At 38.3% G+C, this 257986-nt stretch overlaps 2 protein-coding genes across 10 annotated transcripts; one reads left to right on the top strand and one right to left on the bottom strand.

Moving 5' to 3' along the window:
* The first annotated feature begins 4747 nt into the window (after nt 1-4747).
* LOC306854025 (uncharacterized protein) lies at nt 4748-50568 on the top strand. 2 transcript variants are annotated; one of them, XM_079391806.1, is made up of 28 exons: nt 4748-4846; nt 13390-13512; nt 15264-15386; nt 16307-16432; nt 16536-16658; nt 17532-17654; nt 17868-18005; nt 19269-19385; nt 19560-19682; nt 19968-20195; nt 20283-20414; nt 21367-21495; nt 24214-24342; nt 24429-24563; nt 24642-24776; nt 25944-26075; nt 30397-30525; nt 32132-32260; nt 32671-32799; nt 37404-37535; nt 38042-38170; nt 39506-39634; nt 43203-43331; nt 43509-43637; nt 43733-43861; nt 44498-44623; nt 44712-44840; nt 48494-50568. In XM_079391806.1, exons 1-28 carry the CDS (start codon nt 4831-4833, stop codon nt 48556-48558), a joined length of 3516 nt encoding a protein of 1171 aa, XP_079247932.1. In that variant the 5' UTR covers nt 4748-4830; the 3' UTR covers nt 48559-50568. The 2 variants fall into 2 exon arrangements, with proteins under 2 accessions (XP_079247932.1, XP_079247933.1); XM_079391807.1 differs by lacking the exon at nt 4748-4846 and adding an exon at nt 8969-9127.
* Nucleotides 50569-71892: 21324 nt separating this feature from the next.
* Nucleotides 71893-237748, bottom strand: LOC306854462 (MDS1 and EVI1 complex locus protein EVI1-A-like). Of its 8 annotated transcripts, none has more exons than XM_079392490.1 (17): nt 237562-237748; nt 175527-175882; nt 96980-97096; nt 91744-91846; nt 91413-91659; nt 90930-91077; nt 90408-90564; nt 85929-87330; nt 85740-85830; nt 84165-84191; nt 80916-81082; nt 80052-80129; nt 78437-78606; nt 78125-78269; nt 75155-75391; nt 74898-75069; nt 71893-73830 (listed from the first exon to the last, which is right to left on the bottom strand). In XM_079392490.1, exons 1-17 carry the CDS (start codon nt 237596-237598, stop codon nt 73702-73704), a joined length of 3783 nt encoding a protein of 1260 aa, XP_079248616.1. In that variant the 5' UTR covers nt 237599-237748; the 3' UTR covers nt 71893-73701. The 8 variants fall into 8 exon arrangements, with proteins under 8 accessions (XP_079248616.1, XP_079248615.1, XP_079248617.1 ...); XM_079392489.1 differs by having other exon boundaries at nt 90384-90564; nt 237562-237660; XM_079392491.1 differs by having other exon boundaries at nt 85740-85827; nt 237562-237660.
* Nucleotides 237749-257986: the final 20238 nt, after the last annotated feature.

Here is a 257986-nt window from a genome sequence, read left to right as displayed (position 1 = left end):
GCGTTAAGTTGCGGTAAATTGTATATTTTCTTTTACTTCACATGCAATAATGTCTTAGGCGCAACACAAAACATTTAGGCTACATTTAGCAGAATAAAACCTAATTGGTTTGTATTGTGGTATTACAAAAGCAAAAGAATATTCACAAATGTGAAACACAGAATTTGAGAAACAACCGTGTGTGTGCGCGCGCGTGTGTGTGTGTGTGTGTGTGCTTGGAAGAGCGCTGAGCGATCGTCCAGTGTGTCTCAGTGAGCTCCCAGTTGAGGATACTAGCTCCAGGACTCTAGGATGCTCGATGCAAGGAGAAAATCTTTAGTGCTTTCATAAAGTTATATTAACTACAGCACCTTACTCGTGTATAATGAAGTGATCGGCCACTGTAAGTGGACGGTGGGCCCCTGAAACCTGCTGACCACAAGCCCCGGAGAGTGTTTTCTGTGGATGCTGTGAACGATGCGCTGCTCCGTGGCGCTTCTGCTCTGCTGTGTGATCGTGTCTCTGAACGGCGCAGCATCAGACCTGCAGCCAGACATGTGAGTCATATTATATCTACTTTTAGTCATGTTTTGTGGTCGCAAAACTCAGATAAATTCTTATCTGAAACTTAATTCCAACATGTGTCCAACAAAACAAACTGTGTTTTATCTCAAAATATTCAAAGAAAATACTTTAGAATAACTTTAATATAATTGATACGTATTTTAGGGTAATGATAATTAATGTACATTTAAATAATAAGTTGAGGTTTTAATTAGCCTATGAATTTTCATTTTCACACATGCATTATATATTTTTAGCGATTAAAATATATCATGCATGTTATTCGTTATCAAAGTAGTTACTACTGGTTAAATAGTAAATGTGTCACCAGTGTTTAAGAAAATGTAACATCAACTGAAAGCATTTCGCTCATGCAATGTTTATCTGTGATCCGTTTTATTAATAATAACAAACAATATTAATTAATTAATTTGGTTTCATACCGTACAATAATTTGGAAGGTTCACCTATAGGCCTAATTAATCGAATTAAATAATGCGTTATTTCTGTAGGGATTTAATTGCTCTCTAGGTCCATTTGAAATGTGAATTTATATTCAAACATAAATGATCATTAAAAATTTAATTTATTCTGTAAACACTTGATCATCATATTTTGAACTTGTATGCATCACCTAAACAACAAATTCTCTCAAATTTTGCCCTGTAAGAATGTGTAAATATGTAAAGCGTGACTGAGTCTCTGACACACTGGCTCCAGGGCTGATCTGTGTGACTGTGCAGTTTATCTGCAAGCCCCCTAATTAACTCAGGATGTGTTGCATTAAGCCCAGATGGTCAGAGGAAGCAACCTGAGAGAGAACAGGACCCTCTGAGGCAGAGCCCAGACTCACCACACTAAAATCAAGAATTTAAGAAGCAGACTATCACAGATGGATTATAACAAATCATTCTACAATATCCTGATTTATTGGTGAAATGCAATCCCAGCAATTTTCCATACTCTGAGCTGTGGATAGGGTGCTCTAACCTTTGGACAACCATAAGAAAGGTTTAAATCAACGATCAGCTTCTGACAGATATGGATGTAAGAAGAAGTGAAGGAAAGTTGAGTGTGTATGTAACTATACTTTAGGACCATAATTATCCCTAAAATGGTCTAATTGTAAGAAATATTCAGGTATATATTCAATTGGACAATTGAGTTATAAATGAAAGCCTATCCTGTTTGAATTCTAAAAAAAAACTGGCTTAATCTACAGCACTGTTAATTTATTATTTATCAGTATTTATATTAATATTTTGAATGTCACTAGTTGGTGCAAATGATCATTTGGATCCTGAACATGTGGTTCAGCGTGTTCTTGGAGCATCCGACTTTACAAGCTGTGAGAACATTGTGTCAACATCCTAAAACGAGCTGTTTCCGCAGCCACAAGATCTAAGAGCAGATTATTGATTTATTTTCTCAATGGCTCATAGTGCCATAGCATGATCAGAGCCCAACTCATTCAAGTTTTTCTGCATATCCTTGTAGTGGCATAATAAACAAATGCAGAACATAAAGACCCAGCACAGATATAAATGCTGTTTTTGCTCTAGCAAGCCAACTTTCCCTTTGTCCTCACTGTTTAGGGTTTGCAATTATTACATTTAGTCCCCAAGCCCTTATGTGGTTACATCCTTGCACAAATGAACTTATCCCAGATTTAGTGAGGAACACATGCATATTTGTATCCGTAAACCTGCATACTCTCAGCTGACAACTATATGTTGACCCACATACGTGTTCTTCTGTGAGCATTTATGTTGAAATTAACAATGCTTTTTCTTAGCATGTGAACAAGATGGGTAATTATGACATCATCACTAAAGAAGGAGTTTTGATGTTCGAAGTCCAAGGCTGTGTCCCAAATAAGGCTTTTTTTCATGTTGTTGCATGCTGAGTGGCATGCATGTGCAATTCATTTATCCTTTATTTGCCCTCATTGGTCTGGATTTCACAGGGAACTGCTATTCAACAGTCCATGCAACATTACATAACCAAACTGAGGAAGACCGAAATTGGATCAGGTGATCCATTTGAGACAAAAGACTATGATGGGTCTTAAAGAAAATTCAACCAACAATGAAAATTAGCTGAAAATATCCTCAGCTATCCAAGATGTAAATGAGTTTGGTTCTTCATTAGAATATTATGTGAACTGGACCACAAAACCAGTCTTAAGTGTCAATTTTCCGAAATTGAGATTATTCATCATCTGAGAGATGAATAAATAAGCTTTCCATTGATGTATGGTTTGTTAGAATCGGACAATATTTGGCTGAGATACAACTATTTAAAAATCTGGAATCTGAGGGTGCCAAAAAATCTAAATATTGAGAAAATCGCCTTTAAAGTTGTCCAAATTAAGTTCTTAGCAATGCATATTACTAATCAAAAATGAAGTTTTGATATATTTACGGTAAGAAATGTACAAAATATCTTCATGGAACATGATCTCTACTTAACATCCTAATGATTTTTGGCATAAAAGAAAAATGGAAAATTTTGACCCATACAATGTATTTTTGGCTGTTGCTACAAATATACTCCAGCGACTGGTTTTGTGGTCCAGGGTCACATATTTGGAAAAATTTAGCATTCATCAATGGATCGTCTGCAGTGAATGGGTGCCAAATCTGTTCCAATAAAGAAACAAACTGATCTACATCTGTGATGGTCTAAGAGTGAGTAAACTGTCAGAAAATGTTCATGTTTGGGTGAACAATTCCTTTAAGTTGTATGGTCATAGTATAATTTTCACTCTTTCTCAGGCCGAATGTGTGTGAGGAGCAGGAGATGTCTATGCTGGGGCTGAGGCAACCATGCGTTCAGGCGTTTACGCGTATGGTGAAGGTGTGGAGGCAGGGCTGCTCTTCTCAGCGCTGGTGCATGGGCTACGAGAGGAGGTGAGACACTCAAACAACTGTTTACTATGTTTCCCTGTTTAAACTATTGGCCCTTAAACCATTGCCTCTTATGATTATTTTCCCCTAAGCAATTATCTCTTAGGTCAGAATCAGTGGGTTTTAGGAGATTTGCTCTTTTTCAATTTAGTGGAGTCAAATTTGCCGACGACCACAGCAGATGCTTTCCAATGACTTAAGTACACAGATTTCTAGGAACGCTTTTCTGAAAATCCGGGGTTAAGTGACTAGCAGACATTGGTTATTTGAAAGGAGTTATAATAACCATCCACTCTGAAAGCAGAATACTTTTCACACTATCTACCAGCACATAAACGTATAACTTTCATCTGGTATACTAAATACTGATGCTGATCAATAGCTATGAAAATGTGTCAAAACATAGTAACTATAACAACAATGAAACTGAAGAAAAATAGCTTAAAAGTTGCATTTTTAAAATCTGAGCACAGGTAACACCTGTCACAGAAAAGAGACAATTCTGAAAGAGATGGTTCATAGCTGAATGAGTGAATGAGTAACAGTGTAATAATAATAATTAAACCAACATATTAAATAAATGTGATTACAATGATACATAATAAAAATTATTTGATTAATAAATAAATACTAAATAAGTACAAAAGAGTAGCCTACTATAGGGAGTAGAAAAAACATAAGGTAACATAATAGAAACTAAATATTTTCCAAACAATAGCTATTTTTATTAACAATACCTTTTCGGGGCCAGTGAACATTTCAAAGATCATCAAATTTGCGCATTATGGACGCGGTTTTATAACGCCTTACCAGGTTAAAAGTAGTTTAAAAGTAGTAAGCATCACAAGCGTTTTACAGTATCAACTGTATCATTATCATTTATTCCTATTATTACGTTATTTCCGGAGCATAAAATAAACAATAGCCTAAATATCTTCTGCTTTCAAATATTTTGGTCCATTTTGTGTTCATGTAATAATTTCAGTGATATGTATGTTTCATTTGTCATCGTCTTTTTAGGTCAATAGGCCTATATCAGTATCTACATACAATGAACCTGTTCATTATAGCTCTGTCTCTCTCTTTCTCCCTCTGTCTGTCTCAGGACAGGGTATTATACAGTGTATAAGCAGGCATACAGTATGGAGATGCAAACTGTCTACAGGTGCTGTCCAGGGTGGATGCAGAGAGGGGAAGAGAGAGGCTGTCTGCATAGTGAGTATCATAACACTGTACTGTACTTGTGTGTTGTGGGTCAAGGGTGTCTGAATAGTGTGTGTTATCCACAGGAGTGTGTTCCTCTGGCACATGCTTTAACGGTGGGAAGTGCTCTGAGACGGGTGATCAGCTTTGCCAGTGTCCAGAAGGGTTCGAGGGAATGCGCTGCCAATACGGTGAGTCTTTAGTGCATGTTTGAAGGGGTTGAAGTTTCTGATATCTTGAATGAAAGGTTTCTGTTGCTTCTCGGATCAGGCTACTGTATGTGCATTAATGCATATTCACCACACACACTGTCCACCACCTGTGAGTGCTGAGGGAGTTTTCACAGACAAACGTCACTTTGGTTTGTTAGACTCTCACTTGTTTCTCCCCCTCTCAGTTTATTTTGACTGTATATGTGAGGTTTTCACACTGTGAGGTGTCGAATAAGGCAGAATGAGGGTGTATGTGTTCATCTAAACATGTGTGGTACCTTTCAAAAGTCTGGTGCCAGTATTTTGAAAGACATTACTACTTTTATTCAGCAAGGCTGCATTAAATTGAGTAGAACTGACAGTAAAGACATGTATAATGTTACAAACGAATGCTACACTTTTAAACCTTCCATTCATCAAAGAATCCTCAAATAAATGTCTCACAGTTTCCACAAAAAATATGAAGCTGCACAACTGTTTTCAACATTGTTAATAATAAGAAATATTACTTGAGCAGCAAAGCAGCATATTAGAATGATTTCTGAAGGATCATGTGACACTAAAGAGTTATGACTGCTGAAAATTGCCATCACAAGGAATGAATTGCACTTTAAAATATATTAAAAAAGAAAACAGCTGTTTTAAATTGTAATAATATTTCACAATGGTAAGCCTATTTCACCTTGCTAAGCATACATTTTTTTTCCAGAAACATTTAAAAATCTTACTGACTCCAGACTTTTGAATGTTAGTGTATTTGTAAAAAAAAAGAAGCTATTTTGCTTGTATAACAGCAAAGAGCCTTTGAAGACTGAAGCCACCTCACACACAGTAGTATGTGACTGAGATTTCGTGTTCTTGTCCTAACAGTAAACCTTAAAGTTTAGTTAGAATTTTTTTTGTGTGCCCTGTCTAAAGCAGCTTTCCTCCTGCGGTTTTATGCTGAGATAGTAGTTTGTGCTCCTAAAATGCTTTCTCAGAGTTTCTAAAATTAAAATGTTCTTCTTCAAGTCCGTAAGGCAGAAGGCTGATAGCTAAACAGTGCGGTGGTGAAATGACTGTGATGAAAAATGTCTTTTCCATGTTGGACTGGTAAACCTATTAAGCTCATTTTACTCAGAGACTGTGTATATGTGCATGTGGAAGAATGTTTTTACAGCGCTCTCTTTCAGTAGACATATCGCTACCACTCTAACTCAGGACATGCTGTAGCTCAGCTGGCCTTTCCTGTTGGACTGATTTGCTGTGTTTAATGGCCACTGGTCACCTCTCAGTTCTGAGAGAGAAAACGCAGGGAACACTATTCAAAGAATAAGAAAAGTTAAAGAAATAGCTAGTTTACTTCCTCATTTTACTCCAAACCTGTATGACTTACTTAGTCTTACTAAGTTTAGGCAGAATGTTCATGATGCTTTTGAAAGTGGATTGTAACTAGGAGCTGTTAAACTCAAAAAGGAAAAATCATCACAAAAAGATATGCATTGATTACTTTTATGGTCCTTTCATTGTGCTCTTTTATCATATTTGGAGCTTGACAGCTACTGATGTTTTCAGTGTATAGGAACGAGCAATGTGAACATCGTTTAATATAAATCCTTTTATGTTCCACATAAGAATAAATGGCATATGAGTATATAATGACACAATAACAGAATTTTACTAGTAAAGCATAAAGTTTTGGATAAAAGTGTCTGCCAAATACAATAATGTAATAACTAGTCATAGACCTCATTGATCTAAGCTTATGCACCTCCTCAGTTTATGAGAGAAAAAAGTTTGGCAATGTTCACACAAAAATTGAGGTACATAAGCTCAGATCATTGAAGCCTGATCAGTCAGTTCAAAAAAGAAATGCAAAAGACAATATTTGGTAATAATATAGAATAATTAGAAATTTGTAAGAATTTTTTTGAAGGCCAGTTTGGCCTTTTTTGATTTTTGATTGGGAACACCACAAGTGTAACAAGGTGGGGGGAAAAAATCCCCCAAAATTATAAAAAAGTTATTGTTATACCCTGCGTGAGCAAAGTCAGTAAATTTTAGTCCAATGCAAAAACATTAACTAGCATTTTGGGAAAAAGAAAATACTCTCCGGGTCAAAATGACCGGAACACAACTTAAGAACATGTTTTTCATCCTTGTTCTTAAAATGTATGAACATTGCATACACTCTAAAAAAATTGGTGCTATAAAGCACTAAAAGTGGTTCTTTGGCTCATAATCATGTAGGGGAACCACTTTTGATGCTATAGCACCAAATCTTGGTGCTTCAGTGGTTCTCTTCAGCGGTTCTTTGGCATGACTGAGGGGCTATATAGCATCGCTACCATATACAGGACCTGTTAAGCTCCTCTATGGTTCTTCAACGGCTTTTCAGTGGTTCTTTGGGGTGATTAAGGTGCTATATAGCACCACTGCCATACAAAGAACCTGTTAAGCCCCTTTAAAGGTTCTTTACGAGTCAAAGAACCACTGTTGGTGATGTTTAGCACCATTTTTGTTGAAGAAATACAATGCAATATGGCTCTACATAGCACCATTTGACAACTGTATAGCACCTTGAAAGATATGGTGCTATATAGCACCAAAAGTGGTTCCCCTATGATTACGAGCCAAGAACCACTTTTAGTGCTATATAGCACCATTTTTTTTTTTACAGTGTATGTAAACACACACCTGTGCCTTAGAGGTATTTATTTTCACTTATGCTGTTTTTTTGCACTTCAATAGTTCATGAAATTAATGGCAAACCACAGGTTGAGGTGTGATTGAGATCTGAAACTCTAAAGGACACACATGTGAAATTACTGGGCTCTGAGCTGACAGTGTCATTCCACTGTTTAGTAGAACTGTGTCGTTCTACTTAACAACAGTGTCTTCCTGATGGGGTGGAAGAGAGTCGTGGGAAACAAGCTCTTCACTGTCCATTACTGCAACTTCCCTGTTTACGGGTTTACAATATGTGCTGAGCAGACAGTGTTTAAAGATGTGTCTGTTTGAGTTTGTCTGATACGGTTTGCCTGAGGGTTTCCTTTCCCCCCCCCGTCTTGTTTTCCCTGTAGTGGAGTTAAGAGTTACAACCCCATGGAGCGTCCTGACTATACATTCTTTCTCGGAGTACTGCAGCGTATTGAGGAGTTCAAGAGGTCCTGATCCCCAAACAGCTTATTTAGAGACCCCGTTAAACTGGGCATTTCTTACATTCTTTATATGAAGACACACAGACATCTATATATTATATTTTTCTATAAGTTGACATCTTTGTTACCATTCCAGTATTGCTGTAATGGTGACCCAACCTCACTGTATTGAATGCAAAACGACATTTTCAATGCATTTAAAATGAAAATCGTGTCATCATTTACTCAGCCTTATTTTGTTCCAGACCTTTATGATTTTATTTCGTTGATGGAACACAGAATAATAATATGTTGTTTTGGACCCCATTGATTTTAATTCTATGAACAAAAGAAATGCAAACATTCCTCAAAATATCTACTTTTGTTTTCCACAGATGAAATAAAATCATAGAGGTTTGGAATGATATGAGGGTTAATTAATAACAGAATTGTAATTTTTGGATGAACTATCATTACGTTCATAATGTTACAAATGGTTCTTTTAAGAACTGAAACGTTCTTTGGGGAACCCAAAATGATTCTTCTATGCAATTATAATTACAAAACCCCCTTTTGGACCTTGTTAGCCAATACTGTTTTCCCCCAAATGCATGGCTTTGGTTAGGTCAGCAGAAAAGAAAAGTCATTTCAGAGCTGGAACGAGCTTTACTGAAAGATTTTTCTTCAGAGTAACATGTCCTGATCAATCATGCACAATAAGACCAACATTTACGGAACATTTACAGTATTTACAGTATTAAGAAAGAGTCGATTGTTTTTCCAGTTTTCCACTTTCTCACTGCTCCATTCTGGTCTGTATCCTTCAGTTCAGTCATCTACTCTGAACTAAGACATGAAATGTTCTGATCCAGCACAAATATGTGTTTGCGTGCAAACTTTGACTGAGCGGTTTGTAAATTATGATTGAGGTCCTCGGATAGATTACAGGCTGTTCAAAAGCTTGCTTATCCAGGACAGCTATCCCTTTTAGTTTAATGAACTCGTACTGACATGCTCCATGTGCTGGTTTGGTGAGAAACTCATATTTGACCAAGAGCTTCACTGCTGCAGGACGCTCTGGCAGACACGGGCTGTTGAAACGGAAATTCGGTTTGAAGGATTATTGAAAAGCAAAACACTGGTAAGGAAATCACTGGCATTGAAAACAGAGACCTTGTGAGTGAGGAGTGAGTATCCCGATCAACAGTAGGTTACATCTTCTTGTTGTTGAGATGGGCTCAATGCAGCGAGTCTGGCATCTTTCAAACGTTTTTCCAGTGAGAACTTGAGAAGAAAATGAACCTAGCGTCTCCACTCAGCAGGTGATCTCAGCTGAGAGACAGAGAAACCAAATCCTGCTGTGGAGAAACAGGAACCGGTTGTGTGTGTGCTGGAATGTGCTTTTGCTTTTAACACAAAACCCTTTGGACTTCTAAAGATCGTCTAAAGAAAATTCTATTGCTGTTTAATGGTTCATGACTAAATAGGGCTTTCAATATCATCTTTGTCTTAGATGTTTCTACTTAATTCCTTGGAGACATGAATATAGACAAAAATGAGACCCATACTGTTGACATACAAAAAGAGTGGCGAGCTATAAAATGAATCTTGGGTGCATAGTGCAGATAATATATTGAGAAATGTTTGCATTTATGTTCAAATTGACTTTTGATTGCAGACTTTAGTGTAGCTAATGTGAGCACAGCCCAGTTTGAGACATTATTGAAATTTATTTTCAAAATCTAGAGGTCTGCTGTATATTTGTTTATGGATATTATATTCTACCATTCAAGTTTTTTGTAATTAATCAAAAGTTACAGTAAAAACATTAATAATATTTCAAATAAACTTTGTTCTTTCAAACTTTTCTATCATCAAAAAATCCTGAAATAAAATGTATCATGGTTTCAACAAAAATATAAAGCAGCACAACTGTTTTCAACATTGATAATAATGAGATATGTTTCTTCATATCAGCATATTAAAATGATTTCTGAAGGATAGAGTGTAACTAAAGACTGGAGTAATGGCTGTAGTTATTTAAAATTGTAATAATATTTCACATTATTACTGTTTTTACTGTATTTTGATCAGATAAATGCAGGCTTGGTGAGCATAAGAGACTTACTGACCCCAAATATTGAATGGTATTTGAAATAATGGTATTTGAAACAAATATACAGTATGATTCCCAGAAATGCTGTCTAATTTGTGTCTGTTTTCTATTCATAGTCAGTTTCTTTCAAGGAGTCTGTAAAGCAGACACTTGTAATTTAATATTTGATATAATACGGAAACATCCCGTTGGTAGCTGTATAGTGATCATCCGTTAATTGCGGAAATGTAATTAGTGTGCAAATGCTTGCCAGATGTTTTACAGTCTATTGCTGGTTGAAAAGAAGTCATGCTTGAATGTTAGGCCTGGATTGAATATGTGTGTTTATGTAGGATAATACTGGGCCAAGTTCAGTGATCTGAAGACATGTGCCTCTACATGCTGAGACAAAGCGGATGGATACACAAAACTTTCTTCTCTGATAGGGCACACAGTTAGCTTAAAGTTTCTAAGGTTTGTAACTCCTCTGTTTAAACCATTAAAGAGGATCTCCCAATGAAAGGACAGGGGATATTCCTGAGATACTGCTGCTTTTCCTCAAAGCATTTATAACCCTGAGAGATAACCAAACGACTTTACCATACATTGAGAAAAAGTAGAGAAAAGAAATGCAAGAGTATGAAAATACTTTATAACATTACGTTTCCTTTGAGACTCATTAGTGTATTTAAAATCCAGAACCTACAGTAAGCAGTAAGTTTTATGATTATGCCTTAAATTAAAAGGTTGAATAGTGACAATAATCCTCTTTTCCACTTCTGAAGAGAAAAAGACACTATGTAGGGACCTTGTGAGGTCTTGTCAGCTGTCGCCTGTAGAACGCATTAAGCATGCTGCACTGCGGCCAAACTGAGATCTCAGGAAAGACTATCTATGCTAGAGCTATGGTCATTAGATTTCCGCTTTGCTCTGGGCTTGAATTTATGGCCATCAGTTAATATGTAACACTTCTTAATATTTAAATGGAAATAAGTGAGAACATAATAATAATAAATGTTTTTTGAGGATTTCTGAAGGATCATGTGACTGGACTAATGATGCTAAAAATTCAGCTTTGAAATCACAGGAATAAATTACATTTTAAAATATGTTCAAATAGAAAGCAGCTATTTTAAATAGTAAAAATATTTCAACATTTTACTGTTTTTGCTGCACTTTGGATCAAATAAATAGAGACTAAAAAACATTAAAAATCTTACTGTCTAAAATGTTTTGACTGGTAGTGTATTTTTTACCTATTCAACAAAGAATACACTCCATTTACCTTCAAAATAACCAAAAAATGTCTCATAAAAATCATGCGTTATCTAACTGTAAAAATTCTATTAGTTGGGTATTTAAATTTTTAACAAACTTATAGTTGCCATTCATACAAAACATGCTTTTGTGTTTAAAAATATGAGACACAGGGACAGTGGCATGCGAGATGGGTGTTTTAAAAATGTAACTTTTAAAACTTAAATTTAGCATTTTTAGAATGCAGTTTATACGCACATTGCTTCAAAAGAGTCGAGATGCAAGCCTACCTGTAAAAGACATCCATTTAAAAATGGAAAAACGCATTCCACTTGAACAACATTCTTTATGGCATACAATATACAGAAGTTCAGAAAGCTCTTCAGATGACCGAATGTTTAAACATTACACAACACAAACTCAATTAGTTCAATAACATTTTAACATAGTCTTTCCATTTGCTGTTCATTTCCTGTTGATGTTTTTTCTAGATGTTTTTCATCGTTCTATCCTGTTCCTGTTCCTTGTTGCCAGAGCAAGATTAATGACAGAGGTCTGGATACAGAACAAGTCTAGATTTAAAATGACAAAGGGAATGATCACCAGGTGTGAAACATGGAGAACAGGGGCCTGAAGAAGCTAAACAGATGGCGGCGTGGATGTTTATTCTCAGATGTATTTGTGTCTGAATTTCAGAGTCAAGATGCATTTTAGCCACTGCAGGCACATTCTAGTTTTGTGAAATCACTTAAGGAGAAAGTTCACCCAAAAAAGAAAAGTCTGCCATCATTTACTTCACCTCATGATGCTGCAAACCCTATGTGTAGAGCATCTATTTACTCCAGACTACAGCACAGATGTTAAACTCAAAGACATCAGACACCTTGATCTGTTTTTGCGGTTGTAAATGGTTTTGCACTCTGCTTTTGTCTATTTCTCACTCTTCTGTCTGTTTTAAACACTTAGATACTGAAAGACGTTTCAAGTATTTCCTATGTCTTAGTCAGATTAAAAGAAACGTGCTGTTCCGAGTATCCCAGGAAAAAATGTCTGGGAAAAAACTACTAATAATAAATTATCTTGCTTTGACTTCCTGTTTGAGCTCTCTAATGTAATAACCAGAGATAGAGCGTGTAATAGACATCTGTAAATCTGTTCTTGTTGTCAGCGCTTTGTGCTATTATGGGATGTTTGCTCAAGGTCAGTGCTGAGCCGTAGAGTCAAAGGTTATTAGGGAGACATGACTCCACAACATCAGAAAGATAGAAAAGCTATGTCAAATGTGTTCTAAATCTGAGAATCTGAGAAAAATTCATCTTTAATGTTTATTAAATTAAAGTGTCAGATGTGGAGTTCATCTGCTGATGCTGTGTTGCCTTAGAAACTAAGTGTGGGTGTGGCCTGGATCTTTGTTATGGCGACCCATCCTTGGTTTCTGAGGCTTCACAGAAAAACAATTTTTTTTTAATTTATTTTTAAAAATATCATTTTCTTTTCAATTATTTTTAGGCATTTTTGCTGTCACGTTTTCAAACCCATCTTGTGTGTCCTTGATGAGAAGCGGTTGAGCAGAAGGCAGTTGTTTGGGCAGCTTGGACTTATTATCTGAGTCTGAGTGCTGTTGTGTGTTTGTTTGTGTGGTTCATTTGTTTATGTCTGTGTGATGACATTTTTTCGCGAGCATGTTAAAATGACCGCAAAATGTCCTATTTGAAGACATCAGACTGGAAACATTATTACAGAAAGCCTTTCACCGATCTAAACATCATGCTGGGAAGAAGAATGTATTCAAAATAAAGAAAGATTTTCCAGGTGAAGTAAAATGTTAGGACTAAATGTGCATCAAATAACAACATATATACTTAATTATAAAAAAATGGGTGAATTATAAATTAAAATGATCTAACAGCTTGGGTACATAAGCATCTACATTTTTTTTCAGTGGAATTTAATTCAATTTAATGAGTTTGTTGTTGTTGTTTTTTTTGGCTTTTTTCTTATGTTTCCAAAACATGCTCAGTGTTTTTCTTTTTTCTTTCTTGTCTTTTCAGATATAAACGAGTGTGCAGACAGTAACGGAGGATGTGAAGGCATGTGCTGTAACACTATTGGCAGTTTTTACTGCAGGTGTCCTGATGGCATGAAACTCGGAGCTGATGGGAAATCCTGCAAAGGTGAGTGAACACTCACATCCATTGAGTTTATTTCATCTTTCTAATACGGTGGCCAAGAGAGCTCAATGCGCTGCAAATAGAAAAAACACCTGCAAATTAAGAAAACAACTTCATCAATTTGACAACACACGCGCTACAAATGCTCACAACACAAACATGATATACTGGATTCACTTTTTAATCCATCCTGTGAATGTTTGTGAATTGGGAGCTTGTTTATTATGGCTATAGTTTGGCTAGGATTCATCATGAGATGAAGAAGGATGTATGATGGGCTTTGTGTGGGCTGTAGTTCCTGAATGCGCTGAGAGAGATGATTTTACATCTGTGTCCATCTCAGCTGTTAGTGTGTAGGAGTGGGAATGATGATCTGGCCTTCTGTCTCAGGTCCTGCTGGACTGAAAGGCTACAGGTGAGGAAACAGGTGTATGAGAGGGACGTGGCGGTCGGGGTACTGAACACAGAAATGCAGATGTTATTATTTAGATAACCGTATTGTTGTCAAAAATAATATTTAAGGAGAGAAATGAAGAGAAATTAACGAGATTATCCTGTATAATAGATTTAACAGCAATTCTGATGAAGAAATACTAAAGAATGCTAAAATCAGTACAGGTTAGGTTAAATTTCTGTGAATGATTTTGCAATAATGATTTTGCACATGTGACTATGTTCAGCAGATGTAATATATCTAATTATGAATGACGGATCAGAGATCATTCATCAGCTCTTTGGTTCTACAACATTTCAGATTTTTTTCTGAGAATTTTAGAATCTAGAATTTTCATTTTAAGTTATATTTTTCTTAAAAACCAAACTTTCATCTGACAGGTCAGTTCTATTCTGACATCAGAATTAATGATACGAAATCTACAATGACATCATGTCTGTGTTTTAACAGATACAGTTTCTTGTGATGTCATCAGCACATGTAGGATTTATTTACGTTTGTCCACTACAGACTCATCTTTAACTCAAATGGCCACATAATCCTTATTTTTTTCCCTTAAACATTAACTGAGGCTTATTTTATGAGCTTTTAAAAGCAAACATCTGTTAAAACAGTCAAGAACCGGATGGAGTGAAACATGGTTGGTCACCATTAATCTCCTGTATTTAAGCACATTCCTCACAGTGACAGCTTGACATTTACTATTTATGGCAACTCATATGTATTAAACATAGTGTTTCATGCTTTACTTTTTGCCAGCTCTAACAAAAATGACCAAAATGTATGTTGGTACTGTCATGTTTCTTTGGACATGCTTTTGATATCTGAAGTACTTATAAGTACCATGTACCATGATCTATAAATATGGTATATGGCACTATAGTCTAATTTTAACATATGATGCTGTAGTATGGTACTTTTTGGAAGGGTGTTGACAAAAGATAAAGGAATTCACTTACTAGCAGAAAAACAGTAATTAAAATATTCAGAACTATTCTCAGAACCACATTTGCATTGTTTTTATTAAATATATTAAATATATATATATATTATTTGTGCTTCTTTTTTCTTTGTTTTACATTTAAAAACACAAAAAACTAATAAATAAGTAAATAAAATATAATTTTAAAGACATAAATACATTTAAAGACAAACAAGCAAATAAATGAATAACTAAATAAATAAATAAGATAAATAAATATATTTAAAGAAAGAAAGGGTGCCGGTCAAACGTGTCAGCCTAATGCAGTAAATTGTTTAGGTGAAGGCATGTCTCAATTATTGCATGCTATCCCAACAGATAAAGATGAGTGTGAAGAGCTGAATGGTGGTTGCCAGCAGACATGTGTGAACACACTCGGTTCGTACCACTGTGAGTGCAGCGAGGGTTTCCGCATACATGCTGATGCTCACACATGCATAGGTAAGAACATGCATACATGCTCACAAACACACATACATGATGGAGAATCTCTCTCAGTCTTGAGTGGCATCTGTAGTGATGCATTCAACAGCAGGCTGCCTAAAACTCCATTAATTCTGCTAGCTCAACAAACAGTGTCAACACAGCAAGAGAACTCTGGTTCTGCCAATCTCATCACCCTAAAACAGCCTTTATCCTGTTTTACTGGAGTCTGGATGTGTCATCACTCTGTGACAGGCCTGGCGATGTCATCACAGTGAGACAACAGCTCTGACCTGTCCCCTAAGACTCCGTAAATCTGCCAAATCTGACACAACATGGAAACATCATCAGTCAGAGAGCGGGAGAGAAGGAATGAGAACCTTCCAAAACTTTCAATATATATACAAAGTCCAAACTGGATTTGATTCAGAGAGGTTTTCCCTTTATAATAAAAGTTTTCCTTACTTTCTGTCCAAACAGAAAATCTGAGTTTGTCATTACAAGATTTCTGAGATTAACTAATAAAATAAAATAAAATAAAATAAAATACCAAACTTTAAAATAAAAAAAACTTTATTTTATTTCAGCTTGTTGCAGAGGCAATATTTCTTATTTTTTTCAAGTTGCAGTACTAAAATAAATGAAAAGTAATTAATAAATACTATATAGACATATTAAAAAACTAATACAAATGACAAAAACACAACTAAAATACTAAAACTTTAACTAAAAGTAAAGTGAAAATATAAAATCAAATTCAAAATATTAACCGAAACTATAATAGTATATCATTGATACTAAAACAATACCGTCTGGTTGTAGGAGCGTTAGCAAAGCTACGGTTACTACAGAGGGATTGGCCTTGTAGTATATGTGTGTAGATACTTATTTTTGATCATTACATGCATTGTGTGTGTGTGTATGTGATCTTTTTCCAGCGGTGAACTCTTGCTCCGTGAAGAATGGCGGCTGTGAGCACAGGTGTGTGGATTTGGGGAACGAGCAGTACAAGTGTGAATGTCGCAGTAACTACCAGCTCAAAAGAGACGGCAAACACTGTGAATGTGAGTTCACATATATATGTTGTCTTTGACTTACTGTTTTACTGTAGTACTATTGTGATGAATATGTAAACACTTGTGTGTGTGTGCTGTGTTATTCTCTCAGTGAAGGACCCCTGTAAGGACCATAACGGCGGATGTGCTCATATCTGCAGTAATGTGAATGGACAGGCGCAGTGCAGCTGCAGATCAGGATTCAAAATGAGAGCTGACTTCAAGAGATGTGAAGGTTTGAGTGCATGACATGTACCCACGTATATGTACATTTCTTTACAGATTAATATTTATTTTACTTTTTATCTTGCGCCAGCTGAGACCTTAACAACTGTTATCTATGTTTTATGCCAATTTCAAAAACTACCAATAGAATAGTCAGTAGCCAATAATATTGTGTAGTCTTCTAATAAATGTTATATAATTATATACAAAAGTATAATTAAAATGAAATCATATAACCCCAGTAGGCTAAGTGTCATTTAAAAAAAATTGATGGTTCACTTGACAGCCTTTTTTGAATGTTAAAAACATCTTTAAAAAGAGTTTACAACGTCTTGAAGTTTGAAAGTTTATTAAGCCTTACAGACAGACAAATTTATTTTATTTTATTTTTACCTCTTAGTCCATTTCCATTGGCCACAGCAAATCTCTCTTTAGCTGTGCCATAAAACTACCTCCTGCTCAAACACACACACACACACACACACACACACACACACACACACACACACACACACACACACACACACACACACACACACACACACAGAGACAGCAGATTATTGGTATAACGACCTGCTGTTAGTTACCATGTGTGCAGGCCAGTGTAAAGCCATTGATCTGGGTCACGGTTAAACATGCTTGTCTGGACCTCATTTATGTCCGGACTTTATGAGACAACCTCAGCTGACCCCATGAAGAGACTCTGACCCCTGCTGTGCACATACATACATTGCCACGCTTACGTACAGACACACATACACACACTGATTTTGCTAGTATCCTAACTGAATACATTGTGTTTATTTATTTATTGTAAAATAAAAATTAATAATGAGTTTTACGCTGACATATCTTCTAACTATCCAAACATTTCCTCTCTCAGACATAGATGAATGTGTGTCTGGTCAGACTAAATGTGCTCACGGCTGTGTTAACGTGCCGGGATCGTTCCGTTGTGTGTGCAACCCAGGATTCGAGCTGGGTGCTGATGGGAAACAGTGCTACCGTGAGTACAAATACACACACTAACATGTGCTTTGGGATTCTCTGAGTGAACTTCTAAACTTAAAACACTTTAGAAAACAGTTATTAGATTATATCAGTAGTTCACTGACATGTGAATTTGGTTTACTGGAGCCAAACAGACTGTGATTGGTCAGTATTTTTGACATGCACTAATCAGTGAAGTCTTTATAATGTGGAGTGATGTATCCTGCAGGTATAGAGATGGAGATCGTGAATGGCTGTGAGAAAAACAATGGGGGCTGCTCCCATCACTGTGAGCACACCACAAGCGGGCCCCTGTGCTCCTGTAACCAAGGTTACCAGCTCGCTGATGACCTGAAGACGTGTATAGGTATGGGCCCCACTTGATGGTTGTCTAGCAAATCCTTCACTATGGAAAATGTAGTCATTTTTAGATTATGAATTATATGTATATTGGCTACAATTAAAAAGTTTGGGGTTGGTAAGATTTTAATGCTTTTGAAGGAAGTCACTTATACTTTCAGAACCAGTCATATGGGTACATTTTTTGAAATTGAGATAAATAAGCTTCCCATTGATGTATGGTTTGATATGATAGGACAATATTTGGCCGATATACAACTATTTGAAAATCTGGAATCTGAGGGTGCAAAAAAATCTAAATATTGAGAAAATCGACTTTAAAGTTGTCCAAATTAAGTTCTTAGCAATGCATATTGCTAATCAAAAATTAAGTTTTGATATATTTACTGTAGGAAAGTTACAAAATATCTTCATGGAACACTTAATGTCCTAATGATTTTTGGCATAAAAGAAAAATCTATAATTTTGACTCATACAATGTATTTTTGGCTATTGTTATAAATATACTCCAGCGACTTAAGACTGGTTTCGTGGTCCAGGGTCACATTTAGTCTGTCTCAGTTTGTTCTGTTTCTTCATGTCATTCCAGACAGACTGGATGATGATGAGATCAGGTCTCTGTGTGGAGCACTGGCTGTTGTCAGACTCATTGTGCAAACAAAAATCTCACTGGATTATTACAATGAATGGCTAAATGAATGTTTGGAAATATAAACAAATATTTCCTATTGACACATTACAGCAAAACATAGAAATAACTGACTTTAAACTATTTTTTGCAAGTGAAAATACTTGTGACTTAAGACTTAGCGTAATTTAGTAGCGTAATTTATTCTTGTGATGTCAAGAACAGCATTTATATGAATGCATCCTTGCTATATTAACTTCAATATGTACAGGATGATGGTGATTCATCTACTATATTATAAAGTAAAATGAATGGAAATCTGAAATTAATGCTAAAATATTAATTTAAATAATTCAGTTTAAATGTATGCATTTTGACAGTTCAATTAAATAATGGTACAATGACAGAATTTTAAATATTCATAAATCCCTAGTTAACCATTAGACATATTCATAACAGCAAAATAGCCACTATTGCTATTATTCAAAAACAAAAAATGGGATTTGTAAAAAAAAGATTAACCATACTTATTGGTTTGTGTTGTCTAAACACTGTAAATATTTACCTGCTTTTTAGTGTTAATGTTACATATTGTTTGTTTTAGTGAGAAAATGCTTCTGTATTTGTGTGTGTCATCCACAGACGTTGATGAGTGTGAAAACGAGGAGGCGTGCTGTAGTCACTTCTGTAAGAATTACCCAGGAGGCTATGAGTGCGGCTGTAGACCTGGATACACACCCAACGGCTGCACATGTGATGGTGTGTTTAGTTTCATGTCTTCTTTGTTTGATTCTCTCTTAACCAAACCCTTTTTTAACCATCCTTTTTTTAACATACTTGGCAAATTGAGATATTTTTCGTAGTTTTCTTCATAAATTGACTATTTAAAGTTTACTTAAGCTCATGTAGTTTAATATGAATCTCTCTCTTCAGACATTGACGAGTGTGCATCCGAGACGTCAGGATGTTCTCAGTACTGTGTGAACACGCTGGGCTCCTATGAGTGTTTCTGTCAGGTGGGCTTCAGACTGGACTACGACCAGAAATCATGCTTACGTGAGTACAAGTTTAATTGTGTTTATGTAGTGTTGACTTCATAGTCAGGAAGTGATGCACAGATTTCATAATGACGTAATAAACCAGTATTATTAACACCCAGGCGACATGTTTTTGTTATATATATTAGTTTTTGTTATATGTAAAATTGTATATATTTTATATTTTCTGTTTTCATTATAAAAAAATTTATAATTTTTTTTTTTTATTTGATTTCAACTATAGTTGTCTCTGTATGTCTCTATTTGTCTGTCTCTTTCGTTCTTTCCCATTTTGTATGTTTAGCTCTCTATGAGAGGGAATTGGAGGAGGAGGAAGAGGAAGAGGTTGTCGGCAGTGAAGATGAGCTGGAGGCTCTACGTTTGCCGGACTTGCTGTTCCGTCGCTCCCCTCAACTGCTGCATTACACCGCTGCTTTAAGTAGACCGTATGATGGCGACACATACACTTACGACCCAGAACACCCACAAAACTTTGAACAGAGAGAGGAGCTGACCATCATCAGCAAGACTAGTAATAGAAACCCAGAATGTTAACATCAACTGTGACATAAACATACAGAGATAAGGACATAGGAATATGTTAATTTCTCTTTATCAGTGTGTGAGGAGGGTTCATTCGGTGACGACTGCGGTGTGAGCTGTGAGGACTGTGCTAATGGAGGAGTTTGTGCGTCAGAGAGAGATCACTGTGTGTGTGCACCTGGCTGGACGGGAGTCACCTGTAATGACAGTGAGTTTCTTTATTCTCTACTATCACTGACCTCTGACCTGAACAGAAGCCTTGAGGAAATACAGCTTCAAGATTTATTTACACAAAGGAACACATTTTTACACAAAACATGCCAAGTCAAATTTTACATTGTTGCTTCTTTTGAACTCACACAGACTCTGAGATATCATAATGCAAAAGATTATTTATTAGAGGCTAAGTTAACTTATTTCTTATTATATTTTTTAGATGGCAAACAACAAAAGACATGTTTATGTTTAGACATGTTTAAAACAATCGACTAAAAATGACAATCACAACACAACAAAATTACAAAAACTTTAAATTAAATTAAAATGAAACCTGAAAAAAATAAACATAAAAACTAATCAAAAATATTAATAAAAGCTATCTCAGGGATACTTAAATAACACTGCTTCAGAGAAAACCCAGCATCAAGAAAACACATACATATCTACATACACTGAATAAAAAAAGTTAATTTAGATGTTTCCACAAAAAGCACATTTTGATGACTGAATATTGGAGTCAATATAAAACCTAAAATTCACGATATCATGAAATGCGTTTTCCAATTTTCCTGTTTTTCTTTTTTGCCTCATCTAGCTCTAGCTGTAGTTCTCCTCTAATTACCTTTACTTATACAGAAATCCCATCAAGCCCTTAAGTGGAGCAGTTCCATGACTCTAAGCAAAGTACTTCCTGTAGAGACACTAACTTGGGTAGTTTATAACAAAAACTGACAGCATGTTGGAGAGCTGCAGCCTTAAGAGCACCTCCACACCCATCATTGTGAATCCACATGAGCGCAGTTTGAGTTTTCCATACCGTCTCGTTTTTAATCCACCCTAAAATCAACAGAAAGTACAGTGGCTGCTGTATTTCTCTCGCTCCCTGGTTCCTTGGAGAACCCTAAACATGTATTTACTTTTGCATTCTCTCTCTCCTTTAGCTTGTGCTGAGGGCACATATGGCATTCAGTGTAACAGTCTGTGTGTTTGTAAGAACGGGGGCCGCTGTGACCCAGTGACGGGGAAGTGCTTGTGTCCTCCAGGGGTCCATGGTCTGCACTGTGAAAACGGTATAGCACACATGCTTTATGTATCGCCTTCTCTTTTACAACCCAAATTCAGGAAATGTTGGGAGTTTTTTTAATTTTAATAAAATGAAAACTAAAAGACTTTCAAATCACATGAGCCAATATTTTATTCACAATAGAACATAGAGAACATAACAAATGTTTAAACTGAGAAATTTCACACTTTTATCCACTAAATTAGCTCATTTCAAATTTGATGCCTGCCACAGGTCTCAAAAAAGTTGGCACAGGGGCAACAAAGGACTGAAAAAGCAAGAAATTCTGAAAAGATTCAGCTGGGAGAACATCTAGCAACTAATTCAGTTAATTGATATCAGGTCTGTAACATGATTAGCTATAAAAGGGATGTCTTAGAGAGGTAGAGTCTCTCAGAAGTAAAGATGGACAGAGGCTCTCCAATCTGTGAAAGAGTGAGTAAAAAAGATTGTGGAATACTTTAAAAACAACGTGCCTCAACGTCAAATTGCAAAGGCTTTGCAAATCTAATCATCTACAGTGAATAACATTATCAAAAGTTTCAGAGAAACTGGAGAAATCTCTGTGCGTAAGGAACAATGCTGAAGACCTTTGTTGGATGCCCATGGTCTTCGGGGCCTCAGATGAAACTGCATCTCTCATCGGCGTGATTCTGTCATTGACATTATTATATAGGCCCAGGAATGCTTCCAGAAACCACTTTCACTGTCCAGAAACCAACATCTGCAGATGCCAGCTAAAGCTCTATCATGCAAAGAGGAAGCCATATGTGAACATGGTCTAGAAGCGCCGTCGTGTCCTGTGGGTCAAGGCTCATTTAAAATGGACTGTTTCAGAGTGGAAAAGTGTTCTATGGTCAGACGAGTCCAAATTTGACATTCTTGTTGGAAATCATGGATGCCATGTCCTCCGGGCTAAAGAGGAGGGAGACCTTCCAGCGTGTTATCAGCGTTCAGTTCAAAAGCCAGCATCTCTGATGGTATGGGGGTGCATAAGTGCATACTGTATGGGCAGCTTGCATGTTTTGGAAGACACTATGAATGCTGAAGGTATACAAAGGATTTATAGCAACATATGCTCCCCTCCAGACGACATGCATTTCAGCAGGACAATGCAAAACCACATACCGCAGCTATTACAACAGCATGGCTTTGTAGTAGAAGAGTCCGGGTGCTGAATTGGCCTGCCTGCAGTCCAGATCTTTCACCTATAGAGAGCATTCGGCGCATCATGAAACTAAAAATATATCAAAGACGACCACAAACTCTTCAGCAGCTGGAAACCTATATCAGGCAAGAATGGGACCAAATTCCAACACCAAAACTCCAGAAACTCATAACCTCGATGCCCAGACGTCTTCAAACTGTTTTGAAAAGAAGAGGAGTGCTACACCATGGTAAACATGCCCCCGTCCCAACTATTTTGAGACCTGTAGCAGGCATCAAATTTGAAATGAGCTCATTTTGTGCATAAAATTGTAAAATTTCTCAGTTTAAACATTTGTTATGTTCTCTATGTTCTATTGTGAATAAAATATTGCTCATGTGATTTGAAAGTCTTTTAGTTTTCATTTTATTCAAATTTAAAAAATGTCTCAACATTTCTGGAATTCGGGTTGTAACTATGTTTTAACATCTTCCACTTTTCTTGGGTTTTGACATTTCCTCTTTCCTCTCTACTTACTGTGTCATATTTCAATATTCATAATCTTTTTTTTTTAATTTTTTACATCTTTCCGTCTTCTCATGTTGTCTCGTGAGGAAATAAGAGAGGAATATTTCTTTTCTATGCTTGTTTGCTACTCTAAGTGTCTCATTCCCATTACAGCGCAATATATTTCATTTTTAGAAGTAAAGAAACTTTGTGTATTTTTGGGCCTGTAACTGTTGATCATTTCTATAATTTTACTTTGATTGTAGTTCATTAAGGATTGTTTCCTGTGGTGTGAATAAAAGTACATTTTTTTAAGTAAGATTTTTTCAGCAAGGATGCATTAAATTGATCAAACGTGACAGTAAAGGCATATATAATGTTACAAAATCTATCTATTTCCAATAAATGCTGTTCAAAGAATCAGTTTCCACAAAAATATTAAGCAGTTGTCAACTGTTGTCAACATTTATAATAATAACTGATGTTTTATGAGCACCAAATTATCTAGAATGATTGCTGAAGGATCATGTGACACTGCAGACTGGAGTAATGGCTGTTGAAAATTCAGTTTTGACACCAGAGGAATAAATTACATTAAATTACCTAAAATATATTATTTTAAAATGTCATTTTATATATTGTAATAATATATTGCGATATTGGTATTTCTGTTGTTTTTTAAAATATTTAAAACCCCAAACTGTAGAATTTTAATGTACTTTAAAATGTATGATGTGTAGTATGATAAAAAAAACTCAAAAAAGAGTCTGCTAAATGATTAAATGTAGAAATAGATGCAAAGCATCCATCAGTATACTGACTGCAGCTCTTGGGTTAAAGTTTCTCCTTCCTGTCCACTTCCTCTCTGTCTGCCCTGGGCTTTTCCTTGTCTTCATCACATCATCCATCAGCCTCATCTCTCCCAGCTGTCATTCGTTACCCCGTCTCTGAAATTCCTCTCAGATTAGACCTGATAATTCTGTCTTGACAAGAGCATGTGATGTAATGTACCTTATGGAATTCCAGATGAACATTGTGGAATTTCACTGAAGTTCCCTGTGATGTCATCAGGTTGTCTGCAGGGTTTCTATGGGAGGTTCTGTCGGAGGAGGTGTAACTGCCCCAATAATGGACGCTGCCATCGTCTGTATGGAGGGTGTCTTTGCACACCTGGCCTCTACGGCAAATTCTGCCACCTGTGTAAGTACGCTAAGATAGCACGTTAGAGTCAAAATGATTACTTTAATTAATTTGAGGTGTAGTAAATTAGTGTTTCTCCACATCAGCATGTCCCAAATGGACCCACGGTGCGGGTTGCTGGGAGGAATGCCAGTGTGTGCAGGAGAACTCACTTTCTTGTGATCCACAAAAAGGCACCTGCATTTGTAAACCTGGTTACAATGGTGACCGCTGTCAGGAAGGTAGGTGATGTTTCTACAGCCATTTGAAACTGTTGTGTCTGACAGGTACATGGAGATATATGTTGTGTTCCTGTGTAGAATGTGATGATGGATACTACGGCCTTGGCTGCCACGAGCAATGTGACTGCTCTGATGGTGAGCCGTGCGACCCTAAAACTGGAGAGTGCCAGAAGACGTGCCCATTCGGATACCATGGAGAGAAATGCCAGCTGGGTAAGACTCACAATCATACACAAAGTCTGAGAAGGGAGTACTAGTAGTCCACTACTTATTGTAGTATAGTTTATGGTCACAATAAGTAAAAAAAATATATATTCAGAGAGGATGCATTAAATTGATCAAACGTGACAGTAAAGACATTTATGTTACAATGGATTCATATTTCAAATATTATGTTTTAGAAAATAGTAGGCGATATGCAGTGCGTACTGTGCAGTATTTGGTAAAGCTTTTAAGGGCTGCTCACTTTTCAAATGGGACAATAATGGCTTTTCATCGCCCTCTAGTGACTGTCAGATGTCAGAACACACAAGTTATTTTAATAGCACAATAACATCTGCATCAGAAATCAACTGTGACCTGTCAATCATCAGGCAATATGTCCTTTTTGAAATTCAAAGGAGCAGATGCACTAAACATTCACACATGACAACATGCTGACAGATGGAAGTTGCAGTCATTTCATCACGGAATAAATGTTTTATGTAGTAAGATTTATGCTGGACTTTTCTGTTATGTTATGAAAATGATATATTACCACACACTATGTGTGAGTGTGTTTTTCTTCTGTTCGCTGAAGAGAGAGATGAATGAATTTGAAAAGACCATCATGTTTTAATAATATTTGAAGTGTCTGTTTTAGTTATTTCTTTCTTGATCACTTACATACATTTTTTAGTCTTAATGGCTTAAACAGATTTGGTTTGGTCTTGCTAATACACGCCCCTTTATCCCATCCTCGGGGGATTCGGGGTAATTGAAGTGAGCGCTTTACAGTTTCTGTGGAGCACAAGAAAAAGTAGTGTATTCAGACAGGATAGACAGAACCGCATTGCTTCTGTTAGCTCATCTGTTACCTGTCTCCTCAACAGATTTTTTCACCTCGTTTTCACTGAACAAACAACATTGTGGTTTCTGCCTCTTTCTATGTGAAGCTGGCTAGTACTGTAATAGTATAAAATATTGATATTAAAGACAAAAACTAATTATTTTAAAATGTGGTAACATAAAAAATAATTAAAACAAATACACTAAAAAAATAGACATCCAACAGGACATTAATAAACATACAAATAGTAGTCTTTGCATTCTCGAATCTCACATCTGTATGATTTGATTCGTTATATGAATTCAAATGAATAAGAAACATCCTCTGTGTAGTGTGTGAGGCAGGTTTTTGGGGTGAAGGCTGTGCCAGTGTGTGCCGGTGTGGCAGTAATGCAGTAACCTGTGAGGCCAGCAGGGGGCGCTGTGTGTGTGAGGCTGGATACACTGGAGAACAATGTGACAAGAGTGAGTCTGTTCTGTTTCTTTCTCATTCCTTCTTCTTGTTTAAATGTTTTATTCTTTTCAGTTATGCACTATTTAATTGGTACACCATGTAAAAGTTCAAGTTCAAAAGTTACATCTGATGCTAATTAAGATGCAAATGCTGCCCCCTTGTGTCAACATAATACAACTACAGGCAAAATTAACTGAGCATTGTACTAATACTAATATACTACTCTTACTAGTATATAGTCTGCACAATATGCATGGTATGCTAATTAGGAAAAAATAGGTATTACATACATACCTACAATATTAGACCAAACTAAACAAGAGAGTGCAATGTGTGAGATAATGTATCCCATTTTCACTGTGAAAGTAATTACAGATATAATTTAATTTTTTTTTATATGTTTTGTTTTTTACTCATTTGATCTGATGTTGACATTTCTACTCAAAATTAGAAAAATATTTGAAATCTGCATACTTCATTTCCAATAATTTCTGTACATGCATACTAAGTCTAAATATCTAAATCTGATGCTTTTGTGCCAGAGTGTCCTGAGAGTCATTATGGAGCAGAGTGTAAACTAGCGTGTGAGTGTGAGAACGGAGCCGAATGTGACCACGTCAGTGGAGCTTGTACCTGTACCGCCAGCTGGGTGGGGTCACACTGTGAGAAGACTGAGTTACAAACTAATGCATCCAAATTCAAAAATGAAAACATTTATTTAAATGCATATTATATTTTATTTTCCTGAACATCTCTCTTTCTCCTCATAAGTAGTACTGTTTTCATACCTCTAATGCACTGGGGCCTCTTCTTCACCAGGGAAACAGGAAGTCTCAATCAGTCTGAGAGGGCAACCCACCCATCATGCAATCTGAGTGGGTGTCTGTGTTTAAAATGGAATGTTTTTGATTCCCATTTGCTCGTTTAAACACTCACTCATCGCACACTGTCAAGCAACTTGAAAACACACATAAAATGTTTGTTTAGTTTGTCATAATGACATCAGCGCAGGAACCTTAGATCATATGTTTAAAAAAAAACATGTAGTTAATAAGAACTAGAAGCAGGTACGAGGTTTTGCACGCAATGACCTGTAGGTACAGAGTCATATCTGCCTTCTAGTGGTTAATCTGAGCCACTGACTAAACATCTCACAAACATACACACACAGACACACCCTGCTGGATCCATGACAGCATCCTCTGCTTAATGAGACAGCTGCTGCACTTTATTGGAAAACCACAATGCACAGACATACACACAGTGCCAAACATAGAAGCCGAGTCTTATCTTAGCTAAAAAAAAAAAAACCCACATGTAAACACACACATACAAGATGCACGGACAGGCAAACTGGCTCATACCTTAACGGATTCCATGCATGTGCTTTTTTTGCACTGTTTTTAGCACCACACACACCAATACTCAATGTACAGCCACATTTTAGCAGTCTGCAGTCTAAATCTAATATGATGAGATATTAGCACAAAATAATAGCAAGAAAGCAACTACTGAGTTGTCCTCAAGGGCTGAAAGAAATAACACACAGTGCAACCAGTGTAGCCTATTTCACAAACAAATGGCTCTTTTAAACCAATTCTTCTTAGTGAATCACAAATATACAGTGAAACCAGTGTTATTTGATTCACGAACAAGTAAATCTTATGATCTGATCCTTATTAGTGAATCAAAAACATACTGCACATGCAGTGTTGTCTAATTCACAAACAAGTGATTCTTATGAGCTTGTAGTGGATCAGAAATATACAGCTCAACCAGTGTAGTTTGATTCACAAACAAATGACTCCTATGAACTGATCCTTTTTTTACTGAGTCAAAAGTATACAGCACCATTTTATCTAATTGCTAGATATTTTTAAACATATAATTTAAGTTTCCTGCATTGATGTCATAGACACATTACATTTTTTTTTAGTGTTTTTGTGTTGCTCAACTGTGTGTGGTGAGTGAGTGTTTCAATGAGCGAATAGGAATAAAAAACATAATTTTTTTCCAAACATACAAGGCACAACCAGTGTAGTTTCACGAATGAGTGACTCTTTTGAACTGATCTTAAATTATAGAATTAAAAACATAGAGTCTGTGGTCTGCTTCACAAACAAATTATGATCTTTTTTAAACCAGTTCTTTTGTAGTGAATCAAAAACATGCGGCGTGATCAGTGTAGTCCAATTCATGAACAAATGACCCTTTTAAATGAGTTCTTTTTAGTAAATCAGAAATATACAGCATGAAAAAATAATGACTCTCCAGAGCCGATCCTTTTCAGTGAATCAGAAACATACAGCATAACCAGTGTAGTCCCAATCACAACAAATCTTGCAGAAAAAGTATATTTCTGCAGAGAAAGGAAGTAAGCCAAAATAACTTCCTGTACCCATGTGCTGTGGTTGAGGGAGCAACTAACTATCATTCATATGATAACCAGGGTTGACAGAATGGATCCAGATTCTGCACACCAGGGGAAAATAGTAGTAGAACTGTCCAAAATCAACTGAAATCCAACAATTGGAATTTGGATGGGGCAAAATCAGGTCTTAAGGGACCATTAGCGTTCCATCTCCATCTGTATCAACTCCACTGCCATCGATTTAGATGCATAAAAGCAGATTGTTTTGGTTTATAGTGGACTTTTACATTCACAATTTTCACCTTTAATAAATCAGGCTGTGACTACAGAGATCAGGTCTCCGCAGGCCCACAATTCCACCCTGTCTGTTTTGGGACGTTTTCAACTCAGTAGTTCATCTGGATGTAGCCTGCGGTTCCACTCATGTTCCATAGGCTCAGATGTCGTCCATGCTTCTTAATCATACAAACCGACTGAATAACAGCGCGCACACACACACGTGACGGGTCTTTAGCAAGCTCTTGAGCGCTATCATCGGTCTCCATCTCTGAAGGCCTCAACCGTGAAACACATTTTACCGGCTGCAGCCGATCACAACCATCCGCTGCCGTTACACGCTCACGCACACGCACTTTACAAGATCTTATCAGGCTGATGGAATACAAGACCGATCTCCTGTGATCGCGTGCATCTGCGTGCCATATGCGTGATTGTATGGATGTCTGTCTACACTTGAGCTCATACAGAGAGACTCCGATTTCATATGCATGTGTGTGTGTGTGTGTGTGTGTGAATGAAAGGCAGTAGCCGTGTAAGTGGAGTCTGTAAAAAGTGTACTGTAGGTTCATATTGGATACGCTATGCTAACAAAGGCAATGTTTCTAAACAAAAGCAAACAAAATCACGTGTGTTTTGAAGATGCAAACTTCTAAAGTTTTGATTTGGATAATTTGATCATTGTCAAACGACCAGAAAGTGTTCAAACTTTTCGTAAAATCTTCTTAAAAATATTGCTATTACATATTAAAATATATTCATTATATTTTAAGTTTTGAAAAACTGAACATGGAAAAAAAATGTATTTACTTAATGTTAATATATGTTTTGTGGGCCTATTGTGCATGGATTATCATGCATGCTTTCCAAAGAACATAATAGTTATATATAATTGCTTTGTCTTTGTTCATCTGGCTTTATTATGGTATGCAACGCTCACTTTTCACAATTAAATCAATTTTATTTTTTTATTTTTGTTTAAAAATTTTATTTTAGGTATATTTCTCTAACTAGACAATGAACCTGTGGTCTAGGTGCCTTAATATTTTATTTTATTTTAATAAGCAAACATTTAAAGCAAGAAGATTTCATTTTAGCCACTAGATTTTGTGTGATTTGAAAAGCAGGGCTTTAGATGAAAAAAATATCCGATATTCATAAACCAAACATTTTATTTTATTTTAATGTTTTTCTAAGCAATAAGAAAACACCATTTTTGCCAGGAGCACTACATTTTTATGTGAGTTTTGCATAAATGAGTTGAAAGCCCAGGGATTTAAGTGAAAAAATGTGAGTTCAGGGAATATTTGCACAGGAGGCATATTTCTGTATCCAGACAGTGAACCTGGCAGGTGTGCCAGGTTCTGTAGAAATGTCTGTATGTCTGTCTTCCTCACACACACGTTTACTTTGTTGTGGTGAGGACGTGCCACACAATTAATGCTGATCAGAGCAATTCACACGCTGAGCATTCGGTAGGTAATGAGACATGAAAAAGAAAGATGAGCAGGATGAAGGGATGAAAGATGGACACGCCCACACGGACACTAGTAAAACACTAATTATATTCGAATCAGAATGGTGACATCCTGTTGGCTCTTGTGAGCGTGACTTTCCAGTGATGTACTTACTGCTCATTATAGCGCACACAGACTCTGCTGACTCAAATCTCCTCTCCTCCGTAGGATGTCCTGTTGGGTTTTACGGGCAGGACTGTGTGCAGATGTGCCAGTGCGGGAACGAGGCCCAGTGTCACCACATCACAGGCGCTTGCCGCTGCACCCCCGGCTGGGCACTGCCACAATGCATTCTGGGTAAGCCGCCCACATCATTAAAACGGGGTGTGATTGGAGGCTCATCTCCGGCTGAACGCCGCATCCTCACACAGAAATAACCCAGCGATCTCTCAAACCAGCTCACCCAAACACAGGCCTCCTAGACAGTTATCACCTCGCAGACACGGCCGATGCATTTCTTAAAGCATGTGTTTGTGCATATAAAGAGAGGAAAGCCCCCCGGTGGGCTGCAGAAAGGTTAAATGCACCCATGTTTTTAAATGGCATATCTCATCTGTTTATGTTTGTGTTACTGTGGAAGGATGCTTTTTAGGAGCGTTCCATTTGTGTGTCTGTCAGTATTTTATTAGGCTAAGATGCTTTTTAAAGAGAGCTCTGCGGCACATTGGTTTAGTACCATCTGTCTTCTCATGCAATCTCCCGTCAGTAGTTTAATAGATCAGGGGCCCAATAAAGATTTATCTCTCTTTCTGTTTCACTCTCCCTCTCTTTTTAATGAAGCGAGGTTTGTGTTAAAGATCCCTCTCTCAGAAGTTTTATTTTTACGTCTGGCTTTCCCATGACATGCTTTGCAGGGTAATCTTGACCGTGATGAGACCTCTCTGGAGTCGAGTGATGTTATTAGTTAGTTTTGTGGCCCTCTTTTTTTTTTTTTGTAAAGAGTGCAAATCATAAATTATTATTTTGATTTGCGTCTGCTTTTTCTCATTTATTATTTTATAGTTTTGCAGTAGTGTGTGCCTACTAAAACTAATGCAGTCAGGCTAAGTCTAAATCACGTACAGGCATCACGTAAACACATTTTTGCCTCAAGAATTATTTTGGTATTTGGTGTAGATATGTTATGTTATCTGGACACATAAAGCTCAAATACTGGGTTATTTTATGCCACACTGTTCATAGTGTAGTTTGGGTGCCTAGAGACCTTTAAATATTTTTTTAATATTTAGTAAAACTTTGAACACTACTGCTCAGTAGTTTGAAGTCAGCAATATTTTTTTCTTTTATGAAGCAAGGAAGCATTACATTGATTAAAATGCTTTTTTCCCCTTTCTATTCATCAAAGAATCCACAAAAATATTAAGCAGCACAACTGTTTTCAACATTGATAATACAAATTATTTTTGGCCACTAAATCAGCATATAATAATGATTTCTGAAGGATCGTGTGTTACTAAAGACTGAAGCAATGGCTGCTAAATATTCAGCTTTGCATCATATAAATCACTTACATTTTAAAAATATACTACATAAAATATATTTTATTTATAAACAGTTTAATTTCACAATATTTTACAGTATTTTTGATCAAATAAATAAAAGCACAAGAGACTTTCCAAACCTTAAAACATCTGACCCCAAACTTCTGAACAACAGTGTTATAACAGATCAGTAGTAGACTTGAATATGAATGAAAATAAACGAATGACAGTTTTGTGACATTCCCATTTATGAACTATATACTATATTTATGAACTTACTAATATACTGTTAAACATAAGATGGGCATTTGGAACATCTAGAATAGAACATGTTACATCACATCATTTTTACATTGCACAAAGTGCTACATATTTAGATTTTTTAAAATTTGTTTTGATTCAAATATGTGTTTGTGTTCTAGCTTGTCCAGCAGGTACATTTGGTCCCAACTGCAGTCAATCATGTGACTGCCACAACGGAGGGTCATGTGACCCGGTGAGTGGCCAGTGCAGGTGCACACCTGGGTGGACAGGAACCAGCTGCCAACAGAGTGAGCTAAAACACACACACATGCACACATGCACTCACTCGATTGTAAAATACTCATATTTAATGTAATATTATTGAATATCTACATATAAACAGCCTTTCTCTTATACAAAACACACACAAACATGTGTGTCACCATCCGAAGACCCTATATACTCATAAACACATATGTCTCTCTCTCACAGACTCACTCAGAGAGCTTTATTTGGCTGTAGTTAGTAAGATGTAAGTGATTATGGTGATTTATAGTGAGGAGTTTGTAAGCACTGATAGCAGCGATTCACATGTCATCACACAAATTACTGTATTCTGTCTCCATTACACACTGGAATGTTCACATGGGTGAACGCGGGCCACTCACTCTGTGATCCATCTACTTTCTCTCTCACTGTCTGTATGGTTTGTGTATAGCCTGTGCATCTGGATGGTTCGGTAGGAACTGTGAGCAAAGATGCATCTGTCCAGGGGGCGTGGCCTGTGATCATGTGACGGGCAGATGTGGCTGCCCTGCAGGGTACACTGGGAACAGCTGTGAGACGAGTAAGATCTCTCTCATTTCATTCATCCTACTTATTCATAAGACAGTTTTTAAAATAGCAAGAACTACCTCTAACACCACCTGTAAGCCCATAACTTCAGTACTTCATATAGACTAATATATATTAAACAGATACAATATAAATATTTTTCTATACACTGCCACTCAAAGGTTTTTGAAAGAAGTCTCTTATGCTCACCAAGGCTGCATTTATTTAATCAAAAATACAGTAAAAACAGTAATTCTGTGAAATATTATTACAATTTAAAATATTTCTTTCTGTTTTAACATATTTTAGAATGTAATTTATTCCTGTGATGGCAAAGCTGAATTTTCAGCATCCATTACTTCAGCATCAGTTACATGATCCTTCAGAAACCTTGCTAATACTCTCATTTGGTGCTCTAGAAAGAATTTTTATAGCTATCTGCTTCATATTTTTGGGTAAAGTGTAATAAATTTCAAAATAGGATACATGAATAGAAAGTTCAAAAGAACTTTTATTATTTATTCGAAATAGAAATCTTTCATAACATAAGAAATGTCTTTACTGTCTAAATATGTAGCACTTACTAATCTTTCTGAAAAACCTCTATATATAAATGTCAATTTTTAAAACTTTTTGTAACGTTTCACTGCCTGCCTTTAGCCATAGTCAGTTTTAATTTAAAAATGTATATATAAAGTCAGGTAATAATACTAATAAGACTTATAAGTTAGTCTTATATATGAAATTTACTGTTGTTACTACAACTCTCTCTCTCTCTCTCTCTATATATATATATATATCATTTTTTTTTAAATAAAATTCTTTCAATTTAAGTAGGACTTATTACTGTAACAACACCAGGAAGAACCCGAAATTACTGCTTTATTGAAAGGGGTTCTATCATGCTTTTTCAATTTTTAATTTTAGTCAGTGTGTAGTGTGTATGTTTGGGCATAAAAAGAGCTACAAAGTTACAAATCTCAAAGTCCACTCCTTTTCAAGAACTACAACGAACAGCTCGTTTGGACTACAAAGTTGTTTTCCTGTATTTGTGACATCACAAAGTGGTCCATTAGAATATCATTAAAATAAATTCCGCCTACGGAAATTCGAGTGGTTGGCGGGTGGGGAGAATGCTTGGTTGAGCACTCCACGTTTCAAAATCGAAACCCGGTGTGGGTGTTTTTATATCACTGTATTTCAGATGGAAACCGACTGTTTTCAGAATTTTGGATGTCATTTTCATTTCATCTTGCATAATGTCTGATAAAGCAGCGTTTGTGAGCGGAGCTCTGCTTTGTGTACAGCGTTACTGGGAAAACCTCGCTCTCTACCACCCCAACAGCACCTCCTGCTGGCAGAGGATTAATTTGCATATTTATTAATTTGCATTAATTTGCATATTTACACAAATAGTGTAAGTCTGTGGGACTATGGTATAAATAAATTCAACTGTATAACAGTTTCACTGCAATTCATGTTATAATGTTAGAATTAAAGAACAATAAACATAATACATATTACCATTGCACTTATCTGTACATAGTAAATGCAGTTATTTTTAAGCTGTTGTTGACATCCTATCTAAAACGTGATTTAGCCAAAAAACTAAAGAAACAACAACAATAACATTACCACTTTAATATGTCTTGCAATATCCGTGCGTGCAAAGGTTCTGCACGATCCTCTTGTTCAATATTCTCAAGGTCTGAATTGATATAGCAATATTGACGAACTTGTTGTTTTGGCAAGGGGCGGGGCAGTGCTGAAATGCTGCCTAAGCTGTTTGCCAATCACAACACACTAGGACAGCTAACCAATCACAACTCATTTCGTTTTTCGGAAGTCGGGCCTTCATCAAACTCGGAACTAATCGAGTCGTTGTGTCAGGCTGGGGAGAAAGGTGTTGTAATAATGTAAATTATGTGAAAAATAATGCGATTTTCGAACCACCAAGCATGAGAGCATGTTCTAGTACACCCCCAAAACTAAATCAAGACTTTGTAAAAGAGCATAATAGGACCCCTTTAATAGTTGTATGATATACATGCAGTGACTTTTTGAGCTAAAAATAAGTTGAAAAATCATGTTGTATTCTCTGTTAATTCATTAATTGTGTACTACATTTTCCAGTATTTATAATTACAAACATTTTACGAGTTAAAAATAAGAAGCAGGAGAATTATATTTCTAATCCTATAATGTTGCCTGTTTTGTCAGAGTACTCAAAAACCAATGATCTTTACACATCCATTCATCTGAGCAGCTTAATCAAAACGAAGGGAGGGAAAGACTAACATCCATTTTTAATTTAAGATGTAATTTTTTAATTTACAGCAAAGTTTCATTACATTCATCATGCCAAAAAGATGTACAAACAGCCCTATGCACACTTCTATCGCTTGTATTTCACATCTCCCTGTGTCTCTCTATCATTTTTACATTACACACCCTGGGGTTTTGCTCCGCGACTCTTTTTCAACACCCGCCCACCCCTCTCACTCTCTCTTTCTCGCTCTCTGTGGATGTGAGATATCTGATAAAGGTTAGCACTGAGCAGCCAACTCAAACAGGCTTTGTTTTTGTCTGTGTAAGGATAAGAAGTCTGGAACAGACATGAACACACACACACACACACACACACACTGCAGTAGACACGGCTAATGACAACAGTCTAATTATTCTCTTTAGTCTGGAGTCTGAACTTATCTCTTACACTTGCCGGTGGGGTGAATACACGAACACACACATTTATACATGAACATACACAGATCTGTGTTAGTCTCAACAATAAGGAAGACACTGAGTCCAGGTGACAGACCTATCTCTTGTTCAGATGGGCTAATACTGCTTTTTCACTACATGCTAGTTTGTTGATTTGTTGTATATTTATCTCTTGGAAACGTACACATATCTTGACAACTCTCAGATGGATGATGGATATGACAATGTTAATGTATTTGGTCTTGGCGGAATAGATTTTCTATGCTGCTGAATTGCTGCTGCTGTTGGTTATTGCAATTGTTGTAGATTATCGCTGCTGCTGCTGCAAAGCAAGTACATGAACTTGCTACTGCTGTGAGTATTTAAGACATACTGCAGCTGCACAAGTAGCATATATGATAACCTGTAGCAGATCTATGCAGGAGGAGCTGGGGAGGTGGAGGGTTTCAGAGGAACTCTGAAAGCGTGCTGCAAACTGCTCTAGTGCATGCTAAACAGTCATTTAAATGTTAAACAGTAAGCTCATTGGCTGCGTATGCAACATGAACCAATCAGCTTGTGCTAAGTAGTTTAACACTGTGAATATCATCAGTTTGCGTTAACGACCCATCAACCTGCACCATCTAGAGTTTAATGACAGAACTTTGTTTTGTGATAAAATTGAAAGTGTTGTATGCATGTTGTGGCGGGAGGAGCCAACGACAGACACAGTGGGCGTGGCGTCAAGCCTCGGAGAGGTTTTTATTAAACAATATATTAAAATAAAGTGTCCAAAGGGGGAAAAGTGTCCAAAATAAACAGGGATCTGGTGTCCTCGTCGTGCTGCGGGGCTGTGCAGGAGGGCAGTGTTCAGGAGGGAAGGGTCCAGGGAAGGGGCGGAGTCCGGTGGCCGCACGCGCTCCCCTCTCGGGGCCGGGAGCGAGTGGCGGCGGCGTCTCTTGCGCGGCTTCGTCCATCTTCGGGCATCCCGGCGCTTCTGGGGGATTCGGCGGCCCGGCATCCTGGCCCGTCAGCCGCCTAACGGGTGCGGCAGTCCTCCTCGACGCTCCCTTCCTGGACCCACGAGGACACCAGCGTGCATGCACGGGAAGAGACCGGTCTCTCGAGGAGAGGCGCGCTCGGCGTTTAAACGGCGGCGGTGATGAGGCTCCATTCACGTCAGGTGCGCCTCATCACACGCCGCCAGCCCTGCGTGTTAAGCGCCCCTCCTCTCTCACACACCCACTCCCGTCGGGAGCCTGGTGAAGGGCGGCGAATACGGGACGGGGTGGTGATGATGGACAGGGGGGAGGCAGCCGACTCGTCACAATGTATATACACGATATTATGCAAATATGTAATATAATATACTATAATATAATATACTTTGTCTGCATATTTTATATGTGAAAAATAATTGTAATTTTGAATAATTAATAATTATAATATTGTTTTACACATACAAAAGCAAGCTTGGCAAAGTACAAAACAACTATAAAGTAACTGATATATAAATAACTATAAAAGCCTAGCCTGAAAGTTTACCTCATATATAACCACTGATCCAACTAGGCCAGTACGAAAATCCTTATTGTTGAGCCCTAAATACACTCACATCTCATGTATTTCGATATAATCGTGTTTCAGTGTGTGTGATATGGATTTGTGCTATGTAATGGACTCACACAGCCTGGCTTCTGTCAAACACTCCAGGCATATGCGAAAATGTATGAAAGTAAGCATGTCTGAATGACGTTAAATGAAATGTCTAGCCTCCCCTTCATATCGTACCATGTCATATCTCCTTCCTGTCTGATGTCTTTTCAGGAATGTGTCTAGACTTATGGAAAACCCACACACAGTTTTAGTCATCTCTGCATGTATTGTCACTTTCTAATGTTTTCGCTCTCTCAGTGTGTCCTCAGGGCAGGTTTGGCCTGAACTGTTCTCAGATGTGCACATGTTCTGGAGATCAGTACAGCTGTCACCATGTCACTGGGAAATGCACATGTCTACCTGGATACTATGGCAACCGCTGTCATCTGAGTAAGACATACAGTATTCCGCAGATATAATTCTGATTTAGGTTTTATATTGAGATCTGCAACCTAATAAATTTGTTTTCACAGTTGTTCAATCAGACCAAAAGATCATCTACAATTTAGCTAACAAACAATAGTTATATAATCATACACACTACCATTCAAAAGTTTGAGGTCAGAAAAAATATTTTTTTTTGTAAGCAATAAATACTTTTATTCATGAAGGACACATTGAATGAGTCAAAAGTGAGAGTAAAGACATTTATCATTTTAAAAGTTTTAAAATATATTCAGATAGAAAACAGCTCATTTAAATTGTAATATTTCACAATATTACTGTTTTTACTGTATTTTTGATACAAGAACATTTTAAAAACATTACAAATTTTACAGACATCAAACTTTTGAAAAGTAGTGTATCTATATGATGTTATGTAGTTCTACATGATTACAATTTATATTTTTATTCAATGTTTTATAAATGTGCTAAAATAAAAAAAATGATCATAGGATGTCGAGAGGGCACCTACGGCCCATACTGTAAGAAGAGGTGTAGATGTGCCAATGGAGGCCGATGTGACTTCAGGACTGGCTCTTGCATCTGTCAGCCGGGATACTTGGGACCCAACTGCAGCATCAGTAAGATCCTGATAATAAATCACCTGAGTGGGTGTGGACATGCTAATTGTCAGCCTATGTAAACACACATCAGACAAACATTTGTCCATGGTCAGGGCTAGATTTACGCATAGGCATTCTAGGCACGTGCCTATGCTCGCTCGTCCAGGGGGGCCCAAACACAATGAAGATATATAATATTTTTTTGTTATACTATCTATCTACAAGAGTAAAAGAACCAAAACACCAGAAGACATTGAGCAAATAAGTATAACAAGCAATAAGGTAAAAAATGACAAACTATTTCCATGTTTTCCACCTTTTTTATTTACGGAAATCACCTCCTGTTCTCTCTCACAGACGCACACACAGTAGGCTGCAGACATGCACACACACAGAGACGCGGACAGAAACTTGTGATCGCTGTCCCGCGAATTTATCAGTAAAATAGTTCGGCAGCTGAAAAGATACATGGCATTTCACATTAGAAAGGTTCTTGAAGCAGTTCAACTTAAAGATTCGCTATTAGTAGAGACACTGAACACTGCTGAGAGACGCAAAGACACAGATATTCACACGCGCTTAGTCTCTCTCTCTCTCTCTCTCTAATAACTATGTTAAACTGCATTAATAACTGCATATCAATGGCCCAAGTCTCTGTTATTAGCTCTAAAATGACATTTTGAAATTTGCAAGGTAAGGTGTATGAGGCGCGCAAGAAATTAGTTCAACACACACGAGAGTTCAGGACAGAAACATGACAAATGTCTTAAAATAATTAATCTGAACAATGTCTTGAGGTGTGGATGTGACTCCAGGCTGTTAAAATTATTAGAGAAATAATGCACTCCTGAAGTGGTAATGTGGCCACGACGCTGCCTATTAATGGAACGGTCATTCCATTTTTATTGACTGAACCCAAGCGCTTATCGCGATAGAAAACACTGTAACGGTTTCCACTGATTACGAAATATTTTTGTTTGCTGGGGTGGTAATATTATATAAGCTAGGCCTATTAAAGGAAGGGGGCCAAAAAAATTTTTTGCCTATCGATAAATCTGGCCCTGTCCATGATTATCTTCTTGCTGCTTTTCAGCATCTCAGGAAAGTGTAAAGTTAAAGGTATAGTTCACCCAAAAATGAAAATGATATTTCTTGATTTGTGTTCCAAAGACGAATGAAGGTCTTACAGGTTTGGAAAGACATGGGGGTGAGTAATTAATGACAGAATTTTCACTTTTGGGTGAACTATCCCTTTAAAAGTAATTTTTTTTTTAATTGCATAATGACACTGCTGTGGCATTCTGTTTTTTTAGCTGATAACATTTGTTTTTTTCCCCTGTCTTTTTCTCTCAGGTTGTTCTACAGGTCGCTACGGGAGAGACTGTGCTCAGGTGTGTTTGTGTGGAGAGGGAGGACAGTGCCACCCAGAGACTGGGAGGTGTAACTGCGCCCCTGGTAGAACGGGACCTTCCTGCGAACAAGGTATATATATCTCTGTGGATAGTCACTGTTATTTTAGTATTATTTTATATTGTAGTATTTATTAAGATTTAAATGAGTTTGTTTTCAGTTAAAATTTTAATTTCAGTTTTAGTAACTTACTCAATTAAATGCTCCGGGTGTGTGTGTGTGTTCACTGCTGTGTGTGTGCACTTTGGATGGGTTAAATGCAGAGCACGAATTACGAGTATGGGTCACCATACTTGGCCGTATGTCACATCACTTTCACTTTTTGAACTCTTTGAACTGTTACCGTCTGGTCGACGCTACAGAGCACTGAGCACCAGAACGACCAGACACAGGAACAGTTTCTACCCTCAGGCAATCCATCTCATGAACACTTGACACTAAACGTGGAACACACAACACTATTATACATTATTTATTCACCATACATACTTATTTTTTCATTTCAAATTTGCACATATCAGACCTGTACACACATAATTGTCTATATTATATATTGTGTTTTTGCTGTTTTGTACATTGCCTATTTGTATATTATTCTTTTATTATCTGTGTCCTGTCTTTTTGTTGCACTGTGGAGCTTCTGTCACTATAACAAATTCCTTGTATGTGTAAACATACCTGGCCAATAAAGCTCATTCTGATTCTGATTAATGAAAAAAGTTTTACTTAACAGTGGTGGCTCGTAGGTTTTAAAATAGAGGAGGCACACTAATCGTATTGGTCTGGGAATCCCTGCCGATTATTATTATTATTTGCTTAACCACTTTAAAATCGGCTTTTAGTCAGAGAACATAAAGAAAATGACACACATACAGCAAGATATTATAATTTCACTTACCTGGCCTATCACTTGAAGCAAACATCCATCCCTTCTTAAAACTCTGAGTTAAAAGAGAGCTGCCTCTTTTGTCATTTAATTAAGCCGACTGCTGTAGCCTATATCTAGCTTAGGCATGTTATTTTTAATTTATATATACACTGTTTGAATGACAGCTTGGTAAATCTGTTGATAATCAAATATTCAATATCGCTACTCATCATAAGTACTTGGTACATTTTCAGTGCAGCGGGAGACGTTCAAACTAATATCACGTAATTTACGTCTCTATGATGATTGGTTGATATACCTGCGAGGTTTGTTTTCTCCACACTCCTCAGCGCTGAAAGTGAACACTCGATGGTGATTGGCTAATTTGTTTCACTAACGGAAGCACAAGAGCTCAGCTCTCCACCGGCCTTACATCAGCAGATTCGGCACATTCATGAACTGAAATGAATTGTGAATTTTATTAACATTAAATCATCCTCCTCCCGTTTTCACCTCAAAAGTTTGGGGAAGCTTTGCCTCCCCCAATGAGCCGCCACTGTTGCTTAACAATAACAACACTTGTGGGTAGCTGTGCTATACAGCTTTTTTTCTTTTTCCTTCTTGTTATTTGCCTTTTTTCCCACTTATTTTGCCAACTTTTCCAACCTCAGCCATTCATTTTTTTTTTTTGTGCCTTCATTCATCCATGGTCCCTCCCTCCCAAATATACAACATTCACATCTTCATCTTTTTAGGATGTGAAACCATAAGTGTTATGATGACTTCATAAGCAAAACAACATCGAAGTACTTTGCGTCTCACAGTCCTGCACTTGAAGGGACTATTTGCCCTCCTCCTGATTCTTTCCCAGGGCTTATTTACAATATTTAGTTAACAAATTTCTCCAGTTTCCTGCGTGAGGGAATTTGATCGCAGCGGCCCTTTTCCCGAAGAACAGAAGTGAGAGATCAGATTCCTAATCTTCGTGTTTCATCACTCATCAGTGGGAATGGAACGGGACTTTCCAGGAGGGATTTTCTTAGCCTCCTAGAAAACGCAGGCTCGGAGCGTCTCACAGACGTGCCGCTGCTTACGTTCCCTGTGTTTAATGTTTACAGACAACTATAAGTAGCTAGTTCTCTATGTTCCGTGTCGACGGATCTGCTGGCAAGGAAACAAATAAATAAGCAAGCGAATCAAAGCGATTGGCTTATTGTTTTCCCAATCTAAATTACCCAAAGAAACATGATTGCTCTTTTGCTGCACTGCCAAATCAGACCCACTTTGCCATTGCACTAATGATCTAGAGCTTATGTAAACTTGTGTGTGGCATGTGTGTGTTTGTGCACGTGTGTTGTGTGGCTGTTTGTGATCGAGTGATCGCATGTGTGGCTAGCTCTTTAAATGCATTTTGAGGGATGAGAGGGCCTGTGCTAATTGTAGTAATTGAGGAATTCAGAGTTTATTTGAAAATAATGCCATCTGTGCTCTTGTTGTTACTGGAAGTTTCCGTCTGGAGCAGGACATAGTTAATAGATAAAACAATGAGGTGTTTTGCTTTAGGGAAAGTCTGCTGAATGTTTGTCCTGGTACAGTGTAACAATGAACACACTTCCTGATTTAAAAAACAGTACCATCTTAATGACTATTTAGATGAAGTTGCAATTATTAGCATAGAATTAACATGTGATTTCATGAACTGATTTGGATGGGATGGATGTCTGTAGAGTTTCTGTTGTCTAGATGTGGAATATGTGATATTATGTATATGACTAAAGCAATAAATAATCATATCTGTAAGGATCATATTTGAGGCTGCTTTGCTGCATTTGACACAGAATGTTGGCAAAAGGCATAAATCCATAACAAAGGTGCACCAAGAAGTGATGAATACTTTAGTTGACATAAAATTATTATATAATTATATTATAATATTATAAAGTTTTATATATATATATATATATATATATATATATATATATATATTTGACAATATTAGTATTTAGTAGAACTGTTTTCAACATGATAATGCTTCTGTAAATTCAGTTTTTAAAATATATTAAAAAAGAAAATACATTAAAACAGTTATATACATATATAAAATATATACATGCATATATGTGTGTGTGTATATATATATATATATATATATATATATATATATATATATATATATATATAGACACATCACAACAGTTATTTTAAATTGTTATAATATTTCACAATATTACTGTTTTACTTTTTTTGATCAAATAAATGCAGCCTTGGTGAGCATAACAGACTCCTTTCAAAAACATTAACAAATCTTACCAACCCCAAACTTTTTCAAATAGGGCTTTTCTTTACTTATGAACATAAACTGTTGCTGATGTGCATTTTTTCGGTCTTGCACTTTAGCTCAGGATAAAAATAAATAAATTCACTAAGCTCACCAGGCCACAACTTCTTTTTTTTGTGTACGAAATAAGTTTGGTTTCAGGCTAAAATGAGATATCCAGTGTAAATTAAGTGTTGACAGTATAATTTAGTGCTGGATGAGGATTAATCAGTGCTTGGTAAACCATGCTCATGTGGTCCAAATTGAAGACAGATCCATGCGCCTTGCTGAAACACAGAGCGTACAGATACAGCCAAGACATCCAGTTGTTTCCACAACCTGTGTGATTTCTACATGATGAAACAAAACAACACTTCTCATGTTTATGCACAGATATTAAGCATTTGTGATATGACAAAGTATTGCTGTTAAATGTGACAGTGTCCTCTGTGCAGTATGTCCTAGTAGGCGCTATGGAGCGCAGTGTCGGAGTTTCTGTACGTGTGCGAATGGAGGCGTGTGTGACCCTGTGAATGGGACATGTAGATGTGGCCTGGGCTGGACCGGGCAGCACTGTGAAAAAGGTAAACAAATACACAATAAACAGTTTGGTTAGTTAGTATCCATGGTATTGCATCCTAACGCAACCAGGAATAAAATTAACACTTTAAACAGTTTATGAGTACTTTTAATTCTCTATGCATTAAATATAAGTCAAAAGATGATTAATTCACCTGAATGCTTTTTTGTGCATGCAATAGTTTGTGCCCCAGGACAGTATGGTGTGAACTGTGAGCAGGAGTGTGTGTGTCAGAATAACGGTACATGTGAACGCTTTACGGGATGCTGCTCGTGTCCGTCCGGATATTACGGTCCCGCCTGCCAACACCGTGAGTGACAGACTTTGCTGATAGAATTAATCATTTTTGCTGTACGCTGAAATCTGTTATTATATGATGTGATATGAAATGGTTCCATATCTCAGGATGCCCTGCTGGCTTTTTCGGTGAGCTCTGTGCTCAATTATGTGACTGTAAGCACGGGCACCTGTGTGATCACGTGACCGGACAGTGTGTGTGTCCTCCAGGTTATCAGGGTGACAAGTGTGAAAAACGTAAGTAATCTTAAATTTTAAAACATCTACGTCATCAGCATGAAATTATAGTGTATATTTTAACTCAGAATTAAAGCAGTAATTCATGATTTACGGACTTAAGCGGAACACAAAGGTGAATTTTTGTTCTGATCACTTTTGTTAATATAATGGAAATGAAAACTACAAGGAAAGTATTCTTCTCAATCTTGCATGTTCACGAGTCTCTTTTGAGAACTAATTTTTTTGAGTCTCTTTTTGACATATCATTCTTTTGAGTCAAATTTTTAAAATGAATCAGTTCACAAAACCATCTGGGGTGAGTTTCCCAAAAGCATCGTTAGCTAACTATGGTCGTTAGTTCCATTGAACTCTATTGGTAACGACGGAACTTGCGACCATAGTTGCTTTTGGGAAACGCACCCCTGAATGATTCATTCATAAATTGTCTTACTGATTCACTTTTTGACTCACTGACTCGAAGATTATTACTGAGTAATGAATTAAATAAGGTCTGTTTATCATGCAGAGCTACTGTATAACTTAAGATGTATGATGGACGTCTTTACATTTGTGTCAAAACAAAAATCCTTGAAAGCTCACTGGATTGCAGTGAGAGTATGTCAGTTTGATGGTCTCTCTGACTGTGTGTGACAGGTTGTGATGATGGACGTTTTGGACGTGATTGTGTAGAACTCTGTGAGTGTGATGGGGCGCTCTGTGACCCAACCACTGGACGGTGTCTCTGTCCATCTGGAAAGACAGGAGAACGCTGCGAGAAAGGTGCACAAACACACACACACCTTACACATCTTATGCAAACTCTCATAAACCTTGCTTCAAACTTTCAAACCTTTATCTTCTCTCTCAGTTTGTGACAGCAGGTTTTATGGTCCAGGCTGTTCTTTCCCGTGTCAGTGTGAACACGGAGGCCAGTGTGACCAGCGCACAGGTCACTGCTCATGTCCCCTCAGCTGGATGGGACCCACCTGTGAGGAAGGTGAGGGTCTGTATGAGTGTGTTGTCCCCAGAAGTTAGCTAAATGTGATTCAATATAATTAACTCTAAAAATTACAATTGTTGAATTGACATATTCAATAATTAAAGGAGCATAAATAATAATAATAAAAATAATAATATTTCATACATACATATTATTATATAATGAATACATTTAACTATGTCCCTTAGTCCACATGTAAATTCATAATTTCTCATCCTATAATTAATAGAAATATTGAAATAAAACAAAAAAATATATATTCTTAAATTTTCCCCAAAAGTTAGTTAAATCTGATCAAAAAAATCCTCCAATAGAAAGAAAAGGGATCTTAATTTAATATGTAAATGAATGAAAATAAATAAATAAGGTGTGTATATACTGTAAATAATATTAATATTGTTAATAATAATAATAATTATTATTATATAAATTAATACAATTAATCAGGACCCTTAGTCCACATGTAAATTGATCATTTCAAATCATGTATTCGATTAAAATGAAAACAAATTATATTTTTATTCTCAGAATTGTCTCCAGAGGTTAGTTAAATCTGATAAAATATCCTCCAATATAAAATTGAGTGCTGTTAATTTAACATGTTAATTTAATAAATAGGTTAAACAAACAATAATAATACATACATACATATTCATTATTTAATAATTGATTAATGCAGATAATCACGCATGTTGGCCCATATTTAACCTCATAATTTCTCATCATGTATTTAAAATATTTAAATAAAGTACATAATATTTTTTTGACTAAAATGACAAACAAAATAGGGTTATGGTTTGGCTTAATCTGTAGTGTTAATATATGTGACTCTGAACCACAAAACCAGTCATAAGGGTACATTTTTTTAAATTTGAAATTTATATGTCGTCCGAAAGCTGAATAAATAAACTTTCCATTGATGTATGGTTTGTTAGGATCGGACAATATTTGGCCGAGATACAACTATTTAAAAATCTGGAATCTGAGAATGCAAAAATATCAAAATATTGAGAAAATCGCCTTTAAAGTTGTCCAAATGAAGTTCTTAGCAATGCATATTACTAATCAGAAGTTTTGATATATTTACAGTAGGAAATTAACTAAATATCTTCATGGAACATGATCTTTACTTAATATCCTAATGATTTTTGGCTATTGCTACAAATATACCCCAGCGACTTAAGACTGGTTTTGTGGTCCAGGGTCAAATATAATAATTAACTGTAAATAAAGACAGTAGAAGAGTTTTTTTTTTTAGCTAAGTAAGTGTGTGAGAGTCAGCTGTATGGTCTCAAACTCAAACTGCTCACACTGCTTCTTTCACTTTCTTTAATCTCTCACCATCTCAACATCTTTCTTTCCCAAAATTCTACTTCTCTTTTATTCGTATCAGTCACGACACAAACCCGAGCGTGTGAGCTCAAAGCGTTAGTGAGAGAGTGTGTGACAGCCTCAGTGTGTGTGTGTGATGGACCCCTGAGCTGTTAAGGGCCTCCTGTCTGTCTGTGTAACGGCGCCTCTCTCTGACAGTTATTTTAAGTGAATCACAGCAGGACACTTCACAATGTGTTTGTGAGCTTTGTGAATGAGTGCATGACAGTGTGTGTGAGTGTGTCACATTGGACTTACTGTACATGGCCCATCCACGCAATCTCTAAACCTGTACATCCCCTAAAATTACAAATAGTTCTTTCACATTTGACATCTAATTTTGTTCTCATCTTAACTTCCTCTTATTAATTTTCTCTTTTTATTGCACTTATTTTGTATTATAAAACATATTTCATGGAGGAGTTTAGTTGAACTGCACAATCTGTGATCGTTCAGTCACCCTCACTTTGTTGAAGGAGGAAATATCAGTGAAAAATGCAGGATGAATAAATATGGAATGAAAAAAAATGTATGGTACATAAATATATGTATGAATAGTAAATGTAATAAATATATTATTTAAGGAATACATTAGCAAATTAATAAATACATTTATGACTAAATTGTATGGAAATTAAAATACAGTTTATTGAATCACATATTTATCATTTATTTATCATTCACATTCCCTCATTTATTTTCTTCATTCACATTTGTGACCCTGGACCAGAATTTATCAACTGAATAAATAAGCTTTCCATTGATGTATGGTTTGTTAGAATCGGACAATATTTGGCTGAGATACAGCTATTTGAATATCTGAAATCTGAGGGAGCAAAAAAATCTAAATATTCATAAAATCGCCCTTAAAATTGTCCAAATGAAGTTCTTAGCAATGCATATTACTAATCAAAAATGAAGTTTTGATATATTTACGGTAGACAATTTACACAATATCTTCATGGAATGTGATCTTTACTTAATATCCTAATGATTTCTGCCATAAAAGAAATATCGATAATTTTGACCCATACAATGTATTTTTGGCTATTGCTACAAATATACCCCAGCGACTTAAGACTGGTTTTGTGGTCCAGAGTCACATTTATTTATTTGTTTATTAATGTACAACAAACATTTATTTATCATTAACATATCCTTAACATATTTTTTTATTCACATTTATTTATTTAGTGCAATATACATATTTATTAATTTATCATTCACAGTTCTCATTTCAACTACAACGTAAGAAACGGTGAGTTTAAAGTGTGTACATTTTCAAATGGAGTACATAGAACAATGTTTAGGACAATATGAAATCCATTTTTATTTTTTTCCCCCAAATTCCATTTTTAACATTTTTATTTTTTCTGCATTCCGTTTCTTTTCTTTTTTTTTTGTTGCTATTTTAATTTTTCTGGACTCTGTGTTAATGGTTACACAAAATTGTAATAATCAAAAAGCATGTATAATTAATTGAAATCATTAATATTATACAGTTTACCAACAATTTATTAGAAGTTTAACAAACTCTATTTTCCATTTTAATTTTTATGGATTCCATCTTAATGGTTTAATGAAATTTAATGAAACAACTGAATTCATACAAAAACTTAATTTGATTAATTAATTAATGAATATATTTTACAATAATAGGGCCCTGTGTTTTTTCAGAAATCTTGTGTGGTATATAATTTTTTTAAATTACATTAAAATTTAAATTAGCAACAAAATTAAACAAATCCTTTCATTTTTAGGAAACAAAAAAGTGGTTTACTGTTAAAAAGAAAATGGATTATTTCTTAAAAATAAAACTTTATTACATAATTTTTACATCGAGAGGTGCATTCTATTGCACAAAATTAATATATTTCTGTTGCTGTGAAGACCTCTCAGTTTTGCTAAAGTGCTCATGAAGTGACTCTCAGAGAAGCTTTGGGATGATGTTCATGTGTTCATTTCCTCTTATAGTGAGACAGCAGAGTCTGAGAACACCGCAAACTTCACGTACGCTTCAGTATATGTAGTAAACTAAACATTCATTCTGCTTCGCTGAAACCGTAGGGACCTAAATATTTTTGAAAATTTGTGCTGTATATATTATATTGTTTTTTTTATTATCGACAATAATTTTTATGTGCAAAAATAATCATGGCTGAAACGTTTGCATGGACAGTGCCTTTTGCCGTGACTATATTCACAATATAGAAAAAGTAAAAGAAATCAAAGCCAGTCAATTCGTTACAATAATCTCTCTGTCTCTGTCTTTCTCTCAGGTGTTTCCGTAAATCATGTGTCTTCCAAATTACAGAAGAGGCGACGGCGTATTTCTCATTCCTAGTCCTGATACAGAGTCCCCAAACACACACACACGCACACTCCTGACATCCCAGCAGAAGGCGAGTGGGCAAGGGTGACTGAGTGTGTGAGGATGTATGTGACTTGTTATTATGGGTTTTTCCTCCAGACGAGCAAGCCACAGGAGAATTAGTACGAGGAAGCAATGCTGAAAAACACAGACACACATTAACATCCCCTCTGGATCCACACAAGACCACTGACAGGCTGTCATTGAGAGTGTGAGTATATGTGTATCTTTGGTGGAGGGACACATCGTGTTTAATGTGAATATCACACACACAACATGGTGGACCAGTTCAATGCGACTTAAAAACGCTTGTTTTGTGTGCATGTTTGTGCATAAACTCGCTGTTTCTTATAAGTCCCACATCAGACAGACAAACCAAACCATGCGATCGGCCAAACGCCCACCGAGCCAAAAAGCCAGACCGAACTTCTCTATTATGGGATCAGAGTGAAGCCTCAACCTCTCATTTCTATAATACATACCACAAATACACCACTAAAGTGAATAGTTCCTGCCTTCCATACATACCATACACAGTCTAAAATTGACCTTGTAAACATACACCAACACTAAATTTAACATTTTTTATGACAATGTCTATGAAGTTCTCTTTTATGGTACTTTTATGTTTTTTTTTTTAAGTAATATGTAGCATGAGCGTTTGTGCTATAGATATCCTATTTAAATCCATCTGGTTGGCTCGTGTGAGTGTGATGTATGTCCTGCGATTCGATTCCCGTGACAGCCTGACTGTAAATATTCACAGTATTTTTACCCATCATCGTGCCATCTGAAGTAAATTGTTAAAGTGGAGCTGTCTGACAGGATTTAGAAACAATCTGATGATTGTAAACTGAACAGACAGTGCCTCCAAAAGACGTCTTACATGCCAAACAATCCTAATCTTTATAAATTACGGTGCTTAGCACTCACTCAACAGTCTTTTACTGTAAAAAGTGTTTTGTTCCTCTGTTCTTCTTTTGTTCCTCTCAGGATGTTATCAAAGTAAAGTTTAATTTCGCTGTACAGTGAAAATATGTATTGGCGCTTAAAATTTTTATTAAATATGTTTGTACAGAAAAAATGTAGTTTTTGTTGTTGTTGTTGTTTTAACTGTACTGTAAAGCTTTACACTGCTGATTAATTTTAGTATGCTTGTTTTATTTCCCAGTAAAAATATCTAAAGATTCTTAAATCAAGATATACTTGAGAAGTAAAATGACTAAGATATTGTTTTCTTGTATTTGTCCTGTTCGGTGAAAAAATATAAATTTAAAAACATTAAATCAGTGTCAGAAGAGTGGAAAAATGTATGTTTTCCCTTTAATGTTTTTTTTTTGTAAAAATATAAAAATTGAGTTTTTGATTAAACAGGAACAAATCTACAAATAAGGTGAGAAAAATAGTCTTGCTTTTCCCTTTGAATTAAGATTATTAATTAAAGAACAGTGTTTGTAATGTTTCTGAAAAATGTATAAACATTAGGAGAAATTTTGTTTAAAGAACAAACTGCCAATAGGGTGAGTGAAACAAATCTTGTTTTCCCTTTGCATTTTTATTAATTAAAATTAATGTTTGTAAAGTTTTTTTTTTTTAAATGTATAAGAATTAAGAGATTTTGCTTAATACAAGAAAAATCTGTCAGATTGGTGAGAAAAAAATCTTATTTTTCCTTTGAATTCATTCTAATTAATGTTTTTAATGTTTGATGAAAAATGTATAAAAATAAAAAAATATCTGCCAGTGGGGGGAGAAAAATCTTTCCCCTTTGAAAAAATTAAGAATAATTTGAAATTATGAATTTAATTGAAAGGGAAAATAATTTTCTTACCCATGGCATATATTGTTTCTTGTTTTAAGCATAAACAATTTTTTTTTTTTTTTTATAAAATATCTTAATTCTTTTTTTTTGCTTTTCAAGTTAATGTATCTTGTATAGATATTTGTACCTGAAATTAAGAAAATAAAATTATTTTTGGCAGTATAATGATTTTTCATTTAAAGATCTAAACCGTGTACAGCACACATGCTATTATTTTTGATCACCCGAGTGAAACGTGTTGTTTGTAGGACATGGATATGTAGGTAGAGGGTAGTGGGACATTGTGGATAGCATGTTCCTCTGCACCTCTCAGATGGGAGGGTCAAACGTGTCAGAGGTCACCTGCCTACACCTGTCAGTGCACCTGAGTGGAACAGGCCCTCTACATGCATGTGTGTGTAAGTGTTTGTCTCTGTCACCCGCGCCATTGCTGTAGCATTTCTCAGGTGGGAGAGCCAGGCTGGGACCCCTGCACCCTGACGCATGCTGCCCGGCGTGAGTGATGGAAGCTTGGGGGCTGTCAGTGGACAAAGCCCTTGGGTCTGATGGATGGGAGGGGGCTTCACTGGCCGCACCGTGTTGTGACAGCCTACAGATGTTCTCCAATAATGTTTATCAGCCCGAGCCTCCAGCAATGGATGACACACACCTGTTTCCAGTCAAACAGGGCTCTAGAGGCCATCCATCCACACACACACCTGAGTCCAGTCAAACAGACCGCCGTAGCCCATCCATTCAGTACAGTCTGGGTGGCCGTAATACTGTACACCAGCTTTGATCAGCGGATGGGTGCAGAGACAATCGACTGGACAAAGGTCCATCTTGTCTCTCAAGGTCTCTAGGGCTATTAGCCCTATCACCTTATCATATATATATATATATATATATATATATAATGCAGAAGTAAGAAATTTTCTGTGAATGTGCGAGACTTCCCATTCATTAGCTAGTATCAGTAAATAACTATAAAAATAGTACTTTTTTATTGTTTATTATTACAAAGATGAAAAATATATAACAAACACCAGTTATAATAGAAAGTCTGTTTTCACCACAGAATAATTTTTTTTTCTAATTAATTGCGACTTATTAACTTTTTTCCTTGAAATTGTAACTTTACACCTCACAATTCGGACTTTGTTTCTTGCAATTCTGAGAAAAGAACTGTGAGATATAAACAAAGAATTGCAAAATATACTCTCACAATTCTAACTGCGAGATGTAAAGTCACAATTATGAGACAAGTCAGATGTTCGAGATATAGCCTAATTCAGAATTCCAACATTTGTCTTATAATTCCGAGTTTATATTTCACAATTCTTACTTTAAATCTTTTTTTTCTCTAAATACTCAGTTCATCTCGCAATTCTGCTTCCGGCATGGAAACAAGAAATAGAAAAAGTAACTGCAACTTTTTATCTCACAAGTTTGAGTTTATAGCTTACAATTCTGAATCTTTAAAAAAAAAAAAATTATTCTGTGGTGGAAATGGGCTTCTATAAATTTGCAATGGAAGTTAATACCGGAAGTGTTGCACATTCAAATACAAATGGCCAGGCTGCTCTTAAGTCAAACATAAAGTGGATAAGGCACAAAGCCAACAGATTTCTTATTTAGCTGTTGCTTATTGTATCTTCACAGTTCTGTCGTCTTGGGCGAAATGTCAAGGAGGCGAATGTAATTTTGCTGGGACGGCGTTAAAACAGATTTAGATTTACAACCCTCGCCTTGGTGCCTGCAGTCACCAATCTGTGCGTTCAATAAAAAGTATAATTAAACTGAGGCATGCAGATAAATATGAACTGTTTTTAAAATATCTTCTATATCTTGCAAAGCGAGAGATTGGCACAGATGGTTTGTTAGACACGACAAGGCATAAAACATGCCCTATATGTGTCGGTTTATATCTGTTTATTTAATGAATATGTTTTTGTGCATGAACGTTACACAACCCAGGCTTGTATGGCACAGATAGGTTTAATAAGCGAAGACAAGCCTCGCGTTCTGAAAGACAGCCAGATCAGTGGTTTGTGATGAAAGAACCCATTGGAGAGGTCAGATCAGATGTAATCTGACGGGAACTTTAGCACGGAAATTACGCGTACAGCGCCAGCGAAGCGACGCTATCACTGCGCTGTCTTTTCGCACCATAGAAATTACGCTCTTCTCTCTCGGCGCTTGCCCTGTTCCCAGAGGACTGTGACTTTTTGAACCGGCGATAAAATTGAAGAGAGACCGAGGGAAATCAACTCCGTATGGTCTCGCACCATTTGGGCCACTTCTTGGACAGAAACAACAAAACCTTAAATGCCAAAGAGCTGCTCTGGAGATGAGTATCAGCAAACTCCCACACTTACCCGTCTGTGAACGCATCTCGGAGGTTGTAAAAACCTCATCTGTTTGTGTATTTGTTGCACTTTAGTTTAAATAGATGTTTACATTAATCTGTGCAGCACTTGTGGAATGGACCTTATTCAGGTTTTTGTGAATGCAAACGAGGCTGTGAAGGATAAAAAAAAAAAGGAAATGTCTTGGAAAATTTGACTTAACACAGCTACTTAATAGACAACAAGAAAGTTTATGGGAATACTGCACTATCGAAAATGTTAAAGGACAGAACTGGCTGCTATGTTTGGAGATGCAGAGTAATTTCCATCATGTTCAGTTCCATTAAAGGGTATATTGAATGCAAAATTCACTTTTGAACTTAAGTGTCTTGGCATTGTGCGTACACAACCACCCTATAATGAAATAAAAAAACAAACAATCCCCACAAATCATAAGCACTTGACAAACACTTTTAGCCGACAAGCCCTGAGTGAGCTGTAAACAGTCCGCCATTGTTTCAATGCCAGAGCAAGTGTAGACAAGATTGTCTCCTACAAGCGATAGGATGTTGGATGTAATAATAATGAACTTAGCAGTTGTCATTACTTTAGTTTTTTTTAGGGGAATGCACCAAATCCCCAACAGTATCCATACTGCCTCGTTCTATTTATGATGTATTTCTAGTATGCCTATAAGAGCTTGATTAGCTGCTTCAGGTGTGTTTAATTAGGGTTGGAGCTAAACTCTGCAGGACATCAGGACCAAGTTTGGACAGTCATGTTATAGACTTTTCATGAAGCCCCTAAAGCAGGGATCTTCAAATCTGGCCCACGAGATCCATTTTCCTGCAGAGTTTAGCTGTAACCCTAATTAAACACACCTGAACATGCTAATCAATGTCTTCAGGATCATTAGAAAATCACAGACAGGTGAGTTTGATCAGGGTTGGAGCTAAACTCTGCAGTGGATTGGCCCTCCAGGGTAAGATTTGAGGAACCCTGCCCTAAAGAATCATACCAAATTGTGGAAAATGGGCATCCGATGTTCCCTTTAACGCAGGGGTTCTCAACCCTGGTCCTGGAGGGCCACTGTCCTGCAGAGATTTGCTCCAACTTCGTCAAACTCACCTGCCTGTAATTTACTAGTAATCCCGAACATCTTAATTAGCTGGTTCAGGTGTGTTTGATTAGGGTTGGAGCTAAAATTTGCAGTGGCCCTCGAGGACCAGGGTTGAGAAAGCTTTAACGCTTCTCGAACTCCACCAATGTGAATCAATGAGCCCAATTTTTATTTAATATTTATTTATTTCGTGTTTTAGTACTCAGAACCAATTTTTGGTTGCATATTTATGCGGCCTCTAAAAGGTATATGAAAAGTTTTAAGTCTAAACGCACCTTAAGAAATGTAGGCCTAGTACGTGTATGTTATTTTTTTCCGTTAAGGATCCAGAATCGTTAAATAGCGATTTGATCCTTATTTGACATTCTACTACTAGACCCAACTCAACGGACAGTTGTGACACATGTGCAACCAGACTAACAAACGCACCCTGTGTGAATGCCACATTAGACACTGGAAATCCCCTCGTTTCAGTGAAGGAAAAAAATCAGCACACAGCATCTCTGTGTATACGTAAAGAGTACTATCATGCTTTTTTCTTTTTACAGGACCCCGTCATTAATCTAAATTATTCAAGGATCATTTAGCAGGTTCTGGGTGAATGTCAATGAGTGTTTCGTGCAGTGTCAGCATGGGTCAGTGTCGAGGAGGGCCACTAGGTGGTACTCGATGCAGTATTGTGGTGTGCTGGTGGTCAAGCCAGACCTTGGACACACTCTCTCAAACCCCATTTGTTTTACCATTCCTGTGGTAGACTGGGGAGAGCGGGGCTAGTCGTCTCAATGTTTTCAAGTCAATTTAACATTTAGACCGTTACTGACCATGAAAAAAAGATCATTGAACGTGTTGACAGTTGGGTAAGTTGTCATTAAAAAACTAATTAAACAGTTTTCTTTTCAGCTAAATTTAATCAGTAAAACAATTATAAAACACAAAACAATAGAGCAGAACGTAAAAGTTATTACACAAAAACAACATTATTTTGGCCAACAAATTTAGCTAATTAAAAAAATTAAAGACTTAAAATAGGCCTACATGGCAACTTTTCCCAATAAAAAGTGCCCAAACCACCAACAAAAAGAAAACGATACTCTATCCTGAATTCTGTATTTTAGATATATATCTAATGTGTTTGTTTGATTTTATTGTGTTCATGTGTTTACCCAGCAGCTTTACAAAATGAAGCTACTGAATTTTAGTTTTGGCTGAATAACTGACCAAAACTATTTTTTATTCTGACGTTTTTGAGGTAGGCCTGTTTGAAACCAATATACAAATTGCTAGTGAAAACACTTCAAACCACTATCATGAGACGCAGACCTTGTGACAACTAGCCCCCCTGTCTGCCCTAAATGCACAGACCGGTTAAGCTAAGTACTTGATAATAGTGTTCAGAATGCGTTCTTAAAAATGAGCATTTAAGTACTTTGCTCCTGCTCAATCAGACAAGACTGTGATTGTGTTTTAGATTGTTGTGGCACTAAGTGGAGGGTGTATCAGCGCATTACTGAAAGGAAATGTGGCAGCATATTTCCACAAACCAGTGAAAATATCTTGAGGGTCCAAATTATAGTAATAAAGCTCTAACTATAGTCGATGAGCAACCTTTAATTTCAGTGCGTCATGCACAATATCTAAGGTAAGTGAGTTTCCAAGTGCGCAATTGACTTTTTATCCAATTCCAGCGTAAACGGCCCTTTACGTCAGGTCCACGGACCTCTGAGGCATTTTAAACAGTAAGCCGTTCCCCTAACACATCTTGTCATATTAAAACCATATGCATGGCGGCATCCGCCGCTCGTACTGAGTGCCCATCAATAACACTAATGACCCGTTTCCAGGGGGATCACAACAAATACCCCAATGAAAACCGCCAGTCTTTAACGGGGCCGCCGCTCCTTCCGCGGCTTACGAGCTGTCACGTATCCAACCACAGCTGCCACCGGCCTGACTTTATCAAAAACAGCAAGGGATGAAAAGAGTGTGCGATTTGCCAGAGGAGAAACCTCACTGGAGAGCATATATAAAACAAATATAAAAATCTGGTTCTCCGCTCTGTGCCAACTGTAAGATAATCTGAGCTATATTACAACACAACAATCATTCACTAAAGTAAAACAATCTCTTTATATCTGATCTCTAGATCTACACATGCTGTGCAGAGAAGAACACAAACAGTAAGCCTTATTCAGTAGAGCTATTGTTCAATCCTAAAACCATTAGACTAATGGATAGAGAGTTGGACTTGTAACCCGAAAGTCGTGGGTTCGAGTCTCAGGTCCGGCAGGGATTGTAGGTGGGGGAGTGAATAACCAACACTCTCTCCACCCTCAATACCATGACTGTGGTGAGACCCTTGAGCAAGGCACTGAACCCCTCAACTGCTCCCCGGGCTGCCCACTGCTCCGGGTGTATGTTCACTACTGTGTGTGCACTTGGATGGGTTAAATGCAGAGCACAAATTCTGAGTATGGGTCACCATACTTGGCCACACACCACTTCCCTTTCCCTTTAAAATAGTGATTTTGGATTTGTAAGTAAGTTAAAACTAGATTGCTAAGTCTTTAATCAATCGGTCAACAGGTAGCGACGATTTGGGGACACGACACAGTTTTTAAACAAACGGAAAATTTTTATGCGTTTTGGCTGTTCATTTACACGACAACGGTATTTTGGTACCCCTGAAAACTGGTTTCAAAGCATTTTTTTTAAGGGATACCAATTTGTGAAAACAGAGTAGCCTACCTAACTCTTTGGCACATGAATGCATAATACAGTTTTAAAAAAGAACAAGAAAAGACAAGAAAAAACTTCCCCGTAAACGTAGCCTACCCATAAAAAGTCTTCCTTTGGCTTGTGTTTTTTCTTTCTTTCTTTCTTTTTTTTGTCACTTACAATAAAACTTATTTTTCAACGCGGAAGTCATTTTCTGTGAATGTGCGAGACTTCCGCTTCATTAGTGCTGTAGGAGAAGAATAACAGTAAACGGTAAAACTTTGCACTACAAACCAGTGTGTTTAAGATAATACATTAAAATGATATGGTAACACGCCAGTTTGCAGCAATACTAGCAATTTTGTATAGCTAAAAATAGCTTGAAGGAAGCCAAACACGATAAAATTTAAAAATGGCCATGCCTGTTCTTTGGGGCTGAAAGGGATACAGCTACGGCCAGATTGTTCTACTGGGCATGCATGCGCACATTAGTATTGTGTCATTTTTTTGTCATGCTGAACAACAATTAATTACTGTAGGCATCCCTGTAATTATTGTAAGGTTTAGGGTTGGGGTGTAGACATTAAACACAGGCCCGGTTTCACAGACAGGGCTTAGACTAAGCCAGGATTAGGCCATAGTTCAATTAGGGCATTTAAGTAATTTTTATAAATGTGCTTAGGAAAAAAAACATTACTGGTGTGCTTTTTGAGACAAAACAAATGCACTGATATTGTCACGGTTCATGAATTCACTGGTTTCTTCATGTCTCGTGTAATTGTTGTTCTCTGTGTGTGTGGATGTGTGAGTGGGCGTTACCGCTCAGCGCTCATCAGCGCGCCAGCTGATCTCACTCCCCGCACCAGCTGCTGCCAATCCACTCACCTTTAAAGCCTCACCGCACTCTCCTCTCTTTGTCAGATCGTTGGTTGATGTCCTCCGTGTTGTTCATCGTGTGCCGTCTGCTACTGTGTTCCTGGTCTTCGTCTGTCTGGATTCTTCGTGGTTCTCGTCTCGTCTGGATGTTCACCTGCACTGGATTCACCATCACCACTCGTCACCAGCACGCTGTCCATCTCGTCCCTGCGCCACCAACCCACCCGAGAGACTTTACTCAGTTTGTGTCCTCTGACCTAATAAATACTGTTTATACTTGCATCTTTGCTTCCACCTCGTTTTTCCCGTGACAGAACGATCTGACCAAGCTATGGAAGCAGCAAGTGGATCCTCTTCCTCTCTGGAGGATTTCATCCGATCCAGCGTTTCCCGGATGGATGCCCAGGAGAGGAACATGAAGGACTCGGGTCGGGCCATTCAAGCTCTTGTGGCGCAGGTGTCCGAGCTCACCCAGCACTTACAACATCTGCAAGCTCCCACTGCGCCACCCACACCGCCAACTCCCCTCGTACCACCTGAGAACGCCTCCCTGTCAGAGCCCTGCCTACCCACTCCCGAGTTATACAACGGTGAGCCAAACTTCTGCAGAGCATTTTTAACTCGCTGTTTGATGCACTTTTCTCTGCAGCCCAGAACCTTTGCGAGTGAACAGAGCAAAGTAGCATTCGTGCTCACGCTACTGACAGGGAGAGCGGCGCTATGGGGAACAGCGGTGTGGGAGAACCAAGATCCATGCTGTGCCTCGTTCCAGACACTCTCCGCCGAGATGAAAGGAGTTTTTGACCGTGCGGTCGCGGGAAGAGAGGCGGCTCGGATCCTCGCGGATCTAAGACAAGAGGAAAGGTCGGTGTCGGATTACTCCATCGAGTTCCGGACTCTGGCGGCAGAGTGTCAGTGGAACGAGGAGGCGCAGTGGGATATGTTCCTGCATGGGCTGGCTGACCGCGTCCAGAAAGAGATTTACACCATGGATTTACCCGCTTCCCTCAATGGGTTGATCGAACTGGCTATTCGGGTGGATTCCCGAATCTCCCGAGTCGAGCGCTGGCTGTTACCCGCTCGTGTTCCTGCAGTAACACAGGATTTACAAACCAGCGGCAGGGACGTGGTCAGCCCCGTCTACGATCACGAACCCATGCAGGTCGGGCGAGCTCGGCTTTCCCGGGAGGAGAAGGAGAGGCGGAGGTCCCAGGGCCTATGCCTTTACTGTGGCGCGGCAGGACACTTTTCTTACAACTGCCCGGCAAAAGGGGCAAGCCCGGCAGTAAGGTTGAGGCTACTGTCGGGTGGGATCTCTGCAGAGAAGACCTCATCAACATCTACACTCCTCCCGGTAAGACTACGATGGTCAGCCCACACTCACTACTGTCAAGCACTACTGGATTCTGGGGCCGAGGGTAATTTTATGGACCACACGTTTGCACTCAAGATTCAAGCTCCCCTTCTACCCCTCACTCAGACCATCGCTGTTCACGCCCTCAATGGCCAAGCCCTTCCCATCATTTCCTTCACCACTGGACCCGTCACACTCATTGTATCTGGCAACCACTCCGAAACCATCTCATTCTACATTCTGGACTCCCCCCTGGCACCCATCGTTTTAGGTCACCCTTGGTTCACCAAACACAACCCCAGGATCGATTGGCAGCAGAAATCAGTATCAGAATGGAGCAGTGAATGTTATAAGTCTTGTCTTGTGTCTGCTTGTCCGTCCGTTTCTGTTTCTACGTTTCAGGAGGAGGCAGTGGATTGGTCAAACGTGCCCACGGAGTATCACGACCTGAAGGAGGTGTTCAGTAAGTCTCGTGCTGCTTCTCTCCCTCCGCACCGTCCCTATGACTGTGCTATAGAGTTACTGCCAGGTACGTCTCCGCCTAAGGGCAAGTTATATTCACTTTCTGTTCCAGAGAGAGAGGCTATGGAGAAATATATTTCTGATTCTCTAGCAGTGGGGTTCATCCGCCCCTCCTCTTCTCCAGCGGGGGCGGGGTTCTTTTTTGTGGGGAAGAAGGACGGATCCCTGCGACCTTGTATTGATTACCGGAGACTGAACAACATCACGGTAAAGAATACTTATCCTTTGCCGTTAATGTCTTCAGCCTTCGAGAGATTGCAGGGAGCGTCTATTTTCACAAAATTGGATTTACGTAATGCTTATCATTTGGTCCGCATTAGGAAGGGGGATGAGTGGAAGACTGCTTTTAACACCCCTAGGGGGCACTTTGAATACTTGGTCATGCCCTTCGGGCTGTCCAACTCCCCAGCGGTCTTCCAGGCACTCGTCAATGACGTGCTGCGAGATATGGTAGATCAGTTCATATGTTTACCTGGATGACATACTGATTTTTTCTTCATCTCTCCAGGAACATGTGCAGCACGTCCGGCGAGTGCTTCAGAGGTTGCTAGAGAATGGGCTTTTTGTCAAGGCGGAGAAATGCGCTTTTCATGCACAGTCTGTTCCTTTTCTAGGGTACATTGTGTCGTCCGAGGGAGTGCGCATGGATCCTGACAAAGTTAAGGCTGTGGTGGAGTGGCCAAGTCCAGATTCCCGTAAGGCCCTACAGAGGTTTCTGGGCTTCGCCAACTTCTACCGGCGTTTTATTCGCAATTTCAGCCAACTAGCCGCGCCTCTGACCGCCTTGACCTCCCCCAGGACTACGTTCAGGTGGTCAGACGCAGCTGAGGCTGCGTTTGCCAAACTGAAGGGCCGCTTCGTTTCAGCCCCCATCTTAGTCACCCCTGATCCATCACGTCAGTTTGTGGTGGAGGTCGATGCGTCAGAGGTGGGGGTAGGTGCAGTGCTATCCCAGCGCTCTCCGGCGGACGACAGAATGCATCCATGCGCGTTTTTGTCCCATCGTTTGTCCCCCGCCGAGAGTAACTATGACATTGGTAACCGAGTTGTTGGCAGTTAAGTTAGCATTGGAGGAGTGGCGTCACTGGTTAGAAGGGTCGGGGGTACCTTTTATCGTATGGACCGATCATAAGAACTTGGAATACATTAGAACTGCCAAAAGATTGAACTCCAGGCAGGCTCGGTGGGCACTTTTTTTTTCGGACGTTTTGATTTCACTCTCTCGTACCGCCCGGGTTCCAAGAACATCAAACCCGATTCCTTATCACGTATTTTTGACCGTTCCGATCGCCCGTCTACTCCCGAGTGCATTTTTCCAGAAACACTTATTGTCTCCACACTCACATGGGAGGTCGAATCGAAGGTCAAAACAGCCTTACAAGGGGTAACGCCTCCGGTCGGCTGCCCACCGAACCGGTTATTTGTGCCGGAGGGATTACGGTCCGACGTTATTCAGTGGGGTCATTGTTCCAATGTGGCTTGTCATCCAGGAGTCAGTCGCACTACATCTTTAGTCAAGCAACGATTTTGGTGGCCACTTATGGCTCGTGATGTTCACAGTTTTGTTTTGGCTTGCTCAGTTTGTGCCACTGGTAAGACTTCCAATAGACCCCCAGATGGGCTCCTTCAACCGCTGCCGGTCCCTTCGAGACCCTGGTCCCATATCGCTCTAGATTTTGTCACCGCCCTCCCACCCTCTCAGGGTAACACGGTAGTTTTGACCGTGGTGGACCGATTCTCGAAGGCGGCCCACTTTATTCCCTTGCCCAAATTACCCTCAGCCAAGGAGACCTCCCCCAGGACTACGTTCAGGTGGTCAGACGCAGCTGAGGCTGCGTTTGCCAAACTGAAGGGCCGCTTCGTTTCAGCCCCCATCTTAGTCACCCCTGATCCATCACGTCAGTTTGTGGTGGAGGTCGATGCGTCAGAGGTGGGGGTAGGTGCAGTGCTATCCCAGCGCTCTCCGGCGGACGACAGAATGCATCCATGCGCGTTTTTGTCCCATCGTTTGTCCCCCGCCGAGAGTAACTATGACATTGGTAACCGAGTTGTTGGCAGTTAAGTTAGCATTGGAGGAGTGGCGTCACTGGTTAGAAGGGTCGGGGGTACCTTTTATCGTATGGACCGATCATAAGAACTTGGAATACATTAGAACTGCCAAAAGATTGAACTCCAGGCAGGCTCGGTGGGCACTTTTTTTCGGACGTTTTGATTTCACTCTCTCGTACCGCCCGGGTTCCAAGAACATCAAACCCGATTCCTTATCACGTATTTTTGACCGTTCCGATCGCCCGTCTACTCCCGAGTGCATTTTTCCAGAAACACTTATTGTCTCCACACTCACATGGGAGGTCGAATCGAAGGTCAAAACAGCCTTACAAGGGGTAACGCCTCCGGTCGGCTGCCCACCGAACCGGTTATTTGTGCCGGAGGGATTACGGTCCGACGTTATTCAGTGGGGTCATTGTTCCAATGTGGCTTGTCATCCAGGAGTCAGTCGCACTACATCTTTAGTCAAGCAACGATTTTGGTGGCCACTTATGGCTCGTGATGTTCACAGTTTTGTTTTGGCTTGCTCAGTTTGTGCCACTGGTAAGACTTCCAATAGACCCCCAGATGGGCTCCTTCAACCGCTGCCGGTCCCTTCGAGACCCTGGTCCCATATCGCTCTAGATTTTGTCACCGCCCTCCCACCCTCTCAGGGTAACACGGTAGTTTTGACCGTGGTGGACCGATTCTCGAAGGCGGCCCACTTTATTCCCTTGCCCAAATTACCCTCAGCCAAGGAGACAGCGGTAACAGTCGTTGACCACGTCTTTCGGTTACATGGCCTCCCGACGGACGTGGTTTCCGACAGAGGACCCCAATTTGTGTCCAAATTTTGGCGAGAGTTTTGTAAATTGCTGGGTGCCACTGTTAGTCTGTCCTCAGGGTTTCATCCCCAGAGCAATGGTCAAACTGAGAGAGCCAACCAGGATTTGGAGAGAACGTTGCGATGTCTGGTCTCCAAGAATCCTTCCTCATGGAGCCAACAACTGTCAATGGTGGAGTACGCCCACAATTCGTTACCAGTGTCATCTACGGGCCTGTCTCCGTTTGAATGCAGCATAGGTTACCAGCCACCAATTTTTCCTAGTCTGGAATCCGAAGTCGCGGTTCCCTCCGCCCACGCCTTTGTCCAGAGGTGTCATCGCACCTGGACTAGAGCCCGCGAGACTCTACTCCAGGTGGGAGCACGCACCAAGGCCAAGGCCGATCGCCACCGGTCTAGACCTCCCGTATACGTCGTCGGTTCCAAAGTGTGGCTTTCTACTAAGAACATTCCTCTCCGCTCCGTGTCTAATAAACTTGCTCCTAAATTCATTGGCCCGTTCGCTGTCACCAAGATCATTAGTCCGGTGACAGTCCGCCTCAATCTCCCTCCAGTGTACAGGAGGATTCATCCCGTTTTCCATGTGTCCAAAATTAAACCCGTGTTTTATGCACGCATAAATCCGCCAGCCCCGGTTCCCCCACCGCCGCGACTCGTAGAAGGGGAACCCGCTTATTCGGTCAATCGTATTCTGGACTCTAGGCGGAGGGGACGCGGATTCCAGTACTTGGTGGACTGGGAAGGTTACGGTCCGGAGGAGAGAAGTTGGGTACCGGCTAGAGACATCCTGGATCACTCCCTTATTGATGATTACAATCGACAGGTAAGGGAGTCTGGGAACGCCAGGAGGCGTTCCTAGGAGGGAGGGTACTGTCACGGTTCATGAATTCACTGGTTTCTTCATGTCTCGTGTAATTGTTGTTCTCTGTGTGTGTGGATGTGTGAGTGGGCGTTACCGCTCAGCGCTCATCAGCGCGCCAGCTGATCTCACTCCCCGCACCAGCTGCTGCCAATCCACTCACCTTTAAAGCCTCACCGCACTCTCCTCTCTTTGTCAGATCGTTGGTTGATGTCCTCCGTGTTGTTCATCGTGTGCCGTCTGCTACTGTGTTCCTGGTCTTCGTCTGTCTGGATTCTTCGTGGTTCTCGTCTCGTCTGGATGTTCACCTGCACTGGATTCACCATCACCACTCGTCACCAGCACGCTGTCCATCTCGTCCCTGCGCCACCAACCCACCCGAGAGACTTTACTCAGTTTGTGTCCTCTGACCTAATAAATACTGTTTATACTTGCATCTTTGCTTCCACCTCGTTTTTCCCGTGACAGATATATTTTAAGATCATCAGTGCAAGTTTCGTTCAGTTGAAACAGCTCAGACTTACATTTTAGTAGGACTAGGCTTAAGCCTTGTCTGTGAAACTGGGGGACAATCTAATAGATAGCAAATTTAATTTCTCATTATTTTCCATCTGTAGCTATATCCCTTCAAGCCACAATCGGTGAAAAAGGTGAAGTCATGCGAATGCGTATTACAAGTTTAATCTTTAGGCAAGTGCAAGTTTCTTTACAAAACTTCATGACTGAGAACCATTAACATTATAAAACTGATAATTCAGGTAAATTAATGTAATTCATGGAATTATTGATCAGTGGTGTTTTATTTGCCGCCATTTCATAGGGCTTCAGCCTTTTAAAGTCCAGTGGACTCTGATTGGCTGTCAATTGTTAAAATCATTCTGAAAGTGATAGAAACAGTGTTGTTTTTCTGCGATGTTAGTTATAGCTGTTATGTGGTCTTCGCTGTTCTAGTATAATTAAACTTTATAGTTAATGTTCTTGTTATAGCTGTCATTCTTGCTGTAAACCAAACGGCCTTTAAGAATAAGCTGTAGTAAAACAATCAGGTAATCATGGCTTGTTGTAGTAGAAATCACTTTAAAGATGCCCATCATGTATGAAAGTCCTGCAGTGGCTTCTGTACCAACAATTAAGCACAGTGGGTGTTGTTTCGTCTGGCAAGGGGGCAAGTAACGGTGCCAAGTTAATCAGGCAGAGAGTGCCAGCAGTCACACCCTGCACTCAGGGGCCATGATAGATGTCCCGACCAGGGCTGCGGTGCCACTGTGGGGTGGTGGCAGAGTGTACGGGCATGTTTCAGTCGACATGAAAGAGAGGGGCCTGTGTTTGAACACACATATGAGAGTAGGATGTCGTGTGTGGATGTTTTGTACCCATGCCAAAAGACTCATTAGTTCATTAGATAGATCCATACACTCTGATGAGAGCGATGGGAATTCCACCGTCAAACACAACCACTCCCTTGAGAGGGACGAATGTGACTGTGTGTGCAGGAGGGGCTCACACACACTCATATTGACAGTATGTGAGGGTCGAGATGCTGCCCTGTAGAGGGAGACACACAAGCCGCGGCCTGTGATCTTTCAAGCACATGACAGACGTACACGGCAAACAGCTGGTCAGTAATGGTCCATGTTGGCCTCTTTTCCTCTGTAGACCCATTATCACCTTCACCCGACTACAGCACCCACAAACCCCTCTCCAGCCGACCTCATCAAAGTGGGACGACCTGCTGTGACCTCATCAGAGCTGGCTGACCCATGATGACCTCATCAAAGCAGGATGCCCCGCTGAGCTCAGAGACCGACGGCTTGCGCTGACCAAAAGCGGGCCATCAATTATCAGTGAGTGTGACACCGCTTTTACTGTGTACCTTACATTTCAGTTTCCACTTAAATAAGGGACCACTTTGGTCTCTGCAACACTTTACTGTACAATAAGGTCCCATTAGTTAACGTCAGTCAATGCATTTACTAACATTAACAATGAGCAATACATCTGTAACATTATTTGTTGATCTTTATTAATTGTACAAATACAAACTGGGCTCAGGTGCAGGACAAAAATAAACAAAACAATAGATTTCCGCACACTGAAATTACACTGTTTCGACCAGTTCGACACAACTTTGGAAGCTCCATTTTCCACTAAACAGTATTAACGGATACAACTTTTGGTTTTAATGTATTAGTTAATGTTAATTTCAACATTTATAAAGATTAATAAATGCTTTAGTTCTATTTGATCAACTATTGTTAGTTCAGGTTAACTGATGTAGTTAAATAGTGTTAAATGTTAACTTTATTGTAAAGTCTCAAATAAATGCAGTCACATCCTGCTGTTTTAGCATACTTATAAAATGCAGAATAATGGCGAAGAATGTTTTTATTGATTTGACACGCTGTTTTCATTCTAGTTCACACTGTCCCAATAAACCAACCGATTGTGGATCATTGTGAAGCCACAGAGTATATGTAAAGTTTATTGAGGAATGCAAATATTTTTTGTGGGGATTGCAAATGTTTTGCTTGAGAACGCAAAACCACTGAAATATAATTTTCCTCCCATTTCATTTTTTTTAAACCATTTTTTGTCCTTTTAGAGGCTCTGTGCAAACAAGCTTTGAAGGGATAGTTCACATAAAGAATTATAATTCTGTCATTTACTCACCCTCATGTCGTTCCAAACCTGTATGACTTTCTTTCTTGTCAACACATGGGCCCTATTGACCACACAACACTGGGCCCTATTGACCACACAACACACACACACACAAAACACACACACACACACACACACTAACACTAACACACACACACGTTGGTTTTTGTGGTTTATGGGGACTCTCCATAGGCGTAATGGTTTTTATACTGAACAAACTGTGTGTGCTATTGCCCTACACCAACCCTACACCTAAACTTAGCCCTCACAGGAGATTTTGTGCATTTTTAGATTTTCAAAAAAACACCATTTAGTATGTTTTTTAAGCCTTTTGAATTACGGGGACATAGGCAGTGTCCTCATAAACCACCTTCATATTGTAATACCTCTGTCATACCCATGTCATTATACACATTTGTGTCCTCAAAAACCACATAAACATGCACACACACACACACACACACACACACACACACACACACTCACACACACACACACACACACACACACTCACTCACTCGCTTTCCAAAATATCAGCTTTTGTGTTCTGCAGAAGAAAGAAAATCATAGAGGTTTGTAACAATACAATGGTGAGTAAATGATGACAGAACTTTCATTTGTTTGGGTTGTAGTGCCTGTGTTTTGTCTTTGCTCGGCAGTGTCGTCTAACCCTCGTAATGCGGACATGGACAACAAAATCGAGTTTATGTTGAGTGAAAATGGCAGGAAACACAAAGACGTCTTAACTAATTTTCCCAAGCAAATCCCACCCTACCTCTCATCACACACAAAGCCTCGATCCCAGACAAGCAGTCATCACCCCTCTGTCCACAATGGCATCCACCCACTACAAATCAGAGAGAGAGAAAGAGAATAAGGGGGTGAGGAAAGGACAGAAGGAGAAGAATAGATGGACTGGAAGAGAGAGTGATAAAAATGGCATCCCTCTGGAAAAAAGAAAGACAATGGGGAATATGATTAGGAAAGAAGGAGGGAGAATTATGAGGGTGAGAATGAGGGCTTCTGACCGGGTTGGCAGGAGAAGTTGGATCCCGTTTAAACAATGAGAGAGAGAGAGATGTCAGTCGAATGTTGTTTCTCATTGAGAGTTTGAGCGATGAGCCAGGTCATCACATCTCTCCACCTCATCCATCATTTCCCTCAAACAAACGAGTGCAGCGTGCGTTCTTGCCTCCCTCCTCTGCTTTTCAGCCGCTTTTCTCTCTCTCTCTCGCAGACTCTCTCTGGCTGTGGGACAGTGGATCTGTGTGAGAGCGATGACCGGGGATCAGACTCGCGCTGTGTCCGTCTGGCAGTGTGTGTGAACGAGGTTTTTATGTGTCTCGGTGTGAAATAATACGAGTGGGTGTGTGAGAGAGCAGCTATCAAAAGAGTTTTATTCTGTCTTTCGTTCAGAAACGTGTGTCTGTGTGAGAACATCTTTGCACCAGCAAATTTTGGTCTCTAATTCAGAGACAGATTTATGGAAATAGCACAATATATATATAAAATTAAGAAAAACAAAATACAAATTCTAGGAGAAATGTATATATATATATATATATATATATATATATATACCTGTATTTTTTTTTAAACATCATTCAATATCCTAATGTATTGCAAAAAAATAAAAAATGTAATTACTGTAACTTGTGATAGTATTTATTGCACCAACTAAATTTATTTAATGCAGATTTTAATGTAGCAAAAAAAAAAAAAAAATAGCCTGCACAATTGTAATTATTAAAATAAGGGGAATTTGAGACATTTTTCATGAAAATGATTTATAAAAATTATAGTCATATATTGTCAATTATTTGTTTTTACATTAAAAAAGCATAAAGTAAATTTAGTACAATAAATACTAATGTAAAATATACTATTTTAATATAATAATATTTAATATACTAAGATATGGTCAAATACCGTGTGGACATTAGAACCAGCATAAATTAAATTTAGTACAATAATAATAATTATTATACATGTATATAGCTATATATATATATATTAGGGATGTGCATCTCCATAACTGAGGCCGATGAAGCAGCTAGCGATGCGATACGATTCACCCCTATTACGATGCAGTGCGATTCGATTTTGATTCAATTTGATTCAACACAATGCGATTCGATGCAATACGATGCAATGGAAAAAAATATGATTGCTTTTATTTCTTTGGTACAGACAGACAGCAAATCATAAATTAACTTGCGTCTTCTGACTTCTAATGCTTTGAGGCCTGTCTCATAAAACAAGTTTACCACATGGGCCAGGCTTATTTCAGTTAGTCTGACTCACTGTCAAGTTATTTGGTTCCATAAAGCAAATTTAACAAAGATCAACCTCACTGTGGCTATATGCTGGAAATCTAACCTGGCTCAGGGCAGGCTAATTGACCAATAGGAACACAATGATATTAGCACTGACTCTCTCACATACTATCATAGCCATGCAGCCTTTCTCTCTGGTTTTATAACAGCTCTACCTTTTATAGTTGGAACAGATAGCATTAGAACATTACAATACAAAAATCACTAAACTAAAAGTTAAAATCACTAAAGTAAAACTACATTTTAACTGCTATAAGAAACACACATTAATTCATCTGAGCTTAGTAATTAGGACTGTATTAGCTTACATTTTATTTACCCATTGCAATAGTCCCTTTACAGTTACTGCTATCATAAAATGCATGTTTGACTCAGAATTATTATTTAGCGCTCATCCACTCCTGACAGCAACATGGATATATTTGCATGACTTTCTAACATTTACAGATAAAAAATATACTCGTGACATGTCAGTTATGCACTGAGGAAAACACAACGTCTCAAATGCATTAAACAGCACAAATATATTCGCTGTTTGCCTTGGTGTATTGATTTGATCCATGATCGACATTAAGGGCTGCTTAAGAATAAGTGAGCACAAATTAGTTCGATTGTGTGAACTTTATAACCGCTTTAGCCCCGAATGATTTGTTAGGTTATTTTAAGTCAGGTTTTGGACTTTAATCCTCGCTTTATTTCCTCAGGTCTCCGCAGTGTTCACGCGAGGAGAAATCAATCTACATGTAAAATATTGGTCACTTTCTAAACAATAAACGTGTAGCGCATCCACTAGTAATTATATGTAAATAAATCTGTTTTTACCGATGCAAGTATGTTAGAAACAGGGGTTAAATTGGGATTTGTTATGTGGGGGGGCTCTATGGTATCGAGCTTATATATATATATATATAGTACATTTAGTAATTTAGCAGACACTTTTATCCAAAGTGACTTACAAATGAGAACAATGGAAATATATATATATATATATATGTGTGTGTGTGTGTGTTTTGCAAATATGATTTATTCTAATGCAATATTCTCATCGGTTTTCTATCAGCTGTGACATCAATAAATCTGCATGATTTTTATATTTTATCCAAGGGATTTTTTAAAAAACCTTTATAGAGGGCATTTCCCCACTAAACTCATTAACTTTCATTTTTTTAAATTCTTACATTTGATCTATAATTTCAATCATAACAATGTGATTGTTATTATCTATACATTATCAAATTAAATAATTTACACTGAAAAATACAACTACATTCAATTATGAGATTCTTTTAAAACAAATGTTTGACTATACAAACAAGAAATGGTGGAAATGATACTTTTCAAGGAAATTAAAAGGCTATTAGGTGTCATATTGAGCGTTTAATGAGTGAGTCATTGAGTCGTTCATTCAACCGATTCGTTCAAAACACTGAATCATTCAGCAATTTGAGATCCGCTGTGGTTTGCCAAAAATATAAGTGACCTAATATTATTGTATTTGCTCATCGAATTGTTTATAGAACTATTAAACAGTCGCAATGGTGAAAACGTTGAGTAATGTTGCCTAACTAACTGTATTTTAAATATAAAAACTTTCCATTATGAATTTTGACCTCAGTATGCTATGTTTCTTATGCTGAGTTAGTGTTGCTCGTTTTGATTTCTCCTGCCTCAGCAGCGCAACCTTATACTGTCAATAGACGGTGTTGGGGGTAACGCATTACAAGTAACGCGAGTTGCGTAATAATATTACTTTTTTCAAGTAACTAGTAAAGTAATGCGTTACTTTTTAATTTACAAGAAAATATCTGAGTTACTTTTCAAAATTGACTGACAGTGCGCTGTGTGAACATGCTCTTACTGTAGTCCTAGACTAAATGTGAATGCATTAATTCATCCCACCCGCAAAAAACAGATCTAGTATTCATCAAAATTAATTAAAAAACTCAGAATATGACACAAACCTGCAATACTTAAATATGTTAAACAACACAAATGTGTCTAATCCCATTTTATTAACCAATGTCTTTGCTGCTGACCTTTGATTCAGTTCAACCGTACTAATAAGCCAAAAATGACTTTAGATAAACTAACCCAACACTGTCAATAGATGCATTATATACAGCCACTTACTCTAAATGTAATAAAATCAGAATAATACTTGCATTTTGGTGTTTACATAGTTATTTTTGGTTAGTGATGTTTTAATCATGCTACTTGTCTGGCATTATGAAGCGTTAATGTCCAGCCCTGAGTCTATGTGCCGGGGCTCAGCTCCAGATGGCCCCGGCCCAATTTAAACCCTGGTTAGAAACAATGCATCGCGATACAAATGCCAACTTGTATCCGATGTACACTTTTTAAACCGATGCATCGCATCGTTAACTTTTTTTGCCGATGCACCGAGCGAATCGGGGAATCTTCACATCCCTTATACACTCACCTAAAGGATTATTAGGAACACCTGTTCAATTTCTCATTAATGCAATTATCTAATCAACCAATCACATGGCAGTTGCTTCAATGCATTTAGGGGTGTGGTCCTGGTCAAGACAATCTCCTGAACTCCAAACTGAATGTCAGAATGGGAAAGAAAGGTGATTTAAGCAATTTTGAGCGTGGCATGGTTGTTGGTGCCAGACGGGCCGGTCTGAGTATTTCACAATCTGCTCAGTTACTGGGATTTTCACGCACAACCATTTCTAGGGTTTACAAAGAATGGTGTGAAAAGGGAAAAACATCCAGTATGCGGCAGTCCTGTGGGCGAAAATGCCTTGTTGATGCTAGAGGTCAGAGGAGAATGGGCCGACTGATTCAAGCTGATAGAAGAGCAACTTTGACTGAAATAACCACTCGTTACAACCGAGGTATGCAGCAAAGCATTTGTGAAGCCACAACACGCACAACCTTGAGGCGGATGGGCTACAACAGCAGAAGACCCCACCGGGTACCACTCATCTCCACTACAAATAGGAAAAAGAGGCTACAATTTGCATGAGCTCACCAAAATTGGACGGTTGAAGACTGGAAAAATGTTGCCTGGTCTGATGAGTCTCGATTTCTGTTGAGACATTCAGATGGTAGAGTCAGAATTTGGCGTAAACAGAATGAGAACATGGATCCATCATGCCTTGTTACCACTGTGCAGGCTGGTGGTGGTGGTGTAATGGTGTGGGGGATGTTTTCTTGGCACACTTTAGGCCCCTTAGTGCCAATTGGGCATCGTTTAAATGCCACGGCCTACCTGAGCATTGTTTCTGACCATGTCCTTCCCTTTATGACCACCATGTACCCATCCTCTGATGGCTACTTCCAGCAGGATAATGCCCCATGTCACAAAGCTCGAATCATTTCAAATCGGTTTCTTGAACATGACAATGAGTTCACTGTACTAAAATGGCCCCCACAGTCACCAGATCTCAACCCAATAGAGCATCTTTGGGATGTGGTGGAACGGGAGCTTCGTGCCCTGGATGTGCATCCCACAAATCTCCATCAACTGCAAGATGCTATCCTATCAATATGGGCCAACATTTCTAAAGAATGCTTTCAGCACCTTGTTGAATCAATGCCACGTAGATTTAAGGCAGTTCTGAAGGCGAAATACACAGTATTAGTATGGTGTTCCTAATAATCCTTTAGGTGAGTGTATATATGCTAGTCGACATTTGTCCTAAAACTAAAATGATAAAAAAAAAAAAAAATTTTTTGATGCCAATACTGTTGTAATCTTAGTCCTTATTTTCTGTATGCAAAATACTTTTGGGCTAAAATATGACCTTAAAATTTATTTTGTTAGAGTCACACTAAACAGAGATAAAGAGACAAACAGAGACAGAGCCGTTGTGAGAGTGCACAGTCCGCCACATAGGAGTTTTTTTTTTTTTATTTCTCAGTAACTCCTCCCACAGTATTGAATTATAATGCAATACAGTTACATTGTAGAAAGCATTAAAACAGAAGTACCTCAACTCACTGATTACTTTTAAAAATGGGATTATAAACATCGACAAAAAAACAAACAAAGTGAAATAGGAAAGATCTGGTCCTTCACCTCGTGAGGATAAAGAAAATCTGGCATTTCTCCTAGGTTTGGCACAAGAAATCAACATGGACCCAAACGTCACACAAGCTTGCAGACAACCATAGAAAATGTCAGGTACAGCTTGGACCAATCATGCGCTTTATGAAGAAATAATATCAGCTGTTTTTATTCTTCTTTCCTTTTTTTCTCTATTTTCTCATTTTTTTTATATTTTACAGTTGAATTAATAAATTGTCATACAAAAAACCTAAGTAATATCTATATCATTTACCAGTTTTATTAGAAGTATAAGCTGTGATGGTACGTTTAATACTATCTGGCATTCAGACGTTTCTACAAACCCCAGTGGAGTCTCTTCCCCCAAAATTTTCAGTGAGAAATTCTTCATTTCAACACAAGGGGCGCTCGAGAGCAGTGCTATTCAGTAAACAAACTACAGTTTGCAGAGAAATAAATACAACTTTCAAGATACACAGCAAAAACATTGACGACATCAACCAAGAAATAAAAGAGAGACAAAAAACAAAGCAACAAACGACAAGGGGAAAAAATAAACACAAGGAACCCATGATTGTCTATAAATGAAAGACACACGAGGATGGTGTAGATAAAAACTAGCATTCAGGCTATTTAGTGGTATCGTTCGCCAACTAATGGAAGAAGTTACCATGGAAATAATAAAATGCCCTTTACGCGAGTTCTACAGATTCAATTCTTAAACTAGTTTTTCAATTTAGAAAAAAAAATATAGTATTTTTTACAACCACTCTTTCAACTTAAAAAAGAAAGTAACTAAAAAGAGCATGTTTTCGCACAAACTGGCGGGAAAGTGTGTTGAAGGTAATGCAGTGCTTTAATTGGACAGAACTTAAAAATAGTCACTGTCTCGCTCCTTAAACCTATTTTTTTTACAAGCAGCGTCAGTGAGAGGTCTAAACGTCACACCTATTATGTGTATCTGTTTACGTTTTCAAATTCACAAACTCCTGGAGAATATGTTAAAAGAGAAACACTAACCCCATGACCCCTCGCATTCGTTTCTGTACAAGACCAAAAAGAATATTTTAAAAACACACATGATTGTTTTGCGTGTCTGTATTTGCGTTTATTTGTGTGTGTGATGGCGGTAATTTAAAGATATTTACAGGCCGGTAAGCAGTTGTGCCTGAATAGTCTGTGATCACATTTGTCTTGTGGAAGACTCTTATTTGTTACTCTTAGTAACCATCGGTTTTATTGGACAAAACTCACAAATATGACACCGACGTTTCATTAGCAATCTCAAAAACTGTTCACCAGCTGCCACTGCTGTGCAAAACATTGGAACTTGACAGAATAAATACAATTATTATTACGTCTTACTACTATTGTCATCATCACCATCAAAATTACTGACACTATTGTCATTCCTACTAATCAATAAGTCAATCAAACAGTCAGTCAATCATTTGTTGATGTATGTGGGACAGTGAGCTGCTATGCACAGGATCTGGGTGTGTGTGGTGGAAGTGATTGAGGATTTGGGCACTTGTGCAGGCGTGAGTGTGGACCAGGGACTCTGGCGGTAGTCTAACACAATGTTAAGTTAGGTCACATGGTACATGGGCATGTCATACGTGACTGAGAGACTGAATGGCACTGGGTTCTGCAGCGCGGGCCAAGCTGTGCCACATCGGGGCATTATGGGTCGACGAATGGAGTGGATCCTTATCAGCTAGAGACAGCATCATAGCATATGCCTAGAAAAAGGATATACAGTTACAAATACACCAATTAAATTAATGGAAAATGTATTTGTTCATATATAAATATATTTAATAATAATATTAATGATGCTATTATTATTGTTATTAATAATAATTACTAAAACAAAATAATGTTAATTTTAGTACACAAATTGCATTAAAGGAAAATGTGTTACTTGTTATAATTATTATTAATAAGAATAATTTATTTACTAATAATAGCAATAATAATAATAAAACTCTTAAGCAACAACAACAACAACAACAATAATAATAACACTAAAATAAAATATTAATAATTCTGTAAGTAATTTATTTTAAGTTTTTAATATTCATGGAAAATGTAATACTTATTATTAATTATTATTACTTACTAAATAATTCATTATTGATAATTATTATTTATTCATATTAATAATAACAAAAAAACAATATTAGTAATTAAATACGTTTTTTTATTTAACGTTTTTAAATATTCATTTAACATTTAATATTTTTACAAAATATTTTTCATTAATAATATTGTAATTAATATAAATTAATAATACAATTAATAAAATAATAAAATAATGTTAATTATAAAACAAGTTATCATGGACATTTTGATAACTGTTATTATTAAAAAAAACTTTATCTGCTACTACTACTAATTATTGTTTTTGTTTTTATTATTATTAATGACACTAAAATTAAATATTTAAAAAGTAATAAGTCATTTTTTAAAACATTCATTTAACATTTAATGAAAATAAAATCATTAATATTATTGTCATTAATATAAATTAATAATACAATTAATAAAATAATGTTAATTATAAAGCAAAATATCATGGACATTTTGATAACTGTTATTATTAAAATACTTTATCTTCTGCTACTACTACTACTACTAATTATTGTTGTTGTTTTTATTATGATTAATAACACTGAAATAAAATATTAGTATTTAAATAATTTATTTTAAAATGATATTGTAAAAATTAATATTTTTCTGAATTTATATTATTTTGAAAAAGTAGTTTTAAATGATAGTTTTAATTTTGTGCTATATAAGGTTATACCTGTGATTTAGATTTCCTGTATAGAGGCTGCTTGATGCCCTCTTGCAGGTGGGCGGGGCCAAAGCTGGTGACATCACTGTCGCTGAGGTCTCCGTCCTCCATACTAAAGTGATGGATGTGATCCAGCGTGGAGAAACTGCTGTGATCTTCATCGTCCTCATCCTCATTAAACCTATAAACGATGCAGAGATTATTTTTAGAAGATTAATTTACAGCCACAAAATAAATGCGTATAAACAAGTTCTTTATCTGCATACCTTTGTGGCGAGGATTTGCTATTCATCTCTAGATCATCTGGTCCCTCGAAATCGATGTCATCTTTGATGTCGTGATCCAGACTGCTGGGCACGCCATCCTTGCTGGGTTTCCTGACACTGTCGCTATGCTCCGCCTCCTCTTCCTCTGCTCCGAGCTCCTCCCCTTCTTCTTCGTCCAGGTCACGTGACCCCTGACCAGGCAGGGCTTTGTCGCCATCAAAATGACTGCCGTTCAGCCTACGGAGAACAGAGAGAATCATTTGTAATGACATTATGCAGGCATGAATTTTTGACTGATACGCCGATCCTTGATTACAGAAAGAAAATCATTTAGCGCTGAAAGCAAGTTCTGTCTGCCTCGAAAAAATAAACCACTTTAAAAAGCAGAACCACATGCCCACGCTTTGTAAATGAGAGGAAATGCTCAGAGAAAGAAGGCGAGTGTGTTGGAGAAAAAGACTGTTTGTCATCAGTTATGAGGGCCCCTGGTTGGCAGAAACGGGCCGCCCATCAGCAGGGCACTTAGACAGCAGGCCTCTACACTTCCTCTCACTTATTTTCAGCTCTCTCTCTCTCACTCAATCAACTCACATCTCCTCTTTCCCTAGTTTATTTTCTTCTTTATCTCCAATTCATCTAATAGGCCAAATATTTAGCTGACAGCCTATTTGGTGAGTGGAGAGAAGGAGCTGCCAAAGCAGCCATTTCCCCACTGAGACAGAGGCCAGCTATCCAAACTCACACACACACACACACATATACACCAGCCAAAGGAGCCATATTAAGGCTGATTCACTCGTTTTGTCCTGATTCCACTATTTCCTCAACTTAAAATAGCAACTTCCCATCTGAAGTTTAAAAACAGAGAGGAAAAATTACAAGCACAGAGAGGATGAGAAAATATAAGTCTGTCTGTACAGATGTGCAATGAAATCTATCTATCTATCTATCTATCTATCTATCTATCTATCTATCTATCTATCTATCTATCTATCTATCTATCTATCTATCTATCTATCTATCTATCTATCTATTCATCCATCCATCCATACATCCATCCGTCATCCATCCATCATTGGTTGAGTAGCAAGTTACATGTAATTGAATTATGTAATTTAATTACAAAATAAATGTGACAGAATGATAACTGTTTTATTTCCTGTTTGGGTTTGTGTATGCTTTATATTTTAAATTAACTGTTTTTTTCCAAGGTATTGTTGGATGCCAGTGTTTTCTGTCGTAGCTATGCACAGATTTGATTTCAAAAACAGTAGCTGTTAAACTATCATACTTATGATTTTAAATCTGTATTTAACCTCAGAACCATCTCAAAGTAAAAACAGGTGCTAAAGTCTGATTGCTGTGCTTTAAAATGTAATTATTATAGTCTTAATTAAAGTGATGAAGGATTTTGAAAGTCTCAGTAATCAGTTTGGAGTACAACTGTAGTGTTAACCCTGCCTGGTTTAAATGTTTGAAAAAATTCAAATTTTGAAATGTAATCAAAAAGTAATCAGTTACATTACTTTAAGTAATTAAAATAGTTAAACTACTTATTACATTTTAAATATGGTAACTTGTTATCTGTAACTTATTACATTTCCAGAGTAACCTTCCCAACACTGCATATATCTATCCATCTGTCCAAACATCCATCCATCTATCCATGTTCTTATTGCATATCAACAATCTTCATGAGAAATCTGGGACAAAGTTGATACTTAAGTGAAACATAACTTGAGAACTCCATTATGTCTTTGAGCAATTACGTTTCCTCTAGGTTTCTTCTTTCACCACCATCTATTTCATTTGCATCTACATCTCCGTTCTTCCCTCAGATTAGTGTAAAGTCTCAGGGTTAACCATATTTTAAGCCCTTTTCACATCTCTGATAATCCCCGAAATCACCTTCTTTCATCACTCTGCACCCTGCTAATACCGCGAGAGAGGGAACGAGAGAATGAAAGAAGCAGCGATGGCGTGATGATGAAAACAGATTGGCTAATTAGAGAGAGCTGTGGTAATTTGTGGAGGATAAAGTATCTATCAGGAGCAGTCACTCTGACAGGAAACATTCAGTGACCTCTGACCTCCTCTCCCACACCTACTTCCTGTTCACAAACACATGTTGGGACCAGATGTGGGACGCGTACAAACACACACACAGCCGATGTTGTAATGACTCTAGGATCTTTTTAATGAAACGATGAAGAAATCAAAAAACAAAAGCATGCAAGATCTTTATCTTTCACACACGGATGACCAGGTCAAACATTTAAACCGTCATCCAACCTGATGATCACTGCTGGGAAATGATCAGTGATAATTATCATATGCAGATGGAAAAATTCATGTACACACACGCAGCCAAAAGTCAACAGTGCTCTGCACGCGCTCTCAATCGGCCAATCAGTAATCACGTCCTGCTGGAGACCTACCCTAATCTTTGCTCTTAAAAACCGCAGGTGACAGGCTAATGATTAACAACCGTACAGAATATATGTACGCACACAGATACGTTCACATGTGCTGAGATACCCGTCCGTTCCTTTCATGTGATGATATTCACTCAGAGGTGAGGGTTAATGAATAAGGCATGAGAAGTGTTGTGTTCAGTAATGTTTGTGTATAATAACCTCCAATCTGCCTGAGGCAACTAGCGCCAACTGATGACTGACAGCCTAATGGAAACTCCGTTTACGTGTGAGTTTGCATGTGTGCGTGAGCCCACACATGACTGGGAGTAATGTGAATATCTAAAATTTTACATAGAAGCTCAATCTGTGGACTTTGGACATACACTGATTTGATAGATAGATAGACAGACAGACAGATAGATAGATAGAACATATGCGTTAACCACTAAGCCAAGGCTCTGATGATGAGTGAGTTGTTTTACCCCAAAAAAGTTGGATTTTGTGTATGAACTGTGTATTTATTAGTGTAAATGAGGAAGAAGGTGGTGTTTACCCTTCCTCGGAGTGTGACGGAGAAGTGGCGTTCTGTGCCGTGTTACTGATGAAATTTCGTATTTCGTTAAAATACGAGTCTTCCTTGTCCTCCAAGATGGCACTGCCACTGTCCAGCTCTGAACGGGGCGACGACATTGCTGTGCCTACATGTAAAAACAACACATATTAGTATAATTTAGGTGTATTAATGTAAATATTAAATAACCAACAGCTGCTTTTATTTACAAATGCTAAACATTAAAATGGGTGTTTTTTTGAATGAATTATATATATATGTTTTATATGTGTATATATATATGTGTATGGATACCTGATAAATTACCGTTCTCGTGCTTTTTGAGGTGCCGGTCCAGGTTAGTTTGTTGCCCGAAGCATCGGTCACAAAGGTGGCATTTGAAGGGTTTCTCTTTATTATGGATGTTACGGATGTGACGCTGAAGATTCGACGAAATACTGAACGAACGATCGCAGTACTTACATCTGTGGACACATATGAACATAATTAGACCATACAGTATTTAAAATATACAGACAAAAGAAATCCAACTCTCTCGTGTTATCCGTCTCGCACACACGCAGGGTCCTAAACACATGATTGAGTGGTCATGAACTCTTTGTCTCTAATCTTTGGCCAACTCAGTAACACTCAAACTCTCTCATCCACATCGTCCCTCTGCTCTGAAAACGACTGCATGTGCCAAGTCTCTTCACGCAGAATTATCCGTATGATTGCATGATCATATCTTCCCCTCCACCGTAGAGTTGTGCGCTAAACTGTGTCTCCCTCTCTCTCTCTCTCTGTCTCGCCCCCTCCGAATGCAAAAGAAAAAACTGAAATTAAATTGCACTTAAAGGCTGATCACCGGCTCGTTTAAAGTGCTGCCAGCACGAGGAGATTGAGGCTATCTGGAAAGTAACAGCCCTGTACAAACCTCCCCTGTGGTCAGACGGACCACAAGCGCAGTGTGTGCGCACTCCTGTTTCTGTGCAGTATTTTAAAACTCCCTGAAAGAGTCTGAGCCCCAAACACGGGCCTAATTACCCAGCTGCCTTTGCTGGCCTGCAGCTGTACGGCACTCATCACTTCCATAATTCATACACACTTCCTTCAGTCTCTCTTGTCTGTCTGTCCTTTTCTCTCTTGGACTTTATCTCACTCTTACAAGTTCATTATCAATGTGGTTTTGCACAGCTTGTCAGTGAACAGCAGCTCTGTGGTAAATGCAGCTCCATGTGAAATCACGCACGTGATGGAAATTACCGCTGATTACAGGACCGGCTTTATTGACAAGATGTGCATTAAATATTGCATGCGATATATATCGTGCAGCCCTGGTCAGAACCACTTCCAAGTGGTTTGCTGACCATGATATTACTGTGCTTGATTGACAAGCCAGCTTGCCTGACCTGAACCCCATATAGAAATCTATGGGATATTTTCAAGAGAAAGATGAGAAACAGTCGATCCAACAATCCAGACGAGCTGAAGGCTCAATAGTGCCCCAGTAGTGCCACAGGCTGATCGCTTCCATGCCATTCCTCACCGATGCTGGAGTTTGTGCTAAAGCAAGCCCCGACCAAGTATTGAGTGCATAAATCAACATACTTTAAAGAACTTGAACTTTTCTGCTTTACAAATCCTTTTTTTGATTGATCTTTGGAAATATTCTAATATTCTGAGATAGCCTTCTGTATTTTTGACTTTCATGAGCTTTAAGCTCTAATCATTAAAATAAAAAACTTGTGAAATGTTTTACTTTACATGTAATGAATCTAGAATGTATTAAAGTTTAAATTTTTGAAATAAGTTACAAAAAAAAATTATTCAACTGATGTGCTACAATGCTATTTGCTGAGTATGTGAATACCCGATTACATCAAACAGCATATATTAGTGTGTGTGTGTGTGAGTGAGAGAGCGTCACCTGTAAGGCTGCTCTCCTGTGTGTGTCCGTAGATGTCGTGTAAGGTTGGCTGAGCGTGGGAATATCTTGCCACAGTATCTATAGGGGAAGGAAACAGATCTCCAGGAACAATACTCAGCAATACACACACTTCCCAAAAACACCTTGCATTCTGTCATCACTCATTAAACATCTTATTAATGAAACAACAACAAAACAAACAAAAGTTATTATAAATATTTCACAATATATTGTTATTACCAAAAATTGTCATATTTATCAAATTAAATACTGATATTGTGTTAATACTACTCAAAGTTCAAGATTAATTTGACTGATAGCATTGTATTTTTTTCTTGTATTATCAAAGATTGTTTATTATATAATTTGCTATTTTTATTATGATATAATTTGTTTGATTAGTTACGATACAATTTGCTTAGGCCTGTTCGTTACTCACTACATTATTATAATTTGTTTTTTTTTTTTTAGATTTGTTTAATTACAAAAAAAAAATGCTTTGGTTTACTTACTATATAATCTTTTTTAGATTTATATGTTTAGATACTTTACAGTTTGCTTTGTTTTGGTTGTATTCTTACTATTTTTTTAGATTTATTTGTTTAGATACTCCACAAATTGGCTTAGTTTCGTTTGTTTACTTGCTATATATTGCTTTTAGATTTGTTTGTTTTGTTACTATACAATTTTCTTAATTTAGTTTGTTTACATATATATATATATATATATATATATATATATATATATATTTGTTTGTTTAGTAACTTATTTTTGTTTTCTTGCTCATGGTATGTAAAAAGTAGATAATTGAAGTATTTTTAAAAAGATATGGTCTGTGCTAGGAGGGTTCATCGGCATTGTTACCTGCAGGTGTAGCGCTCTTTGCCTTTGCGTAACAGTGTCTCAGGAAGGGTGGTGGGCGGAGCCCGGAAGTCGAACACGGAGGGAACGGAGCGCATGATGTCACCGCCGTCTGGCTTCAAAGAGCCGAAGGATTCCAGCTTTTCGGCCATGTTTTCAATCGCCGACATCTGCGAGAGATAGAGAAAAGTTTTAGTACCTCGCTGTGAGGTCTTTAAGGACACACATCCCCACTGTGTTACTCACATTTATTGACGTGGAGTTGCATTCTACCACAGATGTGCGGGGCAAAATGCAGACCATGAACTTTCACTCTTGGATAACAGTGTGAAATGCTTTCGCTGATCTGTAATGTCCAATTTTGGCGCACAAACTCAACTAACAATGCACTTTATAAGATGGACCACACATGTGCACACACACAGAGATTCATGCGGATAAGAACCGCTGCCAATTTACTAATTAATCCTAACAGTTGCTTTCATCAGAAATGGACACACTCTCAAAGGGGATAGAGCTACATGTGTGTGTCAGCCAGAGAATGAGAACAACATAAGGCCTGAATGTGTGTGTGTGAGGTGTGCTGAAGAGCAGGAGTGATTCATGTCCTATGTTGGCCATAAAGCATTCAGTGCACAATATGAGCAGACAGCACATTCGTCAATATGAAAGATGTTGACATTACTGATCAAGGCTGAGACAGCAGTAATAATGATATCATAGGAAGGAGAGGGAGGGGACGGAGCTGGGGGAGGGAGGGCCGGGGGGTCTCTGTAGGCGAGCGGGCCTATCAACCGCAGCGCAACAGTGAGGGCTTTCAGAAAGCAGAGTGGATTTGCATTATTTCATGTGTGTATTGAATTTTCCCCTTTTCTTATTTTGAGTTTTGGTGACAAATCAAGCCTGCTTCACAGTGAAGGACATACACGATACACACACACACACGGACATGCATACATAAACACACAAAGAAATGTCTGTTTCCTTCTGCAGAAGATATTAGAGAAGTTTTAAGAAACAAAGACAGCAATGGAAAGTCAATGGTAACTTGTGCTAAAGTCTTACTTTCTGTATCCCAAGTCAAAGATCTCAATATAAACTCAAATGTTTCTCATCAAGTTCCTCCTAGACCAAGTAATCTATTCTATTATGTAAGAATGAAGTATAAACAAATGGTTGTTGACATACAAGTAAACTGAATGAATCTTGGAAGAATTTGATGAGAAATATTGATGAGAGTTCACAGAGAGATCTTTGACTTTATTTTGCAGATATTAGATGTTTTTTCTTATAAGAAACATCAATGAAAGAAAGAAAGAAAGGGGATACGTATTATGTGAAAGGAGAGGACAAAGAAAGGGGTACCAAAAGAGAGACAGAAAGATCGACACAAGATAATTCAGACATTTGATGAGGAATGACAGCTGGGAGCTAAAGTTCTCCACTGGAACGTCAGGACCTGGGAGGATGTGAAGTGTCAGAGCTGTTTGATTAGGGATACCCCAACTCTCTCTCCCAATCTCCATAAATCACAGACGCAGACAGAGAGAAGAAGGGACAGATAGAAGTGTTTCTAATCAACTACTGTCATATCTAGATGATGTGCTGTCTCTATTAATGCTAGGCTAACACTATTAGCATTTCCAACTCAACAAAACAGTCATTTTTCACTTATCTGCCTGACCACTAAACCACAGCACTCATAGGCCTTGAGTGAACATGTTTATCTAGTTATCTCATTAATCTCTAAATGAGAACACAAAATACTCTCTCTTTATATATATGCAGTCATATGTATTTGTTGCCACAGGAACATCTCTCCAGTATCTCTTGTTTCTTCTGCACAATGAGATTGAATGCAGACCAAATGACTTTTGCTCACATTTCTTACTTCTATGATTTAGCTCCAGAGAAAAATACACCAGTAATTTCATGTGACTACAATATCTGAAACTGTCCTCAGATTTGCCAATATAGCAAAGCGTGCAATCAAAAGTCAGTTTTAATGAGCTCAAATTTTTCTCATTACATACGTCCAAGACCAAATGATCTGTACTATGCTATTGAAATTAGTTTTATAGCTCTATGATCTTACTGCATGTCAGCAATTGGCTCATTTGTGTCTATTTTTATTCCTCTCAAGGAATTTTAGGAGAAACATCAGAGAAACGAAGTTACATGAAACATAACTCATTAAGTCTTCCAAGCTATAAAAGCACAATAAAACATTCCTCCAGGCCAGAGGTTTTGTCCACAAAGTATGTCTAGGTCAAAAACACACACACACTTTATAGCCAGTTTGATTGGTACTTGAAGTCTAAACATATTACCATAGATTGGTATCTCTATGATTGCTGTAACAACTAAGTCCAAAGAAATCTGCGATCGGCAGCGATTGGACTTCCTGGATCGCTAAGTAGCCTTCACCCTCTCTGTGGTAGGGCAGCTGTTGAGTTGCCCATTCTCAGTAGTGTGTGTCTGAGAGGGCATTCATTAGCAAGAGCTTTTTCAATTGTTGATCTTATCAGGGTACCAGATGTCTTGGGTTTGGAAACCCCCCTTGTGCTATCACACACACACTCTCAGAGCGGGTCCCAGAGAGACTGTTACCCCTCCAGTGATGCGATGCCGTACGGGAGTGTCGCCACCCCAAATTAGAGCCGTGGTCTGTTACTCTCTCTGTGTAAATAATCACGTTCACTCACACTAACTGCATTATCAGGGGTAGCCATCAGAAATAACAACTGTTCTGTCTGGTTAACACACACACTGGCACACAAGAGTGGAGACATGCATGCACCAAATGACACATGAATTCAAAAGACATTTATCAATGTTTAACCAGAGAGTGTTTCATTTAAAAGCTAGTTGTGTGTTTTTATGTTATTTAGAAAACCAAATGTGCTGTTTTATGGTTTTGGCTAAAATCCAAAAAACGAATCAATCAGTCACCATGCATTGAAAAGATCACACAAAAAGTGTAAAAGGGTGGGTGTTTACAGACTAAACATGGATCTTCTCTAAATGGAAATTACTTTGGATCAGATTTAGCTGTCTTTGGTGCGATTTGGTCCATTCATTTGTTTGTTTGAGCCATGCATTTCATCTAGCATGTCATGCTAATAGTGAACTGCATTGTGGGTACATGTGTATTGCAGAAGTTAGGGGTATGTGTGTGATTAGCATGGAAGTATTAAGCGTGTGTGTGTGTGTGGTGAAAGCACATGAATGACTCGGTTTGGAGTAACTTACCCATGTTCTCTGATCAGGCATGCGAAACTGGGGGCAGGACAGAAGGGAAACAGCAAATCAAAATCAAGAATCAGACTGATCATGTGTGATTATGCAATGTGATGTTTAGTATAGGTTAATGTCCCACTCTTGATTGACTGAATTTATTTAATTTTTTTATTTTATGCAGTATTTATCAATTTTTTTGTACTACCATTTTTCTGGGGTAATAAAAGAAAAATGTGAATAGGAAAATCAACTATAATTGATGATAATTGTTTATCATCAATTATCATACAGATTAAAAATATATATATTTACTATAATATGAATATAATAAATATAACTAAATTAAATTAACTATTTAACATTTTTTCCCCCACAAGCCACTTGATCTCCCAATGTCTGAATTGTTCTCTACTGCTAATACAGTAGCTTTAAAATGGCATTTCCCATAATACATCTGTGCTGTCAATAGCATCCCTGCTGCTGAGTAGAGAGTCCAGTGCGCATAGTGCAACAAAGTGGATGCTGATAGGTCACCTCGTTAGGCAGTGTGTCAGGGACATGTGGATATTATCTTGCGCAGACACAAAGCATACACAGGGAATAAATCAGGCCAATGAAACAGCCCATAAAACACTGTACTGAAACACTACACCAGTGAGCGTCTATGTGTGTTTCAGTGTCTACATGTGTACCAGACGTGTGTGTGTGTGGGTTTATATGAGAACTATGTATTATTTTTACAGAACACTGATAGCGAACACACAATGACATAAAGCAGACAGGTTACTTAATACACACTAAAGAGACACTCAGGCACAAAACCACACACTTACACAAAATCACTCATTCCAGATTTACAATAAACACACACACACACTTATACAAAGTCTCCATCCAGGGATATGGGTCAGTGCCTGGCTCTGGCAGTTTAACTGGGTATCATATTGTGACATCATAATCAAAGACACCCACACAGAGACGTGTCACAAAACTCCCACCCTGTCTGAATCTTACATCTGGACCTGATTACTCAGTAAAAGAACCACATGGAGGAACATGGGAGTCGCTATGCTAATGCTAAAACACTGGGGCCCTGTAAAACTACTGCCAACATACTGTAGCTATTACGTCAATACTAACGTCACGAGGAGTTATTTTGTCAATAGTAGAAATTGCATTCAATGGGACAAGTAATGTTATGTCAGCATTTAAAATTGCTTTGAATCTGGTTAATGTTCTGAACTTATTTTAAAGCAGCTGTAAGTAGTTTCTGCACCATTAGTGGCACTAAACCAAATTAGTTTATTGCAAAAATGATCACGTTATTGTGTGAGTAAAGTAAGATGTGTGAAAATTCTGCGCACCACCTTTTTGTAGCACTGGTGGGAACTACAAAAGAAAGCTTTCAAACTGGTCATGCAGTACTTTTTATTGGCATTTGAGTCTGGAACAGCTTGCATGAACACTGACTGCAGAAGCACAGAAAGAGGCAATTCAAAGTAGGCTAATGATTTGTGCAGGACTGTAGGGACAAGGTGATAAAATTAAATGGAGTTAGCAGTGGGAAAATATTCTGACGAATCTCACCTGTGGGTGGAAGAGAAATCCAGGAGCGGGCCGCATATACTTGTCCTTGAGGACTTCGAAAGGATCGTTCATCTTTCTCTTCTCAACCCTGCTGATGTTGAACTTCTATCAGTTCTCATGGTAAGTTTAACCAAACCAAGTCAATTCCATTATGCTAAGAGAGTAGGAAGGACATGTGATTGACAGTACCTGTAAATGGGATCCATGAAGAAAGGCGTAGGTCTTGCATGTTGGAGGGACGCATCGGCCTTGGGTGGCTCCGGTTCCACCCTCTCCTCTCCAAAGACAGGGTTCTTTTTTAACTCCTCCCCTCTTACACTCTTTCTTCGACTTCGTCCACCGAGACTCAGGTCCAGCGGTTGATCCTGGTTGGCTGATTGTACATGTGAGGCTTCCGGTTTCAAAGGGGCGCAGGTGGCGGCAAGACGTTCTTCCTTCCGTTTGGTGGTGAGGTCAAAAGGTGATTCAGCATTTCTGCCCTGAAGTTTTTTACCCTCAACCGGAGGGCTTTCCGGCTCCCCTTTGTGGCCTGGAGGTCTAAGTTGCTCCCTTTCTGGGAATGGATAGACTGATGGAGAGAAGGCAGGAAAGAAAGACAGAGGGAACATGGAAGGGTACGGCAATGCCCCAACTTTTTTATCTTGCAGGCCAACAAGTCCAGTAGAACCAAAGTATTTCTCAGCAATGGAGGCAATTGCCTTGATCGAGTCATTAACGGCACCGGAAACAGCTGTTTGCTCATCCAAAGATGGCGGGAGGAGCCCCGGCACAGGGAAGTCTTTTCCGTTATTGGTGTTGCTACTACTACTGGAGCTGACAAGAGTCGGGCTTTGGGCATCGTTGAACCCGCTGGACTTCCTTTTCGGGCCTTTCCCATTCTCACGCACTCGCACCCGTTCCCGGTCGCTTTCTGCTTCGCTGTCCAACTCTGAACCTGAAGTGCTTTCCAGCTCACTCCCGCTCGGAGTGCTGACATCGTCCAGATCGCTACTCTCCGACTGGTCACTCATCTTCCCGCCGTGCCTTGGTTTGGAGACGGATCCTTCCCTTTGATGCTCCACGCTCTCGCTCTCCCCGTTGAACGAATCTTTGCGTAAACTCTTCAAGAGGTCATGTGACCCAGAGATGGGTGAAGACAGCAGCGGACTCTTTCTTAGTTCACCGCTCGGAGGACCATTAATGGGTGACGTGGATGGGATTAGAGGGGGCCGGTGGTAAAGTCCTGATGGGAAAAGTCCTGGAAAACTGAATGGGAATGTCGGAGGGGCTGCTGGGAATGTCAGCCCACCATGGTGCCGGTTCGTCCCAAAATAGTCTGCTAAACCAGGACTCCCATGGCTCATTCCAGCAAGTGTGGATTTGTCCAGGCCAGGGGTGCCAGGGAGGGCCATGCCCTGGGCAAACAACCCTCCCGCAGCAGCAGCAAAATGGTTTTTACCCTCGCAGAAGCGCCTATGCTTGTTTAGGGACGACGTGGTGCTAAACATCTGGCCGCAGTCTTTGCACTTGATCTGAGTGCGACAGTCCGCGTGCATGCGCTTGTGGCGGCACAGATTGGAGAACTGCGTGTAAGATTTGTGGCAGACCTCACCTAGAGACAGTGAGACATGGACATACAGCATAAATGGATGGCCAGTTTAGGCATGCCACACATACATTCATTCACAAAACAAACAAAAATGCAGGATAAGCAAGGATGGCAGACAAAAGAATGCAAAGTCAAACGCAGGTGCACGCACACACACACACATACACACAGACAAGGACATCACAATGGCTCTATTTTAAGCGTGAGAAGGAAACAAAGTTGAATGAATCCTCTCCCGCATGTCCGTTCCCATGGACCATACGACGTCTCTGTCTATCATACACACACACACACAGACATCTCACATCATTACACACTGTTCAGTCGTCAAACAACATTCTTAAAACTCATGATGAATCCTAAACTCTTGCTGTCAATGTCACTGCACACACACTCCGTCCTCATAGCAGTGTATACAGTTAAATCCCTAACGCACACTCTGAAAGTGATAAAAGCACCCTATACATTACAAGTCTAACACCTCTAGTGTGAAACGGAGCCTTTTAACCACTCGCATTTCTCAACATAATCACATATTCTATTGCAAACATGATGTTTTCAATTTATGGAATCTAGTGGGTGGTTTAGCTAATCCCTGTCGGATTGCATGAGGTGTGAGGTGCAGAATTAGAGGAAGTTCTACCATGATGTGTGTTTATATAGTCGGTCACTCAAACAGACTAATCAAGAGATGGGATGTAAATATTAGTGCAGGGTAAAAGGACGACTTAAAGACAGAATAGATAGGAATGATAATTCCGTCCTTATTACTTACACTCATGATGTTACAAACCTAAATTACTTATTTCTTCTGTGGAACACAAATAAGATATTCTGAAGAACTCTATTTGTCAGTGGAGTTTAAATCAACACTGGACCCCACTGACATTTATTGTATGGACACTGTATATTTTATTTTTCTTTTGAAACGCTTTCAGTTTTGGAACAACACAAGGGTGAGTAAATGATGGAATTTTCATTTTTGAACTATCACTTTAAGAGTGTACACACACACACACACACACACACATTCTGCTTGGATATCGTACATTCAGGAAGCACAGCAGACATGCGCACACACATCGCTTATATAATTGTGAACAACTGGACACAATCGGATGAACAGGTGTGAAATTTGGGCGTGTGTGAGGGAAGATCTGTGGGCACTTCAGAGTGCTGTGTTTTGTCAGATCTTAATAAACTGAAAAGAAATATTATAAACACATTCTGCAGTGGTGAACAGCCAGTAGTAAAATGAATGTGTATGAGTGTTTGTGTAAAAGGGAGATTTTCTCTTTTAGTTTAGAATATGTTTTGTTTCAGTAATAAGTCCAGAATGAAGTATATGAACACATACATGCAAACAAAGACACGAGTGAGTTTATGGCTCTGTTTCAAAACTTAGTGATCTACCTCAATGTATTCTGCCTTCTAAGGGCTCATCCTAACTGAGATGAAACCTCATCAGCAACTAATTTGGAATGATGAAACTGAGCAAAATTTTATGGAATTATATTTTATCATTACTTTTCAGTACTGAATTGAAATGTATGTTAACAAATGATAAAAATAAGACTCAATAAGACTCACTTGGTTCCAGAGCGTATATTTGCCTGTGTATGCATCAAAGTGCATGTGTGTGGTGTAGTTCGGTGTGTGTGTGTGTTGTTTGCGAGGTCATTAAGTGTTGTTAGCTGTGCTTGTTCAAATGCTGATTGCTGTAATGGCTGTGTGTTAGTCTCTGTATGAGTCGGCCTGCATGTGGTAGTGATTTTCCTGGAATGGCCAGAGTTAGCAAACTAGTTACTGTCTGATATGTGGTGGCGGTGGGGGGAACGTCTACACGAGCTGTGTGGGATCAGCACTTCGAGGGTCAATGCATGAAGTTCAATCGTGCAAAGTTCAGAGGGCGCAGTACGATTTTTGACGTTTAAATCGTTATGAGGGGCAAGTGAGCTCTTTATGCAGGATGAGATTAAGAATTGAGGTCATTCTCGGATGAGGTCGGAGGTCAGAGGTCATGCATCGAAATTGAGAGTGCAGAGGTGGTGTACTGACATGCACAGTAAGGAAATGTAGGGTAAAGTGAGCGTTCCAAAAGACAGATAGGATTCTAAGAACATGATTATGTTGGTATGTACTGTATAATATTGTCAGTAACATTTACTCTCGAATTGACTGAGAATCAGATGTTGGGAATCATCACACACCAAATGAAGTGTACTCATGGACAGAGACAGCACACTTACAAACACAAAAACATGCATTCAATAAATACAGTATATCAAACATAACAGCCTGCAAAAAAAGCAGTGTTAGATTATAGCAAATAAACATAGAATGTTTTTTTTTAAATAAAGTATTAATATATGAATTAAAGATTAATATTAATTAATATTAACATTAATTAGAAGCAAATAATAATAATAAACAATTACACACTAATATTAATAATACTAATAATATCAATATCATTTTCAGTTATTGCTCTTCAGTACCTCACGTTAAAGACAACATGAAATCAAAAATGACCCTATTTTATTTCTTAACACATATTCCTGTTCTTATTGTGCATGATTTATCAATGTACATTTTTATAAAAATCAACAACTCTTCTCTGACTGCCACTTTTCCCAATCCAATAAATTCCAGGTCAGTACAAAAGTATTTTTTCTACCTGAAAATTCTGTTTTTCTGTGAAATGTGTCACATTTTAGAAGTAAAATGGGTTGCAATGCTGTTTCATGTTGACTTTAAAAAGTGCAAGGATTATAGACTGATTTGAAATGAACATAAGTGCTGGATAACCCAGGCCAGCTGGAGAGCTCCACCAGTCTTTCAAAAACAGATAAAAAAAAACTCAAATCTATTTATGTTTATTCATTTGGTGGATCCAAAGCGAGTTACAGTGCATTGAAGGTATACTTGTCTTTAAATACCAGTTGAGGCATCCAATCTAGAATCAAAAATTCAAAATTTGGCGGGAATTTCAAAAGCATGCTGGAGCTCTCCAGCTCTGCGGTGTGGTGTTCAGAGTAGAAAGCATGCGGACTTACATATGAAGGGTCTGAGTGACTTACATATGAAGGGCTTGACGGAAGAGTGGATGTGTTTGTGTTGTTTAAGGCCCGAGGAGGTGGCGAAGGTCTTGCCGCAGTCGGGGCAGGCGTGAGCTCTCGCCCCCACGTGCTGAGAGCGAATGTGCCTCTGCAAGTTACTGGGGTCTGTGAACACCTGCTGGGTAAAGAGAGAGATACAGGGACAAAGTTTACATACACAGCCTATAGATAGCAGGAATCATATTGGAGTGGATCTCAAGTGGTTCTGATTGGACATCAAAGTGGCAATCCGAAAGTACCAGAACTGATTATTGTACATAAAACCTTTGAAGTCAACAACAAAAAAAATTCTCCATTTTTATGATAAGGCTATTTATTTTGCTATCATAACTATATATGGTTAAATAGTTAGTTGCTTTTTATTAATTGCATTTAAAACAGGTTTTGTTGGTGGAGTTATTGTTGAGTTTGAGGTAACAGAAGGTGCGTTACAGTAAGAGATGCCTGTCTTTGCACAAGTCTTTTCTAATGACTGGACTCTACCTTTGAGCAGTTTTCACATTCATAATGCTTGCCGCTGTCATGTGACATCTGGTGGCGAATCAGGTTTGACTTCCAGTTGAAGGCCTTCGGACACTGATCACATTTATATTCCCTCTCATCGGAGTGAGACAGAGAGTGAGTGTCCAGACTGAGACAGACAGAAAAAGAGAAAGACAGAATTATCAGATTTGAGTGTGTTTTGGTATAAAATAATAAATAAAATAATATAAAACAACAGTTTTAAAATTAAATAAAACAAAACAGAAGTGTTTTAAAACAAAATAAAACAGCAGTGTTTTAAAATAAAATAAAACAAAACAGCAGATTTAAATTAAAATAAATAAAAATAGCAGTGTTTTAAAACAAAACAAAATAAAACAGCAGTTTCAAAATAAAATAAAATAATATAAAACAAAATAAAACAGCAGTGTTTCAAAATAAAATAAAATAATATAAAACAAAATGAAGCCGCAATGTTCTAACCTCTGCGCATCAGGGAAGACCTGCTCACACTCTTTACACTCCTGTGGGGAGCGGGGTAAGTTCAGGGGGTGAGTGTGTAAGTGCAGCGGGTCAAGATCAGGATCGTCTGCGGCGCTGGGCAGACCCTGCTTAGACAGCTTGAAGCCGGAGGAAGGCAGGGTACCGCACACATGCTTCTGATGGTCCAACAGCTCCGAACCAGACTCAAAGTTCAGGTCACAGTCCTCACAACGGTATTGACGCTCCTCTGCAGGACAACAAAATGAGTGAGTTTGTGTGTGTGTGTGTGTGTGTGTGTGTGTGTGTTATGTGCGTATGAGAGCAAACTCACCGTGTATGTCTGGAGCCATGGTCTCACATGAAAAATCCTCAGCCTTCATGAACAGTAAGAGTTCCTCACCCGGCTGGACCTCTCGGACCACACGGTAAAAGATCTAGAGATAGAGAGACAGATGTTTAACATGGGACAGAATACTGATACACTACTGTTTAATGTTTATTTTTTTAAAGAAAAGATATTCAGCAAGGACACGTTAAATTGATCAGTAAATTCATTTATAATGTTATCAAAGTTTCTATTAAAAAAAAATCTTAGTTAAAATGAATGAGCCAAGTTGTTTGAAAACATATGTTCTATTCAAAATAAACTTTCTTATAAACTAATCTTATAAATGATGAAACTTGATCAACTTTACATTACTGAACTGACACTAAAATCTGATTTGTTAGTATTTTATTTGATCACAATTACTTTTTATTTGATACTTTTTATTTTATTTTACAGATCCTCAGGATTTTCCAAATGTTGGAGCGGTCTGTATTTTCAGGAGCATGTGAAATAAAAAATAAATGATTTCAAATGACAATACATTTTGATGGACAAACAATGATGGGAACCTGAGCTTGAGCGTGTGTGTGTTTGAAAGAAACAGTGTTAAAGAATCAGAATGGAGACCTATCTGTTTGACACACACAAACACTTCCTGCGTGAACACAATAGGTAGTGGGAGAAACAGTTGTGTTATTTGGATGGTGTTATTTTTGGCAAGCCTTGAAGGCATTAGACGGCTCACTTCCTGTTCAGTCTGGTGGTGACATTTCAGCATTCTTATTAGAGATGTCACACAATCAGACAGACACGTACAAAAACTCCTGATAATATGATAAAGGCAACAGAGAGGTGGAGATCCCTTGGAAACGCCATGGTCATTAAATGTGTGTGTACAAGACCCTGCAGGCCGAGGGGGACACGGAGGGTCTGAGTCCTGATCTATTGTTTAACAGGAGAATACAGGGAACTAGCAGGACCCTCAAGACAACATGAGAAAGGAGTCTCTCTCGCACACTTTCACGGCCCGTCTACCCCTTCTGGTGCCTTCCTGCAGCTCTCTGATATCTTGTACTTGTAATGTCACAGCCGACCCTCTTTCTGTGAGTGTGTGTGTGTGTTTTTATCACACACACTCACGCACAAAGACAGGGAGCAAAGGGCCACAATAATATTGTGAGTATGAGACAAAGGCAGAGCTGTTCAAACGTGGTGTGAGGGGCCGTGGGGTGAATGATACGGGCACACACACTCATACAACTTGTTGGCCGGGGACGCAGCAGGTCAGCCAATGCTCAGACATCAGGGGAGTTTACTGGGCATCACTCCTGGCAACCCATCCTGGGCTGTGCTCTGCTTCTTCAGTGCCAAGGGTGAGTGCCAACCTGCAAGTCTTTTCAGATGCCACAGAAGTGTGTGTGCTTGAATGCATGCACACGCTCACACACACTCTTCTGAAGATGAATTCTTATTATCGGGAGGACTTTTGAGTGGTAACCACAACAGAACGTTATATATCCGGACGAGTAAGACAACGTTACTACAGCTAGACAATATTGACCACAGAAGTTAGATCAGAAAAATTCACTCTGAATGTTTAAAAAAGCAAAATAAAATAATAAAAATCATTTTATGATCATTTTAGGGATCATACAAAATGCATGTTATTGTTTATTTAGTACCGTCCTGAATAAGATATTCCACATAAAAGATGTTTACATATAGTCCACAAGAGAAAATAATAGTTGAATTTATAAAAATGACCTCGTTCAAAAGTTTACATACTTTTTATTTTTTTACATATTGTTTCTTAATACTGTGTTGTTACCTGAACGATCCAAAGCTGTTTTTTTTTTTTAGTGATAGTTGTTCATGAGTCCCTTGTTTGTCCTGAACAGTTAAACTGCCTGCTGTTCTTAAGAAAAATCCTTCAGGTCCCACACATTATTTGGTTTTCCAGCATTTTTGTGTATTTGAAAACTTTTTGAATTTGAAGATCAAGGTAAATTTAACTTAATTTGTCTTCTGGAAAACATGTAAGTATCTTCTGTAGCTTCTGAAGGGCAGTACTAAATGAAAAAATATGATATTTAGGCAGAACAAGAAATATTTATTAATCTTCATTCTGTTCAAAAGTTTTCACGCCCTGGCTCTTAATGCATGGCTTTTCCTTCTGGAGCATCAGTGAGCGTTTGTACCTTCTGAATTCTAAAATCATACAGTCATTGTTGGAAATACACAAAAATGCTGGCAAACCAAAGAATTTGTGGGACCTGAAGGATTTTTCTTAAGAGCAGCTGGCAGTTTAACTGTTCAGGACAAACCAGGGACCAATGAACAACTATCACTAAACAAAAAAAAACACAGCTTTGGATCGTTCAGGTAACAACACAGTATTAAGAATCAAGTGTATGTAAACTTTTGAACAAGGTCATTTTTATAAATTCAACTTATTTTCTCTTGTGGACTATATGTAAACATATTTTATGTGAAATATCTTATTCAGGTCGGTACTAAATACACCTTTTAGAATCTGCAAAATGTTAATTATTTGACCAAAATAAGAGGAATCATACAAAATGCATGTTATTGTTTATGTAAAGTTTTGACTTCAACTGTATATAGAAATATGAAAATGATCAAATGTAATATAATGTAATAAAATACAATATAATACAATAAACAGTCAATATAGTAAAAACAAATAAATAAATTACAAACACACAACTCGGAAGTTTGCTTATAGTAACAGATTGAGTCAACTGAGTCTACCTTAAACACACAGTCAACAAAGCAGGCATCTACCATACCTAGACCTCAATGTACATGGAGAATTAATACGACACTAATATGACCAATTTTGACCCATACTGAACCACAGAAGACAAATCCTTAAACATTTATCATCAGGGCTTATCTTTCCAAGATTTTAAGATACACAGGCCCTTGCACTTGACTTTGAGGGCACTGAGAAGTGCACTAGATAATCGTTACCTTGACTTCAGCGATTACTGAAGCAAACAGCGCAACACTTTCCTCTCCAAGTAAGAGAGGTCACTTCATCTACAAGCACCGCACACACACAGACTCACATAGCTCGCCTCTATTGTGTAAGTGTCTATGAGAAACGGATGTTAGTCGACTGATGTCCTGATAAACAGGTCCATTAGATCCTTCATTCAGCACTGTAGGAATGAAAAACACTCTCACACCGACCAACGCCTCACACTGAAATCCCCCTTTCCCCTTCCCCAGGTCCAGTGAAAAGGTGACGAGTGATAAACTGGAATAATCGGACAATTAGCGTTCCTTGTGACCAAGTCAATCAATATCTGTCCAGCCATGGATTTTCTTCTTGTTAATTGTTCTAGGTAACACTTTAACTAAGAATATTTAAGCGTTAAATAGCTTAACCGAAATGATGAATCTAGTGTTTTGTTTCACGCTAATTTTCCGCTTTTCAATTTTAAATAACTATTTATGCATTAAACAGCAACATGATTAAAATTCATGCTACAATTTTGTTAATTTTTCTAGATAACATCTTAAAGATTAAAGGAAAGCTGTAAGTGAAAAAAGAGTTGGATCGGAAAAAGAAGCGCACATTCCTTCACCTCCACGCATCCAAAATCTATTCTTTATGAAAGCCGATAACGGTCAGTCTTTTGTATCTCTCTCTCCAGGTTTTGTCGCTATGAGGAGGTACAGCGTGATTATAAAAACATGTGGGATGCCGGAAGCCATAAAGTCTAAGCCCAACTCTTTGTTATGACAAGGTGTCATAGTTAAACAATTATGGCCCATATCATAATGCTGTGTCTGAACAGGTTATCTTCCTCTCTTTCTCTCTCTCTCTTCTAGATTCTCTTTATGTAAACCTTTAGAAAAGTCAAATATTTGGAAAATCAAGACCTCCCAGCCATCACATTGTCCTGCTTTCTCATCATTCACGTACTGGCCAAACATCAAAAACACACTTTAGATTGAGAAACGTTTTGATTTGATTCTTCTAGTGGATCTCACTTTGCAAAGTTGAATATGGAAAATAAATACAATTGGCCTGTTTAACATGTGAATGAATCCTCGGTATACATCATTTCACTTGAAAAGGCCGACTGGTGCTTTGAGAGTTCTTTGTTATCTGTAGACAGGCAAATGGTGAGTTAATTTCAAAATCACTGAATATCTCACTGTGTGATTTGGATGTTCAGAAGGGTGTGATATCTGCAAAATAATCCTGATAGCATGAACTGATGGCATGATTATTGTTTTGTTAGATTTAGCTTGCTGGGGCTGTGCTGTAGTGGTTCAAGAAAGCACAACAAAACTTCAACTCAACCAATCCAGCCCAGCTAAACTCCATTTAAATCCACTTGTCTCTAGTCCAGATCAATGCAGTCTGGATTAAATCCAGTCCATCTATTCTAATCTCAGTTTACTCCAATCCGGTCTAATCCGCTTTAACTAATCATAATTTATCTAGTTTAACTCAGTTTGCCTCATCTTAATTTATTTCAGGCAGACTCAAATTTAATCCTAAACTCATTTTAATTAAATTCAGGACTTGACTTTAACTTAACTTTATTTAACTCAGTTTAATCCAGTACAGCTCAACTCAATTTAATCCCAGTTCAAGTCAGACCAACTCAATTTAGTTTACAATATAATTTAGTAAAACTCGGTTCAGTATAACTCAGTGAATCCAGTTTATCTTAATCCAACTACTCAGTTTCTCTTCAAATATGGACTTAAAACCTTAAAAGCCTTTTAAACACACAAAAATGACAAACTAACCTCACAGAACTGGTTTAACATTTTAAGGAAGAAAATAAAAAATAAACAGTAAAATTTTGTGGTGTGTAAAATACTGTGAATAAAAGCTGTGAATTTATGGAAGTGACTCATTCTCTTTGTCTTCTCTCTCTCTTTTAGAGTCTCTTTCTAACTGTCTTTCACTCCATAAGGATTCAGGAATTTGTCGTCCCTCATATCCGAGTGCAAAGATACAAAATGTGTGATTATCATCATGCTTGACTGAGAGAGTGCGTGTGGGTGTGTGTGTGATCCTGGCCTGTGGTCCTTCACGCTGCAGCCAAGATACAAAAGACCAAAACACAAAAACACAGCGACACACACATCCAACGAGAAGGAATCTGCTATTAAAGATAGCAGAAACACCTTTAAACACTTCATTATGTCGGCCATGCAGGTGCTGTGTGTGTGTGTGTTCTCCACGTACCTGCTCATGTATCTGGCAGGCTGTGAGGTTGTGTTGGTGGGTGGATGGAGAGATCTGGACGTGCCTTAGCCAGCTCCTGCTATCACACACACTCCCATCCAAACCTGTCTGCTCGCTCTGAGAGAGAAAGAGAAGAGAGAGAAAGATCAGTCTTTGATCTTGAACTTTTACAGATTACTGTGCAGTGACTAAAATCTCATGCCACCCACTGAGCCTTAGAAAACGGTGATACAGATAAGTCTAACTTATCGACACACACGCACACTTTCTCTAGGACACTCACACACACTCTGACAACATCATCTTCACACACTTCACTTCTCTCCCTCTCTCACAGACACTTCACCTTTGCTTTTTAGTCTTCAAGCGAATGTCACAAACAAAACAACATTCTTAACTTCATCTTAAACATCATCTAGTGGCTCAGCTCGCTGGCATCTGTTCAAGTAAGTTTTACACATCAACACCACAGTGATTTTTTGCATTTGGTGAAGTATTGATTTGTGAAACAGGCCTAAAAAATTTAATATAATTTATACATTTTAATACCTAGTTGGTAGTTTTCAGCAAATATCCATAGCAAACAATTTAAAGGTTTTACAATACATTTAAAATACAAATTTGAACATAAAAAGGAAATGCTTTAAAAGGTTCTAAATTGTAGATTTGCATGCAAACCAAATGATTTAGCAAAGACAAAATTATTTAACAAATAGTCTTCACATCACTACATTTTCTGCCAAACTCTGGAAACAAAAATAACGGGGTTTCATCTTTCACAGAGTTGCCAAACTACCCTTACAATCCGTGCAAACTTTCTCTCTCGCTCTTTCCGTGATGTGAAACAAATATGAGCATTAACGGATAAAAACAGGACGGTTGCATTTAAGTGCAAACTAAACATTTCTTTTATATTTAAGCTTTGAGTTTATGTAGTTTGAAGCCAAACAAATCCACCGCGCGCAAACTCCCCCCTCATTCTCTCTTTTTTAAAAGAAATATATATATTTTTTAAATAAATAGATAAAAACTAAATGTCAGAAAATAAACAGGATATGTAGCAAAAGAAAGTGTATTACAATGGTGTAGAAAGATATTGTTAAAACAATGTGTTTTTGTTTTATTACTACAAACTAAACTCTGTAATAACTTTCAGTTTTATTTTCTATTGTTTTGTGATGAGAACCCATCTGCTACTTTTATTGAACAAAATTCGTTTCATTTGGAAAACGATGCACACAATTGTTTAAAACAAAAATAAAATGTGAAATATCGCTCAGAAAATAAGTTTCAACGGAAAACTAAATAAAGGGCAATAAAATGTTAGGCTACTCAGGAAAAAAACTAAATACTACAAAAATACAAAATCTATAGATAAATAATAAATAAGTAAAAAGATGTTAGCGGCACACAATGCATTTAAGCGTTACGCTTCAGAGCAAAGAACCAAAGCTCGATACAATTAAACAAGTTCAAAGGTGAAGGATGAATGGACTTTTATTTGACCATTAATTCGCGGCTTGTCAGAGAGAAACGTTGATATAAGAACATAAACCGTCTACCTTAAGAACTCCACGGAAATCTCACTGGAAGAATGAATCAATGAAACACAACAGCCCCGAATGAAGCTCGTGCGCGACCGCTGTGTTTTGCGGCATGTATCCCGTGTCTCTTCCTGAAGAAATAAAAATCGCTGTCTCTCTCCTCACGGTTTGCTCTTATCAAGCGGACGACAGGCTAAATTTCCCCGCGGACAAAAACTTTGTCCAACTTCAGTTCGTTCCTCCGCGAATCGTGCGGCTGAAAGTCCCCAGGTGTCGCTCTGTGTGTCTGGAGGTTTTATTCACTGTCCCTCTTCCTGGCATCGGATCGCGAATGAAAGAGTGTGAAAAAGAAACAGAAGGACGGCGAGGATCGTCAGCCTTCACTGATCTGAACGTGTAGGAGTGTCTCTGTCTGTCCCGTTCAAGTGGATCCTCTCTTGTCCCATGCGAGGGAGATGCGCTGAGGAGGAGGAGGAGGAGGAGGAGAGGGATGAGGAGGAGGGGGGACCTGTCTCGCGTGTCCACCGGTCGGAAGTTGCGCGAGGCTCCCCCACGCTCGCGGAGAGGCGAGGTCAGCGCGAGGTCGGGACGGGGCTGCTCGTGGATAGACCCGAGTTTCCCCGCTTTGATGAAGCCATCCAGTAATCACGAAATCAGCGGCGTTTTCCCTCCCCGCTTGTTTCGCTCGCGAGAACGAGTGAGGCTCGTGCAAGTGAAAGTGCACTGAGGTGCACCTCTGTTAGATTGTTTTCTTTAAAACTAAATGACGTGCAATTAACATTACGACTAATTTAAGAACAAACATTTGCGTTTAGCTTTAGTACACGCCTTTTAACTTTTCAAATAATTATTTTTTTTCTTATTTTTCTCCTCATGCACAATACACCTGCTCCTAGCCCATGCACGACTGGACACGATAGGAAAAATAAATCCTCTCCCTTCTCTTCTCTTCACACACACACAAATCAAAATGCATTATTTCACCAAACAGATTTTAAAAAAATAAAAAATCGCAAACTTCAATTTTTTATGAAAAGGAAAACTTTAACATCTCTATAAAATTAAATGCTTTTTTCATGCAATACAGACATTAAGGGGTTATTTTAGATTCACGTTTTGTTTTGCATTATCCTATGGCCTATTTATTTATTTTTTAATCTAGCGAACTACATTTAAAATAAAGATTCTTCAAGTGGTCTAGCAACTAAGACTCTTTTTAGTTTCTAAAGAACCTTGAACGATCTCATATTGCATTAGTTCCTTATTTTTAAGTGTGAGACTTTTGGAGTCCAGCGCATGTAAGAAGCGCAATCCATTGACGGGACTCTAATGACTCTGATGAAGATGAATATGTCTCCCTTGGCTTATCTTTGACATTGAACTCAAGGTCTAGATAATGTCCATTGTTTAATGAAATCGCAGGGCAGAAGCGGAGGAAGGACAGGAAAAATCATGTGTAAATACAACGGCCCTCGCCAAAGATTCCCATACACCCGCGCTCCTTGAGAACCGCAAAGAGACCCCGGTCCGCCGCGCATCGATTTCCTGCCATTCCTCGACTTGTCCATTGTTGGAAGCCTTTTTAATTTAGCCATAAATTGGGAAAGCTCAAGCTATGAGCTGTTCTATTTTCTCCCTGTCAGGATGAGGGATTTGGTTTATGATGCATTGTGTATTAAATACAAGTAATCTGGGAAAGTGATTGCCTGGCCTCGCCGGGGTCTGATGGAGGCTGGTGATAGAGGCTCCTCAGCTGAATTGTTCTGAAAAGGAGGAAGCGATAGCAGATAAACAAAAGGGCCAGTGGTATCTGTACCAAGCCAGGGGTAACACGGGGTAAGAGAGCCCACGGGGCAGGGGCAACTTCTAGAGCGTCACCTCGCACCTCTCCGGTAGATGGCGTAGTGAGCCGGGTTTGGAAACAGGAGGAAAACTTTCCGCAGGAACGAAGTTGCATTTTTTTGCATTGGTGACACGTTGTTTAATGTCATGTGTGTAGCAAAAACCTGCAGGTAGTATTTGAATGGGCACAAATGTTTAATTCGATAGATTCGAGGAGTCTAGAGACTGTATTATTTAGAGAACTGCCCGCCTCTCGCTCGCTCTCTCTCTCTCTCTGGAGGGAAGCGCATCAGTCAAGCGCGGAGCTGTGGAGCTACTGAGACCGGGAGTCATTTCTTTCCACGGCTGCGAAATTGCTGCACACAACGCCGTACACATTAAGGCGTCAAATTGCTAGATGGAACATGAAAGATTCAGTTGTATTGCCTCCAAATAGAAAATCGCCCGAACGACCTACAATGCAACTCGACGCTTAACCATGATTGAATTCAATAAAACTGAATTTAATCCGACTCTATAATGAATTTATTAAATAACTAAAGCACTATCATTTAGATAGTAGATTTTTTTGTTTTTGTTTGAGTGTTTGTTTAAACTACATGTTACAGCTGACTGCACATGGATCAATGACAAATTACTACAAATATCAGAGATGATTCTTGGGAGAAATCCTTTAAAACAATCAAGTTTAAAACGTGTCATGTTTTTAATCATGTAGTCTTTGACTCTGAAAATGTGGTGGTGTAACAAGTAAAAAATACTAAAATAGGCCTACAATATTTTCTAAATTATTAGGCTACTTTCAAAAAGTTTTCAAACTTTTTTGTTAAAAATATCTATTGATTACAAATAGCTGATTATGATCTTTTCTCAATTTCTTAAGCTGAACAAAACTCATGTTTCATAAAAAGGATATAGATATGTGATTGCCTATACTACATAAAAATGACTTGACGAAGGGTACTTGACAGAGGTTGAGGGTGCAAAGAGGTCCTCTTTATTTTATGGTTTTCTTGTCACATGACAAAAATGACTTCCTGCACTTACGTCACATTAATACGCCTTGTTTTATTTTATTGACATGTTTTAAGTATTAAAACATTTTAAAACAGAATTGCTTTAGGGCTGATTATTTTTAATTAAATAATAAATGATTATACCAAACTACTTATGCCAACATTTCTTTCTTTTTTTTCTTTCAAAATATTTTTAAATTAATCTTTTTTCCTCCTTTCTACAATCGGACAGTTTCACCACCTAACATTTTTTTCCTTTAAGTACAACATTATTATTAAAATGTAATATTAGAAGTTCATCAAATAAAAGTTTTATTGACGCCATAGAATTGCTTCATTTTAATGTGTTTTTAATCGATTAGGAAAACGCGAGTCACCTCATTGACCCATATACTCTAACAATTAATAACTACAAAACATGTTATGATCGAAGCATTTCGGAGGATTTTAAATGCATGGCTTTTTAGGAACTCTTTGAACAGAATAACAAATTAAAATAACATTTTATTTATTTATTTTGTATTTTTATTTTTGAGAAAGTGCTTTAAAGTTGTTTCAAAATGTTCTTGGTCACGCTTGTTTTATTTGTTTGTTTGTTTTGGAGCGCTTTAAAGCTGCATCTTGTATAAAGTCAGTATGCTAAAGATTGGATGCAGCTACGCGCTCGAGACGCAATAGTTTGGCAGGCAGGCAGCGGATTTGTTTATTTGCAGTGAACTAGAGCTGGACCGCGCACATTAAGCCTTCAGCTAAAGTTGTGCGGAGGGGAATCCCAGATGGGCGAGAAACTGACGCCGGGAAGGAGCTGCTCCCCGCGGTCTCCCTCGGCCCTGGAGTCGCGCTCTAATGGAAACACTGTGTACGAGATGCATTCCAGCACATCCTAACGGGAAGGGGGGGGTCGAAAAGGAAAATATCACAGCCAAATCCACATGAAATAGTTCAACCATTCATCGAGATAGACCTCCCATTGACAGGAGCGAAAAGCTGCATTAAGCTTGCACCGCGCCTCCCTGCAGACGCTGGACTCCACAACCAGCTATTAATTTAAAGTGCGGGGCCACTCAATCAATGGCCTCAACCAAAACTCATTTAAAACTGCTCCAACCGACCAATTTAGAGCCCGGGGCTGAGACTCCTTACCACTTAGTCATCTTTTGTTTGCCTCTAATAGCTTGAAAATCTAATGAAAACAGCTATAATGTTCTTAAACGTGGCTATATAGCTTTACATTTCAAATAGACATATGAGAACAACATTAATAAGGGGATATACATAAATAGGCTACTGCAATTCATTTGGACAATTTCATACACCTAGTCTATGATGAACATGTTCTCGGTTTCTGAATTAAAAGTCGTGTTGATATTTTTGTGAGATATAAAGTACAAACATGTAGGTGATGGAACTGTCAGGACATTGTAAATGAATTCAAAGGCTGACATTCTTGAAATAAATAATGACTGACATAATCATTTGTTCTTAGTTCTGTTAAGTGACTTTGTTTAAAAATAAAACCAAATGAATTTTTCCACCAAATTAAAATGTGAAGCATCCAAGGCATGCAGGAATCCATGCTGAACATCACGTGACAAGAAAAACATAACAGAGAAAGCCCTTTGACTGCATGTCAAAGTCATTAAGTTTTTAGTAATATCACTTTTAGGAAAAGGCACTTTCTGTTCATGTCAAATGGAGCAAACTTAAGAAAACTTGATATTTCGGACAAAAATTGAATCATATTTTGAAAACAAAATTCATCTGAAAACTTAAATATGTTCACACTCATGCATTCGGGTGCATGACGGCTACACCATTTGACCTTTCAAAATCAATCAAATTATTTTTTGGTTTGAAGTGGTAAAAAAGTTTTTCAAATGTGAAAGCAACATGGATGCAAATATGGTTTCTACTTTTCAGCATTTTTCTTTTGCAACAAAACCAAAATAATTAAGCATAAAAAAGAATGATTTATTAAGTGTGGCACTTCTGTCAGTGCAATTCTGCATGTTTTGACATATTTAAAAAAATATTGCATGTGAGGCACACAAAACTGCCACTCTTCTCCATCTGTATCCCTAAATAAAACACTCTTGAGGGGCTTTGAGAGCTCTCTTTCCTAACACTAACCAATTACCATTAAAAGAGAAGGGAGGAAATGAAAGTGGAAAAATGTAAATAAAAAATTTCCTCGGATCTGGAAGTAGGCCCGTAGCGCGTGTGTTAATCTCCACCTCAGTAATTTGGTTTTCTGAGAGAGGTACCGCATCCCTGCTGCTGCGCCCTGCGTGCCATAAATCACAGCTTTATGTGGATGGGGTCAGCGTGCCCCCTCCTCCGAGGTGCCCTGGCTTCGTCCGTCGCGCCTGCGCCGTGTTTACCCTCTCACCCGGTCCCTGGCTCGCTCCTAATTATTTAAGATTATTTTCATTCGCCAGGGTCACAGAGAAAGAGAGAGAGAGAGTGTTTCTGCCGTCTATTTCAGGAGTGCGTTGTGTTGAATTAGTATCCCATCATCTTGGCCCCGTCTGTGCAGTCTCACCCGTCGCGTCCCCTGCGGGCCCTGGGGCCCGAATGCATGACGAGGGGCCTATGTTTCATCTCCAAGCACACACACATCAGAGTGAAAACAAAACTGGCTGAGCTCCCAAAACTTCCACCTACATGCTGAATAATTTAGTCTTTATATTTGAAGAACAACTGTGAGGAACGAACAGCTACCACAGATTGATTGTTTAAATGCAATATGCGCCACTTTATTGCAACATCACACATCTTCAATTCATCATTAAGAGCCTAAAAAGTTGCGGTCTTCTCAGGAGGATCAGTTAGTACAAGCATAATTTATGTTTTGGATATGAAACGCGTTCGTGTAAGTGGCGGGACCGTTGGGCCAGGCGGTCGGGTGCGAAACAGATAGATTGTGTTCTCTGGCTAACATGAAGTTAATTGCTTTGACAGTGGGAATGACAAGACGTGACTCGGGCGCAATAACACAGGCCGGCCTAAAACAGAACCAGTAGTCTGCAGCACAATGCGCTATTCAAACCGTGAGACTTATAGGGGCCACGGGGGGATGCATTTTTTTCTCAAAAACATAGGTGGGAAGTACTGGACTTGTATTCACACTGCTGATTTTTGGGGTTGAGAAGTCTCTCCTGAAGTGTGGCCTCAGGCACCGTGTGGCACACAGCCGACCGTTGGAATGTGCCACTTGGGGGGACGGGGGAAAGGAGGGGTTTATGATAGGGGGCTGTGGTAATCACAGATACTTCCCTTTCGTTTCCACACACACACACACACACACATCCCAAACTGTATGCTGGGCCATGGGGTGCGATAAAGTTGGCAGCTGTGTCAGAGGTAACGTTTTTAAAACATAAATTAGGTTAGGCGGGAGAAGCGTACCTAAAACGCAACAGGACATGCTGGAAATATCAACTTCATTTACTACAGTAAAACACACATATAGACATCTCAGTGTTTTGGACGGTAATAACCCTATAAAGCCTACTATATTATATTTAAAATGTGGCCTCAGTATGATCAAAACTTTGCTGAAAATCCTGTTGTCTACAATCTACTACATGCCTTCTGTTGATTGATAGATTATGTTTTTTTAGCAAGTAAAAGGCCTTTTAGGATAATAAAAAAAAGTCCATCTTTAGGTTGTGGTACACATTCTTTTTTTTTTTGCTTGTGATATCTTTACAAATTGTTATAAAGTAAACATAAGTATAACTTTTATATTGTTAGTAATATTTCAAAGTGAAGCAACTTGATTATTTACTTGATTATCCATACATATGTTTTTTAGAAAAAATCTGTTAAAATGTGAGTATCAAATATGAAACATCTGGCATCTCTTAATCTTCATTGTATTACATTGAAAAATGCATTTTATGAGCTTTGACCATAAAACTAAGCATTTAAATATCATATAGACAGTCGTATTATTGGAGATACAGAGTGACAATTGATATTTATATACATTTTATGTAAGTAGCCTGCTATTCTGTTAAAAAAATTCTCATTGGTTTTTACATTACAAGCTAATTTCATCTTCACATTTGTCTATATATATCGGCACCAAATTAAACATTTTTGCTCAGTTTATTCCTTTGAATAAAACTGAGGTGTTTTTTCCTCCTCAAGTATGGATGACCTCCAAATTCATAAAAGCCTGATTAAAGCATTAATAAAAACACATATGCAAACTTTTGTCTAAAGGTTCAATAAACTGTTCCATTTAGATTTTCCTGACCATTATTTTCATGTCAGGCTTTACAGGGTTAAAATCCTGTGTGCATCCTCTTTAAAAGACTACTTTAATGCTAAAGTAGTAGAACGTACCACCTCAGATCCGAGGCGGGGGTGTTGAACATTCATTACGTTTATTGAACTGTCTGAGAGCCTTTGATGTGTGATGCACTTGAGAGCTAACAGCAAGCTCTCCCGTATGCCGTGTCCAATTTAAAGCCTCATATTTAATATTTGAGAGATAGGCCTATCCGGTGTGCTTACTGGTGGAGGAACAGACACGCGCACACATTCATACGCACCTTTATCATAATGGGAAATTAGATACCACAAAAAAGGCTCATTACATCCACAGGCCGTCGCTCTGTGACTTAAACCGAGCGGGAAATGAAATTCCTGTGGCCATTAAACAGTCAGGTCTAAGTTTTAATAATCACGCATGTAAGAGGCACTTAGCGCACGACGCAATCTTTTCAGCGCCACTCTTTAAACTGAAAAGCAAAATAAAAAAAAACCCTTTAAGGCTGCAAACGCAGGTGTTTCGGAGGCGACCGGCACACACGTGTTACTGATGTGCTAGCAGGCACGAGGCAGCAATTTTCATTTTGGCCTGCCACCATAATGCGTTCGCACCTTTTTAATTGCGAGCAAAATTCACGAGTGCTAAAGGATCATCAAATAAAAGAGTCATTCAGAAAAGGAATTCAGATATTTCAAAAAGCCAACCGGGATTATGTGCAGATAATGTAAATCACAGCCTATTAATGTAACTTTATGTTCTTGTATTTCCTCTCACTTAGATGTTATGCTCACTGTAAACTTGAGAGAAGAAAAGACCAATTTCCTCTACAGTCCTGTGATCTTTTTCTCCGATTGGATTGCTATAGGCTTTATCGCATGGGCGACTTTTACTGAGGACTTCTCCGAAGGCTATGTTTGAGAGTTTATCTAAGGAGCATTTAAAAGGATATAGGTTAATTGCAAGCAGAACTAACCGAATGCAACATTTCAAAGAAGATAAATAAGACAACTCGGCCTTATTAACTTGTCGCAGCGAGATTTGGTTACTCCTATTTAGAGCTTCACTGGTTTTCAGTAGCTTCAAAGGGAGCAAAGTTAAAGTTGGTTTATATTTAAACCAGCAAGACGCTGAAGCGCTGCGACACAAATGGCCACATGTTTGCGTTTACGAGTTTGTTTGTATATTAAATGTATGCAGAAACCCAAAAAGTCTTTCAGGGGATTCCATTCTCATGTTTTAGTCTGTGAGTGTGTTTGTGTGCATTTGAACCAGGAGCTGATTGACTTGTCAGACATGGGCGTCAATAGTGCAGGTTTATTCAATTCCAGCCCAATCATGGAGGTGTCACATGCTTTTGGGCGGCGTGCGGGCACCGGGCAGGCCTGGCCTGATAAATCTGCTTTTATGAGGGCCAGTTATAGCTTTTATGGCTGAATGTTGGAGAGACTGATTCAGTGATCAATCATGTGTGTGTGTGAGCGAATAAGACAACGGTGAGCGACACACACACACACACACACACACACTCAGGTACAGGTGGATCGATGCTTATTGTGAGTTTGGGGTGATGGAACGCTACTGGGATATGACTAGATCATCTCTCTCTCCCTCTTTATTTCCCTCTTTCGTCGCTCGTCATCTCTCCATCCCTCCAATATTTCACACTTCCATCTTTTCTCTTGGCATAACTCTTCATCCATCTTTCATCGCGTTCTCTGCATTACTCACAACGCCAAAGCTCTTTCCTCTGCTCTTTCTTTACATCCCTCTCTCTCTAGACTTCACAGTGATGATGTACTAATGCAAGAAGCTTCAGCGAACTTTACATAAACAGGCTCTCCTTACATAAACTAACATTGATATATTTCTCTCCCTCTCTCTTGTGGATGAACAGCATCTGTAGTGCCCTGAAATATCGATTAGTACAGAAACAGGCACACACTTATACATGCACAAACACACTGACCACACCAAAGACGGTAGTTTCCCTGAAGTTGTTGGACGGAGTTTGAAACAAAGGCCAGAGAGAGGGGCCCTGCAGACGGAGAGACAGGAAACGGCTACTGATTACACACACATTCTCTTCTCATTAACACACACACATTCATACACACTCACCTCTCTTTAGATTCCACCTTCAAAGCAGTGCATTCATACAGATTTAAGGAAATGTCCTACCAGACACAGCTTGAACATCTTACACAGTTCATTTGTATTAATAGGGATGTTAATAGTAAGGAATTAAATGTTCCTGATTTCACTTAATGATTTTGGTTTCTTATACATTTTTAGTACTTTGAAAACTAATTATTATAAAATTAATATAAAATTATTTTAATATTATATAATAATAAATATATAATATTGTAATTAAAAATTATTTAATATATAAAATTCAACTTTAATTTTTTTTTCAACCTAAGATAAAAGAAGTCTCTTATGCTTATCAAAGCTGCATTTATTTGATAAAAAATACAGTAAAAACTTATATTTCTTTTATATTATTATGTAAAATAACTGTTTTAGTTCATATATTTTCAAATGTAATTTATTCCTGTGATGACAAATTTGAAATTTAGCAGTTATTTCAGTCTTCATTATCACATGATCCTTCAGAAATCATTGTATCAAAAGTATTAATTTCTTAAAAAAATATTTTAAAACAGTATATAGTGCATATATAGTTTTTTTTTTTGTAATTACCCAACTGTTCCCTTCTACAGTCAGCTTTGATGTTTATTACAACAAAATCACTATCCAATAAACCAACAGCATCACAAAGCCAAACTGCACATGCCTCCAAAAATCTCTCACAAAAATCCATAAATATCTTGGTAAGCTTCCCTTCAACCCGAAAGCCTAAATGTGTCAAAACATAACTCAGATCAGTCATACCCAGAGACCCCGACTCCCCTCTGCTTCTTTCCATCTCTCTATCAGTGAATAATCCTCTCCCTCCATCTGTTTATAAAGAGTGAAAGTTCCTCGTTATGAAGACGTGGAGAGTGTGTACACAAAGCATGAGCTCACACTAAATATCTGGTTGTTTGACAAGAGAGCTGTCATCTTAACGGTCCCTCTCTTTCCTCCACACTATCTTCTTCTTATTCACTTTCTTCAGTTCTCGTTTTTCCTTGTATTGCGACTCTAATTCTTAAGCATTGTACTTTATTACATTTTCTTTACTGTGTTCATTTCTTCCTCACTTCCTTTCTTCCTTCTTGTCTTCCTTCCTTACTGTTAATTCTTCCTGTCTTCCTTGTTTCTTTCCTTTCTTCCTTCCTTCATTTCTTACCTTTCTTCCTTACTCCCTTTTTATTCTTTACTTCATTTCTCTTTCACCTTCTTGTTTTAAAGTTCCCTTATACATTCTTTTCTTTGTCTTCTTTCCTTCCTCAGTTTTCATTTTCTTTTTTCTTCCTTCCTTCCATACTCCCTTTCTCTTTCCTTCCTTTTTCTTCCACCCTCACTTCCTTGCTTCAAGGAAGTTCATTCTTCCTTACATACTCCCTTTTTTCCTTTTCTTTCCTTCCTCATTCATTTCATAGATTTGTTCCTTCATTCCATCCTTATTTTTTTTCCATATTTCCTTTTTTCCTTGCTTCCTTTTTCTTTCCCCATCATGTCCTTGCTTCAAGGAAATTAATTATTTCCTTACATACTCCCTTTTTTCTTGTTTTCACACATATGCATGAATTTGGATGTAGGGCTCATGTTTATGATGTCATAATAAAGAGGAGTCAGAGGTTTATAAAGCTGAGTGTGTTTGGCTGAGCAGCTGTGAGGTGAGTGAGGGTTGGCTCATGTTTATGATGTACTTATGTCTGCTGGTCGCAGGTTTATGATGTATGCTGCAGCTGTACAGCACTTTAAAGTTTACCGCAGGCTTTAAGACCAGGTGTTATGTGGTCAAAAGGGATTCATGGAGAAAAAATAGTGTTTGGTTTGGGGTCTGTATGAAATTCGAATGTGTGTCAGTATGTGTGTGTGTGCTATATATGTAGATTTAATGACACTTAGGGGTTTCTCTAATAGCAAAGCTAAAGAGGGTAAAGTTAGGACTAGGAGAGACTGTCTATTCGTAGCAGAACAATGAAGGTTTAATTGGTAATATGTTTAAGAGTAAACGCTTAAAGGGGGGTGCAATTCTGTTTCATGCATTCAGAGATGTTTACACTGTTAAAGAGTTGTATTCTCATGCTAAGCTTGGAAAACGTTTAAAAAAACGATTTGGAATATGATGGAGTATTTCTGTGCCAAAAATCTTCCTTACAAGTTTCGGAGAGTTTTTTTTTCGATCATGGCTCTTCATGACGTAAACGAGGGTGGAACTCCTTATATGGGCATTTCTCCTGGAAGAATGCGTCTGCATCGACCAGAGCGAGAGCAAGAGTCCGCCCATCAACGCGCTTCATTCGGCTGCACTGCATGGGACTCGCTCGGGAAGAATGTCTCTAAAGAAGTGTTTTTTTGGTTGTAAGGGAAAGATAACCTTGTTCAGCTTCCCGAAGAACCCAGTGTTACGTAAACAGTGGATGCAGTTTGTTTTTTCGGGGCAGCAACGGAGTTTCTCAAGTGTGTTTGTTGACGAACGTTTTATAAACAAGGCCCAGTTCGACTCTGGATTTGCACATCGTTTGATACTGAGAGATGGAGCAGTCCCAGCTATAAAAGATCCCGGTCATGATTCAGAACTGCAGATGGTAAGTGAAACGGCATCAAACATCTGTGTTTTGTTGGCGGTCGGCGCTCAAGTGTCACTCTTTAACTCCAGGAGCTCGCCTTTTTTCAGAGAGAATTGTAAAGCTGTCTCTTTCTTTTATAAATATGATAAAACTAAAGACAGCATTAACACATATAACTTCCCGTTTCTTATTTTAAAGACAATAAAACTACACACAAAAAAAACCTTTATGGTTCAAAAGCTTGGGGTTGTTACAATTTTTTATTTATTTGATAAAAAATACAGTAAAAACAGTAATATTGTGAAATATTATTGTAATTGAACTGTTTTCTGTTTAAATATATTGTAAGATCTATTTTATTTCTGTGATGGCAAAGCTGAATTTTCAGCATGATTACTCCAGTCTGCAGAGTCACATGATCCTTCAGAAATCATTCTAATATACTCAAGATATTAGAGTATATGTTCTAATATGTTTCTGCTCAAGAAACATTTCTTATTATTATCAATTTTGAAAACAGTTGTGCTGCTTAATATTTTTGCAGAAACATCGTACTTTTTAAAGGATTCTTTGATAAATAGAGAGTTCAAAATAACAGTATTTATTTAAAAATCTTTTGTAAGATTATAAATGTCACTTTTGATCAGTGTGGTTAGGAATGAAGGATATCACCAGTTACAAGTCACCATCCCCAAGCACTCTGGAGAATCAACACCTGGCAGACGACTTGAACGACTTTTATTGTCGTTTTGCCTACAGAGCAAACAGGTCTGTGGATGATGCAGTCAACATGGGACTGCACTTCATCCTGCAGCATCTGGACAGACCAGGGACTTATGTGAGGATCCTGTTTGTGGACTTCAGCTCCGCTTTTAACACCATCATCACGGACACCCTTCAGAATAAACTAACACAGCTCTCCGTCCCCACCTCCGTCTGCCAGTGGATCAACAGCTTCCTGACAGACAGACAGCAGCTAGTAAAGCTTGGTAAATTCACATCCAGCACTCGTACGATCAGCACTGGAGCTCCTCAGGGCTGCGTTCTCTCCCCACTGCTCTTCTCCCTCTACACCAACGACTGCACCTCTAAACACCCCTCTGTCAAGCTCCTGAAGTTCGCAGACGACACCACACTGATCGGCCTCATCCAGGACGGTGACGAGTCTGCTTACAGACAGGAGGTTAAGGAGCTGGCTGTCTGGTGCAGTCTTAACAACCTGGAGCTTAACACGCTCAAAACTGTGGAGATGATAGTGGACTTCAGGAGAAACCCCCCTGCTCTCCCTCCCCCACTCACCATCTACTACGCCATCATTGAATCCAACCTCTGCACTTCTATAACTGTCTGGTTCAGCTCAGCTACCAAATCTGATCTCAGAAGACTACGGAGGGTAGTCCGGACTGCTGAGCGAATCATTGGTACAACCCTCCCCACTCTCCAAGAGCTGTACTTATCCAGAGTGAGCAAAAGGGCTGGCAAAATCACTCTGGACCCCTCACATCCAGCACACTCCCTCTTTGAACTGTTACCGTCTGGTCGACGCTACAGAGCTCTGTGCACCAGAACGACCAGACACAGGAACAGTTTCTTCCCTCAGGCAATACATCTCATGAACACTCAACAATAAACGTGGAACACACAACTATGATACACTATCCATTCACCACACTCACTAATTTTATCTTTATCTTCTCATTTCTAATTTGCACATACTTGACCTGTACATACATAGTTGTCTATATTATATATTGTGTTTTTGCTGCTTTGTACATTGCCTTTTGGTTAACTGTTGTTATTCTTTTATTATCTGTGTCCTGTTGCTGTCTTTCTGTTGCAATGTGGAGCTTCTGTCACTATAACAAATTACTTGTATGTGTAAACATACTTGGCCAATAAAGCTCATTCTGATTCTGATTCTGATTTAATGCATCATTGCCAAGCAACAACAACTCCATCATGGTCACTGGTTTTGCATAGCAATCCATAATTATTATTTTTTTTTTCCAGAAATGATAAAAATCTAATTGAAAACATTTTTTTTTCTTCTCATGAATCATGCACAATAAGCCCATTAACTTTTATTTCCAGGTAACTTTAGGTTGTCCACTCTCATTTTATCAAACAAGCAACCAAAACAAAAACTGTTATTTTTACTCTTCTCTCTTACTTTCATTCAACCCCGCTTTGCATTTTCAGGTCAGAGTTAACACACAAGAACATTCCCTGCACCTGAACATACACTCACATATAAATACATGCTTACATGCATAATGAGGAAAACTGCAGTGGAATATTGTATGTCATTACTTGCACGAGAAGCCTGAGGCTGTCTGCGACACACTGTGATGTGTGTGTCCAGCGCTTTTAGAGTGTAATCTAAGCGCTGATCAAATGCATGAGTATGTGTGTGTGTGTAAGAGCTCTTAATAGAACCCTGTCGTAGGGCTGCCAGAGTGAGAAACAAGCAGGGTAATGGATGTCTGGAACCTCAGCTCCCAGAATTCCCTCTGGTGACCCTCGCCGGCCAGCCATGCTGCCTACGGCAACTCCACATAAAAAGGGAAGCGGAGAGGAAGGGGAGAGAAAACGAGAGCGAAGGAGCGGGGAAAAAAGAGAAAAAATGTGGAATTGATGGGAATGAAAGAGAGAAAAAGAAAGAGAGAAACACAAGAGATATGTTGACAGTAAAATGGCCAAAAGGCCTAAGAGCATGGCAAAAAACATGATGTACATTCACGAGAAGAGAAAAATGCTATAAGGAAGACAATGAGAGACATGAGGAAAACAGGGATATATTTTTGGGCTGGTAGTGTATGTGAGCATGTATGTGTTTATGTGTGTATCTGTGATTGATGATACTGTGTGTTACTAAGAGGGGACCCATCACATGTGATCACATAAACACTTATTCAGTGTTTGTGGAGCTTGACGAGTCTGCACACTGCTCTGTGTGTGTGTGTGATTGATGAGAGAGTGTGTTGGTAAGTGATCTTTGAGCCTGACGTGGCTGAACGCTGCTTTGTGTCGTCACAGATATCACAAGAGCAAAAACACACACCATTAATCAAGCTTAATTAACTTACACAAAAGCCTTTCAGTAAACCTGGGCACATCCAGGTCAGTTTTAAAAGTGAGTACCTTTCTAAATGCCATAATGCATGTGTGTGTGTGTGTGTGTGTGTGTGTGTGTGTGTGTGTCTGTGTGAGATTCAATTTGTCAGTCTGCTTGGGAAATGGCCTTCCCTTTCTCTGTTTCAAGATGTCTTGTAGATAGGGTGGGAAATTATGCTACCAGCCAAATGCTGTTTATTTTTTGCATTTGCAGTGATGTGCAATTAAAGCTTATCAGTGCATATTGTGCATAGTTACAATGCATAATAGAGTTTTTTTTTTTTATTCAGTCAAGTTTTTTTTGCAGTGACATGCAACTAAAGAAACACACCTTAAAGCCAAACAGACATCCACATTAATATATGCACATTAATGTGCATGTCTGTCTGGCTGTTTTTGTCCAACAAAACAAGAAAAAAAAAGCCAGTAAAAGTGGCTGGTAAAATTGGACAGTTTTGCATTGGCAAAATGTTTATTTCCCACTTTAATCATAACGCTTAACATTCAGTGTGTTTGTGTCAGAATTTGCCTACCATTTGTCCCCACAAGGATCATAAAACCTGAAATTAACTACACTGTCAGGACCAGCAAACATTGAATAAACATACTAAATCATGAAATCTAAAAATATTTATATGAGGGACAAATTCAAGAGAGGGAGATATGATAAGCTCGGTATAAAACCAACAGTGGTCAAATGAAAGTCTCCATTCTCATGTGCCTCTGTCTAACTCTCTGACCCTGTCTCGCTCTTTCTCAATCTTTTTTATATTTCCATGGATGAGTTGATATCATAATAACGATGAGCCACGGAGAAAAACAGAATCTGCAACTTGGGAGAGTGATCAGTAAATGATGCATGTAAGTCCACATAATGAACTCAAATCCCTCAAACAGACCTCTTAAAGACATTACCATCCCCTACAAACACACATCTATCACTGTTCACTCAGGGTTGTCAGTCACTCTGTTGTCAGTCTGATACTTTGATAGGAGAGCAGCTGTTTTGAAGAGAATAGAGTGTGAGAAAAAGCTCATTGTGCATACTGAAGTCATCATATTGCAGACTTTAGGTTATAATGTTAGTCAGCCATAACTTTCTTATCTTTCTGACTCTTAAAATTAAACAGGCTGTTCTTGCTACTGTACCTTTAAGACTTCTAGATGTACTTCTAAAAGTCTCCGTTTCTGATATTATTATTACCAAAAGGATTAAATGTCTAGTAATTTCGGTCATTATTACTCCGCTTATTATTACTCAATTTTAATTGAAACCCTATAATTCAGACTTTTGACTAAAATACAGTATCCGTTACAATAATGGCATAATGCAGTTCACTTTGCAACTAAGTGCAAGTTTCTGTAACTTCTGTAACAACACATTGTTCTCTGCAAATAACGCGGAAGAATTTAAACTTGTTTGTTGACCTTCTAGTCAATGTTTGCCCTGAATATTGCACAGATAACACACACACAAAAAAAACAGAATATGCATTTGTGCTTGAAGAATTTGTTAGTAATCATTAAGACATCAGCTGAGACATTTGAGGTTCTTGGAGAAATCTTTTGTTAAATTTCTTGCAGCAATTACATTTTTCTTAGAAACATTTATTTTAAAAGCCTGTTAACTTCTAAACAAACTTAGAATATATATATATATACTATTTTAAAAGTACTTTTATATTATATTTATATGTATAAATAAATAATTATTTTGAATATAATATATAATATTCAATTTCAAAAACAAATCAGTTACATCTCTTATATAGGCCTGACACTCATGGGTGTATCCCAACACATCTGTTATCATGAAAACAGAGAGCTAACTGTATCAGTTTAGGGATGTAAAATCCCTCCCGAGTGTCATGAAAATGAATTCTGGGCATCTGGAACAGGCTGAGCACTGTGGCTAGAAGGAAACAAAACCATCCGGAGTGGGAACCAGCTGAGCCCAGAGCTAAAACACAAATGAGAGACAGACAGGTAAAAGACCAACACGTGTGCAATTCATTTGACTGGACATGCACAAAGACCCGAGAGCTCCTATTACTGCTCTGACAGCTTCTTTTTTCCAGGGTTAATGGTAGAGTCTGGGACAGACAGGAGCTGGAGAGGAAACAGGGAGCAGAGAGAGAGAAAAACAGGCTGAGAAAGAGATAGTGAATAGAGGGATGATGAAGGAGAGAGCTGCATTCCTGTGGTCTCAGCTGCAGCGCTGCAATGACTTAAATGTAACGTTGCTTCAACACTGGCTGAACTGGATGCTTTACAAAATAAATAAAACAGAAGGGCACGTCTGCTATACCAATCACACACACATAAACGCAAACACAAACACATCTCTGACTCATTCATTGCACAAAGCCTTGTTCCAAAACCTAGAGCGATGCCTAAACAGGCAACATTTAAAGGCATCATAAGTGCTCTTGATATGAATGCATAATAATTATGCAGACTCCTACAATTCCTTAAAAAGTACTGTATTGGTACCACAGGACAGTGATGGTATTATAAGGTAATACTATGGCACTATGCAGTACACCAGTTACTGAAGTTCATGGTATATTTTAAAGGCACTTTGAAGAGTACCATGCTACTACATGTTACATCTCCCAAGTACCATGGTACACATCCAAAATGCAATTGTATGCCATAGTACAAGTTTAAAATACAATGGTAGTGTCACGTTTGCCTACGGAGCTCAGCAAGGAATGAGGAGACGAGGAGTAAATACAAGTCACAGTCTTTTAATCCTTCCAACACGGTATACACAGGGCAGACAGGAACACATGTAGCACAATGGACGATAGAGATCCGACAAACACTAACTGAAGGACTGGTGCTTTTAAACACACGATAATTGGGGAAGAAGACGAGACACACCTGGAATCAAATTAACTATCAACATGAGGGAGAAACTGGGTCACAGGGAACACATGGGGAGCAAAACACAACAAAAACAGGCCACAATCCTGACATTACACCCCCTCCCGGAAGGTGCGTCCTCGCACTGTAGTAACATCCAAAGGGGAGGGGCGGGCGGGAAGGAGGAGGCTCAGGAGGAGGACGAACCCCCGGGAGGGGGCCGGTAAACAGAGTCCAAGGGGGCAATGAAGGAAGGAGGAGCCAGGGAAGAGACAGGAGGGACCAGGAGCAGGAGGCGCAAAGCAGGACCCAGGCCACAGCCATGATAATGGCCCACAGTGGAGCCGACGGAGGGAGGAGCCATGGAGGAGGGATGGTCGCCGACTCCAGTGGGCCGACCAACAGCGGCGGAGCAGGTGGTGGAGGAGCCCGAGGCGGAGAACCAACGAGCCAGGGGGATGCCGAGGATCCGGGGGGCTGAGAACCAAGGTGGAGCTGGCGGGAGGAAGGAGCCCAACGGAGCCGGTGGGACGGAGCGACGAGGCGCAGCCAGAGGAGAGGAGTCCCAGGGCGATGGCAGGTCAAAGCCCGACCAAGGTGGAGCTAGAGGGATGAGGGAGCCCGGTGGAGCTGATGGATAGAAGGGTGACAGTGGAGGCGAGGGAGCTAGGAGCCAAGGTGGAGCCGCTGGGTCTACGGGCCGAAGCAGAGTCCGGGCCTCGGAGGCTGGAGGCAGAGGTGAGGGATACTCCAGCCCCGGCGACGCTGGAGGATGGCAGACCCGTGGGGCTCGGACCTTACAGATAGGGGGCTGCCAGACAACAGCGGTGGAGGGGGCAGGAGCGGGTGGGAGGGCCACAGCTTGCTCCCTCGTGATGGGCACTGTCGCCGGCTCTCGAACCTGATCTGACGTGATGGGCTCAACTTCCGGGATGATCTATCTTCCACTCAGTCGCTCAGCTTTGCGCTGGCTCGCAGATCGCGGTGGGAAATGGCTCTCCGTCATCGGTGTGCTCGGGCTGATGCTCCGCACCGCGGGGAGATGGTGGGCTGGGCTCTGGGTCTGGAGTGGACCGCCACGAAGGCGGCGAAATCCTCTCGAGGACCATCCTCGGACAACAGCGCTCTGCACACGGTGTTCAGAATTGCATCATAGAATGCGCAGAGCGCATCATCTGAGTAGCTGGTGGCGTTAGCTAACATCAGGAACAGTCGTGTATGGTCCTCGAGAGATTGGTCCCTCTGCTCCAGCAGGAGGAGGAGGAATTCGGGCCGGACAAGGGGATCCATGAGGCACAACAGAAAGAAAAACACTGAGAGAAAACAGAAAACAAAATGGAGGGTAGACGCAGAGGTAACTGTTTGTAGGTCGCGTCTTCTGTCACGTTTGCCTACAGATCTGAGCAAGGAATGAGGAGTAAATACAAGTCACAGTCTTTTAATCCTTCCAACACAGGATACACAGGTCAGACAGGAACACATGTAGCACAATGGACGATAGAGACCCGACAAACACTAACTGAAGGACTGGGGCTTTTAAACACAGGAGACACACCTGGAATCAAATTAACTATCAACATGAGGGAGAAACTGGGTCACAGGGAACACATGGGGAGCAAAACACAACAAAAACAGGCCACAATCCTGACAGGTAGTACCTGGTACATGTGCAAAATTTAATTATATGGATCACATTCAAAATATCATGGTACATTTCCAAAAATAACATGTTACCATGGTAAGATGGCATTTTAGTGCCACATTAAAAAATAAAATAAAATCTAAGATTAATTTAAAAAAAATAAATAAAAAATAATTAAGTCGAAATATTTTGAGAATAAAGTCAAAATTACGAGAACAAAGTTGTAGCAATACGATAAAGTTTAAATATCTTGAGAATAAAGTCAAAATTACGAGAACAAAGTTGTAGCAATACGATAAAATCTAAATATTTTGAGAGTAAAGTCAAAATTACAAGAATAAAGTCAGAATATCTCATTATTCTTGAAATGTTTCTTAAAATGACTTTAATCTCATAATTTTAGATTTTTTTTTAAATGCTGTCATGCCATTGTACTACATGGTACATGCCCAAAGAACCAAGGTACACATCTAAAATACCATGGTTGTACTATATATGTTCAAAATACCACAGTAGTACCATAGTACAAGTACAAAACACCATGGTAGTACCAAATTTTAACTGCAAAGACCATGGCAGTACCATGTACATATCCAAAATACCATGGTTAGATCATGTCTAAATTATCACAATATTACTATGGTACATGTCCAAAATATCATAGTAGTACCATGGCACATATCCAAAATACCAGTAGCATGTAGAAGTCTAAAATACAATGGTAGCAAAATGGTAGTTTTTGTAATGCAATTCTAGAAAGAAAGATATCCAATATGGCAGATGAAGCATTAGAAATGTTGATTATAAATTAATTAATAATAATAAAAATTATATTAAAAACAAAATTATTTTATACCAGAAATGTTTGTGCTGTATGTATTTATGCTTATTAGTGCATCATGTTCTTCTCAACTTGCCTATACTGAAATCAATACAGATTTGCTAAGTAGAGCGTTCCAAATCAGTTGCTTCTTTATAAAGCAGTAGGCAGCTGCACAGCTTACTAGGTTTTGGAATAGGGCTCTTTTTTCTCTTTTTGCATTCCATCTCTCTTCATCTATCCTTTAATTCCCTACATATTTCTTAAATTTCTCTTCTCGTCTTTCCATCGTTTAGCTTGTACCTATCAATTTCCTCAGTTCTTGTCTTGATATTTAAGGGAACGTTTCTCTTTCTCTGTGTCTACTGAAGAGTGATGAGCCACGCTGGTCTATATTGAGCTGTGTGTTTGTGTGTGTAACTACTTTTAGAGTCCTTCTAAAGCCCAGTCCATCCATCTTATGGACGACAGGGAGGGCAGCGTTTGGGTCAGAACATTCGCTTCTCATCCTCTCATGAACTCGCTCGCTCTCTTTCTCTCATGTCATCTCTCGTTCTTCGAGTGAGCCTCGTTCTACGAAAGACCACGCGTTCAGGCTAACCTCATGTTTGGAACTTAAGCTTGTCATCAAGTTTGGATCTAAGTAATTGCTTCCTTTGAAGGCTAAAGTTGGCTTTGGACTGTTCCGCAGGCTTAATTTTTACTTTGTCTCAGAAATAGCACCGCCGAACTCTGGCTCGTTAGTTGACAGATACTGCAGATGTTCGTTAAGTCAGATGTAAAAACACTGCTAATCACTTTCAGAGGTTACTTGAACGTGTCATCTGTGCTGCAGACACTGAACAACATTACTGGGGTCGATTTGATAAAGATGTCTAGACAAATGTGTATAATTATTAATTTTATCATATGTTATACTTACTTTGAAGAACCAGTTTTCTAGTCACTACAGAACACAATGTCGCCAATTTCAACAACCCAAATACACCTTCCAACACACGTATAAATTATTATATTAGTACTACTATATATTTAACTCAACTGCAAATTAGACCGAGAGACAAAGAGATAAAACAGCAGATAGATGGATGGATGGATGGACGGATGGATAGAACGACACACGGATAGACAGAATGATACAACGATAGATATAACGACAGAAAGAACAATAGACAGAATGAGAGAAAGATAGAACAGTAGATGGAACAATAGATAGATAGATCCAGAACCACGTCAGATCCTTCAGATTCACAGCTCCATGTTGGTGCTTCTTCTCTTTAGTTCACCTCACTCATTTTCTATAGGGTTCAGGTCAGAGGACTGGAATGGCCATAGCAGAAACTTGGTTTTGTGTTCAGTGACCAATTTTTGTGTTGCTTTTGAGGTTTGTGTTTGGATTATTTTATGGTTGGAAGATCCCACAACATCACAAATACAGCAGTATATTTCCTTGTATATACGGGGTACTTTTTATCCCTGTGTTCACCAAACCCATCTTGAGTGTTTGCTGCTGAAAAGCTAATTGTTTAGTTTCATCTGACCATAGAACCCAGTCCCATTTGAAGTTTCAGTCGTGTCTGATAACTGAATATGCTGGAGATTGTTTTTGGATGAGTGAGGAGAATTATTCTTGAAACCCTCCCAAACAACATGTGGTGATGTAGGTGCTGTTTGACAATTTCTTTTAAGGTTTTCTGACCCCGAGACTCAACTATTTTCTGCAATTCTCCAGCTGTGGTCCTTGGAGAGTCTTTAGCCACTCAAACTCTCCTTCTCACCGTGCATTAGGACGATATAGACACACGTCCTCTTCCAATCAGTTTCATAATATTTTCTGTTGATTGGAAATTCTTAATTTTGCCTTGATGGTGGAAATGGGAATTTTCACTGTTCTAGCTCTTTTCTTAAAGCCACTTCACTAATTTGTGAAGCTCATTTATCTTTTGCTGCACATCAGAAATATATTCTTTGGTTTTTCTCATTGTGATGGATGATTAAGGGAATCTGGGCTTTGTTTTCACTCCTATTTATATTTCTGTGAAACAGGAAGCCATGGCTGGACAATTTCATGTTCATAATCACCCTGGAGTGCTCAAAATTGTGAATATGAATGGGAATATACTTCAGAGATATTTTACTCATAAGAATTTCTAGGGGTGCCAATAATTGTGTTCAATGTGTATTTGAGAAAAACATTTATTTCATAATGATATTTCCCCCATTTTAAATTCGTATTATCCAATGAAAGGTTAGATTTTTGTGCATTTTTTAAATAAAAGATTAAAAGGATTAACAATGCAGATTAATTTTCACAGCCTTCTTTGATCATATTAACCAAGGGTGCCGATATTTTTGGCCATGACTGTATATAGAAAGATAGATAGATAGAATGATAAGTGCAAAAGTAATAAAAAGAAGATCAGCAAGTTGAGAGAGAGTTACTGAAACATCTCTCTCTCTCTTATACCCACACACACAGCATCAGTTATTGTTCTCGCTGTCTTTGTGAGAGTGTCACTGGCTGCCAGTGGTAATTGAGAACAGAAGGATTTACAGAGACGCGCTGCTACACGACTATCTGTCTGTTCTCATAACCACACACACACTCTCAAACACAGCGTGTCACAGCGGAACATAGTTATCAGTGCATTATCACACTCTCACGGCTGAATCCACTCATCTGCGCATTACACAGACACACACACACACACACACACACACACACAGTTACACTTCGCAACAACACAATGCAATAATGATGCATCAGAAGAGAACAAACAGACAGCAGACAATAACATGATCACACAACTTTCTCCACATTTTAAAACACTTCCAACCAAGACACATTACCACAAACTTGACAATCTACTTTTATTTATTTACTATCTATTTTTCTATTGTTTTTTTGGTTTGTACATGCTATCATTAATGACATTATATATAATATACAAACATAAAACATATTAAACAATCTTGGGCTGACATCCACAATCCAGTCAAATACTCCACATTTTCATTCATTCATGTTCATTTTTATTTTACATGTACATATTTTTAATGATAATATTACAAATTATATATTTTATATATTATTAATATTATACATTATTATTAGTCTCTGTCTGTTTCGAAGTTTTCAAGTTTCTTTTTGGTTCTATTTTTCACAAACATGACTTTATGCATAAAAACAGCGTTGTTTTTGTATTTGTTCATGCTTTTTTCGTTTGTCCACATTTTTTAATATTTAAAAAAAAGGCTTTGTATTTTATTTGACTATGCACTTTAATTTAGCAATTTGTGTTAATTATTTTTTCTATACTGTCAGAACATTCTGAAAGATAGTGTCTATCTTATACCTAAATATAATAAAATACTACATTTATAAGCACAAGCACATAGTACTAAGATGTGCAGTCTATAAATCATCATGACATAAAGTAGTAAAAAACCACCTGTGTATCTGCTTAAACGCTCACTCACATGTTGCGAGAGGACGACAGGATGGAGTGTGTTAGACACTCGTGCCTCTTTTAGGAACAGTGCTAAACTTCATGAACATGTCATCACCTTTACACCGAGGTTCTTTACGTCTGTTCTCACACACACAGGAGGAGGAAGATGATATCTTGCTTCTCATCATGTCGCATTGCCTCTAAACGCTTTCATTCTTTTCTTTCTATCTCTCGCTCTCTCTCCTTTCAATGTTATCTGAGGGAGACAGGAAAAAAACGTATAAAAGAGACATATCTGCTCTTCCAGCTGCTGCTGACGGGATGCAAACACGCTTTCCGTCATTTGTTTTTTGAAGTCGCTTTGATGCTTTTATGAGGTTGAATAACCGAAAAAGTCTCGGTTTGAACTCTCACAGGTCTATTTCCTTTTGTTTCTTTCCATCTTTTCACTCTTAATAGCCTCCCTCCATCTCTGTAAATGCCCTAAACCCATCCATCTGCTCCTCTGTCACTCTCTCTTTCTCCTCCTCCTCTCCTTCTCTTTTACACTCCTCCTCCACAGTTCTGACACACTCCATCCATCTCTGACAAACAGATCGGCGTGTCAACAGGTCAGCTCCGCCGAGACTAACCGCATGCACGTTCGCACGAGTGTGTGCGTGCAGATGCTAATCAGCGCCGATGTTGCTAATGCAGTCTCAGCTGTCGTTTAGCTAACAGTTTAATGGCTTTTTCTGAAAGGACTGATGATACAGTATGTTTGTGTGTCATCCGCCCGTTAAAGCTCCACCGCACACCTGCTTTCTCCATGACTAAACATCTATGTCGCTATCTGAGTTCTGCTTTGCCACCTCCAACCCAATCATCACCGAATATTGTCTCTTTTTCATTTCGTTTCATCCTTCGTTCCTGTCCAAGACGAAAAATGACTAAAGAGAGGCGTGTTGTTTGCCTGCGGGAACAAAAGAAGACAAACTCAAACTCGGCGTGTGGACATTCTTGCCACTTATTGGAGCAAGAAAACAGAAGAAAAGAACATAGTGGAGAGATAAAAGTTGAAAGAAAGAGAGAAACAGACACAGCTCTATACAAATGTCGTCATGGTCCTGGATTGAGATATTTATGTGTGTATGAGAGAGTGTTTGAGTGTTTATATATAAATATATATTACTATAATTTTTTTATTTAATATTTGTGCGTATGAGAGTGTTTATATATAAATATATATATATTTTTTTAAGTTTTATATATATATATTTAGTTTTAATGTTTTTTTTTTTTTTACAGAATTTTTATACCGTATAATATATATATATATATATATATATATATATATATATATATATATATACACATATACATATACACACACACACACACACATATATATATATATATATATATATATATATATATATACGTAGATATATAAAACAGGTAAAACAAACTTTAAAAACATGCTAAAGTGATCTTTAGGGGTATGGTAATGTTTGGTTTAGACTGTAATAAAGTAAATCCGACTTATTACATGGCTAATTAATAAATAAAATAAATTGTAATGCAAGTAAAATCATAAAATATGAAATAAATGGACTAAGATATGTAAATAAACAAATGTTTAAAAAATAAATTACATTAAAATTAGAGCTTAGTGTACTGCAATAATAAGCAGCTGAAATTACATTATCCAACTTATTACATGGCTGCTTAACAAATAAAATTAAATAATTTTTCTTTTAACTTTAATGCAAGTATACTTGAAAAAGAAAAGTGACGATGGTCAAACATACAGGTTAGGTATGACATTTTAAAATATTTGATCATACAATGCTGTGACTGACCAATCAGAATCAAGTATTTGTATGTAGAATAAACAAGTTTTAATTAGCTTAAATCAAAATTAATACAGCATGTCCTCATTTAGCTTGGTAAATGTGTGTGTGTGTAGCTGAAAGTAGATGATAGTAAAATGATATATCTGCTCTGATATATACGAGTATTTTTTAAGTGAGAGCGGGTGTGTGGTAATAATATATGCCATTCAAAGACAGTCTGAGGCCCAAGCTTTAGTTACGCTGATACTGCACACTTTTAAACTGCTAACACATACTCTGACAAAACAACCTTCAACACTATTATGTCACGGGATTGTGCTCATGGTTTTTATGAATGTAGAATAAAGATGTTCATAGATGTTTGCTGACCTGTGTCATATTTACATTATGGTCTTTGAGCAAACAGGGCTTGTGTGTGTGTGTGTGTGTGTGTGTGTAAACAGTATGGTCAGAGTGACTCTGTGATGTGGCTTAAGTCTCTCTTAGAGCTGAAAAAGACAGGAATCCCACATATTTACACATCACACACGTCTGTCTAAATGAGAACAGAACACAAACCCTAATCCTATCCTTAATTTTGTTTTTCAGTTTTAGAATAAGAAAAAAAACGTCTCAGGTTACGTATGTAACCATGGTTCCCTGAAGGGAACGAGACGCTGCGTCGAAAACGCATATGGGAACGCCTTCAGCGTGACCAGGCTCTGAATATGATGTGTAATCAGTCAAACAAGGGCGAGGCGTCACGGGCGGGGTGACGTCACGACCAGGAAGCATATAAGCACGTGCGGCGGAGCCGGCTTCAGCTTCAAGTCATGAAGCAAGCGCTGGCAGGGATGCCGGAAGTGTGGCAAAGCGACGCAGCGTCTCGTTCCCTTCAGGGAACCATGGTTACATACGTAACCTGAGACGTTCCCTTCCAGGAACTTCGAGCTGCGTCGAAAACGCATATGGGAACGAGATACCAACGCCGCCAGACTGACAAGTCCCTGCCTGGTGTCAGGACGAAAGGACAGAGGAGCCGGGAGTGGCTCGGATGTCGAGGTCATAGAACCTAACGAAAGTCAGGGGCGTGGACCACCCAGCTGCGTTGCAGATGTCCTGCATGGAACACCTGCCCAGAAGGCCTTGGAGGCCGCCACACCTCGGGTTGAGTGCGCTCTGACTCCCACCGGCGGGGGGAGCTCAGAGGCCTTGTATGCCAAAGCCATGGCACCCACAATCCACCTACTAAGAGGAGGGCTTCGTAGCAGGAAGACCCCTCTTAGGCGGACCATAGCACACGGGCAGCTGGTCCGCTTTCTCCACAGGGAGGACCTGTGGATGTATGCGTCTAGTGCTCGCACTGGACACATACAGTTGTGCTTCTCCTGGTCTGGCTCCCCGAAGGGAGGAGGACAGAAGGCCTGCAGTACGACCGGCTGTGGAACGACCGATGGGACCTTTGGAACATACCCCACGCGGGGGTAGAGGAATACTTTCGCCGAACCGGGCGCAAAGTGAATAGAGGCCGTAGTCAGGGCCTGAAGGTCACTCACCCTCCTCAGAGAGGTGATAGCCAATAAGAAAACGGTCTTGATAGTGAGGAGTCTCTCAGTTATCTCCTGAATGGGCTCGAAAGGTGCATTGCACAGAGCCTCCAGAACCACAGCCAGATCCCACGTAGGGACGAGATCGTACCGGAGGCCTCAGCCTCAGCGCACCGCGGAGGAAACGTGTAACCAGGGGGTTTCTACCCACTGACTGGCCACCGGTAAGGGCGTGGTATGACGAAATAGCTGCCACGTACACCTTAACAGTGTAATGGGTTACCCCTGCGGAGAAACGGGCCTGCAGGAACTCCAGTACTGCACCAACGGGGCAGTTGACTGGGTCGAGCTGGCGGTCCCCGCACCAAGAAGTGAAGAGCCTCCACTTCAAGGCGTACAGTTTCCTCGTAGAGGGAGCTCTGGATTGGAGGATGGTCTCGACAACCTCGGTTGACAGACCGGAAGCTATGAGCTGTGCCCCCTCAGGGCGTCACACCAACAGCTTCCATCACTCCGGGCGAGGGTGCACCTCGGTGCCCCCGGCCTGTGAGAGGAGGTCCCTCCTGACGGGCACTTCCCACGGAGTGCCGTCGAGGAGAGATATCAGGTCCGAGAACCATACTCGGGCCGGCCAGAACGGTGCTACTAACAGTAGACTGACCTTGTCCCGGCGCACTCTCGCCAGAACTCCAGGGAGCAGAGCGATCGGGGGGAAGGCGTACAGACGGAGCCTCGGCCACGTCTGTACCATAGCGTCCAGTCCCAGAGGAGCTGGAGGGGTCAGCGAGAACCAGAGAGGACATTGTGCTGACTCTTGAGTCGCAAAGAGGTCCACCTGGGCCTGGCCGAAAATACCCCAAATCTGCTTCACCACCTCGGGGTGAAGCCTCCATTCCCCGGGCCTCAGCCCCTGCCTCGACAGGATGTCTGCTCCCACATTGAGATGCCCAGGTATGTGCATAGCTCTCAGAGATAAGAGCTTGCCCTGGGACCACACAAGGATCTGGTGTGCCAGCTTGTACAAGGGGCGCGACCGCAGACCTCCTTGGTGGTTGATGTAAGAGACCACTGCCGTGCTGTCGGTGCGCACCAGCACGTGGTGATCTCTCAGGTCTGGGAGGAAGTGCTTGAGTGCACGGAACACCGCTAACATCTCTAGCCGATTGATATGCCACGTCAGGTGGCAACCTCTCCACAGACCGCGGGCAGGGTGGCCACTCATGACCGCACCCCAACCGGTGAGGGAAGCGTCCGTCGCTAGCGAGACGCGGCGACAAGGAGCTCCCAACACCGGGCCCTGGGACAAGAACCAAGGATTCCTCCACATGTCGAAGGCACGGACACAACGGCGTGACACTTTGACAGCGCGGAGTGAGTTTCCCCTCAGGGAGACCCCCTTGGTCTTGAGCCACCACTGTAGGGGTCTCATGTACAGCAGGCCAGAAGGTATCACGCTGGACGCAGCTGCCATGAGCCCCAGCAGTCTCTGAAACTGCTTGACAGTGAGTGACTGGCCTTCTCGCACTCTCCTGACTGTAGTAAGGATCGACTCGATCCGAGCAGGGGACAATCGTGCCTGCATCGTGGTCGAATCCCACACCACGCCTAGATAAGTGATTCTCAGAACCGGAGAAAGCACACTTTTCTTGGCGTTCAGTCTCAACCCCAGTTCTTTCATGTGGGCGAGAACGACATCTCGATGCCGAACCGCCAACCGCTCTGATTGAGCGAGGATCAACCAAACGTCGATATAATTGAGTATGCGGATGCCCTGAAGCCGCAACGGGGCCAGTGCCGCATCCACACACTTGGTGAAAGTGCGGGGTGAAAGTGCTAGGCCGAAGGGAAGAACCCGATATTGGTACGCTTTCCCCCCAAAGGCGAACCTCAGGAACTTCCTGTGAGAAGGAAGGATGGAAACATGGAAATATGCGTCTTTGAGATCTATCGTGACAAACCAGTCCTCGGACCTGATTTGAGTCACGACCTGCTTGATAGTAAGCATCCTGAACTTCAGCTTTCTGACTGAGCGGTTCAGTAGACGCAGATCCAGTATGGGCCTCAGCCCTCCATCCTTCTTCGGAACAATGAAGTACCGGCTGTAGAAACCGGACTGGGTCTCGTGAGGAGGAACCAACTCGATGGCTTCCTTCCTCAGCAGAGTACCAACTTCCTGTTCCAAAACCAGAGCCTGCCCGGGGCGGACTGCAGTCATAACAACCCCGCAGAACGGCGGGGGTGGCCCGCTGAACTGAATACGATAGCCTCTCGCTACGGTCTGCAGGACCCAAGGAGACACATTCGGCAGCCGCTTTTTTTTTGCCAGGCTGTCAAATGCTCTACTAAGGGAATCAGTCTCTCGAGGCTGACCTCTGGTGCAGCCAGACCGCTGTCTCGAAGCGGCGCACCGGAAGGAGGCACGTGGCCTGGCTGCTGGAGCGAGTTTCTCGGCTCCGCGCTGCCGGGCGGACAAACCTGAGAAATATACTCGCTGGGACCGGCTGTGCCCTGGAACAGCGGCAGGGTCAGCAGACAAGTCCCTGGAGGGCACCGAGGGGAGACGGTCACCGTGTGCCGCGGTGTAAGCCGCTCCACCCCAGTAGGGGTCGTCCTCCGTAGTCCTGGGGCTCACCCGTCAGGACCTCTGAACGAACCAGACCCTGCAAGGCAGGACCCAAAGAGACACATTCGGCAGCTCGCTGCCCAATGATCTTAAGGGAATCAGTCTCTCGAGACTGACCTCTGGGTTCAGAGAAGCGGCCAGACCGCTGTCTCGATGCGGCGCACCGGAATGAGACGCATAATCTGGCGGCTGAGGCGAGTTTCTCGGCTCCGCGCTGCCGGGCGGACAAACCTGAGAAATATACTCGCTGGGACCGGCTGTGCCCTGGAATAGCGGCAGGGTCAGCAGACAAGTCCCTGGAGGGCACCGAGGTGAAGTGGCCGCCGCTCTGCCTTTTTTTCTCTGATTTAAAGGCAGAAGCGGGACCGGCTTTATTCATTTTATGCTTGTGCAAACACTGCAGCTTACAAAGCTTTCATAGTTATATCATATTGGGGTGACAGAGGCGGCGAAACCTCGTGAACGCTTGTCACATAAACCTCCTCAGAGGAAGAGAGACGAAGCATTGAGCCCTCGTCTCGGGGGAAGAGACAGCTTCCACACCGAGAGACGGGGCGCCAGATCTGGCTGATACGGGAGGAGATAGGGACATGCCCGTCTCACACTCGCCAGCCAGATCAGCCTGCGAGCCCCACGAGTGCAGCCGCCGCTCTGCCTCGGCAGCAGCGGGACCGGCACCGCGTGGGGAGCTCGCGAAGGCTCCCTTCTCGAAGAGAGCCCTCCGGGTGCGGAGACCGATTTTGCGTGCTCCGCACCCAGGCAGACCACGCGCAAATCGTGTGTGTCCTCGCTCGTGATATAGCGAGGGCAAGGATGCACACACGACTCAAAACATGGTCTGAAAGCTTCACCCCTGAGCTTGCCCTTGGCTTTGGCATGATACTGAATGCTTTCCACTTAAAACTAGGACAAACAACAGTAAATAAGACTGACACACACAGAGCGCTTCGCTGAATGACAAAAAGCTGAAGCCGGCTCCGCCGCACGTGCTTATATGCTTCCTGGTCGTGACGTCACCCCGCCCGTGACGCCTCGCCCTTGTTTGACTGATTACACATCATATTCAGAGCCTGGTCACGCTGAAGGCGTTCCCATATGCGTTTTCGACGCAGCTCGAAGTTCCTGGAAGGGAACATGATTTACTTTATTTATGAATCATCTGGCAAGCTAAACATGAAACACACACACCTGTAAATTTGAAGCGAAACAATTAATGAGGCTTTAAAATAGTTTTATGCTTATTTCAGAGTTTTGAACAATGGCCCTCACAAGCAGTGAACCACAGCCAGTGCTGCTCCTGCACTTGACCTCTGTCAATCACTCACTGCATGGCTCAATATTTGTCTCAGACATCATAAATATTAAATATGCAAAGAGCAAATATTTGAGTTTGGCCAATCTGCAAAGTACTGCTCAAAGACAGCATTCAGAAGAGAGGAGAGGTTCTTCCAAAACACACACACACACACACACACACTCATAAGCATACATTAAGACACATAAGCACAAAAATATACACAAACTCAAATTTTAAACACACTTATGTATAACTACACACGCTAAGACACCCAAGCATACATGCACCATATACAAACATATATAAACACACTCCAAAACTTACAAACACACAAATACTCTGCTTATATATATATATATATATATATATATATATATATTTAAGATGTCTGTGTGTGACTAAGTGAAAGGTAATCCATTTGACCCTATGTAATTATGACCTCTGAACCAAAGAACATCCCAAATCAGAATTCAAAACACACACACTCACTCACTGATCTCTCGAACCCGCCTGGAGCCACAGGCAGAGGTGAAAGCTCATTGCCATGACATTGTGACGCCCGGGTGACCCCAGTGTCGTTGAGGGTCTGCCCTCTGGCAGCAGAACCATTAGAGGCCAGAAAAAAGGACGGATAATGTGATAAAACTGTGTCTGCGTGTGTTGTTGTTGGAATAATGTGTCTCCAAACCTTGGTATGAAAAGCAAATGTGTAAATAAACTCATCCAAACATTACCAAGATGTTCCTCTTGCTTAAATGGTGGAGCAAGGCACCAGCAACACTAAGGTCATGGGTTCGATTTCAAGGGATTCCATTCACCGACAAAATGTCTACTTTGAATTTTTTAAATGTCCCTTTTAAACAATTTGATGCATAATTTCTGAGTTATTATACACACACACACACACACACACACACACACACACAGTCAAACGAAGTCTGGTTCAGTCTGGTGTTTATTCTGACACCTTCAACATTTCTCACATTATCACAGTTTATTCGCTATAGTTTAGAGAATGGTAATAAAATATGACAAGAACTCAGAACAAATTCATATTGATAATGTCAGATAAATTTAATCGAAAGGTATGTAATGAATTAGATTGAATAGCTGTCAGCTGTCAGTTGTTAAATTTAAGTACACAATTAGATAATACCAAATTAGGTCTGCCAATTACCAAGCGATGCTTAATTTTGTTCAGTCTGTGGTGTAAAAAGGTCGCATTAACAATTCTAAGAAAAACACTTAAGCAAAACATGGTCAGGTCAAAGTGTCTGAATAATTTCTGGTTCCAAATTTTTATCAGTTTTACTGGTAGTCCACTGTATGAAGAATTATTGGGTGTAATATGTCTCAGTTTACTTGCAGTTGTGTACTGTAGTTACCTGTAGCGTCCTGCACCCACTGGTAAAAAAAAGCTACAATTATATCTGGTGTCTGAATAATTTTTGGTTTGACTGTATGTGTATATATTTTTTTTTTCAGTGAACTTTGAAAGTCTGTAGCATCGCTCGCACAGCGGGTATTTATCTGGGTGAGTGACTGTTAGTGAAAAGACTGTGAGAGTGGGATGGTACTGGCGGTGTATCTAAGTGAATGAGAGGATCTTTAAGATGGCACTGTGTGAAGAATCCGATTTTTATATGTTTTGGCAGTTGGCCTTTTAGAGCAAAGAGACAAAACTTAATCTCCTGTCTCGTCTCTTTCGCTCTCTCATGCACACATACATATATACAGATGCATCCTATACATCCTGACACCCTGGTTCAGACCGGCCTGGAGGGGGCTCCGTCTTGCGGGCACAAAGGTTGCGTCTGGAGGCGCGTAAAGTAAGCGGACCCCTGAAGAGCCGCACAAAGGTGGGAGGAGAGGAACAGAACAACACGCCCCAGCCTGCCCCTCGCTCGGCCCAGCAGGGAGGCTCCTTCTGTGGGCAGCCCTGTGTCAGCCACCCCCTCTCTCTGCCTGGAGGACAGATTAAAGTACAGTAGCGAGAGATAAATTGAAACGTAAACAGACACTGGATGAAAGGAAAAGAGATTCACACAGAAAACAGATCACTCAGACACTCACGCTAAACAGAATCAATGCACAGAGACAAGCGTATGACAGTGTGAGACAAAATCACAGCAGTAAATGTTTGAATCCAAACAGCACACAGTGTTCTAACAAGGCATGATGCGAAAAGTTTTGAGTATCTTTTTGAAAAATCTTTTTTTCTAATAATTTAATTAATTTTAATTTAATTAAATTATTTAAAATTGTATCTATTTATTAATAAAAAAAATTATTGCATACAATTTTTAATATAATTTAATTTTAATATAATGTTTTTGCAGGTTCTGTGCAATGAATCACACACACACTTCATTGGTTCTGGCACACTGTAACTGGACCAAAGCGACAGAGTCAGATCCAAAAGTGTGTGTGAGTGTGTGTTTGTGTAGGTGCCAGGGGAACTCTCCGTAACCCCTTAAGCCTGAACACCGGCCAATAGAAACTCTGCGTCCTGAAAGAGGGCTGTCATTACATGCTGTGGGTGGATGCTGACCTGGGATCATCCTCCCCATCCTGGACGATTATCCAGCAGATGTACAGGGCTGGTCTCAGTTCAGCGACTGAGGATGAGCTGGTCCTGTCCATTATTATACAGCAATCAGGCGGAGCAGTGCGGCTAATGAGAAGCTCCACTCCTCTGTCTGTAAACCACAGCATGCTGCCGGAGCGCAGAAAATAGAATTTGGAATACAGAGGAACATTCTGCATTCTCCAGTAGAACATTCCTCATGACCAGAGCATTCCATTCACCATCCACCGGCTCCAACATTCTACACACTCAGATGTTCTAGGCAGGCACACAACAAGCAAAAACGAATGTTAAGAGATGTATGACAATGCAAACTGCCGATGAGGCAAAAATCATCATTTAAATCAGTCAATAAAAGACTGATCACTGATAGGTATTACAAAAAACACTGTGAATAAGTTGCATGTATAAAAATACAGATTTTTTTCTTTTTTTGTCTAAGGAAAGTTTACACAAATGAAAGTAAAAGTTGGTAGCTGATGTTCTGCAGCAAGTCCACAAAAAAGCTCAATACAAAGTGACTACAACTGTTAGTAATAATCAAATAAAAAAAAGGCAATTTTATCTTATTACAGAAAAAATATACACTATATACAGTCATGGCCAAAAATATTGGCACCCTTGGTAAATATGATCAAAGAAGGCTGTGAAAATTAATCTGCATTGTTTATCATTTTGATCTTTTATTTAAAACAAATTCACAAAAATCTAACCTTTCATTGGATAATAAGAATTTAAAATGGGGGGAAATATCATTATGAAATAAATGTTTTTCTCAAATACACGTTGGACACAAATATTAGCACCCCTAGAAATTCTTATGAGTAAAATATCTCTGAAGTATATTCCCATTCATATTCACAATTTTGAGCACTCCAGGGGGATTATGAACATGAAATTATCCAGCCATGGCTTCCTGTTTCACAGAAATATAAATAGGAGGGAAAACAAAGCCCAAATTCCCTTAATCATCCATCACAATGAGAAAAACCAAAGAATATATTTATGATGTGCAGCAAAAGATAATTAAGCTTCACAAATTAGTGAAGTGGCTTTAAGAAAAGAGCTAGAGCACTGAAAATTCCCATTTCCACCATCAGGGCAATAATTAAGAATTTCCAATTAACATAAAATGTTACGAAACTGCCTGGAAGAGGACGTGTGTCTATTTCGTCCTAATGCACAGTGAGAAGGAGAGTTTGAGTGGCTAAAGACTCTCCAAGGACCACAGCTGGAGAATTGCAGAAAATAGTTGAGTCTCAGGGCCAGAAAACCTAAAAAAAAAAAATTGTCAAACAGCCCCTACATCACCACATGTTGTTTGGGAGGGTTTCAAGAAAAATTATCCTAGCTCATCCAAAAACTATCTCCAGCATATTAAGTTATCAGACACGACTGGAACTTCAAATGGGACTGGCTTGGACATCTTGTTCAGACACATGGCATCATGGATTCTATCAAATACTAACAGATAAAAAAAATCTATAAGTGACTGACTCTGTTAGAAATCTTGTAATGGGCCACGTTTGGATCTTCCAACCGTACCATAATCCAAACACAAACCTCAAAAACAAAAACAACACAAAAATGTGTCACTGGGCACAAAACCAAGCTTCTGCTATGGCCATTCCAGTCCTCTGACCTGAACCCTGTAGAAAATGAGTGAGGTGAACTGAAGAGAGTTTGGGGGTGGAATTTTGGTACCCCTCTGTAAAAATCACGATCGCGTTACCCTCGGTAGAAATCGCGTTTTTCCATCCCGTTCCCTCCATCGTCGGGCCCTTAGAATCGTCCTAACCTTCCCCCCTTACGGCACCCCTGATTATGCAATACCTTAATGCCAAACCCAAGCCTTAAAGACACATTTAGGCATTTTTAGATTTAAATTAAGACATTAATATGAAATAGGACTCACTAAAATAGAGAGGTCTCAGAAGTCTGTTTTACTACATTTCTGATACATTTTAAGGAACGCCCTCACAACTAAACTGTAACAAGCATGCGCACACCTCAGTCCAGACAAAGGTTCTAATGTGCAGTGGGGTCTCTGGCAGACTTTTAAAAGCAGATAACAGAACCGCTCTTACATGCCAATATGACCCACTATCCGTCCCTCCCTTGTTCCCCTCTCCTTCGTTGAAGCTTTCCCTCCATCCCTACGGACCCTCAACATCCCTAAGAGGAGATACAGCGCCTGACTGGCGCCAAACCGTGTGTCCGTGTGTGCACGAGGGCTGCAGCCTTTCACGTCCTAACAAAAAAATGCTGAAAAAACAAACACAGACAACAGTGTGAACACACACAGAAACACACACCAACGCAGATGCTAAGAGACATGAGTGCGTAAAGAGCAGTGCTGCTATCATACACATCACCACACACACATGCATGAACAGAGGCTGCAGTGTTGGGTGGTCTGCGGGGATTTGCAGAATTTGGCCTGGCTGGTCTCTGCTCCAGTCTCCTGGCGAGATATCTGCTCCAAACGCTATCATCTATCATCAAAACACACACACACTAGCTGCAGATCAAGGCCTATTTGTCGTCAATATATAGCTTGAGTTGCTGCAAATGGTGAGTTATGTGTGACTCAGTTTGATGAAAACAGAAATATCGTTCATTTGTCCGCTCAGCTCGTGATGTATTGCGGAGCAGCTGGTGGTATGTTTGAAACGGCCATCAAAATTAGCATTTCATCTCATCTTAGCATCTCCATGGCCACATTTGAGACGCTCCAATCAGGGTAAGTGGATACGGGAGCTTTAGAAACCCAACTCGACAAACTCACACACATTACACTGGTTCAACCCTCTTCCCTTGAAACCTGTATTCCCTCAAGCAAACAAGAATTCAACACACACACACACACACACACACCGTTTCAGACAATTAACTCTGGGATGTCAGTGATCCGGAAACACACACAATTTCATTAAGGAGAAACAAACTCATTCAGAAACGTGGACACACATCAAGGTCACTTTAAATGTCACAGAAACACAGTTTACAAATAAGATCTCTATTATATCTCAAGTGTTTCTCCTAGACAGCAATGAGATTAATGGTCTCCTGAGAAAAAAACAACTGGAGTTTCATCTGGAGGCATCTCAGCGTCTCAAATTGTGTTCAGTTTACCAAAATATCAAAGTCTGCATTCAATAACTAAATATTTCAATAGGAACCCGAACATTTCTCATCAAATTGTTCTGAGATATCGATCTATAGATTGTGCCTATGCAGAATGGAGAGTAATGGAGACTTAAGTTTAAGAAGTGACCTGTCTCAAACTGTGCTTAGATTTTCAAGATACAAAAACCTTTCATCAAATAGTCATATATTTCAATATGACTCGAATATCTCTCTATAAACAGCAAATAACCAAAGTATGCCAATTTTTTAGCTTTAAATCTTAATGTGTCAACAATTTCTATTTCTATCACCCTTAAAGACGTTTGAATGATTAAAAAAATAACATTCAAATGAAAATAACTGAGAACTCCATTAAGTCCCATTAGCAACCTTTGCACAATGAAGGTTTCGTCATGGGATTCCTGCTTTTCACAGTTTTCCTTTCTTCCTGTTTTCTTACATCCCTCTTGTCATATTTCATTTACAAAGTTTTTTGCGTTGTTATCTCTCTTTCTCGCTCTCATAGTCCCTTGCTTTGACTATGAATTACCCACTTTTCACTTGTTTTATTTTCACAGTTGTGTGAGTGTGTGTGTGTGGTAACGCTGCTGTCAGGATGAGGCCGTCCCTGAGGTGTCTGTACAGATGATGATTTGTATTCTCTCTCTCTCCCGCTCTCTCTAATGGTTTTTTCACTTGCTCCCTGCCTCCCCTCTCTCAGCAGGTCTTTCTTGCATAACCATTTATTTAAGAGATTTTTGGCTGTGCCTGGAGGCTCTAATTACAGGCATAGACAGGCCCTATAAAGCCTATTCTCAGTCTTTTATTGACTTTAGCAGCGCTGCCTTGGGCACTTCAATTAAGCATTTATACGAGAAAAATTCAGCAATTAAATTAAACCCTGTGTAAAGATACACCGCATCATTTTCGACCTGGACAGGACGGAGCTAAACCAGAGAGAATATCACAAACAGCTGCTGCGAATGACACCGAGACAGAGAGAGACATAAAGGAGTGACAAAGTGAAAATGAAAAAGACGTCTGATGTGAAGTCTGACATGTGGAAAAAGAATGGATAGATAGATAGATAGATAGATAGATAGATAGATAGATAGATAGATAGATAGATAGATAGATAGATAGATAGATAACCAAGGTAACTGAGGGCAAATGCAAGGTCACTGGAGTCTGACCCACACTCACACACAAACAGGAAGATCCACTCTGCTTTGACCTCTCACTCCACAAGCCGTAATTAAATGTTGTGAAATTCTAGTAGTTTCACACTCAGCAACAACATCCTCTAGAGTTTCAACACACACACACACACACACACACACTCACACACTCATCCCGTGAATATATACCATAAAGAAAAGGGTGAAAAACACACTCACAAAAGTGAAATTTAAGAGAGCAAAGTACTTGTCTCCTTTTTAGAGCTTTTCTTCAAACTGTAAAACTGCCAATTACTAGTAAACTAAGTTCTCCCAGATTTCAGCAGAAAATCTTATAATTACTTTTAATTAGTATTGGGGATTCTTTTTTACGAATCAGTTTGTTCGGAATGTTCATTTTAAAGAACCATTTCAAACCAGAAAATTATTCTCTGATTCATTAGAATCATCACTCAAGGTTGTGCTGCAAACTAATTTTTCTTTTTTTAATATTTAGTTAAATACTGTTATTTTTTATTATATTTTTGAAAACGTACCAACACAGGTTTAACTTTGCAATTAGGAAATTACTATTTTTTAACATCCATTAAAATAATGTTCTATGTAAACTGATTTGCAAAATAATGCTTAATGTTTTAAAATGTAAAGTATACCATATGCCATGTTATGCCTGCACATGTTGAGAACCCAGGGCATCTAAGATTGGTTACATACGATTGGTTGGTCCACTTGGATATATAGCCAATTGAATTGAAGCCAAGTGTCACCAAGACTGATATTGTTGATTGAACTTTTTTTCCTCTTCACTTCTGGCAATTTCTGTTCCCCCTCCTGAATCCGGGTTTAATTATTCCACACACGGTGATGTATTCCAGGTCCCTGTGCTCTAGTTTGTTGGACATGTGCACATATTTAAAATCTGCACTCTGATTGGCGGCACATCAAAGCGCCACGGTAACAGGCCTGCTGCTCTGCAACAATAAAGATCATTAGCAGATTCTGCAAATTCTCATTGGCTCCCAGCAGGACCTTCAGGGCGTCCCAGAATGCCGGGGCAGTGTCCTTTGTGCGGTTCAACAGGTGAAAACACTTCATTACAAAAAGATTAGAAAAGAAAAGTAGAGAGGAAATGGACGCTCAGAAAAAGGAGCCAAAATTAAAGTCCCGTTATTAGCAGCATGCTTTGATTTATTGGTGTGTCACAGTGTAATTGGGTAATAGAAGGATATTTTTCCAAATAATTACTACACTGTATAACATTATAGAGGAGAAAACCAATGAGAAACACTTTATTAAAGTTTATGCAATTTATAAACCATAAAACACTTTTCTTAACATAAAAAAATATTATTTAATATTTCAAATTTAAAAAATCTAAAATTTAATTGTTCTGTCAATATCATAGATGAGATACACACCATACAGGCAAAAATGAGCAGTAGAGGGCAGAGAACAAACCATTCAATACCTCTAGTCAAAGGCAGATCCAGACACATAAAACCAGACACAATGATTACACCAATTCTTTAGACTTGCAGTTTTTCCATAAATTATCTACCAATAATATTTGTATTAATGAATAATCCGCTAATGAGTCATCCGATCTGTCACAGTCATTTATGGTGCTACATGATGTTGTGATATAATTCATTAGGAGAAAATCATTCATGTGGCTTGTTGTTTTAATAAATACTGTCACAAGATTTTATCTTTGAGCTGGTTAAGTGTGGGTTCTTATGTTCAGTTTTCCTTGTTTATGTCATTATGATTTTTAAAAATTGTACTGCTTGGAAACACTTTATTTGCTACAATGTGACATAAAAACAACCTGATTAGAACTAGACTTGAGAGACAGAGAGAAAACAGAAAGAGAGGTGATCTGTGATCAATCTAGGGTGAAGTGGCTGGAATGAGGGGAAGTGGGCGCCTTCCCACTCCAGGCCGTGTGTGTGTTTGGGGGGGTTGAACATGCTGCAGACAATTTTCAGCTTGGTTGGTTTTACTCAGTACAGCAGGGCTCAACAAAACAAACTGACAAAACAAAGGACACCAACTTAATGACCCATACCCCCCTGACATCTGACTCCAGCACACACACACACACACACACACACACACACACACACACACACACAGACACACACACACACACACACACACACAAAGAGAGAGTGGGCATCTGGATTGGATTGTCACAATCAGATCATGGTAGTGTGGTAGCTTGATGCTTCTGATCTAGCTGTGATACATCTAGCTACACAACTGCTAAAATTTGTCCTCAAAAGCAGTCATGTTAATTAGATGTTAATTAACAAAAATGCACTTTTAGGGAAGTTCTGTTATTTTTATATAAGTTTTATATAAGTTTTATTATTTTTATTTCATTCTTTTTTCTCTTTTTACAGACAGAAAGAAAAACAGACAGACAGACAGATAAATAGTTAGACAGAACATGTAATACAATAAATATGATAAATGTTAATGATTTTTATTGCTGTTTTTAAATAACTGAACAATATAGTAATTTTTTAGTAATTAGTAATTTTTATTTCTTTATAATTTTTTTACAGACAGAGATAAATGGATAGATAGAACATGTAATACAATAAATAAGATAAATGTTCATGATTTAAATTATTTTTATTGCTGAGCAATATAGTAATTGAATAATTTTTTTTTCTTTTAACAGACAGGCGGACATAAATGTCTATTTACATTTATGTTCCTGGCAGACGTTTATGAGAGAGAGAACATATATGAACTATCACACAGTCAGTGAGAGAATGAAAAGAGAGAGAACACTGTGTGTGTGTGTGTGTGTGTGTGAGAAGGTACATGGCGACCTTACTTTGTGCCAGCATTCACTGCCTGTAGTTCCTGACCCACACTGGTACACAATGGTACAGGCACAGACAATGGTTACGCTGCCCAAACGCACTCCTGCTCTCTCTCTCTCACACACACACACACACACACACACACACACTCATCATGCAAACATTTAAAAACACCATTTCCTATATAGAAACAAAACTATGAGCCGTGCAGAAAAAATTATTACAAAAATATTAATCAATACAGTGTAATCTGAGATACATATATGTGTGTGTATGTGTGTGTGTGTGCACGCTTGCCTGAGGCTGTCCTCTTTGCTCTACAGAACACACAGGTCAGACGTGTCCACATGTGATGGGCGGTAAATCTAAAACATATCCCACCGCAAATTAAAATCATATCACATGCATAATACACCAAGCCGTCACGTATAACATGACAAACACATCTGTGGAGTACAAAGAGATCAGGTTGACATATAAACAGGGCGATGTGAACTACAAATAGATTCATTTGTAATCAAATCTATTCCCGGGTGTTACAAATTCTGTTCAATTTGGCCAAGAACATGACTGATTCAATCAGCCAAGAACTGCCCAGAACAATGAACAACAAAAAAGAAAGAAAAAAAAAAGAGTTTTTTACAGAGCTACCAAGAGGGACTATAAGCAGAATTACAGATGGTTTTTACATGAAATTTGTCAGTTTTTACATAAGTTCAGCACTGCAAATAGTACATAAAATATGTCCAGATTTAAACATTTAAGTTTAATAGAGTTTAAAGTTAGCAACCATTTCCAAAACACACATGCTCTGTCCAAAGACCTCTTGCATTATCTTTATAACGTAATTTCTATTTTGCATAGAAATACAGGCATGTTTCAGAGCGATTTCCTTTCTGTAAAGGTCAAAATGTACATACTGAATCAATTCGGTCAACAGTCGAGTGTTTACTCAGGTTATTTAATGCTTCATAGAAGTGGAACCACACTGATACTTTTCTTAGAGATTCAAGTGCACAGTTAGTGAACCCGCTCTCTGAAGTGCAAATCAGTTCTTGTGTTCTGTGTTAATGTTTAATGTTCAAACAAAACCAAGGTGAGTTGAGTCTGATGGTTCTCATTTGGATTGCGTCAATTCAATAGTTTGTTTCAGATTCATTCCTCGTTTCGTGAGGTCATCCTCATCTCGCAATGATATCAAATTCACTCAAATTTTATTGGCATGACAAATAGAGAATTCGGTGGATCAACAAACTCCGCCTGTAATCATTTTACCCAAGAGTTTGATTACGAGCGATGATGCAACTCGTCCGCTCGCCAGATTTACAGCCAATCAGCATCTATCGACCCGTCTGCTCTGGATTTAGGACATTACCTACAGACGCATCGATTAACATACGTCTACACACACGCTCACGTCTCTATCTGACTTTGAGACTATTAGAAGAAGAGTGTGCTCTAATCAGTCATTACTCAATCTGTCACAGAGACAGATGGATGGACAGACAAAAAGACCCATAGGAACGTTTTATTGTTTTGAACGATACTGACATCTTCATATTGAAATCTCATTGAAATCTGAGCACAGTTTGAGACACTGCTCTTCTGAAACTCTATTGTAGTTTATGGTCCATATCTCATTAAAATAAACTCAGGCAGCCAAATTCTCCATTTGCTCTCCATTTAATCTCACGGTGGCCTAGCAGAAATTTGACCGAGCCGTTATGCTACTGTAGCATCAGTTGCTAGAAAAACCACACACCACAACCATGCATGACCATGAGTCAGCTACACACACACAGAGCTATGGGTGAACTATTAACTGAACCTTTAAACCACTTGGCCGCAGTCACACACAAACAAAACTGTTCTAGCATAACAGCTATAACTTTAAACACAACAGAATAGAGGCGAGCAGACAGCAAGAACCGTCATCAAGGGCAGAAGAGAAAGAAACCAATGGCTAGTCATAGGGACAGGAGCACCAAACTAAAAATTTAAATGACTACTGATCATGCAACAGGCATAAAATGCTTGGAAACATTTTTGTAAATAGTTGAAACCTTTTTAACATTTATATTAGTAATAATAGTTTGGGGTCATAAGATGTTTTTATGTTTTTGAAAGAAGTCTATTCTATCAAGATAGACAATTTCTAGAGTAATATATAAATAATTCTACAAAATCATTTGCATATATAACTCTACAATTAGTTTTTTTAACGGAGTCTCTTATGCTCACCAAGGCTGTATTTATTCGATTAAAAATACAGAAAAAACAGTAATATTGTGAAATATTATTGCAATTTCTAATATTGGCTTCCTATTTTAATATACTTTAAAATACAATTTATTTCTGTGACGCAAAGCTGAATTTTCATCAGCATTACTCCAATCTTCAGTGTAACATGATTCTTCAGAGATCATTCTAATAATTTATTATCAGTGTCGAAACTGTTGTGTTGCTTATTATTTTTTTGGAACCCGTGACTACTAAATTGACAAAATTGACTACTAGCATGGCCCCAAATCCCGCAGACTTTTACTGAAAATTTTAGACTGCTACTCTTTGCTTTTAGCTAAGTCTATCAAACTCGCCCTAGTAACAGCATATTAACTGCCTAGCAACCACCCAGAATGCCCAAACTTTCAAACTTTTAAAAAAGGCTTTTTACCATATTTTCAAACTTTCTAGCAAGGCGTTGTAAGCACATATTAAAGCTTGTCTTGACAAACTGCCCTTTTCTAGCTATTATCATCTTATTGTGTCTATGTGTATAAATGTGTATGTGCTCTACCGTATATACATAATGTTTTTTTTTCATACCATGCCAATAAAGCTGTTTGAATGTTGAATGAGAGAGAGGGCTAATGTATAGCATGACATACAGGACCCTTGAGACCAACTCTATCCAAATGTGTTGTCTATGCAAATGAGACTGTTAATGATACCAGTTAATTAAAGCACATGTGATGTGGACCTCGACAACAAAACTTTCTCTCTTAGAGTTATGAGCATGCTGACACGTCTCCCTTGCTCTCTCTCACCATTCATCCACCCTCCCTCTCTCTCTGGCCCTAATGGATCCTCTTTATCTAGGCTGACCTAACCGTTGTCAGAGAAGCTGGATTTGTGAGGTCTCTAAGTGTGCTTGGACCCAAGGGGAAACTCTGTGTTTGTATGTGTTTGGATGAGTTCCATTGACTCACTCTCTTGGGCCTTTTGCATTAACCCAGCATCAATGCAAATAAGAAGATGGTGTTTGAAAAGAAAGAAGGATGAGCCTCCGGCCATCTGACGTTTAAATTAAGAAAAAGAAAGGGAGAGAGATGGTGATGAAGAGAAAATGCAGGTTTGCATAGCATTGTAGATGTGGACAGAAAGCATATAAAATGTATTTAAAAAATAAATAATGAAATATATATTAAATTAAATCATGTAAAAATGGCTCTAGAATACATTTTAATAATTATTTCATTATATTTAATCATATTACATGACATTTTAATATTAAATGTGTATTCATGTGTACATATATCAGAGTGTTTTTTATGTATAATTGAGATTATTTAGTTTATTAATATATTTTAATTTTTTTCCATTTTCATAAATTTGTTTATTTAAAGTTTTAGTAATTTTATTGTGTGCTTTTGTCATTTTTTGAGTGTTAATTTTTTTAAATGGGTCTATATATAGTTTTTATATATTTTTTTGTTTTAATTTTAGTTAATTAGTACATCAAATTAAACTACATGACAATGTTTATAGAAATGATGAGAGAGAAATAAAGATACAGGTTTGTGTGGCTCATTCAAACTGTTCATATGGTCGTGAATCAGTTCGCGCTGTGTGTGTGTGTGTGTGTTCTCAGTGATTTGGCTTATTGTTGTGTCTCAATAAGTCAAGTGGGAGCTGATGGAATGCACTTGACCCTTGACCTGATCTATCCTTTCATCTGCTCTATTCTCTTCTTTATTGCCCCTTTTATCTCTCTCTCTCTCTCTCTCCCTCTCGCTTTTTTCCCATCCCTGGTCTGGTTCATGTCTTTTCAGCTGCTACTGTTGAGTATCAGTTTTAAAGGGACGGTCACCCAAAAATATAAATTCTGTCATCATTTACTTACCCTCATGTCTTTCCAAAACAATAGTTTTTTATTTTCCAAAGAACTGTATTATTATGGCAAATAGACTGCTTTAATGCTTTTTGGATATATTTGGAGTCTGACAGACCCAGTGTCTTCTGATTTAGATTAGATAAAACAAAGTTTTAGAATGTCATATTTTTGGAACAACATGAGGGTGAGTCAACGATGAGAGAATTTTTGTTTTTGGGTGAACTATCCCTTTGAAGACTCAGAAAAGAGATGTTTAATGGGAGAAAGACCAGGAGGAAAAGGCGGAGGAGAGAATTAAATTACAGTACAAATGTGTAAAAACATAACACAGGTGTAGAAAGATAAAAACCGTGTGTGTGAGCGAGCCTAGAAAGTGGATATGTGCTTTTTAAACACAGCTTAACACCTTGTGCATAAAGGCAGTGGAGAAACGTGAGCCGTGTGTTAACGTGAGAGGGAGTCCTTTCTGAGGGTCAGCACTAATCTGGACACTTTAAACACAGGTGCATGTACAAACACACATACAGATGACAAACTCGATCGAGTTACCGTATCAGATTCCCGAACTCTCCCGTTCTCCCTTCATTAAACCCATTCTGCTCGTACACGACTAGTTTTCTCTTGCGTTCTCCTTCCATTCGCCTCTCTGCGTTTCTCAGTCAGATGCGTTTACAAAGACAGCAATGCTGAGAAAGGGAAGAACTGTGGAGATCAGAAAAAATATATTTTTCTCTTTCTCAGATAACCTCTCTGTTTCTCTCTGTCAGTATATTTCCTCTTTGTATTTCCTTTCTGTGTTATTTTCTCCCATTACTAGTCACTCGTTTGGTTTTCCTTTCATTCCAAAACCTTTTTTCTCTGTCTTTTCCCCTTTTTTCTCCCCCTTCTTGTTCTCGCGAAGCGGAGCGGCCCCGCTCACAGACGGCCCTGCGATCCCATCAATCACTTTAACATGCTAATTAGTGGGATTTATTTTATTCTGCAAAAAATAACACTCAGGATCCCATTACACTGCCTGCCCCGGGGCAGCAGTCTGAGTGTGTGTGTGTGTGTGTGTGTGTGTGTGTGAGAGAGAGACTGAGTGGCTGAACACATGTGTGTGTATAATAGGTAAAGAAGCATATGTGAGCGTGAATAAATATTATATGGGTTCATATATTGTATGTTGTGAGGGAATATTCATTTAAAAAATGAATGAATATTCCATGAAATTCTTCTCTTGCTTCTCTTGATGTCTTAACCCACAATGTATAAATTAAAAAATAAATATGAAATAAATAATAAATATAATTTAATATAATGAAAACAAAAAAAATCAATCATCAAAAAGAATGTGCGCGTGTGTATACAATCACACACAAATCGTATATATATATATATATACTGTACATATATATATATATATATATATGTCAAATCGATTGTATCTAAGAAATATTAACGTATATACACACACACACACACACACACACACACACACACACACACAGTACATACATTCATATTTATGATTTATATTATATATAAATATATTACATATATTTCTTAAACGTATACGTGTGTGTGTATTTATATATACAAGTCAAGTCAAGTCACTATTATTTGTATAGCGCTTTTAACAATACAAATTGTGTCAGTACACACACGTGTAAACAAACTCAAATTTACATGAATTATATTAAAATATACATCTGAACGTTGAAAATAGCATATAGTAGTAGCTACAACTGTAAAATTGTATTAAATTAATCTGGGATCCCCTTCTATTTGTATCTTTCTGTCATTCAGTTAAGTTCTTTTTGATAACAGTAGTGCTTAATAGGAAGTTAGCATCTCATTTTTGTGGTTACCATAAACAATCTATAGTTACCATGGTAACAGGCCCATTTTAATAGATAGCTCTGTGATATGATAGTGTGATGGATGACAGAACCCTCTGCTATCTATCACCAATGACTTCATGTGCATTAGCATGTACGTGACAGCCCTAATCTTCCAGAATCATCTTCAGTCTCAATCTCTGCCTTTGAGCGTGAGATTAATCTGGTCTCTAAGTGAATTAATCTGAAATGACATGGCCACTACATCTTTCCTCGTTATCTTAATTAGTCATTTATAAAGCGGGGGCTTCCTGTTCCCGTAAGTTTTATTAGCACATTAACATACGTAACAAGGACATAGCTACCGTCCAACGCACCAGCGCTCACTTTGTAGTGGCTGTCTTCTCTCTTCTCTCTGCCTTTTCTCGCCACTCTCTTCCGCGGATTATCGCTTCAGTGGAGGACTTCAGGAATAATCAGTGGTAATTGATTAATATATGCTAATAAGATGTCAGGTAGCTTTGCTAACAGGCTAACGCTGATGAAACGTTTAGGGTGAAGTTACAAGGACAAAAAGCCATTGAAACAAGACATGTGAGTGAAAGAAAAGAGGTAAAGAATGAACAGAACTGTTGAATTTTAATACGTTTAGGAATGTGGGTGAGGTTTTGCGACAGGAGAGGTGTCGCGGTTGCTGTGATGAGGTGTGTATGACGCTTTCCATGTTTGACTGTGTGTTTGTGTCTGTGTACCATGTGTGTTTCATGTGTGGAGGGCATAGTTAAGAAGCACTACCCACTTTAACACACATACAGACAGATGTAGCGAGAGAGAGAGAGATTGACATTTTCCAGATTGCCAGATTGTTTTCAGAAGCACGGTCTGATGACATCACTCTCATTACAGCTTCTAAAATTAAACACACAAGTCAGCGTTACTGACTCACACATACAAGAGCGCACAGTGTGTTTGTGCAAGTATACATGTTGCTAGGGAAAAAAACCTCAAGGTGAATTTTATGTGAAGAAATTAATACTTTTATTCACCAAGGATGCATTCAAGACATTTATAATGTCACAAAAGTTTCTATTTTGTTCTTTTGAACTATGTATTCACCAAAGAATCCTGAATAAATGTAAAATGTTTTCCACAAAAATATTACACAGCACAACTGCAATGGCTGCTGAAAATTTTAAGCTGAAAGCTTTGTTCTCACAGGAATAAATTACCTCTAAAAAATATTTTGAAATTTTAAATTGTAATAATATTTTATGTATTGAAATATTAATGTTTTACTGTATTTTTGCTAAAAAAAAATGCAGCCATGGTGAGCATAAGAGACTTCTTTCAAAAAATGTAAAGAGGTAGTTGATTGTGTTTTAAATTTTTTAACGTTAGTTATTGTGTAATGTTGCTGTTTGAGCATAAACAATATCTGCAAAGTTGCGGCGCAGAAAGTTCAATGCAATTGGAGATATCATCTTTTAAAATTCTGGCAGTTTAATGCCTACAAAAACGGTTCGTAGGGACTACAGCGAGTTACTTCCCGGGTCCGTTACGTCACGAACCCAGATAAACCTATCTACGCATGAGCTGATTTGTGACTGCGTGTTTTGAGTTTGAGCTCCATCAAATTGATTCTTTATCGTATTTTTTCTATCTTAAAAACTATTTTATACACTATCATTTTCGTTTCTATAACGTGTGAATATATCCACTATAGCATTCTAAAACAAAACCAATCAGAGCGCCTTGTTATCACTAGTTTTATTTTGATTTCTCGAGTCTGCTATTAGCTTATAGCCCATTAGCATCGGCAGCCGCTAATCTCGCTTACACTGCTAATACTCAATTCACACACATCACCATTGTTTCACTGTTACTTGCTTAAATGGTGGATCTGTGTCTTGAGTGCAGGTGAGGACACATTCAAGCTGCATTTGGTGCAGCTGGAGCTGGAGGCCGTGGAGAAGCAGATCCGCGACCTGGTGGAGAAGCAGGCCCAGCTGAGAGAGCGGAGAGTCGCGCTGGAAACATCCTGGGCTGACGCTCACAAGTCCGGGGTAAGTATACAGCACGCTGCTAACACTCCCACCACCTCTACTCTGTGTGTTTCTCTGCACAGGCCCTGTGCACCCAGGACGCAATCTTCCCAGATGTCCTTCTCTCCGGCGGCGGGACGCCACGGTCCCTGGGTGCACCAGCAGCGGAAGACGCGAGCCAGGCCCCGGGCGACGACCTCTCCCCCTCTGCCGCCTCCGGTCTTCGAGATCTACACCCAGAACCGCTTCGCTCCCCTCTGTGAGACGGAACGCGACGCTGTGATCGTCGGAGACTCCATCGTCCGGCACGTCCGTGCTACGTTAGCTGATGGTAAAGTGCACACTCACTGTTTCCCCTGTGCTCATGTTCTCAATGTTGGCGGTGGTGTGGCAACAATATATAGTGATATTCTCAATGTTACTCAGAAAACAGGATACACGAAGTTTAACTCATTCAAAATACTTCTGCTTAATGTTACACTGTTAGATATGCAAAAGAAATCTCTCCTATCTCTTGCTCTGGCTACTGTGTATAGACCTCCAGGGCCATATACAGATTTCCTAAAATAATTAGCAGATTTCCTCTCAGATCTATTGGTCAATGCTGATAAAGTGCTAATCGTCGGAGATTTTAACATTCACGTTGATAATACAAATGATGCGTTAGGACTTGCGTTTACTGACCTAATAAACTCTTTTGGAGTCAAGAAAAACGTCACCGGGCCCACTCATCGTTTTAATCATACGCTAGATTTAATTATATCGCATTGAATTGATCTTACCGATATAGATATCGTACCTCAAATTGGTGATGTTGCTGATCATTTCCTTGTATCGTGCATGCTGCGTATTACTGATATTAATTATATGGCTCCGCGTTATCGTCCGGGCAGAACTATTGTTCCAGCCACCAAAGACAGATTCACAAATAAACTGCCTGATTTATCTCAACTGCTCTGTGTACCCATAAATACACATGAACTAGACGAAATGTCTAGCAACATGGGCACTATCTTCTCTAATACATTAGAAGCTGTTGCCCCCCTCAAATTGAAAAAGGTTAGAGAAAAACGTACTGCGCCATGGTACAACAGTTATACCCATTCTCTCAAGAAAGAAACTCGTATTCTTGAGCGCAAATGGAGAAAAACTAACTTGGAAGTTTTTAGAATTGCGTGGAAAAACAGTATGTCCAGCTATAGACAGGCTCTAAAAGCTGCTTTATTTAGCACAGTGGCTAGATTAACAAATAAACAGACACTGCCCGATCTAAATATTCCTAAATACATATATCTAAATACTCATCGTTATCTTTAGGTCACGTAACAAGACTAATGCGGGTTTTTTTTTTTTAAACGAAGCATGAACACATGTTTGACAGCATCCCATAAACACAATCAAGCCTAGAAAACAAACCCCAGTCAACCACCCATTTAATAAAAAAAAATATATATAACAAATCAAACTTATTTTAAGTATTAAGTCTATTATTCATTGGAGACCATAGTCAGGAACAACAAATGAATGTTTTTAAAATGTAACAAAGTAGCCTAAACATTGTGTAGAATATTAAATCCTAAACTCCTTAAATAATAAATAAATCCTAAAACTTTATTTGAAGGTTTAAATCCCAAATCATAGCATATATAGCTAAAAACTTTAATGGATGATTATGTACCTGGGAGCAGAGCTTGGTGGTGAGACATACATTGACATGCAATGTTGGAGGAGTTTTTGAGATGGAGATTTAGTTATTGTATTACACACACACACACACACACACACAGACAGACTGTGAGAGCGCTGTAGCCAGGCCTGTCTGGCAAACACATTGTAATTTATGAGCGTTCAGAGCTGTCACATTGAGATCTCAATTAAGCTCCCAGAACACCATACACCGCTGCTGCTGCACACACACACACACACACACACACACACACACTTTTGGCTCACAGACTCTGGCACACACTCTCAGATAACTCCTGCTGTAAATATTTGAGGCTGAAAACAAAGAGGAGTCAGGGATCCATTTAGCCAGTTTGAAAACATGACATTGTGATTAGAAGAGAGAGAGAGAGGGAGAGAGACATTGAATAGAGGACTGGCACACAGACGCTATAAACCATCCAGATTTAAAGATGAAGGCCAAAAAGGGGGAAAAACGAGTGAGGAGAGGAGGAGAAGAGAACAAAGAGTGAGGCTCAGAGTGAAGAACTGATCAGAAAGTTTGAGAATGAAGAAATAACAATAAAAAATGTTGAGAGAAGAGAGAGAGAAAGCAGAACTGAACTACTGTTTAAAATGTAATGTGATGAAAACCATATGATCATTGAACATCTGCACACATACACATTCAATACAGTAGTAAAATATCATGAAACCATTACCTTCATGCAAAGTTACTGACACAGATACTGACTTTGTGTGTGTGATTAAATGACTTAGCTGTGTTAAATTATGTAGGAAACGCATGTATTCTGAGGTAGATTTGACCATGTTAAGTGAAGTTTACATTTACATAGTCATTTAGCAGACGCTTTTATCCAAAGCGACTTACAAATGAGGACAATGGAAGCAATCAAACAAACGATGTTAAGTACTGATTGTGTGTAATGAATGTTTGTAGCTCTGTTTCAAATCTCAAATGCTGATCTGCCTCGGTGTCTATTGCTGATAGCAGCATCCAAAATTTCATGGAAACTTGTAAGAGACCGATTTGTTTTGTTCTACAAAGGTAGCAACACTGATTTCAGTAGCTTTAAATTCCCATAATGCTAAGCTAACAGCCCAAACACTCTAATATATATATAAAACTATAATATAATATAACAGTGTAATCAGTGTTGAGGGTAACGCAACACAAGTAATGCTAGTTACAATATCAGATACATTTTTTCAAGTAACTAGTAAAGTAACGCACTACTTTTAAATAAAAAAAGTTACTTTTTCAAACAAGTTACGCAAGTTATTTTTTCCCATTCATTCACTGATACCTCTCCTGTCTCCAAGTTGAGAGTGAGATACTTTTACTATTTGACACGTTGCCAAATATATAACTTTTGGAGTTTTTGTTATTAAAAAACATACAAGCACGCCTAGCCCAGGTGACAAAAAGTAATGCAACGTTAATGTAATGCATTACTTTTCATAAAAACTAACTAAGTGATGCAATAAGTTACTTTTTTAATGGACTAACGCAATATTGTAGCACAAAATGAACATTCCCCGAAACAGAATGTAAAACAACATCTAAAATATATCACTATATTTATATTTAATATACTTTTATTTAAATACACACATATAAATTAAATAAAGAATTTAGATAAAAATACATAAATATAAATATACACACATGCTGGCTCAGTATTTGGCTCACTAGTGTTTAGTACAGACAGATGTGTATGTGTTAAGAGATGTTAAGTACTGAATGTGCGTGTCTGGTTGTGTTGAGTGATGCTGAGCAGCAGATCTCCTGTCTGCTCAGATGTCACAAAACGTCATGCCTCTGACTGGCATTCTACTAACAAGCTGTAATTAAGCGCTGAGATCCACTCATACAGCAGAGCGCTAACGAGCTTAATGAGGGCCTCAATTCTCAAAGCCTTGAGCGACATGCCGACAGAACATCACTCTCATTCCAACACACACATGATGCAAGACAGCTTCATCCAATCAAAGAAAACAATTTACAGTCGTTTTGATTAATAAACAAACACATGGCCAGGATACACACAAGCATGCAATAATTCATAGTTATGAATCATCCACATAAATGAAGCAGAGTGAGTTTTATTTTTCTTATTCCTCGTGTCTGACTTGCAAATTTGGAGATGTGAAGACTTAACACACACACACACACACACACGCACACACACAGTGTTCTTATGGTCAAGAGCCAGAGTCATAAATGCTGCATTTGTAAAGGGAGCGACTCACTCAGCTCTCTCTGTGTGTGTGAGGGTCTCCCTCAGGGCTGATGTTCCCGGGAACGCTGCGCGTTTGACGGGAATGGTAAATTGGAATGAAGAGAGCTGGATGAACCCCAACCACACTGGGAGTCCCAGCAGAAGAGAGTGTGTGCGTGCCAGGCTGGTGGTGTTATTCAGACATGAGGAAACCTCAAAGCTGAATGGTGCATAAAAATGTAACCTATGGGTGACCTTATAAAACACACACAAATATAAACACACATCCGCACTGGCCGTATAAAGAGCTTCACTATTTAATGATGCCTTCATTTTTTATGCCTTTCATGTGTGTGTTCTGCAGTTTCTCATAGTTTTACATTTAATGCAAACATCCATAATGTGAAAAGTGAACATGAAAGAACACTGGCAACACATGTAACTTCTTTAATATGACATTCTTGCAGGTAAAACTAATTATTTAGCAGAATATTTGGGAATATGGGGATTTTAGATGCAGGATTTGATTGGATTTCGGAGGCCGTGCTAAGATTTTATTGGTTAACTATATTGGTTGCATCAGATGAAGAGAAAATAGTTTCATACAAAATACAGCGTTATTAAATATTGTTAGGTAAGATTATGAGAAGATGTTGGTGTATCGTGCACAATAAATACCAGTGATATTTACGAAGAAAAAGGGTACATTAAGATTTCATGTTGATTTATAGATGCATTACAGATGTCTTCATTAATTATAAGATGCTAAATAACGAAATACGAGTACTGCACTTGTCCATGCGTCTCATAACTAAATATGGCACTGTGTGATGATGAGGAAAGATTGCAGTAAGAGGTAGATTGGCATACAGATGTGAAATAATTAATTTTACATTTACATTTAATACTATTATTATTATGAATAATAAAGGTTTATTTAGTGGTGTGTGAAGAGCCTTATTTATAATAATAATAAAATATATTTGTATATATTATATTTTTTAGGAAATAATTTATTATGTAATTTATACAGTGCCTTTCTAAAATTCCTCTCCTACCCTAATAATGAAGGTAATAATTATTTTAATTAAATCGTTGAATGGAAAACCATTAAAAGACATTAACAGACTTTTTTATTGACCTTTTCCCCCAAAAGTATACAGTGGATACATTGGAAACCCACTCACACATAGAGATAGTACTTAAAAGTGCATTTAAAAGAGGACACTAACCTCTTAAACTAGTGCTGGGCAGTTGATGTAAATTAGGTTAGTATCATTTCATAATTTAAAGCAAAAACAGAATGGCGTGACTTTAGCTTTGTGAAATTATGCCACATAAAATATATCTGCACCGAACAAAAACAGCAGATGAGCTGAATGAGAATGCAAAATCACTCTCTGACAGCAGGTGGCGCTTATGGAACAGCAGCGATACAGCTTTTCCTTTATTATCGCTGTAAATAAAGTATCGTGCACTTATTAACGCTACTTTAATATGCATTATACGGAGGTAAGATGAAAAAAGGCAACGTCGGTCCTGGTGTGCCGATTTAGTTTAGCTCCAACCCTGAAAAAACCTCACCTGGATGAAGCCCTAGTAATTCTGAAGACCTTGATTAGCTTGTTCAGGTGAGTTTGATTAGGGTTGGAGCTAAACTCTACAGGACAGCGGCACTCCAGGACCGACGTTGCCTACCCCTGGTCTAAACTTTTCTAAAGACAGTCAGTTCCCCTCAGAGATACATTTATATATATTTCGCCCAGCACATCATGTCATACTCTGAAGTCACAAACGTCCCACTGAGACATTTCAAAAGCTTTTAATACATCCTCAAATAAACCAAGTTCACATAACAGGTGCATCAGACTGCGCTCATTTACTCTCTCACCATCCGGGAGCAATGAGGCCTACGCACACTTCTCACACAGTGTTTCAGCCTTCTTCAGAGATAATGGGGGTGTGTGTGGATATATTGAGCTGTCAGTGGTAAATCCAGCATTAAGCCCATCTCCATGTGGAGACTTTAATGAACTCCCTCTGCTGTGCGCGGAGCGTCTAAGAGGAGCGAGAATGTCTCCAGCACTAAATCTCTCTCCTCATGCGCTCTTTAACACCATCTGATTTATCTCTCGCACCGCACTAACAAAAGAGACAGAACAAGAGACAAGAGGAGAAGAACGGGGGGCTGAGGGGCTCTTTGGATGCTTTGATTATTTATGAGAGAAGACGAAATAATGGAGAATCACCATTATCTCGGGATTCAAGTGTCGGTGTATTGAAAGTGTAAAGAGCGTGAATATGTGCGAGTTTGTCAAGGAGAGACGCTCCCTGCTACTGTACGCTGGCCACAACGACCCAGTCATGACCCTGCTCTGTTGTCATGGCAGCCGGTTCAGACTGTGCAGCCCATTTCAGTGGGGTTAAAGGTCAAAGGTCAAAGAGATGCTAAAGAGGCGCTGTTACACAGACAGTGAAATAATACGGACATACAGAGCATCCCTATTCACATATGGTAATATAGTAACATCTAACTCACTGCAAAAATGTATTGCACTTATTAAGACCTCGATATGACATGAGTTCACAATGTGATAATTCTGTTGCTAGTAAAATAACATAGGAATTTTAGTGACAAGGTATTATTAATAAGATAACATTCAGGAATTCTACACTCGTTTTTGTGGTGGCAAGTTAAACAGAGTTCATGACCTTTACATGACCCCAATATGAAGTATATAAAAGAACATTCTGGTTTAAACTCTTTCATTAAAAGAACATTTTACAGAAAACTGAAACATGACCTTAACTTCCGTATTTTCCTGACGCACAGCTGTCATATAGCTTTAGAAGATTTAGAATATGAAAGCAGCCAAACATGGGTCCAATATTTAAATAATACTACTACATACATTGTTTGCATTCTACTTTCTATATAGGCAGCTCTAAGAGTATCAGGGTATTTTTTGGTAATAATAATAATAAATTAATAAATTAATTAATGAAAGAAAATACCAAGCAACAAGCATTAAGTGCAAACATTAAAAAAGGGTAAATAATAATAATAATTTAAAATATAAAATAAAACAATTTAAAGAGGGGAAATAATAATAATAATAGATTATAAAATCTAGATAAATAAATAAATACAATTTAGATTTTCGGGTCATAAATGGCTAAAATCAACTTCATCTGATATTCTAAGGCAGGGGTCGGCAAGTAAGTTTGGCATTGGGCCAAAAAAAATATTTCACCACTAGATGGTGGGCCAGAACATAGTCAAAGGGTAATTTAAAATATTAATTAATGAAAAATGCAACCAGAATTCCCTGTGACTGACTGTTACAGTGTATTTTGTAACTGGTAGTGAGCTGTTACTCCTAAAATCCTGCGACAGTCATTAACAAAAAGCCACATTTGTGTGGCGTTGTCCGATCAGAGTATGTGAGCGGAGTGGAGCGATAACAATTTCCCCTCCGCGCTCTGACCATTTATTAATAATCACTCCGCTCCCGCTTCACTCCACACTCACTGATATCAGAAACACCGCTCCGCATCTAAAGTATTTCAGTAGGCTATGTTTGAAATATCACAGTTCTATGGAAGCCCGTTTCCGCCACTGAATAATAATAAAAAAAAGGTTATTGCGACTTTTTATCTCACAATTCTGACTTTTCTTTCCACAGGCCATGAAAGTTTTCTCATGGCCTAATGGACAGAGAGTTGGACTTGTAACCTGAAGGTCGTGGGTTCAAGTCTCAGGTCCGGCAGGGATTGTAGGTGGGGGGAGTGAATAACCAACACTCTCTCCACCCTCAATACCACGACTGAGGTGAGACCCTTGAGCAAGGCACCGAACCCCCAACTGCTCCCCGGGCGCTGCAGCATTGGCTGCCCACTGCTCCGGGTGTATGTTCACTACTGTGTGTACACTTGGATGGGTTAAATGCAGAGCACAAATTCTGAGTATGGGTCACCATACTTGGCCACACACCACTTCCCTTTCCTTTTTTAAAGTCAGAATTGCGAGTTTTGAGGGGGGAAAAAGACTGATATGTTCTCAGAATTGCGAGTTTATATCTCAGAATTGACTTTTTAACTCGCAATTGCGACTTTATATCACTCAATTCTGAGAAAAAAAGTCAGCTGTCAGCTGAAAATATTCAGAAGGAACAAATAAATTCCTTGAGTACTATAACTTCCCGCTCATGTCCACTGCAGTCATCATAGCCTTCACATTCTTTCTGATTTGAGTGATCCTTTTTTTATCTAGCTAGCTAAATATGTTTAACATGTGAATTCTTGCTAAATATGCAGATACATTACGGGCTGTTGGCATGAATTGTACTCGGGATGGAGCGGTGATGGAGCGCTCTTGGAGCAAGTGAAAACCACGACGCTTCGACTTTTAATAAATCCGCTCCTCGTTGCAGTGAAAATCACACCGCTCCACTCACATACTCTGATTGTGAGTAACTGTTGCTGTCATGACAGATCTATTTCAGAACCAGCCGCTATCAAAATAATCTGGCTGCGGGCGCGGGCCTGATATTATTGCTGGCGGGCCAGTTTTGGCCCATGGGCCACCTGTTGCCGACCACTGTTCTAAGGTTTATGTTACATTAAAAAAAAAACAAAGTATAAGTAAATAAAGGCTATTAAAAAATAACACTGCAGAATAAAGAAAGTCATATGGGTTTGGACTATTCAGCTGCTTTATGATGTTTTTTTTTTTTTTTTCCAGTTTCTGATCACTTTATGATTAGACTGAGCCTTGCACACATACACTCCCTCACACACTTTATCTGGTCCTGTTTTAACAGCACAGTGCAGAGCTCTTAAAATTCAATCAAGAATCATTGGAGAGTGTATATGCATGTCCCGAGCGTGTGTGATTGCTTTAATGCGTGTGAAGAGAGAAAAACAATCATCAAATAAAAGACAGAAAAACAGCCACTTAATGCTGAACAGCCATTACGGGCTTTGATTGGTGTGTGAATGTGTGTGCGCGTCCCCGCATGTTTTCGCCTAAAAATTTCTAATTTAATAAAAGTGTAGATTAATGGCTGAATTTGATGTGGCTGGTTCAGTGTTTAAAGTTTTCTCGATAAGAGCACATCAAACAGCCCATGTGTTTACGGCCCTAAAGCCTAATGCTGTTATCAGGACTAGGCAGCTACACTCCTCCATTCTTACATTCCCTCGTTCATTCTTTTCCAGCATCTGGGGTGTGCTGTGGGGGGCTTAGTACAGCAGGACTGAGAAAGAAAGAGATCTGGACCACAGCCATTCCTGCACTAATATTCTCCAAAATATCACAACTTTTGTAAACAACTCATATGTGGCATAATCCAACCTGCTTCTGCGGTCAACTTTTCCCAGCACTTCCTCTCTTTCACTGCACTTATCCTGTCAATACACCAGACTCTACATATGTCCATTCTGTACTCATTTTCTACTTATTTTACAAAAGTGTAATTTTATTTAAGTAAATTACCAATTGTTTTTTTTACATACTGGCCAACACTGGTAAGACAAGCAAGGTGGCTTATGGCCAATATAATGCAGATACACAGTTCAATACATATATACTGTAAATTACACTTCAATATAGAATACAAATGTACTGAATGAATGAATGAATGAATGAATGAATGAATGAATGAATTTTTAAAAATATTTTTACTAATAAAAGAATTTTAATTATTATATTATATTATAAAAGACAGAGAAGCCACTTGGTCAGATTTCTCCAATATCTTCTCTCAGTGTTCAACTTCAATCCAACTAAGGTCTAAATGCTACAGAGCCCCTTAGAGCTCATGGTGGTGAAAAAAATTTGGGGTGGGAGGAAAAAAATTTGTTCTCTCGCGAAACTTTTGCGTTCCCTCGAGAAACTTTGCGTTCTCTCACAAAGATGTTTGCGTTCCCTCGCAAAACTTTGCGAGAGAACGCAAAGTTTTGCGAGGGAACGCAAACATCTTTGCGAGAGAACACAAAGTTTTGCGAGGGAACGCAAACATCTTTGCGAGAGAACACAAAGTTTTGCGAGGGAACGCAAAGTTTCTCGAGGGAACGCAAAAGTTTTGCGAGAGAACGCAAAAGATTTGAAAAATATTTTTTCCTCCCACCCCGAAATCTTTCCACCACCATGAGCTGAGCTCTAAGTAAAATGCAACCCATGAGGTAAAACTTATTATTTTGTAATTATTATTATTATTTTTAATAATAATATCAATGTCATTATTATTATTGTTGTTAGTAGTAGTGGTAGCAGTATTTTACTTAAAACAGAAAAAAAGAAAAACAAATAGTTTACTAGACTTTGACAAAGCTGTCAACAGAATTTGGATCTGACAAAGTAGTGAGATAAAAATGCTATACTCCCTTGGTGCAGAATTTCAGCGATTGATTTAAATATAATAAAATCAACAGGACACTCTTATTGGTAGCTTAAAGAATTACTATTTTAACCAAAGTATTAATTAAACACTCAAGTGGTTGGTATAACTTAGTAAATGACAGACGTTTCAATTCTAGCTGTCTGCAATAAGGCCTGTATTTCTGATGCAGCTTTTGTGGTTTAGGAGCATTAAAGTTGTTTTTATGGAACAAGAACAGCATGAGCCACAATGTCATTGTTGGCTATGCAAGATGTTGAAGTCAGATGCATTTAAATGTAGTCATCTTGGTTTCTGCCCTTTAAAACTCAATTCCTTGTTCCATACTACATCATTTTTTACCTCTCGAGTTGAATTCATCACCTGAGTTGACTTTGTGGAAATGAAGCAGAACGTTGAGGGAAGACGTTGGAGAAATCCAACCAAGTGGCTTCTCTCACCGCGGCATCTGGAGCCCGTCTGGCTCTATTATTACCTGTAACTGTTATTTTATCACCTTTAAAATATTCTAGTCCTTGAAAAATATCCCGAGCCGATGACATACATTATAACTTTACCGGGCAGCTTTTGACAAACGCAGCAGAAAGACACTGGGTCATTCATAGTGACAAGTGAAGTGTTGTGAACATAAGCAGGAGGAGGAAAGAGTTTTATTTCAATTAGTTTTGGTAAATGAAGGTCTAGAGTGAAGCAGCTGAAAAAACTTGGGTCTGGAAATACTACGCATCTGTGTGAGAGAAAAACTCACAGCAAGACATTTGGAGAGAGAAAGGCTGAATCCTATTTTACACAAAGGCTTTTAATGTCTTTTTAAGGCCCAGGTAAAGGCCGTTTCAGACAAGATTAAGTAACACTTCAAAATTAAAAGGGGTCATAAAGCACTGCTCCAGAACAGAATTACGATGCCAAAAGAATACAGTATGAAACGATAATGTGCTGGAAGTCCGCTGCTGAACAACCAATCATCAACTGTTTCAGTGCCTTACTCATTAATTATTCATGAGCTTTGTACAATTTTACAAATTCAAAACAGCCTGTGTGCTTGTTATGTATCAAACTGGTCCAATCAATGTTTTAAGGGAAAAAATATGCAAATAATAACTTTAATTTGGAATTTTCAAATTTACAATGTGAAATACCAAACTTTTACTAAACCAAGAATTATTACTAACACAATGTGAAGTGAAGTGAAGTGACATACTGCCAAGTATGGTGACCCATACTCGGAATTTGTGCTCTGCATTTAACCCATCCATCGTGCACACACACAGCAGTGAACACACACACACCGTGAACACACACCCGGAGCAGTGGGCAGCCATTTATGCTGCGGCGCCCAGGGAGCAGTTGGGGGTTCGGTGCCTTGCTCAAGGGCACCTCAGTCGTGGTATTGAGGGTGGAGAGAGTGTTGGTTATTCACTCCCCCCACCTACAATCCCTGCCGGCCCGAGACTCGAACCCGCAACCTTTGGATCACGAGTCCAACTCTCTAACCATTAGGCCACGACTTCCTTCATGTGAAGCATGAATAGTATAAAAATTGAATAAAATAACCCAGGATTGTTTACCCAGGGCTAAAAGTGTGAAAAGACCAATATTATAAACTTCACTGGTATGGGAAATACCGACTTTTGAGTATGCAGAGTATGCAGTAATACACCACCCTATAGTAATGAGACACACCATGTCCAAAAACTTTAGTTTAAGTGCCTTTTGTCACAAATTGTTTGCATTTGCATGTAAGCATTAGCCAAATTCATTACATTTAAATTCATTAATACTTAACTTTCAGGTTCATACATTTAAAAACTGCTGTGGCAGCTTTGGCCTCACTCTCATTGCCATTTTTCTTCAACTGAAAAAGTCGATAGAAAACTGTCACAAACATCTCTCTGTAGAGCAAGGAATTGTGGGAAATATTAGCTTAAAAATAATGCACGCTTAAAAAAAATATGCTAAGCGTGCACCTATTGCTACATACTATGATTTGAAAGCTGTATATTGTAAATTTGCATACTATTATTATTTAGGATGATAGTGCACAAAATGGGTTGAAGCTAAAAATAGAAAGAAATAAGAAATAACTAATTTTAAACATCTAACATATAATATGGGTGGCCTAGTATGTGTATTACTGCTAAACACACTGAGGTTACAGTAACTCGGATAGTCTAGTGTGTGTGTGTGTGTTGTGATGTATCTTCAGTAACTGACAGCCACTCGGAGCCGTCAGCCTTTTCTTCCTATTTTATTAGCCTAATTAAAAGCCCAGCATTTGTCTCGGTGATGACCGGTGGGCCGATGGAGGTGTTATTTACCGAGCAGGCATCCATGGTGATCCCGTTACGGTAACGACCGGCCTCGCTGATTGTTTCCCTGAAAAAAGAATGCATCATCATCATCTCATCCACATACACAGTGAGAAACGGATGGCCCCATTGAGTATAACACCCAGTGTAGCCTTACTGAGAGCTCTGCACATAAATAAGAGTGACACGGCTGGATCGGACCCGTATCTGTGTGTATGTGTGTGTGTGTGTGTGTGTTGATGGATAGTGAGTGTGATTCAGTGTAAATAGCCATAATGCCTTATCTCCTCCTCAACTACAGCTCTTTTATTTACGATCACCAAAGGCCACCAGTCACAGACACACACACAGACTCACATTTCATGCAAGTGAACTGCTCTTACAAAAGTACTGTGGCGGTATCAGTATATACACAGTATCAGACTGCAAAACCATTGTACTTTGGTATCTAAAACAGCACAGAGTAATTACCATAATACTGTAACAAGCTATTAACATTAAGCTCCAAAGAATACCATGGTATTACCACATTCAAAAACATGGTAACACAATGGTGCACATACAAAAATCATGCTGTTATGACAGTAAAAGAAAAAACACCATGGTACATGTTCAAAAACATAGTATTATCAAAGTACATTTCCAAAAAACATGGTATCATTATGGTGAAAATACAAAAAAACATGGCAATACCAATGTAAAAGTCCAATAAAACATGATATTATCAAAGTACATTCCACAAAACATGGTATTATGGTGAAAATATAAAAAACATGGCAATACCAATGTAAAAGTCCAATAAAACATGATATTATCAAAGTACATTCCAAAAACATGGTATTATTATGTTGAAAATGTAAAAAACATGGCAATATCAATGTAAAAGTCCAATAAAACATGATATTATCAAAGCGCATTTCCAAAAAAACATGGTATTATGGTGAAAATATAAAAAACATGGCAATACCAATGTAAAAGTCCAAAAATCAAAGTACATTTCCAAAAAACATGGTATTATTATGGTGAAAATGCAAAAAACATGGCAATAACAAGGCAAAAGTCCAAAAAATGGCATTATCATGATACAAGTGCAAACACAAGGGTTTTATAATGGTAAATATGGTAAATATCGTAATACTATGGTACATGTCCAAAAACCATGTTACCACAGTAACTGTACAAAATACCATGATACACGATCAAAAACAGGTAATTACCATAATACATATTATTCAAAAGTCATAGGATAAAGGTAAAATGCAAAAAGATATGGTTATGCACATGTCCAAAAAGCATGGTATTGTTATTGTATTACAATAGTACATGTAGAAAAATCAGGGTAATACTATGGTAAATAATGCCATGGTACACGTCCACAAAACAAGGTATTACCATGGTAAATGTCCAAAAAACATGGTATTATCATTGTATTATCAAGTGCAAAAAGATGGCATTACCAGAGTATAACTCCAAAAAACATATTGCATGCCAAAATAGCATGATTCTACCATAGTGCATGCTAAAACACAACATAATACTATGGTAAAATTGCAAAAAGACATGGTATGGTACATTGTGTCCAAAATGGTCTTTTTTCCTTTTGAATACACAAACGTACGTCTCACAAACACACTCCACAGGGATACACATCTTGTGTTTATGTGTGTATGTCCACACACCTGATGGGGCAATGGGCTCATCACCCGCCGGACCTTACTCCACCCCTGCCCACCCCCCCTTTAATGACTGACAATCCGTTACCGTGCCGACGGGGAGAGTGACAGGCCTATTTGCGGGGCCGGCAGGCTGCTTGTGACTGATTGGACAGCAGATCGTCAGGGGCGATGGCCATGTGACAGCACACATTTCCATTTGGGTGAAAAATCAGGCTAATGTGGCTAACTCTAGGTGTATGAGAGAGAGAGAGATGAGGGAGAGCGAGCCAGACCCGGGGAGACTGCAAAATAACAGCGCAGACTCAAACGCATATTTATCATAAAAGCTAAACACCGAGGCTAATGCAGAATCAACAGCAGCACAATGAAAACCTTCATCCTCACCTCTACCAGCCTAGTCTGGGGAGGACAGTTGAAGCCAGAGAGAGAGAGAGGGGAAGAGAAAGGCTGAGGCAGTGAGGAAAGGCCTTGTTTTCAGAGCAAACCTCCTGAATTTGTGTGAGAACCACACAGGAATGTTTTCCTCTTGCGGCTGGTTGACACTCATGGCACACACACTTGCAGTGGAGGGTGGACACGGGACGTCCAGATTTACGGAGGTGTCAGGGATTTCTTGTCTGTACCTCTCTAGGGTCACATCTCGCTCTTTCCTCCGCTTGCTTTCCCTAGTTCCTATCCCTTTTCTTTCAAATCTATATTGAAAAAGAAAACAGGGCCGTCTCTCCTTCTGTCTGACAACGTAGCGGAAAAAGAAAAACAGACAGCGAGAAGGAGGGAGAGATGAGTGAAAACATAGGGATGGAGATCTCCTCCGGTGTGGACGCTGTTGTTGAGGGAGGTTCACCTCCGTGTCAGGGCTTTTGACCACAATGCCAGATAATTCACAATCAGTTCAGTTCCAGCGATACCTGACCGTCAGGCATCGGTTCAACTCAACGGAGGAAAATGCGTGGAAAATGTTCCTGAAACTTCTACGGCCTTTATAAGTACGGCAATGAGAGGGAATTACTTGGCTACAATAAAAAAAAAGTATTAAAAGGGGTGTGTTCTACACGTCTGTATTTTATTTTCATCCCTAAAGTCCACTTACAATGTTAGTGAAGGTTTCTTGCACCAGAAAGTCATCATTTTGTTTTTCATGACCATTTCCCACCCTCTATCAGACCCCTACGTGAAACGGACTGTTTTTGCTACCGTACCTTTAAGACTTTTAGATGTAAATGACCCTGTAATAACTAAATAACATCCATGTACCATCATATTTTACACTGTCGGTGCATCTTAGTTTCCATAAGCGTGATGTGAATACTGACAAAATATATATATTTATACCACTTTTTGATTTGTGTATATAGGAAAAGTATTAGTGCTGTCAAATGATTAATCGCGATTAACTGCATCCAAAATAAACTTTTTTGTTTACATACTATATATATATATATGAAGATAACTCCGTTTTTTAAAGGAACACTGCACTTTTTTTTAGAAATAGGCTCATTTTACAACTCCTCAAGAGTTAAACAGTTGAATTTTACCATTTTCGAATCCATTCAGTCGATCTTCGGGTCTGGCGGTAGCATTTTTAGCTTAGCTTAGCATAGATCATTGAATCGGATTAGACCATTAGACCATAAGAGTTTCGATAATTTTCCTATTTAAAGATTGACTCTTCTGCAGTTACATCGTGTACTAAGACCGACGGAAAATGAAAAGTTGCGATTTTCTAGGCAAATATGGCTAGGAACTATACTCTCATTCCGGCGTAATAATCAAGGAATTTTGCTGCCGTAGCTTGGGTGCAGCAGGCGCAATGATATTACGCAGCGCCTGAAAGTAGTCCCCAGCTCAGTAGTCTCTGATATAGCTATGATATTTCTTGAAAAACTAACACTAGCTTTCTTTTTTCTATTCTATCTACTTGTTTCTTTAAAAAAAAAAGAAAAACCTATGTTTCTTTTTTATACATAGTCTATCTAATTGTTTAAAAAAAACACACCTTGCTACATGTACTGTGTTAGGCTAACCGAGACTTGTCATAGCACTTTCATGTTGTTGCTCTTTTGTTGGTTTTGATTGCTTCTATTGTCCTCATTTGTAAGTCGCTTTGGATAAAAGCGTCTGCTAAATGACTAAATATAAATGTAAATATGCATGCATATGTTTGAATTTATATATACATAAATATACACAGTACACACTCATATATTATGTAAACAAAATATTTGAATTATATATTGCACTAAAATAAATATTGTATATGGTTTATTTAAATTTATTTTATTATTAATTTATATATAAATAAATTAATAATAAAATAAATGTAAATACACTATATACTATATATATATATATACACAATATATATACAATATATATATATATATATATATATATATATATATATATATATATATATACTGTATATATACAGTATCTCACAGAAGTGAGTACACCCCTCACATTTTTGTAAATATTTTATTATATCTTTTCATGTGACAACACTGAAGAAATTACACTTTGCTTCAATGTAAATTAGTGAGGTAGCTTGTATAACAGTATAAATTTGCTGTCCCCTCAAAATAACTCAACACACAGCCATTAATGTCTAAACCGCTGGCCACAAAAGTGAGTACACCCCTAAGTGAAAATGTCCAAATTAGGCCCAAATTGTCAATATTTTGTATGGTCACCATTATTTTCCAGCACTGCCTTAACCCTCTTGTGCATGGAGTTCATCAGAGCTTCACAGGTTGCCACTGGAGTCCTCTTCCACTCCTTCATGATGACATCACGGAGCTGGTGGATGTTAGAGACCTTGCGCTCCTCCACCTTCCATTTGAGGATGCCCCACAGATGCTCAATAGAGTTTAGGTCTGGAGACATGCTTGGCCAGTCCATCACCTTTACCCTCAGCTTCTTTAGCAAGACAGTGGTCGTCTTGGAGGTATGTTTGGGATCGTTATGTTGGGATACTGCCCTGCGGCCCAGTCTCTGCTTCAATATGTCACAGTACATGTTGGCATTCATGGTTCCCTCAATGAACTGTAGCTCCCCAGTGCTGGCAGCACTCATGCAGCCCCAGACCATGACACTCCCACCACCATGCTTGACTGTAGGCAAGACACACTTGTCTTTGTACTCCTCACCTGGTTGCCGCCACACACTCTTGACACCATCTGAACCAAATAAGTTTATCTTGGTCTCATCAGACCACAGGACATGTTCCAGTAATCCATGTCTTAGTCTGCTTGTCTTCAGCAAACTGGCTTTCTTGTGCATCATCTTTAGAAGAGGCCTCCTTCTGGGACGACAGCCATGCAGACCAATTTGATGCAGTGTGCGGCGTATGGTCTGAGCACTGACAGGCTGACCCCCAACCCCTTCAACCTCTGCAGCAATACTGGCAGCACTCATACGTCTATTTCCCAAACACAACCTCTGGATATGACGCTGCGCACGTGCACTCAACTTCTTTGGTCGACCATGGCGAGGCCTGCTCTGAGTGGAACCTGTGCTGTTAAACCGCTGTATGGTCTTGGTCACCGTGCTGCAGCTCAGTTTCAAGGTCTTGGCAAACTTCTTATAGGCCTACGCCATCTTTATGTAGAGCAACAATTATTTTTTTCAGATCCTCAGAGAGTTCTTTGCCATGAGGTGCCATGTTGAACTTCCAGTATGAGAGAGTGAGAGCGATAACACCAAATATTTCTTCAGTGTTGTCACATGAAAAGATATAATAAAATACTTACAAAAATGTGAGGGGTGTACTCACTTCTGCGAGATACTGTACACACACACACACACACACACACACACACACACACACACACACACATACATACATACATACATACATACATATATATATATACACACACACACTCAATGATATTTATTACATAGATAAAATTATTAAATATATTTATACACATAATAATTTAACTATTATATATACTCTCTCTCTCTGTCTCTCTCTCTCTCTATATATAGAATAAACAAATAAATAGGTTTATATGATAACCAGTATTTAAATCTTGATTATATCAATGGTTTGGAGAAAAAACATTATATCATTACATTTCTTTTGACAATTTTGCATAAAATTCTAAATGTGTCTTGTCTCAAAATGATGGAACAGATCACAAACGGTCTGCAGAGTATGTACTTTGGAAGTACGTTGTAAAAGTACTTTGACATACTAGTATTTTTTTAAATTCTAAATCCCATTTTCCATGATAAAAACACCTGTTTTCCCAGTGTTAAAGTGAAAGAAAGCGGTCCGATTGAACTTTCCTCAATTCTAGTTCTTTCTGTTCTCGTTCTAAAGGGGTCTGGTGCTTGTGTTGTGTGTTTTAATTGGATGACTGATGTGTGTGTCGGTCTGGGGGTTCACAGACGTGGAGGGGGGCCACCTGGAAGAGCTGCCGGTGTCAGTAGAGTGCAAAGTGTGGCCAATGAGCACAATCTCTCTCTCCACTTTTGGCTCAAACTTTTCAGAGAGGCAGGCAGCGCGGTTGGCCCTGGCAAACTGTCCCGAGACCTCCTAAACCTTCTTCCCCAAATAAAATCCCCCACAAAGGGCTTTTTGTCCCCTGCAGGCAGCGGTAGCATTTCAGGAAGTGGGCGCGCTCCATAGCTGATGATTTATGGCTGGGTGTCCTGGGTGGCAGTTGGCCGGACTCCCGCTGTCAATCAAACTGGGCTCAGGAGCGACGGCCAATGGCGCGGCATCCCCCCGTTGCTCTAAAGAGGTTACAATGGCTGTCATAAAGAAAAGTAAGGAAAGAAGGGAGCCGCCACCGAGGAGAAAAAGAGAGTCCGGACAATCCGAAGACGAGGGAAGATGGATGTGTTCTCGCTCTATTTAAGAAGAAACCCTGGAAGTCTCTCTCTCTCTCTCTCACAAAAACATCTCACTCTCTCTTTCTTTCTCCCCGTCTCTCTAGGGGAGTTGTTTTGAAGGTTGTGGATGGCAGGATGTCAGGGTTATAATCTGCCGGGGTAACCGATGGAGAGGCTGTTCCTGTGGTTTGCCTGAGATGGTAACTCGTCTTGACCAGCCACAACAATTAGAGCAGATCTCTGTCCTAACATTACTGACACACGGACCAGGAAAAATCCTGCCTGATGGATCAAGGCTGACACAGCCAACCAAAAGAACTGGCAAGGTGTGTGTGTGTGTGTGTGTGTGTGTGTGTGTGTGTTAACCCGTTATCCGAGAGGATGGCCAGGGACAAAGTCCTACTCCGACTACCTGCTGCCACCCGGAAAATCTGATTACTCCCTCACTCTTTCTTTCTTCACTAATTCTTAGTCCGGTTTACTCTCTGTCAGGCTGTCTTACTTTCTCTTCCATGTTTCTTTCATCTTTCTCTGATTATTTATTTTCCCTTGCTTTCTACTAAGTCTTTGTTTTTATTCAGATTTTGTTTTAAAAGCAGCTCACCCAAAAAATGTAATTGTGTTTCATTTACTGACCCCATCTTTTTCCAGATGTGTATGAATTTATTTCTTTTGTGGAACATTTTGAATTGTGCTGGTCACTGTTTTCCAAACAATTTTAACAAATGGGGACTAAACTAAACTAAACTAAACTAAAAGTCTTTGTTTATTTATTGAAAATTTGTCCTTGGTGCGTGACGTCAGATTCAGAAACGAATCATTCTTTTTGGATGAATTGTTTCAATGAATAAATTTGTCTTTGATAAGGGTCTGAATGATTCAGAATTATTTGAAATGTTAGTCTAAATGATTCATTTAATTTAGCTGATTCATTCAATACACTGACTCTATCAAGTGCTCAGTGCATAGAAACTTAATTTTGACATTGTTTCTTTTAAATTTAGGTTATCATATGATTTCAGAAAGGACATAATTCAAATTCATTGTTATTGCATGAAAAAATTACCAGCATATTATTTCCTTTTGTTTTCAAGAAAGTCATTTAGGTTTTGGAACAGCATGAAGGTGCTATGAAGAAACCTTTCCTTTAATTTCTTGTTTAGGTCCCGGCTAACTCTCATTTTTGCTCACTTTCTGCCCCTCCACCACCCTCCATCTTCAGGTTTAAGTAACTCTATCTGTTTTGCTGAGCTCTAATCTTAGTTGAGGAGGTAAGCGTGTGTGTGTATGTGTGTGTATTAAGGTTGAGTGGCATGTATGAACTGTCTACCCCACACAGAAGTTTAGAGTCAGCTAACGTGAAACACATGATAATACAGCTTGTGTCAGCTCCAATCACACTCTCCTCACAGACACACACACACACACACAATGCTCTTTAGCAGCAAACACAACTCCCTTGATGCACACAATTGAACACACACACTTTCCTCTCATTCAGGTGCTTTATAAACAGTATCAGTCTGCATGAGAGAGGAACAGAATGAGAAGAGAGAGAGTCCTGAGAAAACTGTTTAAAACTAAATAATATTAAAACATCAGAGTTCAAACCAAAGCAGAGATCTACACAGAGCCAAAGAAAGCCAATCCACGTGTGTGTGGTTTCTGAACTGGTTTAAACAGGTAGAGGACAGACAAGAGGAAAAAACTGATTGATTGATCTTAATGAATAATAGGCAAATAACGCAAATGTTATCTATTTTAATATATATTAAAATCTCATTTATTTCTGTGATAATAAAGCTGGATTTTCAGCATCATTACTCCAGTCTTCAGTGTCACATTATCCTTCAGAAATCATTCTAATATGCTCAAGAAGCATTTCTTGTTATCGATGCTGATTTTTTTTTTCCAGTGGAATATATGGTCTCCATTAGAAAAAAAAGTTAATAAAGGGTCAAAATAATGCTTTATTTCACCAATAAAGTCTCCTTTAAGATATTTTATATTAAAAACTGATTAGAGACAGAAAAGGAGAGGGCGAGAGACAAGTGTAAAGAGTGAGAGACAGAACAGAGAGTCAAACTGAGTGTGGGCCGATACAATCCACCAAAAAGCAAGAATGTTTGAAATAAAATCATGTCTCTTCACATCAACGACTCTCTCTCCAACAGCTTTCATCTACGGCTACGAACATGACGCTGAGAGGCATGAGTCTTTTCCAACGCAACCCTGCAGACCAAAACACACTGTCAAAACTTCTCAAACATGTCTGTTAAAAAACTGAACAGCTTCCAGGTCACTGGTACACATCTGCTTAGATTTGAACTATTTTTGTAAATGAGGAAATTACCCCAGAAATGACTGGTGATCACATTTTACATTTAACCCTGACGCAATCGTCAGGCGGAGTGATTGACAGCTTGACAATGTGATGTATACAGATTTCCAATGAAAACTTCTGGAAGTCTGCGTTAACGTTCGTTTGCTTCGGTTGGTTTGAGACCTACATGTTCCTGTTGATGGGAAAATAATTACGGCAAAGGAAATCCTGAGTACAACTGCGTTTCAATGAAAACACTGTGCGATATATAGCAAAACAAATTCAGGATAAACATGTTTTTAGCCACTATGTGGTCAAAGCTGGGCGCTCGGTTTTAAACAGAGGTTAAAAACAACAAAATTTGATTTCCTCAAGGAAAGTTCGCTGATATCAGCATAGCAAAGTTTCATTGATCCACAACAATATTCACTTGCCTGTGTTTCCCACATTTGTAATGGAAACCTCATGAGTGTGTGAAGAGCTGTGTGTGTGTGAGTTTATTAAACTGTCTTTTGGAGAGCCCACAGCAAGGCGCCATATTCTCGTTTTGTGTTGAGTGAGTGAGAGAGAGAGAGAGAGAGAGAGAGAGAAAGACAGGAAGAGGTTGGTTCATTTTAATGAAACCCCACCTTCTCCTCCCCACAGAGCTTTTGACCAGGTACACCCCCCACACCCAAACACACACCCCCATTCTTACACATCTAATGAGGTCACGACCTTCAGAGACACCCCCCTCACCTGGCATTGTGACACACACACACCTTACCCTGCTAAAAGAAGTGCCTTTGTCCCACCATCATTTGTATACTAACTCTACAAGTATTTAACCCCCGGCTTCCCCATCCTCCTGAGAAACACAAAGAAAGCATGAAGCAAAAATTGTATTCTTGTAAACCAGCTGATTTTCGTAATCCATTTTTTTTTTTTTTTTGCCTTCTCATACTCTTTAGTCACAATCACATCAACAATAAAAGCATCCAAAAATGTTTGCCACACCTGGATGAGCTGATAAAAAATAATTAAATATTTATATAATAAATAGCAATATAATAATATATATAATAGATACATTTTTATTTTTATAAAGTATTATTAAAATTAATTACATGTTTTTATTATTTAGATGTATTAATAACCCAACATATTTGGAACAGTGTTAATTTACATTAGCCAATCTCTGTGAAACTGCACTTGTCACAAAATCGGTAATGTTGGTGAATAATGTGAGGAATATTCCACATTTAGTAATAATATATCATATTATGTATTAAATTTTATATTTTATAAATTATGGATACAATTAGTTACATTTTTGCTGATCATTTTTTCATTGAGATTAAAGTGCATAAGTAAAATGCAATTGAAAATTTCATCATGTCTTTGAATCACTCACATCACATAGATCCACAAAAGCAAGGATGAGACTTTTTTTTGGTGAGAATTAATTTTTTTAAATTATAATTAATTTTTTGGCATTTTTTGTCTTTTATTGTGTTAGAATAGTGTAGAGGAGTCAGGAAGCGAAGTGGGATCAGGAAAGGTCCTCGAGCCGGGATTCGAACTCGGGACGCCTGTAGCATTACGGCACTTTAAGCAGGGCTATCAGCGCCAACAAGGATGAGACTTTTAGATGTAAATCATGCAATATATTAGTCAATCTGTTTAATCTACTTGTTTTTAGTCCGCTGTGGAGCGAAAATGTGTTTTAATCTTCACAACTTCTCCTTGAAAGTAATAAAAACAGTCAGACGCACTTTGAAGATAACATGAAATGGTATTTGCAAAGCATTTAGCTTTCAAAGTGCGATGTGGTGTTTAATTATCCATCGGGATAATCAGGGTGTCAGGAAATTATTAGTTTTCCCATTCACATGGCCTTGTTTGGGTCAGCAATCAAAGCGGGATAAAACCATTACTCTTTGTTGAAAGATTACAAAAGCTAACACTTCCTATTGTATTTAGTCTAACATGCACTGATGATTTGTGCACAATAAGTAAATAAAGTGCATGTTGATTTCATGTTGTCTTTAAACAGAGCGGCAGTGAAACTGTGCCAGTATTGTGTACTGTAGGCCGGTTGAGTCCCAATACAGGAAACCTCTTTCTCTTTCTCGCTCTTTCTCTCTATTCTCCTGAGAACGAGTGGGTGAAGTAATGGAAGCGTTCTCAGTGAATACTTTAAAACATAATGCTTCATAAAAACACATGAGATGAGTTTTAGAAGTCTTTCTGAATGGCTTGTGTGTGTGAGGTCAGTTTCCCTGAGACAGGGATTAAACTTCCTTTCGGCCCTGAAAAAGAGAGGAGGAATATATATTGGAAGGGAAGAATGAGGGAAGACAAGGAACGGATAAATATTTCTGAGGAAGAATGACAGATCGAGCATTCGGGAGCGAGAGAGTGACAGACAGAAGGGACAGAGAGAGAGAAAGAGAAGGTTCCAGCACAAAAGAGACAGACAGAAAGAGAGAGAGAAGTTGGAGAGCAGGATAGCGGGATGAAAAGACAGACGAGTGTGGGGACAGGCATGCTGAGGAGGCCTAATCCCTCACCCCTATTCACACACACTCTTAATCTCCAGCCATGTACACACACACACACACACACACGGGGCTAATCTCCTACGTCCCCTCCATCTATGTGCCTGCACTCAAAAGGTGCACAAAAGCTCCTGGACACCTCCCTCACTGCCACACACACACACACACATATACACACTTATATGTATACACACAAACACAACATAAGCTTACACACCTTTGCAGGGTCAACACACACACTGACCTGTCCTAGACATTCAGGACGCTTCAAACCGCAAAATGGCTTATTGTGCATTGTGTGTGTGTGTGAGTTGGAAGGCAGGTGGTTGTTTTATTTACTGAAGTCATCTCAACTCGTAACTCAACAGCTTTCATTACTCAAACACACACACACACACACACACCAAGTAAAGGTTTGAATTTATGATGGTGGTTCAGAGAGCTTTTGACCTCTTCAGTGACAAACCTCTCTCATAGTCAGTTATGGACCTTCTAATACACACAATCACACTGCATTGAAAATATACAAACGCAAACACAACTTGCACTTAGGCGCACACATATCATTCACACTGTCACACATAGCTGTGCACAAACATAAAGCTGTCCCAGACAAACAATTTTCACACACACACACACACAGTTGCAAAAAGACAAAACAATCACACATATGAACACCATCACACCAACAAATATCTGTGCATGATCAAACAGATTTTGCACAATCATGAAGTGAAGTGACATTCAGCCAAGTATGGTGACCCATACTCGGAATTCGTGCTCTGCATTTAACCCATCCAACGTGCACACACACAGCAGTGAACACACACACACAGCAGTGAACACACACACACCGTGAACATACACCCGGAGCAGTGGGCAGCCATGCTGCAGCGCCCGGGGAGCAGTTGGGGGTTCGGTGCCTTGCTCAAGGGCACCTCAGTCGTGGTATTGAGGGTGGAGAGAGCGCTGGACATTCACTCCCCCCACCTACAATCCCTGCCGGCCCGAGACTCAAACCCGCAACCTTTGGATCACGAGTCCAACTCTCTAACCATTAGGCCACGACTTCCAATCACATACAAACACGTGTGCACGATGACACCATCAGAGAGATTCACACAATCACACAAACTAACAAACATCTGTACACAATTACACAAACACTTGTGCACAAACTAAAGCACCTGTAAATAATCACGCACACAAACAAAATCACGCAAACATTGTGCACACAAACACAAACAAATCCTTTGCACAATCACATAAACGAACAAATCAAAACACCTCTACACAATCACACAAACATTTTTGCACAATCACACAAGCAAAGACCTTTGCACAATCACACAAATTCACAAACACTACAGGTCACAATCACATAAAAACAAACACATGTGCACAAACTAATCAAACACCTGCAAATAATCACAAACACTTGTGAACATTCACACAATCAAAGATTTTTGCACAATCACAATAAAACACCTGTGCACAATCACACAACCTAATAATCAGTAAACCTGTTCACAATCACACAAGCACTTCTGCACAAATAAACTACACAAACACCTGTACACAATCACATAAACAGTTGTGCACAATCACAAGCAAAGACCTTTGAACAATTCACACAAATGATCAAAACCTGTACACCATCACAAAAAAACACTTGTACACAATCACACAAACTAACAATCAAACACCTGTAATGTACAGAATCACACAAGAAAAAAACACACAAAAAACACTTGTGCACAATCACACAAACTAACAATCAAACACCTGTACTGTACAGAATCACACAAGAAAAAAACACACAAAAAACACTTGTGCACAATCACACAAACTACCAATCACACACCAGAACATCATTTCACAAACAAAAGCTTTGCACAATCACACAAACAAACTTTCAGTCTCACAAAGTAACACAACACACACTATCAGGCTCATATAGATGCTAACAAAAATTACACTTGTGCTTTGAATGCCTCTTCCCTCACACAAACACAAACACACACACATGCACTTCATCAAAGCCTCCAGATGGGTTCGGTCTTTATGGTACCCCAGCTGGTGACATCACTCTTTCACACGGCAGAACTGATGATGAAAGCAAACAGATCTATCTTAACTCGCATTTACCAAATCAATTTTATTTTTACAGTCTCTTGCATATTGGCATATTGACGGCTTCTCACGCGGTGGGACGAAGGGAGGGGGTGCAGAGGAGAATGAGAGGGAAATGCAGGGAGATATGCTTAATGCCATTTACCATATTTAATGTGTCCATGTCATCATTGAAAATCCCCTCTGAATAATGTGCCACTTCATCATAAATTCTTTACAACTTATTTACTTAATGGAGAGAGTTATGGGCCGCTGTCAGCCAGCTAATTAAACATAGTGATACAGCACTGCCGCGCCACGCTGTCATCCGTCCCCCATCTCTCTCTCTGTGGCTTCTCAGTTTCTTAAATACATATTATTCAAGCGTGCAATAAATTACCAATGTATTAAAATTCATGAAACCTTTTTTTTCTCTCCTTCGTTTCCTTCCATAGAGAATGAGCAAGAAAGAAAGACAGCGAGAAAGAGAGAGTGTGCTTGCTCAAGAGACTGTAAATCCACCATTGGGAGACATTTTCAATCATATTAAAACCTAATGTTTGCACATGTAAGATTTCTGCCATGCTGAGAAGGGAAAAGACAACTTAGAAAGCAAAAAAGGTGGAAGATTAAAATGCAAGTTTAACTGTTGTGTTGTTTTCCAACAAGAAACGTCACAAGAACAAATTCAAACCTTTCAACAGCATTTAGACAAAGTTAACCATAATTACATATGCCAACTAAACTTAAACCATAATACCACGTCCTGACAAAAACATCTCTAAAAAACAGCCTGGAACTGGTTATTAACATTTAAATCATCACCATAAAAACAGGACCAAAATCTGACCGGAGCAGACCAGAATTAATCATAAATAAACATATCATAAAGGCTGAACATATATAATTTAAAGGGTACTAAAGTGTGTGCAAGCAATTCTGATTCAGCAGTGCTGAAACTATTGCTTAGAACTACAACAAGGTGTGTTTACAGCCACTACTTTACAGATATCACAAACCATCGCTTTGATAATAAATGGTCGATCTTCAAGAAAGAGGGTTGGAATATCGTTATCAGAGCAGGATGAGTCTATTTAAACTTTCAATTAGCCTGATACCCCTCCTGCGACCTCTCCGGCCTGGTGAAATTAGCCTAAAATGACCCTGACCAAGACGACACTCGACCTCTGGCCTTGTCCTGTGGCCTGGTTTCGACTGTGAGAGTAGAGTGACTGATATCTGATAGACAGGGCCGTCACGAGGAGGAGGGGCGGCTCAGAGCACCGGTCTTTAACTTGGCTAAAAGTAGGATTTATGGGTCTCAGGCTTTAATTGAGTTTGGAAAGTCTAACTCCTCCCACTGTGATGACATCACAGAGGGAAAACTAACCACTCTAATCTGTCAGTGAGGTCATAGTGTCAAAAAAAGACTTGCGGTAAACAACAGGTCAGCAGTGAAGAATTGGCTTCCTTTTCAATTCATGATTTTGAATTTCAGTTGAATTGGCAACACCTCACAATTTGAACTGGAATGACTGGAATCTATCAAGCTATCTTAGGGCTATAAACCTTTTAACTTGAAGGCTTATCAACATTTTTACAAAACTTGGACACAACATTTACTTTTCTTGGTAACCCCCCCCCCCCCCCCACACTCCCCCCACTTTCTTGTACTCAAATTCAAACTGCAATGTTAGTTCCTGTTTGCTAGCTCAGTTCAAATTCAGGAACTGAGCTGCAATTTAAAATCCATTCTCAAATCACTCCAGAATGGTGCACAACCCTGGTTTGGTGCGATGAATAAGCGTGTGAAATTTTCTGTACATATTTTGAGACTTAAGTGGCATTAAAAAGACCTTCAAGGACATTTATATTATGTAATTGGCATAACATTGACCAATAGCCTGTCTAGTAATTGTGACTAATGGGATTATGGCAACTGCTAACTGGGGTTAGTGCGAGATCACAGAGCCGAGTAGAGGTGCTTCACCATAAAACATGAAGGCCAGGGTTAATCACGCCGCTTCGCTACTGATGACAGTGAAACCTCAGTCGTAACAGCAGCCCATGAGCCTATGTTATCTCCTGTGATTTGTTTCCAACCGTGTAGGGATTTTCTTATCTGAACAAGGCTGTTATCACACTGTAGGAGAACACATCTTAAATTCATAATTTGATCCTACCTCCCATGCCTGGGTGGCATTTTCTGGGCTGTGTCTTGACGTTTCCTCATAGGGTCCAAGACGTTCTCCCACCTCCAGTCTCCTCTGGCTCCAGACGCCCAGGGTTCCTCTGGTAACGGCCGACTCGCGGACCTCAAAGTCTGGGGGCACAGATTCGACCCCATCCCCGGCCAGGTACACTGAAGTGTGGAATGAGGGGTGGAAGGGGGACTGGTCGACTGGGGAAAGCGCATCACCTGATAGGCCAGGGGACGGAAGGTCATTTGCAGTGACCAGTGGGACTGGATCTGCATCAGACACTCTACCAACTTTTTCCAGGTCATCAGAGGCGAAAAGAGAGAAGTCCTCTCCATCTCCTAATCAAGAAAAAGACAGAAAAATTTCACTTTGTGAGAATTTAGTAGATACTTAAAGCTGCAATGTACAATTTATGCACCTCTAATGGCACCAAACCAAATTTCAACATGTTTGTTTGACCAGTCCAATACAGTATTGACTCAACCAAAGGAAAACGAGGGACAAAATAAGTATTTATTTTAGCAATTCTGTCTGGTGCCTGTAGTGGCAAAGAAACTGTATTACAGCTTCAGCTTCGAGAAAAATCTAAAACTAATTTTAGTCTTACATTTCAACAACTGAAAACAGAGTCAAGTTATAACAGTCAAGTTAAAATGACATCAACTTTCACCATAAAAAAACTAAATTCATTTTACAACGAAATTCATTATTGATTAGTTGGGTCTGTGCAATGTGGGCAGAAAACCACTGCCATTGACGTCAATTATGGAAATGATTGAGATACTTATTTCTATGGACAAAAAAATATCTAGTCACAGATTAAGATGCTGTGGGAAAGGTCTACATACAACCCAAGTTGTGTGACAATGCTTTATATTAAGAGCTGAACCTGTCAGATGATTTGATAGTTGCCTGTGCTGTTTAATGTGTTTAAGATATGTTTTCCCCAGCGTATAATTTACATTTTACTTACAGTTATACCCATATCTGTAAATATTTGAAGTCCATACGAGTACTTCCTTTTTTGCATAAAGGCGAGTTCTGATGTCTGACCGCATTCACACTTCACTGAACGAGCACCAGCGCGCGTATGCGCATAAAACATGTGGTGCACAACATAAAGAGATAGCATTTTTGTCAACCAAATATATTTATTTTGCCAAAATATGTGTTTTTTGGACATTAACGATAAGGTAACATTTTTTAAACTTATAGAATTCTTTTTATGAGACCAGTAACTGTAAAGGTGAGTCAAGTTTCATGTAGTGTTTTATACAGTACAGATTGCTTCAAAGCAGATTTACAGAATTAAAAAAAACCATAAAAAACATCTGTATCACAAAATGTTTAACTTAGAAAGCAAATAATATCTGTTTAGGAAGTAAATAATATCTGTAAGTATTTTTTCCCCATATATTGTAATTGGAGGTAAATGAAGAAAATGGGAAAAATACTTACAGAATTTTTGAGGCCTATTACCGAAGCTAAAGATAAATGTGACCCTGAACCACAAAACCTATAAGGGTAAATTTTTTGAAATTGAGAATTATACATCATCTGAAAGCTGAATAAATAAGCTTTCCATTGATGTATGGTTTGTTAGGATAGAACAATATTTGAATGCGATGAAACTAAAAATCTGGAATCTGAGAGTACAAAAAAATCTAAATATTGAGAAAATCGCCATTAAAGTTGTCCAAATGAAGTTCTTAGCAATGCATATTACTAATCAAAAATTAAGTTTAGATATATTTACAGTAGAAAACTTACAAAATATCTTAATGGAATGTGATTTTTACTTAATATCCAAATGATTTTTGGCATAAAAGAAAAATCAATAATTTTGACCCATACAATATATTTTTGGCTATTTCAACAAATATACCTGTGTTACTTACGACTGGTTTTGTGGTCCAGGGACAAAAATACCTTTCACCAGCGACAAACATAGGCTAATGCAGTTTGAGACATTGTACCAACAGTTGCAGCACTATTTAAAAGTACTTCTTTTTATTTGTTTTTTGATCCACACTTCCAGACCACAGCCGGACCATATATGCGACCTTTGCAGATACGAGTAAATATACACAGCACCATAAAAAAATATTTGACCACTAGTGCAGTTAAACAAACACAGGGAAGGGGAAAGTGGTTTGTGTCTGTGATAACACTTAATACAGGCTGGACAAGAAGGTGTCTGGGGTGATAATCATCTTTGTGGCCTCGCTGGTTACGCCCTGTCATCCTCCTCCTCCTGAGGCCCGCTCCGGATTGTTTGGATACAGGGGAGGGGGGAATCTCCAGCGGGAAGCACTGACCGATGCTTGGACTCACTGCACTGCCCCAATACTTTTATGCTTCCTTTTCCTCATTTTTTCCATCGACCCCGGCGAAGAGGATTCGGTGTGAAAACAGCGGATACTGTATCTGCTTAGGTTAATTATGAGCTGAACACAGGGAGGATGTTGTCTGCTGACCTGTGACTTCTTGTTCAACTTGGAGAGGAAAACCAGCACGTGGCTGATGAGGGAAGTCTTCATATTGTCTGTCCTTAAATACCATCCCTTCTGGGACTCGAGTATATGATACTGTATAGCAGGGTTTCCAACATGGGGGTTGGTGAAGTAACTGCAGGGGGGGTTAGTGAGATGATGAAAAGCTAATAATCGATTAAATGTAACATTAAAATAAACAAATGGCTGCATAATTAATCAAAACTGAAACAGCAATATATCACAAGCTGCAATTTAATTATAGTCAGCGCTGCAGATTTCAGAGTGAAAAGTGGTACAGTGTTCATTTATACGCATTTAGCTTATATTACCATGTTTCCAGAGTGGCTTGGATCATGGTAAATCTCAGCAAATGCTGTCATTTTTATGTGAATTTGGGAACACAATGCATGCTACAGTCGCTTTATTTACATTTGCATATATATTTTTTTACAGCATTTGTCTTTAAATTAAATAAATAAAATTGAGGATATATTTTACATATGGTTTACACAACCTGGTTAGCTACCAGTATTTTTTATTGATTTATATTTTTAATATGCAATTAAGACATTTCATGGTTTTCTTGAGAAGTGTAAATAATATGGCTGTTTCTTAAACATCCCGACCAACCTGACACAGCAACACTGACATAACCAATGGGGTGGGTTTGGAGCGGGGTTATTTTTTTGTCTATCCAATAGCAGACGAGCGGACTTGGGAACAGTGTTGCCAGTTTGGGGATTTTGTCAACAAACTAGCAACATTTGACAACTCTTCAAATAGGCTATGGCTACTTTTCATTGAAGGCATTTGGCAACACTTGTTGGGAAACGTGACTGAAAATAATCAAAAATTCAGCTTCAAAAAAACTTATATAGTGTTGTTGACATGATCCTCTTACGGCAATTAGGGTTTGAGCATGAACATAAAATCTGCTTTATTTTAAATCTTTAAGATAAAAGATCTGTGGCAAATGCGTTTAAATATATATTTGCTAACGTACATCAACCGCTGGTATCACTAACACACTGGGACCTGAGAGGCTGTAGCTAAAAGCTAACACACAGTGCTAACATGCTCTACCTAATGTGCCGTTGCTAACACGCTTGGAGCTAACCTGCTGTGCGTAAGTCACGGCGGGGCTAACATGCTGTGGCTAGCATGCTGTGGCTAACGTGTTGTGACAGGTAGTGGTGAGTGCTAATGAGGGCTGGGCCGGCGCTCCTGCACATCTTCCTGTCTCCTCACATTCCTAACGCTCAGAGGGGCTCTGCTCTACACGGTGCCTTCAGAGTCACGGTCATCCCGTTCACAACGCCACTTCAGCCCCCATCTCAGTAATGAGCATCTCCAACTCTTCTTTTCATTAGTGCTAAGTTGTAGTTTCCACTGACACTATATTTAGAAGGGATGGAAGGAAATAAATAAAAGCTGGAAGTAAAAATATTAAAGAGGACATGCACTTACCTTTTTGTTCAGATTTAAAAAAAATTTTTTTTTGATTTTTAAATGTCTCAAAGGCTGCAGTTATTTGATAAAAAATACAGTAAAAACAGTAATATTCTGAAATATTATTACTATTTAAAATACCTATTTTTTATTTCAGTGTATTTTAAAATGTACTTTATTTCTGTGATGCAAAGCTTTTTTTAAGCTATTTTTTTTTTTTTTTTTTTATCAATATAATGCATGCTTGCTGATAATAAGTATTAATTTTCTTTGAATTACACACATCAATAAATGTGCACAGTAAGACCAGGAACATGCATTATGAGAGTAAATTGGTCAATTTCTCATGTTAACTTTAATACTGGATGGATTTTATTTCAATGTAGTTTAAAGAAGAAAGAAAGGAGACAGATTAAAGATTTGCTGTAATCATTGACAGTTAATCTTTCCTTCTGTTCCTATGATTTACAGCACAAGAAGTGAATGCTAAGGCAGCATAAGATGACATGTTTGAATGCAAAGAAACCTCACATACTACAACTTTTCACACAAATTGTTACGGTAATAATGCCATCAAGATATTAAAATAAAACAATTGACACATTAGTGGTCTAGACACTGTCTAAAATCATATTTCTCCACAATGATGCAGCCAAATGTAGGTATCTCCAGCTTAATACAGATATTACTCCTGACGCTGAATCACAGGTGATCTGAGAGCGCTAAGTCTTTCCAGATGTCGTCTTGTGCCATTTACAATATTTTACTTTGTGGCTCTGCACACACGCACATACGCGAACGCATCAGCATGCCTTAAAATGACAGCTGAGGACCCGGTTAAGGCCTCCACCGTACGCCTGTGGATCCGCTAAGCACGAGAGGCCATAACGATCATCCGAGCCGTGGCATTTAAAATTGCCCCTGCCCACAGAGAGAGTGAAAGCTAGTTGGCCGCAGCCTTCAAACCCTGGGCTTTTAAAGGTAACCCAATCTCTCCTCTGCCATCCCTCCCTTCCTGCGGCTCCAACTGATCGGCTTCATCCTGCCTGTTAAAGAAAAAACTCTACGGTACAGGACACTCAGAAGCAGTACGGGGGATTTCTTTGGGTCTATAAACATATATATTTCTGAAAGGTAAACGTCCCTCAAGAAAAATATACTGAAGTGAAGTGCAGAATGTGGCCTGTTTCTTAAAAACGGCCGTGGTTTGAGTATTGGATTGCAGATAAAGAATATGGTTTGGCGTGAGCTGGCAATGAGGTTTTCGCAGAACTTCCCTCTGGTTTTATTTGCTTAAAATTAATTGATTCGATTAGGATAAGAAAATGTATCAACCACTGAACGGTGTGCGTACGTGAATGTGCGAAGGCCGTGAGAAACCCAGGATTTCCTGTAATCTGGATCTGTGGATCCTTCTAAACAAAAAAGTACTCCACCTTCAATTGAGATGATAACATCAGTATGGACACAAACTAGCAATTATGATGTCATTGCGATAAATGGATATTATTGTCTTGGGAAAAGTCACCTATAGAACATCCCTGATTAGAATGGGACTTTCTAGAACAGAACAGTGACACAACCTATAAATGTCCCGGAGATGATGTCACTTACACCCAACAATCACAATCTGCGAATGCGAAAGAATAGGAGCATTTCCTGTCATTTAATAGAGAACATAACTCATCACTTCCTGTTCCACCCTTAAAGTGGCATTTAAAGCACTGGTGAACAAGTATGTGTGTGTGTGTGTGTATTAAGACATTCATTGTTAATGTTTATTTTTCCCTACTGTGACATATGATTTTGAAAAAAACTAGATGGATAGAGCCAGAGCAATAGATAGAAGGGACAAGAGATTGATGACATGTCAACCACTGGATGAAGTATTTAGTTTACATACATAAACATCAGCGTAGCACACTAACAAATCAATCTCCTTAAACTTTTCATTAGTATAGCGTGTTTAATTCATAAACCATCTGTGTTAGCTGCAGGGACGATATCGAGCAACAGACTTCATACAGTGTGATATTAAAACTGATGTATTTACCAACAAAACACACACACACACAAACACACACTGGAGCACGTGAGGTGAAAACACTCAAGTAATCACTGTGTTTACATTTATGCATTTGGAAGGCAGTTTTATCCAAAGCAACTTATATTGCACTCAAGATATACATTTTATTAGTTGTATTCTGAAGGAATGAAACCTATAATCTTGCTGTTGCAGGCACCTGTTTGTGCTACAGTCTAGTGGAGTTAAAAAGTCGGGGAACACAAAAATCTAAAATAATCCTGGATTTTTTTTTTTTTGAATTTAGGAAGTTTTGGAAAAATGTAATTCAATTGAAAAATAACAAAAATTCTAAATAAAAATTATTAATTATCTAATTATTTAATTATATTAAATAGATTTGTATTTAAAAAAAAATATTTTACATTTAATTTAGTTTTAATTATAAATTTTATTCCCAAACATTTAATATTTGTATTATTATTATTTAATAATTTTAATTAAATATTTAGAATAAAAAAAATGTAGGGAAAACCCTAATTTAATTTAATCATTAATTATTATTTATTTTATTAATAAATATTTATTAATAATATTTTTATTATTACTATTTTATTATAAATATTACTATATTTTTAGAATTTTTTAAAATATAGAATTAAAATTAAAATTAAGTACAATTATAAATGTAAATGATTAATAATTATTCATTTTATTATTAAATATAATTATTTTTATTATTAATTTAAATTTTTTGTATTTAGGATATTTGAGAAAGTTATAATTCAAATAAAAAGTACAATTATAAATAATTATTAACAATTATTAATTTTATTAGCAAATTAAATTCAATTAAATACATTTACTATACACTAATAAAGAAAAATTGTGTGACTGAGCATTTTAACTTTTTATTTTTATTTCTTTTTTTTTACAAATGATCAGATGTACTTGCTTCAAATGAAGCTCAAAATGCATGTGGAGTTCATGTAGCTTGAGCACTGAGAATACACACAAAACTAAAATTATGGCATTTATGTTAATGCTTCAATTCATCGTTTTATCCTAATTGTTATACTGATAATATAATTTGTAAAAAATAAAATAAAATGGTAAAAAAATAAACAAATAAAAATTATAATTAATAATAATAAAAAATAAAATAAAATAATAATAATAATAATAATAATAAGATAAAAATTGAACATATGCTAAGCATTTTCCTTAGTGGTACATATGTTCTAATCATGTCTAAATTCTAAATGGAATACTAATTCCAAGTGTATTATGAAATATAATGTATCGCTTATGGCACGCAAGTCAGTTCATTACTTTTAATTTTGTGAGTAAACATCAGTGAGTGTGTGTGTACGTGTGTGAGTGTGTGTAGTGTTCACCTCTGCTCCGGGGTTCTGCTGTGCTCATACATCACGCGATTACTGTGGGCGGCACGGGACCCCGCGTCATTACCACCAGCATTAAAGATGATAGAACCAGCCATTAATCACCATGACAACACGCCCTAATGGAGAGGTGACCCAGTCAACGCCCGCGGACGTCGGGACACACGCACCTATAGGACGAAAGCGAGCGTTCACGTTCACATACACACACACACACACACACACACACGCACGCGCTTCACCCTGCAGTGCTGTAGTCTGTAAATATAGAAACAAGCCGCTCTTGAGGGCCACGCTGAGATCAGACTCTTTAAACGTGATGATTGAGAGGGCAGATTAAGATAGAAAAGATCTAAAAAAAGGCAGAAACCTTTTCCTTGACTCTTTCTCTCTTGTTTACTCTCTCGCGGTTTGCACACACACACACACACCTCCTTCTTCATGCTTAACGTATTTGACAACTCACCCCTTCGGTTTGAAATGCCACAAAGCAACACACAGCAACATTTCCTACTTTCGGCAACTGGAGCGCAACCAATGAAACGTTTCCCACCTGCCACCGTTCACAAGCAGCTCTATAATACCTGAAGAGAGAGAGGCATCCGTTAACATCCCATTCTTCTACCTCCCAGGGAAGGATGAACTCCGTATCGTCCTGGTTTAAAGGCAGCAGCCACATTCTCCGCGCTCCAGGCCACTAGTGACAACAGGAAGAGCCGTTTTTACCAGGTCCAGGATTTATTACTTCATTGAGAGAAAGCCAGAGGGCTGAGAGAAGAGAAACTCGGCCTGATAAGCAACAAAACAATACGATGGCTGTTACAAGCGCACTGGGCCTGTTTCCCAGCTGAAGATTATTCAGCCAAGACTACGGCTAAAATGAATTTTCTATGGTGTATCAATATCAACTTCATTATGTTCAACCCCAGACCTAATCTCTTTGTTGACATCTTTGGAAACAGTTACATTAAATATACTGAAAAATATTACAACATGTGTTTTCAGTATATAAAACGGATTCCTTTATAAAGATTTTATATTTAAGAATTTTTATAAACTGATATATCTTCTTGTATACACAAATATATATTTTATATATATAAAAATATTATGCATGTAAGTATATATATCTACACATATATAATTGTATGTATGTGCATATATATATATATATATATATATATATATATATGTGTGTGTGAATGTGTGTGTGTGTGTGTGTGTGTGTGTTATTTATAGTTATATTTATAATATGTCATTTATAATTATGATTATATATTTTATCTTTTAATTATTTATTAAATGTAATATCATTATTTAAACAATTTAAATATAATAATTTGTCAAATTATTATTTACATTTATTATTTAATATTCTTACCTATTAAATCAATATACTTTATTTCAATATACAATATTTTAAATGTGATCACATTTTTAAATAATTTAAAAATAAATTTTACTCACTTATTTTTTTTTATAATTATAAAATAAATAATTTATTACAATTACATATTCTTTGTTTAATTTAATGATTTAATGCAGTTAAGAAAGTAAACAATTTAATAATTAATAATACTTATTTAATATTTGAAATAATTTTTTTTAAATTTTTTTTAAGTATTTTAAAAATGCTCTAAAAAGTTTCTCTAACAACCTAATACACAAACAATTAGAAGAATTAGGGCCACCAGATGTCCAAATATGATATAGAAAGACATTTATGGATCTATTCAAACGATGTTCTACCTGGTGAAATCTAAGCGTTAGCATTCCCATTCATCCTAATGGCAGTCGCTCGACTATAGCACAATCAGCTCGAAATACACAACTCACAAGCAGCCTAATTTTCAGAAACATTTACTTTTGCATAAACCTTAGTGTGAACAGGCCTTAACCCTAATTCTGAGCCTAACACACACCATCAGATCCTGACAAGCCCCTTCCAGCTCTCAAGATGTGCTCAGAAACAGACCAGCATGGCTGCAAACCACCACACAAGAAACATTCCAGCTCCAATCTCCATTCTGCCCCATATGAATCCCTCACTAACAAACTCCAGACTCCGTTACCAGCCTTTGTGTACGGAATTAAGACTCGGCTCTCTCTTACTGGCCACTGGAGACCGGCAGGACTAAATGAGTACATTTGTCTTCTCAATGGCCTGGCTGATTGGATGTTTAAAAGAGTGTGTGAGAGAGTATGAGAGTGTGCGTCTGTGTTTGTGTGTGTGTGTGTAGAGCAGATGTAAGTCTACGGCCCAGAGGGAAAGAGGAGCAGTCGGCACAATACATAATTAACCCGGACACTCAATTGAATGAGAGCGCCATCGGATCAGGGTGAGAATCCAACAGACAAACATTCGCTGCAACAGTATTAACTCAACGGCCTCTCTTCAGCGTTCAATCACACACAGAGTTTCTCACACATACTGCATTCAGCATGCATACTACATACAGTGTGTGAATATTCTGTAAGCATTGAATGTGGATGACGTAATGCATAAATGTGCTGCAACTGAGCCTTGGGTACTTTATCCCATGATGCAATTCAAATCAGCCAGACTGCAAAGATTTTATGAGATTTATATATATATATATATATATATATATATATTTTTACACAAAATTGGATTAAAAAAGGAAAATAGCTGTTTAATTTATGATAGCTGGACACCACTCTCTGAATTTAACTAGATTGAATTAAATAAATTGTTATTACAACTACACTGTAAAAAATGTATTTTCAAAGTTGTGAATAAAGATTATTGGAGTACATTTGTCAATAAAATACTATTTCAGTGTTTTGATGTTTAATTTAGTGTGTTATTTGCTGCTTCTTTGTAATTAATTGTAAAATTTTAAATATTAAATATTACATGTAAATATTACTGTATTGACCTCATTTGTCTCCTTCAATTATTTGATCAAATTGCCAAATATTCCAAAATGTTCATTAAAAAACAGACAAAAAATCTGCATAGATATCATTGCATACTGCATTCTATTTCATATACTTAAACAAACAGTATGCACAGTATTTCATTCCGAACATTCCCATACTCACACATGACCTGTGCGACTCGCTAAGAGCATCTTAATTAATGAGTGCATTGTTTCAGCTCGTCATTGACTCTCGGCTCATGAACAACACTTCATTAATACACAATGCTGAGCCGACCAATTAACACTGTACAACAAGCCACGCTGTGACTGCCTAAACACACAGATATACTCTCACACACACATATGCAAACATCCCAGCCATGAGAGGCTCATTATTAATCACTGCTAATGCTAATTAATTAAAAGAGCGGGTGCGTGTGTGTGTGTGTGTGTGTAAGTGCTGCAGACAGCTGCTTGTGTCCTGGGAGCTCAGAGGGACTTTAACATGTTTCTCACAAGCCTGACAAATGACCTATTAATTATCTAATGTTGTCTGACAACAAGCGCTAGATAAAGATGTATGTTTGTGCGAGAGGCTGATAGAGTCGTAGTGAGAGCGAGAGGGAGGGGTGTGTGTGTGTGTGTGTGTGTGACTTGTTACACAGACACGTTTTTTCTGGTGTCTACCAGACACAAGTAATAAAACACAACAGACACACATAAATGTAAAATATTCACACTGTTGACTTAAAAATTTGATGTAAAATGTTTATATGGTTTAATTCTGTGGGATAGAAAAACATTTGGTGTTTAAGGGGTTGAAGATAATTTTGTCATTTGAATTTTTTGAGAAAATGTTTGTTCAGTGGTAGTATGTTACAGTTGGCAAGATGTAGAACCTGTAAAAATTACATCTTTATAAAATCTTAGCAATACTCATGAAAACGATGTTCAATATATACTGCATGTTGTCCCAAAACGTTACTTGTTATCTTCATTTATCACATTGGAAAAAACGCATCTGCTAAATGAATAAATGTATGTAAAAAAAAAAAAAAATAAACAAACAAATAAATAATTTCTATAAAAATAAACAAACAAATAAATAATTTATATAAAATGCGAATTAAGTCAATCTGTTCATCATTTTAAGCCCAAACGTCACAAAATTTTGGTAGTTTCATTTGTTTCAAATAATTTTTAAAACGGTTTACCAATAACATAAAAAGCAAAACGCAACTTTATTGAAGATGAGCAACTTAATTATCTAAAAAAATCAAAATACAAAAAAAATTAAATAATTTTTTTAAAATTTATGTTTAAAAAATCTTTAAGGATTTCTTTTAATTTTTACTGAGAAATAAGACAAAACTACTGATTAAAATGTTTTTAGGAGTGTATGCATGCAAATATATACACACTAGGGTTAATGTGGCAGTATCATAAACCACAATCAATATCATCGACGGAGCAGCATGACTGCATGCATATCAACTAGAGCACTTTATATCATTAAGAGTCCCTAACCACAGACAGCCAACATATGCTCTCTCTCTCTCTCTGCCAGATGAGTTTTTATGAGGACTGGACTGTTTCATTTGATTTAACGAGTCGCAATCCCAGTCGACTGCTTATTCAGACCTATTCAGTCTAATAACCCGCAGAAACACACAAACACAGGGACACAAAAGCTTAAAACTAAGGAGTTTTTCTCCTCACTGTCACACAGCTGAAGTGTTTCAGTTGTATGTATCTCACACTTATCTGTCAGCTGCCACACACTGTTACCATTTGATCTGTTTTCAGTTGGGTCTTACAGGCACGCCTCCTGTCCCACCTCACGGCTCCTGTCTCACCTGTGTGTCTTTTCAGCCAGCCTCGGCTTTGATGAATCACAGCGATACAGTCTTAGACACACACACACACACACACATACACAAACCATTAAGCACTGTCATGACGTGACAAAGACAAAATCCCTCTAGTTATTCTGTAATCATTTTGGTAAGCTGAGAAAAGCATGGGCAGGTAGGACAGACACACACACACACACACACACACGGTGGCCCGACGCCATCCAGCCATATCCTGATTACACAGCACAGTTGTCCACATTTGAGAAATTGATCCTGTGATGGAGTGCGCTTCATGAGGGTGACGGCCATCGCCAGGGAGACGTATTTCCTGCGTCCATGCTGCCAGCCCCGGGGCCTCGCGGGGCGTCTACCCGGCTGCCCGATCATAAAGCCAAATGATAGCATATGTGCTTTGTTTAATTTTGATGTCCCAGTAATGTATTACACAATTAGATTGATTTGACAATTTCCATTACGCTTGATAAAATATTTATGGAGTGAGGTGGATGATAAGTCTTATCAAAGAGCCATCGTTCGCACGCGGCTGACACGCCACATCCATCAGCATCAGCAGTCAGGGCCGCTAGCGTTAGCCTATTAGCTTTTATTCACCCCACAGGAACAGGGTCGCCCATGGCTATGGCGGGGAGGGGGTGTCTCTCTCGGACTCTGTCGCTCACCTCCGTCTTTCATTTCTCCTCATCTCTGTGCCATTTCACGCCCTTGCTCTTTCTCTCCGTTCTCTCGCGCTCGCTCTTCCTCCATCAATCTCAGTGTAGCAGTGTGGGCTGCCAAATTGGGCTCATCAGTCTCAATGCTGGATGCAGGTGGGTTTGATTCAGCACGGGAAGGTGGATTCGCTCGTCCCTGTTCATGCATACACATACGACCCTCTTTCAGCACCCTAAGCCCTTTTACTTGCCCCAAACTTACATATTTATGCCACTTTTTTCCAACTCTTTCTTACTCCCTCCATCAATAGGGCGACAATCCACTCCACCGTCTAATGGTCAAACTGCCCTTATGAGCAACGCTGCACCCCCACCACCCCAAAACTCAACACCATACGCCTAAACAATGAAGCTCAAGTTATGAAACAACTGGTTTAATGTCAACATGGAATGGAGTTTACAACCAATTTTACTGCAATCTGGCATATTTCTGAGTGAAACAGGTTATTCAGCAAGAATATATATGCAGGATAGGACTTGATTTTATCTATTAAGAATAGACTGGTTTTTGAAACAGTTCTGAAATAGTTATGTATGAGTCCCCTAATTGTCCTCAGTGTGAAAAGATGGATCCCAAAATCATAATCACTGTTGGAAAGGTCAAATATGCAAAAGATGCTGGAAAAGCAAAGAATGTGCAGGAGCTGGAGGATTATTCTGAAGAACAGCAGGCAGTTGAACTGCTCAGGACCAACGAGGGACAGCACAGATTATTAAGATTCAAGGGTATGTAAACTTTTGAACAGGGTCATTTTTTTAATGAATTCAGTTATTTTGTGTTGTGGAGAATATATAAACATCTCTTATGTGAAATAACTTATTCAGGAGAGTATTAAATAAACAATAACATGCAATTTTCATGTTCCCTCTTATTTTGTTAAAATTATTAACATTTTGCATATTCTGCAAGGGGCATGTAAATTTATGAACACAACTGTGTGTATAAACTTTGAGGGTAAATGTGTTGACTTTGACACCAAGAAACTTTTGAGAAAAATTGTGTTGCGAAACAAACTTTTTAATTTGTATTATTACACTTTTACATTTTAAAGTGCTCTATACAAAATGGCGACACATGTTCCAGCTTGCACACACACATGGTGAGGGGCCGGGCTGCTGGCCACAGTGTTGTTAATAAGGCTCTAAATGAACAGAATGCATAAAACATGAAGGTGCCCGTAATGAAGTTGTGCTCTGTAATTAAAGACCCTGTGCCAGAAAAATGAAGACAAAATATTTGAGGAGGAATTCTGTCACCTCTGCTCTCCCTTCCCACTAATCATACACACACACTTACACACATGGACAACACAGGGGCTAAACACATAGGTTGGGATTTCAACAGCCTTGCTTTCTAATGAGAGCTAATTGAGAAATTACAGGCTATTGACAGACAATGAGCTCTGAGCATATGCTGTGACCGGCTAATATCCCTGACAATTTTACACACGAAAATTAATAGATGGTCTTGTAGAAGGAATTTTTTTTTTCAGAAACTCACATTTGGTTTTTCTTGCATGAAAAAAACAACTTTTGTGTGCAATATGCTCAAGAAAAAGTTTGCATGCAGTTTCCAGTTCATGTATACTTGGTTTATATGTGCATATGAAAATGCTCGTGCTCATGCAAAAGTCTAATTTTTTCAGCAGTTTTTTTATTATTTTATAATACTAACTACATGAAGTTCTGAGTCAGTTTTTTTTTTTTAAGAAATTAATAATTTTTGAACTTTCTATTCGTCAAAAAATATTAAGCAGAACAACAATCAACAATGATAATAATAAGAAATATTTCTTGAGCACTGAATCATCATATGAGAATAATCTCTGAAGGATCCAAAGAAAGTAATGGCTGCTGAAAATTCAGCTTTACATCACAGAAATAAATGAACTTTTAGAATAAATTCAAACAGAAACAGCTATTTTAAATTCTAATAATATATCACAATATTGCTGATTTACTGTACTTTTGACCAAATAAATGCAGCCTTGGTGAGCATAAAAGACTGACCCCAAACTTTTAAAAGGTAGTGCATAACTTGCATTACATTTCTTTTTATTTATTTATTTATTTGCTATTTACAAATGAATACATTACCTTTCATATAACATTCACAGCACAGTCAAAACATGAGAAAATGTTTATTATAATCAACAAATCAATTTACTATCCATCACTTAAATGTTGAACGCACAAACACATTTCAACTTTCCAAAAAAAGTAACACAAAAGAAACACTGCCTAATATAAAAAGCAATGTAACTAATGTAAAAACCTGTTGGTTTTTAAATAATTCAATAATGCAACATTATTTTTTAAAAGTCGCACTGTTGATGAGCACAAACCCGACTTCTTACAAAACACCCTGTGAAATCAGGCTTCTCTGCTGCTGTCAGAGAGACAGTTAGAGTACGGCCGATGTGACACCTGAGCCGTGGTGACATAATGAAGGGGGAGTGTCTGTCAGAGAGGGTCAACGCTGATCACACAGCCCCGGCACACATAATCAAACCCCCCGCATGACAAATGGCCCTGCTCCCTTGACTCTGGCATCTGACACACAGACACATCTCCAGGCTGGCTCGCCGAACATCACACGGCCAACCTGCGCGTATGTGTGTAAGAACACATTTCATTTCTCATTCGCCTCTGCCCTTTGTCTCTGTCCGGAAGATAGAAGGGAATGCGCACACACACTAACGCTGTGTACACACTTCATTTTCAATCCACGCTTTTATCCATCTCATCTTGGGGAAAGTGCACACACACCCACTCACTCCACAATCAAGGAAGGGGTGTTTTCTCAACAGGGGCATAAGATGAGGACTACTTTTCCCAGGGGTCTTTGAGGCAGATAGGTTTGTCTCGCAGATTTAAATGGAAGCTTAATGATGTTTGGGTCTGAATCACCCATCATGCCTTTGCAGGTCAACACTACTGGTACAACTAGAGATTCGCCACTTGCTAAGAGCAACACAAACAAAAGAAAACACAAATAATCAAAAAGCCATGTACTGGCCAAAATTGAGTGATTCTGGTTTATGTAGAACATAGTTTTATTTTCTGATATATTTGTGTCAAATAAATTCACGCAAAACTGAAGTGTTAAAACTGTTTTAGCATGTGACATGCATAATTTGATTCTTAAGGTCATTGCACACTGAGACCGAAATTTTCGTGTGCGTTTTTCAGGTTTTTCGTATGCCTCATCCTTTCCTATCAAAATGCATGCAATGGATGCGAAAACGCCAAAAATCGAACCTGATCCAAATGTTTTTATGACGGATGAAAGTTTCGGAGGCAGTGTGTAAACGCGATTGACACAATGTAAGGTTGTATTTATTTTTTAACGTGCGAAAATTTCAGACGAAAATTTCAGACTTAGTGTGCATTTTAACTATGAAAATCTGAATCTCCAACTACTCAGCTAACAGGAAAGGTTCTCTGAAAGTTAAAAGATTAGTTCAGTCCAGAATTAAAATTTCCTGATAATTTACTCATCCCTATGTCATCCAAGATGTTCATGTCTTTCATTCTTCAGTCGAAAATAAATGTTTCTCAATGGCGATCAACGGGTTAAAGGCCCAAATTGCAGTTTCACTGCAGCTTCAAAGGGCTCTACACGTTCCCAGATGAGGAAATAGGGTCTTATCTAATGAAATGATCAGTTATTTTCTAAAAAAAATAAAAGTTTATATACTTTTTAATTACAATTGTGCTTCTTGCACTAGCTCCACTTGCACTAGTTCATGCATTATGTAATCACTTTGGAAAGGTCACGCGTGATGTAGGCGGAAGAACCGACCCAGTGTTCACAATAGCGAATGTGCAAGAAAAGTCAAACACCCTTTACAAAAAAGGTAAAACAATGTCGTCGGACAATTTTGAAGTTGGAGGAGAAAATGAGATGGAGTTTTTCGCCCTACACACACACTACTCGCTACTTGCTTGTCATTGGTCAGCTGTCAAAAAGGCACTTGACGTAGGGACGTTTTTTTTTATTTTCAGAAAAGTTGAAAGTTGAAAGACATTCTGAGCTGCAGATAAAGACACCGGCGGTGTCTTTTAAAAACGTTTAAAAAAGTGCTCCAGACTTTTTTTGAAAACACGGTTTATTCCATAGGATTATAATGTAAAACAGACACTAACAGCTTCAAAAAAAGATGAAAAAAAGTGTGAACATAACCTAAGACGAGCATTTGTGATAAAAGAAGGATATAAATTAGTATTATTGTTTTTTTGTATTTTTGAAAATGACTGATCTTTTCACTAGATAAGACTCTTACTCCTCGACTGGGATCGTGTAGAGCCCTTTGAACTAGCACTGAATCTGCAATTTGGACCTTCAACCCGTTGGCTCCCATATAAGTCCACTATATGGAGAAAAATCCTGGAATATATTTTTCTCAAAAATTGTAATTTATTTATGACTGAAGAAAGAAAGACTCTTGGATGACATAGGGTTGAGCACATTTCAGGAAATTTTAGTTCAGGAATGAACTAATCCTTCAAACATTCTTGAAGTGATGTTAAGAGAGAATTTTTTTTTCTTGCTAGTAGAATTAGTACATTATATAAGTTGAAGTTCTACATTGTTTCTTCTGGTACATTTGTGTCAAATAAATTCATGCAAAATTAAGTTGTTATGGCTGTTTTAACATATGACCTGCATTGTTTGAGTCTAATGCTGCTAAGAAAGTCTGAATTTCCAAGGTTCTTGCAGTGTAAAGAGAACATTTTATCTACCAGCTTTGAGAAAAGTGCAATTGATTGCCATCAAAACTTTGATTTCACCTAGTTGTGGATTCATGACTTCAAATAAACTTGACAGCACCCAGCGAGATTAACACACTTTATGCTAAGTGTGCTTAAGCAAACAAAATGTATTTGTGAGTCAATGTTCCATATTCCATGGAAATAAAATAAAATACTAGTTTGTAGAGACTGATGCTAAAAACACTGTAAATGATTCTGCCAATTATAGCTACATTAAATACAAAGCATCTTTGCTAGCATTTGGAGACTCATTTGTTGGCAAATGTACACCTGCTAAGCTAATGGTAGCATATAAATTTCGTTACTGTATACGTCATCATCCGAGTATCTTTTCTGGGAGTTATTTTTACGCTATTTTAGCACTGCACTGGCTTTATCAAGCTAGCTTATTTGCTTTGTAATGTTAGCTAAAAAAGGACACGTATGATTAGCCTTCTATCACAAGACACTTTCAGTATACCTGTGTTTTCATAGCAACAGCAGACAGTTGCTATCACTGGCCTGGATTTTTCCGTATGTCCATTATCCAGCACTGGATAAGGAATGCCTGATTTCGGAGCGACTCAAAGCAGCCAAGCTACACTTCGGTACAGTCTGGATCTACTCAAATATAACAGTCGAAGAAATTAAAACAGGGTAGAACGAATCAAAATAAACAATGTTTGGCGAGTCCAACGTTATTGTAAAACTTTTACCATCCTAAATTCATTAAAATCCTGTTAGGACCAAATACTTGGGCTAATCACACAACGCTAATGTGTTTATATTAAAGCACTTTGGAAATATAAACCGACTTGTTCGACCTCAGCTGTTCATGTTACAGCTTCATAGCGTTTGTCGCCTGTCAGAAATTTCATGAAGGATGTCAGGACTAACAATACCTTCGTTTCTAAAAGTGGCAGTTTCCTTCTTTTTCTTCTGTGTGTGTGTCTACAGAGGCAAATGAGAAAGCCTGAGGGCAGAAAGCTTCATTTAATTAACACTTTAATTAGTGCCTTTCCTCCCTCATTCACTACTTTTCTTTTCTTTTTTTCCTCAGTTTTCCTGCTCTTCCAGCCTTTCGAGAGCAGCTGCTTGGGGTTTTTGTCTACTCTGCCGGACTCATATACAGAAAGGTCAAAACTGGCATTGTTTACATCTCAGAATGGGGCAAAAGTAGCAGGATCTGACTGACTTTCCCTCCCTTCACCCTCTTTGTAAGTATGTATACTGTGCAAAGTTGTGGAAATTTCTAGAATGTATAGAATACAAAGATAAATTAATTCACATTTATGCATTTAGTAGATGTTTTATCTAAAAGAGCATATACCGTAGGAATGATTGACCAGTATATAAAAAGCAAAATAGCACAGAAATGACTTTTAAATGTCTTTCTTGACTCATAATTTGACTGAAATGTCAATTATCAAGATTGTATTTTTACATATAAATTGGATTAAACATACAAAAATGGAATTAGAAAATTATTTATTTAATATTAATATTTAATAATTTAATATAAATAGAGTTTTAAACGTTTAGTGACTAGACATCACTCACTAAATTACACATTCAATGTGATGAGTGTGACAATGTAGCATACATGTACTAGTGTTGAAAAAAATTATAGTATAGAATGTCTGCAATATACTGTATACCGTATTCAGTATGCTGTATTCCATTACATACATAGAGCATGTGTTTTCCCCTCAATCTCGTTGTCTTATAATCGCACACATACACACATATCCTGAGCTCTTGCATCTTGCTTTTTAAAGGTTTTGTGATATTCCTCGTGCGTCGTGTGCTGTTCCAGATGACTGCGGGCGCTCATGTTAGTGAGCGCTTTCTCTTTCTCTCTTTCTGTGGGTCCAACTCCCTATAAACTCTCATTAAAACCCCATTCCCATTGCTTTCCAAACACCCCTTATTCATTCCTTTAGAGGCCCTCATGTAGCTCCCAACCTCCAAGCACACACAAACACACACACACTCGCAATAAAACTCCATATAGGATGGTGGAAGTTCTTGGTGGAGATTAATGGATTCAGAAAGTGTTTCCATCATAACACAGCGCACCAAAATCAGCCTGAGTTTGGACTCGACATGTCTCGCTGTCATTCTTGGACTGTATTTCAGTGCAATGAAACACAAATGCGGAACTGCTGCCTCAATGCTAAACTCTGCCAGTCAGTCATGTAACACCGACACCATGTTTGAGGAAAATGAATGAGTAAGAAAGATCCACTCGGTTTGTAAGGTCATTTAAATCACAAAAACATTCAATTGAACTTATGGGAAAATGTGCACGTGTGTCAAAATGCATTTATGAACCACTTAAACACAAATCCATGACATCTCCAAAACAAGGTGGATGGCTGTGTAGATGAATAACCAAATTCTATACAATTTGTGTGCTATATTGCAAGTCTTCAGAAACTATATGATAGCTTTGTGTGAGGAACAAAGCATGATTTTCTTAAAAGCCAAATGAATCAAACCAGACTTTGCCAAAATATAGTAATGCCCTTTCACAAGGATGATAACAAACTTTTAAAAATCTCTCTATAGCGAAGTCACAACTATAACGAAAACGACAAAAACTTTAACAGCCAATCAGAATCCACCTGACTTTCAAGAGTGAGCATTTATTAAGCTGTGGATGCTTATTTCCACCCAGACCTTTTCTCGCAATTCTATATAAAAAAAAAGAGAGAAAAACTCGGAATTGCAAGAAAATTTGGAGACAACAGTCAGAATTTCCATGTAAACTGAAGAAAAGTCACAAATGTGAGATGAAAAGTCACAATTATTGCGAGAGACACTAGGAATTCAGAGAAAAAGAGTCAATATTAAAGAAAATCTAAATTGTGATACATGAACTCAAAATTGTGAGAAATAAATCTCACATTTCACACTTTTTTTCTCAAAATTGTCTGAATTGTGAGAAAAAAATGTCAGAATTACCTACCATTTTTAATTTCCCAGGTGGAAACAGCTTCCATAACCTCAAAAATAGCATGCTTATAATAATGTTATTTTATGTTGCAGTAGCAGCTAATATAGTTATCTTCATAGTTATTGTTCTTGGTGTGAACAAGCCTTTAGATCTGCACCAAAAGCTGTAAAAGAAGTGCATAAATGTGATTAAAGTAGATTACTTTAGTATTGTAATTTCATGTAATTAAAAAAAAAAGATATTTGGATGATGCTACTGATCACACTTAAAGTAAATAATCAATAAACTGCAATGAAACACACTTTTAAAATAACCTTTCCATCTCTGACAACATCCTCGAATGGATGAATGAAGATGTCTTGTGACCAAGGAAGAGTAACGGAAAGATTGATGGGTAAATTCAGAGAGACTTTGAGTGAATGACAAGAACACGACACATACAGAAGCCTCCATTAATCCGCCACAGAAACACGACACGACCTTACGGACTGACGCCCCACACACCAAACGTCCCTAATGCATTCTTCATGAGAAGTGACCACATGCAGAAACACACAATCAATCTCTTTCTTTCTATCTCTGTCTCTCTCTCACACACACACACACACACACACAGGGCTTCCAGTTTCTTTCCATGTTGAGAGTTTGGCCCTTGTCCCTGCCTCAGTCTCTCTCGTCAGTTTCTAATTGGAGCGAACAGGCTCCCTAAGCAAAGCCACATGCCCGATTGTAACGAGTGACATTCTGTTTTAAACCCAGCCATAATGGCCAACACACACACACACCAGCACAGAAATGTAATGCGCTTCAGCTAATACACACACACACACACACACACATCCAGGAAGCTGTTTATTTCTCTATGTAACGCTGGATTGAAAGTCTAAGTCCTGCATGAGGTCTGACTGCCGACTGCATTGGTCCGGTTTCATTCTGCTTTTATTCTGTTTGAAAAGGTGGATTTGTGATTAGGAACAGAGACGTTTTTAAACCCAGACTGCCTTCGGATCAAATCTAGCGAGCTGTAATTCGTGCAATGCTTCTAGTGATGTTACCAAAACTGCATCCGTGTGGGCTGTATTACCGCATTCCAATAAAACTTTATTTTAGCATTATTTTTTGCTGCTGTCCCCAATAATTATCCTCAAATTAAGAATTCGAAATCATACATGCAACACCCACACTGTTTCCATCGCATGGCTTTATGTGCACTAATCAGTCTTGATATGAAACCCGGTCCGTTTCCTTCAGAGCTGTCACGTTATGGCTCTCTTACGTCCCGTCGGACTCCTGGTGCCACGAGGCTGGGTTCTGTCAGACACACCTGCTGAAAACAGCCTGCGTTCATAACTCACTCCTAATGAAGCGCACGGGTGAACAGAGATTTCCTTAAAGCCGCTCACAGGTGCTCGTTTATACCTGTCACATCATATATGCAGCGCTTGTTTAGAGACATCTAATCAAAAACATTGTTTTATACAGTGAGACAGAGAGAGGTTTTGTGGTTCTTAAAAGACTTTTCAGATAGCAAATAGACCTTATGATGTTCAAAGATTTCAAAACCTTTCATTAAAAATGATAAATAAATAAATATTGTTCCACAAATTGCATTACGTTATGAAATTATTTAAATTAAAATAAATGAAAATGTAATATTTGAAATAACAGCATTCTAAAAGCATTTACACATATATTAAATGAAAGTCTAATTAATTTATTAACTTCAGATATTGGCCAGAAATAGATTTTGATCTTTTAATCAGACCTTAATTAGGCATCCTGGTGTGTCAGATAAGCAGATGGAAAAAGTTTGAAGAAGGGATTAAAGAAGAAGAAGAGAAAGAGGAGATTTTGGAATGATACCAAAGACTTTTTTGCATTAAATGTTCTTTCCTTAAATAATCTAGCCTAAGAATTTCTAAAGCATTTTTATTATAGAACTGATCAATTTTGTATATCAAAATATATTTTGACATAAAAAAAGGATAAAATAGTAGAAAAAGCAAAGTCTAAATGCCAGAGGGAAAATAACGGTATAAAAAAAATGAAGAATTTTTTTTTTGGAATAATAACAAATTACCTTTTTTCTCCAAATTGTCTTTTTTAAAAATTAAGCACATACAAATGCAGACTTATTTCTATTTAAATCATCTAAGAAAAAAATCCTAGTATTTCTGAAACATTATATGAATATTATATACATTTATATACTCTGAAACGGTTTGTAAACCACAACAAGACAAAATAAAAAATTAAGATCAATTAAAATATAGTTTCTAAATAGCCAGGAAATAGATCAAGTCCAACTGTTAGCTGTTATTCAGCTGATATTTGTTCAGAAGAAAACCAGGCCAATTGTTCTCACACTGATGGAATGCGGATAAAGGAAAGAAAAGCAGCAAAAGAAACAAACAAACAGCAACTCGCAAGCCGTGTTCGGAGATGGAAATCAATACTAATTAAAGCCAAACAAGTGCTCTGCTTGATGCGGTGAAAGAGCAGGCTTCTCATTAAATATTTTCATCGCTGATTAGTCGAAGGTTTTTTAAATGAATTCAACGCCTGTCGCCTCCCTTTGGGACAGCACTCCGTGTAGCATGACACTCTCGCCGCTCATGAGCGGATGTGAATTTCAAACCCTGCGAGCCTGCAATTAAAACAACAACAAAGAATAGACGATACAAAAATTAAGCATCAAATGGTTTAATGTTATGTGTCACTCTCCAAAACGCTGTGTATTAGAGGCACTTAATTAAACTTTCAAATTCAAATGGACTAATCAGTTTGAGGCAGAGTGGCTGATTGTTTTTCCCGTACATTAAACACTTCCTTCAGCTCCTGCCCGCTTGTTAACATGAAGGTGCGATTTGCATATCCTGATAGACTATTACAGTTTTAATGTCCCTTTTTCTCCGGTGGTACATCAATCATGCGCGCGGGGCCACCACAGGCCACAATTAACCCACCGAATCTGCCACAAAACAAATATTACAAGGGTTCACTAATTTAGAGATCAAAAAGCCACTTGTCCGCTCCACGAGTGAAACTGAGGCGGCGCCGGCGCACTTCAGAGACTCTGCGTAATTACCAGCTGTTAATTGCGCACTTGCGCTGTCTTAGTTTTAATTAAAAAGAGCGGCTCGTCGCCGGCCGATAAGCGACGGTGGAGCGCGGCTGGTTTTAATCAACAAAGCGAGAAGAATTCGTTTCTGCGCCGGCCAGCCGCGGCAGGAGGAAATCTTCAAATATCCGAAGGAGAAAGGGAGATTAAACCTTGTCCATTAGGAGCGACGCAGAGGGAGGGGAGGGGAGCAGTCAGGTTTTATTTGGGCCGAGCGAGCGGGGCTGTATTTGAAGTTAGTCCTACTCGCGGTGTTCCTGCCGACAAACTGGCGGGGGGCGAGAGTCTAATCAGACCTACTGCATGAGAGGAGCACTTGAGTGGAGGAATTGGACCCTGCTGTTACTCCCTCGCTCTCTCTCTCTCTGTTGCCCTCCCTATCTTTCTTTAGCAGCCGATGAACACGCTCGTTTGTTTGCCTTCAAGGATTATGGGAAAAGTTGTTGAACCGACGGCCCCGACAAGTAAGTTGTTGCGGGGAGTAATACCTATTCATCCAGTCATCCATCCATCTCTCTCTTTCTGCTTCCTCTCTCGTATACGCTCTTAAAAAAATGGGGTTTTCAAAGTGATGCCATAGAAGGGCCATATTGGTTTCTCTAAAGAACTTTTCTGTGAACAGTTCTCAAAAGAACATTTTTTCACCTCTTTTGTGGAATAGAAAGGTTCCGTGAATGTTAAATGTTCTTCATGGAACAATGGATGCCAAAGAAGAACGTTTATGCAAGAAAAAAACACAAGTGAGACGTCCTTTATGTCTCAAATGTGTCTTCTCAGATGAAAGAGATCTTTGTGCAAGTCTCCTGTTCCTCATAGTTTTCTCCTGAGAAATACATCTCAGAAATCTCACGGTCTCTCCTCGAGAGTTTCAGAAGGATTCTCAACAAAGTCTGTAATCAAAAGTTAAATATAAAGGTTTCAAAAGGGCTTTTTTTGCAGTAATTCCACAGCAGAACCTTTTTGGGTTCTCCAAAGAACCTATCAGTGAGGAATGGAAAGTTTCCATGGATGTTAAAGGTTCTTTATGGAACCATATATGCCAGTGCAGAACCAACATTCTATTAGATTTCAAATGGTCATAGTTTATTCTCTTTATTTTCTCCTAATGAAGTTTAACATCTAAGTTTCATAAACAGGCCACGATGCAAAGTACAGCTTTTTCCAGCATTTTCTGTGCTGATTTTGAGGAAAAATCGACCAAATTCTGTGGAATTTATTTGGTAACATGGTAATCCTTTATTCATATTTGTAGATGAAAGCTTAATCAAATTAGCCAAAACATTTAATAAATAAAGACGCAATACATTTGGAATGTTACAAAAGATTCTGTTTTACATAAATGCTGTTCTATTAATCAAAGAATCCTGAAAAAAAGTATCCCGGTTGTTTCTTAAGCAGGTTTGCACCACAGGAATGAATTACATTTTAAAATACACCTACATAGAAAACAGTTATTTTAAAGTGTAATAATATTTCATAATATTAGTATTTTTACTGTACTTTATAAAGGCAGTCTTGGTGAGCATAAGAAAGATTAAAAATCATATTGACTCCACAATATTTAAACAGTAGTATCTAAGTTAAAGAAAACAGTCTTTCTGAACTTTACAGGGCTCAACATACACTTCAGTGCCTACAAGATCATTCATCAGAGGATGAGACGTCTCAAATGGCCTCAAAACTCTCCTGACCTCTGCTCCTTCCCTGACAGAACTGTCCGCTCTTCCTGTCTGAGGGGCTTCCTCCCACTCATGCCCAATCAGCACCTGTCAGCACGGTGATCGCCGCTGCGATGCTGGCTTTATCTAAGGAAACAGTTGCCGTGGCAAGGATGGTCTGGCCACAGTGACAGATTAATGCCGACTTAAACTCACTTCCTGATCACACAGAGAGGACTCTAATGAGGAGGAGGAGTCTCGCTGTCTGTCTGTCTCTATCTCACACTAACACACACACTTGAAGGCGCCGCAATGTAGACAAGCCAAAGTAAAGCAAGCTGCTAGAGTTTGGCCATATCATCTTATTGTTCATGGCGTTAATTATTTCCTGTTTACTAACAGGCTAAAACAGAGTCTGGAGAGGTCAGAAAGTCACAGACATTCTCTCACACACTACTCCATCAGAGTGCGTGATATGTCTGGAGGTGATATCCTCTGTTTGAATGCAGATGACCTTTGACCTATTAGCCAAAATCACTTCCACATGAACTGCAAAGTGTGTGCGTGTGTGTGCACGTGTTGATCTTTTCTACAATTGTTGTTAACAGTATGAAAAAATTGAAAAACTCAGCAAGAAAGGCAAAAAAGGAAAAACATCTCGTTACATAAGAATATCTTCGCATATTAGAGGAATGTTCTGGAATCAATACAATTAAACCCTCAGTTTGTAAGAATTCTGAGAAAAAAAAAAGAAAAAAAAAAAGCAAAGCCTAAAATGCCTGATAAGCAGATGGAAAAAGCTTGATGTAGAAATTCAATTTTTTAAGTGAAAATATGTATTTATTTATTTTATTTTAAAGATATTCAGGACCCAAAAATACAGCCTTATTTCTCTTTAAAGAATCTAAAAAAAGTTGCATTTCAGAAATTATTTTGATAGTCAATTTTATTTATTAATATTTAATTGAAGATTTCGTAGAAAAGTAGGGTTTTAAAAAACATTTAATATATTATTTAATTTATAAACTAAAATGTAATTTCTAAATAGCTTAGAAATATCTGCGAGTTATATATTATCTTATCCAGACGTGTCTTTAAATACTTGTTCAAATATACATCAAACACCGCTTGATGATGGAATGCATTTTTTATGCATTTATGACCAAGTTAAGTTGTTTCATGACACACAAAATATACCAGAAAATCCCCCATAAGAATTTAGTCAACCTAAAACAGTAGTCACACAGCTAAAAAGACAATTGAGACCGATTTTAGCTCAAATAACAAACCTTTGTATATGGATTAACTAAAATAAGTAACTTTAAACATTCTGGAATGTCTTGTCTCATAAACTTTCATTCAAGGGTTGAGTCAAAATTACTCCCAGCATGCCAAATATGCTGTCAATGAGCTTACTGAGCCTAGAACATTCATTAAATAAACCAAATTCTCGATCAGATCTGAGACGAGTACATGCACAGGTGTGTATTAAACCACAAAAGCATCTACAAACTCTTGAAATGTGCCTCAGATCAACATGTTCATGTTAGCATTGCATATTTAAGTGAAGAGCTCATCTGTACGTCACATTTGAGTCTTTGATGGAAGTTTTGATGCTCCAGCCAATAATAAACACAAGCGTACACACTTCAGCGTGTGTGTGACGGAGGCCAGTGTGAACATGTGCAGCTGGCATGGACTGCTCTGGTCTGGCATGCATGTGTGTGAGTGTGTGTTGCTGCCTGCTGGCCGGTGGCGTTCCCAGGCCTGCATTGCTCTCAGACCGTGTCAGTATGATGGATGGTTTGGGTTAGACGGGGGCAGAACTTGCACCTCTCTCGCTCCTCTCCTGTGGGACGTCCTGAAGACTGCAAGAGTGTGTGTGTGTGTGTGTGTGAGAGTGTGAGTGTGAAAGAGAGAGAGAGAGAGAGAGAGAGAGAGAGTTTATGTGTGTGATGTCCCGCAGACTGACAGCCACATTGTGGCGCCCCAAACAGCCCGACTCTGCCCGCTGGCATCACCAATGAGGGTCTGTTCAACCACCTCCATCACACACACACACACACACTTTGAATACATGCTAAAATCGATATATGATCACACACAACACTCTTTTTACATGAATTTCTTTCATAAAACCAGTCTTGACAGATTTATTAATGATTTAGCTGTCAGATGATTGAACTGACTGATTCGTATCTCTCTCACTTTGTAGGCAGATAATGCAGCCTTTGCAACTTTAATGGCTAGACGACTTTTTCTTATTAACAGGAAGTCCCTCAGGTATTTGATTTCTTCACATGCATTTTACATTAAAATGGAAAAGATTAGATTACAAATTAGACAAATATACCCAATTTAATTTTTTCTATTTTTATTTATTTATTTTTTTGCCCCATTTGTTACTTTTTCAGTGCATTTAATGTGTATAGCTATTTGTTTGACATTGTGCTATAATTATAAAATAATATGTATAAAGTAATAAAATAATACTAATAATCAATCAATCAATCTATCTAACTGCATTAATAAATAAAATATAATACATTTAATTTTCAAAAGAAAATATTTAAATATATAAATCAGTTAAATAAATGCAAAATATACCGTATATATATATATATATACAGTGCATGTATATGTAAATATACATTTACATCTTTGAATCGTCATTTTTATTAAATGAATTCAACTTAACATTCAAAGAATATCTATATATTCGAGAGATTATTATATATATATATACACACACACACACACACACACACACACACACACACACACAAATACACACATATTCTTGTCTTAAAACACAAATAAATAAATAAAAAACTTTATGATTTTCTTCACATTTTTAATTCAAATGAACTTGCTGCGTTACTAAACCAGCATGCGGTACTTATCGTGCTCTGTCATGGTGGAACATGGCCTGGATTCTAACTTCCAAGCCTGGCAAAAGCAGCGACCACTGGCCTATCTGGGACAGATATGGAGTGTAGGGGTACGTTCCTCCCTGTCCGGTGGGTCTGGGTGTAGCTCACTAGATGTGCTAACACATTAGCACTCTCACACTACCAAAGCTTCAAGATGCTAATCAAGAGGGTGTGAAGATCTGTCAACAAATACAGGATAACACACTTATTACATATCGCTCCCATCTCTGCTGGTCCCGACGGGCTGACAGGTTGATTTCAGTATCGTCATGGCAGCTGACGTTGCCGCACCCCAAACAGTTACTGCTCCTTTTCTTCGTTGGCTACTAACAACGGACTGTTATCGCAAGGAAAGAGGCCTCTGGCCAACTCAAACACATTTAATGCACTGTCCACAGAGTGTTTGGAGAGATAATATACATTCAGAGTACACACACGCACACTCGTTTGCCATGGCATGGCCGCATCATTGTCTGGGAGAGGTGGTGCTGAGTGCTAGATGATTATCTGTGCTCTAACGAAGGAAAATAGCAAAGAAAAACAAGCTGGATGAATTCCACGCCACACAACACTGACCGCCTCATTACGGCCAATCACATCATACATCTATAAATAACCCACGGCCTGTCAAAGCAACAGTTTTCTTTACACAAAAACTTGTAAATTGTTTAATATTAAAAATAAAAAGAGTTTGATAAAGCTGTGGTTTTCCCCCAAAGGTCCATGGGAAATTTGAAAGATTTTTATTATTATAATTTTTTTTTTACAAAATGCATTACTTAGATTCATTGGCAATCATTTTAACACAAATTTTATATTACTGTTTCATTCAACTTTCTTAGACCAGCCAGAAATCATGAAATGAATCACTTTATTTACTTTATATAAGTTTTTTAAAATCTAATATTATCCTATGCTGCTAACTTAAATATAAAAATGGCATTTATAAAGTAAATACTACTTTTATAATTAAAGTAATACAATGATATTAATAGTAAAAAAATCGTATTTAAAATAAATGCAAACTTGAATCGTTTAAACTGAAACCTAAATATAACAATGTAAATAATATTCAAAATATAAATAATTCAAACATCATACTGAAAATATCTATTTATATTGCATTATATAAATATTTCATATATAGCAAATAATTAAAATATATGAAAAATATCTATTTAGATGATATTGATTGATTGATATTGAGATGATACAGACGGATAGACAGACAGAGAGACAATTTCCTTTGGATAATGACAATGTAAAATAATAACAGTCTTTATAACTTTACAGTTATATAAATGAGTCTTTATGCATTTTATGCATTATAATATATAGTTGCCTTAATATTTTAGTGAGGGCGGCCCCTCACAAGAGGATCATCATATTTGAAGGTCCCGGGCAGCAAAAAGTTTCAAAACACCTTAGCTATCATATGTTTGGAAGTGTGTTTATCTATATAAACGTTAGTGGTGGTATGTATATGTTTGCTTTTACAAATGTTTATCTATGATGCTTAGTAACTATCGAATACAATGGAACAATTAGACAAGAAACAGATTCCATTCATTCACACATACACACAGGTAGCAGACACAACACACACACACACACACACACACAGAGGAAACAGATGTGCATTCTTAAAGTTAAAGACACACATACAGGTAGCAAGAATACGCAAAGAGAGAACAGATGTTTTTACATAGACATACAGGATACAGGCCAGTATTCAGGTAACACACACACACACACACACACACACACATAGCTCCTAAGACTGCTCAACACTCACCCCTCACATCAACACCCCTGTGTGTGTGTGTGTGTGTGTGTGTGTGTGTGTAAGTTATAATGAGTGAAAAGTCTTATAGTTTCCAGATGAATCCAGTTTGATTCACATCACTGTGACAGGCAGGCCTTTCATCTGCTGCTGCCCATTACAGATATTACCAGAGACAGAGTCTAATCACCCGCACACACACACACTGCCAAACACATAGGCGTACATGCAAAAGCACATTAGAGTTGCTTGAAAACATAATATTGAACATAAAATGATTTTGTTATGATCTGTACCTACAAATGCACATTAGAGATGCTTGCTCTGAAGATATAAAACATAGCCATAAACAATATCAGTATGGAAATGTTTGCGTGTATGAGGGAATTTGCATCCACAAAAGTGAGCTAAATCGGACAAAATCTGCAATAGGGACATCAGGGAACATCCTCTACCAAAATAAAAACACAGAACGGCATAATATAAATAATAAAAGGACTGTTATAATATAAATAAAAGGAAATAAAAAGATTAATTATTCAACTGTCATAAAGAAAACAATCTTTTTATATATACTGCATTAAATATGTTTTCATTTATTTAAACAATAAACATTTTATTTTAATTATATTAAATAAATAAAATGAATAAAATAATCATGCAAAATACAGAAATATTTATGGCCAATAATTTCATACCCATTGGCATGTCTCAAAACATTCTTCTTATATATATATATATATATATATATGTGTGAATTTTAAAGGTAAAAATAAAGTAAAAAATACAAATTAAATGATTCAAACTTTACTCATTAAAAATCAATTAATTTATTTATTAAAAAAATAATTTAAAGTTAACAATAAAGTAAAAAGAGGTTCAAATGAACTTTTCTTAGTTTTAATATAAAAAGCAATTATTTATGGGCATGTCAAAAAACATCCTTTAGGTATACAATTTGTTAATTTTATACTTTAAAGTAAATAAAATGATGCAAATTAACTTCTCATTTTTAATATAAAAAACTTATTTAAATAATTAATTGGCATGTTACAAAACATCCTTCATATATAAAAATGTGTTTATTTTAAACTTACAAATAAAGTAAATAAGTAAAATGATTCAAATTAATTTGTCACTTTTTTAATATAAAAAACTAATTATTTATAAATAATTTCTTCCAAATCACGACATCACTAAATATCCTTACAATATGATTTGCCAGGTTTAGCTCACTTCTAACATCCCCAAACTACAGTCAAGCACCAAACGTGCACACACACAGAAGCTCTGATTGCTCTTTGACCCAGAGATTCAGTCTTCCCCCCTCTCTCCTCTCAGAGTAAGAGGTAATTCTCTTTATCTCATAAAAATCAAGGGAATGAAGAGGAGCGTCTCTTTCTGAGCTACACACCAAGCGCAGACACACAAACGAGGTGAAATCCAGCATGCTTGAACCCTTTCAGATTCACATCAGCGTGTGTTTCATCTCACACACAGATACCCCAGCACACATCTCCTAATAGCTGGGGAATGCTGGGTATATACTCAAAGAATCTGTGGTTTTGTGTGGGCCAACGGTTGAGCCCACTCTGCCGAGCACAGGGGTCATTGACCACTACACTCAAGGGCCCTCTAGTGCACAATGGCACGTCCTGGGACAAAGTGAGCACTTGAGGAGAGAGAAAGAGAGATGGAGGAAGAGAAAGGAGAGGGACAGCAAGAGGTGCAGGTGTCTAAAGTGAAGAATTGAAAGGACCAAAGAGCTGAAACTCTCATTATTCATTTACCAATAAGCTCTCTCTCTCAAAGAGGGGCGATGAGGTGAAAAAAATACATAATTTGCCACAAGATTTCATTCATTGAACGTTTGAGGGGGTGAAAGGCTTGAAATGAAGAGGAAAATTACTCACCATGAACACACACATTCACACACACAAGAAAACATGATGCACGCAAACACTGGCACTGCTCCCAGAGTGGCCTATCTGGTCCCGCTCCACACATTTACACCCAAAACAGCAGTTTTGGGCCACAGTAGTAGGGAGCTAAGATGTGTTTTTGCGTTCAAACTGTCTACACCTAAAGCAGAGCACACCGTTAGCATGTTAACTAATGCACTGTTCAACACACACACACACACACACACACACACACACACACACACACACACACATATATATATATATACATATCCTTTAAAAAGTTACAATAATTAAATTTTATTAAATTAAAAACATAAAAAATTCATTATAATATCATTTAAATATTTAAAAAAAAAATCAAAGTAACTTGTGCTGGAACCAAGATGCTGAATTATTTCAGATGTTCAAATACGTTCGCAAATCTAGATGTATGACTCATAAACAAAGATTGAGATGCACAATGTTTGTTTGTAGGCAAGTTATGTAGCAATATAGTCAGTGGCGTCATTGCTGACTAAGACATTTCAAACCAAAACAGCCTGTCAGTCAACTGAAATTCATCATGCTCTGAGACCTGACATGCACTCAGATATTATCACATCTGACGCCTATACACACATGTGCACACAGATATCATCTTCTAGTATCATCCTCCGCCCAAATACACATGGGGGCCAGGAAATGGCTTTTGCCCCCTGACCCTGTAACCTTAGCTCTGAGGTCAGGCCACATTTGTAGTAATTGCACTCTATCATATTTCGGGCCTGGAAAAAAGCAGCCATGTAAACAAACCTCGGTGGACATGTGTCATCCATCCATCCGCTGTAGAAGATCGCGGATCCGCAGAAGACAAACACTGGAGGATCGCAAATCAGAGCTCAGGACGCACACGCAACCGTAAATTTAACCCAGGAGCCCTTTTTAGCCAGCAAGCCTCTCTTTAAAACAACATCAAAATCTACCAGTGAGAATGTCCTGAAATATGCATTCCACACACACACACACACAGTCTCCTGGAGTAAATGCTTTCCACAGGCCAACAGCATCCTCTACCCACTGAGCACAGACCACTGACAGCAGACTAGAATAGAGCTGCTAACAGACATATGCATATACATACTGTAAATACGGCTTAGTAAAAAGACAGAAAGAGAGAAAGACAAAGCAGAGAGAGGCCATGGCCTCTACTGGAGCACTTCTGTCCTCACACAGTGTCTTTTAACACTTTTTCAACCATTGCGCTATTTGTTTTCAATGCTACTGTTAACATCACAATGAAATTAATGTATTAATGTGATGAGCACATATAATTTACTCCTTATTTTGTTGCATTGGTGTTTTTGTGCTTAAGTTTTAAGTAGTGTTCTGCAGTGTGAACACCATGTACTAAATTTGAAAGTCAAATATAAATAAATATATAAATAAATACTTTTTTTAATAAATTGGATTTTTTAATGTATTTGTCACAAGACTATTTAATTAAACTGCAAAAAAAGTTTTAGCTTAAATGCGACAAAAGAACAATTTTGGGTTCCCCAAAGAAACTTTTCAGTTCTTAAAATAAAGCAATAAGCCCCAAGAAGCCATGGTTTACAGGGAATTTATAACAGCTAAGGGGAGTTCTTAGGCATGACGCGAAGCAAAGTAGAAAACAGCTTTTATAAAATTATTATTCCATATACTTAGTAAGGTTTCACAAAATAAAACAGAGCAAATAAAGTGTAATGATATTATTAAAAAGAGTATTCTTCCACCAAACAATGTAGTTCCTCAGAAAGTGAAGTGAAGTGACATACTGCCAAGTATGGTGACCCATACTCGGAATTCGTGCTCTGCATTTAACCCATCCATAGTGCACACACACAGCGGTGAACACACACACAGCAGTGAACACACACCCGGAGCAGTGGGCAGCCATTTTTATGCTGCGGCGCCCAGGGAGCAGTTGGGGGTTCGGTGCCTTGCTCAAGGGCACCTCAGTCGTGGTATTGAGGGTGGAGCGAGCGCTGGACATTCACTCCCCCCACCTACAATCCCTGCCGGCCCGAGACTCGAACCCGCAACCTTTGGATTACGAGTCCGACTCTCTAACCATTAGGCCACGACTTCCCCACAGGAAAGGAACCTATGGTTGGAACAAAGTGCTTGCCATGCAACACACAAAGTAAACAAAGGTGTAGGTTTGTAGTGTAATTTACAACGGCTTCGAACGTGGCTCAACCAATCAGAATCAAGGACCAGAACTATCCGTTTGATAAGAAACACTTTTTTCTTAGTGTAAAGATAATAACCTGAAGTACATTTTTCTACTATAAAGAACCTTTTGTGCAATGGAAAGGTTCCATGGATGTTAAAGGTTCTTCATGGAACCATATCTGACTATAAAGAGCTGAATGTATTATATTCTTATTGGAAGCTGCAAGTGTTATGTAAGCAATTTAGCCAAAGTACTTAATAAAACACACACAAACACATACACAAGGTGCAACAGATGTGTAAAACATTGTGAATGACAAGCATCCCAATTCTGTGGAAAACTTTCTGCGGGTGCAGATTCCTAGTCAAATTACATTGTGTCATAATAATAGTGTGTTATCATGATATCATATCATTTGAAATATGTCTGTATCACCCCTCAGACACAGGCCTGAGCTCCACAAACACCACTCTCTGCTTTCCTTCGCTGCTAACATTTCAGATCTTCTGTTTCCACTTTTGTCTTGCATCCTTGTCCTCCATTCTTCTTTTAACCTTCACTTTTTTCCTCTTACTTTCACTTTCCATATCCGTCTGTTCATTTTACCGCCCTTCCTCATTTCTCTCTCTCCGTCTCTTCGCTTCGCTCTGTCCCTTCTGCATTGCTATATTTAGGGTATTTTCCTTTTGTTTTCATATCTCTCTCCTGCTCTTTGTGAATTAGGCAGTAAATATTGACACAGACGCACGGCGTCTGCTCGGCCAAATCAGTTGGAATTACCACATTAAACCAGGCGAGAGCGCGAGGCAGACGGAGAGAGAAATCACGCTATCCTCCTGGATTTGTCCAAATTCAGCTGATGCAAAACAAGGAATTAATTTGGACTTGGGAGCGGCCTAACGCGGGCCTGCCGGGACTGCGTCCGCACTTGACAAAGATGAATGGCACCATTCCAACTGAATAGTAATTTCACTTTTTGTTTGCACGTATGTGTGTGCGTTCCCATGAATACGCACGGCGCTACGGAGCCGAAGCGAACGGGCACAAAAGCAAAGTCAGCCAATCCCGCAGAGGCTCCTACCTGTCCGTCACACACCCAGACATTGTTTACTAATCATCTGATCTTGATTGGTTTGAGAGTAGGGCTTGGGGGTGGAGTCAGGACAGAGGGGAAGGTTAAGTCTTAACCTTGAGGAGATTTGCTATCTATTCACCAGCAGGATTCCTCTCCTCTAAAGCAAAAGAGAGATAGGGAGAACGGAGAAAAAGTTTTTTTTTTTTCAATCCGCTCGAGGGGTGTGTGGAGTGACACAAAACGTGTCACATTCAGAGAGTGAATCCACTGGAAGAAATTCAGAAGAACACCCAAAAGCATAATCTTCGGCCCTGGCCGATAGAAATGGTAATTGCGGGCGAGGATGGTTTTTTGAAGGCTGAGCCGTGCGCGGACAGAATGTCCATTTAGAGTAAAAGGACCCAACCAAACAGGCCCTTCTCCACTCTTTTGTTCCCCTCAACAGGCCTTCACATGTTTACGGAAAAAGAACCTTCAAATCCACTCAACGTCCACAACACAATGTGCCACCTAACCCTGGCTCACGGGTGAGAGGACAGGAGACGAGAAAAGAGAGGGAAGACTGGTGTTTCTGCTGGGTTATCTAAGACCAGTGGTTTCTTAGACCATAGATTTGACATTGGATATAAAAAAACTGTCCAAAAAAGTTAACATGAACTGCATATGCTCAGCAATTTGAAAATATTCTTTCAAACATGACCAAAATTTGTAAATGTATATCTATCTATCTATCTATCTATCTATCTATCTATCTATCTATCTATCTATCTATCTATCTATCTATCTATCTATCTATCTATCTGAGATATAAAATGAATGCAGATGGAAAACTGGTCTTTAGAATTTGATTATAAATTTGAGTTCATATTGAAATCTCATCATTTTGATCACAAACATAGTTTGAGACATTGTTGCGATCACTTCTGTATCTTTGGAAGAGAAAAATATGAAATATGAAATATGAGAAAAATATGAATTTTTTCAAACATTTCTCTCTATTTGCTGTCAAGGAGGAAAAGAAGAGGTATTAAAGAGATCTAATTTGTCAAATTTATTTCCTACAGGCTTGTTCTTTTCCTTTCTAAAGACTTTTCCTGAAATCCCTAAAGTCTCTATAACACACATGACCTAGTTCAAACACACACAAACATATCAATGGACAGTCCAAATGGACCAATGAGTTCTCCAGCACAGCATGATTACATCACTTAAATTGAATCCCTAACACACACACTTACTCTGAACCACTCGACACTCTGACACGGCCCAAAAGAGCCAGGCCATGTACTGACCCATGGGGTTAAAGGTTATAGTTGACAGTCACTGAGAAGATGGGCATCTCAATAATAGTTGGTGACTTGAAATATGGTACAAAACAGACAAACGAGTGCCGTACATACAAATGTGCTACATGCAAACACACTTCGATGCCCTAAGCAATGGTAGATGCACACACACACACTCAGATGGGTCCTGCTGCTTAACCCCGGCGCTCTGTTCGTCAGCTCACTCTGAGAACGTGCAGCACTTAAACTTTCCCCTTTTCAAACAGACCGAGACAAAAAGCGCGAGACACCAGCAGGCAGCCCGGGAGCACACAGACGGCTGAACAGGAACAAGAGGCACATCCACAAAAAAGAAAAAAAACACCCCCCGACACACACACACACAAACGCATGTCCATACACAATGTGCCCCCTCTATTCCTGCACCCCGCAGATTGACTGCACACAGATCACTCAGAAAGACCTGATACATGAGACAGCAATCTGACCATTTAAAAAAAACGAGTGAACGAGAAAGAAAACTTTTAAGATAAAACAAAAAATAGAATGATAGATATATGGAATGAAACATAGAATGGTAGAATGTTAGAATAGAATGGAGGATAGATAGAATGACAGCAATAGAGATACAAAAAAGATAGAATAATGGATAGATGAGAATGATTGATGGATCAAACGAAAGATAGAATGAAGGACAGTTCGAATGATGGATAGAATGAAAAACAGAATGATGACAGAGATAGAATGTAGGGTAGAATTAAAAATAGAATGTTGCGTAGACAATGAAAGATAGAATGATAGATCGTTAGAACAATGGAAAGAATGAAAGATAGAATGATGGATAGACAGAACAGAATACAGAATAATGATAGCTAGAATGATAGATCATAAGAACAATTAAATAATTAAAGAACTAAAAAGAGAATAATAGGTAAACTGAAATATACAAATAAAGAATGCGAGTTAGAACGATGGTGAGATAGAACGATAGATGAATAGAACAAAGACAGAACAATGGATAGATAGAACAATAGATAGATAGAATGATGGATGATAATATAACTGAACAATGAATAGATAGACAGATATATAGAATGAAAGAGCATTTGATAGATAGAATGACAAATAGATAGAACGCAAGATCGAATGGTTGATAGAATGATGGATATATTAAATGCAAGATAGAGAAACTGATATAATTATATGTATAATGCAAAACAGAAGGACTGAGAACGATGGATAGACAGAATGCAAGACAGAACGATGGATAGATAGATAGAACGCAAGATAGAATGCTGGACAGACAGGATGAAAGACAGAATAAAAGACAGACAGACAGATAAAAACTTTGTCCAGAACTTTGACAGAGGGGGCAAATGACGGATTGACAGTGGGAGATTAAGAGGAAATAAAGAATGAGTGAAAGAAAGACAGATAGACGGACAGAGAGAAAAGCAAGGGGTGTGGGAGGGTGTGCTGCAGCTGTCCTCTGTCCTCCCAGCCCCAGGTTTCTGTCGTTTGCTGAAAAACACGGTTCATTACATTCCCTCTCTCCATTCCCTCTTTCCTTTCAGTGGAGATAAGCTTCTTAGAGAAGAGGCAGCGGGCGGAGCCGGCCTTTGAGTGACAGCAGGAAGAGACCGGCATTCAGCGCACAATAGTGCTTTAGCAGGGGCTAATCTAAGAGGCGTAGAATGACCTCCACTCACTCTCTCATCTACTAGCCTTTCCCACAGAGAGAGAGAGAAAGAGAGGGAGAGAGATGGCAGGACAGTGAGGGGCCCCGATGAGTGCAAAGATTGAGAGAGTGACAAAAAGTGTAAAAAGCAGGAGTGTTAGGAAAAAGAGGATTATCAGACAGTGATGGATGGATGGATGGATGGATGGATGGAGAGATGGTGCAAGTGAGAGAAAATGGCAAGAAAGGAAAGGAGAAAGGTAATAAAATAATAGATTAAAGATATCAGAAAATGTTTGTGTGTGTGTGTGTGTGTGTGTGTATATATATATATATATATATATATATATTATATTATAAATTGTATTATATTTAATTTAAAATGTATTTATATTTTATTGCACACATATTACACACACACACACACACATATATATATATATATATATATATATATATATATACACATATACACATATATAAACACACATGAGTGCAGTAACCAGATTTGTCTCTGTCTCAAGCATATGAATATGTATTCCACTTTTATCTCTCTCTCTGTTTTCATACAATTGTGTGTGATGGTTGAGTGGTTCTGGGTTGATGGAGGAGCAGGTGGATGTTCTGTTTACATGCCCTTCATCACTCTGTATCACTTCACTGCCACAGCCAATCACATCGCTCATAAAAGAGCCAATCAGCATGTAGTATCAAGTCTATTAATCACAGATCATAATCTCCTCAAAACTGAAGAGAAGAGACACCCTTTTACTGTCATGAACCCATAATGAGAGAAATAAAGGAGTGTCATGTTTTCTCTGAATTATTCTGGGTTACAAACACAAACGAGGAAAGGCCTTTCCTTAGGGTGATAGTAAGGCCAGAAACATTTAAATACGCAAGTATGCAAATCCACTTCTTTTTTCACTTCATAATATATTTCACTCATTCATTATTAACACAAACAATGGTAACTCTATCGCCCTCTTAAGTTCTGAAGTTTATTACCGCCACAAAACTCACATTTAGTATGTTCAATGGGGCCGTGCACTTGAAATATGCTGGCCAAAGTCTAAACATATCATTTGAAATATGCAGTGTCTTACTGTGATTATTATTTTCAGTAATAATCAGCACGGAGAGACTTTTGCCAGTAGCTTGAGGTGTTAGATTATTTGAGAAATGGTTCACACTCCTGTTGAGTTTGTTTAATTTGGTTGGAGCGTGTTAAATACACATACACTACACACATATACACAAACGAGCACACACACATTCACACCTGCTTGTGTAATGTAAGTGGATGTATGTAATGTAAGTTGTAGTTTTAACAGAGTGGTGAAGTAGTTGTCTTTGACTTTCACTGGCTGACAGAAAAAAGGGAAAGTTGGATGAGGTTTAGTTTGAAATCTGAAACTGAGGATGTGGTTCACCTGCATTTCTGTATTTCTTTCTTCTGCAGAACACAAAAGAAAATACAGTATTTTAATAAATATTAGGGTCCAACAACCATTGCCTGTCATTTTATTGGCGCCAAAACACAAGGCATATTTTAAAATCTCCTATTTTGTGTTATATGCAGAAGTAAGAAATTCAGGTTTGGAATGGCATGAAGGTCAGTAAATGATTACAACATTTTCAGTTTCTCATTTCCATTCATAAATCATAAATCACAAACAGTAGATTTAAAGCAAATCATGACCAATTTGAACTACATTTCCCATCAGCACTGCTACAAAAATTGAAGTGTTTTTTTAAATGAAATACTAGTTTACTGCTTACTGCATAGTACACAGTATATTACAGCATATATGGTATGCTGCATACAATTTTTTAAATATATATAAAAAACATTGTTATAATATAAATACAGAAAACATTGTTACATACTTTTATATACTTTTCAAATTCTACATGATCATACTGCATCGTATGTTTAATTTAGCAAGTGGCATCCAGTTCCCGTCTTTTTTCAAAATAACTTGTTCAATAATGAGTTTTTAAAATAAATGGATCATACAAATCAAATAAAAACAAACAAATCTAATAATAAATCATATTAATAATATATCCAATAAATAAAAATAAAATAAAAATGAGATCAAATACATTTAATATTATACATAATATATTATTAATCCAATAAATATTAATAATAATAATAATAATAATAATAGAGCTGTAAAAACAAATCTATTATTATTATTATTCAAGTAAATAAAAAAAAAACAGATGTTAAAAATAAAGAGATCATAAAAAACAAAAAAATCATATAATAATAGATCCAATACATAAAAAAGAGATGTTAAATATCAAATAAAAAAAATTAAATACATTTTATTAAATAATCCAAATAATAATAATAATAAAAACAAATAATAAAGAGCGGTTAAAAAAAATCCAATTATTATCATTATTATTATAAATCAAGTTATAAAATAAAGATGTTAAAAATCAGAGTTCATTGCTTCTGGTTCATTTGTTTACATTAGAAAGGAAAGATCAAGCCCACTGCATTGTGGGATACAGTATTTTGTGCAGTATGCTCAAAAGCTTACACATTATGCACAGCATAAATACTAAAAATCACAAAAACATTAAGCAGTATGCTAGTGTATGCACATACACACAGGTAAAGTGGCCTTCTTTGAGCACAGGTCATGTGTGTTTATATCCAGTGTCAGTTTGGTCTTTGTGTGTCCCTCTAACAGTTTCCACCCGACATCCACACAAATACACAAGCCAGGTCCCGACCACCAAGGTGGCCTTGGAACAGGTACGCTTGTTTTATGTCACATGTCAGCCATATTGTGGCCAACCGAAATGCCACCCTCAAAAGTTGATCCGTTTATAAATTAAATTAAATTATAAAAAAACTTACAAATGCATCTGACAGATCAGATCGTACTTATTTTAAAAACGTCACAATCATGCACCATCTATAAATGCACATGTATGCAATGAATTAGAGACCTAAAATGCATTTCTTGTTTTATATGTGGCTGCTGGTGTGTAAAGGTGTGTGTGGACAAGTACATGCTTGAGCATGTGTGTGTGTGTTAATCACACCAGTGTGAATGAATAGAGTCCCTGTTCTCTAATGGCTTTATGCAGAGATGTTTAATGTCAGGAAACACCCGTCATGTACATGCCAAACATGCACACACACACACACACACACACACACACACACACACATCCCAATTCAAACAGAACAGAAATCTGACAGATTCTCATCTAAAAGGCACATTCAAATAGAGTTTTAAGGAATTCCGAAAAGATACGTAAACAGATATCTCAGAAATAATTTGGCGCAGAGGAAGATTGTATCGTTTACAGAGTAAGTGTATAGCATGCAGTTTATAGAGTGTGTGTACGTGTGTGTTTTGGAAAGGGTTTTAAGTGGAATGGGGCCCTGTGTGATTTATACCTGCAAATATGAAGAGACGGGACATGATGTGTGTGTGTGTGTAGACAGAAGAGCTTATATCACAGCCCCATATTAAATGCAGGTTTGAAAGTTTTCACTAGAGCTGGGTAATGAGCTTGACCTCTGACCCACAGCTGATGACTTCCATACCTGTGAGAGTGTGTGTGTTTGAGCGAATGCTGCTATATCCATGAGCTTTTGTGCCCGCGACCACATGTGCCGATGTTTGTCGACATGTGTACTCAATGAGGTTTGTGTGTGTGTTGGTGTCTGACACGGACATGAGTAATGAAGTCTAGGGACAGAAATAATTGGACTGAAATTACAAAAAGACGAGTGAGAGGGAGAGCAATATAAAAAAGTAAAAAGTGAAACATAAAACATGGCATGATGAAATATTGCGGGAAAACGAGAGTTAGTGCAGAACGGAATGAGACGTGGGCGAATTAGAAAGAGAAATGCGAACCGATGCTGGGGTCGGTCCTCTTGAAACACTTAGTATGAGGAATTCAATCAGCGGTTTGTAAATATATTACAATATTTCAGCACATAAATACACTCTGTTGCTATATTATATGCAGGGCCGTCAATATGCTTTACACATTTTTTTAGAAGCACCAGTTACGGCTTAAAAAAGAATAAAAAAATAACAAAATTAAAATATTAAAATAAAAAAAATAAAACAAAAATTATAAAATAAAAAATGAAACAAAAACAAAAATATTTCAAAATATTTAATACATTAATGGCACTGGGAGAATTACAAAACAGAAAATATAGGGGTGACTCACAAAATCATACCAATTTATGCTTATTTTTATATTTAAAAACGAAACAGGAAACAGAAGTTATGTGTTTAAAAAAAACAGACTTTGTGTGTTTAAAAAATGTTGTGTGTGAGATTCTTTGTAAGATTGACCCAGTGTAACTATCTCTTTCTCTTTCTCTCCCATAAACACACTCTCACATGTTCAAGCCAGTATAGTCTTCCCGTTTTTAAGAGCTAGACATATGAAACATTCAGCCAGCTTGATGGCAAAACAATGCTTTGAACAATGCTGAGTCAAACGCAAATCTTTGCCAGAGTATATTCACTGCCAATCCTAAGAAATCATTCAATTTGAAGAACGACGGAGAAATTGTAAAAAGTCACCAGTGTAATTCTATATAAAACACGATTTGCCATATGCTGTCATACAATAGTTTCTGGAAATGCTGAAAATGTAAATGATTCAAATATGTAAGGAAGGGTTCAGCCAAAAATGCTGTCATCATTTACTTTCCCTCATGTTCTTGCAAACATGTGACTTTCTATCTTCCGTGGAACACAAAAGGAGATGTTTTGAACAACGTTCACATAGTTCTTTGCAATACAACAACTGTCAAGCTTCACAAAAGTAGTCCAAATGACTCTTTTGAATTTATATGATAGTTTTGTGGGATGAACAAAATGAAAAAGTTGTTATTTGCTAAAAATACTGGCATCCACAATAGCTTGAGAGTTCATGAGACAAGTGTCAATATCTGATTTGAAAACAAATCATTCTCATCAGTCAACGAGTCGGTTGATCCAGTTCACAAAACCAGATTCTTTCATAAATCAGACAGATTCAGTTCTCAATTAATAACTCACTGAAGATGAAAATCATCATTGAGTAACAACTTAAAATTAATTACTCACCCTCATGCCGTTCGTTAAGATATTTTTGATGAAATCCGAGAGCTTTCTGACCCTGTATAGACAGCAACGCAACTACCACGTTTAAGGCCCAGAAAGGTAGTAAGGACATCATTAAATAGTCCATGTGACATCAGTGATTCAACCGTTATATTATGAAGCTATGAGCAAAGAAAATCCAAATAAAATAGTTGAAATTATTGAATAAAGTTGCTATTTTTGTTCTCTTTGCGCACAAAAAGTATTTCCTTAACTTCATAAAATTAAGGTTGAACCACTGATGTCACGTGGACTATTTTAACAATGTTCTTACTACCGTTCTTGAACATGGTAGTTGCGTTGCTTAATATCTTAATTTGTGCTCGAAGATGAACGAAGGACTTAAGGGTTTGGAATGACAAGAGGGTGAGTAATTAATGACAGAATTTTCATTTTTGGGTGAACTATACCTAAATTTTGGTCTGTTCATCATATAAACCTATTGTTTGACATCAGAAGTGCAGTGCATAAGTCGTATAGATAGACCACTTTTATGATATGATGAAATTTAGCAGGCTGTACATTTGCATGCTTTTTTGAAACTTTAAAGGGATAGTTCACCCAAAAATGAAAATTCTGTCATTAATTACTCACCTTCATGTTCCAAACCTATACGAGTGTCTTTCTTCTGTTGAACACGAAAGAAGATATTTTGAAGAAGTGTTGGAAACCAAGCAGTTGATGGTAGGCACTGACTTCTGTAGTATTTTTTTTTACCAAAATTCTACAAAATATCTTCTTTCGTGTTCAACAGAAGAAAGAAACTCGTACAGGTTTGGAACATGACAAATTACGACAGAATTTTAATTTTTAGTTGATCTGTCACTTTAAGAACAATGAAAACCAATCAGACATCCATTCTGGGCCGAGGTTAAAACTAGCAGTAGCCATGAACACCAAAGGTCACAGATCCTTGACCCTTTTGAATCCTGCCAGAGTCTGTCAGACACTAAGAAAGAGTGACAGACGTCTCTTTCTCTCTCTTCCATCTCCTTCTGCCTTTTTCTCCACAAAACTGGCCGATTAAATATATTAATCCTTTTTCTCACCCGCAGCTGACGTCCTCCCACACACACAGACAGACACATCAATGAATGTGCTGCTGAGTCCAGACAAATCAATGCGTCCCAGAGTTCTGTTTAGTTTAAGACGTACACACACATTAATCAAACTATTACAACAACGAAACACACAAACATACACGCACTATTGACCGGAGCTATAATCATGTCATGTCGTGGTTTTGACATTCTGACTCCACGATCAAACAGGATGTACACTTGTATGCAAGACACACACACACAAACACAGATCACTTCTCACCTCGCTGCACCCCGGCCAATCAGCGCAGGTGCTGAAATGAGAATTGCATTAACATCCACAATGCTTTGCGTGCGTTGCCGTGAGCACGGGGAATACCTGTAATAGAATTTCCCCTCTTTTCCCTTCCTCGCCCACTCCCTCTTTAAACATTAACACCCGTCTGCCTGCTCCCTCGCTCCTGATCAAATCAGGGAGAAGAGAAATTACATTTCTCCATAGCGCCGCTCCGATCCAAACACTCCCATTTGCTGGATTAACGCTTCGGTCTGGGCGGAATTCTGCTCTGGAGCGATCCGATTAAATGCCGACATCAAATGAAATAGCGAGACGTGAGTGAAATATCATTCAATATTGTCTTTTTCTCTTCCTTCTCTCTGACAAGTTCGATAACGCTCAGTTTCGTGCAACTAGTTTCATGAGAAACTATAATATTTGGAATCGTGTTACACACCTCTGAGCCAAAATGGCCGCGCTCAATTTGGTTCCACAAAAGAGTCTAAACTTTAACTTTGGTGAGGAATGTTTTTTTAATGCTCAGAGTTCATCAGTCATCATTGTTCCTAAAAATTAAGTTGAGTTATGGTTAAAAAACAGATTTACGAATGTGGGACCAGCAGAGATGAGGGAGTGCAAGATGAAGAGATAAAAACGTGGGGAGGGTTTGAAAGAGAGACAGACTGAGGCAGTGGGAACCCTGATGTTCATGGTCAGTTCATCAAACTGAAGAGGTCAAAGGTCAGCGACAAGAAAGCACTGGAGTCAGAAAATGTTGTCTTTATCAAGGACAGTGCAGTCATCTTATTACTAGGTTCTACCAGTCTCCCACATATATTATATTATATATTACCATTCAAAGGTTTGAGGTCTGTAAGATTTTTTAAATGTTTTTTAAATAAATCTCTTATGCTCACAAAGGCTGCATTTATTCGAACAAAAATACAATAAAACAGTATTATTGTGAAATATTTTTACAATTTAAAACAACCGTTTTCTATTTTAATATATTTTTTAATTTAATTTCTTCATGTGATGCAACGCTGAATTTTCAGCATCATTCAGTGTCACATGATCCTTCAGAAATCATTCTAATAAACTGATTTGCTGCTCAAGAAACTTTTCTTTTTATAATGAATGTTGAAAACAGTTGTGCTCCTTTTTCGGATTCTTTGATGAATAGTTTAAATTTCAAATAAAATTAACTTTTGTAACATAAGTGTCTTTACTATCACTTTTGATCAATGTAATGCATCCTTACTGAATAAAGATATTAATTTCTTAAAAGATTATGTATATATATATATTGCATTACATCAATCAGAAAAAAAAATCTTTCTTGCAATATGACATGCTCTTGACAGTCTTTTACCTAATGCTCTCCATTTATCTCATAGTCTGTGCTTTCTCTTTTCTGTCTCTCTCCCCATCTAATTCCCTCTCTTTTCTCTCTCTGTGACACAGGATGGAATACTTGAGCAGACCAGCGGCCAAAACTGTTGTCAGGCCCATCAACGGGCCTCGTTATATTCAGCTAATGTTGAGAGACGCTGGCAGAGTGACATTCATTGGCATATGAAACATGATAACGCTCATAAAGTGTGAGGAATGTCTTCAGTTAACGGGATTCTGTCTGTCTTTAGGGAGTCAAGTAAACATGGGAAGGTCCTCACCACCATGGGTCGTTTCCAAAACAGCCTGGACCTTCAGATGGGGGAGGGATCAAATCATGCCAGGAAGTACATTTTGATGGATACCATTTTTTATGACATATAAATCATATATATATATATATATATAAATATAAAACACACACACACACACACACACACATCTTTGTTAAATCACACAGACACACAATGACAGTCTTGTATGGGGAATTTATATGCAGACGTCTATTTTAAATTCTACCAGAGCATTCTCAATCAAATCTGAGTGATAGATTTTATGAGTGTGTGTACAGATGTTTGTGCCTTGTTTTACAGTCTCAAGAAAGTTTGTGTGTGTGAGTGTGTGTGCAGGTGCTCAGCTCCTATCTTTGCGCACATGACAGCCTGTTTGTCAACTGCACAAAGCTGACCTTCACATCCATAACTACGAACATATCTCTGACACACACTGGGCAAGCTAAACCTTTTCAGTGCTGCCCTGACTGGTCTCGCTCTCGCTCTTTGTCATTGATCGCTGATGCGATTGGCTGCTCTCGATGCTCAGTAATGACCTACTGAATGCTCAGATTAAACTGTCAGCTGTCAGCGATTGATGGGCAAACTATGGTACCCGCACATACAAAAAGACATACACACACACCTGCTGTATGAGACCAGACAGGTGTGACGAAAGTGTGTGTGTGTGTGAAGCAACAGAAATCTACACTATTGCTGGCCCCAAACCAGAGGAGAATATCGGTGAGTTTTTACAATGTAAGTATGAGAAAAATTTAAAAGGAACAGTTCACAAAACCCTTATTGTCATACCATATATACAGTATATTGCAGAATGACTTGGGTGGTGTTCCCTTTAATAAAAAAAGTGAAAGAGGATCAAATAATGCCAATAAATAAATAAACATAAATAAATAAAAGTTGCCCATAAGACTAACTAAAAACTAAAAAATTGACACTGGTCCCAGGCCTCCCCAAATATGTTTGTATTAACCAAAATTAATAATAAATAAAAAATTAAATGAATATTTGTTCACTCTCAGGCCATCCAAGATGAGTTTGTTTCATCATCAAAACAGATTTGGAGAAACTCAGTGATGGATTTGTTTCTTACAAACAAGCAGCTTTTCAATTCACAAGATGTTAAAGGGATAGTTCATCCAAAAATGAAAATTCTGTTATTAATTACTCACCCTCATGTCGTTCTAAACCCGTAAGACCTCCATTCATCTTTGGAACACAAATTAAGATATTTTTGATGCATTCTGAGAGCTCTTTGACCCTCCCATAGACAGCAAGGATCCTTACACGATCAAGGTCCAGAAACGTAGCAAGGAGCTCGCTAAAATAATCCATGTGACATCAGGGGTTCAACTCTAATTTTACAAAGCTACAAGAATACTTTTTGTGCGCAAAAAAAAAAGCTATATTCAACTATTCGTCTCCTCCGTGTCACCCTGGCACCATTTTGGAGAGTAAACACTTAATGTAAACAGCGTATGCTGAATTGTTGAATAAAGTCGTTTTTTTGGGGTGAACTAACCCTTTAACTGATGAACTGGAGTTGTATGGATTACTGTGATGTTTTAACATAATTTTAGACTCTTATTCTGACGGCACCCATTCACTGCAGAGGATCCATTCACGAGCATGTGATGTAATGCTAAATTTCCCCAAATCTGTTCTGATAAAGAAACAAACATCTATATTTTGGTTTGAGTACATTTTCAGCAAATTTAAATTTTTGGGTGAACTATTCCTTTAATTTCTTAGTTTAAGCACTAAGAACACCCCAAATGTATTCTTGAAATGAGAAACTGTTGACGAATTCATGGCTTCATCTGTATGACAACAATATATTAATACAAGAATATTCTGAATAAATTCCCTCAGCCTGAACTACTAAGTCTGCCAGTTTGTCTTCTGGCTACAACCCCAAACTCTCTCTGTGTGTGTCTGTGTCTGGGTGCAGTGTTGTGCTTGGCTGACACTTCACTATATGTCAGCACAGTATCTCTTTTCACTGACGAATGAGATGAGACGTCTCCCTCATTTTCCCAAACTCTCAGCCTTTTGCTCGGATCTGCACTCCTCCTCTTCAGTCTTCACTCCCCTCATCCATCTGTCCCAGGAGGCCGGGGCCAGACAGGGAGCTAAATTTAAACGGCAGCCCAGGCCGGGCACCAGCAGAGTGGGGGAGAACTGACAGAAGTGTGACTCTCTAGAGAAGTTTGTGCGTGTGTGTGATTGTGTGAGAGACGGACAGCGAGATAAAAATTCATTAGCTTCTCTGATGACCCGCTAAACACAAAGGTCCAAAGACGCACATGCTCTCTCTCACACACACATTCAAACAGAGATTTACACAGCTTTGCTAGTGACCCAGCAAGCACTACCGTCCACTGACTTGATGTCTGCCTGACAGAGAGAAACTGGGTTGAGGCCCTAAGGAGTCAAACATCTGCTCTATGGGGCCTAGACTAGAGGGAGCAGTGAACTACAGTAAAACAGTGACTATATGTCATACACACACACACACACACACACTACAGTGCTCAATGTCTCCATCTCCCTGCTGAAAATACCAGCATGGTTGGTCATCCTCCTGGAAAAAACAGCTGGTAGCTGGTTTTACATGGTTTTTACATGGTCCAAACTGCTCTAGATGGTTTACCAGTTTGTGAATCTGGTTTTAACCTGATTAACTTAGGGTGATTAAATATTACATTAAGTTCCATTTGTTAACATTAGTTAGTCTAATGAATTTTGCAAGATGAACAAACAATGACCAATATTTCAACAGCTTGTATTCATCTGTTATTCAAATTTAATTTCTACATACTGTATATTAAAGCATTCTAACATTTCAAAATGTATACATTTCTTTTGTTAAAAGTGTTTAAATTAGTTGCACTAGCATTAATTAATCTTCATTTGTGTTCATTTCACCATTTCCTAATACATTGTTAAAAATATTTTAAAAATATATATTTATTGGTTATTGCATCTTTTAAATGTATTTAATGGACCTAAAATTAACTAACAATGAAAACAGTTGCATTATTTGATGTATTATGTGGAAACATTTAATAACAATGAACAATAGCATATTTATATTTCAAAACGAACATTAACCTACATAAATTGTCAAAAATTATTCTTTGTTAGCTCATGATGCCCTAATGCAAAACTAATTAACAAATCGACAAATTAAACCTTTATGGAAATTTTTACCACTAGAGATGTAAACCATGCAGCCAACAAAACCGGTCTTAACTACCTTAAGTTTGTATATGTTTTTTTTCCTCACAGCATCAAAATATATATAATCTAGAGTACGAAAAACATTACGTTAAACGATGACAAAGGTAATCTAAAAGTAAAAATACAGAAAATGCACATGCACAAAATAATATCTAATACTGAAATAAGTAAAAGGTAGAAAACATAAATAAATAAGGATAAAAAATTTAATAAAATAATAGTTACAAACTGCATGGTTACCAACAGAACCTAAGGTAAAACCGAACCTAGGTAAAACCTCTTTGGCCATGTAGATTCATTAATAGGATCATGCAGCTAGACCAGCACCAATCCACCACTGAAAACTCATACACATCTAATCTGGTCTTTTCAGTAGGGTCTTTGTGTTCTGCAAAGGTAATCACAACATTAGCATGTTCCTCCTTGCGAACCACACAGCTCCTATCCAGTTACATGCAATTCACAAATTAACAGAAGGAGTATCTGGGCACTCTGAAGGGAAGTGTGTGTGTGGAAGAAGAGCAGCGTGAAGACGGAGCTCCCGAAACCGCTAGAATAATATTTCTTCAGGGGGAGCGGAGATGCTAACGCTAATCAAAACAGGACATCCTGTGGTCCAGTCTCAGTCTCTCTCTCTCTTTTTCCATCACTCGTTCTCTCCCACCCTCTCCTTCTGTCCTTCTCCATCTCTCACTCAGGTTGTTTTCAGTTTGTTTGTAGATGAGTCACAATCTCAGGAAGTGTTGGGAACAGGGCTCATCAAAGCGTAGAGTGAGGGCCAGATTCCTGGGCTGGGACCAGATTCCGGCCGCTGGGAATCTTTGGAATGCCGCTGGGAGAGGAAGGGAATCTCTACTGTCTCTATTGTTTGGCCTCTTCCTCAGTCTGTGTGAGTTTGGACGCGTCTCATCTCCAGGTCGAAATGGAAAAGATCCGACTGCGATGGACCGGCCTCGTCGCACGTCCAAATTCCCCTTCATAGGTAACACGACTCTTGCTAATCACAGTTACCTTCCTTTATTCTCTCGCCCGAAAACACACACAAACACAATATGACCTGCTATACAGTTGAAGATGACCTCATTCAGAAAAAGCACATAATGTTCTTCCAACCCAAGCCAGTCTGATCTGAGAGGTCAAAGGTCACAGCGTATTAAGTGAGTAGATGAGGAAGCAATGAATACTCACTGTCAAAAACTGTTCATTGATAACTAATGCGTTAACAAATTGAATCTAAATCAGCTTACAAAAACCATCTTAACCAACTTATGATCATGGTATGATCCATTTTTCCCTCACAGCAATATATATATATATATATATATATATATATATATATATATATATATATATATATATATATATAATAAACAATATGAACATTTTGAGATTTGTGACCCTGGACCACAAAAGCAGTGCTAAGTCGCTGGGGTATATTTGTAGCAATGGCCAAAAATACATTGTATGGGTCAAAATTATCCATTTTTCTTTTATGCCAAAAATCATTAGGATATTAAGTAAAGATCATGTTCCATGAAGATATTTTGTAAATTTACTACCGTAAATATATCAAAACTTCATTTTTTATTAATAGGCATTGCTAAGAACTTAATTTGGACAACTTTAAAGGAGATTTTCTCAATATTTAGATTTTTTGCACCCTCAGATTCCAGATATTCAAATAGTTGTATCTCGGCCAAACGTTATCCTATCCTAACAATACATACATCAATGGAAAGCTCATTTATTCAGCTTTCAGATTATGTATAAATGGTTTTGTGGTCCAGGGTCACATTTGCTAGAGACATTTTTCGATTTTTTTTAATTATTAGTTTTTAAAGACTAACTAATAATAAATGGTAGACTGCATGGTTACCAACAGGCTTCTTAACTAGTTTAACCAGCAAAGCTTCCTTGGTCAATCAGGCAAGCTAGGGTGATGCTGATGTGCAAAGGAAAGAAAAAAGACAATTGTTTTTCTCAAAGTGTCTCAAAGTGCATACCTAAACTAGTTGATGTTTTAGTTAACAATCATAAAATGGACATTCACGTTAGTGGATTGATAAATCATCACAGGTTGATGGGAGAGCTTCCTCACCATTGTTAAAGTGCACCGCAACGGTGGAAACCTATCTGCTTATATCTATTAAGGGTTACAATATATTGGCCTTTAGCAAATATTTTCTCTGCACACAAAAAGTCCAAGTCATTTGTATAAATTATTCAATTAGTTTATCTACAGGTCATATTTGCTTTTATGTCTTAAAAGCAAACACAAAGGTCATGTATGAAGAGAGAGAGAGAGTAAAGTAGGCTTATAGAGACAAAGAGTTAAGCACTTTTCAAGGGATTAGTTTTCTAAACAATGTTGAGTACAGTTATTAAAAGAGGACGTCTGTTATTTCATGGATTGTGATTGAATTAACCAAAAAAACGTAGGTTCTATTTGAAAACGAATCAATTTGTGAAACAATTTTACCTGACTTTATGTACAAATAAGGCTTTAGTGAGTGTTTATGCGTGTGTGTATCTGACAGAGATGAAAGGTGTGTTGAAATGTCCTCGTCTTTCCTGTTCCTTGACCTTCTCGAACAATATGTGCTTAAACTTCTCACTTGAGTTCATCACAAACACAAAAGAGAGAGAGAGAGTGAGAGATACACACACCCTCTGGATATCACACCACGCTGGAACATAAAGATGGGGACTTTCTGAAAAAGAGTATGTAATAGGCTGTTATCAGGCCGCTCACAAAGCAATTGTTGATTAATTCCTGTTAATGGCTGGAATCCAAACAGAGCTAACAGAGAGGAGATCCTTGCCAATCATTACTAACATTTCTGAAAGCACACACATACACATTCATAATAGGAATCAATCATAATGGTTGAATAGTCAACTTCTCACATATACAACTGAAAAGTTTGGGGTTTGCAAGACTTTTTGATTATATTTTTTATTTTAATGATTTTGAAAGAAGTCTCTTATGCTCACCAAGGCAGCATTTACCATTTGATTAAAACACAAAAGTTGTGAAATATTTATATAATTTAAAATAACTGTTCTATTGTTTTATTTTTTAAAAACATAATATGGGGAAGGAAGGGAAGTGGTGTGTGGCCAAGTATGGTGACCCATACTCAGAATTTGTGCTCTGCATTTAACACCATCCAAGTGTACACACAGTAGTGAACATACACCCGGAGCAGTGGGCAGCCAATGCTGCAGCGCCCAGGGAGCAGTTGGGGGTTCAGTGCCTTGCTCAAGGGTCTCACCTCAGTCGTGGTATTGAGGGTGGAGAGAGTGTTGGTTATTCACTCCCCCACCTACAATCCCTGCCGGACCTGAGACTCGAACCCACAACCTTCAGGTTACAAGTCCAACTCTCTATCCATTAGGCCACGACTGCACCAAATGAAGAGCTCATTTGCAAAAACAAATAAATTCTCCACATATAGCACGATCTGAACCCTAAACACGTTTTGTTAAAAAAGCCAGTATTGTCCACTCTCAAGGCATCGCGGGTTCACGTTTTACTGCAGAAGCCGACAAGCGCCCTTGTTGTTTTTGATCAGAACCCGACAAGTCCAATTTAGCAAATCAGTGCACTGTATTCAGGTCAGGTGATGAGGCTACTTTCACTTTGAAAAGACGTGCTAGCTGAGAGGAGTTTCATCAAAGCTGACTAAATGTGATCGAGGATGGATAATTTCGACGAACTTGATGAACCTGTGATATCTTCAGGGAATAAAAGGCTGAAACATTTTGAAAAGCTCCATGTATTGCGTGTAATCACATCCATACAGTCTATGATCACAACAATAACAACCTTTGTCAGGCATCTACATTGTCATCTGAGGAGATTACAAAGATTAAATCAGTGTTTTTTAAACTATAAAACATGAAATGCGGAGTTATCTGCTTTTGCCAAAAAACGACTGTTGGAGTTATCTGCTTTTGCTATAAAAACAAACTTTTAATATGTAAAAAAAACACATTTTCAGTGAACTTTAATTTTGTAAATTACCTGCAAGTTATTATTACTTAATAAAAACTGCAGTTTGATTGATATTACTTGGAATGCGCAATAAAAAAAACGTGATTTCTGAAAAAAAAAAAAAAAATGGAGTTATCGGTTTTTGCAAATGAACTCTTCATATATTCCTGTGATTTTTCAGCATCATTACTCCAGTCGTCAGTGTTACATGATCCTTCAGAAATAATATATAATATGCTGATACTATATGTTCTAATATGCTGATTTTGGTGCTCAAGAAACATTTCTTATTATTATCAATGCTGAAAGCAGTTGTTCTGCTTAATATTTTTGTGGAAACTGTAATACATTTATTTCAGGATTTTTGGATGAAAAGACCACATTTATTTTTACATTTTTGTAACAAATGTCTTTACTAACACATTTGATCAATTTAATGTGTGCTTGCTGAATTCTCAAAGCATTAATTTCTTAAATAAATAAATAAATTCTTATTGACCCCACACTTTTAAACAGCAGTATTTGGACAGGGAAAATAACTAACTCACTGAATGATTTACTGAATGAATGCTGGGACATAATAAGAGAATCTAAATTAGGCCTAATTCTTTCTAAAGCACCCAAACATCAAAGCAGCTCTTTTTTAACAAACCGCTTTTAACAATAAATTTCTTTAAAAACAAACAAAAAAAACTACTTACTATGCATAATCTGTTTTACACATCCCTAATTCGAGCACACACTTGCGTGTAAACCACATGCCAGCAGATTCTTAAATAATCAGATTATTATCCGACCAACTGGACAACCACACAAAGGTCATACTCCTTTCGTACTTTAAGCCAGAAACAATAAAAGTAGTATGCTATTCCAAATTCAGCTATTGTTTTGTAGATAATTTTAGTTTATGTAAACGTTTGACAACAACAGATTTGTACTCTATATTGTGTAATCTCTCTTGCAATTTAGATCTGAATTGTGATACATCTGTTTATGCCTTTAAACTGTAAAGACGCTCATATTTTGATTCTCGCGACAGACAAAGATGAGTATCATAACATCACAACTCCTGTAAAGCAGCATTTCATTTACACAAATGCAAAGCCCTTACCTAAAACTAACTATTCTATTGCTGCCTCGCAAGAACTGGTACTTCCTTCAGGAAATGCAAATGCGGTTAGTACCTGCTCCAGGACTGTTGGCCGACATCTGCATAGTTGTATCATTAGCTAACGTACATTACTGCTTAATGCCAAACAGTGCTATCCTAATGCTACCTAATTCCTATAAAAAGTGTGTAGTAGACAGCAAACACACACACAACAACAACAACAACTGTGCGAATCCAAAGAGATCAATAAAAGAGGGAGCTATGAACTCACGTCCACACCACTAGAAACAAACAACCTGAAATACACGCAGATATATACAAACACAATGCAGGTAACTCTTAGGAATACTGATTTCATCTAAACACACACAGACAATGGAACAAGGGAGGTGCCCGTCTGACCAACAAGCAGACAAATGAAGTCAACAATATGCACACCCATCAATAAAGTGTGATTTACACACACACATATTCGCAGTACAAAAATATGCTTAGTTTCTTTTGGGACCGTCTGTAGATAATGACCTCAACCTTGGCACACACCCTGGGCAGACTGTCGGCAGCGCACTGGTGAGCCTTTGTGTGTGTGTCCGTGTATGGATATGCGTGTGTGCGCGTTCATATCTTTATCAGAGACAGTTTGACCTTTGGACTGAGGGCAGGGAGAGCTTTACTCATTGTTCTGTGCTGGTACTGGTTTCCCTGTGGTAAACACAACTGAAAGGTTCCCAGGCCTCCCAAACCCACACACACAAACACACACACTGTTCTCACAATGTCCGTACGGCACCCAGGCTGCACGTCAGATCCATTCGGACTCTTTCACACACCTACACGTACAAACACATATTAATTCTGTGCAAACATTTAACTCATAGAGAACACACCCCTGAGGACCAACTGGCACCACTGACTGAATCTGCTAATGACCGACCTGCTTCTTCCTGCATAAACCACATTATAGGAACTTGTTCATGCTGGCTGAGACAGATCTGCACTTAATCTATAGCGCTTTAAGGACATAAACTTCACAATAACCTTCCGCTGGTTCTGTGGGGTGACCTTCAGCTCAAATGAGAAGGGAGGAGATGAACATTGTGCTCTATACCATTATGTCAAGTTAAAATGTACCAGTAATTGTAAATCTGTAAAGCCTTTTCTTATTGTAACACTTGCTATACAGCTCATACTTACAGCTGTGCTACGGACATCAAATTTGGGATTTTCACACTGCATTTAACCTAGGTTCACTTGTCTTTTGAAACTCTGCATTTAATCCCAAATAAAGTAATGTTTCACATTTGTCAGTTTGTATTTAGACACATGAACTTTCGACCCTGGGTTACGAAAACCTGCTCTGCAGGTCTAGAACTGCTGTTCCTGGGTTTATACAGTAACAAACAGCCAATCTAAGTGGCGCTTGTCTCATTACATATTCATGAGCATTGTATGATCAGAACTTTCATGAGTTTTATTTTTGTCAGCGTTTGAGGGAAATCAAAATGACAATCAGAATGAGTTACTTGGAGTGAAAAATTAAAAAGGCTAATCAAGACTAACTGGACGGTATAATAAAGAAAATGATGCACAAGTGCGAGACAAGATGTAAAAAGGTTGGTTTGGTGTTTGTCTAATTAATGGCACTTAAACCGTAAATATGCAACAACAAAAAAAAGACAAAAAGAAGGTGTTAACCCGGCGTTTACAAATATACAGTATGAAAAATCAAAACCTGAAAATACAATATTAATTCTTGACCAGGGTGAAAAGCAATGTGAAAGACAAGCACGAGTTCTGTTAACCCACAGTCAGTTGTGTTTCATATTTCATTTTCCATTTATTCAGAAAATGCTTTGACTTGCAGCCACAGAGAATGATGGGAGATGTAGTTTTCTCACACATCCACATCTTTTCACAAACCTTGCATGCTTTAACTTGAACTGCTGTTCTCCAAAAAAGAGAACACAACATGCATAATAATTAGGTTGTAGTCACCATTCACAATTCAAACTTAATGACCAATACCTTAATTTGCTTCCGCCATGATTCTTTAATTAAACGTCCCCAAACTCAGAACAAAGCGCTCAAAGAAAATACCAAGTTTACTCACCAGTAATTATGACATTGTGGTGGCATTTATGTGCACTCATATCATAAATATGATCATTCTGATGTAAAGCAGCAATGTTGGTGAGAAATCTAGTGTTAAAATACTTGGTGAGAAAACATTCTATATACAAAAAAGGCTAATAAACTTGAATTGAAATGTACAGGTTGACTCTTTTAACTCATGCTACATTTTCACTAACATTTGCCTTTAGTTTTTAAATTTCAATGAGAAAACTTTTTAGACATGTAAGTGAAAGTCTCATATAAACTATGAACTGAGTAAATAAACTTGAATAATGCTTCCTCTCTAAGTAAAGATGAGTCAAGACCAGTCAAACAGTGACATCTGATGGTTTCGGAGGTGTTGACTTGACATTGACTTATTACTCAACTGGCCTGATGCCTGCGCTCAGTTCATGGTTCCTGCTGACTTCAGTCAAGGCAGAGCTTTGGTAGACTGATTCAGGACCTGTCGCTCGGGGATAAAAAGTGACTGGACGTACTGAACAACAACCCCCATAATTCCCTGTGGAACACAAACGACATAGCCATCAGTCACACCAATCAAATCTCCAAATAAACATCCATATGACCTGACCCCTGACCAATCAGAGCACAAGATAAATAAACCGTTGACCCGGCCATTTCAATTCACTCTCGGCAGACGCAGACACTCGTTGAGTCATTAGGGAGGGAAAGAGAGAGGAAGAAAGAAAGAGCGAGAAGGAGCGAAAGTAGTGGTTTTATAAGGGTTGATGGATGAGGGTAACTGTGTTATTGTCACCTACATCCACTCCTTCCTCTCCTAACATATACAAGGAAATCGCTTCTTACTTTGGCCTCTATGGGACACTCTGACGCACGATTCAAAGAATCATATATACATCATAAACATATCTCCTCCATCTCATCTCCTCCTGTTTTTTTACTCAGATGAAATCTCCCACAAACAGACAAGAGGATAATTTCCCAGGACATAAGAAGACCTTTTGGCTAATCTCAGCAGCTTCTGGCTAATCAATCAATCCTTTGAGAACATGTGATCAATCATGATCAAAACCCACAGTGGCCTGCAACTCTCTCCATCTTACGCAGATGCACACGCTCAATGCCTGGGAACGCTATCCTCATTTTAAACTGACCCCATCACGGCCCACTGTTTTACTCGTAATTAACTCATCGTTCACTTCGACTTTGTCTTTGAAACAAAAGTCTTCAGTTTTAGACTCACTGATCTTTTCAGAGTGGACATGCATGCATGGAAGCTGAAAAGAGGCACAGGAATTCTCCAAGGGAAAGCATTACAATCCCAGGAACTCAACTAAAACTTTGTAGTATATCATGCCAGGGAAGAGAGAGAGAAGAAAAGTAAATATTTACTCAAGAGGTAAAAAATTGAGACGTTAACATAGTAGATTTCCACTTTTTTCACAGTCTGAGAAGTGAAGACAATATAAACTTTTTTTTTTCTTGCTTTCTTCCGTCCCCAGCGAGTCTGAAAAATGTTTTGGCCAGACACGGTTCACTGTCCATGAAACATGGACATTTTTTCCACCGAGCTCTCAGATTCAGCATCAGGCAAACGAACGAGCGTTTAATCCGGTTCGCGCTCACCTTTTTAAATGGCCCGATCCGTTCACCCCGTTCTGAATGGGCTCTATAATGAGCCCTGGGTGCGGCGGACGCGGGACGCAGCAGCACGGCCCATTGCACAATGCAGACTCTAACGCGCGCCCGTGTCTGAGAAGAAGCGGAGAGAATGCTCGCGCGCGGGGCTTATTCTCACGCGCTTCACTCACGCGGAATGTCACATTGTTAAATTTGGAGCCCCTTCTCTTTTTTCCCTTTCTCACCGTCGAGTTGATTTTCCGTTGTTTGGACACTTTCACGGTGAAGTGAGTCACATCAAAGTCAAAACAAAAGTCGTGGCGTGAAACTGATGGAGCTGTCGAAGACGCCGAATGGGACAAAGGGACAATCAAAAGTCTTGCTGAACATGTGCAGTTTATCAAATGCAGTTATCATCAAAAGAGAAATCAGATAGTTAGGCCTCAATGAGCGAGGGGGAAATGCTTCTGAATTTATCTTAAAGTCTGTAATTTCACAGACACCTATATGACGGTAAATAACGGCTGCACTTAGAAAACTAAATCCGACTGAAGATATTTCTAAAAGGTTTTATTCTAGGTTTAACAGCTTTATTATTTAATAAGAACTTTACAGTTGCCTGCACTTTAATATAAATCATTATTCTGTTCAACTGTAAATAAGCTAATAGGCAATACAATGTAGGCTACATAGGCTATATTTTCCATAATATGCATCTTTTACATAAACTAATGTACACGTAAATATTGTTTGAAACACGTGTCTATATTACCTTGCACCTGACTGACATTTCTACCTCAGTTGCAAGTTTAATTTGTTTATTAGCACTTGGACGCTATATTTCACTGCTTCTGTACTCTCTGCACAGTGACAATAAAGTTCTAATCTTATTCATGAACAGGTATATTGCCTACAAGAAGCAATGAACCCATTTTCATCAAGACATTCAGACAAGGTCAATTTGGCAGACTTTAAAGTGTACGATAAAATGTGAAATTAAAATTGTCAAGATCCGTCAGTAGCTTATGCCATTGTGAAACCCTACCAATCTGATTTCTGGCAGGTCAAGGTAATTATTCCCGTTCATGAGGTGTAATTTTACCCCATTCATAGTAAACCTGCAACATCATGCTGAGGGATATAGGACACTTGGCACGGCGTGTTAAAATATTATAGACAATTTAAGACTGTTGGACCTACAGGTGAAATGTCCGGCACCGCTGGCCAAATCCACAAAACATGTCGTGCACACACACCAGCTAAACGACCGATTTTTATTACCTTTCCAGCACTCACACACATCAATGCGAGCGCGTGCAGCCAGAGTGATGTGCGGTGAGCGCGCGCGGCAGAGGCCACACGGAGAGGAGATTACTTTTTCCTTTTTTTCCCCTTCAAGGAAACCGAGTCCGCATCTACTCAGACTATCGCGCTTTTACCGGCAGACGGGCCCCGTTATGAGGAGTCTGGGAATTGAAATATTCAATGTTGACATAGTGCAGGGCTGGCGCGAGGCCAGAGAGGCCAGTGTCTCGCGGGACCCGCGCGGTCCAGAACATTCTTTCCCTTTCACTTAATAGGTAGAAATCTTCTTCTTAAATCTTGGGTAAATAATAATCTTTAAATACACCCCTCGACAATTATCCCGCTATTCTCAGATAGTAGCCTACATAATAAAGCCGGAGCTCAGAGAGGGTGGGAAGGTTTGTAACAATCTTGGCGAATATATCTCGACTTGATTTGTTTTGACCAAAAATTGAGCACAACAGAAAAGTGTCAGTATGTAACATCATTCTATTCCCTTTCCATATTAATAAAAAATTAAACGTGTTCATTTGTGTCAATTAGCCTGCATAGACTGTGAAGCTACTAGCCTACTCAACTTGGCTTTCAGATGTCATTAATACAAATCTAAAGTCTAGAAACTAGTTTAAAAGAGGAGAAAAGATGTGTTCTAGAGCTAAATCATAAAATAGTGGAGGGGTGATGTCCATGGTTATTTATTAAATTATATCAATATTAATGACAGCCTATATAAATATAAAAAGTGAGATCTCTCTCGAATAATACAATTTTTTACACCTGTGACAAAAAGTGACGATTCACCCATATAACAGCAACAACAGGAAAACACAAAAGTGAATTTGCTTTGTCTGGTCGTATAGGCTATAGATATGTGTGGACAAGAGAGCGCGTGTGCATGTGAGAGTGTTTGACAACTTGCTGCTGTGCGCAAAAAAATCCCTCTCACTGTACAATGGCAGGGCATAGGGCTCAAGAGGTAGTTTATTGAACGGATAAGACCCGCACGACCCCTGTCTCTGTCCAGACGGAGCGCGCGCAGTGTCTAGCCCATCACGGTGCTGTCGACAGGAAAGGAAACAATAATTCAAGAGCAAAATGATCCTTTACTTTGTTTTCACTGCCTCTTTTGTTACCTTCACACATACAGTCAACAATATGTTTTTGACCAGCTGTCACGGTCTATTATTATTTTTTAAATAAATACACATCAAGGTTTTTTTTTCTTTTAATTTTATCAAGTTAATTATTGAAAGTATAGCGGACTTTAAAAAAATGTCAAAACTTTTAAGCTCTGCCCCGAGAGTATAAAACGCTTTTAAACACTGTGAAATATTTGCATGGATTTTCGTGGCGAGGACCACAATGAGAGTTTATTGGAAAACAGCAAAAAAGAAAATTGCTCAAATGAGAGTCAGCAGCCTACTGCGCACGAGGGGGGTCGAATTATTCACAGACCTGAGCGAAATGCATTCGTTCCGAATAAATCCAATGAGGAGGGGAACAACTTCCCACTAACTACTTGATGTTGAGTTTCGGCGTTTGAGCTTGTGTTGTGGCGTGGCATTGAACGTCAACTCAAACAAGCGCCTAAGGCAACCCGTAATCAAAAGCTAAGATTACAGTCGACCGTTTAGAGGGCCATAACAAACAAAAACATTTCTCCGGGCTGTTCATACCGGAACAAAAATTCATAACGAGATTTGATCACTTGTTGCACAAGCAGAATCGACAATTACATAGAAAAAAGGGTAGGATATTAATGCCCACATCAAAATACTTCAAAGCACTTTTTAACCACAGTCCTATTAATCTAGCATATATGCATTTCATTGGATTGCCTGCCGTAAAATCTGCAGCTGTAAGCTACCTGTTTGCATTTAAAAGCGTGCCTCCGCAGCTGCTTTCTGTTGTCGACTAGGCGAAGCTGTCTTTTCAAAGTCGCGGCTGCAAATTGATGTGACCGGAGCCGTAGAAACATGCACGAACGGTGTTGTTTTATCGAACGCCGGGGCGCTCGGGGCTTGAATAGAGAACGCGATTACAGCGTGCGATAGTTAAAAAGTTTGTGCGGCACGCTCAACTTTTATGCCAGTTTCGAAGCTGGCTTTGCGATGTCCGACCGCGCGCTGCGGTTCGAGTTTAGCTTGTCTTCAACTCTTACGAGCGACTGAAACCGCTGGGCTCTGCTGACTGTAACTGTTTAGTGCCTAAAATGTTTCTATGCATCATACACATGGACAAGATGGCAGTTGAAAAGGGCTAAAAAGGAGATGTTGCACCTACCAGTGGTCAGTTTCCTTGCCCTGCCTTTGGACCTCATGATGCCCGTCTCTCGGCGTGGATTTGTCGGATTTTTTCTCGAATCTTTTTCTCCTTTTTCTTTTTTCCTCTGTCCTTTTTCTCTGTGATTCTCAATCCTAGACGCACTATCTCTCCAGCATTGTCAGTTTGGACACCTTCGCACATGCGCACACCCCCGAGCTGCCAGCATCGTCAAAAAAGTTGGGAACGATTCATCACCCAAGTATTACAGATCTTGTCAGATTGCAATAGCCAGCGAGATCCCTCTCGTGTCAGATCTTCAGAGATCAGTGGGCGCGGGACGGAGCTATTCGCGACCTCCGGGTGCACGAGGAACCGGAGACATTAATTATAATGAAGCAGTCTCGAGCGTCCAAGGCGCCCGGTCTTTTGTGTTTTAAATGAAGACGCATTAATCACTGTTCGGGTAAATGATTGTAAAACGGTTTCATTAAACGTTTTATGTTGTTTAATTGAGATTTGACCATCGTTATGGATTTATGAAAATGATAAACTTTTACTTCTCTCCCCCTCCCTCAGCCAGGCGCGTGGGCAGTCGGTGCGAGGGCAGCCCGCTGAATATTTTTTTTCTTGCATGCAGCACTGACAATTATTAATCTGCGGAGTTGAGCTTGCTCTCAATTCATGTAGCCCGACTACATTCATATAACTTGGAGGAAAAAAAATGTTTGTAAAACAGAAATTGATCTCTGATGCCTTTGGGACACATTTTTGGAGATGCCCAGCAATGCTCAAATTAAATAACCTACATTAAATCTAGGCCTTTAGCTGATATGATCTTGGTGATTCTCCATTACATAACGAATATATTAGCTTTACTTTACCTAATTTTAGTCTGGCTTTTATTATTAGTTTTCAAAAGGGGTGAGAATTTGGGGAACTCTTGGGACATTAAGTTAATTGTCCATTAATTAGAAGCGCGTGACATCATGTTGACCTTGCCCATGAGCCTTTAAAAGGGTCGCTTTCCTCTCACTGCGGTATTGATTGCTAAGTATTTCTAAAACGGATCCAATTAATCTGACATCAATCTGCATAAAAATGAATGGTGCAGAACAAACATCAGCTGCCGTCCACGCCTCTTTGAGCTATGAGCTGACCAGCACTTACAAATACAACATAGTCAACAGAAAATAAAGAGGTTCTTAAAATAACAAAAACAGAAACGTCATCCAATATATAGCTAAATTACAACTCGCAATTACCAAAAATATCAGTGCTCATATTTATTTATGTTTCATGATTTCTTTAATTGAGCACAGTCTTTAAACTCAGCTAAAATGCCCAAGAATAAATTAATATTTTTAACAAATCAAAAGAAATTGCCTAATGTTATACAAATTTAATAAACTGATTCTTCCTTGCATTCTTTCAGTGTGTTGTAAGGGAACTTTTTGATGAAAACAAAGTCTTCAAATGTTGAAAAATAAACAAATAATAAATGTATGCGTTAGAGAGCAAGCACAGCGACCCAATGCAACTTCTCTCCATGACATGGAGCAAACAGAAAAAGAGAAAAAGAGTGGAGTGCAGTTGTAGTCCTTTGTTTTGCCATGCGTTGGCATTAGTACATCAACACAGATTTGATCCATTCGCAATATCTCACCGTCCTTGTTTTTCACAGTAGCTATATTTTATGATGATACTCTGACCCCGTCGGCCAGAGATGGCGTATAGCTGGCGCACTGGTGTGAGGATCAGTCAAGACCCCGTGGGCTGTAATTATTGAAAATTAATTGAGGCCAGAACCCTTTTGGAAATGCGGCTAAATTATTAGCTTGTCGTCTGGTTTAAATTCAACCCCATCAAAAAGAGAGGATACAGTTTACCTTCTGTGATTAATACTCCAAACTAATTAAAGGTTTGCCCTCTTCTGTCGTTTGATGTACAGCACACAGAGGTCGTTGGCGAGATTCGGCGATAAAGAGGGAAGGGAAGGGTTAAAATAAAAACATAATTTGTAAAGTCGGGGGCTCTAGCGCAAGACTGAAAGTGAAATGGGAGCCGCGGGCACAAGGAAATTACCGCGCGCCCGCGTGACCTTTGCGCAAGGTAATCAATCAAGTGATCAACAGGGATATTTATCAATGCTACATCCTGTCGGCTGCTCCTCAAACTCGAAATCAAAACAGATACTGCAGATACTGGAGCGTGTGAAATAGGATGAATTATTTTATATAATTTATATAGTGATTATAATAGAGTGGTCAATAGCAATAGGCTACACTTTGGTAAGTAAAATTGCTATTTTAAAATGTTAAAAGTAACCAAAGAAAAACAATAGTCAAATAATAATAATAAAAAAAAAAAAAAAACGTGAGCAAAAACTTATTTAATAGGCTAAAGGCCTATTTTCATTATTCAAAAGAGGGACAAGGAAAATAATGATGCTGAGAAAAATATGCTGAGCACTGTCAGAGGGATAAGAATGATATTAATCCAGTTTTTACGACTATAAAAACCGACCCCGGCCATTTAATTAATATAATTATATTGGCATCATTTAACGGCATTATTTAACTCGGCAAAGTCATAATGCTTGTTGGTTTGGCAGAAAATATTACGCGGGGAAAAATAGCAGGCAGGCAGACAGCACAAGGAAGAAAAACCAGCGGTGCCCCAGCGAGCACTGCCCCTCTGAGGAGACGCGCGTAACGGGAGACCGAGCGAACACGGGCGCATTCTTCACATCCGCGGAGACTCCCTCTGCCCAGCCTCTCTGCTTCAAACGAGCGGAAACATTCCGTAACCACAGGCTTCACGGCAGAGAGAGTGGGTAGAACAGGCGGCAGCAAACATCGCTTAATTTATTTATTTATTACCTTAGAACTGCCTAGTTTGCACACTGTGCATTGATTGTTTATGATGCATTCTCGATTATGTGTAACTATTTAACAAGTAGGCGAACATTTTTTTTTTTTTTTTTTTACAAATTAGCATAGCCTACGTTTAAACTGAAGTTTAAACACTTCGGGTACCACAAAAGTTACATCACAAGTTAGTAAGCCTACATGAAATCCCGCGTAGGCGGTAACCATAGCAACAGTAGAACACTTTTTGTTCGAATCATCTTCTCGCCGTCAATGACATCATTGGACTCGTATATCACACATTTACAAATATATCACAAAATAGAAGTGTTTATTTAAAATGCTTGAATGCTTGAGACGCCAAAAGACAACCAGGGTTGCTCGAGACAATAATAGATTGCTACGAAAATGTCCTATTGAAATTCCTTTACAAATGTGGATTCCCCTGCAAGTCACTGCATAATTCGCATACTGTAGAAAATATATAGGTTGAGGCTTTGCTTGGCGAGCAGTCTTTACACATCTGCGGTGGGGCTCCATGTCCAACAGCAACAATGTATGATTACTGTGAAATCAACGGCGATTGAAAATGGCTTTAATAAAACAACGTTAATAATATCACGTCAGGCTTAAATGGCTTTAAAAGTATCCGAGTTAACAAGTTTATTTATGAAAATGGCACATAAGCGGGGAAATAGATCCAATCGAATGGCATTAGCAAACGTCTAACAATGTCAAACAAACGTACCCTAATTTCCTTGAGTACTTCTGATCACATCTCTAGAACAGCAACCGGAATATTGATTTATCATATCTCTTTTTTGCATGTGATAGTCAAGACCATTGTCTACAAAGCAGAAAAGTAAAACTCTGCCTAGAAACACGCTGGATATGTCGTGCTAGAGGACGTTAAACAAGCACTGAAAAAAAAAATATATATAGCTATATATATATATATAATTCTGTGAGTAAAACGAGACCCAAACCACAAGACGCTGATTGTTGGGCAACAGTAAAAAACTCTCATTAAACTCCGCTGTGGGGAAAGACATTGTGCTGATCTAGCACGCCTGTTCGTCAGTCATAAAAATCCATCCCTATCCCATAATAAATCTGATTCATGCATATGTTGTGTATCGCTTCTTTTGAGTGAAAGCGTATTTAGTAATTGAAGTGCTTGTTGCACAGCCAAGACTGGATTTTATGCCCTCGCTACACTAGACCGAGCGCGTGCTCGCGGGAAATCGAAGGCTGAAAGAGCTCATGCGGTCAGAAAATTCGAAATCCTTTATGTCTCTTGCAGCCACCAAACAAAAACATGCAATTTCAGTGATAATCTATTCAAGCAACCAATAAATATCTAATTATTTAAATTGTAATTTTAATGTCCATTTTAAAACATTTCTGTTGTAATAGACCATACATTAAGTATCAGTCTGATTTCAAATTCATATATTCAAATATCAAATTTAGGCTACTGAATTAATGTCTTAATGTACATAGTCGGGGAAAATAACAGAATGATTCTATAAACAGATAAATAAATTAATACAGAATGTTTTGATAATGAACAAAAGCAACGACTTCAGAATCATAATGCTTTAGCTTAAAGAAAATCATAACACAATGACTAGTAACTTTTCTAAATCGTTTCAAGACGACGAGTGCAACTAATAAAGTATTTTAATAAAAGCAAGGGTTTAAATGTATCAAGCGTTTGCAGAGAAGTACATTATATCTTTTTCCAAAAACAATTAAGGAGAGCTTGGGACTAAACATTTACCACAGAATGAATGAGGTGCATTGTCCCGTTATGCAATGAGCGAGTTGAAACCACACAAACTCTTGGATATGCATGGTGATAAACGAATTATTGGAGTTTTACCGCCATCTAGTGACAAAAGTAGACATGGTATAAAACTTCTTCATTTTAGATTTATATGAAACATTTTTCTTTTTCATTCTTTCATGACTTTTTAAACTTTTTCATATTGGGTTATAAGAATGGTGGTGCTTTATCAACGGTGAAAAAGAAATAACTGGAGCAATGTCAACTTTGGCATCCCAGCAAGCTCGACCGACAGTCGTTTGATTGACATCTATAGGAGGAGAATCGTCTGCTTGCAGCTACTCTTCCCAGAAACGGACTATCAACAAAGATTACGATGCGCTCTCGAGACAATCTGTGGACATATTTATGGCCCTGAGAGCGGCCTCGCCAGCTTTATCGACAGTCGTTTATCCTAAAGCACATAAACACCATGCTCATCCATTCCCACGGGCTCCAGCGTGAAGAGTCTTGACGAGTAATCAATCGGGACAGAATTATTTATCCCCGATTCCAGTAAAAATGGACAGTTGTGATGCGCGGCAATTCCCGGTTGTGTCGTTCTTTCTACAGGAGCAAATAAAATTAAGACAAATGTAGGAGCTTAATTCACATGTCAAAATCGATCAACACTTTCTTAGAGTAGTTCCACTTTAAAATTGTTATAGATTGTTGTAATAATGTTTTTGTGCTTATGTTTTTCATTTTATTAACACTACTAGAAGAACATTTGCTCGAGAGAACCTTACCAGAATGTTAGCCTGAGAACTTTTGAGAATGTCTGTGTTTTACATCTAAACATATTATGAATGCAATCATTCAGATCAATTGATGTTACAAATCTACTTCAAATTTTCAAGCATACTATAGACAACATACATTATGAGTAATGACATGCCCAAATGCACTTCACATATTCATTTTCAGGAATTGTTACACATCTGACATTGTACTGCATGTTTTTCTGTACTTAATCGTTCTATTATTTACTGTGTTCTATTTTAATGTCTTTAGTGAATCATACTGAACTGCAATAAAGTCCTGGGGCCAGTTGCAAAAAGATAGCAACTATGTAAAGACTGTCTTAAGAACCAGTTTCACCAACTAGCTATTTCTTTTTTAGATTCAGATTAGACCAATCTTTCTTTTTGAAACTGTACTGTATGTTTACATGAACAGTTATGTGAATTAAAAAAGTTATGACCAGTCTTGAAGAAAAACAAAAACAGCCCCTGACTTTCAGTTATTTTCCTGTTTTGCCATAAGAGTTTCTAGAATGACATTTCCATTTTTAATAAGAAAACTATACAGAATCTTGACATATTTCACAGTTGGAGTATAGCCACAAACTCAAATAATGGTGGTTGCTTGTCGTGTGTACACAGATGTACACTGTAAAAACAATTCTGTAGTTTTTACAAAATAATTCTGGCAGCTGTGGTTCATGCTTCATGAGAAAGCAACATGAAGAATCAAAGCTCATCACAGGTCGCTTCACCACAAGCAGAAGTATATAGTAATATATAGAAGGTGCACACAGTCATTCATGCAAACACAAAACACCATCGTGGTAACACACAATACTTATATAATGCAACAAACTTTCATTAAACAACAGAAGATGCAACAAAGCCCAAATGTACATAACTGATAACAAAAACTATTAAAAAACATGATTATTTAAACAAAATACTTTCAAATGTGGAGTGTCACGAAGGAATTCTGGGAATATACAGTTTTTGACTAAATTATACATTTATTTGTTATTTTTACTTCTAAAAACTGTACAATTAACAGCATTTTACTGTAAAATTACATGAAATGTCTGGTTAGATCTTTTACAGTTATTCCCTGTATATAGTACAGGAACTCACTGTTAACATATTAACAGTTTTTTTCAGTAGCGCTTTTACAGTTAATATTATACTTATTTTTTTACAGGCTTTTTCAGATCACTCAGAAAGGTTCAATGTGTGAAATAGCAAACTACCATTCCAGACATGCTCAGATAGCCTGCAACTCATAATTACATTTAAACAGCTTTTAATTTGCTTAAAAACTATATAGGCCTACCATTAGACCACGTCAAACACATTTTACAAGTCTGCCACATGCTGTCATAACTGTAATATATTAACTGTATTTATTAACATACTCTTACAGTGCCAGTGCGACTCAAATGACGTCACATCCTGCAAGCGCGCAGCTCAGTTCCCGTAGTGTAGTGGTTATCACGTTCGCCTAACACGCGAAAGGTCCTCGGTTCGAAACCGGGCGGGAACAAGCACAATTATTTTTGTTTCATATCAAATTACTCTTACAGCAGGATTTAAAAACTTCACACAACAAAACATTTCCCATATATACAGCGCAGACTATAACTGAAAATGAGTGTAAACTAATCTCAAACTTTTTGGTTTGATGTCAAGGGTTAATTTTCAATTAGAGAAGAAATTTAGGCCCATTTAACAAACATAAGCTACGTCAAGCTATTTGCATTTTCAATTTTAAAACCTCTAGTTGCAGATACTGGCTTTGGTCACTGGATGGCGACAAAACTTCACAAAACACGCACATTTATTCAGCTTTGGTGATGGTCTTGGGCCTAAATATAACTCACAATATGGAAAAAACTTGTATATTCTTATCTTCTGCATAAAATACACAGTTCCGTTATGCATTATTAGCAAAATATGATCTAATGGGACTGACCTGTCTTCCTTGAAACGAAAAATGGTCAAATGGTCATGAGCTCTGCTGTGTAAAGCATCTGTTACAATAAAAATAGAAACATCGCTGTTATTTCAAAGCACATACAGTGACTACAGCCAAACAAACCAAAACAGAATCTAATAAAACCTCAGGTTATGTCAAAGGTTGCAACATCGTCGACATGAACTTAAACTCCCGTTAAACTATTACATTTCATTCAACTTACTTTTTAGAACAGTGTGTTAGTATGAATGATACATTATCTCAGGGAAAATCGATACAATTGATACATATTTCCGTCGAAGAAGACCTCACCAACGCAGGCCATTATTCGAAAAGTTCGATTTACTGTGACGAATCGGTTCTTTCGAATAGTTCGGTTCAGAGAATCAGGAAAAACGAACGAGTGAAGTTCTGACTGATTCTGTGATTTTGTGAACCGCAAACCGATTCGTTCAAAAGAGTCGACTCAACAACAACAACAAAATCGCATATCTCTGTTTGTTTGAAAACAACATTATAAAGTCATGACTGATTTGTTGGCTCCATTCACCTTATTTTTTCCAACATTCAAGTGTCATCCCATTCCCACTGATGGACAAGGTAAGAATTGAGGATTGGGAGAAGTTCCGTTTCCATGGCAACCACAGCTGGAAGCAGCTAGTAGGACAGCGCCTCAGCGAGCAGGTCTTCCTTCACAGAAACTGCCGGTTTGCTCGCGGATTTGTAGCTAATCCGTGACAACGGAAACCGCATCATAACATTAACGTCATAGCGGTTCCTTTCAGAGCCATAGCAAAAAAAAAAAAAAAAAAATCTGCTCTTTCATACCTTTCTAGTCAGGATATTCCCTTGCTCTAATTTACCATGATTTTACCATACAGCTTACTGTAACGTTAGTAGCTGTCGTATTTGAAAATGTACTCTTCGTTTATACTAAATGAGGAAAGTGAGGAAATCTACAGAACCTAATTTTCACTATATAGGCTACAGCTAGTTATAGATTTAAAATGTGTTCAGGGGACAATAATTCATGATGAATAGGCCTACAATAGTTTGTTTTATACAATTAATATTAACATTGACCATAACGCGCAAATGATGGGCCATTTATTGTGTACTATTTTTAAAATAAGGTTACCATACCAGAGCTATAATAATTTTTGTCAATTAAACTACTGAACGTTTCTCTTTTGATTTATGCTAGTCAAAATTCTGTAAAATATTTGAGCCGCACGCTGCATAAATTAATTATTTGGGTGGCAAGCTTTATGGGTTTAAAAGATTTCCCATATTATGCTAAAGTAATGCCAATATCCTTAGGGCCCAATTTCCCCCACCATTTACAGAATGAGAAAATATCATTCCCGCAATAAGGACATTTCGAAATATATAAGCTAACAGGGGGATGGGCGAATAAAGGGTTGGCTTTGACAGGAGAGGCATATGGAGGTCAAGGGTGATTCATGACCTCTGTGTCAGTACATATAACCAAGGCCAATTCTGTGCCATTAATTCCCTGGAGAAATGCTCTACAGCCTACTCTTACATACTGATATGATAAGAGCACAGTATACAGTGCAAACATAGTATAATCTGTTGTTTGTATAGATAAATGGAGGCTTTCAAATCATGTCCATTATACTCAGCAGAGAGTGTGTGTGTGTTTAAAGAAGATATAGGATATCAAGTAAGGTAGAAGCATAAGGTGGCAGCAATTGGGCAACATTATAATGAGCCATTTTGCTCAGGCGTCTCTTGTGGTTTGATTCAGAAAACTGGAGCCCCAGGCCATGTTAAACAAATGGACATGCTGTGGTTTAATGCATCTGTCAGAGTAAAGACACCAGTATTGAGCAAACAGAATCGGACTAGGAGACACTAAGCCTGATGCAGCTCCCTCACGAGATCCAATTACACTCCAATCATTAGTCTGTAAACTGATTACTTCCTGGTCTTTAGTCTTATCTCATTACCCGCATCGACAATTATGCAAAACATATTTCTTCTCCTTAAAAGAATAGATTCTGTTACTCAAGAGGATGACCGACCCTTTGATGGACTATGTGATAGGGGTCGGTTGGAGATACTAAAAGGCTAAACGGTCAACTGTTAGCAAGAGAAGTGTTTGAATGGATTAGAGTAATCTCTTTCTGGCTCTTTCTCTCCCTCTTTAAATAAAGACTGTCCATTAAAAAGCGGTTGAGAATCCCCTTTGGGATGGTAGATGCATATTCCACTAATAGAAAGCTGATGCACACATGATAAATTTTTCAAGAAACTTCTCTTCAGCCTTCTTGAGTCCACAGCTGCTCTTCTCAGTGTCTCTTTGATTTAGCCGGTGCAATATTCCTACGCTTTCTAATATTCCCGAGCGGCTATTATCTTCTGAGATTTAACAGCAGTGTGAGTGGTATCAGAGAACAATTTTCACACTAATGAATTATCAAAGTGTTCCCTCCAGTGGTTTGAAGTTCAGCTAAAGTTCTGGAAACGGTTATCACAAAGCTAAAAATATACGCCACAAAGAAAAATTAAGCCTTTAAACTGTGACAGTTATAGGCTTTTCACACTATGCACAAGCCTTAACAGCGCTGTTATTGTTAACTAAAGCTATAACTATTAAATATTCTTTTCGTTAACTGAAATTAAATAAAATTAAATATAAATATTTACTTAGACTTATAAAACTGTTATGTAAATTAGAAATGTTGCCTTCGCAACTAACTGAAATAAGTTCAAGTAGTAGTTTGAAGTAGTTCTACTAAAATTGCTGAAACGGAAATAAAAATTAAGCTAAACAGAAATAGAAAAACATGTAATAAAAATGAAAAAGCACATAATAAAATGCATAAGGAAAAATATTTAATTGAAAGCCAATTCAAAACATGAATAAATATTAGAATAGTATGTACATAATGCTAAAAATAACATAGATGCATAATATATTTTTGGTTTTAACCATGGTGTAATAAAACCTGATTTCATAAAACCAAAAATAGCAGCATAAGGCACATATTTTCAGTAAATAACTCATTTTATTAGTATTAACAATTGCAATAAACTTAAATGTATGCATTCTATTAATTTTTAATTTTATTTTAAATATTTTTTATTTGTTTTTAATTTTTAATTTCATTTTAAAGATTTATAAGAGAATGAGCTTTGACTGCTTCCTTTTATATAGAGAGAGAACTGGATAAATTGGTTGAAATAAGAAAACGGAAGCTCTAAACATTGCCTAAGATTTAAAAAAAACAATCAAAGACTCTATTTAAATATGCCACTTGATAAGATTGTACACAAAGGCACAAACTGAATATAGGGAATGTTCAGTTTAGTTCTATACTTTTATGGTTAAACAGTTAAAACAAGAAGAGAAAGAAAGAAGAGAGGATGTCTTAGGAGGAAGGTAGCATTGATCACAATCCAATCACAGTTTATATCCCATAGTGCAATGGGTGAGTTAAGGTCACCGGCCTATGATTTTATCATCTTATTGTGAGCTGTGTAATGCCATTACTGTACTGAATCAGTTTGAGGTGCTGTCCAGAAAGAGGAGAGCTAAATCAATGGGGGAATTCTCTCTCTCTTTCTCTCTTTTCTCTTTAGCACATGAGAGAGTGTGTGTGTTCGGATGATCCATGCTGCAGCAGTGAGAGTGCACTCACCATAAACAATTCATTACGAGGGCAGGACGGCTGAGGAACAGATATCTGCCCAGACCAAGATACAGTTCAAATGTGAGCAAGACGAATGATGGATGACAAAGGATGAGATCATCTATGTGCAATAGACCCGTATGTGTATGTTTCATCTATGCGAGTCTTTGCGTAATACACTTCAAAATTAACCATCCTTAATCAGACTGTGACCTTAAGAAGCTTTCCAATGTGACACAATATTAGGCTACGTGTGCAGCAATTGCAATGAGCTTCTTGTGTGTTTATGTTGCATGCACAGAAACGACCTTGTAAAGGTTAGCGTGCAGTTTCTATATAAAACCTCTAATTCAGGTTTTTCTCCGGCCCGATCAGAGCAGAAAGATTTAAAGTATGTTGATAAGAGCCGAAAATAGCCTAATCCCTCTCCGTCCTGGAGCTTCACTCCTTCTCCTGCTGTACCAGCCAGTGGACAAACCAACACATCCTCCCTGCAGAAGGGATTAGCACTCACTGGCTATTTCAAGAGCTAAATAATGTGTGACATTCATCTACATTTCTTCAGTAGTGTAAACACATCAGCTGAGAAACGTGCCAGTCGTGAATCTGGAAGAAGAGAGGATTTATGTTAAATTTTTATAGTTGGGATTTTAGGTCCTTTGATTCATGTATCAAACTGTCTGTTTGTTCCAAACATCCATCTGTCAGTGTAGGAAATCCCCTATAAAGTGTATAAAGACAACCATTTTATTACAATTAAGTAATATCATATGGAGGTGACCATATCATATTCAAATATTCAGTACAACAGCATGATTTGTAACTATATCTCTATACATTACTGGTCAATGTTTTTGAAAGAAGTCTCTTATGTTCACCAAGGCTGCATTTATTTGACCAAAAATACAGTAAAACACTAAACACTAAAATCGAGAATAACCATTTTCTATTTAAATGCATTTTAAAATGTACTGTAATTTATTCCTGTGATGGCAAAGCCATTACTCTAGTCTTTAGTGTCACACGATCATTCAGAAATCATTGTATTGTGCTGAATTGGTGCTCAAGAAAAATTTCTTATTATTATTTATTAATGGGGAAAACACTGTTTAATATTTTGTTTAGAAACCATTCCAAAGTCTAGGGTAAATAAGATAAAAAAAAAAAAGATAAAAAAAAAACATTTATACAGCAAGGATGCATTCAATTGATCAAAAGTGACAATAAATACATGTTTAATAAATATTTCTATTTCGAATGATAATGAAATGTTTTTTGAGCAGCCAATTAAAATATTCGAATGATTTCTGAAGGATCATGTGACACTGAAGACCGGAATAAATGAAATATTAAACCATTAAAATAGCAAACAGTTATTTTTAACTGTAATAATATTTCAGAATAATACTGTTTTTAATGTTTTTTTTTATCAAATAAATGTATACAGCCTTGGTGAGCATAAAGGGACTTCTTTCAAAAATATATATTTTTTAACTTTTCCTAACTTTTGACTGGTGCATATATCAGGTAAGTGATCTTTAAAGTATCTGTGCATGTGTAAGTGTATTTGTATGTGACAGGGTGTGTATATATTATATTGCTCTGTATTATAATCTAAATTTTTTTTTTTACAATAGGTATTTGTTGTCTATGTTTAGGCTGAAGACTTTAGATGCTCATTTTAAGAAGTGGCAATCCAGCACCAAATGGATGCGGCAGCTCCTTAAACCCCTGCGGGAGGCTCACTGTCTGAGCTTGGCATGACATCTGCTGAGGTATGTGACGGACTGAATTATGCATAATTGTGACAGTTGAGAGGCTATGTGTGTGTGTTCACTCTACAAGTATTTGGACAGTTTTGTTACCTTGAAACATTATGTACTTTTACGTGAGAGAAAGAGATGTGCATGTATGCTGGAGAAAGAGAGGTTTAATAATTCAGCGGAGTTATAATTGGCTCAGTCTCACCTCAGAAAATCAGCTCTGAATCACGCTATCTGTACAGAATGTCTCCTATCAACGCTTTACAGCAACTCTATGTGTGCGTACATTGGATTGAGAGATTTTAAATCCAATCTTATTACAGGAATAGTTCACACGCACAACAAATATTGTATAAAAAAAAAAAAAATTATATATATATATATATATATATATATATATATATATATATATATATATATATATATATATATAAATATATGCTGTATGTGTGTGTGTACAGGTTTATACAGTCATGGCCAAACATATCGGCACGACGGCACCCTTGGTAAATATGATCAAAGAAGGCTGTGAAAATTTATCTGCATTGTTAATCCTTTTGATCTTTTATTTAAAAAATTCTCAAAAATCTAACCTTTCATTGGATAATACAAATTAAAAATGGGGCAAAATATCATTATGAAATAAATGTTTTTCTCAAATACATGTTGGACACAATTATTGGCACCCCTAGAAATTCTTATGAGTAAAATATCTCTGAAGTATATTCCCATTCATATTCACAATTTTGAGCACTCCAGGGTGATTATGAACATGAAATTAACCAGCCATGGCTTCCTGTTTCACAGAAATATAAATAGGAGTGAAAACAAAGCCCAGATTCCCTTAATCATCCATCACAATGAGAAAAACCAAAGAATATATTTCTGATGTGCAGCAAAAGATAATTAAGCTTCACAAATTAGTGAAGTGGCTTTAAGAAAAGAGCTAGAACAGTGAAAATTCCCATTTCCACCATCAGGGCAATATTTAAGAATTTCCAATCAACAGAAAATGTTACGAAACTGCTTGGAAGAGGACGTGTGTTTACATCGTCCTAATGCACAGTGAGAAGGAGAGTTTGAGTGGCTAAAGACTCTCCAAGGACCACAGCTGGAGAATTGCAGAAAATAGTTGAGTCTTGGTGTCAGAAAACCTTAAAAAAAATGTCAAACAGCACCTACATCACCACATGTTGTTTGGGAGGGTTTCAAGAAAAATTCTCCTCACTCATCCAAAAACAATCTCCAGCATATTCAGTTATCAGACACGACTGGAATTTCAAATGAGAGTGGCTTCTATGGTCAGATGAAACAAAAAAAAATTGCTTTTTAGCAGCAAACACTCGAGATGGGTTTGGTGAACACAGGGATAAGAAGTACCCCATGTGTACAATGAAATATACTGCTGTATTTTTGATGTTGTGGGCCTATATTTCTGCTGGAGGTCCTGGACATCTTGTTTAGACACATGGCATCACTGATTCTATCAAATACCAACAGATGAAAAATCAACAAGTGACTGACTCTGTTAGAAATCTTATAATGGGCCACGTTTGGATCTTCCAACCAGACAATAATCCAAACACAAACCTCAAAAACAACACAAAAATGGGTCACTGCTATGGCCATTCCAGTCCTCTGACCTGAACCCTATAGAAAATGAGTGGGGTGAACTAAAGAGAAGAAGCACCAACATGGAGCTGTGAATCTGAAGGATCTGGAGTGATTCTGGATGAAGGAATGGTCTCTGATCTCTTGTCAGGTGTTCTCTAACCTCATCAGGCATTATAGGAGAAAATTTAGAGCTGTTAAACTGGCAAATGGAGGTTTCAAAAAGTATTGAATAAAAGGGTGCCGTTAATTGGGGCCAATGTGTATTAGAGAAAAACATTTATTTCATAATGATATTTCCCCCCATTTTAAATTCTTATTATGCAATGAAAGGTTAGATTTTTGTGATTTTTAAAAAATAAAAGATCAAAAGGATTAACAATGCAGATTACTTTTCACAGCCTTCTTTGGTCATATTTACCAAGGGTGAAATTTTGGCCATGACTGTATATCCTGGTGGGGACTTAAACCGGAGTACACACAGACTCATGGGGACTTGTGTCACCGTGGGGACCTAAAATGAGGTCCCCATGGGTACAAAAGCTTATAAATCATACACAATGAGTTTTTTTGAGAAAGTAAAAATGCACAAAGTTTCCTGTAAGGGGTAGGTTTAGGTGTAGGGTTGATGTAGGGCGATAAAAAATATGGTTTGTACAGTATAAAAAACATTACACCTATGGAGAGTCCCTACAAGGATAGCTGACCAGACGTGTGTGTGTGTGTACAGGTTTGGAATGACATGTTGACTTAATGTAAGAAATTTTATTTTTGGGGTGAAGTGTTCTTTCCATCAAGAACAAAACACACTCCCCTGTCTTCAGCTGTGTGGAAAAAAAAAATAGGAGCCACACCATGAACTCAAAGCATTGGCTGAGAGCTGCCACGGAGTGTTGTGATTGGTTAACATGCAGGGAGCAGTCAAGGGTTTTTGCAGTTTACAGAGCCTGTGTGATTTCTCAGGGCTCCTATTTCAGTGATATCTGACAGCAGGGACATGTTGTGTGCTATTCAAAAAAAGTGCTTACAGCAGCTTTAAGATGCAACATTTATTTTTATTTTCTGAATAAAAGTGCTGGTCTGTGCAGAACTTGCCACCACAATGCTGCAGTGTTGGGTTTTGCTTTGTGGTTGCTGAGGTGTTCTGAGTGGTTCTAGGCCTGTTGCTATGCAATTTCTTAGTGGTTGCTATGGTGTTGCAGAAGTCAAAAGAGCCCATCCCTAAGTCATAGTCTTTTTGTGATATTTCTTTTCCTAAATATGCCTCAGGTCCCTCTTTTTATGTAACTATAATAGAAGGATGACTGTAAAAACCATAGACTGGGTAAAAACTGACCAGTGACTCTAGGACTCTAGTGCTGTCGTCACAGTTTATAGAACGGCCACTAGAGGCAGTGCGATCCGTTTTATTTAGTTCTTTATATATACCGAGAACCATTCTCTTATATCAGTGATTCCCAACCAGGGGTACAAGTTAAAGCTTAAAATAAAATTAAATCAAATAAACAAAATTAATTACTTAGTTATACCTTTAAAAACAATGTATGTGTGTGTGTGTGTGTACATACACACACATACACACACCAACACTAAAATAAAAATAAAACTGTAAAAAAGAAAAAGAAAAAAAGACCACACATACACATAACGTATGGTGCAAACTGCAGTCCCACAACCAAAAAACATATTACAAACATGACCGAAAATGTGCAGACACAACCGAAACATGGGATGTTTTGTCAAGAATAAAATACATGGAATTATCAACTAAGATGTTATGACAGTGTTTCGTTCAATATATATTCAAACTAATGAACCCTTATGTTTACAATCAGTATGATGAACTTTTTGCCTTTTACAAAGAAAGACTGGATTCAAAATACAACAAATCTCATAAATCACACTTGAAATATTGTTAAAATTGTAATTGTTATTGATATACCTCTGAAAACCTTTTAATAAAAGAGCAAAAATATATATTTACAAGACAGATCAGCAAAATCTTAATATAACCCTTCTTATTGAATTATATATTACTGTGTTTCGGTTGTGACAAATTTGAGGAGAGGAATAATATTCCAAAACTTTCTGAAAATACAATATGAGAATTAACTGCACAATTACTAGAAATGTTTACCTTGGATATTATACAATTTGAATAGATACAAAATTTGTGGGGGAAAAAAATATTTTTTTTTTCAAGATGTTTCCAACTCTGACTTTGATAATTCTGTACAATGGCCCATCTATAATTGATATAATAAAATATTATTTGATTATTATTATATTATTTATAAAATTATTATTCAGTTTATTTAATATTTATTAGATAATATTATTCATATTATTCATAATAATAATGTCAGTCCTCTGTCGTGTGTGTCATGTGTTCCCGCCTCATGTTTCCATATTAGTTTTTTTCTCTGTCCTTGTTAAGTGTGATTATCAGTTAATTCTTGCCCAGCTGTGTTTTAGTTGTTATCTGTAATTAGCCCGCATATTTTAGTTCTGTCTGTTCAGTTAGATGCGTTCTGGTCTACTCGTTACTCCCCGGTGTTCCTGTCTGTGTCTACCTTGCCTTGTCTTGCCCTGCCTTGTTTGAAGTTATTAAAGACTGTTATTTTGAGTTACATCCTCGTCTCTGTGTTCCTCGTTCATCCTTGCTGTGTGCACCGTGACAAATAAATAATATTAATATGAATATTTCATAATATTTAATGTGTATATTATATATATATATACTTAATATATATATATATATATATTTCTGGCCACATGCTGTGTTGTTGGAGATATACTTGAGCTGCAGTGTGGGTGCATAATACCAAAAAAAAATATTTGAGAAATACTGACTTGCATGATAGATTTGGATTTGGATAAATTGTCAATTGATCAGCTTTGTTTCATGTAACTCCTATACAAGTCAATGGTTTTATTTGGCTTTTTTTCTCATATGTTTCTGTATGTGCCTGTGCCTCTTCAGCGAGTCTCTACAAAGTGTTCTTGTGTGACATGTACAGGAAGTGTGCTTAAAAATTCAAAAGTGCTGACGTGAAGTTCAGAACTGTGGAATGTGCTCCTTTGAACAGTTCTATTGAAGAATTCACAAGCAAGAAGTGTGTGCGTGAATAGTCAACGTGTGTGTCTCTCTCCTCCATTTATCCGTGTGCGGTCTTTGTCTCCTGCCTTTACTCCAGCAGCTAAAGAACGTGATCTGTTATCTCTATTCAGCTCTTAATGTCAGCGAGTTATGAACACAAAAGAGAATCGTAGGAAAACTGTGTGTGTGTGTGTGTGAATACAGGCATCAGCATATCCTGACCTCTGTATATGTGTGTGTGTGTGTGTGTGTGTGTGAACAGTGAGCACAGTTCAAGTGAAGAAGGGTTACAAGTGATTGATGGACAAAATCCCCCAGATGGACATTCATTCCATACACAGAAACAAACACACATACCTACACACAGAGATATAAAGTCTTGGAGACAGGAAAGGACAGGAAGATAGAACAGAGGAGACAGAAAAATGAAAGAATGAGAAGTGGAGAGGCAAGCAAAGGAAACAAAGTATCCTTATGCAACATACACAAACAAGTCTATAGTACAATGTCTATAAGGGCATATTCCACAGAAGTGCTGTCTTCAGTGAACAAGTGTTTAAGTCAGCAAGAGTTAATGAGGTGAGGCAAGAAAAAAATGGATATAATATTAATTAAACGCACCGATTTTGCATCTTGCTAGAGAAGGAGTTTACACGTTTTTGTAGAAAGCCTTTGTCAGAACTTTTGCTGGAAAATAGAAAGAGACAGAAAATGGCCTGGAACCATTACTGACATTTGCATTTATTTAAAGCTACATATAATATTTCAGAAATAATAATATAACTACCCCACCATTCAAAGTTTGGGTTTAGTAAGATTTTTAAGTTAATACTTTTATTCAGTAGGAAAGCATTAAATTAATCAAAATTGACAGTAGTATAAGAGAGATAAAAAATACTTAAAAATATGTATAATGGTTTCCACAGAAATATTGATAATAATAGGACATTTTTCATGATTTCTGATGGATCATGTGACACTGAAGATTGGAGTAATGGCTGCTGAAAAATCACGTTTGCCATCATATGAATAAAGTATATTTTAAATCATATTAAAATAGAAAATAAATTGAAATAATATTTCACAGTATTACTGTTTTAATGTATTTTTGATCAAATAAATGCAGCCTTGGTGAGTATAAGAGTTCATACTTCTTTCAAAAACATTTGAAAAATCTTCCCAACCCCAAATGTTTGAACGGTATATAGTCTATATATTCCAAATCCTTGGAAATCTGTTTAAAAACAGACATTATTTTTAGTGCTGAAATAACATTTCACCTTTAAACGCCAAAAACGCACACACATATCCAACTGTCTCTTGAGTGTTTTTGCATCAGCCAGTGTAGTTGCCTGGTGATAACATTGTATGAGCAGAGGTCATGCCCTCAGGAGAGGATTGACACACATACACAACCTTTCTAACTCACACTCCCTTTCTTTATCTTTCTTTCAGAACCATGGACAGCTCTAAGCAAGCAACACGATTGGTTGAGAGACATGAGGGATGGAGAGAGAGAGAACGAGAGAGAAAGAGAGAGAAGATCACCAGGGCACAGAGTGAGTAAGCAGTGAGGGCTGGAGGGAAGGAGATCAGAGAGCAAAAAAGAAGGGAGAGAGAGAGAAAGGGAGAGAGAGAAAAAAGAAGGCTAGAGGAACTAAAGACAGATGCTATAGCTGGTCTTTTTGCCAACTTATGCCCGAGCTGGGTACATCTCTGCGTGTGTGTGACGCGGACAGGGTTGTGTGTGTGTGCTTGTGACGGCAGCCGTGGCGGCAACAGCAGCAGCAACAGCAGCAGCAGGGGAGGACGGATCAAAGAGATTGTAGGACACGATGCATTTAGCTGCCTAACGTCTCTGCGCACACACCACAGCCGGCTAAACGAGAACACGTTCATACTACACACATCCGCACGCAGCCCACCCCACACACACACACCACGCGTGTGTGGGGACAGTGCAGATGAGGCAACCACCAAAGGGAGGTGTGGATCTTTCCATAAGCGTTTGGTAGGGGAGAGGACAGCCTTGGTGGCCGTAGCCCAGCAGGAGCTGTCATAGGTGGGGAAGGGTTGAACCTTCGGTTTTCTTCAGAGCTCTGGAAACGCCAAAGATGGACACAGCCTTCATCTTTCTCTTCCTCATGCCAGTGTGTGTTTCCTCCGTGCTGCGTCGCTGTCGCCGGGCTTGTCTGCCAGCCGCAGGGGGATTCGATATTGTGCGGTGTTGAGAAACGCACACACAGAACACACCTGGAGATCAGCTGTTCCGGCAGAGCAGATTCACTGATACCGTGAGTGTAATCGTGTGTATGTGTGTCCATCCAGATGTTTTGCTTTGTCTCATTTCCATCTCATCATTTTCCTTATCAGTTCTTCCTCATCTGTATGACAGCAAGAGTATCAGCGGATTGTATGGGATCCAATCAGCATATTACCCACAATTCCCAACTACATCTTCAGATTCATTCATGATTCATTTGAATAGAATGGGATACATCTTTACATAACATTTTAATGAAATGACTTCAAATATTCTCATTTCAAATGTATACATCAGCTCTTCGTCATCTGTGTGACAGAGTCAAACTAAGCATTAATTGATTGCTCTGGATCCAAATCAGTATATAACCTACAATTCCCAACTACATCTTCAGATTCATTCATGATTCAACCTCTTTTTTGACATTTGCACAGAATGGGATATTTACACAACGTTTCAATGAAATGACTTGGAATGCCCTGTTAAAGGAAAAGCTCATCCAAGAAAATAAAAATTCTGTCATCATGTCATTTCAAACCTGTTTGACTTTCTTCTCTGGAACATAAATGAAAAATGACAATTTTTGCTTCATACATTGAATTCAATGTTTACCTCAATGTTCTTCAAAATACCTTCT

This window comes from Barbus barbus, assembly GCF_936440315.1.
Source record: "Barbus barbus genome assembly, chromosome: 34".
Classification (NCBI taxonomy): Eukaryota; Metazoa; Chordata; class Actinopteri; order Cypriniformes; family Cyprinidae; genus Barbus; species Barbus barbus.
The sequence above is the reverse complement of the archived record's forward strand: the minus strand, read 5'-3'. Positions and strand labels throughout refer to the sequence as shown.

Excerpts from the sequence above, each read along its gene's own strand:
- LOC306854025 (XM_079391806.1), top strand. Across the intron at positions 20,196-20,282 it reads GACCATCATCAGCAAGACTA|TGTGTGAGGAGGGTTCATTC; the intron begins GTAATAGAAACC and ends TCTCTTTATCAG. Across the intron at positions 32,261-32,670 it reads AGGAACCAGCTGCCAACAGA|CCTGTGCATCTGGATGGTTC; the intron begins GTGAGCTAAAAC and ends GTTTGTGTATAG.
- LOC306854462 (XM_079392489.1), bottom strand. The coding sequence starts at position 237,598 with ATGAGGTCCAAAGGCAGGGCAAGGAAACTGACCACTG. Across the intron at positions 175,883-237,561 it reads GGCAAGGAAACTGACCACTG|GAGATGGAGAGGACTTCTCT; the intron begins GTAGGTGCAACA and ends TTTCTTGATTAG. Across the intron at positions 80,130-80,915 it reads AAAGAGCGCTACACCTGCAG|ATACTGTGGCAAGATATTCC; the intron begins GTAACAATGCCG and ends CTTCCCCTATAG.